This window comes from Taudactylus pleione, unplaced genomic scaffold (assembly GCF_031769625.1).
Source record: "Taudactylus pleione unplaced genomic scaffold, aTauple2 ptg000095l, whole genome shotgun sequence".
In the NCBI taxonomy this organism is placed as follows: domain Eukaryota; kingdom Metazoa; phylum Chordata; class Amphibia; order Anura; family Myobatrachidae; genus Taudactylus; species Taudactylus pleione.
Genome location: NW_028284497.1, coordinates 26,935,042 through 27,223,399, shown reverse-complemented (window position 1 = coordinate 27,223,399; position 288,358 = coordinate 26,935,042). Strand labels below are relative to the sequence as shown.

Below are 288,358 nucleotides of genomic sequence, written 5' to 3'. Positions count from 1 at the left end.
CCAGTGTCCCCTGTGGAATCAGAGAAAAGGATTTACCGGTAGGTACCAAAATCCCATTTTCTCTTTCATCCACTAGGGGACACTGGAGGTGCTTACGCTGGGGACGTCCCAAAGTTTTCCCCACGGGCGGGAGCGCTCTGCGGGACCTGCAGAACAAGACGGCCAAAACGGGATGCCGAAACCGCGAATGTATCAAATTTGTAAAACTTGACAAACGTGTGCACAGAAGACCAAGTGGCCGCACGGCACAATTGTGACGTGGAGGCTCCCCTACCAGCCGCCCAGGATGCACACACAGAACGTGTGGAATGAGCCGAAATGGACGAAGGAGGCCGGCGTTAGGCACCAACATAAGCCTGATGAATAGTAAGTCAGATCCAACATGCCAAAGTCTGCTTAGACACTGGCCAACCCCTCCGAACCACATCATAGAGGACAAAAAGTGACTCCGACTTACGGAGGGAACCAGTCCTGTCAACATAGATGCGGAGAGCTCTAACCACATCCAAGGTAGAAGAACCACCAGAATCCTCCACCAAAGAGGGTACCACAATAGGCTGATTAATATGAAAAGCCGACACTACCTTGGGAAGGAAGGCGGCTACCGTCTGGAGTTCCGCCCTATCAGCATGAAACACAAGGTAAGGTGGCTTATAGGACAGAGCACCCAATTCCGAAACTCTACAAGCCGAAGATAGAGCCAAGAGGAGGACCGTCTTCCAAGACAAGTACTTAATATCAACTTCTTCCAAAGGTTCAAACATGGGCGACTGAAGAAACAAAAGCACGAAGTTCAAGTCCCAGGGAGTGATCGGAGGTACAAAAGGAGGCTGCACCCGCAAGACCCCCTGAAGAAACGTCTGCACCTCAGGAATGAGGGCCAATTTCCGTTGAAAGAAAATGGAAAGGGCAGAAACCTGCACCTTTAAAGTTCCAAGACGAAGGCCAGAATCCAGACCCGTCTGAAGAAAAAGCAGAAACCGGGACAACCGAAAAGTCCTAGATGGAAGATCCCGACTGGAACACCACGAGATATAAGAACGCCAGATGCGGTGATAATGCGCAGCACAAATTGGTTTCCTGGCGCGTAGCATGATGGGAATGACAGAGTCTGGGATTCCTCTGTGTCTTAGGATATCGGTTTCAAGAGCCACCCCGTTAAACGCAGTTGTGCTAGGTTGGGGTGTACTAAAGGACCTTGCTGTAGCAGATGAATACCGCCGACGGGATTACTGACTGGCTCTCGGCCCACCTGAGAATCTGAGTTACTTCTCTCATGGCCATGTGACTCCGAGTCCCTCCTTGGCGGTTGATGTATGCGACGGCCGTCGCGTTGTCGGACTGAACTCTTACCGGACGAGTTCTTAGAAATTCTGTTGCTTCTATCAGAACATTGTAGATCGCTCTGAGTTCCAACACATTTCTGGGCCACTTTTGTTCTAGAGGGGACCATCGACCCTGAAAATGATAATCGAGGACAACAGCTCCCCATCCTCGAAGGCTGGCATCCGTTGTTACGATGATCCAGACCCACACTCCGAATCTCCAGCCATTGTTGGATTGTGTCCACCAGAGAAGGGCCACTCTGGTAGCTGGGCTCAGACGGATCTGTCGATGTAGGAGCAGATGAGACCCTGACCCCTGTGTTAGTAGGTCCAGCTGAAACACCCTGGAGTGGAACCACCCGAACTGTATTGCCTCGAAGGCCACTACCATCTTCCCCAGGAGACGCAGACAAAGAGGGAGGGACACCCTCTATGGTCTGAGGACCAGCTGGACTAACAAACGGATACCCCGGGCCTTGTCTACTGGAAGAAAGATCCTCTGTGATGCCGTATCTAAGATCATGCCCAGAAACAGGAGCTTCTGGGACAGATTGAGATTTGATTTCTTGAAGTTTATTATCCAACCGTGTTGGATTAGAGTCTGATATGTCAGTAAGGCATGACTTGTAAGAAGAGATACCGACTGCGCCTTGAAGAAAGATCCTCTGTGATGCCGTATCTAAGATCATGCCCAGAAACAGGAGCTTCTGGGACGGATTGAGATTTGATTTCTTGAAGTTTATTATCCAACCGTGTTGGATTAGAGTCTGATATGTCAGTAAGGCATGACTTGTAAGAAGAGATACCGACTGCGCCTTGAGTAACAGGTCGTCCAAATAAGGGATTATGTTCACTCCCGATGACCGAAGGAGAGCAATCATGACTGACATGAGTTTGGTGAAGATGCGGGGAGCCGAGGATAACCCGAACGGCAATGCCCGAAACTGATAATGATCCTTCAATATGGCGAAACGCAGAAAGGCTTGGTGTGGAGATAAGCATCCTTGATATCCATGGATAATAGGAACTCTCCTGGTTCCAAGCTCGCAATAATGGACTGCAGAGACTCCATTTTGAACAGATACATCTTCAGATACAGGTTCAATGACTTGAGGTTCAAGATGGGCCTAACCAATCCATCCGGTTTGGGTACTACAAACAGGTTTGAGTAAATCCCCATACCTCGATGTTCTGGAACCGGGACTAGCACAGATGATACTACTAGAGACTGGATAGCCTCCTGTAGAACCCTGGCCTTGTCTGCAGGTATTGGCAGACTTGTAGTGAAGAACCGAGGTGGAGGGGGGACCTCGAAGTCTATTCGGTACCCCAGGGAAATTCGTCTGCGGATCCACGGCTCTGGAGATGTCTGGTTCCAAACTTGTTGAAATCTTTGCAGGCGGCCTCCCACTGTAGGGACGGAAGACCGTCATGCCACCTGTTTCTCAGCTGGCTTAGGCTCCTGTCTACGTGCAACCGCGTGTGGGCAACCTCTACCTCTGCCGCCTCTTGCTTGGGAGGGAGCACCTCTGGCTCTACCACGAAAGGAATGTGGTGCACGAAAGGAATGAAAGGAAGGTCCAGTGTAAGATCTTCTGGGAGCCGGTGCAGTTGACGGGAGGAAGGAAGACCTACCCCCCGTGGCCTGGGATATCCATTTGTCTAATTCCAGGCCAAACAGCATGTCGCCATTGAATGGTAAACCCTCCACCGCATGCTTGGATTCTGCATCCGCATGCCAGGCGCGCAACCACAGGGCTCTGCAGCCCGAAATAGCAGAAGCAGATATGCGAGCACTAATCTGACTGATATCTTTTGACGCTTCTCCCAGGAAAACTGCAGACTCGCGGATGTGTTCTGCTAGTAAGCGTAACTCTGCTCTAGAAGTACCCGAGTCCAAACCTGTAATCAACTGGTCAGCCCAGCAAACCACCGCTTTGTTAACCCAAGCAGTAACAAGGGTGGGCCTAAGTTGAGCACCTGCTGCGTTATAAATAGATCTTAACGTTGTCTCCAATTTACGATCCGAAGGATCTTTTAGTACTGTAGCTCCCGGTACTGGAAGTGCTGTTTTTTTAGAAAGACGGGAGATGGACGCATCTACCGGAGGGGGTGTTTCCCACTTCTCCATCATGGATGATGGAAAAGGGTAGCTAGAAGGAAACCGGCACGGAATTTGGAACCGTTTATCCGGTTGTTTCCAGGCCACTGAGAAGTGTTGTTGAAGATGCAGTGAGAACGGAAAAAACGCGAACTCTTTGGTTGTTCATGAAATAATTCACACTCCTGGGATGCAGGAATAATATCCTCAGGTAAGTTAAGGATTTTTCTGACCACCAAAATGACCGGGAGAGGTGGACTCTAACTCTAGAGGGGTATCGTCCTGTAATGCTTCCTCCAATTCCCCTTCCTCAGTATCCTCCACAGCGAGGAATTCCTCATCAGACTCTTCTGACTGGAGGACAGTCGATAAAGGACGCTTTTGTGTCGGTCCTTGTAAGGAAGTGGAGGGTGCTGACACAACTGTACCCATAACCTGTACCAGGGTGTCGAGACTTGGTTAGCCCAGCAACCCAGGGAGGCTGAGACTTGCGTGCCTCAGCTAACTCAGACGTTAAATCCGTCATTATTCCTACCATGTCAGCGGCCCATGTAGGCGCAGGTGAGGCAATAATAGCCACAGGTGGATCAATTGCTATACAAGCTTCACATAACGGGGACCCAGCAGCATGCGGCTTGGATAGTTTGTTGTTACACCTAGAACAAACAAACATCTTTTGAGACGCTTTTGTTCTGTTTGACATGGATACACACAGTCACCACACACAGAGGGACAGAGTATATACAGACGTAAAGAAAAACAGAAGGCTGGTTTGGAACACAGAGGAGCACACCCCACAGATCAGATTCCCTGCACCCCCAGTGTATTATGCACAGCCTCTGCTTAACTTATAGTTGCTGTAGCCAGGAATGGGGAGCAAAAGAATCCAGCCTTCAGTTCTGCTGCACTCTTCCTGTATAAAGGAGAGATGCAGGCATTTAACAGTTAATAAACGGCAGCCACGCTGTTTTTTACAGCCGCTTGCCGCATATAGAGTGAGCCCGCGCTAATTAGGCCCCGCCCCCTTCTTCATGCCCTAAGGGCTCCATTATGGCTGCTATGTGCCCATCCCCCTCCCTCCGCGCTACCCGCGTGTATCAACGGGGAGAGGGAAGAAACAAGCAGCCGCGTGTAGCGCTATGTATTTCCTAACACAGCGCAGGGCAGCACTGACAGCGGGACCTTGTAGTGCTGTCTAACAGCATTATGCACACACTAACACAGCGCAGCATGCTGTGTCAGCGCTGAGCAGCGGGGGCAGGAGCCGCGGGATGCGCAGCCTTTTACTCACTGCGTGTCCCCGGAGGTCTCTCTCGGCAGGTCAGCAGTCTTCTCTTCTCTGTATGAAGACTTTGCTGTGGTGATAAGGAGCTGTCAGGAGCTCTTGTAATGAGCCCTGTGCACTCCTTCCTGGTGTTTGCTTAAACACCAGGGCGCCAGATACCCGGACCCCACCTTTTAGATAGGTGGCGAAAGGGTACCTATAGGAGTGTAAAAGATGCTTATAAATAAACAAAATAAATAAAACAAATGTATTTGCTGGAGCACAGCATAATGTGACCAGCTCCTAGAGGCACATTTTCTAAACTGAAGGCTGATGGGGCATAGAGGGGGAGGAGCTTCACACTTCTAAATTACTTAAAGTGCCGGCTCCAGTTATCCACGCCTCTATACCCAGCGTAAGCACCTCCAGTGTCCCCTAGTGGATGAAAGAGAAATAAAGATATTTGATAACTACGGTATTATACATGCTAAACAAGTCATGTTTGGAGTTGTACTGATGCGTATCCTTTTTACAGTATTCCGGTGTTATCGGTGGGGAGATCGCATCATGCATTCCTGAGTTATGGATCGCAGAGCCTACAAGCAACAAAATGTATATTTTAGAAACAACTGTTAGGATGCTGCAGGAGGCGTGAAGAGGAATACCCCCAGCTGTTAGAGGCAGGGAGAGTCTGTTTGAACCAGCCTGTTAAATGTGCTGTAACAGATGCTTCACCCCTGGGAACCAATGATATCAGCAACAGGCTTCCCTATTGTCCCAGGATATCCACCAACTTCTTATCCCCCACAATACCCTTACAGGACACTTAAGTAGAAACTGTACAGTAAAAGGAATAGGGATCCCACATCAGGGAAGACCTAGATATCTCCATAAGGGATATGTACAGAGGACAGCAAATGTCCAGCAGGCACCAGCTCCAATTGTAGCCGTAAATGCTTTATTGGAGAATGGTAGCCAACGCTAGGGGTCAGGTCATACCTGTAGTCTACAGGTGGTCAGGTTAATGGGAAGTACTAGGGAAGAACCAGTCATGATGGTTGATGTAGCTGGTACTGAATATCCTTTTCTTGTAGACACAGGGGCGACCAGGTCAGTGATAAAATCTCCCGTTAATTTACAGGTGACCAACGAGACAGTACCAATAATGGGTGTAACAGGTAAAGTGGAACATTATCCTTTAACAAAGTCTACAGAGGTTACTATTGGGCCGTTGCATACCAGGCATTCTTTTCTCCTGGCTGCTGCGGCTCCTACTAACCTACTAGGCAGAGACTTGTTATGTAAGATGGGATGTGTTATATATTGCACCCCTGATGGTGTATTTTTAGATATCCCAGAGAGAATGGTATACGAGGTGCGGGATATGTTAGACACTCCTCAAAGGATAATGTATCACTCTATAGTTTTAATGAAACTCCATCACAAGTAGCTGAAATGTTGTCCCTAATTCCAGATTCCCTTTGGACTAAAGATGGACAGGACACTGGATTAATGGCAAACGTAAACCCAGTAATGGTAAATTTAAAAAGCGGAAGGCAAGCTCCAAAAATTCCCCAGTACCCACTAAAGCAGGAGGTAGAACTAGGGGTTTTTCCAATAATTGAGCGATTATTGCAACAGGGAATTTTAGGCCCTCATTCAGACCCACTCGCAAGCGGGCGCACGTACGTTAGGCGTACGTACAAAAATATTTAAATTCAATGGCTCGCTCGTATTTTCGTTCGCATCTAAAATTCCTCCCTAAACTCTGACGACCCCTCCTCTAACTAACGAGCGTACGAAATAGCGAGCATACATCCCCGAAATGGCTTGAAAGGAACGCACACACAAGTATAAACAGGAAGTGGCCTTGTCAGATGTCGATTACCTGCTCCTTTATTCTGCCTACCTCCATCAATCGTATCATGCCAATCAATGTATCAATTAGCTTAATTGTTTGTTTTTTTCAACACAATGCAAGAAACTTTACTCTTGTCCGTGTTTGTGTTTACCCGCAGAATACGTACGGATGAAACATTCGCTTTTATTGTTCAAAAAACATGTGAACCACAATTAAACAATTGTACTATTGCTGTGGATCCCCGCATATTTCCCTGGGTTCATTTCTTTATTTAAATTTGCTTACGCATGTCACTGCATCAAGCCTATCATAACTCTCCAGAGATTTCTGGCCCTGTCGAACACATGACTCATACACTAACCAATAAAATTGCTCCTGTTAATTTCCAAAATACATTAGCCAATCAGAAAATTTTTACACACTTTATCAAAAATGATTTTTAAGAAAAACACCATTGCCATCATGAGAGCCTCCGCATTCACCAGGCGCGAGCTGCTGGTGCTTACGGAGGTCATGGATCGCCGGATCACCAGCCAACCTCAACCCATGACCAACCGGCAGAAGCGTTCCGCGTATGCGGAGGCACGGTCCCGCCTGCGATCCTTCGGCTCACGCCGCAACATCGGGCAGCTGGAGCGCAGGTGGTCCGACCTGCAACGGCGAACGCCCCGCTTGCTGGCATGCTTTCGCATGCAGATCCTGGAAAGTAAGTGTTATGTATTGTGGTTTTAATGTTTGTGTTTGTGGAGCAAACTGCGTGTGCATGTTTTCCTGTCTGTCCTATTTATTATTTGTACTCATATCTGCGTGTGCATGTTTTCCTGTCTGTCCTATTTATTATTTGTACTCATATCTGCGTGTGCATGTTTTCCTGTCTGTCCTATTTATTATTTGTACTCATATCTGCGTGTGCATGTTTTCCTGTCTGTCCTATTTATTATTTGTACTCATATCTGCGTGTGCATGTTTTCCCTCTATTTCTGTTTTTTTCATTCTCCTCCTATTTGGCTTATTTTTTGGGTTGTTTTTTTTTTTTAGTTTTGGTCCCCGGATTTGTCCATAAACTAACCGCAATTTCTTTGACATATTTTAGGGGGACAGCCAAGACTCCGCCGTCACCGTCCGTCCAGACGGCGTTCCCGGCCACTATCCCCAACCCCCAGCCAACACTCCACCCCAAATCTTTCCCCTATTCCCCACTCCTCCCCATCCTTCCCAGACCCTCTCCCGGAAATGTCGGGCCTCCTTCCCCTCCGTCCCACTTCCCCCTCTCCTCCACCCACCCCTCTTCCAATTACCCCCTCCCCGGAGTCCATCATAACTCCTCCCCATTCTTTGGGGAATGACGGATCCTCCGAGGAGGATCATGGAGGCATTTCCGGAGCTCCCGTTTTGGCTCCCGGTATGTTTTTATTTTTTATTTTTTTAAAGCACAAACTGTTTGTATGTAATCATGTGTCGTGCCTTTCTTCGTGTTTTTGTGGCTTGACTTTTGGTGATTTTGCAGTTTGCCTTTACCTCTTCCTGGTGATTTCAACATACACATATCACACCTGTGGGAATTTGTACATAGGCCTTGTATTTTTGGCAGCACCCCCTTTTTTTTTTATTTTTAGGTTTAGGAGTGATTTCGTTGTGTTTTTGTTTTTTTAATGTGGATTCCCTATTGTTGTATTAACCCACACACTTTTCTCACCCACAGAGGAACAGAGGCGTCGGCAAGAGGTGGCGGATTGTGTTGGCCAGATGCGCCAACATGTAATTGGCATTCTGGTGGCCCTCGACCGGCTGTCTGGCCTCCTTCGCCAGTAGTTTTTTTATTTTTGTTAACGTTTCAAAATAAATTTATTCTAACAAATATACGTTCTGGCTCATTTTTTAAATCCAAAACCAAGATAGTTTAGCATGACATAAGTAGACTGTTCCTGCAAGGATTTCCCTTTTTTAAAAGTTAGATTGTGTTTTGTCTTTGTATGTCAAACAGACACAAGAAACACATAACAGTAACAATGTCATTTCCGTTTTTGGGTGTAGTGTCAATTACATATTTCTACATTTTACAGGTTCCTAGTTGGTGCGCAAGCTGCTTAGGCCAATCTTACAAATCCCAAGGTTGGGCCAGGCTTCCTTTTGGTGTGGGTTGGGAAGCTGAAAACATATTTCAGTTTAGCTCAACTGGCGTCAGTACTGGATTACCCCTTAGTCAAATGTAACTTGTGTTAACCTGGTTACACTTGCTGTTAACGTCCCAAAAAAGGAAGACCATTTCACTCTCCAAACATTTATTCACAACATAACAGAGAAAACAAAGTGGTCACTCCCAAAAAAAGAACACAGTGATAAATTCAAATACAACACATACCAAGAAATAATTAAATAAAAACAAAAAATCAAGAACTGGTTGACGAAGGACCATGCCAACATGATTCCACAAACATGGCGTTGCAATATGGGTTCCAGAATATATGCCCAAAAGGACCAGATCCAGGTTTGGTAAGGGTAGCAGGAAGTAGTGAGCGTTGGAGTGCCAAAGATTATGTGAACAAACAGAAGATGGTGAGAAAAAAAACACAAAATTAGATGTTCGCAAACAAACACAAACACATTAGGTATAAACACTGTAGTTTTGTTACAACTTACCTAAAAAATCTGGCCACCACATCATCGCGTATGGCCCCCCCACATACTGACCTCCGACCAACCTCGGGGGGGCCATCCTCAGGTAAGGCATCCTCTGGCTGCATTGGGACACCACTCCTTATGGCAATGTTGTGAAATATCCCACACAGGACCACAATTTTAGACACCATATCCGGCACATACATGAGCTCGCCACCAGAGCGGTGGAGGCATCTGAATCTGCCTTTTAAAAGGCCGATACAGCGCTCCACCACTTGCCTGGTGGCTGTAAGTGCGGAATTATACGCACTTTGTGGCCCTGGTGTGGGAGCCAAATAAGGAGTGAGCAGCCAGGACATGCAAGGGTATCCACTGTCTCCTGTGAAAAAAAATAGACAACATCAGGAACACTGTGTATCAAGCTTAACATTGTTATGTACTAAAGGTCTCCACTTACCCAGAAGCCACGCATCACCAGCTTGTAGGTTGGTTAATTTCTGCCATATCCCTGATTGCCGGATGACGAAGGAGTCATGAGCACTTCCTGGTAATTTAGCATTCAGGGACAGGATCTGGAGGGAGGCATCACATACCACCATTACATTCAGGGAGTGATAGTGTTTCCTGTTTCTAAATATTGCCTCCAGCCATGCTGGAGGCTGAAGTGGTATGTGAGTACCATCCACAACCCCTATGATGTGTGGGAAGCCAGCTATTTGGTAAAAATTGGCCTTGGCCACACTAAGGGCACCCATATCCAAAGGCATTTTAATAAAATGATGGAGGTGCTTGAAAAGTGCCTCCATCACTGCCCTCAGGATCCGGGAAAAGGAGGATTGGGAGATGCCCGCCACTATTCCCACCGTTGTTTGAAATGATCCTGAGGCACAGAAATGTAACACCGCCATAAATTGCGTCAGTGGTGGTATTGCTGTTGGACTGTCAATTTGCCGCTCAAGATCACTTTCTATTAATGAGAGAGTGTCTATGATGATTTTGGGAGGTAGACGGTAGCGTCTTAAAACCTCATCATCGGGCATTCCAAAAAGGGTGACACGTGTTCGAAATATCTGGGGCCTTGCATGCCTACGATGCCTACGCCTGGGACGAGTTTGAGGTTGGTCGTCTTCCGGGAGCAGGGCCAGAACAATTCGCCCCAGATCTACCTGAAATTCAAAGTTTACAATGTAAGGCTTTTGAGCCACCCCAAAAGTAACATAAAACAACTTAGCTTTATGATACCATCCATAGCTGCTTACATGCCGGGGTATTGTCATGATACGTATAAACTGTAAAAAAGCCAAAAATGAGACATCAAAAATTTAGAGGGTGATTTTATGTTTGTCAAATTGGTGCAAGCCAACACATAAAATAGGCGAAACACACATTTGGCCATCGATGAAAACGACATTGCACACCGTACGTCAAATAGGGGTCAAATGGACCCCAAAAATGGAAAAGGGAAAAGCAAAACTGGTTTACATGATGACTAAGCCTCGAAAAATGCGTTAATTAGTTCGCAAATGCAAGTCACTACACCAACAGTCAAAAATGCGTTAATTAGTTCGCAAATGCAAGTCACTACACCAACAGTCAAAAATGCGTTAATTAGTTCGCAAATGCAAGAAAAATAATGGACTTACCAAAATCGAATATATAAGATTTCCAACAAAAAGGTCTTTGGGTCCGAAAGCCAAAACAAACTAAAATAGATGAAATTAGTGTAAAAAAAAATATATAAAACAAAAAACCAGAAGTAGACACCAATTGGCCACAAATTAGACTGCACAAAACTTACCAAATCAGGAAACGATGGCAAAAAATAAACCAAAAAAATGCGAACGGAAAACCAAAACAACTGTAGCAAAACAAAAAAAATACAAACACCGCCAAATCCTCCAACCGCAAACAACCAAATCCAACCAACTTAACCACCAACAATCCAACAACGCAACCTCGACTCCACACACACCAAGCCATAAATAGTGTTTATTTTCCCGCACAAATTAAGGATGAATCATAGGGACGCACAATCAATGATGCGGCCGCAAACTAAGGACGCATGTATAAATACGTCACAAAATCACATTTAATTTCTGGTTGATTTCATTCTGGAAGCAGAGACATGGCTTCAGACCAGGGAAACAATGGCCAAAAATCCGGCGGTAAGGCCTTCATGCATTTTGTCTCAATGATTCTTTTAAAACATAATATTGTGCAAGTTGTGAAGTGGCTAAATCTGCATATTTACCCAAATAGGTGAGGAGGATGACATGGAAGAGACTGCTGGCCCCAGTCAACCCGCCAAAGCTGCCAAAAAAAAAAGGCAGCCACATTTCACAAGCAAGGAGATGGAGGTTTTGATCCAGAAGTGCGTTGACATCCTGCCCCAGGCAGCCAGGAATATGAGCCAAAGCCAGAAGTGGAGAATGTGGGAGGAGGTCGCCGTTGCTGTCAATAGGGTGGGTGATTATGTCCGTCTAGCCCGGGATGTCAAACGGCGGTAAGTAAACACTTTCCCATCCTATAAACAAACCCCATTGTAAAAAAAGGATAATGGTTCCAATTTCATTCCACAGATGGGCAGACTTCAAATATCGTCTCAAGCAAAAACTTGCCGACAGGGCTAGGCATGCAAGGGGGACAGGTGGGGGTCCCACCCCTGTGTCATTGGAGTTGACAGACTTAGAAGAGCTGGCACAGGGGTGTGTGCAGGCTGTGGAGGTGTTTGGCGTGTCCAACATGGATACGGACATGCCAGACTTTGCGGCTCCTCATGTTGGCCAAGGTAAGTCTTGTGATGTCACCAACTATGAAATGCTATTGTGCCAATATGTAGATTCTAATGTGAGTCTTTTCGCATTTTTCCTAACAGAGACAGAGGCGGATGAGTCTGCTCCAGAGGGGAGCCTTGGCCGCAGAATTTCTGCTGGCTCTGCAGGGGAGGAACCAGTACATCCGGCTGAGGACCCTGCAGAAGCCAGTCCAGGGCGTGCCCCCTCGCAGGCAGTGGGCCTCCTCACAGAACTCAATTTTAAATCGGATTTCCATACGGAGATTCTGCAGAGGATGGACGCCAGTCTGATACGGGTGGCTGAGGCCCTGGAGCAAAATGCTGCGGCCAACGTGACCATTGCTCAGGCCCTGGCGGAAAATACCAGGGCCAACATCCGCATCGCCGATGCCCTGGAGCAGCTCGTTCGCCAGCACATGGTGGAGCCGACCTCCCTTCCTGCCGGAACATCCGGATCCTCCACCTCTGGCACAACATCAGCCAATCCTCCAAATGTGCCTAGCCCTGTGCCTAGTCCAGAGGCCACAACATCTGCCTCTGGACAGGCCAGCCCGATGGCATCCCGGACCCGGTCTGGCGCCCACCCTCACCCAGCCAAACGGGCGAGAAAACGGTGACAGCAATGGCAACTTTTCCCACACTCCTTCTGTGCTTGGCTCATATTCCTTTCTGGTCAAAACTTCCCTCTCCTTTCTTGTGAAATTTTTTTAAATTTGGTATTTAAGTTTATGTTACCAGTTATGGCTTTTTTTTTTTTTTTAACAAATATCTTTGCCACAAAAAAAAGGCAACAAAATATTAGGCCAATTTGTTTGTGTTTAAACAATAAATTTAAAACAAAAAACTGACATTGTATTGTGACATTATTGTACAAATGGGTTACATTTAATCCTGGCCCTAAAGGCAAAAACTGACCCTCTTAAAAAAAAAAAAAGGCCTCTTTAAGGAACGTTTAAAAAATCACATAGCGATGCAAATTCCACAGTAAACCAAAAAAAAGGGGAGCTAATTAAAACATGATGACATTATTGTTACAATAGGCCATAACCAACAAATTGTGGCCAAAATAAAACACCAAAAATGTACGCTAATTGATTGTGTAATCATGACATTAGCAGCTCTGATTTCCACCTGCGTACGCTTTTGTGCTATCCCAATAAACTGCTTTCCAAACACATACCAAGCCGGTTTTCAATCCAACACTAATTACTTTACTGACCAGCCGCGATTAATCGCAGCACCATCCTTGAGTCCAGGGACGGAGGAGAAGGCCATCGCCAATGTGGTCGAGTAATCCTGACCCTAAGCTGTGCGAGCATTTTGAAGGGAAAGCGGATGTTCCAGTGACGTATGAGACGGTCCGAACACATTTGACGTTCGCATCTGCTAATGTATGTACGCCCCAAAAACGCCTCGCCACGCCTGCGTTTTTTCATCTCCACCCCCGTCAACACCCAAAAACGCCCTGTTCTGTCAATCACATTTGACATGTCACTTCCTGTACGCTATTTTAGGAACGAGAGAAAAAAAACTCGCAATCTGCCTTACGCACATGCGCAGTGTAACACCGACGTATGCGCGGTTAGTCAACATCGGAACGCAACGAGCGTACTGTTGTTAACGTGCGGCTCTGAATGAGGGCCTTAGTTCGTACAGCTAGTGTAGCCAACAGTCCCATCTTTCCAGTGAAGAAGAGTGGTGGGAGGGGTTATAGGCTGGTACAAGACCTTAGAGGTGTTAATAAGGTAGTAGAGAGCCAATTCCCTGTAGTGCCGAATCCAGCTGTCATTTTGATGCAAATCCCACCAAATGCAACCCATTTCACTGTCATTGACCTCTGTTCAGCTTTCTTCTCTGTGCCTCTCCATCCTGACTGTCAGTATCTATTCGCATTTACATACAGAGGTTTACAATACACATGGACACGATTACCCCAAGGTTTCATAGACAGCTCCAGTATCTTCTCCCAGGCATTGCACGACTGTTTACAATCTTTTCAACCTGCCAATGGATCTGTTCTAATTCAATATGTGCACGATTTATTGCTATGCTCTGACTCATTTATGTCATGTTTGAATGATACTAAACTTTTGTTACTTCATCTCTCACAAACAGGACACAAGGTGGCTAAGGACAAACTACAGCCGTGCCAATCCAGAGTAAAATATTTGGGACACTGCCTAACCCAGGGGTTACGACACCTTACAACAGATAGAATCCAGGCCATACAAAACATGACACTGCCGCAGAATCAACAGCAAATTCGTACCTTCTTGGGAATGTGTGGATACTGTAGAATGTGGATACCAGGTTTTTCTATTTTGGCCTTACCTTTACAGGAATTAGTCTCTTCCTCAAAGCCCGATCATGTCATACACACAGAGGAATCAGAACAGGCTTTCCTCAATCTTAAGGATAGTCTGACAAGAGCTCCTGCATTGGGAATACCTGATTATGAAAAATCTTTTGATTTGTATTGTACGGAAGCCGATGGATGTGCTGCAGGTGTCCTTACACAAAAACATGGTGATGCCAGTAGGCCCGTAGCATACTGCAGTGCCCAATTGGACATGGTAGCAAGATCACTCCCCACCTGTTTGAGAAGTGTAGCAGCTACCGCTTTATTGATGAGTAAAAGTGAGGACGTAGTATTGGGCCATGATATGATTGTCTACACTCCCCATGCTGTATCTGCTCTGTTGAACTCAGCTCAAACCAGACACGTCTCTTCGGCTAGGTTCACCAAATGGGAACCAGCTCTAATCGCTCCTGCAAATATTACAGTTAAACGTTGCAGTACGCTGAATCCAGCAACATACCTACCATATGTACAACATGATGTACAAAGGGTGGAAGGAGAGGAGTTGCTGGTGGGAGGTGAGTTCGGCAGACATAATGATATGCTCGATTGTATGACATATCTGAATCAGACCTTTACTGCTAGACCTGACATACATGACACACCTTTAGAGAATGTGGATGTAACTTTTTATACGGATGGGAGTTGTCATAGATAAACAGACACAGGTGAATTATGTACAGGTTATGCTGTTGTAAATGACACAGACACCATAGAAGCTAAACCTCTCGGTCCTCCTCACTCAGCCCAGGTGGCAGAGTTAGTAGCACTGACTAGAGCATGTGAACTGGCAGCAGGCAAATCTGCTAACACTGACTCGAGGTACGCGTTCGGGGTGGTGCACGATTTTGGGGCTCTATGGCATCTGAGAAATTTTATGACAGCAGCAGGCACACGAGTTGCACATTCCCGACACATAAAACATCTTTTAGAAGCAATCCAACTACCCAAAGCAGTGGCAGTAATTAAATGCAAAGCCCACACATGTGAGGATGACCCGGTGTTACTGGGCAACAACAGAGCTGATGAAGCTGCAAAATGGGCAGCAGGGTTAAAAATGTTTCCTCCAACTGAAACAATTATGTCATTTCAAACTATTGATATGCTGAAATTAATTGAGATGCAAAATTTGTGTTCAATTCAGGAAAAATACATTTGGAAGTCCAAGGGGTGTGGGCAAGCCTGGCTGAGGCAGCACATGGTCTGACTCATCTGGGTAAACAGGGTATGTGCAAGTTGGTGAGGACATACTGGTGCGCACCAGGTTTTTCTTCACAAGCAGAGAAGATAGCAATGTCCTGTCTGACCTGTTTGAGAAAGAACATAGGGAAAGCGATCCCTACCGAACCATCCCACATTCCACCGACTGATGGACCTTTCCAGGTGATACAAATTGATTTCATCCAATTACCACCCTGCAGGAACCTTAAGTATGTATTAGTGTGCACAGACGTATTTTCTAACTGGGTTGAGGCTTACCCAGCGGCCACTAATACTGCTGCGTTTACTGCTAAGAAAATAGTTCAGGAATTTGTATGCAGGTACGCTATCCCTAAAATCATCGAGAGTGACACGGGAACCCATTTCACAGGTGATGTTTTTCAAAATATGTGTAAGCTGATGGGTATTAATAGCCGACTTCACACCCCCTACCGACCGCAAGCCAGTGCCAAGGTAGAGAGGATGAATGGGACTATTAAAAATAAGCTAAGTAAAATCATGGCAGAGACTGGACTAGGATGGCCAGAAGCTTTACCTTTGGTCCTACATAGCATAAGGACCACTCCTAGACCTCCTCTGAATCTGTCCCCATTTGAAATATTGTTCGGTAGACAACCTCATTTGATTATAAGTCCACAGGAAGATCTAAAGGGTAACAACGAGCTAACTGTGAAGTATCTTATATCAATGAGTAAGCAGTTAAAGCAACAGCAGCAGAAACTGAAATTGTTGTCTAATGATATGCCTGAAACGAACTGTCATGATGTTGAACCAGGAGAATATGTAATGATCAGAAATTTCTTGCGTTCAGGTTGTTTGACTGATCGGTGGGAAGGTCCGTACCAGGTGCTGCTGATGAGTACTACATCTTTGAAGGTGGCCGAGAGAGATACCTGGGTCCATTCCACTCACTGCAAAAAGGTCAATCAACCGGTGGAGAAACAAGTTGGAGACAAAGTTGATAGCGTGGATCTGTCGCTCGCGAGCTTGTTCCGGGAGGATTGAAAAGGTCGTAGTAAGATACCTGCACTAAGAGAAATTTGCAGGTCTTGTTGTGACAATGGACGGGCCTGCTGTGTTCATTTTCATATTCTCTTTTAGAGTGTTCACCATCCTGGTCAGTCCGGGGATATCCAGTGTCTGTGATGGGGGACCGATTGAGGAAACGGGAGCTGATGGCAGTGCTGATGGAGTGGAATCAGGAGGAGTGCAATGCCAATCAGGGGAGTGTCTTTCCAATCTTAGTACTGTTATAGTTAAAAGAGCTGTCATTCCGGATACTCGGGGAAGGTGTGGAGGGTTATCGTCTGAAGATTCCTGTATTTGTGAGCTTTGTGGGTCCCTAGTTGATGAGAACTGTATCCAATGGTGCCAAACTAAATATAATCCATACTGGGGTGGGTATCCTCTAGAGGATTATCATAGCATGGTAGGCAAAGTGTTAAATCAAACTGATTGCTGGGTGTGTTCACATGTGCCACAGGGACAGCATAACGTAGGGTTGGTGCCATTTCCGCTGAATATCACGGAAATTTTAGAATTACAAAAAGGGAAAACATTGGATGGAAAATTCCTCTCATCCAAACCACCTCATTTCAAACTCTATCAATTCCAAGTAGATAGATCACTTTTGTGTTTAAACATAACCAACCCCAATAAACCCGGGAGTTGGGAAGTGACGGGGAATAATCAGACGATGACCTTCTCACAAAGAGCTGATAATGAGTCCATAAACCATGATCTATTGCGCTCCATTAAGTCTGGTGGGAAACATTTTAGGTATCGGTATACATTGAGTTCCACCAAAGAAATTATCGGTAAGGTGCCAAATGGTTATTGTGCTAAAATAATACAGCCAGAAACTTGCATGTATCAGATGGAAGAACCAGAAATAGGATTGTTTGCAAGGGAAATGTGCTTAATGATAATGATGCATACCATTCCTTATGTTCTCCCTGATAATGTATATTTCATCTGTGGAAGAAAAGCGTATAAATGGCTCTCCCCGACTTCTGAAGGTTTGTGTTACCTGGGAAGAGTAGTCCCAGAAGTTATGACCCTCACACATGTTGAAATGCTGGGTATACATAAAAACACACCGTCACCATATCTTCACACACAATATGAACACAGAGGCAAAATAAATATGGTACCTGGTGATATACATAAAGCCACTCAGTTAATCAGTGAGACAACTGGCTTTCAAGTTCTGGTCGCATTGGACCCCACCAGGATCGCTCGGGGTACATTAAATTTTAGATATATCCAGGAACTTGCTAAATTAATAGATAATATCACCGAGATGTACGATGACACATTCAAGGTATACAGTGAGAGAATTGCAAGCGTACAAGAAAGAACTGGTGCAACACAGGCTAGTGTTGAATTATTTAACTGCTGTTACTGGAGGGTATTGCGTAACATTGGCCACCCAATTTGGAGTAAAATGTTGCACCTATGTCACCAATGATACCAGCGACCCTAAGGAGGTGATAGACTGGAAGATGGATGAAATTCTGCAGCTAAAGTGGGAATTTCACAAAAATCATAACGCTTCAGTGGCTGAAGTAGGGGAAAAGATAGAAGGATGGGTGTCATGGCTGAACCCAGTAAAATGGTTCTCAGGTCTAGGGGAATGGGTCCAGGAAGTGATCGCCAGCATAGGCAAATTCTTAATCCTTATACTGATTGTCATCATAATAATTGGCATATGCGTCCGGTGTGTTCCTATTGTGTTGAAGTGTGGAAAATGTAGAAACAGAGTGAAACGAAAGAATGAAACTATGATGGTGGTCAGCAATGACAATATGTATACTGAGGTAAATATAGAACTGCATTACAACCCTGAACTAGGAAATACAATCGTTTGATGTATTATATTTAGACATGCATAGAATGTATTATTGAAATGTTATTCATAGAACACCTCAGATGATGTAAAGTCTCAATTCCCTGTCAAGACTGCTATTATAAGACTGGTGCATTCCCACACCTTTCACATGATCTTCCAAGATCCGCGGTGTGCGTATAATAGTAGTTTTATGTCCCCACCTATAGACACATTATTGATGGATAAAGAACCACCTTGTGCCATCCCATAATAACACCAAATAATATGTAAATGTAAGCCTAAATTAATTTCTAATAGCAGAATGTTGTTTGCTATCAAAGGGTGGACTGTCGAAGCTGAATAATTGGTTAAGACAAGTTCAGTTTAAAATTTAATCGCAGCGACGCCATCTTGCATGCAACTAATATCTCTGATTTCTATGACCATATAGTTTTCATATATTGTTGCAGGTACTATTCAGTGTGCTGAGGAACAATAGGAGGTTAAACCCCCCTCCTTTTTCTACTTAGTATGACCCCTCCCTTTCATGCACCTGATTAGTGCTGCTAGATTGATTGAGCAGCTGCCATTTTTTGTTTGTTTGGTATGAGTGGCATGAAGGAACCAGCATTAGTAGGGCATGCTGGTTCTAGTAGTGCTAGTTGGAGTTCCCAGGGGTGACTCCCAGGTAAGCTGACTCTCAATGTGGATGCATTTATGTATGTGCCTTTATCAGGAGGCCTTACATTTGACAAAATTTATATGTGCCTTTATCCTGAGGCCTTATAATTGGTATATTTTACATTTGGGGTGAGCGTCCGGGCATAAGGCCCCCGGGGCTGGTCTGGCTGGGCCCCCTCATGGCATCACCACTTAATACACATAGTTGATTTTTACATCACATATTATGTTTGTATTTCTTTCATGTAATAATTCACATATATTTTAACCCCTTTTTCCAACACTCATTAATTAGTCTTAGACACCTATACTTTACACTGCACTGTCACTCTTTTTCCATTTTTTGTGTGATGCCCTGGGGGGGTCCTAGGCTGGATGTTTTTCGGGGTGCACTGCGCCCCGGATGTGAACCCCTTAGTGTTAGGGACTGCTAGTGACAGAGAAGCCGTGACGTGGCCTAGCAGCTTCCCATGTATTTGCAAATGCATGCAACTAATATCTCTGATTTCTATGACCATATAGTTTTCATATATTGTTGCAGGTACTATTCAGTGTGCTGAGGAACAATAGGGGGTTAAACCCCCCTCCTTTTTCTACTGTTATAAAAATGTTTTGATTAAAGTCAGCTCAGCATGTAGTGTGGGGTGCTGAGTTGACTGCTGTGAGGGGTGATTAGTGATGGGTGTTGGGTGTGGCTGTGATCTGTGCTGCTGCGTAGGGGTACTGTGCTGGGAGAGAGTAGAGGGGTTCTGTATGAGGGGTGCTGTGTGGGTGAGGGGTGATGAGTGTTGTTGGCTGTCTCTGTGATCTGTGCTACTGGGTGACGTGTGCTGTGCTGTGAGACAGGGAGAGGGGTGCTGGGTCAGAGGTGGAACTAGGGGCAGTGCAGCTGGTACATTACACCAACCTGGATCCACTAAACCTGGTGGTGGGATTATCTGCTAGGGGGCACCAACAAAAATCTTGCCTGGGCATCAAATTGCTTAGTGCAGGCCCTGTGTAAGAGGAGTGGAAAAGTATACACATTTATAATCAGAGAGAAGCAGAGGAATAAAGAGATTTTATATAACAGTAAAATTGTGTTAATAATAACTTAACCAGTATAGCGTCTTCGGCAGAGCAGACATACATAAACATACATGATTCTTACTGTAGTAACTGCAGAGATTACCAGGCAAAATTAGAGTATCATTTAAGCTGCATACACACACACAATGATTTTAGAACGATTATCGTTAACGATATCGTTTATCATTCAATCGTTGAAAAAATCGTTCACTTTCTAAGTTAAAACGATAAATAATTATCGTTCATGCGCGTTCATGTTTGTAGATTTGTAGTTCAGTCAGACTGACCAACTCAACAATTTTCATTAAGGGAATATGCAAAAATCTTTGTAGTTCAAAAAAATCGTTCATTACATATAGTAAATGAATGATTTTAGAAAACGATTTTCGTTCATTGCGTGTTTGCCCTACCCCCAATTGCGTATAATCTAGTAGGTGTCATATATACTCTATGAAGTATAAACTGTATCTGTTGAAATCGAGCAGATACTGTGGCATTGCACGGACTGGCCAAGGCCACACTCCATACCTCGTCAGAGAGTGCGCCAACATCATTTACCAGTTTTTGTCTGATATGCGCTAGGTCTCATACATGATGCCCATTCAATAATTTATTATATAGAATAGAAATCAGGCGGCAAGAACCCACAGACTTCATCATTGTTTTAAGCGGTGAGTCACGGAGAAGCAGAGGAGCCCCTCTGAATTGAGCATTAATGGCATGCCTGAGTTGAAGGAATCTGTATTCCCCAGGGACTTTAAACTCATCTTGCATTTGCTGAAAAGATTTCAAATATCCTTCTTGATATATTGCCCGATAGATGTCACTCCTCATTTCCCCCATACTTCCCCAGCTTGCAGCTCAGAGAGCTCAGTAAGTGCCCTTGTGTGAGCTAATGGGGTATCTGGATCTAATCCCTCCACCTTTAAAATCCGCGAGGCCAATCTCCAAATCATTACAGCTTGTTTAAAAAAGGCGAAATTTGACAATTATCAAGCTATTGCTAAGGAGTAGTTGGACTGGAGACAAACCTGTGCCATTCCCGGCCATAATATGGTTGAGCATTGAATCTGCCTGTAGTACTTGAAACCACTCCCATAAATGTGCTAATTGCGTGGCATAGTAGTATAATTTGAATGAGGGCAGTGCCAGACCACCTGAGTCTCTACATCTAGTCAGTGTGTCAGTTTTGATTCGACCTCTCCCATTAGACCAAATTAAAGAGGAAAGCAGGCCATCAATCTGTTTGAATATTCGCTGTGGAATATATATTGGGGAATGGTGTAAAACATACAGTAGTTTGGGTTGCACGACCATTATAACTATGTTTACCCGGCCAGTCATAGTAAGTAGTAATTTGCCCCAAACAGAGACTCGAGTTTTGATAAACTCCAGCTGAGGGTTGATATTAAGGGCCAGACACCGCGAGGGATCCTTTGCAATCCAGATCCCATGGTATTTAAAAGAATTTACCCAATATAGCGAGAAACGTATTAGTGGATCAGCTGGGCCAGGATCTACAAATGGACGCACATAGGATTTGTCCCAGTTTACACATAGACCGGAGTATCTACCGAATGTATCTATAGTACTCAAGACATGTGGGATGGAAACTGTATATTATGAAATAAACAATAAAATATCATCTGCGTATAGCACAATCTTATCTACTTTAGTTCCCACGGTAAGTCCTATTATATGAGGGCATGCTCTAATCTTGCACGCCAAGGGTTCAATGGCAAGGACGAACAAGATAGGAGACAGGGGACAGCCTTGTCTAGTAACTCGGAACAGTGGAACCCGGGAAGAGACAAATCCATTTACCGCAACTCTTGCCACTGGAGCAGAGTACAGTAATTTAATCCATTTTATATATCCCGGACCAATTCCAAATCCCTCCAGTGTCTCCCACAAGTATTCCCACTCCACTGAGTCAAATGCCTTAGCAGCGTCAAGAGACATTATGACGGATGTTGAGTCATCACCTTGGGGCACTTGCAAATGGGTAAACAGGCGTCTGAGACTAGTTGTAGTATAACTTTGTTAATTCTAGTAGCTAGAATTTTTGCTAATATCTTTATGTCAGTGGGTAATAATGATATGGGCCTGTACAAATCTGTACATGTGGCATCCTTACCAGGCTTGGGTAGAACAATTATAAGAGCTTCTGACATAGAGTCAGGGAGTTTGTTATATTCATATATTTGGTTAAAGAGTTTAAGCAAGCAAGGCAAATAAAAGGCTTTATGTTTCTTATACAACTCAAGAGGGATCCCATCCACCCCTGGAGCTTTGCCGGTGGGGAAGGAGTTAATGGCCAGCTCAATCTCCTCTTCGATTATGGGGAAGTCTAAAAGATCACGGTCTTCTGGACTAAGTCTTGGAAGAGATATATCTGCCAAGTAATTACGAATATCTTGTACCCCATCTTTCAATCGAGAACTATACAATTGACGGTAGTATTTTGCAAATTCTTTGGCAATATCCAGTACATTATTATATACCACTCCATCATGGTCAATAATTTGGGCTACATTTATAGATGATCTCTCACCTCTAGCTAAATTGGCCAAATATGATCCAGGTTTATCCCCTGAGGCATATTGGAGGTGAGAAGAAAATAGCAATTTAAAATTTGCCTTATCCTCCAAGCAGTTTGTCCATGCCTTCTGCACATCTACCCAATCCTGCCTGTTAGATTCAGAATTATCAGAAAGGTATGTCAGCTCCAGCGTTCTACACATTGTCTCCAGTTCAAGCTCCTGTTTTTTATAGAACGATTTAAGGCTGGCCACCCTCTGTATCAATGTACCCCTAAGGAATGGCTTAAAAGTATCCCACAAACCAGGTCGAAAAAACGGTTCACTATTTAAGTAAAAAAATTCTGACCATGCAGCTTCCAGTTCGAGACCAGCACCCATTCGTGTTAGCCAAAACGGATTTAGTTTCCAGAATGACTGTCCTCTATGGCCTTCTAAATCAATGATCAGTGAAATAGGGGAGTGATCAGAGATGCCCCTAGTTTGGTAGTGGATCCTCTGTATACGCGGCATAATGTTTGGTGTTACTAGGGCCAAGTCAATTCTAGAAAATGATCTATGAGTAGAAGAGAAGTATGAGTATTGCCTTTCATGTAGATGATTTAGTCTCCATGCATCTAGTAAGCCCATCTCACTTACCATGTTTGCAAACCCAGTCCCCTGGTCTCTATCAGCCTGGCTTGTGCCAACATGTCTGTCCAATGACAAATTCATTACGTTGTTAAAGTCACCGGCACAAACTATTGGCAATCCTGGGAACATTGGGCCTGATTCAGAGCCGGACGCCATTTGCGCTCGCTCGTTCTGAAAAAGGGGCTGGCTATTTAAATGAACCGTTCGCTCTTTGCGGTCTGTTCACGCCTCTATGTCTGAACGAGCGAACAAAACATGCGAACGTAATTTTGAAAAAAACGCCCCTGGCCGCTCGCATCATACGTCATGTCCGCTATTTATTAGATTAATCGAGTACATTGAAAGGCGTCTGAACTGCTCGCTATTCTTGTGGTTGGTTTTTCCTACCACAATCATGCGAGCAGTTCTGACTATAAAACAACCAAGTGACGTGGTCAATGACACTGCTTTGTTAATTATGCACACCCTTAAAACGCCCGTTTTGACCTTTAAGCACGCCTGCGTTCGGATCTCCACTCCCCGTTTTCAAGCACCTTCCCCTGTTACCACCCACCAACGGCTCATTCTGTCACTCAAAATAGCAGGCATTCTCTATTTAGCGAGCACATGATTTTCGGCTGCACTGACTGGTTCGCGCATGCGTATTAAAATCCGTACGCATGCGCAGTTGTGCGAACATTGGTAGGAACGAAAGAACGAGCGGCCGCTTACGAGAGGCTCTGAATCAGGCCCATAGCTATAAATTCAACCGCCTTTTTAAGAATTTCAGAAGCAATAATGACATAGAGTATATTCTGCATTTTAGAAAAATATATCTACCCCCCACATCGGTTTGTATCTGATCCAATACAAAGGGAATTGACTTACGTACTAATATCGAGACCCCCCCTAGACATTGAGAGATACGCCCAGCCCACCCAAGGTTTCTTTAATGACATTAGTCGTCCTCCAAGTGTGTCTCCATTAGGCAAATAACATCCGCTGCATATTGTTTCATTTGTCTAATGACCAGAGAGCGCTTAATTATGTCATTTAACCCTCTAACATTCCCATATAAAAAGTTAACATTTAGTAATGCCATCTCAAAATATTATAATATTTATATAAAGGAGAGACCAGTCGTCCAGCCCCCAAATAGTACAAACTTTGACAACTATAAAGGATACAGAAGCAAAGCAGCACAAAAAACTCCCAACAGTTTACACTCTTCAACCACCCCCCACCCTGTATACCAGCCTGAATTACGGAATACCTCATCCCTAAACTGAACAAAGAAAAAAGGAAACCCTCCCCCCCTCTTATTCCCTACATCTTATAATAATCAGCTAATCCTATATAATTATACCTCTACCCCACTACCTACACAGTGTAGCTAGGACAAAAAATATAATGGCCCTAAGGCATAACACAAATGAGGTCCCCCAGGTCTGTAAATGTGCACCCGGGACTTCAAATCTAATAAACTCTCCACTAGAAATTATTCTTTGAATTTGCATATTACGTGTTTTGGCAATACAAACAACATCTGTCACATTTCAAATATTCGTATACATATGGACTTTTGATAGTTGTAATGATTCAAAAAATCACACCAACAGAAAGGAGCTATGCAAGGTTCAGTATTGAGTTAACGGGAGTCTTGGCGGCCTGCGCCGGTCTAGCCACAGGGCTGCATCCCGTGGGGATGCAAAGAATTTTGTTTCTCCGTTGGCAACCACCCGTAATTTGGATGGATAAATCATGGCATAAGGTATGTTGAGATCTCTCAAGCGCCTTTTTATGGATGAGAACTGTGCCCTTTCTTTCTGACTCTCTATGGCAAAATCTGGAAACACAGAAATCTGAGACCCATTCCACTGCAGAGGACCATTCGTACGGGCCAAACGAAGGATAACATCTCGGTCTCTGTAGTGAAGGAGCTTTGCAATGAGTGTGCAAGGAGGCAAGCGCCTAAAGGGAATACGATGGGCTCTCTCCACTGAAAAGTATGATGAAAAAGAGTCTTTACCGAAAGTGTCAGTCAGCCATTTTTCAATAAATTGTTCTGGATTATTGGCCTCTTCCTTTTCTGGCAGTCCCACGAACCTCACATTATTTCTTCTCAGCCACCCCTCCATGTCTGATAGCTTTTTCTGGACCGCTAGCATCTGCGTATCCAGGGACCCAACTCTGACACCTAAAGGCGTTATTTGATCTTATAGGATAGACGTGTGGGTCTCGAGATCACCCACGCGTTCTCTGACACATTGCAAGTCATGATGTATCAACGATAGGTCCGATTGGACTTTACCAATTTTATCAGAGTCTAGTTTCACATGCTGTAACTGCATCTATGACCCTCTGCATTGCAATATCCGAGGGAGTATCTGAAGATGAGGCCGCAGATTCAGCGGGTGGAACAGGAGGGTATTCACACCCATGATCAGCAGCTTTAGATTGAGCGCCAGAGCCTCTAGCATATTGTACCAATTTTGCAGCCGCAGCTGGATGATGGTGTTTCACCATGTTTATATGCAGATAGTACAGTCCGCACAAATATACACTTATGCACAGCAAAGACACAGAATGTTTGAGGTGATCTATATAAAGCACATGTAGGTTTATTTGCAAGAAAAGATCACTTGCAGCAGCACTTGCTGTGTTGTATTAATATGATTAAGGCTTGATATCACACTTTGCAGGGCAGTATAAAATACCCAGGCTACAAAAGATGGTATCAGCAGGGCTCAGGGGAGATGAAAGCACAATATTGAGTGCCTCTGGATGATTCACCAGGCACCCTTATCACTGCAGAGCTCTTTAAGACAGGTCCTTCTATTGAGGGACTATTGGCGTCGACCTATTACGTGGCCGGGCTAGCAGCCCACACTATGGTGGTGCCTCTGCACCGCTTCTCAGCCTTTCTCCCAGCAAAGCCCTCGGGTGGTCTCACCTCATCAGTGCCCCCAGAAATATAGAGCGCAGTGCGGATGCGCTATGTCCTGTGGAGCCCGACGGAGGAGACGCCGCCGGTATGTCACGTGGCCGGCGTGTCACGCGGTCAGACCCGGCATCAGGCCCCAGCAAAAAAGGCTCCGGCAGCGCTTTCGACGCGGAGCAGCGGCTCAGCTGTCAGCCCGGATGATCACCAGACCCTCCACCGCCAGCCGGTTAGTGTTTGGGTCCCGGGGGGAAGCAGGATGGTTTGTCTGGATAAATGAGACCTGGAGAGCACTTCACCCTGCGTGCTACTCCATGCGCTCCTAGGCCACGTCCCCCAGATAGTCGGGTTTTTAAATAGCCGCGGCAGGCGTTTTTTTTCCCCAACTTTGAAGAAGTGATGCAGAAGAGCACTTAGCTTATTTTTTTCATCTTTAAAAAAGGTCCCATCAAATTTGGGGTACATGAAAATGGGTACTAGCATATTTTTAAGTCCCAAAACGCATTTTTTTTAATTTCTGCAAAAATGCATCTGCTACGGCTATTTGAAACCCCGACTTAAAACAAAAAAAACGAGTATACACGACCCACGCAACAGCTATCAGTCTGTGTGTTGCCACACATACTCACAGCTCACGAATGCCAGCTGATGGAACATACACGGAGCTGGCAGTCCCGAGAGCCAATCAGCGGCCGCGCTGACTGTAAAGTGGCCGCTGATTGGCTCTGGCTACTGACAGTTCCCACGTGGGCGAGTCACACCACGTGGGAACTGTCAGTAGCCGGAGCCAATCAGTGGCCACTCTACAGTCAGCGAGGCCGCTGATTGGCTCTCGGGACTGCCAGCTCCGTGTATGTTCCGTCAGCTGGCATTCGGGAGCTATGAGTATGTGTGGCCATATATTAAGGATATTCTACTGGACAAGGGGACAGATACATCTGGTATAGGTAAGTATGTGTGAATGGGTAGGGGTGTGTAATACAGTTATACTGTCACGATGTGTGTGTTTTGTCTTTTTTTAACTATTTATTTTACAGTGAAGTTACAGGTGCCTCATGTCTGCTGGCAATTGTTGTTCCACAAGTGCAAAATGGCAGGCATGCTGGCACTTGTAGTTCCACTGTAAAACACAATACTGTAGTTTTACATTATTTGACCCCCCCATTACCTCCATACCAACCAAGCCAGGGGTATGGGGAAGAGCCCCGGGCTTCAGCGTAAGCCTGTGGTGCTCGGGAGGGGGGGGGGCCTTCTTTGGGGGCTCCCCGACTCCCCCGAGATCACCGGCTTGCGCTGACCTATTTAGGGTGCTAATGCTTTGGACCTGGAGCCCCGGTGATTTGATCTCCGGGCTGTGGCATTACACCCCGGTCGGTTGGGTCTGGTGCTGGTCTTAAATATAGGGGGATCCCCACGCTTTTTTACCCCTATATTTAAAACCAGAACTGGTCCCTGCAGCCTTGGGTTGGTTTCTAAATTACGGTGGAACCCTACACTTTTTGTTCCCCATATTTTTAGAAACCACCACTGGCTGGCAAGCCTGGGGCTGGTTTGTCTTTTGGGGGGGACCTTATGTTTTTTTTTTGTTTTTTTTTACCCCGTTTTTTTACAGGTTAAACAAAACGGGAATTTTCGGGAAATATTCTAGGGACCCCCCTAAAGATGTGTAGACATAGGGGAGGACAAAGGGTGCCCCCATTTTTAACTCCTGAAGGAAGTCGGGTTTCTAATAGCGGCGGCAGGTGCCTAAATCCGGCTTTGAATAAGGTGATGCAGAAGAGCATTTAGAAGTTTTTTTAGGGCAAAACAACTATGCCCATCTAATTTGGGGTACTTGAAAATGGGGTTTAGCATATTTTAAAGTTGTTAAAGTGACATAAAAAAATAGTGAAAAACCCACCTGCCGCAAACACCTGCAATCAAAAAAACACTTGGGACATACTTGGGGACCCCCCCAGAGTCAAGTTCGCTATTTTTTAAGTTTGTACCTGAACTTTTTTCTTTTTCGCCCCCTTTTTCAAAGTCAATTTTTGGGGTGTCCTTAATTTTTTTTTTTTGGACACAGATTACCTTTGGGGGACTGTCTGAAGGCTGCATGGGGGTTCCCGAAACGTTGCACCCCAAAACCCCAATTCTGCACATTGATAGGTGATACTTTACCGCCTATTACATTGCATTGACTTTCCGCTTAGGCAGAAAGTCTTTCAAATTGAATACGGGGTAAAACTAAAACAGACGATAATGACGTCATTGGCAGTAAATTACCGTGAATCCAGACTTAACGCCTCAAATTGAATACGGCCCTAAATCACTAAGTTTGGGAAACTGATACAATAGTGATATACTGTAAGTGTTATGGAACTGCAGAAGGTTTTTTCGTGTTTAATCTTTGTAATTATTATTTATGTTAAGATTCAGACATTAAAGAGCTACTTAAAAATCCCTGATAGGCATCAGGTGGTTATTGTTGGAATGTGTAGGGTAGATTTTGGTACAAGCAAATGGGAATAGACGTGAACAACCAAGGTGTAAAGGCATCAAATGCCAGAAGCAGGAATGTGCTGAGCAATGGATGCCGACTAAATGGAATACCAGGAAAAATGGTCACCTGTGTCTAATGTGGCTTAATAATTACTATGATGGCTGTGCACCAAAATGGAACTGGAAATGTTCATGCAGGTTATGAAAATGTCAAAGTCAACAGTTCTCAGCGCCTGTCCTCAGCACTCCAGCTGAAATAAATCTCTAATCTCCTGCAGCAGGAAAAAAAAAGTAATTGCCCACCTCACATAAAAATATTAGAGAATAACACAAATCTGCGCTGGAGTATAGAAAACCATACAAATATTTATTACATAAGTAATACTTCAATCAATATAAAATAATACAAATAAAGAGATAAAAAGAATATTAAATAATAAAAGAACATGCGCATATGTCTAAAAAGCCAACTACTTAATAAACCCATGGTCATTGCAATCAGCAGATAAAAATTGTAGTAACGATGTAGCATTTAAGGTGCATACACACGTAACGATTTTGTAACCAACGATTTTCTGTCAGATTTTCCCTTGAAAAAGTGAACGAGTTTTTGAAGTGTAATGAACGATTTTTACAATGCTGAACGAAAAATGTTCCTTCCCTTAATGAAAATCGTTATGTTGGACAGTCTGAAATGGATGATGAACGATAACTACAAACTACAAATGGGAGTGCACTTGAACGATTATCGTTCATCGTTATAACTCAGAAACGGAACGATTTTTTGAACGATAACGATGTCGTTAACGACAAATCGTTCAAAAAAACGTTACGTGTGTATGCACCTTTACTTGTAATAACAGTGTCCACAACCAAGAGTTAATAAATTGCCACTTAATTTCAATTTATGCTTTTCCTGTTATAATATTGACCATTTGCAGTTATCCTCGTTGTATGCACCAATAGTTGTACTTGAAAGCATAAAATAGAACACAGTCAATTGCACTCTTGGTGCTAGATAGCGTGTGGCCCATACTTATAGCTGTAATATTATAATGTCTTTGGCTGGGTTAATAAAACTCAATTACCTCCACAGTGTGTGCTGTTATATTCCGTCCTAGACGTAGACTCTTGGAGTACCCAATGCTAAATCAGGGGTCTCTACCAGTATTGCTGTATCGTTATTCCCAGACCAGTTATCGGTGTCTGTATACACACTGGAACTAACACGTCTGTCTGTTTTCGCCCGCGGGCGTCTCCAGTTAATGGATTATTTACAGTGTCACTGCTGTCTCCATCTGGTCTGGAGTGTCTGGCTCTGCATACACACTGGGAGAATCATGTAGATACTTGTGGAGCAATATGAGAATGTACAAATATGTTAACTTGTGCACGCAACACAAGTATCTTAATGGTTAGTCAAAGATAGTGGTGGAGGTAGATGATGGATTAAAAGACTTCTTTAGAGTTGGTAGCATTATAGGATGCTGGATACTCAAAAAAAAACAAGAAATCAGTACATTTTTTGAAAATAAGGTTCATATGATTAAATCTAAAATACACAGATTTCAGCACAATGGAATGGTGGGTCTGAATCGGGCCCTGTGTACGTTTCTGGCTGTAATTACTGTCTAAAGTGTTAGTTAAAAATTAAATTACGTAGGGTTCCCCCCCTAAAAACATAACCAGCACCAGGCACCCGAGCCAGTCCTGGCTCTAAAAACATGGGGGACAAATTGTGTAGGGTACCCCCGTATTTTATGAAACAGCACTGGGCTCCCAGAGCCAATCCTGTTTTTAATAATAGGGGAAAAAAATGGCTGTGACCCACGTTCTGTTGACTGTCAGCCTTGTGGGTCACAGCCAATCAGTGGCTGGTCTCTGTCATTTGCAGTGGTAGAGATGTATGTGTTATCACAGGATGTAGTTATGAGACCGGCGGCCGCGATGCCACCGGTCTAAATCCTGATGGGTGAAAACCGACAAGAGACTTAAGATAGGCATTGAAATACCAAAGCATATCTTAATCCCGTCGCCGGAATCCAGAAGGACGTCAGCCCAAACGAGGTAAGTCTGAGGCACCCTTAGCTGTTAGCTGTGAGGGGGAGGGTTAAGTTTAGGTAGCATAGTGGGGTTAGAGTTAGGTTTTGGGGAGGGAGGTTAGGGTTAGGCACCCCTAGGGGGAAGGGTTAGGGTTAGGCACCAAAGGGGGGGTTTAGGGTTAGGCACTTTGGGGGGAGGGTTAGGTTTAGGCACGAACGGGGGAGACTTAGGTTTAGACACTAACTGGGAGAATTAGGGTTAGGGTGCTGGGTTGGGAGGCTTAGGCTACAAGAAGGGAGAGTTAGGGGGAGAAGGGGGAGGGCAAATATACTTAACCGACCCGTCGGGATGCCAATGTCGGTATTTTGACAGTAGGCATCCCGACTGCCGGCATTACATGCCGATTCCATTATCACATACATCTCTACAGTCTGATATGGAACGGGTACCTTTGTTTTGCAAAGACCTGTGGAGCCTACTGGGCAAAGAGACAGATGTGACGCCAGGAGGTAGGTGAGTATTGGATTTTTTTTTCACAGATAAACTGTGGAATTTCTATTGGAGAAGGGGACGGAATATCTGGCAGAAGGTTAGTATGTGTGAGTGTGTTAGGTATGTAATAAAAACATACTTTCTACGGTGTGTGTATCATGTCGTTATTTCACTATTTTTTTTTTCAGTGTAAGCCTGGGGTGCTCAGGAGGGGGGACCCTTATTTTGGGGTCCCCACCTACCCTGAGATCCCCAGCTTGGGCTGACTAGCTTGGGATGTTAATGCTTTGGCCGGTAAAAGGGTTCCCTGGCTCTGGCATTACACCCCAGCTAGGTTTAAGTCCGGGGCTGGTTTTAAAAATAGGGGGAACCCCACGCTATTTTTTCTCCTATTTTTAAAATCAGGACTGTCTCTGAGAGATGCTAATCAAGTTTCAACTCGGGCAATCTCGGAACAGACACGATTCTTAGCAAACTTACCTCTAAAGTGTCAAATAGTGCTGGTTATAGCACATATGGCACTTACCACATCTTCTTACAACTCCCCCACTGTTACTGACTATATTTAGCACTGGTGTGGGGTGGAAATTAGTATTGAGGACCACTGTAATGATATTATTACTTTGTGTTAGTTTTTTTAACTAAAGATAAAGTACATAAGAAAAGAATATGTCTTATACACTTTATCGCTATTTAAAATATCTATAATCATGTAATAATAACTTTACCATGGGCTGCAATACACCCTTCCACCCCACACCAGTGCTTAACACCCCTTTCACCCCACAGCTTAACAATCAAAAACATAATGATAAAAAAGGGGTAAAATAAATATTAAATTACATATATTACATTTTAATTAATAATAACGATTACACTACCACAAAACTTCAGACACTTTGTCGCAGACTGTCACTAACCTAAACAAAAGAGAGTCACACTGTGAGCGAGGTCCAGGAGGAGAAGAAAATATGAGAAGTGTAGAAGGGGGCGGGGCCGCACGGCTCTGACAATCAGTGACAGTCAGCAGCACAACATGGGGCTATGCTCTGCGGGCTGTTTAGAGAGGCAGCATGTGGTCTGACCAGCTGACTTGCTTTCGGACCATCCATCCGCTGCACCCCTGCATAAGCGCCACGGCACTCCTCGGACTATATAACAAATATGTAAATACATATTATTAAAGTCCAATGCTGGGTTTAATTTACTTTGAAGTTGCGTATATACATTTTTTTAAGAAGCACTTAAGAAAGAATTATCAAAAGATGTGTTTTAATTAGAGTTGTTCACAGACCCCTGTGTTTTGGCGGTTCAAACCCCGACAGCGACAGCCCGACAAGGATGAAAATCCTGATCGTCCTAAGTTAAGTATTCAATAACCTAATTCAACCCCCCTACCCCTCCCTTAGGGGTGCCTAACCCTAACCTCCCCCCCAAGTGCCTAACCCTAATCCCCCCTCTAAGTGCCTAAACCTAACCCACCCTTCCCCGCCACATAAACCTAACCTCCCCCCCGGGGGTGCCTAACCCTATCTTCCCCTAGCCTAAACCTATCCTCCCAGGGGGGTGCCTGAACCTAAGTCCCCCTTGGGAACCCTAACCCCCCCCCCCCCCATGGCTGTCCGCGCTAGGCTTATCTTCGATCGGTAAGCCGGGTGTCGGGCTCCCGGCGTATGGAAAATGACAGGCGTCGGGATCTCGACGCCTGTCATTTAACCCTTGCCGGGATAAGACAGTCAGCCCTCCATCGGCTTCCCGACTGCTTCCCATTTTTGTTTTGGTTCTAAATCATCTTCGTGTTTTGATTTTGGCAAAATCATCCTCAAGTGTTCAGTTTCACTTATGGATTTCTTTCAAAAAAATTATAAAAATAACTAAATCATATACCTTGGACCTGTTTTTGTTCCTATACTAATATTAACATCAATTACATCCATTTCCAGTAAATTTTGACCATCTCACAGCACCTGAAATCAGGAGGGAGGGACATAAATGCCATTAAAAATACGAAAGATCCAGTTTAGATTTCAGTTCCGAACCTGATGAGAAGACCCTAGACGGGACTCTGTTCTACTTTGAACCCCAAAGTGACACGAGCTGAGACTCGGTTCGACTTGGAACCCCACAGTTCGAGTGTGTTCAGTTTTCAGCAAAACCGAACCGCTCATCTCTAGTTTTAATATTGACAAGTTACATTCTTAATTAGCAAATATTACATTAAGCACAAACATTTCATAAGACAATTATTAAAATACAGATATAGAATAAGTAATCTATATGTGACTGAGATTTTCCCTATTATGTAGTGCTTTTAAAAAATTAGTAGGCATTCCCCACTATTGTTCTACTTTAGGCACTGCAGTGTTATGAATTAAAGAAAACCCATTACAGCTACATCACACTTAACATGATCTTCCATCAAAATACTTTAATTCATAAAACCTTTTTTTCTATTAGAAAAGAGATATACAGTAGATTTACAGTGTTTATAAACCATGCAATATTAGCAAATAATAAAAAATTATATTTCAATGTATATAAACATTATATATAAACCATATATAAATAATGTTATGTTATTGATCATTGACTTTTAACAAGGTTGAAGTAGGTTAGTAGGACCACAGCAAAGAAAGTACAGAGAAAACATTACTTGACCACAGTAGGAAACAGAACCAGTGTCCAGCAGGGCCTCCAGAAAGTTCACTAATAATAAACATTTAATCTGTTCTACTCTTTGCTGATGAAAGGTCAACCTGTCTGCCCTGTAAACTGCTGGGATATCTTCAGTCTTGACATTGATTTGCAAATATGTTTCACAGAAATCTTGTAATACTTATAAGTCATATAATACTGCTAATGCCTTTAATCTCTTCCCTACTGTGGATGCCACTAATCCATTTACCTTGTCACAGTTTAATATTTATAACAAAAAATATTTGACTCAAGCTAATAACAGCTTTAACATTGAGGTTTGTGTCTTATGACTCATCCATATGCAATATTTTTCTTTAGGAAAGATTTAAAGGAAAATTCCACTTTTTTTAAGACCTAAAGTTGCAAAATAGTCCAACAGTTGATAGTTTCAAAAATGTTTACATTGTAAAAGTCAGATTCCAATTAATTCATTAGTTATTTACATGTTTAATGTTGAATTTCTTACATTAATGTCATATTAACATCATATTCATAGATTATGTTTTATCATTACGAGTGTGAAGTTAAAGGTCCATCTTTATTATTAATATCATTATCATTTATTTATATGGCGCCACAAATGTTCCGCAGCGCCTTACAAAGTACATAAACAAGTTGTAGATAAGCGACTTACAGAACAATACAATACAGGACCAGGACATGGATAATATATATTGCTACATTAGCGACCATAACACCCAGATAAGCAACAGAGCAAAAGCAACCAAGTGTTAGGTGCCCTAGTGGTGAGTAAGAAGTAGATGAAACTAAAGTAGGGAGAAGCACAAGAGAGTAGAGGGCCCTGCTCGTAAGAGCTTACATTCTAAGGGATAAAAAGGTCTACACAGAAAATATGGCCCCGGTCTGGTATATAATTATTGGTTGATATACTCCAGCAATTATCCCTGGCTCTTTTCACTACCTATACATTTGAATAATTGCTTTTCTTTCATTAGATATAATTATTATTGTATCTCCCCAGCCGTCTGAACATGCCATTGGGAGGTGTATATATGTCACCCTGTTCATTCCCTCTCCAGGGTAATTCCAGCCATCTGATCAGAAGGTTCTAGATAATCAGTAACCTGTGGCCTTATCTGACTCGTGGCTTGCCCACACATATAACGCTCACCTCTTCTGGATTACGCCTGCCTGCAGATCATGTCACCAGAAAGCTAGGCTGATCAATACTTTTGTTATATAAACTCAGCCCGTTATTTATTTGCTAATTTGTTCATTAGTATTTATCCTCTGCCAACATATTCCACAGTAATTGACTATGTCATACACTAACGAAGATATTGCTTGTCCTTTTTCTCTCCTGCCCTTCCCTGTACAATGCCTCCCTTATCTCTGCCCCTGACTCTGTTGCTACGGCAATCACTACTCACCATCGCAAATCCACACCGCAACCCTGGCATTCCAAATGCACCAGCTACCTGCAAAAGTGTTCACGAATTGCCGAGCGAGAGTGGAGGAAATCACGTTCCAATGCAGACTTCCTCCATTTCAAATTTATGCTTTCATCCTACAGTGCTGCCCTGTCCCCCCAAATAATCATATTTCAAGAACTTCATCTCCTGAAACCCCCAGCGTCTCTTTGCCACTTTCAACTCCCTCCTCTGTCCTCCCCCTCCTCATTCTCTGCCCTTGACTTAACCACCTACTTTACATCTAAAATTTACTCCATACGCCAGGACATCATATCCCATCAGACCTTCAGCACCCCTCCCTACCCATCTTACCAACTCTGACATCCTTCTTCTCTGTATCTGGGAGGAAGTCATGGCCCTTATATGGTCCTCCCCCCCTTCCACCTCCCCCTTGACTCTATCCCTTCCCACCTCCTCCGCTACCTCTCTCCTTCTGCCTGTTCGCATCTTGCCCATATCCGCAATCTCTCCTCTCATCTGGCACTGTCCCTTCTACATTCAAACATGCCCTTGTCTCCCTCATTCTTAAAAAACCTAATCTTGCTGCTAACACACTTTCCAACTACCGATCCATCTCTCTCCTTCCTTTTGCTTCCAAACTCCTTGAGCGTATTGTTTGCAACCGCCTTACAGCCTTTATTTCTTCCCACTCCCTCCTTGACTCATTTCAATCTGGCTTCCGTTCTCTCCACTCCACTGAACCTGCCATCACAAAAGCCAGCAATTACCTCCTTGCTGCCAAATCCAAGGGCCACTACTTTCTGCACATTCGCCTTGACCTCTCTGCTGCTTTTGACACTGTAGACCACCCTCTCCTCCTGCAAATCATTCACACCCTTGGTCTACATGACACTGCCCTCTCCTGGCTGTCCTCCCACCTCTCTGACTGTTCCTCCTCTGTCTCCTCTCATGACTCCTCTGCCCCCCACGTTCACCAGTAGGTGTTCCCCAAAGTTCTGTTCTTGAACCTCTCCTATTCTCTCTATATACATCCTCTTTGGGTGAACTCATCAACTCTTTTGACCTCCAATATCATCTCTATGCTGATGATACTAAGATCTACCTTTCCTCTCCTGACCTCTCCCCCTCCCTCCTCACCCGTATCTCCAACTGTCTCACTGCTATCTCTTCCTGGATGTCCCAGCATTTTTTTTAAACTTAACATTTCTAAGACTAAACTGATTATCTTCTCACCCTCCTACATAACCTCACTTCCCACAATTTCATTATCAATTGATGGCACAACTATCTCCTCTAGCACCACCCTCTCCTTCAAACCACACATTCAGCACCTCTTGCAGTCCTGCCATTTCCATCTCAAAAACATTTCCAGAATCAGACCCTCTCACCCAGGATGCTACTAAAATCTTCATCCACTCACTGGTCATCTCCAGATTGGACTACTGTAATGTCCTCCTATATGGCTTTAAAAACTCCCACCTCTCTCCACTCCAATCTGTCCTCAATGCTGCTGTTTGGCTCATCTTCATATCCAAACATTCTACATCTGCATCCCCTCTCCTTTAAGCTCTACACTAGCTTCCCTTCCCCTTCAGAACCCAATTCAAGGTTCTTACACTCACTTACTTACAAAGCCCTCACCCAATCCTCTCTCATTTACATCTCTGACCTCATCTCCCTTCACTTCCCATCCACTTCGGTCAATAAATGCATGTCATCTCTCCTGCCAACTGATTACTTCCTCCCACTCCCATCTCCAAGATTTTGCCCGTGCTGCTCCCTACCTCTGTAACTTTCTCCATCTCCCTATCAGACTCTCCACCTCTCTACAAATCTTCAAATGGGATGTCCTTGTCCTGCATTGTATTGTACTGTAAGTAACTGGTTTCTTGTTCATTGATTAGTTTATGTACTTTGTAAGGTGCTGCAGAACACTTGTGGCGCCATATAAATAAAGGATAATAATAATTTGTTTATATACGCTCATTCGTCCCATTGTTGTACACTGTTCAGGTTATCACATTTTTATTATAAACGCATTCAGCCAATTGTTCTGCACCAATCAGGTTCTTGGCTCAAACAAACCTACACAGCCTATAAAGGGGTCTCTTTCCCTGATATAGGTGGGGAAAAGTGTTGTTTAAAAACTGGGTGGTGGGATGATAGGTGGATTGTGTTTGGGATTAAAGGAGATGCTGAGACAAATGGTTGCTACTTATGTCTAGGATTTATCAAGACTAAGAACATGGACCTTTTCCAGTAGACTTTGCATTGGGTTGCTGTCATGCTGTAAGGCTTCTGAAGTAAGCCAACCATAAGCTGTGAGGATCTGTGACCTGTTACCTGCCAGAGTGTAGCCATATAGAAAGGATGCCAAATCAAAGGGACTTTTGAGTAGGGGCATTTTGAGAGGAGGGGGCCCATGTGCAGCCTCCCTTTGGGCCCCCTCTTCTCTGAAGGTGGCTCAGCGGCACTGAGCGCAGTAGATTCTGGCTTCATGCCTACAGCATCTGCTGTCATACATGCCCAGATCATACCACTTGTAGGATTCTTTGTTGTCGCTTGAATGCAATATGGATGTACCTCTTCCCAGATGCGACGTCTTGCATATTTTCTCCCATCACTGCCTAATATTGATATCTTAGTTTCGCACTCCATATCACTTGTTTCCACTGACCTTCTTCCTCAAAACGACGATTCCGATTGGCTGGTAGTAGCTGTTACTACAATACACTTCTTGAATCTCATGCATCTGTGCTTCTTTGTCTGACTGAAAGTAGCCTAACGTCCCTTGTAATGCAAATATTTGACCTCAGTTTATTGTGTGGAATTCAGCACTAAATTTCCTTTCATTCGATATATAAATCATTGCACTGTGTGAAGTGAAACAGTTTTTATAAGCATTCAAAGTTGAAAAACATTCAAATTTCAAAATGTGTCTGCAATTTTGGCCACCAGTGTACACATACCATTCAAAAGAAGACAATCATGTGTCTTCTTTTGGATGAGATAGATATATATTTAATTGCTCTGAATGAGGGTGGGCGCTTATCTTTTCAAGTGCGGCCTCCTGGTCGCTAGCTAAGCTGTGGGTTACCACTCACAGCTTTAGCGACCGACCAGGTTGATGGTCGCGAAGGTCAAGACCATCGTGACCAATGGGGCTTGCGACGAGACCCTAAGGTTGGGTCTCGGCAACTGCAAGCCCCAGGGAGCTTCCTGCTCTGATCGAGCTTGAAGCTTCCCACTGACATCACTGCTGATGTCAGTGTGGCCGCCAACACAAAACGGCAGGCGTTCCTTAAGGAACGCCTCCATTTGTGAAACCACCCCCCCACCACGCCTACAAAACGGGTCGAGCTGTTGATCAACATCAACAGCCGCCCCTTTTGTAGTGAGCTCCGGAGCAAGAGAATTTCTCTCTCGCTACAGGGGTTGCGCACGCGCAGTGTGGCCGCTGCACGTGCGCAGGGCCTAAACATTGACCCGGTTGCGAACGCACAGCGCTTGTGACCGGGTCTGAATGAGGTCCATTGTCCCTGGGTGAACTTCAATATTGATCCTTAGTAGTCAGTATTCACTGATGAACTCCATTTTGAAGAACCAATAGTTTGTAAAATTCACTCTTTCCTTTTTCTGTTGGCAGTTTGTGGGAGACATATCCAACTTATTTTCCTCTGAAAAGAAGCCCCCTCACCAAACACACCCGAATGGATGCGATCAGTTCTTAACATTTTATAACATCCATTTTATGTATTTATTGAAAAGATATAAAGTTTTTCTTACATCATACATATAATAGAGCTTATGCAACATCGCTTTGGGATGGTTAAATTTCCAACTGCTACCACAGTCCAGATCTGGGTAGGCTCCTCTTTAATGGCAAATTAGTCTCTAATTTGAGACCATTACAGTACAACCCAACGTGTTTTGTCAATAAAGATGACTTATTCATGGGTATATTTATCCAGTATCTGCCTTTTAATGAATCTCCTGACTTTCTGGCTTTAATGATACTATAGATATAAATCTTAAGGCTCACACACTAGACGATAAATTGAACTATATGAATGATAACAATATCGTAGATAGCGTTCAATATCGTTCAACGTGTATGCAAGATATCGTTAACGATGCGCGCTCCCGCAAATCCTTAACAATGTCTTTCATCGCCTGAACTTGCAGACCAACCTGACGATATCGTCAGGTTGTGCATGTTCAGGGATGAGGGATGGTACCGTCACTGAATGATATCGTTACCGATATCGTTCAATGTGTATGTTCAATGTCGTTCCTGACATTGAGCCCGGCAGTTAAGGGAAAACACTTAACGATATAGCTCATGGAGCATATCATTATGTGTGCATGCGGCTTCTTCATAGTGGCTTAAGCTATGCCTCCTGATTCAGTTGTAAATAGATCATTAACAATAGGTATCACCTTGTAGGCTTTCAAGTATCAATCCTGTGGTATCTTAAGCTGTACCATCCAATTAATCTTTAGATGATATAGCAGGAAGCTCCCCACTGACATCACTGCTGATTTCAGTGCGGCCGCCCACAAAATGGCAGGCGCCTCAGTTTGTGAAACCACCTCCCCACCACGCCTACAAAACGGGTCTAGCTGTCGATCAACATCGACAGCCGCCCCTTTTGTAGTGAGCTCCGGGGCTTGTGCACGCGCAGTGCAGCCGCTGCGCGTGCGCAGGGCCTAAACATCGACCTGTTTGCGAGCGCTCAGCGCTTGCTACCAGGTCTGAATAAGGTCCTATGTGCTGTATTGTGCATGCTAATTGCTATTCTGAACTTTGGTTTTATTTCTGGATTTCTCTGTCTGCTGCCTGACTTGACCTTTGGCTTGCCTTACTGGAGTCTCCTTACCTGCTTCCTCCCCTGACCTTTCGGATTGCTCTGGTTTTTATTTTAACACCATATACCCAGATTTCAGTGTTTCTCTCTGCCAACAGTCTGTTTCAGTAACTCAATAGTCTCCATAATACTCTATGGGAACGGTGGCTTTCCATTGGTGAAGACATCTACGTGGTTGGCTCTATGGATTCATCTTGTGTTAATGTAGCGGTAGACATACCAGATACATATGTTATAATAAAGAGTTAATTTAGAACAGAAAATAAATAGTATTTCTTGCGTAATCTAGAAACTACCTTTGGGTGTGATTAATTAATAATATTAGTTATACATAGTTATTAAATGTTCTTTAGCATTTTTTGCCTTGCTTTTAGCCCATCACTATATACAGATCATATTACTGGACAAATACAGTGCATCCGGAAAGTATTCACAGCGCTTCACTTTTTCGACATTTTGTTATGTTACAGCCTTATTCCAAAAGGGAATAAATTCATTTTTGTCCTCAAAATTCTACACACAATACCCCATTATGACAATGTGTAAAAAGTTTTTTTTTAGATTATTGCAAATTTAATAAAAATAAATAAATAAGAAATCACATGTACATAAGTATTCACAGCCTTTGCCATGAAGCTCAAAATTGAGCTCAGGTGCATCCTGATTCCACTGATCATCCTTGACATGTTCCTACAGCTTAATTGGAGTCCACCGATGGTAAATTCAGTTGATTATACATGATTTTGAAAGGCATACACCTGTCTATATAAGGTCCCGCACTTGACAGTGCATGTCAGAGCACAAACCAAGCGTGAGGTCCAAGGAATTGTCTGTAGACCTCCGAGACAGGATTATCTCGAGGCACAAATCTGAGGAAGGGTACAGAAATATATCTGCTGCTTTGAAGGTCCCAATGAGCACAGTGGCCTCCATCATCTGCAAATGAAAGAAGTTCGGAACCACCAGGACTCTTCCTAGAGTTAGCCGGCCGTCTAAACTGGGGAGAAGGGCCCTAGTCAGGGTAGGTAACCAAGAACCCGATGGTCACTCTGTCAGAGCTACAGCCTTCCTCTGTGGAGAGAGGAGAACCTTCCAGAAGAACAACCATCTCTGCAGCAATCCACCAATCAGGCCTGTATGGTAGAGTGACCAGACGGAAGCCATACCTTAGTAAAAAAGCACATGGCAGCCCACCTGGAGTTTGCCAAAATGCACTTGAAGGACTCTCAGACCATGAGGAACAAAAATTCTCTGGTCTTATGAGACAAAGATTGAACTCTTTTGCATGAATGCCAGCCGTTATGTTTGGAGGAAACCAGGCACTGCTCATCACCAGGCCAATACCATCCCTACAGGGAAGCATGGTGGTGGCAGCATCGTGCTGTGGGGATGTTTTTCCGCGGCAGGAACTGGGAGACTAGTCAAGATAGAGAGAAAGATGAATGCAGCAAAGTACAGAGACATCCTGGATGAAAACCTGCTTCAGAGCACTCTTGACCTCAGACTGGTGCGTTCATCTTTCAGCAGGACAACGACACTAAGCATACAGCCAAGACATAAAAGGAGTGGCTTCAGGACAACTCTGTGAATGTCCTTAAGTGGCCCAGCCAGAGCCCAGACTTGAATCCGATTGAACATCTCTGGAGAGATCTGAAAATGGCTGTGCACCGACGCTTCCCATCCAGCCTGATGGAGCTTGAGAGGTGCTGCAAAGAGGAATGGACGAAACTGCCCAAAGATAGATGTGCCAAGCTTGTGTCATCATATTTAAAAAGACTTGAGGCTGTAATTGCTGCCAAAGGTGCATCAACAAAGTATTGCGTAAAGGTTGTGAATACTTAAGTACATGTGATTTCTTACTTTTTTTTTTTTTCAGAATTACAAGATAAGTGAATTTATTGAAACAAGCAGTTGTTGTTTTGTAAAAAAAATGGTTGATTAGAGAATGCTGTTTAATTGGAGGCCTTTAATTTTGTTCAATGCAGATAATAAAGCAAAAGCTTTGCCAAATGGGATGAGAAGAGTTAACTGACCAGGAAGCAGCCATGTCTAGTGAGTACCATGTAGGAGAATATTTTCGTTAATTTCTTCTGATTTTGTTATTAGATACGATCAAAGATTGTATGGGGTGGTAAAGATATATTTTTGTTAATTTTAGATTATGAAAAAGTGTTTTATATCATATCTCATGGCTTTTTGTTTAGAGTTCTACTCAAACCAAAATCGCAGGAAACTGGGGTTCCAAATTGAGTCAAATAATAAGAATGTATGATATGTATAGCAGAGTGTTGGTTTATGGGAAAATAAGTAAGAATTATCCACACAGCGTGTGGAGTACATCAGGGTTAATGTTTCACTGACAGCTTTTGTATTTGTGATAAAACCGTTGTTATGTATGGAAATTAGAGATAAAATGTTAACAATTATGTTGTTTCCAGATGGTGGTGCAGGATATATATCAAAGCACTATGGTATGTGGATGAATGTAGTACTGTGTGACAAAAGCGGAGATGCAATTTCAAATAAGATTACATTTATATGTAACAGAAGAAACACTAGACCTTTCCAACCTCAGACAAGAAATAATTGATGCTTACCATCATACCATATAACCTTGAACATCTTGAAGGTAAAGTGACAGCTTTTCCCTCAATTGAACATCCTCTGGGACCTGTGCACTGGCACCTGGAGAACTAGTGGCATGTTTTGCAGATGATTAGGCCAAATTATAATAACTGGTCCTAGACTAAGGGCGAAAACTTTTCTGGACGGAGACAGCACAAGGGACATCTCTTCTTTTAATATACCCCTGGTTGGATCCAGTGCAACTGCACATGTACCAATGGTGGCAGATGGTGAGGGATCTGGAGGATCCCTCTCTGAAAGAATTTGTGATAGAGTGGATGTAGAGTGCATGTCAGTCAACAGTGCTCACAGTACCCAACAGATAATTAACCTTTGATTTCAAATGTAAATACTTTTTTCTTTCCATGTTACTCTACTTACCTTAAGCTCTTTCCCACAGCACTGTACACTGTGGGTAGAGCAGTTCCCATATCCATTAAGCAATGCAGTCCTGACATAATGATGCTGTGGGTGTGATGCATAGGGAAGCCGGGGTCCTCTCTCTGGATACAATTTCGGAAAAGAGGTGGCAGTGTCGCCAGAGCTGTTAGGAACACACCCTCACAGAAGTCAGAGAAAATGGTTGGCCCCGCCCCCTAAGGTAACGGGCGGGTCCTTGAGGCATTGTGGCCAAACGAGTATATCCCTGGCTGTTTCCACTGGGTCAGTCCAACACTGATCTAGAGGCCCCATAATAAATCGCCGGCTTCTAACAGCACAGCATTCAGCCAGTTAAGTGACCTGGGTGCAGAGAAGGTGGGTCCAGGCCTCGTATGCTGTTGGGCTCCATAGCAATAGCACCCATGCGTTGACGAGATGACTCCCACTTCGGCCCCATGCTACAGGTGTTGCGGGCAAAATCCCTGTTAGCACGTCCCTTGAGCCACCCCTATTATGACTTGGTCAAAATTTCTACAAAAGCTTCTAAAGCAATAAGAATAACTTGTCTTTCAAATGTATCCAAAGATCAACTCAAGATACAAATAGACTCCTCACTTACCACACCCTGTACTATCAACCTGTCTAAAACTCACCCCCATACATCTATACATTGGGACATTCTTAGAGGGGACCCTATTTTAAAGAACATTTTACCGAAGATACCAACTTTTATTTATAGAAAAGCATCCAGTCTCAAGAACCATTTGGTGAGGAGCACTCTTGATGTCAAAGAAAGACAGAATGTTAGAAGCAAAGGTTTTCATAGGTGCGACATGTGCATGGCCTGTAAAACCATAAAAAGCACCACCAGCAAGATAACAGAGTTCCATGACAAGGGGAAAAAGTTCAGAATAAATCAATTCATCACCTGCCACACTATGAACGTTATTTATTTAATTGAATGTATGTGTGGTTTTAAATATATCGGACAGACCTCTAGAGCCCTTAAAGTAAGAATGAGTGAACACATTCGAAATATCACGAAGGGTACGGTGCCCCACTCCATTCCGGAACATTTTAAATCCAAACACCAATGTTCCACTAACGGGAAAAGAACTTCTTTGGAATAGAGAGTGTTAGAAGGAATTGGAGACAAAAAAATCTGGAATCATAATTAAGATGGATTTATAAATTGAAAACTCTTTTTCCCCTAGGTCTTAACACTGACTCTGAACTTAAATGGTTCCTTTGATTCATCCATCCCTGTTTGCATATCCCAGGGAGTTTCTTATCATTCTTCTATTAGTTTTTATCTCTTTTTTAATTTTTTTATTATTCACCTTTTTTATGCCATATCCCCGTTTTTAACATTCTAAAGGTCACTTGAGATTTTTATTATGTATTTTCGTATGTTTTATGATATAGAAGGTATTTATGTATTATATATATTTTGTATTTAATATGAACATTATGTCTTTTATGAGAACATATGGAAAGACATATTACCACTTTCATTTGGGAGATTAAGGAGATTCATTAAAACTGATTAAATCCCTACATCGCTCCCAGAGATGATACCACTTCCGGCATGTTTCCTGCGATTTTGGTTCAAGTATCGCAGAGCAGCCGGCACAATCCACCACGCAATGCACCCGGCCATTTAGGCACAACTTCTGGTGTCCTGGATGGCCGCAACATCACTTCCGGGCATGGATGCCTAGGATGTCAGCTGGGGAAGAGTTCAGAGGAGACCCGCGTGGCCAGTTAACTGGAATTTGAGGTTGCGGACATTTCTGGTTTCGGCACAATTCCCCCGGTCATTTTCATGTTTCCAGAATGGGGACACACGACTTTGAAGGACTAATACCCCGCATTACCAGAGTTCAAGTTCTTTGACTTCACCCACTTTAGGGGTTATCCATTGTGGACTGTTAGAAGTTATTTTTTAGCCTCTTTCTATTATAGATGCTCAACTTCCGGGGTCATACAGGAAGCACTCTAGACTTCCTCCATTTAAGGCCATTCATTCCACACACCAGCCATGACTTGACAAAGACCAGAAGGTCGAAACGCATTGCCGGCAGGTGTGTGGACTACTAAGGAGCCATCCAGGAATCGTGAAACCACTGGGACCCTCTGTGTTTAACCCCCTAGAATATCCGGAGTTCATGGGAACCGGTAACCTAGGGGTCCCATTGCCCACTATCTAGATACATTCCTGTTTCTTTAACTATAACCCTTATGTAAGGGTATTGGTATTTTGGTGTGCATAAGGAATTACCACACCCATGTTATTATATCACTCCTTTTGCCCATAATTTTATATACACCTGATATTATGCTCATATTACTGTATGTCCTTAACACTGTGTAATTAATAAATCCTATATTGTTCTTCACTATATACAAGGAATTCCTTCTCTTTGAATTTTTTTCCACTGCAAGGAGATTTTTGCCCCACATATACACTTTCTATTTATGAATTATATTTTGTTTTTTAGGTGAATAGGACCCAGAGTAAAATGCCAGCAGCTAGGATGTATAGCATCCAGAGTGTCCTAACTTTATATTATATACTTGATATATGGGAATATAGAAGTGATTGATATGTAACAGTTAATGCCCCATCTCACTAGTAATAAAATGAATATATTAAAATATTCAGGAAAGTATGGGTGAAAAGGCTTATTTAGATTTTGTAGTCTCTGATTTAACTAGATCAGATGTGGTTAATGCCCCAGAAAAGAACATTGATTATATATATATTGTGATATAGTTGGGGTAGGGGGTCCCTCTCCTGGGGTACATGGACACCTCCTTACACACAGCAGCCAGGAAACAGCACACCAGTTCAGCGTTTTCGTGCATCTGGTCGGAACCAGTTTTATTGTGCAATATAAACAACAAAATAAACAAAACATAAAAATAAATCCTAGCCCGTCTGGGCACTAACTAGACAGGTTATTCCCTCTCTACAAGTGGCAGGGCCTACTGCCTTACCACAAACACAGCACTTCCAAATAACAGTGTCTCTGAACAAACCTCATTGTCTGTTCTTCCCCAGGGTATGTGAGACACTGAACCAAAACCTAACACAGCTTATCTGAGCCATTTCCAGGTGCAACTACTATTCAGACTGCTCTCAGACTGAAAGGCCCAACACCTGGAATGGCCTGTGGATGGAGCCCACCCTTCTCTTCTCACATCCACACCCCTAGGACCCATTATCCGGCTTTTACCAAAAACTGACACTTCTGGTCTGTTTGGCATAACAGACTTTTTTAAACACATATGTTAGGAATCTGGGACACACATATATGCCATCCCAGACTTCTCCAGTGCTTCTACCACAATATATATATATATATATATATATATAAATCCAGTGCGATTGGCACTCCCTTCAATTCTATTAAGACCGTGGTGCCTGCCAGACCAATAAATACAAACATCCATCCACGTACAGCGGCTCTCGTCGGACACAGTTTTTTAATTCAGTAAAACAGACACTGCGTCTTCAACGTTTCGAGTTTATTCAACTCGTCATCAGGAATAAAGAAACAATATAGAGGCTTACCTTAAATAATCCCATTGCAGATACACGCTCGGATCTCCCTGGCTCCGTCAGCGGCACCAGCAGGACACGTGTCCCCGGCTCCGCCTCAGTTGCCCTGGAAACCCGATAGCATCCTGCACCAAGAAAGAATATCACATAAACACCAGTGCCCAGATACAAAAATACATTAGGAGTCTCAAACCAAATATACATATAAGTAGAAACATAAATGTACAAACAATAATCATCCAAATACACAATAAGTAGGACATATGCACTAAATAGTAATCAATGCGATAAATATCAAAAATATTTTTTAAATGTAGCAATAATCCATAAGATTAAGTATCAAATTTATCAAAATAGCACATAACCCTTATATACCTATCTGTAAGAAAATACTCAAGATACTAGCAAAAGACATTAAACTGTAAGTGATCATTAAGGCCTCTTGGTTTAACGGTGTCTAGATAAAATATCCATTTCGCTTCAGCCTGCAAAAGCTTTCTATGTCTATCTCCACCACGAGGACTCTCCGGTATATGGTCTATGATCATATGCTTAAAATTAGATAAATTATGTCTCTGCTCAACAAAGTGTCTTGCAATAGGTTGTTCAGAAGGTTTACCACCCAAAGCTGACCTAATTGTGGACCTATATAGTGCCATGCGCTCCCTAAAGGTGCGCATGGTCTTACCTATATAACATAGGCCGCATGGACATTTCACCATATACACAACATAACTACTCGTACAGGTTAAAGCAAACCTAATATCGTAGCATTTGCCAGTATGAGGGTGAAAAAAATGTTTACCAGTAGTCATGTGTCTGCATGTAGTACACCCAGTACATTTATAACATCCACCTGTTTTAATCTGGATAGGCATACTCATCTTCATCTGCTCAGTCACATCTGCTTTTACTAACCAGTCCCGTATGTTTCTTCCTCTTTTTAAACAGGACATCACTCTCATCTGTTTTAAATCACGAAGGTCCTTATCACTTTGTATAATTGGCCATCGAGCTTTAGTGGTACTTTCTACAACCGGATGAGATGTGTTAAATCCTCTCACCCAGTGTAGTCTGTCTTTGTTCTTATCCTTATTTGGTACTGTTTTTTTCAACAAAACTTCCCGTGGTAGATTTTTAACTTTTTCCACTGATTTCTGCAGAAGATCATCTGGGTACCCACGCTCTTTAAATTTATTCACCATGTTGTTCAATCCGCGCATAAGCTTTTCCTCTTCATTTGTAATCCTTTTAACTTGAAGTAGTTGTGAATACGGAAGACTCTTTTTGGCCGCCATCGGATGATGACTATTACACATAAGTAATTTATTATGGTCGGTTGGTTTTGTATATATCTCTGTAATTATTGTATTATTTTGTAGAGAGATGATGACATCAAGATATGCTATTTCTTCCAAGCTTAATTTGTAAGTGAATTTTATAGGGCACTTCATTTTGTTAATGTTTTCAATTAAGGACACAAACTCATCATAACTGCCCAGCCAAAATAAAATAATATCGTCAATAAATCTTGAATAGAACAGTATTTTCTCTCTCACTTCTCTATTAACGAACATTTCCTGTTCGACATGGTACATATAGGAGTTCGCATATGTCGGAGCTACATGCGAACCCATCGCACATCCTATTTGTTGTACGTAGTATTCACCATTGTAATAAAAGTAGTTTCTATGGAGAATATATTCCAATAATGATAGAAGAAAATTTAAATCTGGTCCCTTGTATAGTGGGTTGTTGTGTAGGAGTTCATGCATCGCCTGTACCCCACCACGGTGAGGGATGTTAGTATAGAGACTTGATATGTCTAATGTGCACATCCACGTATTTGCCGGAATAGTTCCTAATTCTTCCAATTTATTCAATAGTGATGTAGTATCTTTAAGATATGTTTCTTTAGCTTGTACACAAGGTTGAATATAAAAATCCAGATATTCTGAGATTACACTAGTCAATGACCTTTGGGCGGAAATAATCGGCCGTCCCGGAGGGTTCAATAAACTCTTATGTATTTTTGGCAAGCTATAAATTAGAGGCACTAACGGAAAATCAGTTTTCAAAAACATACTGGTTTCTGAATCTATAAGACCATCACAGACAGCTTTTTCCAGCAGTTGATCTAACTCCAGTTTATATTCAGTTGTGGGATTGGCCTTTAATTTAAGATAGACATCTGTATCCGACAATTGTCTGATCAATTCCTCGTGGTAGTGAAACACATCTTGTACAACAATCCCCCCGCCTTTATCAGCTGGGCGGTATACCACATCTTTATAGGCACTCAAATTTTTTAAGGCTTGATACTTAGTCTTATGGATTATTGCTACATTTAAAAAATATTTTTGATATTTATCTGATTGATTACTATTTAGTGCATATGTCCTACTTATTGTGTATTTGGATGATTATTGTTTGTACATTTATGTTTCTACTTATATATATATTTGGTTTGAGACTCCTAATGTATTTTTGTATCTGGGCACTGGTGTTTATGTGATATTCTTTGTTGGTGCAGGACGCTATCGGGTTTCCAGGGCAACTCAGGCGGAGCCAGGGACACATGTTTCCAGATGGCTTCCGGAAGTCCTGCTGGTGCCGCTGACGGAGCCAGGGAGATCTGAGCGTGTATCTGCAATGGAGGTATTTAAGGTAAGCCTCTATATTGTTTCTTTATTCCTGATGACGAGTTGAATAAACTTGAAACGTTGAAGACGCAGTCTCTGTTTTACTGAATTAAAAAACTGTGTCCGACGAGTGCCGCTGTACGTGGATATATATATATATATATATATATATATATATATAGCTCTTTAATTTTCTATTATGCTCAACTTCAACATCGAAATAAATGCCCTGAAACCTAACTTCCCTTATTGATACTATTTGTGGTGGTATGGGAACCTCTGACCTGGGACAGCAGCTCTGATAAGCACCTTGCCTGGTGAATCCAAAAAACTAAACCATTGCATCTATTGACAGTGGTGACATTTACAGTACTGAGTTCTGTTCTAACAGTGACCCTGTTTCAGATTTGGGAATAGAGTAATATAGAGAAAGTAGCTGTGTACCTGGACAAACCATTTAGCAATGTAAGGGGTGCAAATACATATATATTTTTTCATGTGGGGTAAATACTGGCTGCTTATGCATGTAACCCTCAAATGCTGCACAGCTTTATTTTTACACTTCAATTTATTTCAGTTTGGACACACCCCTTACAAATCTAATTCTCTCTACACAGTTTACATCTGTCCCACCTGCAGTGCAGCATGGTTTTACCAAGGTGCACAGTTACTTGCTCTTTCTTACTCTATTACCAACTCTGAATCAGGCCGAGTATTACTACACATGTGCCATACTTGCCTATCCTCCTGGAACAGCCGGGCAGCTCCCAAAAATTGGGTGACGCTCCGACCCACCCCAAAGAATGGGTAAGTCTCCTGGATCCGCCTGCCACGTGCCTGCACCTAGCCGGGGCCGCCCACTCCCCGTCGAATCCACTCACTTACCAAGGGCAAATGGGCGGTCCAGGGTTGGGGGCGATAACACAATCCTGCTGAATTGAGTCATCGTTGCCTGTAATCTCGGCACAGTATAGCAGGAGACAGTGTCATGATCACGTGATCGTGCCACTACCCACCTATGCCGCTGCCACATCCCCTGCTGTGCCGACCTAACTGCCCCTTCCTGGAGGGGACAGCCAGAAAGTCGGCAAGTATGGCATGTGCACTGTGAGAGACAGAGGGATTTAAATGGTTACCTTTTTGTACTCTGTTAGCTCTATAAAAATCAGCATGCTAACGTCATTGGTGTCAAGCTCCAAAAAACTGGAGCTCTTGCGTTATAGGCTCCATAAATAGCCATGTTTCTGCGTGATTAACAGGGAAGTCAAGTTTGAAAAATAGGCACCATTGGCCCTCATTCAGAGCCGTACGCTCTGAGCAGAGCGCACGCTCTGAATGAGGGCCGGGCTCCATTTTCATGGAGCGTCCTCCTGGACGCTCGTATAGCTGTGGGTCACCACCCACAGGCTATACGAGCGTGCATTGTGATGGCCGCGATGGTCGAGACCATCGCGACCATCGAATTTGCGAGCCGGAGCCTGCGGTTGAGGTTTTCAACCGCAAGCTCCAGAGTGATTTTGGCTCTATCAGAGCCAAAATCACTCCCACTGACATCACTAGTGATGTCAGTGGGCCGGCTTCTGACGGGAGGCGTTCCCGTGGGAACGCCCCCGTCAGGGAGGCACGCCCCCGGCACGCCCACCAAAGGGGGCGTGCTGTCAATCAACATTGACAGCACGCCCCCTTTGATCGGACACAACGAGCGAAGGACTTTCCTTCGCTCGTCGCGTCTGGCGCATGCGCACGACGGAGCTCCCTCCGTCGTGCGCATGCTCAGTCCATAACATCGACCCACTTGCGAGCGGACAGCCGCTCGCGAGTGGGTCTGAATCAGGCCCATTGTTTTGTATGACATGCAGAAATCATTTATAAAAGAATATTTGTATGTTAGCTTGGTTTCTGAAGTGAGGGTTGTCTAGTTTATCACAAGCTTCTCCATACAGCCTAAGCATAACTGCAGTTTTGTAATTCTTGTTTCATAATGCTTTTTTAAATTGAAATATATACAGAAATGTAGTTTTTGTAAAACTATAACAACAATGTGCAGTAAAATGAGTTATGCATGATATTAAGTCCTCTATGTGGTATCACCAAACCTCCAATCCCCATTGCAATTATTAAACTCTTGGGGATTATTTTGTTGCTAATGTTTAAGTTAGCTGTGTTGCCATTATAGAGGCTTTCTCCACCCAATCCCAAACACATCACATTGCTACACATTTTAAACTTGTATGTCATGTTTGGCCTTGAATTAATTAGTTTTGGCAACTGGATTTGGTGATTCATAAGAGAGTCCCTGCAGTCTCTTTAGTAGCAGATGTACCATTTCCTGTGCTAAAAGCTATTACAGCAACAATGGGACATTTTTTGTAGAATGCCTGGAATGTGCTACTTCTAAAGCAATTATTGTTCTATAAGAAAAGTAATTGAAGGGCCAAATGAAACACACATCTCAAAGGAAATAACCGTAATATACACAAGTTTCTATATGAGATGTCCTGGTGACATCAGCCCTGACCTCTGATATGCTTGAATTTAATTTAAAAAACAAACAAAACAAAAAAATCATTAAGAGGGTCACCATCCATACGTGATGTACCTAGGTAAAGCTTATACTACGTTTGTATAGGAACTGACAGATGCAATAAAATGTACATATATAAAAAGTTTACTTTTACATCAATATAGCATAGTATTTTAAGCTAGTAATACCAGCTACACGGTATTGTGTCCATCAATGTTTACAATTGTGCAGAAGACATTCAGCACCATTCCTAACAAAGCCAATTAAATGACGCCTGGTTGATGCTGATGTAGAACATGGTCTCATATGTTGCTAGAGAATATAATATAAAGGCTTACTTGGGTTTATGTCTGGTGACTGAGCATCATGACATATGGATATCTTTAGTGTCATGCTCATCAAACCACTGAACAATTGTGTGCTCTGTGAAAGGTTATGTTGTCATCATGGAAGACAATTCATTTTTACAATGACTCTAGGATTTGATAGTATTATTTAAGATTTGTGCATCGTGGAGCAGAGGTGCCAAGTCTAAAGCACTGGTAGAAAGCAGGTTTGGATTTTACTGCACCGGTTATGCAGGTCGGGGCTCCCTATTCCATTTCCTAGTGTCGTAGGCTGGTATACAAAATAAATAGTCAGCAGGCAGGGCCTTGTAATATGAAAGACACAGGTATTAAAATAAGAGTATTCAAAACACAAGCTAGGGTCAGATACAGGTGCTCACTAGTAAGGCACCAAGCAGTATGATACAGAGTAAAGCTGGCCACACACTAGACCAACTTTCATCCAACCATCCAACTAGTTGATTGGTTGGAATGAAAACCTGGTAATGTATGGGAGTAAATGATGATCAGCAATTTGCTCCTAAATGCCAGAAAACAGATGAAAATGGTCGTTCAGACAAGTTTGTTAAATGTTTGATCTAAACAATTTGTTCAAACAACAGTTATTGTCCATTTTCTGGCGTTTGGGAGCAAATTGCTGATTGTCATTTGCTTTCATACCTTACCAGATTTTCATTCCAACCAATCAACTAGTTGGCTGGTTGGATGTAAGTTGGCCTAGTGTGTGGCCAGCTTTAAAGTCTGATTCAGCAAGGAACGCAGTTGCTTATACGCACAAAGTCAAAATCATTTCAATCGCCTCTAAGTTTGCAACTTTAGAGACATAACTGGTTTGTAAGTGAGCATTCCTGCATAATCAAAGTTGAGTCAGGGCATATCACAACATCTACGGGCCATGCAGAGTTGGATGTAAGGTAAAATATGCCTGTTACCAGGGGAATATTTTGTACCTAGTATAGGGTAGATGCAAGTTCCCACTGATCATAACTAGTAGCAAACTAAATGTACATATAGGAAAATTCCAGAGCCAATAATTCCAGGAACTAACCTTTAAAATCTGGGACCGTCACTGGAAATTTGGGACAGTTGGTAACTATGCAACTACCAGTACTAGATTCCCTTTGTACCCTGTGGAGATCACTATCTAGTGCAGGTAAAGTATTAATAAAATATATACTCAGGGGTCAGTCCAATCAGCTGTGAGCTGGCTCGCAGCACGACAAAGTGGGGCATACTAAAATATGTGAGACCGAGTGAAATGGGGCTCAGCTAAGGTGCCGGTGCAATAGCAATTCGCCCTGCTGGCTCCTAATTGAATCCACGTCTTATTGTTCATCATTGCTCATTTTGAATTAAGAAGAATTTAAAAAAATAAAGCAATGTGTGGCTCTTTGGAGAATCAAACTGGTTTACTACAACTGTTATAAAGATAAACAGAACAGGCTCAACTACAACTTATTTTTGTTTTCTCAGTTTTCATCATGATTGCTGTGTTTTTGAGGATATTCAAGTGAACTGAAACTAGTATAGTACTGAGTTTAGTGAAAATATAAAAAAACAGAGAGTAAGGAACTGAAAAATCAGTTGACTAATTTTTTTGAATTACTGCTAGTAACAAAGAGGAAACAGAACCATATAATTGCATTTGTGATACAATGCTAACACGGCAAAAATTGTAATTTAACCTAAAACCTTCATTTTCAGACCAATGGTTACTTTCCAGCATATAGGTCATTTTTTGCAGCATATTCGAATATAAATTATTTTAAATGGTTATAACTTATATTATACACATACCCCCAACTTCACATTTTAAAGCACAGCAGAGGTCACTGGGGAGTTTAATATCCATATAAAGATAAATAGTCTGTGTGCATATACATATTGTGGAATCTGAATTAACTCAGACTGTCCCCATGTCCACTCCCCTCCCGCCTTCGGGAGTGTGCACAAGCATTCACGCTGCTTTTAAACTGTACTCTACCATGATATGTGCAGCAGAACGGGACACGTTTAATATGCCGGTGGATGGGATCCCAGGAGTCGATGTACCGACGCCGGAATCCCGACGCCCGGGATAATGCCGACGCTGCTATCCCGAAAACATCAGTATACTGATGTCGGCAACCTGACCCCCACCATACCAAAGGTAAGTATACGGGTAAGTATTACACTTAGCCCAGGGATGGGGGTCTTTAGGGTAGGCACCCCCCCGAGGATGGTTAGGTTGCGGGGAGGGGGGCTAGGCACCACCGGGGTGAGGTTAGGGTTAGGCACCCCCCCAGGGAGGGTTAGGTTTAGGACGCGGGAAGAGGGTTTAGGATTAAGCACCACAAGGGGAGGTTTGGGTTAGGTACCACCAAGGGAAGAATGAACAGAAAATAGACAAACCCAACCTCTGCGCACTCCAATAACTACCACACTGAGAATGAGAGTCTTCAATCCAAGAGGAAACAGTCCAGTAGCTTATTATTCACAGTGATCTTCTTTCGTTGGTACTTGTCAAAAAAAGAATAAAAACACAATGGTGTAGTACATCAAAACCAGTCTCTGATATCAACTCTTCACAATCTACTGCTTCACATAAAATCCAAATAGGTGTATAGAGTGTCCGTACCGTACTCACAATATAGTGTTACGGTTGCCTCATATAAAGGTATCTATAGTGGATAAACCGGATCACCAATGTATGTGATGTTATATGGTCAATCTTCACCATCATGCAGTGCCAAGAAAGATATAACATGAAAGGATGGGCGTACAACTCACACTGCAAAGTTGATATACATGTATGTAAAGGTTTTTTTTGATTCTGCTAGTCCTGTTCTTCAATTTAGGACCCAAATATCGCCTCCTCTCATGATGGGTAGTGAAACTGCAGTGGAAGTTACATTAGAGCTTCTACACTGCATGAACACGGCACGGTTACCATGTTACAGCCATGATAACCCCTAACATGGCCCCTTCCATCAGGTACAAACTGCTCTGCTCCTGGACTTCCCACCTAATTTATAAATGCAGCCACCTGTGTTGAACTAGTTAGTTGATGAGACAGGTGTTTCACCACAGGTGGCTGCAATCATAAATTAAGAGGGAAGTCCAGGAATGGAGCATTTTGTACCTAATGGAATGGGTCATGTTGAAGGGTCTGGATAACCACTGACTAGGGCAGCTGCTGTCCATGGTTTCAGTGTTAAAGATTGAAAAGAGATATTTTATACACGGCAAGATCACGCAAGGCACAAAACCGTTGTGTGTGAAAGGGACTGATCCACAGGAAAAAAAACTTTTTTTTTTTTTTTCTGCCTGGACATAAACCTTGTGTTTGACATGGACCTATCTCTCTTCACTTTATCTTTCTCCAAGCTTTGATACATCTCCCCCAAAGTCCAGTACATACCCAGCTCTTGCTGCAAAACAGTCTCTACACATTCCTTCTACCTCAAGCCATTCCCACAGAAGCACTAATGAAACTGTGCTGCTTAGCCTTCTTAATGTACAGTACAGCTCTGTCACCATTTAAAAAAAAAAAAAAAAACTCGGTAAGTTCTGTTATCAAACAATATTAATTTGTTAGTTTGCCCCTAACAATGCGTCTAGAAGCGTCCGCAGCGTTTATTGAGTTATTGTTGAATGTGCCGAGGCTGAAACCGAAAGTAAAATGTGTTTACTTGGCAGCTGCAGGCAGGATGGGATCATGGGAGGAGCAGCAGCAGCAGCAGCAGCAGCAGCAGTTGCAGGGGGAGCCCAGCTCATCATCAGCAGCAGGTAGATCAGGAAGCTCCGGGTTATTATTATTATGTGATATCATCATGCAGCAGGGGAGGGTGGGCAGCTCCTCTCTTATACAGACATGTCATGTAGCACACACCGGCAGACTATGGAACAATAAACACGTAAAACAGGCATTCCCTGGGCTGCACAGCCTAATGTAAACACTATGACATTGCCTCCTGTTACCTAGTTTGCTTCACAAGCAGTTTCTCATTTTATAAATCGTTTAATAAATACGATAAACTTTTATGTACTGCACATTATCAGTGCTGCAAATCAGATTTTCCAACTGCAATTCTCGAAAGTTAAGATAATGATCTGTTTTTAATCCATATCTTTTTGCTATGATCCAAACCTTAATAATGCCTTTAACTGTAACATTAGTGCTGGCTGTGTTTCAGATATCCACAATGTCAAATGATGTTTGAAACCTGAAAAAATGGATTTACAAGGCAAGTACAATAAAACCTGTCATGTTTAATACTTATGTTTATTAATATGTTATACTTAATTTGCAAAAACATACTCCTAATGGCCGTCATGAGGTGGCCAATGAATAGTATCTGCTTTGCCACCGCTGCAAACCGCTTTACCATTGGATCAGGGACATCGATGGTAGCCAACCATCAGTTTCAGATGGTCGTTCTTAATGCTGGGTACAAACTACGCAATGGGTATATTCAATTTGGAGCGAAATGTCAGAACGGCGATAATGTATCGCCGATGACGTCATTTTCGCCTATTTCAGTTATGCCCGTATTCAATTTCAAAGACTTTTCGCAGGTTTGAAAAGTCTTTGAAAAAAACGGGGATAACTTTTCACCACTGAAATAGGTGGTGAAAAAAGTGCAGAATTTGGGTTTGGGGGTGCAGGCTTAAAAAAAATAGCCTGCACCCCTGGGAATACACCCTAAAAATGAACTGTGTTAAAAAAAAGTTGAAATAGGGACACTGTAAAAAAATGAATTTAATTTTGGGGTTAAAAAAAAAAAAATGGGAAACACGTTTTTAAATAACGAAATTAATTCAGGGGGAGTTCCCAAGTATGCGGCAGGTGTTTAAAAGAATGCGGGTGGTAGCAGCAGGTGCATTTTTGCAGAATTTAAAAAAATAAGATTAGGGACTTAAAAATATGCTTACCCCCATTTCCATGTACCCCAAATTATTTCCCCCCCCCCAAAAAAAAAAAATCTAAGTTCTATTCTTCACCACTTCTTCATAGCCGCAAATAGGCACCTGCCGCGGCTAGTACAAACCTCGACTTCCTTCAGGCAAAAATGGGGGTACCCATTGTGATTCCCCATGTCTGGACATCTTTAGGGGGGTCCCAGGCACATTTCCCGAAAATTCATGTTTTTTTTTTCGCAGATCCAATTTTCCGGGTCCCGTTTTCGCTCCTTTTAAATTGAATACGGGGATAAGCGGGCACGCGCCCGATACTTTATCCCCACTTTAACCTCCGATGTGCTGGACTTTTTGCTCCCATATTGAATATGGCCCAATGTGTATACCTAGCGACCGCATGATACATTGCACCGTCTGTACACACTGCGCGATGCAGTGGACAACGGTGCGATGTGTAGTTCCATGCTGAGATGCGATGCACGACCCGTGAGTGTACACACAATATGATCCGCACAATATATCGTTCCAATCCACGTCAGAACGATATATTGTGCAAAGGATCGCTTAGTGTGTACCCAGCTTAACTTCTATAAAATCAGAAAGTTAACACTTCTAAAGTCAATCTGTAAGGTACATAGACTTTAAGGTGCATACACACGGTCAGATGAACGATTTGAACTACGAACGATTTTTGACTGCATTAAAATGAATGGAATCGTCCAAATCTGACTGCAAATACATCAGATGTCAGATATCATTATCTGACCATCGGGAACGCGCATCGTTCATCGTTCAGACATGTCAGATTTTCCTTCAGATATGAACGATTGAACGATTTTTAAAATCGTTATCGTTCAGATCTGATGAAAAATCTGACCGTGTGTATGCACCATTAGGTATTATTGAGTTAATTATGTACTGGAGTATATCACAGATTTTAGTGTGAAAGCAGCTTTATTTGGATTTAAGGAACATGGAGTGTGTTGTAGCCCTCTCACATAAGCCCTATAACTGCCAATGTGGTGTCATCACAGAGGAGTGTCTTGTGGGAGAGGGGACACATGAAGGAGAGGTGTCTGTAAAGGCTCTGAAGGGGAGGCTGAATAATTTGATATGGATCCTAGAGAGTATGGGAACCAGGGACAGAGGACCTTATTCAGAGTCGGTCGCAAGCGCCGATGCGTTCGTAACCGACTCGATGGTTTGGCCTGCGCACGTGCAGCGGCCGCACTGCGCGTGCGCAAGCCCCGGGGCGACAGAGAAACTCTGTCGCTCCAGGGCTCGCTACCAAAGGGGCGGCTGTCAATGTTAATCGACAGCTGCCCCCATTTGGTAGGCGGTCCGGGGGGGTGGTTTCCAAAACGGAGGCGTTCCTTTACGAACGCCTACCGTTTTGTGGGCGGCCGCACTGACATCATCAGCGATGTCAGTGGGGAGCTTCCTGCTCCATCAGAGCAGAAAGATCCCTGGGGCTTACGAGTGCCCAGACCCAACCTTAGGGTCTGGTCATAAGCCCCGATGGTCGCGATGGTGATCACCATCGCGACCATCAACCTGGTCGGTCGTTAAGCTGTGGATGGTAACCCACAGCTTAACGATTGACAAGGAGGTGACCGTTCAGGATGCAAGCGGCCGCCCTGATTCAGGGCGACCGCTTGCAACTAACGACCGCCTCTGAATGAGGTCCAGAGTGCTTTCCCTTTTTTCAACATAATTACTGACCTCATTTGAGAGAGAGGTGCTGTATTTTCACTGCATAAAACCTAACCTATGGCAGCCAGGGGAATCCAAGTAAAGCTAGGTAGCTGTATCTCATACACGGAGTGAGAAAATTAGGGTCTTCAATTGGGAAATTAAATCAGCCTTGGGATATATATTTAGATTGCACATGTTGTGACACTTGGAGCCCCCTTTTAAATATATATGAATGTTATTCAGGTTGATTAAACTTTTTTCCACTGTTTGACTTTGAAGCATTCTTGCTTATTCGCCAAAAATGTTCGGGAGACGCACAAATTTCAGGTAACCTTCCCGATCTGACATTTTACAAATGAGTCCTCATACATCTAGCCTCAAAATGCCACGCAGCTCGACTTGCCTGGTGTGAGTATGCCACCAGGTCCCTTGCTACACTGCTAGTGTCGCATATCAAATGAATCAGCACAGTCTACTGCTGCGTCCTAGTTGCATCGCATTTCGGCTTAGGACCAGATTTAATTAGAGACAAAAATCCGTGATCGGCGATGAGCGCAATGTTTTCGCCTCATTCGCCTGTTTTGAGGCAAAGTTTTTGCCTACTTACACAATGTGCACTCCTGCTTTTCACCCTATTCAATTGTAAAACAGGCAAAAACTCATGTGCGAATGCAGCGAAAGCCTAACTGACCCAGGGAATCAATATAGAAGTGTATTAATAGCCCTAATAAAAGTAATTAGGGATCTTATATTAAGTGAAAGGGCTGTTATATGCATATTTGCATAAGTGTGGAAAACTGATATTAAGCAATGTCTTTTGTGAAAAATAATTGCTGTAGTTAAATTGGGGGTATATGTAAATGGGTACTAGCGTATTTTTGTGTCTGTAAAGTGCAGTTTTAAATTTTTTTTAAAAATAAACCTGCTGCAATCCTAAAAACACCATCCATAGACCACCCCAAAATACCTATCCCAGTACTTTAGCCCCATTTTCAAACTATTTAAAAATTTTCGCCCCAAAAATTACTTTTTTTTTTTGCCTAATTAGTCATTAGGGGGGTGCCCAAAAGTTTCTAAACCAAGTCCCCACATTTTTACTCAAAAATATGGATTTTGCACATATTTTCTCCTGCCTTTGGGTGGCGAAACTTTTTTGCCTGTTTTTGCCTATGGAGTTTTCGCACATGCTAAAACGTCCTGGAATTGAATAGGGTGATACTTTGAAAAGTGGCAAAAACATCGCATCGGCGAATGTTTTTTGGCGATCGCGGTTGTTCACCTCTAATTGAGTACGGGCCTTAGATGCAATTTTGGGAGTGATAAAAGATGCAAACAAGACACCCGGGCGCTAGAAGAGTCTCATGGGACCTGGTGCGCAGACGGGGGCTTTTTAGCGCGACTGCAGCAAAGATGTGTATGGACATATCTGTAGTAGGCCATACTGCCGAATCCTGATAATACTAGATGCAGCTTTCCGCACCCAATCCCTGCTGATTACTCCTTACCACTTAGTTCCAAAAATTAGGCATGCATGGGTATACTGTAAGTCTAAAAACCACCAGCATTTAGTTAATAGCCTGAACACCGGTCAAAAAGTAAGTAACCAATCGTGTTACTCTGCCCAAAACTAAAAATGTACTTTGGGTGGAGTTGCCCTTTAAGTTTAAATCAGAGACGCAGATGGCAGATTCAGTTTAGACAGACAGTAAGTAATATATGGTCAGTAAAACGACTGCAGCATTTTGTTGTACCTGAAAATGGCACATGTTCACACAAGTAGGTATGAAAGTGTTTTGTGGTGAACTGCAGAACATCCTGTGGCAGAAGATGTTTATTTTACATCTATAGTTACATTTTTTTTAAATCATTTATGTGATTTATATCAGTACTCACATTTACATATTTTGTTTTCGTGTAATTTCAGGCTTATGGAACAGTAAAGATAAGTGCCTAGCCCCTTACTCTGAAAATGGTGAGCTTAAAGAAGCTGTTGTGAAATCCATTGACTATAAAGAGAAGGGTTTATCGTATGCGGTGGTTTTATTTTCTGATGCAACAGAAAAGAAGGTCTCACTCTCACAGCTTTGTAAAGCCTCGGACTACAGCAACTCGTGGAACACGTCAATGTTTGATGATGAAGATTTGGAGAAACCCAATTTCCCGGACAGGAGACCCGCAGCTCCTGGAGTTGATTTTCCATTATCAAACACTGGGGTTGTTATACCTTACACTATCAATAGGTATTTACGTGACTACCAAAGAGATGGTGTCCAGTTCTTGTATGAACATTATGCTCGATCAACAGGGTGTATCCTTGGTGATGACATGGGACTTGGGAAGACAATACAGGTATTTATTCACTTACTATTTATGTGCTTTGGGTAAAGCATGCATTCTGTTGCTTATTTTTTGTCTTACTATATCCTATTAATTTACTTCTTATAAAATAGGATTCAAATTATTCCAGCAATGCTGTGTCTGTTGTCTTTCTGTAACCCTAATGTATGATATGTTCAGGTGTTTATCATAGCACTGCATAAATCACAATTTAGCTCATTGTTTTAGTGACATGAGAGGTTAGTTCAGATTATTAAAGGATACTCTCTTTAGGGTAGACAACGTTTCAGGGAGGAGCAGTCCTTTAGGATCTGTTTAGAATTGGTTGCACACGCAAATTTGTAGCTGTGGCTCCTTCCCCTTCACTTATCTGGGGCAGGTGCGGCTGGAATATGGCTGACGTGTCTTTACTGTTAGTACTTGAATTGCTAAAAAATGGCAGTACACATTGGAAATAATGGACAGATTGTGCAGATAATAAGCACCTAAGGGACTTGGGGCCTGATTCAGAGTTGAACGCTCTGACTAGAGCGCTCGCTCTGAATCAGGGCCCTCCTACCTTTTTTTGGAGCGTCCTCACCACCCACAGCTATAGCGAGCGTCCATGATGATGGTCGCGATGGTCTTGACCATCGCGACCATCGGGCTTGCGACGGAGACCCTGCGGTAGGGTCTCGCTGCCGCAAGCCCTGGAGTGATTTTGGCTCTTATCAGAGCCAAAATCACTCCCACTGACATCACTAGTGATGTCAGTGGGGACGGCTTGAGACGGTAGGCAGGCACGCCCCCGGCACGCCCACCAAAGGGGGCGTGCTGTCAATCAACATCGACAGCACGCCCCCTTTGGTGCGAGACCCGGAGCGATGGAGAGCCCGTCGCTCGCCGGGTCTCGCGCATGCGCACGACGGAGCTCCCTCCGTCGTGCGCATGCGCAGTGGGGGAACATCGACCCGCTTGCGAGCGTACTGCCGCTCACGAGCGGGTCTGAATGACCCCCTTGGAGCATCTGAAATGCGGAACAAAGAAGACGCAAATATTTATTATTATTAACATAATATCCTTTTTTTTAAAAATTTAATCCCACTTTGTGTACTAGGGCTGTTACTGCCGTCAATTTCCGGCTCATAATGTAGTGATATTATAAAACCAAATTACATTGTTTGTAACATGTAACTGCTTGCTCTAGGTCATATCTTTTCTAGCTGCAGTACTGAACAAGAAGGGTACAAAAGAGGACATTGAAAATAATATGCCTGAGTTTTTACTTAGAGCAATGCAAAAAGAGCACTCTACATCATCTAGTAAAAAGGTATGGATATTAAGCCCCATTATTTTTGTATAGCTAACCAGTCTTTTCTGACATATTCTGTTATACCCCTTTTACACCAAAATCCAGGGTCTGACCCTGGAATTTGAACACTGGTCAATCCCGGGTCGAACTCTGCTTCAGACCCCGTTCACACTGCAATTCGACCCGGGTTAGACCCGGGTTATTCCCGGGTTTGCCCCGTTCACACTGAACCCGGGTAATCCCTGCTTTTCCCTATAGATGTCATTAAAAATTGACTTTTTTAAGGGCTGACAAAGATGAGGTCACAAAAGGCAACAAAAGAGAGGGGTGGGGACTGCTTACAGCATTGCTACAGGTTGCTGTTCTGGCTGTGGCAGGCTGTGTATTAGCCTGTGTTTGTGGCTGCTGGTCAGGCTGTGGTGCAGCCTGCAGTTCTGGCTGTGGCAGGCTGTGTGCCTGCCTGCTTTTGTGGCTGCTGTGGTGTAGAAGGATAGGCAGGCAAGCGATGGCTTCATGTGTGTCTCTCTCTGCAGGGCACTGACAAATTACATCACCTGCCTGTGCCCCAGAAGCTCCAATCAGCATCTTTCAGAGCTAGCCGGGTCAAATAAGCAGGGTAGCACCCGTTCACACTGCCTCATGACCCGGGAACAACCCGTGTTCAACCCTGCTCTCAACCCGAGTAAGATTCCCGGGAATTTTTTCTGGGAGCTGTTCACACAGAGCATCGACCCGGGTCGACCCGGCAATAACCCGGGTTATTCAGTTGGTGTAAAAGGGGTATTAAAGAAATATTGTTGCATGTTTCTATTTATTTTTGTTATCCTCAGGAATGTGTTAAAACATTAATATACAATTTTTTTTTATTAACAATATAATATTTCTGGAGTTTGTGTTTACATTTGAATCTTATGGCCTTGTGATGTTATTATGATTGCACTTGTTGCTGACAAAAGTAAATAGTAGAGGAAAGTAAAATCAGTATAACAACAGACAGTAAGTAATCATGGCAGTGATGCCTAAAGCTTCACATCGTGAAAGTAAACAATTTCACATCTTAAACAGGGATCATTGTATTGTGATGCCTGGCACATACATGGATATTGAAGAAAAACAAAGTGATCCTCTGTAAGATATTGGACACTTCCTCATAGCCAATAGATTAGAAGAGGAAGTTAGAAGTCAGTCCAGCTTGTTACTTTAAGTAGACATTCAGGGTCAGTGCCCAGGCAGAAACTGTTTGTGTTGTTTTCTGAGATTTGTCCCACCCTGTAGTTACAGAACAGACTAATGTAATGCTGCATCTTGCAGTAGGGTACCTAAGGTAACAATGTGAAGTAAGAACTCATCATTTATATCTGGCACTTACATCTCCATTCCAAATGAATCTGTTTTCATCTCGTCCCCAAATTTAGCAATAGAAAGATTTTGTTTCTTAATTAAAGTCTGTTCTGGATCTATTTTTATTTGTATAAATCTATCTGTGATCAGAGCACAGTTTATCTATTCACCATTCCAAATAGTTTTGTTATAAATATAAAGCCAGTCAGTCTCTTCTAAAGAATAGGACTGCATGCACTCTGCAAATTCTCTTCACCTACATTGCTGTGCACCCGGGACATGTTTGCAGACTTTGGGATATTATCCTTGGACTGTAGAAGGATGTCGCCTGCAGAGCAAGGTACAATGATCCTGGCAGGGACTTCTGTTGTACATATCTGGGCCATGCAGTGCTCAGCGGTGGGTAAACTATTTCAGCGAAACTCAGCTTCTGATTTCAGATTAGTTTCCTGGGATCTCAGGGTTTAATTTTGCAGACTACATATATCTGTGATGGACTATTTTATGTGTTTGAAAGAGATTAGGTCTCTGGCATTAGTACAGGGACTGACCCGGGAGATATGTCTCCATGACAGGGTACTCCATTGATATAAGGGAAGAAGACTGTATAAAACCTTGCGCTACCCTCCATAACCTTGTAGTGTAATAATCTCCACTTGCCCCTCTAACTAATTGATGTCAGCACATTGATTTACAGCTGTAAATTTCTTTGTTGTGCTGCCCATACACCACAAAGCAATGTGTCATTTTGAATTACACACAAATCATTTAGCATTTTTAAAATCAACTTTATTAGTAACCAGTAAACAGTCCTGGCATCTGCTGGGTCACCTCAGCCGCCCTATTTCCGCCCTGTACTGCCCCCTTCCATCCCTTTTCTATTTACCCGCTGTTCACAGTTCTCTTCTCTCCCGCCATCGCGGCTGTAGCATTCTCATGGGAGCGTGGGTGATGCGCAATGTACGTTATGTGTGACACGCACGCAAATGTGATGTCCTCATTTTTATCTGCCTCCAGTGGCTACAAAAATATTACCTTCTGTAAGTGTTTTTAAACCTGGGCTTGCCTTTGAGTTACTACTGGACAGAAAATAACCTAGATATATATTTAAAAGTTCAACAAAGATGGGAAGGAGGGATGGGTCACTTGGGGGAGTTTTACATATTTACAAATGTATTCATTGAATTTTCTAGTTGATGCTGATTACTCGCTTATCTTATTAGCATCAGCATCACAATACGTTCCAAGCATTTCTTATTGTGAGCATATGCTCACCTAGTATTTACAGTTGCATGTACTAGGTGTGGCTATTAAATAACAAGACCATACTGCATGAATTAAAAGGGAGTGGGGGAACATTGACCTTGGACTATCCCAAAACTGTTTTGCAAGTTTCACCCCTCTCGCACAGATAGTTTGCTGTCACACAGCATTTTATGAAGTTGTGTTTTTCCTGTGCGTCATAAAATTGCGTAGTTCAAAATGTGTTAACTTTAAATTTTCTGTTAAGTTGAACAAAACGCCCACTGAATCTTTCCGTATGCTAACCGATGCTTATAGGGCAGATTGAACGTCACGTGCACGTGTGTTTGAGTGGCACAAAATATTTAGTGATGGTCATGAGGATGTCAGAGATGAAGAACATCCCGGAAAGCCTATCATATCAAAAACAAATGAAAATGTTGAAAAAAATGTAGAAAAGTGTTCAAATTGACCGTCGACTTAGCATCTGAATGATAGCAGAAATGGAAAACAGCAACAAAGAAACTGTTAGGCAAGTTTTGCATCAAGATCTTAACATGACAAATGTTTGTGCTAAGATGGTTCCAAGGCTTCTCCCTGCCGAGCAGAAAGACAATCGAAAGCGAATTTGTAGAGACATTTTGGAATAAATTCAAGCGGATTCACATCTTTAGATAGTTATTACCTGTAATGAAACATGAATCTTCCAGTACTATCCTGAGACAAAACACCAATCCATGCACTGGAAAACATCATCATCACCAAGAATGAAGAAACACGTCAAGGCAAATCCAAATTCAAAGCCATGTTATTTGTTTTCTTTGATATCAAAGGTTTTATTTTTGAGACTGGGTACCAGGAGGCGCAACAGTGACTCAACATTACTACAAAAATGTTCCGGTAACTTTGCAGGAAAGAATCAGAAGAAAGAGACAAGAGTTGTGGAAAATGGTTTCATCCTACATCAGGACAACGCACCAGCCCACACACCTTTCTCTGTGAAGCCTTACTTGGCCATGAAACATTGCAGTGCTAGAACACCCTCCATACTTGCCAGGCACCATATGACTTCTTTCTTTTCTCTAAAGTCAAATCTGTATACAATATATACACTATATATACACACACACACACATACTAGCTGTTGCCTGGGTCTGTTTGTTGTGGTTTGCAGTTCATGGTGCACCACATCTCTCTTTTACATGATCATATTCTACCTGTAACCTCTACCACGCGCCCCAATACATAGATTTAAATAAATAGTGGAAAAAGTGCTACACCAATAATTCAGTCAAATATTCTATAAATGTCCATCCAATATTTAAATCTTCCAAAGATGGGTGACACTCCTCCAGATAGGAGTGGCTGCATGACTCTTCAAATATGACTGATATTCTAGCAGCCAAATAAGTGCTGTGAAAAAGGATAAGAGAACAATGATTTCTAGTGTAGTGTATTAAACATGTAGTGAAAAATGTAAAAAATTAAAGTGCTTCCGTACTAGACAAATTAATAAATTTCGCGTATCTGTGTATCTTTTCTTGTCATCCACCTCTTTTCAAAATATGTTAAGTTAACGCAAGTTTTTTTCGGTGAAAACTTTTGTAAAACCACTATTTTTAGGTAAAAATGTCAGAACTTGTGTAGAATCATTGAGACACCCACTTTGGTGACTAATTAGGCAAAAAATATTTTTTAATTAGCTTAATTTGGCCAATTTTTTTTGGTGAAATTAAAGTGCTGGAAAATTGGTATAAAGTAGTGTGGGCTGAATGGATGGGGCGGGTGTTTTATACATTGCAGGAGGCAGTGACAGGTGTATTTTAAAAAAAGTTTAAATTGACCTAAAAGGACACAAAAATATACTCACACCCATTTATGTACCCCTAATTTAACTACAACATTTATTTTGCCCCAAAAAAACATACTTTCTATCATATGAGCCCACAAATGCTGGGCAGCTTTATTTTGACACTGCAATTTATAGATTTCTGTATACATCCCTCCCAAATCTAAAGCTAGCTACACACTATACAATTATTGTCCCGATTTACCAATAAAAAGATTAAAACACATCCACAATACGTATTTCTTCCATTATCCAACCTGTCGGTCAAGACTGAAAATCTTGGCCTCACGATATCGTGCAGTGTGTGCCCATATTTCCTGATCACTTCATCATCGGCAGGTATTTCATTTATATTGTATAATGTGTAGCACAGATATGTGGACCGTGATTTTGACAAAAAATTGTCCCTATTATCAGTTTGAACAAAAAGTTACATAGTGTGTACCTAGCTTAAATCTGTCTGCACATTTTACATCTGCCCCACCTGCAGTGCAACATGGTGTTACCAAGATGCACAGTTACTGGCTCTTTCTTAAGCTGGCCACACATCTAAAGATTATCTGTCCAACCAGCCAACTAGTTGATTGGTTGGAATGAAAATCTGGTAAGGAATACAATCAGCAATTTGCTCCCAAACGCTGGAAAATGGACCAAAACTGTTGTTTGAACAAATAGTTTAGGTCAAACATTTAACAAACTTGTCTGAACGACCATTTTCATCTGTTTTCTGGCATTTAGGAGCAAATTGCTGATCATCAGTTACTCCCATACATTACCAGATTTTCATTCCAACCAATCAACAAATTGGCTGGTTGGATGTAAGTTGGTCTAGTGTGTGGCCAGCTTTACTGTATTCCCAAATCTGAATCAGGCCCTTTGGGCTGCTCAGCAATTTTAAACTTAAAGCTGGCCATATATTGCACCATGATGCAACAGAGCAGCCTACAGGGAATGAGCCCTCTTCCTGAGAGCTGGAGTGCCTCCATACACTACACTATGGGCCTGATTCAGAGGTGAATGCAGTGTCGGTTTGCACAGTTGAGCTTTTCAGTTATTTGCTACTGTGCATGCACTAAAGGTCCTGGTAACCCCAATAGCGCTTGTGTACCACCGATTGCATGCAGTGACCGCTGTTGCGTACGGAATCGCTCCCATTTGAGCTGGCGGCAGAAAGCCATGGGCGTTTCTGGGAGGGGGCCTGAAGTGAAGCAAAAAAAAAGCTGTCTCATGGGCCTGTCACGGGCAGTGAATGCGGTGTCAGTGAACGCAACTGTATTCTCAAATGCAGAACTGCACACACACAGAGGCCATGTATAGAGAAATTTCAGAAGGAGACGGTGCTTTGTAAGTGTGCAATGGTACACTGATGATGGAGTGTTTGAGTCGACAGGCGGATTTGCACTGTCTCCAGGCACTGGAAGTGGTCGTCTCAGGGCTTGCACTGTCCGATGCACATGAGTACACAAGGGCTTAAAATAGCATTTGCATATTACTGCTGCTGTGACATAAAAAAAATTAGCAACCACAAAGTCTTGGACGGTTTGCACAATTATTTTGTAGTGTATGTCCAGCTTTAGAGTCTTGATAACATGATAAACTACTGATATTGCATATTTTATAAACATTGATGGAGGAACTACATTCTAAACATTAATGTCACACTCTACACAAATTGTGTGACTTACTTTGCCATTTGCTGCAGGTCAGGATTTCTGCCTGACTTTGTTCGGGAACAATGCAGTGACATCACCATCATGCACCATGTCAGCTGATAGCATTCCTCCAGTGAGTGCTCCTGCCTCAGCTGACCTCAGCAGCCTATCAGGGACTTGCAGCAGAGTCATATCCCCTGTGAGAACTCCCACTGGTGCCTGAGCAAAGTGTTGCTTCCTAGAGTTCAGTTCTAACCTGTGGCTCCTTTGTGCAAAAAACCACCACTGCTATCAGGCTCATTTACCAGACTCCAGCGTTCCTGTGATATTCCGTTACCTGTTCCTGACCTTGGCTTCGTTTGTGATCCTGATTTCGCCTGACCCCTGGTACTGCATCTGATATCTGGCTTTGACTTCGGCTATTCCCTGTGACCTGTTTACGCCTGCTCCCTGGTACCGTCTAAGTCCGTTTGGTTCTGACCTGGCCTGTCGACTAAGCTATACGTCTTCTCCGCTTCATCCGGAGTTTACCAGCACCTGTATAAGGGAACCTATCCTGAGGGCCGCGACCTGTGTGTCGGACGCAGCCAAACCCATACCTTCTTGCGAGGGTCCCTGGTGAATACCGCCGGCACATTAGGCTCCGCGCCTCAGGCTTATGTCTAGCCAACTCCCTAATACGGGCCGCATCCATAACCATTCGGGAGTTGTGACAGATTGCTCAGGCCTAATAAATATGGACGCTGCTGGTCAGACTCAAGTGGCAGACCCCAGTCTGGGTCTTATGAATGTGGTGAAAAGATTTGAGATGACACAAGCAGGTATATTACAATATTTGGCTGAATGTTTTACCTTGGCTTCTCAGTCTCAGAGGATTTTTTCAAGACACAGTTAACACCTGCATACCTCCACTCACTGCTGAAGATTTTGCTGGTGACTTGCAACTACATAATTCAGTTAAAGGGACCACTTATCACAATTGTTCACAGACCTCCCAGTCATCAAGTAAATTGAATCCTGCACAACTTGGAATGTTTCAGCAAATGCTAGAGCAGCTGCAAAAGCTTTTAACCAACATTATGCTGATTCTACCATAATTAATTTCTTCTGATTCTGACAAAACCCCAACTCAGCATATTAAAGCCAAGGAGTTTGTTGATTTGGGAGCCTTCAAGACTGTGGCCTCCTCCTTTGTACAGAAAAGGGAGAAATATCAGAGTTTCCCTCGGCACAAGCTGTCAGAAGCTGAACGTCAGCGGCGCAAGGAATTTCAACTGTGTCTTTACTGTGGGGGTCCTGATCATTTTTTAAAAGACTGTTCTCTCTGTAAATCAAAGAAGGGTGACAAGTCTCAGTGTCACAGGGTTAATGCCAACGAACTATCTAGATGGTCACCTTCAGTTCTAGTTTCCACTACTCCAAATAGGAGTGCTGAGGAAGTTGCCCAAAAAGGAACTTCAGTTCAAGATTGGGGTCCTGTGACAAGAGCACCCAATTCCAGCTCTGGAAATCAAAAGTGTGTTAAAATCTCCCAGTCAGTGAGAAGTCTGTCCCTGCAGTCTCAGGAGGAGGAGTCCGATATTAAAACTCCAGCAGGAGTATCCGATGTTCAGACCTCAGCAAGGGTATCCAATGCTCCAGTCCAAGCAGAGATATTCGATGTTTCAGTGCCAGTGGGGGTATCCGATAATTCAATTCCAACAAGGGTATCCGATGCTCAGACTCCAGAAGGATTATTCGATGTTTAGACCCCAGCAGGGGGGTATCCAATGTTTCTCCTCCAACTAGGGTATCCGATGTTCCAGTACAAGCAGGGGTATCCAATAGTTCGGTTCCAGCAAGGGAATCCTTTGTTTCAGCCTCAAGAGATATATCCGATGTTTCACTCTCAAGAGATGTGTTCGACTGTTCAACCCCAGTAGGGGCAGCCGATGTTTCAACCTCAAAAGCAGTGATCGATTTGCCAGCCTCTTAGGGGTATCTGACTACCCAACCCCAGTGGGGACATCAGACTTTCCAGCCCCAGAGGGGGCATCCAATTATCTAGTCCCAGGGGGACATCTGACTTTGTAGCTCCAGAGGGGGCATCTGATTCTAAAGCCCTAGTAAGGGCATCTGACTTCGTAGCCCCAGAGAGGTTATCTGATTCTGTAGCCCTAGGAAGGGCATCTGACTTTGTAACCCCAGGAGGGTTGTCTGATTTTACAGCTCCAGGAAGGGCATGTGAGCATCCAGCTCCAGGAAAAATGTCTGAGTTGCCAACCCCAGAGAAGGTGCCTGAGTTGCCTGCCCCAGAGAAGGTGCCTGAGTTGCCAACCCCAGAGGAGGTGCCTGAGTTGCCAACCCCAGAGGAGGTGCCTGAGTTGCCAACCCCAGAGGAGGTGCCTGAGTTGCCAACCCCAGAGGAGGTGCCTGAGTTGCCAACCCCAGAGGAGGTGCCTGAGTTGCCAACCCCAGAGGAGGTGCCTGAGTTGCCAACCCCAGAGGAGGTGCCTGAGATGCCAGCCCCAGGAGGGGTGTCCAGTGCCTCAGTCCCAGGAGGGGTCTCCAGTGCCTCGGTCCCAGGAGAGGTCTCTAGTTCCTCAGCCCCAGGGGAGATTTCCAGTGCCAAGATCCCAGGAGGGATCACAGTGCCATGGATACAGATATGGATTCCTGTTTGCTACTTCCTGAGAACATCACCATGTGGACTTCTAGTACGGTCCAGACCCAGAAAGGGTCATCTAAACTTCCTGTTCCTTCCAGTTCCAGTGTGTCCGGTCTTAATCCGGTTTTGACCTGTACAGTTCCTGCCAGTTTAAGTGTCTCTAATCCCAATCTAGTTCTGTCTATTCAGCCAAGTGAGAGCCCTCCATCTCCTGGTTCCAAAAAGGGCTTAGAGTTCTCACAGATCAATTTAATTCCTGCTGCAGTGGGCCCTTCACCTGATTCTCTGCTAAGAAGTTCGGTGGATGATCGACCATCTGTTTATTTCGATGGAGAGTTAGATCAGTTTTACGCCTTGGCACGTCAATATCTTACTGATGTGGATTCCGGACTGTTGCCTTCACTTACTCCTGCCGATGTGGTCAAATATTTCCTTTTGGCCTTTAGGGGCAAAGCTTTGGACTGGGCTAATCCACTCATAGAGACCAAGGATCCCATTTTAGAAGATCTCTCAGCTTTCACTGAAGCGGTACTGCAAAGGTTTGCTCCAAAAGCATCGAGATCAGCACAAGGTCCACAGCCTGCGGTACTGCAAAAGTTTACTCCAAAAGCCTCAGATCAGCAAAAGGTCCACAACCTGCAGTATTGAGACTTGGGGTCACTTCCTTGGCCCCTCTCAATGAAGGCTCTCCTGGGTATTCTGGTCCTTTTGGATCCATCATCCACTTCTGGTGCTGTTTCCAAGGGAAAAAAAATTCTGACTCAAGACTTGGATTCTGATTATGATCCTGTAGCGGATGAAGCACCTTTCCCTCGAGGTTCTATGTTTAGAAAGGAGGTTTTCGTTGAACCAGAGATTTCCTCTCTCCCGGGTGGATCAAGACGTTCCTGAAAGGGCAAGAAAAATCGCCGGAAGCATTAGTCTCACCATGTTTTCTGCTTCGCCAATGAAGGGTTGTGTTGGTCTTCAGAGATCTATCCAAGTCTTTTTTTTTCAAGTCATAGGGGTGTCCGGAGGCCACCCTTTAGGAGGGGGGTAATGTCACACTCTGCACAAATTGTGTGACTTACCTTGCCATTTGCTGCAGGTCAGGATTTCTGCCTGACCTTGGCCCTCATTCAGAGCCGTACGCTCTGAGCAGAGCGCACGCTCTGAATGAGGGCCGGGCTCCATTTTCATGGAGCGTCCTCCTGGACGCTTGTATAGCTGTGGGTCACCACCCACAGGCTATACGAGCGTGCTTTTTGATGGCCGCGATGGTCGAGACCATCGCGACCATCGAAATTGCGAGCCGGAGCCTGCGGTTGAGGTTTTCAACCGCAAGCTCCGGAGTGATTTTGGCTCTATCAGAGCCAAAATCACTCCCACTGACATCACTAGTGATGTCAGTGGGCCGGCTTCTGACGGGAGGCGTTCCCGTGGGAACGCCCCCGTCAGGGAGGCACGCCCCTGGCACGCCCACCAAAGGGGGCGTGCTGTCAATCAACATTGACAGCACGCCCCCTTTGATCGGACACAACGAGCGAAGGACTTTCCTTCGCTCGTCGCGTCTGGCGCATGCGCACGACGGAGCTCCCTCCGTCGTGCGCATGCTCAGTGCATAACATCGACCCACTTGCGAGCGGACAGCCGCTCGCGAGTGGGTCTGAATCAGGGCCCTTGTTCGGAAACCATGCAGTGACATCACCATCATGCACCATGTCAGCTGATAGCATTCTTTCAGTGAGAGTGCTCCTGCCTCAGCTGACTTCACCGGCCTATCAGGGACTTGCAGCAGAGTCATATCCCCTGTGAGAACTCCCACTGGTGCCTGAGCAAATTGTTGCTTCCTAGAGTTCAGTTCTAACCTGTGGCTCCTTTGTGCAGAAAACCACCACTGCTATCAGGCTCATTTACCAGACTCCAGCATTCCTGTGATATTCCATTACCTGTTCCTGACCTTGGCTTCGTTTGTGACCCTGATTTTGCCTGACCCCTGGTACTGCATCTGATATCTGGTTTTGACTTCAGCTATTCCCTGTGACCTGTTTACGCCTGCTCCCTGGTACCGTCTAAGTCCGTTTGGTTCTTACCCTGCCTGTCGACTAAGCTATACGTCTTCTCCGCTTCATCCGGAGTTTACCAGCACCTGTATAAGGGAACCTATCCTGAGGACCGAGACCTGTGTGTCGGACGAAGCCAAGTCCATACCTTCTTGCGAGGGTCCCTGGTAAATACCGCCGGCACATTAGACTCCGCTCCTCAGGCTTAGGTCTAGCCAACTCCCTAATACGGGCCGCATCCATAACTATCCGGGAGTTGTGACAATTAATTCCTCCATTAAAAGTTATTTTAAGTCTAAGGGGGGGTGGGGTATTCATGAAAGCTTGGAGAGAGATAAAAGTGTGAGAGCTAAAGTACCAACCAATCAGCTGCTAACTGTCATTTTTCAAATCCAGTTTCTAAATTGACAGAAGCTGATTGGTTGGTACATACACCTGTATCCAATAATACCCCTTTCACATTGCAAACCCGGGTCGGACCCGGGTTGTGAACCCAGGTCAGGGCCTTTCACATCGCCATAATAACCCGGGTTATGCCCGGGTTATTGCAGATTTGGTGCCTTTTAACTCAACCCGGGTTGCCCATGTTAAAACAGTGTAATGTAATTTTTAAAGGATTTTATTGGCTCACAATTATGATGACGTTTTCAGTAAAGAAAAAGGAGGAGCTGGGGAATGCTCCCAGTGCAGCAATCATGGCCGACAGAGCACGTCACAGATGCAAAGGGCCTGATTCAGAGACGGACGCTCTGAACGAGCGCTCGCTCTGAATCAGGGCGTTGTTTTTTTTTTTGTTCGGCCTCCTGGCCACTCGCATAGCTGTGGGTGACTACCCACAGCTATTGCGAGCGGCCAGGTTGATGGTCACGATGGTCGTGACCATCGGGCTTGCGACGAGACCCTTGCGGTAGGGTCTCGTTGGCCGCAAGCCCCAGTGAGCTTCCGGCTCTAAATAGAGCCGGAAGCTCACCACTGACATCACTAGTGATGTCAGTGGGGCCACCCCCAACCGGCAGGCTTTCCTTCGAGAATGCCTCCGTTTGGCCAGCCACCCCTCCCTGCCCGCTTACCAAATGGGGCGAGCTGTCAATCACCATCGACAGCTCACCCCCTTTGGTGCGAGACTCGGAGCAATGTAGCGCCCATCGCTAGCCGGGTCTCGCGCATGCGCACGACGGAGCCGGCTCTGTCGTGTGCATGCCCAGTGGGCAAACATCAACCCGGTTGCGAGCGCTCGCGACCGGGTCTGAATCAGGCCCAAAGTGTGCAGTGCAGGACAGTAATGTAAATACAGAGACATGTGCTCTGTGTGCAGGCTGGTCAGCTGACTGGAAAAAGCCAATCAGCACTATATTTTCTCAGACCCGTGTCGAATATCCCGGGTCTGTACCATTTAAGAGCCAAATAACCCGGGTCCAACCCGTGTTTAACCCTTCTTTTAACCCGGGTTGAAATACCGGATCAGTCGACCCGGGTTATTCATTTTGGTGCATTTTTAAAATCATGTCGACCCGGGAATAACCCGAGTTATTTTGGCTATGTGAAAGGGGTATTAGCAGTGCTGCTAAAGAATCATCGTGGAGCTATTCAATTAGCCCCGAAGTGCTGCCTTATGCTGGCACTTATCGTGGATTTTTTTCGGGACCTGATGACATCAGGTCCTGAATATAATCCACAAATAGTGCCATTTTGTCACTGCTGAAATGGCGAAAAATACATAGGTCCGTGAGCTTATCATGGATCCTATGTGTTTTCATCTGAAATAATAGGATAAGGGGAAAAAACAACAGCAAAATCACGATCATGGCTAATTGAATACCCCCCTTTATTTCTCACACTTTTATCACGAAGCTTTCATGGATACCCATCTAAATCATTTAATTTAATGATTAAGATATGGCATCGTTTGATTTTTATCATTTATCATGATTTTCACAATTAATGATTATATTGCTTCTGTAGATGTATAAAACATTTTATCTTAAGATTTTTTATTCTCCATGCAGTATTTGCTTGACCTTAAGTGACCTGTGATGGTCTCTTTAGTGAATGAGATCTACCCCAGAGAGGGTTGTGTGCCAGTTTCAGTGGCCTGTTTCTTCTTGTCAGGCAGTGTTTCTCTATGTGCTTCCTCTGAAGCTTTGCCAATGTTTCTTTACAGTTCATCGCACATTGTGCCATTGTCCCAGCATTCTCTGTAGTTTACTTTGCCTACATAACTGTGATAGCATCTATCTCAGCAGCTGAGTATTCAGATGAACCTGGAAGAAATAATTACCCAGCATGTACCATGTTATTATTCACAAGCATCTGTACTTGGCAGAGAACTTGGGGACCCTTTTTAAAGTTTTAAGTCAGCTGGATATACAGTTTTTCATCTTCAGCCATGCTTGAGGTTTGCTTCCTGCTGATGCCAGGCTTATATGTGCCAGTACATCTAGAGAGGACAATAAGAAAAGTATTTCCTTGATTGTTTCCAGAATAATTTGATCACATCAGTCTTAATAAAGTCAAAATGCAGTTTTCTCTTCTCTAGGAAAATGCTGTTTGATTCCCCTCCATTTTACTGTCAAGCTAGTCCATAGTTTCAGCTTTTTCTTATTATATGTTGATGAATGAGGTGATTGAATGTTGACCATCTTTGTAATATCTGTAGAGAGAGAAGGTGAAATTAATCTAAAATATATAGTATATATATATATTTTGCAATTATAATAGTGCAGCTGGAGTTAAGGCCCCCATACCTCTATGACAGATTGGGGCAATTTCCCTTTCTGTCGACTGCTGGCTCAAGGGATCAAATAAATGGTCAGCAATTTTTAACATGCATTTTTCCCCCAATTCGCCAACGAAACGCCAATCATCGATGGTCGCCGGTCTGCGGATCTGATTGCGGATCATCAGATCGTAAGAACAGGGAATCACGGCACTAATGTATGGGCCCCTTTAAAGCCTAATTGCAATAGTATTTTGTCAGTGATATTTATACAGTGATTGCGGTGAGCCAAAATAAATGTGGGTCCCAGGGACCCCTCACTTTAAAAGTTGGGGTCCTACCTGACATTTTCTGGGTCCCATCTAACTCCCATGAAGCATGTAGCAGATGACATTGGCCCCGATAGGAAAAAACACACACATTGGCCCCAGTAGGAAAATAAACACCAAATTGGCCCCAGTAGAAAAAAAACAACACATTTGCCCCCACATGAAGAAAAACACACACATTGGCCCAGATAGGATAAAAAAAAACACCAACACATTGGCCCCAATAGGATGAAAAAAAATACAAACACATTGGCCCCTACAGGAAAAAATATAAACACATTGATTCAACTTCATTGAACTGCCGCCTGCCCTGCTGTGTCACTGCATCACTGTAGCGGGAGGCGGAATGCAGGTACGTGACGTCATGTCACCGCATCACCGTCTCTGGGTCATGCCAGGATCGGATTGCATCTGAATCACATGGAAAAGTCCAGCGCTGCCAGACTACAAAGGATGCAGCACTGTAGGTGCAGGCAGACTTACATCAGAATATGTGGGACCAGTATAGATTAAACAAGTAGGGCTCTCCAATCGGAGGCACACAGATAGGGGGAAGTGGGCAGATGCTCACAAAGGCTGGGTGGGCAGAGGCACATATGGGGAGGGTGGGCAGAGGCACATATGGAGAGGCTGGGCCAGAGGCCCACATGGGGGCTGGGCCAGAGGCCCACATGGGGGCTGGGCCAGAGGCCCACATGGGGGCTGGGGCACTGGACAGAGGCCCACATGGAGGCTGGGGCACTGGACAGAGGCCCACATGGGGGCTGGGGCACTGGACAGAGACCCACATGGGGGCTGGGGCACTGGGCAGAGGCACACATCGGGGCTGGGGTTGAGAGAGGTGTGTATGTGTGTGTGTATATATATATATATATATATATATATATATCAGGGCCGCAACTAGGGGGGGGCTAGAGGTGCACGTGCACCGGGTGCTGGAATGCAGGGGGTGAAAAAGGGATGACTCACGGTGGTTTGGGGGCTGGAGAGTCAGAAAACGGCCATCCAAAAATGGCCACCGCCAAGGAGGAGACAGATGCTAGAGGTCCATACTGGACCTCTAGTGTCTGTTAGGCCAGCGCAAGTGCCGGGGGAAGATGCTGAAAGCTGCATCTTCTCCCGTGAAACCCCCTGGCAACGCGCATAAAATCCCTGACAATGAGCAGGTAATTTTAAAGTAATTAGAAACCTTACTGTGGGGCAAATATGTAAGTGGCACTTTGGTAATAGGCATTACAGTGTGTGGCATAATGTGTAATGGGCATTATAGTGTGTGGAATAATGCAAGTCACTATACCAGGGACGTTTGACTAGTGCACTGCCTTATGGAGGAGCAAGGACAAAATCCAGGTATGGGAAGGGAGGGGGCGCAAAATTGCTACCTTGCACCGGGTGACAGATATCCTAGTTTCGGCCCTGTATATATATATATATATATATATATATATATATAAACACATACACAGTCAGGTGCATAAATATTGGGACATTGACAGAATGGCTTTGAAATGAAACAAACAAGATGTACTTTAACTGCACACTTTCAGATTTCATTTGAGGGTAATTACATCCAAATCAGGTGAACGGTGTAGGAATTACAACGGTTTCTATATGTGCCTCCCACTTTTTAAGGGGCCAAAAGTAATGGGACTATCAACTCAAAAGCTATTTCATGGACAGGTGTGGGCTATTCCCTCATTATTTCATTATCAATTAAGCAGGTAAAAGGTCTGGAGTTGATTCTAAGTGTGACATTTGCATTTGGAATTAGACTCTCAATATGAGATCCAAAGAGCTGTCACTACCAGCAAAGCAAGCCATCATTAGGCTGAAAAATCAAAACAAACCCATCAGAGAGATAGCAAAAACATTAGGTGTGGCCAAATCAACTGTTTGGAACATTCTTAAAAAGAAAGAACGCATCGGAGGGCTCAGCAACACCAAAAGACCCGGAAGACCACGGAAAACAACTGTGGTGGATGACAGAAGAATTATTTCCCTGGTGAAGAAAAACCCCTTCACAACAGTTGGCCAAATCAAGAACACTCTCCAGGAGGTAGGTGTATATGTGTCAAAGTCAACAATCAAGAGAAGACTTCACAAGAGTGAATATAGAGGGTTCACCACAAGATGTAAACCATTGGTGAGCCACAAAACAGGAAGACCAGATTAGAGTTTGCCAAACATCTAAAAAAGCCATTACAGTTCTGGAACAACATCCTGTGGACAGATGAGACAAAGATCAACTTGTACCAGAGTGATGGGAAGAGAATGGAGAAGGAAAGGAACTGCTCATGATCCAAAACATACCACCTCTTCAGTGAAGCATGGTGGTGGTAGTGTCATGGCGTGGGCATGTATGGCTGCCAATGGAACTGGTTCCCTTGTATTTATTGATGATGTGACTGCTGACAAAAGCAGCAGAATGAATTCTGAAGTGTTTCGGGCAATATTATATGCTCATATTCAGTCAAATGCTTCAGAACTCATTGGACGGCACTTCACAGTGCAGATGGACAATGACCCGAAGCATACTGCAAAAGCAACCAAAGAGTTTTTAAGGCTAAAAAGTGGAATGTTATGCAATGGCCAAGTCAATCCCCTGACCTGAATCCGATTGAGCATGCATTTCACTTGATGAAGACAAAACTGAAGGGAAAATACCCCAAGAACAAGCAGGAACTGAAGACATTTGCAGTAGAGGCCTGGCAAAGCATCACCAGGGATGAAACCCAGCGTCTGGTGATGTCTATGCGTTCCAGACTTCAGGCTGTAATTGCCTGCAAAGGATTTGCAACAAAGTATTAAAAAGTGAAAGTTAGATTTAGAATTGTTTTTGTATTTGTCCCATTACTTTTGGCCCCTTAAAAAGTGGGAGGCACATATAGAAACCGTTGTAATTCCTACACCGTTTACCTGATTGGGATGTAATTACCCTCAAATTAAATCTGAAAGTCTGCAGTGAAAGCACATCTTGTTTGTTTCATTTCAAAGCCATTGTGGTGGTGAATAGAGGCCAAAATATGAAAATTCTGTCAATGTCCCAATATTTATGCACCTGACTGTGTGTGTATATATATATATATATATATATATATATATATATACATATAAAGTATTGATAATATATACAGTTGTAGTGCCTGCGATAGTTTGCGTAATTCTATAGGTGCCTAATGTGACTGACAATCTATGTATATGTAGATCTAATGACACTAAGGGCCTGATTCAGACCAGCTCGCGAGCACTGAGCGCTCGCAAGTGGGTCGATGTTGGCCAAGTGCGCATGCGCACGAGGGAGTCGGCTTCGTCGTGCGGTTGCCCGAGACCCACATAGCGACGGGCAAGCCGTCGCTATGGGTCTCGCTACAAAGGGGGCGTGCTGTCGATGTTGAGTGACAGCACGCCCAATTTGGTGGGCGTGCCGGGGGCGTTGCTGCCCAGACGGAGGCATTCCCATGGGAACGCCTACCGTCTGGGGCCGGCCCCACTGACATCACAAATGATGTCAGTGGGAGTGCTTTTGGCTCTGATAGAGCCAAAAGCACTCCAGGGCTTGCGGCAGACGAGACCCTACCACAAGGGTCTCGTCACAAGCCCGATGGTCGCGATGGTCTTGACCATCGCGACCATCTTTTTGGCCGCTCGCTATAGCTGTGGGTGGTCACCCACAGCTATGCGAGCGGCCAGGAGGCCACTCTAAAAAAAGAGAGGGAGGGCGCTGATTCGGAGCGTGCGCTCTGAAAGAGCGTCTGGCTCTGAATCAGGCCCTAAGCACACAAGGATAATAGGTGGTTTTAATGGATCCGGTAAATACTACAACAAATCAATTGAGAAGTCACAGTGCTCTCTAATTTGAGGAGTAATGTACAATGTTAATCCTTGTGTTAAAGGATCTTTCAGGTACACAGTCTGAAAGAACCTTTCACACAAGGATTAACATCGACAGCAAGAAGAAGGGTAAGTGTTGGACCGGAGGGCACGGGACGCCGCCGCTCCAGAGCGCAACCCCCCAGGACATTGTTTCCATCTGCACTATATATTATTTAAATTTTTTCCTATATTTAGAGGACATTGGGCCTGATTCAGACCCACTCGCGAGCGGCTGTCCGCTCGCAAGTGGGTCGATGTTATGGACTGAGCATGCGCACGACGGAGGGAGCTCCTTCGTGCGCATGCGCCAGACGCGACGAGCGAAGGAAAGTCCTTCGCTCGTTGTGTCCGATCAAAGGGGGCGTGCTGTCAATGTTGATTGACAGCACGCCCCCTTTGGTGGGCGTGCCAGGGGCGTGCCTCCTGTCAAAAGCCGGCCCACTGACATCACTAGTGATGTCAGTGGGAGTGATTTTGGCTCTGATAGAGCCAAAATCACTCCAGAGCTTGCGGTTGAAAACCTCAACCGCAGGCTCCGGCTCGCAAATTCGATGGTCGCGATGGTCTCGACCATCGCGACCATCACAATGCACGCTCGTATAGCCTGTGGGTGGTGACCCACAGCTATACGAGCGTCCAGGAGGACGCTCCATGAAAATGGAGCCCGGCCCTCACTCAGAGCGTGCGCTCTGCTCAGAGCGTACGGCTCTGAATGAGGGCCATTGTTCACTATTTTATCCCCCCTGATTTTTTCGAAGTTCATTTGACCCTATGCTCCTATATACTACCCATTCCCTGTACCATATTCTGCGTACATTACTCCTCAAATTAGAGAGCACTGTGACTTCTCAATTGATTTGTTGTGGTATTTACCGGATTCATTAAAACCGCCTAACTATTATACTTATGTGCTTAGTATTATTATATCTACATACACATATTGATTGTCACATTAGGCACCTATAGAATTACGCAAACTAGCGCAGGCATATATATATACTGTATATATTATCACTGTCTGTAGGAGATCTGGGGTTATCTCCATAGTGCTGGAAGCTACCATTATCCTATACCAACCAACAAGCGCAGGTTTCACATCAACGTCAAATAAAAATGTGTTTGTGGCATCTCTCCATACTCCCCAGGGCCTGGCAGCAGTGACATCGGATTGGCTGCCTGTCATTACAGTGCACTGGCTGCGGGGAGCTTTCAGTCGGCTCTGCAGCACTTTGCACATCGGTGTGGTGAGCAGTCTCTGGACATTCCCTGCTCACCACACTGAGCTCCGCACGGCCGGCGCACTGTAGTGACAGGCAGCCAATCTGATGGTCTGCTAGGCTGCTTGTCACAGAAGTCACTCCATGCTGCCGGGCCAGAGTGTATGGACAGCTGCCCGGCAGCCGTCGGGCAACTCCCCCTCCCCAGGTGCAGACCCCCCAAACACACTTGGCCCCCCAAACACCTGGCTGCCCTGGGTGCATCTCCCGGCGGCCGCCGAAACGCAGCGCCCGCTATAGCACTTTTGTGCAGCCGCTCTGCATTAAGTCAGCCCGGAGCAACAGTCATCATTTAACCCCCACCTGCTACCCGCTTACACTTACCTGAGGATCTCTTCACTCCTGGTGTAGGGGGCTGTCGTAGTCATGCAAGGTCAGGAGCTGTTCCTGTAGTGCCGCCGGCGCAAAGCATGACAGTAAAGGCGCCAAAGCATTCCTTCTGCCTTTTATTGCCTACAGCCGGGGCAGGGTCAATCAATCATTCCATGAGGAGCCAGGAGTTGGCCGCAGCGGAACGCATTCCCGGAGACCCACCCATTCTGGAAAACTGAGTCCCCGGTCCCTAATACCGAGTAAAATTCGCGCCATAGCGTGTATTTGCGAACACTGTCTATACAAATGTTAAAAAAAAAAACAGCTAAAAAATTCTATCATTATTTTTTTCAATGTTATATCACTTTAAGCATTATTTATAGTATTGCATCCATATTCGTCTTCAGCAAAAATCCAGACTTTTGGTGATCCATTTTAAAATTTGTATTGTTCTACTTGCGACAACAGGTGACCAAAAAAATTTGTACTTAGTAGATATTATAAGATATTGAGAGCTAAATCTTAAATAGAATAGAATAGAAACAGATAATTCAAAATGCTGTTAAAGAAAACTTTGCAAACAAAAGTACAAATTAAACCATATTTGAACAGCACAGCACAGATAGGGGTTGGATGACTGCACTGGTGATCATACTATCCTTGGTTAGTGACTTCCAGCGCAGATGGGGGTTGGATGACTGCACTGGTGATCATACTATCCTTGGTTAGTGACTTCCAGCGCAGATGGGGGTTGGATGACTGCACTGGTGATCATACTATCCTTGGTTAGTGACTTCCAGCGCAGATGGGGGTTGGATGACTGCACTGGTGATCATACTATCCTTGGTTAGTGACTTCCAGCGCAGATGGGGGTTGGATGACTGCACTAGTGATCATGCTATCCTTGGTTAGTGACTTCCAGCGCAGATGGGGGTTGGATGACTGCACTGGTTACTATCCTTGGTTTGTGACTTCCAGCGTAGATGAGGGTTGGATGACTGCACTGGTTACTATCCTTGGTTTGTGACTTCCAGCGTAGATGAGGGTTGGATGACTGCACTGGTGATCATACTGTCCTTGGTTTGTGATTTCCAGTGTTACCGTGGTCACCATAACAGTGATGGGGCAAGTTATTCTTGCATGTCTACAAAGTTGACAATATATTTATGCCAGTATTTTCTTCTAGATTACCCCAGTACTTTACTTATATTTAAATGGTCACAGCCCTATACACCAATGCAGTGCCCACTAATGCAGAATTAAAGAATGTTTTCTAGAATCATTGTTATACTTTAAAGTAGGCACTGTGAGCCCCCCTCAGTGTCCTGTGCACACACACATAGTTACTTCAACGTTGACCAAAAATTGGGAACTCCCTTCTCCCTATATAAAAACAACTGACCATCCATTGCGGTCACTATGATGTAACTTGATAGCACATGTGACAGTTGTATGTAAGCTGTTTAAGTTACTGCAGCCGTTAAACACTGTGGTCTATATGGTCCTATTTGACTCTACAGTACTGTCCAATGAGATATCAGTGCTGTCATCACAAATATAAGGCTGGTTACACACTTAGCGACCCACCAATGCAACGCCCGATGGTGCCAATGAACTATATATCGGGTGATCGGTACACACTGCACGATCCAGTGAAAAACCTCCCGATATATATCATTTACCAGTACCATTTACTTTGCCGACATTGGCAACTGGGTCACTCCATCGGCCGTGCATGCTGGCCGATTCAACAGTCCCAATGAACGACCCACGGAAGCGCGCATAGTGCCCGATATAACGGCCCGATCCGCGGGATCAGACATATCGTCTGGTGTGTACCCAGCTTTCCAGTGCACTGCCACGTAGGTTAGGAAGCAGAAATAAAATTAAAGTTTAGGCCGGCGGGCTGATTGTTCAGCCACTGGCTTTTAATAGGCCCCTCCTTGTGGTAGGGTGTGTGGCAGCTGTACCTATGCCCTCCCTTGGTGCTGTCCCGCAGACAAATGCCAGTTTAGAAGATTTTCCGACTGTAACACTGTAAATTTAACTTGTATTTATTTGTTGTCTGTTGTAGTATCTCTTTAATTGGTAAGTTGTCTGTGTGACAGTCCGACTTAAAATGTACAATAATGTTTGCACTTGTACTGTATCAACTAATAGTAAAATGACATGTCTACACCCCGAGCTCATGAAATCACTGGTTTTGATGATGAAGTTTTTTTCGTCTCATTTTGGAAGACAGACACTTTGTTACTTTACAGGCATTCAAGCAAGTGTATTATTGTAATCCAAAAATGTCAACACATTTCATTTGTCTTTTAGCAACAGAACCAGTATTTTGATACTCTAGCAGAAGCTGAAAACGTATAAATGTTAAAGATATTTTAGTGAATGTTCGGTTTGTAGATTACACAGATTCCAGGCTTTGTCCTGTGTGATTTTCAGCCTACACAAAGTATACTTTTGAGATTACCGGCATTATTCAGTAATGGATTTAGGAGGTCAGGGACAGGATTGAATTTGTCTGGTAGAGCCTTACTTTGTTCAAGGAAATCTTAGTATAAAAACATAGTTATGTGCTGTCCCATCATTTTGTGCTAAAAGTTGTGGTAGCATATATGAGGTGCATGAAATGGAGATGAATGCCTCGCCACCCTTCCTTTCTAAAAGCATGGAGGCTTAAGGGAGTCGAGTACAAGCACTTTGCCCTTGTGAGGGGTTGGGGGGCCTCGTGTCTTTGTGCTTGCTTTGTGGCGTGTGAATGAAAGATTTGTAAAATGTCATGGTTTTCCATTCTGTTCCTTTCTGAATGAGAACTAGAACACGTACTGTCCTAACCCTTTAAGGTTTTAGTGAGCTATAAGGCTTTACGCTACTTAACGGGAGAAAACTATTTTTAAAAAAAATAATTGAATTTGTTGTTGGTTCACCTTGACAGTGTAATCCCTAAGTAAGGATTGTCAGTTTTATATGTGTCACCATTAAATTTGGTTAATGAGTATAAATTTGTGTGTAGATGAAAACAGCCAATTTTTGGATCTGGTATAGCTAGAAGTATTGTTAAGGATATTAGTACAAAGTAAATATGCATTGCATATGCTGCTTTGTTTAACTGTAGCTTTGCAAGATTATGCACAATGTTCTAACATGTACTAGTCATGAGTTACTGCTTTCCGCAACCTTGATAATGTAGCCCAACTAAGGCTGGGTACATATTAGACGATATATCATTTGATATATCTTTTTGACGCGGATAGGTACGATATATCAGGCACATCGTCTGCACATCAGATGTGATGACCCTACGGAATGCATTCTAAATGCATACGTGAACAATATATATCTCACTGTCGTTCAGTATTTTGCACGACCAGGGACGTGCAGTCAGGGGAGGCATAGCCTCTCCTGTCATACTCCTGAGATTTGATATAACATTTTTTGTATAATACAAATAAGATATTTATTACTTATAAACATCATCTTTGTTTATTGTAATAATTTTTATAGTTAACACTCACCAGCTTTGTGGAGCTCCCTGGTACTGCAGGAAGACGAGAGATGAGGCAGCAACAGCTCAGCTTCGCTTCTGCATTGTCAGGCACTGCTTGCAGAGCTGGGGACAGGGCCACATCATGTGCAGTAAGCTGCACAGAATGAGAGCTAATAGAGGCATGCCTCTGAGTATGGGGGCGTGCCTTGAGCACTGATGGACACCTTGGATGTTTCATGTGACTAGGAAGTGCACTGCAGTGTTTAGAAATCAGAACTCAGCAGCAAGAGAAGACAGTGATGTAGATAGAATAATCCATGGACACTGAAGTTTAGTAAGTGAGGGGAAAGTTACAGTGAGTAGGGGGTGAGACAGGCTCCCAGCACTCAGACCCATCTCCATGTGTGCATCCCCAGCCATTGATCTCACCGCAAGTCACTGCGACTGACGTATTGTTACATTTGTCGTCCCGTTGGCTGGGAACCACATAGTTTTGACGTGTACCCGACCTTAATTTCAGATAATTTATCTTCATCTGGGCAGATCCCAGTTATTTTATCTTGATTCACTGAAATATTAATTTACCTTCAACTAATAAAAAATAAATGTTCCTTCACTTTCCCATTTGCAAACTGAAATTATTTATTCCCACCCTTACTAAAATCACAATGCCAGCAATAACCTGGGTTATTTCACATCAACGTGCAGCAACATGGGTTACTGTGCAGAGTGAAAGGACCCATTTGAAATAACCCTGGTCGAGCGACTCGCCATTTCAACCCGGGTAGCAAGCAAGGTTGAACACTGGTTCAACCGGCTCACTTTGCAGTGTGTACGGTTAACCTGGATCGAAGCAACCCAGGACCCGTTCACAGCATAATCTCATTTCTAAGCACTGGCTCAGCACGTAATGGCGGCGACGTCATCTACCCGCCAATAAGCCAGGTCGTTGCGCCAATCTGAAATGGGTTGCACCAGGGATGGACCCGTGTACAAAATCCCCCAGTGCGACCCAGGTTTGCAGTGTGAAAGGGGTATTATTTATTACCTATCATAAGTATGTGAGTGTATTTTTCCATCATGATGCGACAGCAGAGTACCTGTCACACATAGAAAGCCTGGAGTCTGGGCTTTACAATATCATCTCCTCAATTTCCAGAACACTAATGCCTTTGGACATTCAGGGAAACTGTCATCAGCATATGCGACACTTTGCGTCCAACTCAGAATCAGGCCTAAAATGTGATTCAGAGCTTTGAGCCTTTGTCTTAAATATTTTTTTTAACTGAAGTGTATTTATTGAATTTTAACATGGAGAAAAGAAAGAAAAACACACCAATAGGCCAATTACAGATCAAACACAGGTCAGAAGTGAGTAATACCACGACAAAACGTAATAATACTAGCACAAGACTTTGATATAACTTTGGCAACCTGAGTATAATGCAGATTATGTGCAGAGCAGAATACCATGCTTATCAACAGAAACACGTGAAAATAGTGCGTGGGCAGTCCCTGGAGGTTATCACACATGACCAGACTCCCCATCTCCACGCTTGTGACCACACCGGGATAAGTACCACAGAGACCATAATTTATGGTATTTGTCTAGAGCAGAGGTTTTCAACCGCTATGCCGCAGCACAGTAGTGTGCCGCCGGCGGTTGTGAAGTGTGCCGCAGGTCACCTTAAAGAAGTGCGGACCAGGCAGCGCTGCTGCTGAGCTCCCCTGGGAGGCTCAGACACGCCCGGACTGTGACCTGCCTAAATGCGGCGGCATGACATCACAGGTCATGCACGCCGTGTTGCCTGGCCTGCTCGCCCACCCCAACAGAGACTCAACCAGCCCTTGCAGGCTCCCGCCCGCAGCGCCAGCCCTTCTCTCCCACTAGCTGGCGGCCAGCCAGTGCATCCCTCCTGCTGGCAGCCAGTCACCCAGCCAGCCCTTCTATCTCACCCGCCCGCAGCCAGCCACCCCTTCCCTCCCGTCTGTGGCCAGTCACCAAGCAAGCCCACGGCCAGTCAGCCACTGCGGACATCTCTGCACTGTGGGAACAGCCAATGACTGACAGGTAGGCAGTATGATTTGGGGGAAGCAATGTGGTTTATATTTTTTTTCTGTTGTCCAGCAATGTGTTGTTGTTTTTTTTTGTTTCTGTGGGGGCCAATGTTATTTTTTCACTATGGGGGCCAATGTTATTTTTTCACTATGGGGGCCAATGTTATTTTTTTTCACTATGGGGGCCAATGTTATTTTTTTTTCTATGGGGGCCAATGTTATTTTTTTTTCTATGGGGACCAATGGTATTTTTTTTTTTCTATGGGGGCCAATGTGGTGTGTTTTATTCCTGTGGAGGCCAATGAATGTGTTTTTTATGTGGGAGCTAATATGTATGTGTTTTTATAGGTCGCGCACGATGCATCGCCGGATAGTGTGCCTTGGCAATTTAAAAATTTTACGTAGTGTGCCTCGAGTTGAAAAAGGTTGAAAATCACTGGTCTAGAGCCTTCGTAGCAGTGTAAAGTTGTCTCTTATGATTCTTTGTGTCATTTATTAATGCAAACCATTTAAAAAGCAAGGGGGGTAGTGCCAAGTAAATTTCTAGCTACAATGACTAGCTACAACTAGCTACAATAAACTTAGCTAGTGTCAGCAGCTTGAAGACATATTTATGTCATAACATTATAGGATTCTGCCAATTTAATATCAAACAAACCCATGAGAGGGCCAAGTGGAGGTAGGGCATATGCAACCTTGGTCCAGAACTGTCCTACTTTCCCACGATAAATGCCAGTAAGCCGCGTCAGAGAACCCACATCTTTGACAACGAAGCTAAGAAGAGTGTAGTATAGTCTATTAAGAACAGAAAAATGTATTTGTTGGTATCTAATGCACGACGCAGCATTTCGAATATAACCAAGCATCTGTGACCACGGGGCCTGATTCAGAGCTGAATGCTCTGACCAGAGCGCTCGCTCTGAATCAGGGCCCTCCTACCTTTTTTTGGAGCATCCTCATGGACGCTCGCATAGCTGTGGATTACCACCCACAGCTATAGCGAGCGTCAATGATGATGGTCGTGATGGTCTTGACCATCGCGACCATCGGGCTTGCGACGGAGACCCTGCGGTAGGGTCTCGCTGCCGCAAGCCCTGGACTGATTTTGGCTCTATCAGTGCCAAAATCACTCCCACTGACATCACTAGTGATGTCAGTGGGGCAGGCTTGAGACGGTAGGCGTTCCCATGGAAATGCATCCGTCTGGCAGGCACGCCCACCAAAGGGGGCGTGCTGTCAATCAACATCGACAGCACACCCCCTTTGGTGCGAGACCCGGAGCGATGGTGAGCTCGTCGCTCGCCGGGTCTCGCGCATGCGCACGACGGAGCTTCCTCCGTCGTGCGCATGCGCAGTGGGGAACATCGACCCGCTTGCGAGCGTCCTGCTGCTCGCGAGCGGGTCTGAATGACACCCACTGTTCCTCTGTGGGGGCCCCAAACTTTTCCTCCCATTTAGGTTTCAGCCAGTGTGAGGAATATAGAGATATGGCACCTACAGATTAATTGATTTCTCTGGCGCCAAGTCAGAGGGCAAGTGGCCTGAGTTTCTTTGTTAGTTGAGGAACCAGTTTGCTCCCAGAAAGCCCCTCCATCCTACGGACAAACAATCCAAGCAATTAGATGGGATAGTTGTGCTGCCAGATAATACAAACATAAATTAAACAGGGCCAAGCCACATTCTCCCTTAGGATTACATATACAGTAATTGGAAGTTTAATCCTGACCTTCTTATCACCCCACACAAATGAGGTGACGAGGTTATTAATTTTTTTTAATTATTATTTATTAACAGTTGCTTATATAGCGCAGTATATTCCGTTGCGCTTTACAGTTGGAAACATTTATAGAACAAAACAGGGTAATAACAGACAGAAATAGATCAACTGAAACACTATTTGGGATATAAATGGGGGGTGGGGGGGAGATTGCTATAACACATATTGCATATTTATTTTTGGGATGCATGACCATTTTAAACAAATTTATCCTGCCAGTCAATGTAAGAGGTATTTTCTTCAAAAAGTGCCATTTCGATTAAAATCCTCAGTAACAAGGGTCAACATTAAACCGCACATAGGGCTTTATTCAGAGGCGGCCGTATGGTCTACGACCGCACGGCCGCCTCGATGTTTGTCTAGTGCGCATGCGCACGAGGGAGCCGACAGCGCCGGTCGTAGCGGGTCTCTTTCCAAAGGGGGCGAGCTGTCGATGTTGATTGACAGCTCGCCCCGTTTGGAAGGCGGGCCGGGGGGGGTGGCAGCCCAAACGGAGGCGTTCCCATGGGAACGCCTGCCGTTTGGGGGAGGCCCCACTGACATCACTAGTGATGTCAGTGGAGAGCTTCCGGCTCTGACAGAGCCAGGAGCTCTCCGGGGCTTACGACAAGTGAGACCCTACCCTAGAGTCTCGTCGTAAGCCCCGATGGTCGCGATGGTCAATGACCATCGCGACCATCACCCTAGCGGTCGTTAGAGCTGTGGGTGTTAACCCACAGCCTAACGACCGAAACAGAGGCGGCCGGTCAGGATGCAAGCGGCCGCCCAGTTTCTGAGCGACCGCTTGCATCCTCCGACCGCCTCTGAATGAGGGCCATAATCTTTAGGTATGTGAGAGACCCAAACACTCAAGTATTTAAAGCAATCCGGCCATTGCAGAGAGTGAGCCGGAGCAACCGCCACTGACGGAGCGATGAGATTTAATCCAATTGGAATAAATCTTTGATTGAGAGTCCATGCATGCAATCAAGGGGTTCTTTAGCAAGCACAAACACTGCAGGGGACAAGGGCAACCCTGAAACGTACCCCTACCCAGCGTACACAACTTTGACGTCAAGCCATTAAATGTAGAACAAGCTGCTGGGGAAGCATACAAAAGTTCAACTCAGCACTGTGTTGCATATCAAATTAATCAGCACAGTCTGCTGATGCGTCCTAGTCACATCGCATTGCGACTTAGATACATTTTCATAAAAAAAAGATGCCAGACGCTAGCAGAGTGAGCTGGTGGCTCACTCACGCCAGGTAAATTGCGCTGCGTAGCGTACTGGGGCTAGATGTATGAGGACACATCTGTAGTAAGCTAGATTTGTAATAAGATGAGAATTGATCTGGTTCCTAAGAACTGCACACCTAGATAAGGTGACACCTAGATAAACACCATGGGAAGGAGAGGTGTGAAATGGTAGGCCCAACCCACCCAACATTTTCTAAGGACCAGCACTTTATTCCCATAAAGATGAGTTTCCACGATTCAAACTATGGGCCCGATTCAGAGCCGCTCGCAAGCGGCCCGATGATTGGCCACTGTGCATGCGCCGTGTCCGGTGTGCGCGAGCCCTGGTGAGCGACTGAAGTTCAGTCGCTACGGGGCTCTCAACAAGACGGGGCGGCTGTTGATGTTGATTGACAGCTCGCCCCGTTTTGTGGTGGGTAGGGGGGTGGCCGGACAAATGCAGGCGTTCCCTTAGGAATGCCTGGCATTTGTAGGATGGCTGACTGACATCACTATTGATGTCAGTAGTGGACTTCCTGCTGTATTAGAGTAGGAAGTCTACTCGGCCTTGCGAAAGCCTAGACCCTACCGTTGGGTTCTGTCGCAAGGCCGATGGTCGCGATGGTCTCCAGCTCACTCGCACAAGCTGTGGGTGGTCACCCACAGATTTGCGAGCGGCCTGACACCAAACAAAAAACACGCCCAAAAGCCCTGCAAGCAGCCGCCAGCAGCGAGCGGCTCTGAATCAGGGCCTATATCTGAAGCATATTTGTGGACCTGTGACAAAACTAGGGCACATTTAACCTTATCACCCATGCCCCGGAAGTGAGCAAACAAAGTCCTCCCACCACCAAATTATTAATCGCCATAACGAAACAGGAAAGAAAGGGGCAGCAGAAGGTACAAAAGCATGATAAAACATAAGAGGCATATGCCCCCATAGGAACCCCGTGGAGCCTTCATTCGCACTACACAGTAAAAAATGGTGGTGGGGCAGTTATACAAGCATGACAAGAAAAAGCAACATAATGACTGGTGAACGAACATACTGGACTGCAACAAGAGGAGCTTACTGCGAAATTGCCTAACAGATATAAGACAAAAATAATATAGACAATTAATACAAAATAAAAATAAACCCCACTCACCCTGCAAATCTAACCCAACTTAGTATACCTAAACTAGTAACAATAGAAAAGATACACTAACTGCGAATCTAAAGCAGAACTTATCCTGCATGGAAGGAGGCTATATTGAAAAGGCCGTACACAGCAGAGTCTATCCTAAATAACGCTACCAACAGCCACATAGACCCAGTGGAGACAGATTAAGCACACAGTGAGCCTGATTCTGAGCCGGACGTTCTGAACGAATGCCCGCTCTGAATCAGGGCGTGTTTTTTTTTTTCCGTCCAGCCTTTTGGACGCTCGCATAGCTGTGGGTTACCACCCGCAGCTTATGTGAGCGTCCATGATGATGGTCGCGATGGTCAAGACCATCTCGTCCATCGGGCTTGCAACGAGACCCTGCGGTAGGGTCTCGGTGACCGCAAGCCCTGGAGTGATTTTGGCTCTATCAGAGCCAAAATCACTCCCACTGACATCACTAGTGATGTCAGTGGGGCCGGACCCAGACGGTAGGCATTCCCATGGGAACGCCTCCATCTGGCAGCCACGCCCCCGGCACGCCCACCAAAGGGGGCGTGCTGTCACTCACCATCGACAGCACGCCCCCTTTGGTGCAAGACCCATAACGACGGCTATCCCGTCATTATTCGGGTCTCGCACATGCGCACTAGGGCACCATCGACCCGCTTGCAAGCGCTCAGCGCTCGCTCGCGAGTCTCAATTAGGCCCAGTGTCCACACCATGAACTATATGTTTAATGAGTATAGACCATGGACTTATGGAGGGAGAAAACAAAGAATATAACAGGTAAAATAGCTAAAGATATCAAGTCCCCCGGGCATCTCTCCAACCATGCAGAAGCCTCCAATGGAGTGTTAAAGAAATGAGTTCTCCCATCTGCAACGACCTACAGCCGGGCTGGAAACAGCATAAAGTAAGATAATTGTAGATCTCTGAGCTGTCTTTTAACTTGCTGGCATTGAGCAAAACTCTTCTGGACATCCAAGCCAACTTCGGAAACACATGACACTACGTAATTCTCAAACTTTAAAGGGCCTTGGAGTCGGACTAGAAGGATAATAGTATCCCTCTATTAAATGTATTAGATATGAAGAAATTTGGCTATGAAAGTGCGGGCTGGGGTCCCTGGCGGAGTTGGTTGCATCAGTATGCAATGAGCATGCTCTGCCACAAAACTGAGAAGAGAAAACGCCCTTCCCAAAAGTATTCATCATCCATTCTTCAAGAAAAGTCTCAGGATGAGATCCCTCAGCATGCTCAGGAACACCCACAAAATGAAGATTATAGCATCTCTTTCAAGATCAGACCGTTTATAGGCATTGAGATCTTCCAAATCCGAGATTCTGTACTCTGCCTTCCCCACTCTCACATTATTTGCAGGTTGTGGCGAATTATCCATAGATCCACTTGAACCAAGCCAATTTTGACAGTTACATGCTTTTCAGATGCAGTGATCACCTGGAGAACCTGCTGCTGCAGTGTGAGAAGACCCCATTGCACATTTCTTAAAACTTACCTTGCAGTTCGTTTTATGAAGCTGTTTACTTCCGAAATGTGCTGAAACTGGGTAGAAGTTACTTGTTTATTTTAAAAATATATTCCAGGTCTAGATCCAAGCCTGTTCTTTGCATAGAAATGTCTAAGATGATAACAAAGACAGACATATCCGTTTGCAGATCTATTAAACTCATCACACTACAGAATTTGCACTTTCAAAGACCTTTTACCGCCCCAGCAGAAGGTGGAAAAACAAACAGATTCTACTCATGCACTGACCTGCAGTTTTGGACAAACGCATACATGGTACATTGGGCCTAATTCAGACCCACTCGTGAGTGCTCGCAAGTGGGTCGATGTTGGCCAAGTGCGTATGCGCACGACGGAGGCGGCTCCGTCGTGCGCATGCGCGAGACCCGAATAACGACGGCCAAGCCGTCGTTATGGGTCTCGCACCAAAGGGGGCGTGCTGTCGATGGTGCGTCTTGACCATCGCGACCATCATTTTGGCCGCTCGCTATAGCTGTGGGTGGTTACCCACAGCTATGCGAGCGGCCAGGAGGCCGTTCTTAAATTCAGAGGGATGGCCCTGATTCAGAGCGAGCGCTCTGTCAGAGCGTCCGGCTCTGAATCAGGGCCATTGTCTCTTCTTTTGAGCTTTGAATAAGTCTAAAGTATACACTCTGCAGGCTTTGTCATTTCTTGGCCACAGAAAGTATCCTGGAGGCTGAGCACTTACGAATTGTGGGCCTGATTCAGACCCGCTCGTGAGCACTGAGCGCTCGCAAGCGGGTCGATGTTGCCCAAGTGTGCTTCCGCGCGACAGAGGACTTACTTATTTTTTATTTATTTTATTTATTTATTTTTTATTTTAAACAGCCGCCATATTATTTATTAGTCCTTCCACACTCACCATGCAGGCTTGCAGTATCTGCAGGCTGTAGAATGGGCATGACTGAACCCCATGTCATAAGACTTCTCCCCTTGAGACCAAATACCGCAATTCGCTGTCAATGGGAAAGTGGCGGGGCCAACATCACATAATTTTGTCCCCGCCTCTTCCTGATAGACCTGTCAAAATCCTGCGTTTGCCCCTGCTTAATCTTTAGCTGATAATTTTAGTGAAACAAAGTCTGTAGATGAAGCAATTCCCCAGAACAGTACAAAGATATCAATTAATGCGTTTCGACTAGAGTCTGGCCCCGCAGCTCTCATGCTCTTCTTTTTTTTTGTATTAGTCTGCATGTGCCATCCCATTACAGATTTGAGGAGTTTGCTGTTTTTTTTTGTTTTGTTTTGTTTTAATTGTTTAAAAAATCAACTTTATTTTAAAACTGTCTTGAGTGAAAGGATAGCATATGGGGAATGGCTCATAATGTAACCTTGAAAGTTAATTTTTATGTGGTATTGTTTGTATTTTTACTACTGCACAAAATGTGGCCCCTGTTTACTTATTTATTGTGTGTGTGTAAACTTTAAACCATGTTATCATATTGTCCTCAATAGAACAACCACATGCAACACACAAGAAACCAATGCAGTACAAAGTAAAATATATATGTTTTAGTTGTATGAGTTCATGCTTTTAAAATGTATGCTGCTGCAAATAATTAAAAACCAGATGGGAGTAGCAGTATTTCCTACCTCCAATATGATATGTCTGGTCATGACTACCCAAATATATCCTTTTGCCATTTTTTTTTTTTTTTCAATAGACGGCTCCAAAAGCCATAGACCACCCTGCAATGTTATAAGCTGCCAGCTCACAAAGTTTACTTTATCACTGTGTATAGAATAATAAATATGATCTATAGCCTGGAGAGTCAATACAACGCCCTATATTTCTAATGTGTCCTCGTGTGGTTTAATCTTCACAATTCAATTCTGTAAAACTTTCTCTATTTACAGAGTATATACAGAGTACCTTGTGTGGTTTAGTCTGTTACATATCAGTGTTAATCCTTTTAAACACTAAAGTTATTTTGAATTAAATACATTAAACCACTTATGTTCTTTCCAACACTTCAAATGAATTAAACATACCTTTCCATCTTACATTAAAGAGATGTATCTGACAACACGTACTGTAATGGAGAGGGTACATTCCACATTGCTGTCATATGTTCCATGAAGGTCACAACTATTAAATATGCCATGTTTCCACCAAAATGTTTGTATACTAGAGTAATTATCGTAATTTATTCCAATGATATACTAATTGCAATTAACATGGATCTACAACCTCTTTATATAATATTATATTAAACAGACACCCAATAAAAACATATGACATGTATATCATTATCCCAAGTACATAATTTAAAATTAACTTCTATAATGCCAATGACCAACACTATTGAGCTCATTCAGACCTGCTCGCTAGATGCGTACGCTCGCACCCAGCGTATGCAAATCGGGCACACACCCAGCAAGGCAGACGATCGCATGGCAAGGCATAAGTTCGCCCCTATGTCTTGGCGTGCGATCACTTTGTGTATGTAGATGACCACCAGCCTGTGTTAAGACGCCCACTTGTGCACATCATCTCCAGGAAGTGTATGCAGCCATCGGTACATCGGTTACCATCGGAAGCGAACGCAGCGCTTGAGGTTGACTATACCTTGCCGCAAGCACTGCGATCACTTGAGTGTAAAAATCAGCCAGGTGACGTGTACAGTGACGCTTCCTCTTAATTGTGCACGCCTCTGAAACGGCGTTGAGGCGCTCAGGCACACCTGCGTTCGCATCTCCACTTCCCCATTATTAATGGCCAGACCCTGTCACCATCCACAAATGGCTTCTCCTGTCACTCACTCTGTTGGGCTGTCTATGTGCAATGAGCAAACGGTTCCTGATCTCTTGCACTGGTTCGCGCACTGCGATGCATGCGCAGAATGCGACAATCGGCCAGCTACGAACTAACGTATCCTAGCGAGTGGGTCTGAATCAGGTTCTATGTTCAGTAGCTTACATCTAAACCTCTCATTGGATCTATATAATACAAGTAAGGTGATTATCTTTCTAAAGCAAGCAGGGCACTTGTGTGTAATGTTTAGACATATGTCAGTGCAGTAGGAATGAAGGTGATGGACTCTTCAATATTTTTAGCCTTTTTACTTAGTTTAGTAGGTGTTATCCACAAAGATAAACCTGTATTATGTACATGTATGACATCATATGAAAGCTTCTCTGGGCACAGATCTGCATTCTGTAGTGTCATAAATCCACTGCACTTGCTCACTCCCATATATCTACCCATTTTAGGCATGTTTTCTAAATCTGTTACGAATACCTTTTAGATTAAGAATGCACAGAAGTAAAATTTTAGTTGTTTTTCCAATTTTTCAAAATATATGTACAATTGCAAATTATACAATTAAATATGCAATATAGGCAAGTGCTACCTTTTTAATGTAGAGGGAAATCACAGTTTAATCATAATTCAGTTTTCTGAATAATTAATTTGCAACATTTTGGGTCACCCACTAATTATAACATTTAATTAGCTGTCGGGATTAAGATAGGCATCAGTATTTCGATGCCTATCTTAAGTCCCTTGTCGGGCTCCCTCCTCGGGATTTAGACCAGCAACACCGCGGCCGCCTGTCTCATAACTACATCCCACTAAAACATATTGCTCATGATCAAATATAATAATGTATTAGTGCTAGTTTGCATGCTGAATAATGCATCAAATGTAATTGCAGGTTTTTCTAATTGTGTCACCTTTATCGGTGCTCTTTAACTGGAGAGATGAGCTGGAGACATGGGGACATTTCAAGGTAACAGTCATTCATGGAAGTAAAAAGGACTTTGAACTGGCACGATTGAAACAGGGGAAATATGAAATTGGTTTGACTACTTATGAGACTCTCCGCCTGTGTTTAGATGAGTTGAACAGGTAAGTGGATCACTGTAACGTACAGTAAGATCAAGATTGGGCTGGTTGAACATAAAGCTTATTTTTTTTACGATCGCTTTCACCAGGACTGTCTAGAACAGATAGTTAATTATTACCTTGTCAACGTAAACATTTCTAGCCTGTGTGATATCTAGAATAATTAGCTTTTTCCTTGTAGTGCATTACACACTTTTTTTAGTTTAGGACATAGCCAGGTACAACACTTTTTTATATATTTGCAATGCAAGTACCTTATCTTTACATCCATCCAAACCTTGATCTCTTCCTGCAGTTTGATGAGATAAGGTACCACAATTAAGACACTCTTGTTTGCATATTTTTTTTTAGCTGGGCCTGATTCAGCAAGGATCGCAACTGCTAATATGCGTATGCAGAGTGCGAACCGGCCACTGCAATCGGGACTGTGATCACAGTGACTACGCAGACCTATCGCAGAGTGGATGACAGGAAGTGCTGTTGTGGGTGGTGATTGGAGGGGGGGGTCGACAAAATGCATGCGTGCCATTGCGTTTGAACGTTGTTGCATGGCGTGCATAAGTTATCCACTGCAATGCCTTACGCAGCTTGAGTACTCATAGCAATTCCTGAGTAAGGTCAGAGCTTTTGTGCAAGTTAGCGCCAGACTGCATTGGTACTCGATGTTACCGATGGTTTCGCAGTCTTGCTAAGGATTATGGATGTGTGTAAGGTAAAGTGGGCGTCCTTATGTTGTGCTGCGAAGACATAGCAATTGCAATGGATTAGCATACTGTCACATTGCGTGTGTAATCGCTATTGCAATCGCAGTTGCGATGCGTAATGAATCAGACCCAGAGCTCATTGTTGGCTTCCTACTGGATGAATTACGTAGCCTTTCACTCCATTGCTTTAGACTATGGGGTCAATCCTATTAGGTGCGAATTGTGAGGTGTGAGTTGCTATTTTCACTTCGAATTTGCATATCCATTTAGCAACTCACATGAATCAGTCAGACTGAATTTGCAACTTTCCACTCGCACCTCCCTGAGGGTGAGAGATGGAAAGGAAAATCTTTATTTTAAGGTTAAGATGTCGGGATACTGTGCTGAACCCCTTGGACACTCCCTAATGACTAATTAGGCATTTGGAAGGTTCCAATTAGCTTAATTAGTCCAATATTTTTTTGGGGAAAAATGTCCTCCAAATTATCCCAAAATCAATTTTTTCGTTAGTTTAGGAACCCCAAATTGAATTACAATATATTTTTTTCAATTTTTCAAGGTTCCCTCAAAGTATGCCACAATCACCTTTTTTCCTACTTTTTTTTTTGCATTTTTCGTTTAATTCGTTTGAGATTAAATTAAAAAGTTTTTTTTTATTATCAACCCTCCCACAAATCATCCATTTGACACCATTTAAAATTCTTCAGCACGTTCCTAATGTCCACAAACAGCCTTCTATACGGTCCTGCTAACGAAATTATACATTTTGGGGGTGGGGTGTCCAGGATGGTCTCCCCACATTTTTATGCATTTCTCGCAAATCTCTTTTGGCAGTCAATTCGCACCCATCAGCTGCGAGTAGTGCGAATAGGCATTTTTAATTTAATTGGAGAATTCTCGGGAGAGCGCTTCGCTGCGAAGTGTGTGAGTTTCAAGAAACAAACTCGCTACTCGCAATTCGCATCTAATAGGATTGACCCCTATGTGATAATTCTACATTGCAGAGTGTCGTAATTGTGTTACGTTGCACACCTAGAAAAAAATTTGTATACATATTAACATTCATAACACATTTATTTCTCTTTCTGACATTATGTACTTAAATAATTTGGTTGCCTGCTTATTCTGTTTTCCCTAATACAGTGTTAATTTTTGTGTAATTAATGGAGAAGAATTCCTGCCAGATGCCAGAGAGCATGCAGGAAAAATTGCCGTATTTTAGTCCTGAATTGCTCTTCTTTCTGTGTTCAGTATACAGTGGTCAGCTGTCTTTGTAGATGAAGCACACAGAATAAAAAATCCAAAGGCAAGTGTGACCCAGGCGATGAAAGCTTTAAAATGTAAAATCCGTATTGGACTTACAGGAACTATACTGCAGAACAACATGGTGGAGCTATGGTGTGTTCTTGACTGGTAAGTGAAAAATGTTCTTGGCACACATGATTGCCCCCAAGCATCCATCTATCTATCTATCTATCTATCTATCTATCTATCTATCTATCTATCTATCTATCTATCTATCTATCTATCATCTTTTATTGGTGTATAATCACTTCTTTGATATTTTTTTACTTGTTATTATTTTGTTTTTTCTTCTACAGCTTTATTTTTTTTTACCTTGTTAGCACATATTTATTTTGGCACAACCCCAGAGTGGAGTAATATAAACTACTTTGCTCTTCTCCCTACAGCAAAGTTTTATCCAATAATTCTATCAGTTTCAAACACAAGTTAGTTGACATTAATTGAAATAGGCTAACCTCTCTTCATGTGTTGGCAAGAAAATGAGTTCTAGTATTCTCAAAGGAGAAATGTCTGAATAAAAGAAGATTGATTGACAAAGACTTGTTATGATACTTATAGCTATTCTATGCTGCTAAACTTAATTTTGTTACATGTATGCCACATTCATTTTAGAAGTAATTTTAAAACCAGGCTGTTAAGTACGTTTTGAAATGAGAATTGTTAAAAATGAGATGTAGTCAGCATCCCGGTGTGCAGGATGTTGGCGAACAAAATACCGGCACTGGAATCCCGGCTCCAGAATCCCGAAGGTAAGTATCGGGGGTTAGGGGGAGCGTTAGGGTTAGGGTTAGATACTAAGCTGGGATGGTTAGGGTTAGGCAACGGGGAGGGGGAAGTTAGGGTTAGGCACTAAGAGGGTAGTTTATGGTTAGGCACTGGGGAGGAGGGGTAGGGGTGAGGGTTAATGTTAGCTTATTTACCTAAGGGTGTTGGGATTCTGAATGTCGGGATGCCCTTGTCGAGCCAACCTGACAAATGTGGCCCCGTGACCCAACGGGAGAGTGCACACTTAACGATTTGTCTTTCCGATCTGTAGAAATGGGGCAGATCGTTTAAAAAAACATCTAGTGTGTACGCACATTTTGAGAGTGAAATAGGCTTGGCTTGGCCAAGTCACCCGGGACCTGCCATACAAAGAGGGACGACTAGTGCAACAGTGGATGAGGACACAACTGTAGGAGTGAAGCAAAAATAAGCAAGTAACTGTGCACTTGGATAAATCGTGCTGCAATGCAAGGGGGTGCAAATACAATTATTTTGCGTGCAGGGTAAATAGTGGCTGCTTCTGCATGTAGCTCACAAATGCTGGACAGATTTATTTTACGCTGCAATTTAGATTTGAGTTTGGACACGACCCTCTCAAATCTAAATCTGTCACATTTTACATTTGCCTACCTGCACAGGCGCAGACCCCTAAACACCGGAGACGTACATTCAGCGTCAGATGAACATACATCTCTGGCTCAGACCCTATGTCACGATATTTCTAAAAGAAAGTCAGACAATTACTTTTGTAACAGTAGCCATGTAATAAAGTATCGGGAGGCAGGTTAGTTAAATACTGATGCTCCAGGTTGCTTTTTTTCTACATGAAAATTTCTTCATCCCAACCACCCTACCAACCAAGGAGCCCCTCAGAACTTTAAAAGTGTCCCAAAGTGTGGAGAGCTCAGTTCAGTGATCATTTAAAGAGAATATCTTTTTGGGGCTCCAGCCCTGAGCTGGCACTCATTTAGGTGAGCCCAGAGGGTTGAACGTCCTAAATGTTTGTCCCCTAGTCGCAGTAACATTTAATGGCAGGAATAGGAGCATTATTCGACACACCTTGGGGGCCATAATCCACCTCCATGAGCGATGGTACCAACATCTTTGATATAAGAGCACAATCAATATTAGAAAAAGTTTGTGCCGGCCAAAAAACAGAAGTATCGAGCCAACTGGGGATGTTGCACCCCCAGTATTAACCAGGCCAGGCCTATCAGCCTATTTGCAAAGGATTGGGTGGACTGGAAAACCAGAGGGAGTTGTTCACTTCATCTATCAAGAGGTGGGGGCAGTACATCCAAACTTATATAATTATATAATGTTTGTTCCAAGTTGGCGCAAAAACTGATCCAATTTTCATTAAAACTGTATCATTTTGTAGTGAAACTCCTAGAAATAACCTGCACTTTGTTTCATCTCGATCTGTCAAGTTAAAGCTGAGCAATAACAAAAAATGTATTGACATCATCAATGCAAGAGATAGGTGTGGCCCCATGCTCGTGGCCGGTAAGGGGTGGGAGGAGAGGTGCTTTCGGACCGCTTTCAATTGAATAGGATAGGCTACAAAGCAATCTGTGCACAGAGCACACATTGACATTTGTGTGGGTGGTGGGCGCTGCTGCCACCAATCTGTATAGCGCTGCTCTGGGCCCCTTTGCAAAGCAATACAACCAGAACATCTCAAATAAAAGAAGTGTTGGCAGAAGCGATTTCATTGTGGGTGAAGCCTCGGACAACAACTAGTCGTCAGTATGTTTTACCCAGATAGCCAGTGTGTCAGGATAGAGAGCTTTACATTTTCCTCATTTTTTAAGGATTACTATTATATTAGAGGGTGGGGATGATATAAGCTGCCAGTATGCTGGCCAGGGAACAGTTAACGGAGGTCTTAAGAAACACAAAGCGGCCACTCAGGTCAGTTTAGACCTGTTCCATCACAAAACACAGTCTCTTGCGAATAAGGATCTACACACCCCTGAAATACGTGGAATGCATGGCATAATAGGACCATCCCGCCCAAGGTTTACTCAATGTCAAGATTTTACTGCTCGCCAAATGAGTCTCTGGGAATCAAATAATTGGGATTAGGGAATATTTAGCTCTTACATTCCAGGAGATTATCTGAATTGAAGACCCATCCCTCGACTGAGTAAAGTACAAAGACATCCTGGAGGAAGTGGAGGATCAAGAGGACTTGGATGAATTATCTTCCACTATGACAATGACAATAAGCATACAGCAAGAGCCATGAAGGGCTGAAAACTTGTACAATATTTTTTTTGTTCCTAATTCATTTTGACAAATGGTTGGATTACATTATTTTGCCACATTATCTAGTATTTTGTGTTGATTAGTGGGAATATATTTCAATTCATAATGGTTCCATGTGTCAACATGGGTCAATACAGTGTTAGCCACTGTACTTATAAAGTCTCAAATTTGTCTGGAGGATTAGCCCGACCCAGAACAATTTGCTCCAATTAGGATGTAGCTTCTCTGGATGAAGTGGGTCCTTCCCATCCACCACCACTATCAATCCAGTCGGGAACAATGTGGTGTAAGGGAGTCCAAGATCGTGGAAGAACATTTTGATCTAAAAACAAAATGAGATTTGGATTCCTGAACAGCTATTGATAAGCCCTGAAAGACGTTATCCCTGCATCCCATTGCATTCCGAAGTACCCGTCAGTCGCATCAGATGAAGGATGGCATCACAGTCCTAAAAGTGCAGGATCTGAGCAATGCATGTATGAGTAAGGGTACCAGGTGATTTATTTTGAGTGTGAATACAATGCACCCTTTCCAATGGGAAGTGCACTAATTTCTCCCAAATAGCTCCACAAGTCATTTTTCCAAGTAACTCCTCTGAGTCTTCAGCCTTCTTAGGGAATCAAATCCATAAAATATATTTTTTTTATTAGAAGTCGACCCTCAATATCATTAAGCTGCAATCTACGGGTCTCAATATCAGATTCCAGGTAGCTACAGTATTTGCCCTGTCATATCTGCTACCTAGTGGTGGTTTTCATTTACCGTCTGCAAATTGCTGACAAGAGGGAGCAGTTTGGAAGAGAGGCTGTGTCTGAGTGTATCAGACAACCAGTAAGAGCTATGAATGGAAGGGATGGGCCTCCATCCAGCTGTCACTGTGCCTGTGCATGACTGACTTTTAAGACTGACTGCTATATAATAGATAGGACCCTAGCTGTATGGAATTTTAAATTCTCTCCATTTTTACTTGTGTTTCCTCTTTCCATTACTCTATGGGAGGCAGCTGACAAAATAGATCCCAGTGTGTGTGTGTGTGTTGTAGAGAATGTAGATTCTAGGCTCCAATAGTGCGGATACTGATGTGGATGATTAAATATTCTCTGCACTATATAAAAAAATAAAATACATAAACCATAGACTTCTTGGTATCCCAGATTGTTTGCTGGAAGGTAACAGGCTCTCTGGTTCTTTGCATATTAGGTATAATTAGTGCTCCTAGGCAAACTAGGAATGTATTCAGGAAAGGTCAAAATGCATCTGCCAATGCATGATGCTGGTAAAGGTATACAACACTATTGATTTAATTAAAGGAGGGGACCAAGGAAGCTTACAGCCTGCTGACTCACTTTGGGTCGGGGTGAAATATTTTGCTTCAGAAACACTGTCCTCGGGCACTATGGAGTCTCTGGTTTCTGAATTTAGGCGCACTTCTCTTGCAAACCCCTTTTTGCTTTCTAATTACTTTGGTGAGTGCAGTGATTTGTTTTTTTTAAGTTTCGTTGACTTATACACAATTGGTTTGATCAAGGTTTAAAGCTGCATACACACACAACGATTTTGTTACCAACGATTTTATGAGCGATTTTATGAACGATTTTCTGTCAGATTATCTGTCAGATTTTTTAAAGTGTAATGAACGATAATTGTTCATCGTTATACCTCAGAAACTGAACGATTTTTTCAACGATTGAACGATAACGACGTAGTTCTAGTTCAGTCGTTAAAAAAATCGTTACGTGTGTATGCACCTTAAAACTTTTTTTTTAAACACTGCTACTTGATTATCACCATGAATTGAATATGTGTTTATAAATTTTCCTTGGATTTGATGCTGCCAGACTCTTAGCTTTTATGTTTTCCTTACCTCCATTTAGGGCAGTGCCTGGATGTTTAGGAAGCAAAAATCAATTCAAGGAAGAGTTTTCAAACCCAGTAGAACTAGGACAAAGGCACAATGCTACCAAGCGGGAGCTGGCGACCGGAAGAAAGGCCATGCAAAAACTGGCAATGAAAATGTCTTCATTGTTCCTCAGACGTACCAAGTCTCTTATAAGTGACCAGTTACCAAAAAAGGAAGATCGGGTGTGTATGACATTATTTTATGTTGTCTAAATTATTATAAGCACTTACGGTAGATTAGAAAAGCAGTACAAATGTAAAGAAGTGACAGGCGGTAAGAAACAGAAAATGCATGCTACGGCAAGAGGGCAATCATTCTGCACATATCTGTAACACATAAATATAATATTTGTTAAGACATGCATAATGCACCCAGAACATTAAAACCACCTGCCTAATATTGTGCCAAAACTGTTCTGATCCATTGGGGCATGGACTCCACAAGATCTCTAAAGGTGTCCTGTGGTATCTGGTACCAAGAAATGAGCAGAAGATCCTTTATGTCCTGTAAGTTACAAGGTGGGGACTCCATGGTTCTTACTTATATTTCAAGCACATCCCATAGATACTCGATTGCATTGAGATCTGAGGAATTTGGAGGCCAAGTCAACACCTTGAACTTTTTGTCATGTTCCTCAAACCATTCCTGAACAATTTTTGCAGTGTGGTGCCATATCTTCCCCAGGTAAAGGGCGCATGGTCCGTCCACATGATGGCCTTTGTCAAAGAATCTCAGGTCCTTGCCCATTTTTCCTGCTTCCAACACATCAACTTCAAGAACTGACATGGCAATGAAGTCCGCTCTTGACTACATCAAACTGGAGTTTTTATATTGATTGCTGGCACCATTTTGGCTAGGAATCAGTACTTATTAAAAAATTTAATCAAACTAGCAAGGTGTCTAAGTATTTGCACTATTAGGACAAAATTTACTAAGTGGCGGTTTCTATTCTGTTCTAAACCCCGGGGGTTTGGTGGCGGTTTTGAGGCGGTTTCTAAATGACAGCCCTGCTCTATTCTATTCTAAAATGTGTTTTGACTGCGGTTTGGCGGCGGTTTTGCCGTCTGCAGATTTACTAAGGCCAAAACTGCCCACAAAACACATTTTAGAATAGAATAGAACAGGGCTGTCATTTAGAAACTGCGGCAAAACCGCCACCAGAAACAGTCCTAAAACTGTAAATTTTGAATACAAACAATAACCATAATGTCTACTTTCGAAAATCACTTTCTTCAAAATAAATACTTAAATAGATTCAAACAAATACAGTCATATCCTTACAAAGCTCATGAACAGATTTTTGTACCATCCTATTGGTTAAATACTATATGAAAATACAATATCCATGGTTTGGATGATGGTATACTAATCCAAAAAATTGTATATTAAAATTAATATATGAAAATTATATTAAATTAATATATTATTATTATTAGAATGGAAATTCCACAATGTAATTTACTTCAGCACAGGTTAATGGTATCTCACATATACAGTATATCCGATAAGATTCTTTCCTGAAAAGTTTGAAATCGCTGTTGTTATTATTATTATCATTTATTTATTTGCCACAAGTGTTCCGCAGTGCCTTACAAAGTACATAAACAAATAGGTTGACTTACAGTGACTTACAGTACAATACAATACAGGACATAGATAATATACATTGCTGCATTCGCGACCATAACACCCAGATAAGCAACAGAGCCAAGCAACCATGTGTTAGGTGCCCTAGTGGGGAGTAAGAAGTAGATGAAAGTAGAGTAAGGAGAAGCACAAGAGGGTAGAGGGCCCTGCTCGTAAGAGCTTACATTCTAAAATAATGATATGATGGTATATGTTATAGTACAGCAAACTTAAACGTCTGAATTATGTGACTGAGTGAAATGTCAGGGTAGACTATGATTTGTGATCTTATTTATTATATTAAGCAACTGTTCCTTAATGCAGATTTTGCTAAATCTTTTAGTTTTACACCAATACAGTATAATGGTAACCACAACCACATGCAGCACAGTAAATTAAAGTTGTATTACAAGTTACCAAATATTTTTATTTATATTTTCTACCATTATCGAGTGTCATAGAGAAACTGTTTATACATTACTATTCAATTATTGCAAGGTACACATCTTAAATGCTAACCAATTATTTTCTTTCAATGAAGTGTGATTTTTCAAATTACTTGGGGCTAGTATTGTTTTAAGAGGTCTATCCTTTTAATCAACTATGGCCCATATTCAATTAGAGGTGAAAAGCCGCGGTTTTCACCTGTTTCCAAAATATCGCCCTATTCAATTCCAGGATGTTTTCGCCTGTCAAAAACTCCATAGGCAAAAGCAGGCAAAAAAGTTTTTACACCCAAAGGCAGGAGAAAAGAATTGCAAAATCCATATTTTGGGGTACAAATGTAGGGAACCCTTTGGACACCCCCCTATGACTAATTAGTAAAAAAAAACCATATATCTTATTTCACCCTAAAAAAGACGTCATTTTTGGGGCGAAAATGTAAAAAGTGTTGGAAATGGGTCTAAAGTACTGGGACAGGTATTTTGGGGTTCTGTAAGGATGGGACAGGTGTTTTTAGGATTGCAGGTGGCTGCAGCAGGTGTATTTTTAAAAAATTTTTAATCTGCATTTTATAGACACAATTTTAATGTACCCCCAATTTTACTACAGCAATTATTTTTCCCAAAAGAAATTGCTTTCCATAATTTTTCCACTCTTATGCAAATTCTGCATATAACAACCCTTTGACTCAATTTAAATACCCTAATTACTTTTATTAGGGTTATGAATACACTTCTTCATTGATTCCCCTTGACCGATGCTTTTTAAGGGGTACAGACTGATTTCTCCCAAAAAAACTGTAGTTTTCACTAGTTTAGCTATTCGCTGCATTCGCACATATGCATTTTTACCTGTTTTACAATTGAATAGGGCAAAAAGCGGGGACGCGTATTGTGAAAGAAGGGAAAACCTTGCTTCAAAACAGGCGAATGAGGTGAAAACATCACGCTTTTCGCCGATTTCGGTTTTTCGCGGCTAATTGAAGCCGGCCCTAAATTGGGATTCTTTGGTAAATATGGGCCCAAAATTGGGACCATCACGAGTATACCCCAGTGACGATTCAGTATGTTTTCTATCTTCCTATTTTCCACATTAAATTGTGATAAAAGGTCTCTTATTGTGGGCGATTCAAGCCGATTCAAGCTTTTTAAGCCGTGATAATGAATGAGCGCCCAGTGTTGCAATACAATTGTTCTTGGCGCTCATTAATTATTGCCCTCTATGCCCCGGGTTTAGCTGTGTAAAATGGCTAAACTCGTCTGAAGTTCTGGTTAGGGCGCGCTAACTGCAGTTAGCGCGCCCTAACCAGAACTTCAGACGAGTTTAGCCATTTTACACAGCTAAACCCGGGGCATAGAGGGCAATAATTAATGAGCGCCAAGAACAATTAACCAGGGGGTTTCTCACACATTTCTGCTTGCACCCTCATGAGGGTGCAATCAGAAATGCTATAGCTGGCGGCTATTTCGCCCTGACAGAGCAACAATTCAATTGCTCCGTCGGCATCCAAAACAAAAAAAAAAAAAGTCACCGGCAAAAAACATTTCAATCGCCCTCATTGAATTTAGTATTGTTTTTTGATGGTTTAAAAAACATTTTATTGCAATATATCTGATCTATTTTTATTAAATGCTTTGTTTTTTGCATTCACCAAATTGAAGTGTGTTTTAATGAATTGTGTTTTTTAATGAATTGAGGGCCTGAGTCGGCGGAGATGGACACAAAGGCGATTACGTATGCAATCGAGCGATTGTTTGCTGTAGCGCATGCGTATAAGCCGCACTGCACATTCACAGCGTTCGCGGACGCACAGAGGAATCCATTGCAGAGTGAGTGACAGGGTGTCAGCATTTGGGGGTGGTGATGGGGGGTGGTCTGAGAAACGCAAGTGTGTCTGTCCGTTTAAATGCCGTTACATGGGCGTGCATCAAGTAGCCACTGCGAGTGCATACACAGCTCTGCGTGTCTGAAGTGCTCCCAAGGCTGCGGCAGGGCTAAGATGGCCACCGATGTGCATCGTCGCCGCACGCAGATAAGAAGGCAGCAGTGGGCGTCCTTATGTAATCTTTGCAGATATTAGCATATTTTTGCAGCTGTGTTGCGTGCGAAATTGCTGCTGCGATCACTTACACGTCCATCTCTGAATCAGGCCCTGAGACTGTTCTTTAATGTTCACGTTCTCAGAACAATTATTTTCTTGCTCTGAGGAACTGTGAATGTGGTACATTTTCCTTCCAGGTATTTAAATGGCAACTGGTAGCTGGTATATAACTATTGGCATCCATTCTGTACTAAAAAATGTACTAGTGTTAATTTTATTAAGTGAATCAACTTCCCCAAAAATATCCAAATAAGCAATACTCTTATTGTTCTGTTTATAGGTGAACTTTAAGTTCACTCATTTTTTATTTAGCTAAGAAGTTAGAAATACATTGTATATACCCATGCCAGTTCAGGATCAAATTGTCTATATATCTTTTTTATAAAATTTTATATTTTGCATAATATCTTAATTTTTTACATATTCTATTCTGTTCCTATAAACCAATAAAAATGTTTGCATACACTGCATCATATCACGATGCCATTTAATTGTATAAAAAGATCCTCACCAAATTTGAAAAAGTTATGTTTTAATATAAAATTGATGCCCATCTATAATGAACTGTTTATCTTTTACCTCCAAATTCTCATCTTGAGCCAGTTTGCATTTAATTGCATAATATTCTTTTATCATGCAGAATTGAAGAATATAACGCCTGGGCATCAAACATAATCCAATGAAATCCCTCCTCCCATGTGATATTTTCTACAGTCCCAAGAATATCAGTGGAACATTTAAATACTAATACCTCTTACCTAGGAGAAAGGAGCAAAATCCATAAATGCCAGGCTAGTGTGCTATACCTGTTTATGGCACATATGTGTAATATACTGTATTAGACTTGCATAGGCTTTAAAAGATTCATCATAAAATTGTATATATTTTCCAAGGGTTGGGTACAGGATGCTGGCACTTGGGATCCCGGCGGTCAAAATCTCGACGCCGGCATACCGACAGGGTTAGGATACCAACAGCCTCTGCCTAACCCTAACCCTCCCACACCAGTGCCTAACCCTATCCTCCCTCCTAGTGTCTAAACCTAACCATCTCCCTGTAGTGCCTAATCCTAACCCTCCCTGTAGTGCCTAAGCCCAGTACTTACCGTCTGGATGCCAGCGATCAGGATTCTGACAGATGTCCGGTATTCTAAGCGCCAGTATCCCGCACGCAGGGATATTGACCGGATCCCATTTCACAAGCCTGTGTCAAACTTGCGCTTTCAGAGTATGTTGTGCTGTTTTTATAAATTTTCCTTCATTGTTTAATTTTTTGTTAATTTGCAGATTGTCTACTGTTCTTTATCAGAATTTCAGAAGACCGTTTACCAAACCGTGCTGGAAACCCAAGATGTCAAATTGGTTCTTCATGGAGGTGAACGGTGCAGTTGTAAAAGTGGCCGGAAAAGGAGAAATTGTTGCTACAGTGTAAGAATTCTATCTACTATTATTTTTGACAATGAAAATAAAATGCAAAAAGTGTATACAATAACTACTGGTGTTACATGTAAGTGTGTGTTTTAATATAACACTAACACCACACTCCTTGTCCCACTGTTATATCATATATTTTTTCACACTACTTGAAATAAAATACTATAATAATCCCTAATGACATTAAAAAATTCAAATAATTATGCTGTTTCTGCTCACAGTTGCAAAATATTAGGGAATATGCAGAAAATCATCGGACAGTTTGGGGAGATACTGTATATGCTTTGGCACATGTGTTCCCAAAAATTATAGAAACATTTGCATTACGGGCTAAAGTGAATGGATCTGTTACGTCTTAAAGATGCAGCGAGACCTTAAACCCAGCAATACGTATAGTCACATGAATGTGTCTGACTGATACAGTAAATTCACTTGTGTTCTTAGTAACGAGCAATGTTGTCATTTGTTTTTGGTCTTTGCTTCAGTGAATCTTAAAATAACATTATTTATGGTGTAAACGTAATTTTAAGGTACAGCCATGTAATTTGCCTATAGCTAATCATTCCAAATTGCCCCCAACCCACTGAGAACTATTTTGGAGTTTTTTGATAAGGCCCTCCCAACATTGCTTCTCCACTCTTACATAGAAACCAGATGCACTTCTCCATTATAGTACTAGTCATTGTGTTGTCACGGCCCCACTGGGATTTCCACATAGGTGTCGATACTACTAGAATGAGTGATGGTGCATACAAAGAGGAATTGCTGGTCTTGTAATGGAGAAGCACATAAAGTAACTGTGGGGTAGCATGCGGGATTGTAACATTACTAAAGTGCCAGGAAAGAATGTAGAAATTCCATTGCCATTTCTGAGGGGGGATCAATAGTATTAGCTACTGATCAACAAACGTATTAGACAAGCCTGCCCTTTCCCATTGTATTGAAGGTAAAATTCAAGAAAAGTAGAAAGTGTCGGAAAAGGCGCTACCAGGGGTCACTCCAGAGTGACTGTACCATTAAGAATTATTATATACATAGTCTATACACTGGATTTCACACTCTACAGCAGGATGTGAAATTAAAAAACGAAACATATGCTGCAGGTTACTCTACACTCGATCATGACTGCTACGATCCCTACAAATGGACTGAATGGTACCGATTCATGCATTTTGCTCTTACTTTATGTAAGTAATTATCCATCATTAAACTGCTATTTTTTGAGTATTCAAATGGTTCTTCTTATAGACCTCTTTTAAATTCCATATCTATATAGATTTTTATGCAGATCTACACTCTGCCATTCTTCTGTGGGGTTTTTTGTGCGAAATTCAAGAAAAAAAAGAAAAAAATATTCTAATTTAGAAAAAAAAATGTATGTATATTGGTGAGCAAGATAGGGTGAATAGATGCTACCTCTATTTCGGCATTCACCCCTCTTTCCTGGTGTCCGGTCCCCTGACACCCACCACAACTATATGGGGTATTACAGATGTTTTATATCCATTTTTGCATGACATTGAAAGCAAAAATCAAGGATGATTAAACATGTAATGCCCCCACCTAAAAAAATTTAAATAAACAATAAAACCTTGCAATCCACCCTATAATAATAGCTATAATACCGATCTATAATAATGCATTGTTCTCTGGCTAATTAAATATCATTTAATGCAAGGACTATGGCAACAATTTTGTCAAAATAATTTTACCACTTTTACCTGTATTCAATTTGAGGCGAAAAAGTCCAGATCCGCGATACTTTTTCGCCGATGACGTCATTTTCGCCTGTTTTGAGCTTCCTCCGTATTCAATTTGGAAGACTTTTCACCTAGGCGGAAAGTCAATGCAATGTAATAGGCAAAAAAGTTTAGCCTATGAATAGCAGGCGGAAAAAAGTGCAGAATTGCGGTTTTGGGGTACAACATTGCAGGAACCCTCGTGCAGCCTTAAGACAGTCCCCTAAAGGTAAACTGTTTCAAAAAAAAGTTTAAAAATATTCTGGACACCCCACAAAAATTGTTTAATTTTGGGGTTAAAAAAAAAATAGCGGAACAAAGTTCCAAACTATCTAAATTAATACAGTTCGGGTCCCCATGTATGCGGCAGGTGTTTTCTTCATTGCGGGTGCAATTTTGCAGATTTTTAAAAATAACTTCAAGGACTTAAAAAAAAATGCTTACCCCCATTTTCATGTACCCCAAATTTGATAGGAATTATTTCCCCCCCCCCCCCCCCAAAAAAATCTAAGTGCTATTCTTTACCACTACTTCATAGCCGCAAAATTGCACCTTGTGCGGCTATTACAAACCCCGACTTCCTTCAGCAGGCAAAAATGGGGGTACCCATAGTGATCCCCCATGTCTGGACATCTTTAGGGGGGTCCCAGGCATATTTCCCGAAAATTCCCGTTTTTTTTTTGTTCGTAAATGGGGCGAAGGGTCATTTTAATAATCAGGTGTAATTTTTCAATTACCTATAGCAGGTGAAAAAAAGTGCAGATTTGGGGTTTAGGGGTGCAGGCTTCAAAAAAAAATAGCCTGCACCCTTGGGAATGCCCCCTTAAAACGAAATGTGCAAAAAAAAATAAAAAATCGGGACACCCCAAAAAAAACATTTTTTTTTTCTAAAATAGACAAATTAAGGCCCTCATTCAGAGCCGTACGCTCTGAGCAGAGCGCACGCTCTGAATGAGGGCCGGCCTCCATTAAAATGGAGCGTCCTTCTGGACGCTCGTATAGCTGTGGGTCACCACCCACAGGCTATACGAGCGTGCATTTTGATGGCCGCGATGGTCGAGACCATCGCGACCATCAAAATTGCGAGCCGGAGCCTGCGGTTGAGGTTTTCAACCGCAAGCTCCGGAGTGATTTTGGCTCTATCAGAGCCAAAATCACTCCCACTGACATCACTAGTGTTGTCAGTGGGCCGGCTTTTGACGGGAGGCGTTCCCGTGGGAACGCCCCCGTCAGGGAGGCACGCCCCGACACGCCTACCAAAGGGGGCGTGCTGTCAATCAACATTGACAGCACGCCCCCTTTGATCGGACACATCGAGCGAAGGACTTTCCTTCGCTCGTCGCGTCTGGCGCATGCGCACGACGGAGCTCCCTCCGTCGTGCGCATGCTCAGTCCAGAACATCGACCCACTTGCGAGCGGACAGCCGCTCGCGAGTGGGTCTGAATCAGGCCCTAAATCCACAGGGGTTTCCTTTTATGCTGCAGGTGTTTTCTTCATTGCACAGAGTAGCGGCAGGTGCATTTTTGCAGAATTTAAAAAAAATTAGTTTAGGGACTTAAAAATATGCTAGTACTTATTTTGTGCAGATGTTTGGCAGTTGCAAATTCTCCAGATTTTTTTTTTCTATGGGGTTTTCTCCTAAATGCTACTTATCTACATTTCAAGTACCCCAAATTTGGTGGGACCACTTTTAAAAACGAAAAAAAAAAAGCTAAGTGCTCTTCTGCATCACTTCTTCAAAGTCGGGAAAAAAACACCTGCCGCAGCTATTTAAGAACTGACTTTCTTCTGCAGGCAAAAACGGGGGTACCCATAGTGATCCCCCAGGTCTGGACATCTTTAGGGGGGTCCTACAATAATTTCCCAAAAATTCCCGTATTTTTTTGCTGATGCAAGTTTCGCCTGTTCCCGTTTTCACCTACTTTGGAATTGAATACGGGGAATAGCGGGCACGCCTGAAAAACAGGTGAAGGAGGCAAAAAGTCCAGCTGGCGAAAAGTCTGGACTTTTCGCCTCAAATTGAATACGGGCCTCAGATGTTCATGTATTTCTCCTACAATACTGAGTTTGTGCCTATTTTGTGCAGATTTTTTGGCAGTTGCAAATTTTCCGGATTTTTTTTTTTCTATGGGGTTTTCTTCTAAATGCTACTTTTCAACATTTCAGCACCATAAGGCAATCACTTAAGTTATCACTTTTGTTTTTCCATCTTTGTAAATAAATGCCTATACTTGTGACATAGCTGTGACCTTACGCTTTATGTGTCTGATTTCTTAAGTAGGGAGACAAATAAAGCATACCCTCAAGTCTTCTGGAAACATTATAAAGTCATGTCTTGGGAATAACTGCTAAGCGTCTGTTCCTATGATTTGTCTATTGCAGTAATGACTTTGTGATATATGAGCCCTGTTGATTTTGGCAGGTTGGAATATTACACTTATTCAGCCTTAACTAAGGAAACATGCAATTATCTGATGTCATTATAACCATTTGAGTAACTTACAAGAAATGTTGGTTAAAACACTACAGCAGTGTGTGAAATTAAAGAGCTAACCATGTGCAACCAGACCTTAAGTAAAGTGAATGCATTATAATTTAGTACATTTAGAACATTTGGTACATTCTAATGCATATCCTGTGGTTTCATGCTTTAACAATTTTACAATAACATTATATTCATGTATTATGGAGATATGCTGCTTACTTCAAGCAATGATACATTGTTATTTCTTATTTTCCAGTATTATGAAAATTGACAACTAGTCTATTATAGAAATATACTTTTTTGGTTATTAATTGTTGTTCTATTTCAGTGGGGAATTGAAGTAGCATGGTAATGCTAACATTGTACTTGCACTATAAGATATTTCCTTTTTTGATTGCCACTGAATGATATATAGTTTATCTCAATACTATTTTTTGTGTGTGAGATGTACAGACAGGTTTCTGGCAGATGCAATTCCAGCTGCAGGTAAATTATTGAATTCACAAGATGAAACCATTCAGTGGCCAACAAATTAGACTTTTTTTCATCATGGGTTATATGTATTAAGTGGCTTTTAAAAGAGCAATAATATTAACTGCAAAACCAGGTTTGTTTTTGCAGTTGAAATTCCGTTTCCAGAACCAGCGGCTATGAAAAGATGCCTTTTAGTAAATATACCCCAGGACTTAATACTTTATTTTACTTTTTTGTGGTTAAAAACTAAAGATAAAGCTGGTTTCTAGTGTCTGATTTTTAAAACAGTTGTTTTTTTTGCAGGAATATATTGGCCTTTAATATATAATAGATATAATCACCACATTATTATTATGATTAAAATACACTGGTATAATGTAAAGAAAAAGCAGAATAGATGAACAGAATTACCCTGTCATTTTATTTTTTTCTGATAAAATGGGAAGTTTAGGAGAGCACTAGCACTAAGGACCTCATTCTGAGGCGGTCGCTCGGGAGCTATAGGTCGCACCAAAAGTGATCGAGAATATGCAAAACGAGCGCTCAGTCGCAACGCACATCATAAGCCCGGAAACACCCACAACAATGAAAGCACACCCTTATCTCTATGGCCTAATTCAGAGTCGGTCGCAGGCGGCAACCTACGTCAGCACGACTAACACCTGTTACATTGTTAATTGCCTACAAACATTGGTTGAGGCAGAAACCATCACCAGCACTCAAAATGCTTAAGGTAGACCCTGGGCTTCCCTTAGCTCTGCGAGCAGTAGCGTCGTTATTGCAACGAGATGACGTGTGTGATGACTCACTCAGTAATATATGCACGCCCTTAAAACGCCCTTTTTAAGGTCGCGCATGCCTGCGTGCGCACCACCACACCCCCGTTCACAAGCACCTTCCCCTGTAACCACCCACAAATGGCACAATATGTCAATCACAGCTACGACCTCGTAGTGACTAGCGAGCAAGATGATTGCGGTCGGGAAGACAGGCTTGCGCATGTGCACTGCCATGTACACGCATGCGCAGTTGAAAAAACATTGCTCGCTACGACAAATTGCTCCGTGCGACCGCCTCTGAATGAGGTCCTAAGCCTTTACATTGTTTCACTTGTTTGGGAGGATTTTCAACCAGAGCGATTTTCTTTTGATGGTTCCTTGGACGTCATCTTTCACATTGTATGCTGTTCATTAACAATGTCCAGCAGCTTGTGCAAGCCATTAGACTTAAGGCCGATCCGATAGATCCGTCTGGCACATCGTCAAAATCATCTAATGTGTACCCACTTTGTCGGCCGTTGAGCGCTCCCAGTTGGTCGTCAGCCGCATTGTCAGATCATCCCTACATGCAGCTCAATTTGACGATGCGACTGACATCCCCATGCAGTGGGATACGGCTGGGGATCATATATAGGGTGGTCGGGCACCAGGTCGTCTAATATGTACCGGCCGACCGATATGTCGGCAGCTGCATCCCTGGGTACACATCGTTTAATGTGTACCCAGCGTTATAGTCTTATGATATTGGACTACAAAGCTAAAAATATAAATTAAATATTCAAATTGCTCCTCCAACTTATATTTTTATGGCTACAGCAATGGTGCTGTACTTTATCTCATCTTTTCTCAATTTGATCAAAAGCCACATAGCTCAACAGCCATCTTTTATCTATAGCTCTCAGTCTACAACTATCTGCTTCCCATTGTCTGCTGAGATTGAGAGCTCCCACTGCACATTTACATGCTGATTACCTGCTCTGTGTGAATTATGATTTTAATAATGTTATTATAGAAAAACCAATATGGGGAAAGTGTGAAGACGCTTTATTTCAGTTTTCTGACTATTCTCCGTAAAGTAGCAAACCACGCAGCTCTGCTACAATCAGACACCAACACCAGCAAAAAACAGGTGGGTTTTAATTATTACAATTTCATCTTATTTTTTGAATGTGCAGTTACATTTCCTAAGCAGTTATAATGGTGTTTACTGTAAAATCTGTTATTTTGGTAATATATTTGTGTCAGTACGGATCAAAACTGCGGTTGCGATTACGCGTGCGGTCTCACTGGTAGGATATGCTAATCCACTGCGACCGGTATGTCGTCAACATAAGGACTCCCACCTTACCTTACACATCCGTAATACTTAGCAAGACTGCAAAACCATCGGTAACATCGAGTACCATCGAAGCCTCACACATTATTGCACAGGGTCAGACCTCACTAAGGAAGGACTAACCTCATCGCACGCAGTGAGTACACAAGCTGCGTATGGCATAATTTATGCACGCCCATGCAACGGCGTTGAAACTCACTGGCACACCTGCATTTCACAGATCCCCCCCATCCCCAAACAGTACTTCCTGTCAATCACTCTGCAATGGGTCTGCATAGTCACATTGCAGTCTTGATTGCAGTGGAGTGTTTGCACATGCGTACAGTGATGCATACAGAGAACGCAACAATCAGCCAATTGCATTCGTAATTACAGTTGCGATCCATGCTGAATCAGGCCCTTGACCAAGCACTCACTGCCTTATTATATTAATGGAAAAGGACACAAGATTTAGGATTTCAGTCTGTGAGCCTTGTGATAAATCAAGGATTTTTTTGGATAACATTTTAAATGTAAATATAATTTTCCTGGTAAGACATTTGAGAAATAAAATGTGTGAACCTCTCCTATTCTTATAGTGTAAAATTCTGTAAATAACACACACAATTAAAAAAAAAAATTCTCAAGATATTGTTTTTCACTCATTTTATAGTGTAGTTCATATATAAGATTACGTATGTATCACATGGGTTGGTCCTCTTATTCTTTAAATAAATAGTTAAAATGTATATCAATATTACATATCATACCAAAGAGCCTATTTAAGTCTTCAGCACAATCCAGACTGTCGTTCTTCCTGAGAAAACAATTCTAGTAGGTTTTATATTGCAATAATGCATTGCAATTTTATTCTATTCAAACTACAATAAAAAAAGGTTCCCTCTATGTGAAAATGTTAAGGCCAAACTACTTTAAAAGTTTAAGTAAGGGGATTATTTATATCAACATTTATAATTTTATACATGAGGTAGCCAACTTTAATTATAAAATATTAATTTTATCCATGCTTAATTTGTGATTGATTCTCGCAGGAAGGTCATATTCAAAGAATCTGCAGTGAAGTGTTTGCCAAGTTTCCAGAGTTTATCCAGCAAACTAAAGAGGCTGCATTTGAAACCATCTCTGACCCAAAATATAGCGGAAAAATGAAGGTACAGTATTATTTTGTACACTTACATGTTAATAGTATGAATAAGCTTTTGTGATGTTGCATATACTTTTGACAGTATTTTCTCTTGTGTGGATGATTCTTTATAATTGTTCAGCTACATCAGATAGAAGATATTTTGGTACCTATATGGGCTGTACTATGTGTATATTTTGGACGCATGATCTGGTTTATAGTACCACATACAATCCCTATACACGTCAGGTATTTCTCCACCCCTTCAAGACTGTAAACTGCTTGAGAGGACTGTGAGCAGTGCACTCACTGTGCAGCATAAAGCACCAGTCGCAGTTTGATTGTGAAATACAGACATAAAAAAATAATCCAATGGTACCTGGGTGTGGTGGGAGGATAGAGTTCCAGTACTCCCACTTTATGCACTAGTTATATGAATCTAGTGTCAGTTTGGCAAAGTCCATGTACTTTTTTGTACCTGAATAATTCTTAAGTACTGCCATTTCTTGTCATTCCTTGTTTTTGCTCTTTGTCTCATCACAATATTAATAAGTTGTTTTCTTCTTCAGGTTCCATAGGGATCCACAGGGATACCATGGGGATAATGTGGTTGGAGTGATCCAGGCACCAAACAGTTAAAGCTTTCAGCTCCCAGGATGCCTCTGGTCCTCCTCCACATATACCCCGCCCCTGGCCACAGGCATTTAGTTGTTCATTTGGTACGACAGGATTCAGACGCACTGTTGTAATAGGAGACTGCTCAGGCAGTCCTAAGCTTTTATTTTCTATGTTTTTGAGTTAGCAGTGCTGAGTATCTGAATTAAGGGGGTCATTCAGACCCGTTCGCGAGCAAAGGACGCTCGCAAACGGGTCGATGTTGCCCCACTGCGCATGCGCACGACGGAGGGAACTCCGTCGTGCACATGCGCGAGACCCGGACTGCGACAACCAAGCTGTCGCTCCGGGTCTCGCAACAAAGGGGGCATGCTGTCGATGTTGATTGACAGCACGCCCCCTTTGGTGGGTGTGCCGGGGGCGTGGCGGCCAGACGGAGGCGTTCCCATGGGAACGCCTACCGTCTGAAGCCGGCCCCACTGACATCACTAGTGATGTCAGTGGGAGTGATTTTGGCTCTGATAGAGCCAAAATCATCCAGGGCTTGCGGCAGCGAGACCCTACCGCAGGGTCTCCGTCACAAGCCCGATGGTCGCGATGGTCTTGACCATCGCGACCATCATCATGGACACTCGCATAAGCTGTGGGTGGTAACCCACAGCTATGCGAGCATCCATGAGGACGCTCCTAAAACAGGTAGGAGGGCCCTGATTCAGAGCGAGCGCTCTGGTCAGAGCGTTCAGCTCTGAATCAGGCCCTAAGTTCGCATGCACTGCGACTCCTTCTACCTCCACCGGGCCGCAACACCAGTAACCTCTCTGGTGATTTTGGCGGGTGATGGCAGAGCTTGCTAGTATCGATACTGGGGCTGGACTGCAACCGGAAGCACAAAGATGTCCGGGAAGGCGATTCCTCGCTTACGGGGAATTGCGTTCGGAGACGCATCGGAAGCCGCAGCAGTGAGGGCCCGGAGCGTCCTCACTAGACCACCGGGGCCTTATCGTCTGACGCCAGGATCGGCAGCAGACTCTTCTGCTGCCATGAGGCCAGCGTACCCTACTGGTTGATATAGCTTAGGGAAGGTAGACTCTCCCCCGACAGCTCCTCCCCCGACCCAGACGCAGTTCCTTCAAAGGTTTTTGCGCGTCTGGGTCTCTCCTCCTCCACACCTCGTGTATATGAGATGCTCACAGTCCACAATTGTTGCACTGCTGTAGCTGTTGGTCTCAGGAGGTTTTGGGTCAGTCTCCCTGTATACCTCTCCCATGGGTCAGGTATAAAGTGCTCTATATCCTACCAAGAATCATGTTTTGAGTAGTTGATCCAGAGCCCATTGCAACTAAATTGCATATACATTGTGACTGTTTGCTAGCTGCTGTGTTGATACTGCCTTTTATTTCCGACTGTCAGTTATAACTATCACTGTTGACCTCCTCATCCCTCTGTTGCAGGTGTATGGGTTTTTTTCTTTATTTTTCACATTTACTTGTTTTTTGTTAAGGCTGTCACATTACATCACTTTGCATTGTTACCTTTGTCATTGATATGTCAAAAGATAAAGGGAAACAGGAGGGGGGAGGCCTCTGTGCTGGTTTCATGTAAATCCTGTTTGACGGGCTTGTCCTCTCAGGACTTAATAAAGGATGGTTTGTGTGCTGTCTGTTATAAAGAACCACCTCACCAGTCCAGTATACCAGTCCCTGTACAAGAGCCATCTTGGGTGTCCTCCTTGTCTCAGGTAATGAAGCCGTTTGTGGATCGTATGGCTACTCCCATGCTGCCTCCTTGTATGGGGTACCAACAGCATGCTATGTTTGCGCCTCCTACACATCCCTCCTGGATGGATGCTTATGCCCACTGAAGTCAGTCAGCTGTTGCGAGCAGACCGGTAGTCAATAAGGCACCTAAACGGAAGTTATCTTTTTATCGGTCTGTTCAGCATATGGATTCAGACACATCATCAGAGGAATGAGATGATGCGCAGGATTCTTCTTTGGGGTCTAGCTCGGCAGAGGAGGACCATCCTTCTACAGTGGATGCTCCTTCTTTGGTGAGGGCAGTCAACTCAATCTTAAATATACAGGATGATGAACCAGCTCATAGTAAGAAGGCTCCACTGTTTAAACACCGAAAGGTGGCCAAAATGGAGTTTACTAAATCCGAGCAGCTCACTGAGCTTTATGGAAGAGGCATGGGGTAACCCGGATAAACGGGTTTATATGAATAAAAGATTAACATCGCTGTATCCTTTCCCAGCTTCTGAATGTACTAAGTGGGAAATCCCTCCTACTGTGGATGCTCATGTGACACACTTAGTCAGGAATGCTACGTTGCCTATTCCGTCAGCATCTTCTCTTAAGGATCCTACAGATAGGAAAATGTAAACATGTCTTAAGGCAATATTTTCATCATCTGGAGCTATGGCTGGGGCTTGGGTAGCCAAAGCTGGTGAAGAATGGATGGGGGCATTGGAGAATTCTCTACCAGATGCTACCAGAAAAAAGCTCACATATATCTCCCACATATGGGAAGCAGCCTCCTATTTGCGGTACTCTTCTAAAGCATCAGCAGCCTCAGTGGTGGCTCGTAGGGTCCTTTGGTTAAGGTCCTGGAAAGCTGATACAGGGTCAAAGAAAGCCCAGGAATCCTTACCTTTCTATGGAAATATACTTTTTAGGGCAGAGTTAGATAAGATAATAGCTACTCTGGCAGCCTCAAAATCTGCAGGTCTGCAATCTCCGGCTACATTAAAGTCTAGGCAGTTTTCTTTTCGGTCCTTTCGTCCCCAGGGACGAGCAAAGGAACAGTCTTCTTCCAGGCAGTCTAGTTTTCGCAGGACAAACAGGCGACAGACTAAGAGGTCTGGACCGGCCAGGAATAAAGATGAATACAAAGCAAAATAACATAGTATTTCTATTATGGCAACTCACGTATGATGTGTAGTACATGGATGTTATGTCGACATGTAGACATGCACAATCTCGACATGGACATAATGTTGACATTGTGTCGACATAATGTTTTTCGAGCATTAAAGCCCTAAACCTAACCCTAATGACAGCCGAACCCTAAAGCTAAACCTGTACTATCCTCATTGTAACTGTTGAAATTCACAATGTTGACATAATTAATCCATTCCTTTGTGCATGCCTCATGGCTCCACGTGTGCCCTTAGTGTTGGGCTGTGCTCTGTTCGTTCTTCTAATATAATGTATAAATATTTTGGTATGGTGACTCTGGCTAAAGTTGCCATTGCCAGGTCTTGGATGGCAAAGGAGGCGTCTGAGGTAAATAAGTGAAATATGTTTGCCAATACCACTATGCAATATGAGAGATTATTATCATTTATCTATATGGCGCCACAAATGTTCCGCAGCACCTTACAAAGTACATAAACAAGTTGTAGACAAGCGACTTACAGAACAATACAATACAGGACCAGGACATGGATAATATATATTGCTACATTAGCGACCATAACACCCAGATAAGCAACAGAGCATAAGCAACCAAGTGTTAGGTGCCCTAGTGGTGAGTAAGAAGTAGATGAAACTAAAGGAGGGAGAAGCACAAGAGGGTAGAGGGCCCTGCTCGTAAGAGCTTACATTCTAAAAGATCAAATGTACACTAGCCGCAACAGCCCACACAAGTACCATAAGATATGGGCGCCCTGGTTTCAGGTATGTTCTTCTATCTGCTGAAGAGGCCACTAAATGTGCAGAGAGGGGCCATGCGTTTGACCAGTCCTCCCTAATTTAATACCCATTTGCTCTTTTTTTATGCCTTTTATATTTATGCTATTTGTGAACCATGGCCCTCATTCAGAGCCGTACGCTCTGAGCAGAGCGCACGCTCTGAATGAGGGCCGGGCTCCATTTTCATGGAGCGTCCTCCTGGACGCTCGTATAGCTGTGGGTCACCACCCACAGGCTATACGAGCGTGCTTTGTGATGGCCGCGATGGTCGAGACCATCGCGACCATCGAAATTGCGAGCCGGAGCCTGCGGTTGAGGTTTTCAACCGCAAGCTCCGGAGTGATTTTGGCTCTATCAGAGCCAAAATCACTCCCACTGACACCACTAGTGATGTCAGTGGGCCGGCTTCTGACGGGAGGCGTTCCCGTGGGAACGCCCCCGTCAGGGAGGCACGCCCACCAAAGGGGGCGTGCTGTCAATCAACATTGACAGCACGCCCCCTTTGATCGGACACAACGAGCGAAGGACTTTCCTTCGCTCGTCGCGTCTGGCGCATGCGCACGACGGAGCTCCCTCCGTCGTGCGCATGCTCAGTGCATAACATCGACCCACTTGCGAGCGGACAGCCGCTCGCGAGTGGGTCTGAATCAGGCCCCATGTTTTTATTTATCTCTATTGTCTGTATATTTTTCAACTGGGCTTATGTGTATGACATTTGCACTCCATGTATGGATACAGGGCCTGTTTCAGAGCCGGACGCTATTTGCGGACGGTTCACGCCTCCATGTCTGAACGAGCGAACAAAACTTGCGGTCGTTTTTTGGATAACTACGCCCTCTGGCCGCTCGCATCCTACGTCATGTCCGCTATTTATTAGATTAATCGAGTACATCGACCAACATATGAACTGCTCGCTATTCTTGTGGTTGGTTTTTCCTACCACAATTTTGCGAGCAGTTCTGACTATAAAATAACCCAGTGACGTGGTCAATGACGCTGCTGTATTAATTATGCACACCATAAAACGCCCGTTTTGACCTTTAAGCACGCCTGCGTTCAGATCTCCACTCCCCGTTTTCAAGCACCTTCCCCTGTTACCACCCGCATACGCCTCCTCCTGTCACTCAAAATAGCAGGCATTCGCTATTTAGCGAACAAACGATTTTCGGCCGCACTGACTGGTTCGCGCATGCATATTACGATCCGTACGCATGCGCAGTTGGGCAAACATCGCTCGGAACGAACGAGCGGCCTCTTACGAGCGGCTCTGAATCAGGCCCACAGTACACATCTCTATATTTTGTTTTTGATGTTAGTATGTTTGTAGTATGTATTTTTTTTTGTCCTGTCCTTGTCTACTTAGTTTCACCAAAACTAATCTATGATGACAAGAAAATATTCTTGAGTTTAAAATAAAAATGTTGAAAAGCCAAGGTCCATCTATAGGTTTATTGCATTTTACAACACCAGAACAGACGCATCTTAGCCTGCAGTTTTCACACAGAAGGTGTTACTGCGTTTTCATTCTGCATAATTTTTTCTCTTTTTTTTAATTTTCTTTTTAAAACACAATTTTTAGTTCACATCCACTTTTCACAACTTTGGCATGTCCTCAGATGTCTGCACTGTCATACTTTTTCTTCCAGGAAAAAGGAGATTTTGCTAATCAAAACTAAAGGTTACAGTACCTCCTTTAGCGGTGATGTCTAGACCTAGGAGGAGTCCTAGTAACAGTATACTTTTGTTAATGGATCATCCCTTCTCCCAGTCAAGAAGTAATAGACACCCTATTCATCTGTGCTCACATTACATATCTCGAAGAAAAGGATTTCACGATAAGTGGAAACCTTGTTTAACCAAATAATAAACATATTTAGCATTGTTTATATTTGTGAAACTGCTATTCTGCTTATTGACAGCTAACTGAACACTGAACATAATACTAGCAGCTTCGCACAACCTCTGGGAGTTTCCTGATGGTACACAAGATACTGTGAAACTAGATTTAGGAGAATGAAGGACCCTAAGAGAACATAATGAGCAGGGTAGAACTAGAGTGCATGCAATTTACCTTTATTTGTATCTAAGTGGTAGCTGGGAATTGTTCTATTGTAGTTTGATTTCCATTCAGATAAATAATGTCTAGAAGAGTAAATGGAAGTTTTGGCATTAATTAGATTTTCAGATAATGTGCATTTGTTTAATTGAATAAATCTTATGGTTTAAATATCTCTTGGCCTCTGAGAATGGCCAGCATAGCTGACGCAGAAGAATCCTGTCTTTTCTCTCAGTGGTGCGTTGCATCAGCAAAGTCACATTGCCAGATGTGGACATGCTTTTCTTAAATATAACTGTATCCACATTTTGCACAAATCCCGCATTTATTGTATCCCCAACAGAAGAACATCTTTTTGAGTACTGGTAGTTGGAAACTCATACTATGTCAAGAATATGAGAAGTCAGCATCTACTATAAACACAAGAAAGGAGGGAGTGTGGCAAATACATCTTACAGATTATTTAAACAAGACTTACTCCGAGATGGTTTTACTTTAAAACCTTTGCAGTATTTAATGTCAGCAGCAAGTAGCAACCCTTCAAAATCTGTATTATTGTCATATACTGTGCAGACAGATTGCAAGATTACTGATATGTTTAGATGTGCAAATTCAAATGAGTTTAGATTCATTGTTTTAAAAACTTTTTATTAAGTACATATATGCAATAGTATGTATTAATACATGATGCATATAGTATAGAAATCAAATAAATGTAATCACAAAAATAGTTTTACAAGAGTCAGTGAGTCAGGACATTTAATTTTAGAAATATACTAGCTGATGTACCCAGTTTCACCCGGGTAGCCCTTAGATATGTTTTGTTTCCATTTCCATCTCACCACTCCAGTAACACATTAATGCTTCACCACTATAGTGATGCATCCTTTCCCTCATTGCTTTAGTAAGACATTACCCTCCCTCAACTGTGTACTAACACATTCCACTCCCTCTCCTCTGTAGTAATACATTTCCCACCCTTGTCCAGTGTTGTAACACATTCAACATTCCCCTCCCTCACGCCTGTAGTAACACATTACCCTCACTCACATCTGCAGTAACTTATTCCCCTCCCTCATCTCTGTAGTAACACATTACCCTCACTCACCTATGTTGTAACACATTCCCTTCCCTCACCCCGTAGTAAGCATTTGACATTCCCCTCCCTCTCATGTGTAGTAGCGCATTCCCCTCCCTCACCCCTATAGTAACACATTATCTTCCTTCACCTGTTATAACACATTCCCTTCACATATCTGTGTAGTAACACATTCCCTTCCTTCACTATTCAAATAGGGGAGCCACGCCAACTGCCAGTGATGTTTGGCAGCACTTGGGGTGACAGTGGGTGCTTGAATATTGAACTGTGCTACAAGCACGATGAGACAGTCAGTCAGGACATTGCACAGGGGGAGGAAACATTTTATCCCTTCTCACCCCCTTAGGAGTCGAATTTCAACAAAAATCCCTGCTTAGTGGGTAATTACGTCATGAAAGGGATATTCTCCCCAATTTTGATGTTTCTAGGACCAGGGGTCTGGACTGGATTTTGATGAGTCACTCATTGAGTCTGTGAGTTAGTCAGGACATTTGATTATATATATATATATATATATATATATATATATATATATACACACTAGCTGGAGTACCCGGCGTTGCCCGGGATTTTAAGAATGTTTTGTTTACATATCATCCTCCAACAAACCTCTCCTCAGGCAGGCCTCACGGAAAGTGTGACAAACTTCCCCATCAACAGTCCTAAGGTCTTCAAAGGAAGTAGGACCTGTAACGGTGTAAAGCAAACTTCGGAGATAGAAGCATTCAAAATTTGTTGGATGTACAGTGTAAACACGGCCAAGAGCTTCTGTTGCTCTCATACCAGGATGACCATGTACAGCGACTCCCTGTTTTCTGCGCATAAAAACTTTTAGAGAAGCATTCCATGTGTAATATTTTGGCAGCTCACAGTACAGCAGAGTCCTTGCAAAGTCATCAGTATGACACAGTTCGAAGAAAGAAGTCAATGGTGTTGCGTAATTTGGAATAGTCAGAGCTGAGAATGCTGGCAAAGCCTGCTAAAGCTTTCTCTTCGATAATAAACATTAAGATCATGACAACACAAAATGCTTGCTCCGAGGCCCTACCCATATGCCGTGAGGCCCCACAATGAGCGGACAGCAAAAATTGTGTTTTTTAATTAATTAAAAATTTACAGTAATTAATTTTGATTTGAAATTTTTTTACTTTCCCCTGCCGTGTTTTAATACGCTCGTATGTAAAATTTCACGATCTTCGCTTGTAAACTGTGTGTTTGTAAAGAGAGACAAATTTTCGCTTTTATATGGTAGAGAAGATAGAAAAGAAAAAATATTAGATAAGCTAAATCCTTTTGTAATTCCGGACCTGACCTGTAGAGGGCGAATGCTATGCAAAAAATATGTTTTTTAATTGATTAAAAATTAACAGTAATTAATTTTGATTTCAAATTTGTTTAGTTGCCTCCGCCGTGTTTTAATACGCTCGTATGTAAAATTTCACGATCTTGGCTTGTAAACTGTGGATTTGTATAGAAAGACAGAAGGACAAATTTTCACTTTTATATAGTAGAATATATATATATATATATATATATATGTAGTGGATGCGGACTGGCACTCCTGTGACATAAGCAACTGTGCCCTGGTGCCTCCTGAAGAAATGGTTTAGACGGAGTAGAAAAACAGCGGCACTCAAGGTCTTTTCAAAGAATCAATGAAGTGTATTGACAAAGGGGCTGCGGGCATCGAAACGTTGGAACCATGCTGTGATGTTTTATTTGAATTAGGGATGTGCAGGCTCGGATAGGTTCGAGTTTGCACGTGGAGTTCGGATTTTTCCCTCCAAAAAAACGGAACTCAGAACGAGGCAAAACGTCATCTTACATGGACGAACATCATCATTCCTGGTCTTTTGTCCAGGAATGATGATGTTCGTCCATGTAAGATGACGTTTTGCCTCGTTCTGAGTTCCGTTTTTTTGGAGGGAAAAATCCGAACTCCACGTGCAAACTCGAACCTATCCGAGCCTGCACATCCCTAATTTGAATACACTTCATTGATTCTTTGAAAAGACCTTGAGTGCCGCTGTTTTTCTGCTCCATCTATATATATATATATATATATATAGTAGATATATATAAAAGGGAGGGTAGTTCAGACATAAATGACCACCTGGTCTGGTCATCATTCAAACAGTGAGCTGTTTGGGGGTACAGGACATGTTTATAGCCCATGAAGACCATCACGGGTCCTTCTAACAGGTGCCTCCACTCCTGTAAAGCAGGTTTAATTGCTAACAATTCCTTGTCCCCCATAGCACAGTTCTTCTCGGAAACTTAAAGCTTGTGGGAGAAGAAACTTCTGGAGTATCACTTCCGCCTGTGTTTTTTGAAAGAGGATAGCCCTGCCTCCAACAGTAGAGGCATGCACCTCTAAGAAACAATGCTGATCAGAATTCTGCTGCCTTAGAATTGGTGCCGATGTAAAGAGTTGATTTAGTTGAGTAAACACGTCTTTAGCTTCAGGACCAACTTCCATTGAATAATTTCTGATGAACTGCTTGTAAGAATTGTAGAATCCCAAGAATTGCTAAGTCGCTTTTTGCTCCGTAGGATGTGGCCAATTGACGATGGCAAAAAGCTATTCAGTATCCATCCGAAGACTTGCACCAGAGATGATATATCTCAAAAATGCAATCTCCTCTTGCTCAAAGATGCATTTCTCCATTTTACAGTGTAGCTAGTTTGCACTAAGGCAGTGAGGCTGCAGACATCTCTCACCCAGGCTTGTTGAAAACCTTTTTAAAGGCATCCAGAAAGTTTGCACTATTGTGTACTAGAGGATTATTTTTTTCCCATAAGGGAGAGGGCCAAGCCAAGACCTGCCCCAACAACAGAGAGATGATACACGTGTCCACCTATATCTAGCCTCCTTGCGCATTAAACAGTCCTTCTAGTATTTTAAGGGAAAAAAGTTGCATGAAAAGTTGCTCGTCGCTACCGAGTCAGTCCACTGCATGGCTCCAGGATTGTTAGAGGTTATTTTGGTCCATTGTGGACTTCTTGTTTAACACCCAAATGAATTACCCAAACATTGTCTGACCGGACAATTGGTTCAGGCTTCCTTGAATTGTTGCCTTGAAGAAGAAACGGCAAAATATGTTTTATTCGCTATATCTAAATGGTGTAATCTATTTTTGTCCCTCTGTGAATCATCATGTCCATTTGTAGTCTCACACAGAAAACCACTTTTAAATATTAGTGCAGTTAGGTGGTTTTTTAAACTGCTGACCTGCTGTCCATGAACATAGGATTCTCTTAACCACCGTTTTAGATGACATACCTTTAGCTGCAAGCACAAAGGAAATCAACTCCTTTCTCTTTTCTTTCTTTTTTATTATCTCCAAATCATTTCTTACATTTGGTCTACTACTTTCTCTCTTGATTATCAGTATAAAGTTTGCATACTACAGCCATAGTCACATTAGATTTAATCGCTGTACCTTTAGAATCATGCAATCTTTTCAAATATTTTTCCATCTATTCATCCATAGGTAATGCAGCTTTCGCTGATAAACAGACTACTGCTGAATCCACTTTGGTTATAGAATCCAAGTTCCTGTGCTCAGTTTCTCTAAAATAAGGCTTCTGGGGAGAAGTTCTAGTTCCATAGTGCAGGTTGTGGGTAACAAGTGTCTAGCCTTTTTGTATGCTGACTCATCCTTATGACGTAAGCCTCAGAGGTCACGTTGTATGCCACAATGCCATTGCAGGAGCTTTTAAAATATTCAAAGATTCCTGCATGCTTTGTCTGCTACAAAACTGGTTGTTGAGACCAGTTCCTGGAAGCCAACTCTTTGTTCTGGTAGGCCATACAGCATTGGAATGACATTGGGACCATCTGGATTTTCTTTGTGGTAGACAAGTTTTCTCTTCATAACCGAACTGTCCGTGCTTTGTCTGTGCCTTGCTCAACTAAAGAGACAGGAAAATATAAGGAGGGAAAGGATTTAGTCACACTATAGACCTTCCGGTGGGTGTAAACTTTTTGGTGTCTCTGCACCAAGGTTTAACCCATGCCAGGGCTGCCATGGATACTGAACAAAATATTGTAAATGTAATGGAATGATTTGGAAACCTGTGCTTTTTGGGGTATAAGCTTGCTACTGAAAATTTTCTAATTGCACGTATAATTACGTGTCAATTTGTTAACACTATTTTTATTCAATAAGCATTGTGACTTTTTGTCATATTACATTCCATTTAATAACGTTTGGTCTTTGTGTTCTTAAAGAATTTGTGTGTCAAGCTGGTATTTATAATGCTAGATTAGACTTGCACAGTCAAGTCTTCCTGTATGTTATCCAATACATTTGGCCTTTCTCTGTAAAATATTCATGCATAAGTTTTGTATGGGACAAAACTAGAGCACCACATGTTTAACACTAAAGACATACTAATCACAATAATAAATATTTGTGCTGTAATATATTAAAGAAATATATTGGGCCTAATGCAAAGTTAAATGGAAATGTGGGTGTATGTTGCTCCCGAAATGCAGAGTTGTACACATCTTGTGGCGAGCTGACCCTATGTTTACACTTGGTTTGCTACTGGCACTTACCCAACAGTTATGTCCAAAGGGTACACCTGGAAACAGGCATTTTAAACTTATGTCCAGGTGTACCCTTTGGATTAGATTTAATCGCTGTACCTTTAGAATCATGCAATCTTTTCAAATAGTTTTCCATCTATTCATCCATAGGTAATGCAGCTTTCGCTGATAAACAGACTACTGCTGAATCCACTTTGGTTATAGAATCCAAGTTCCTGTGCTCAGTTTCTCTAAAATAAGGCTTCTGGGGAGAAGTTCTAGTTCCATAGTGCAGGTTGTGGGTAACAAGTGTCTAGCCTTTTTGTATGCTGACTCATCCTTATGATGTAAGCCTCAGAGGTCACGTTGTATGCCACAATGCCATTGCAGGAGCTTTTAAAATATTCAAAGATTCCTGCATGCTTTGTCTGCTACAAAACTGGTTGTTGAGACCAGTTCCTGGAAGCCAACTCTTTGTTCTGGTAGGCCATACAGCATGGGAATGACATTGGGACCATCTGGATTTTCTTTGTGGTAGACAAGTTTTCTCTTCATAACCGAACTGTCCGTGCTTTGTCTGTGCCTTGCTCAACTAAAGAGACAGGAAAATATAAGGAGGGAAAGGATTTAGTCACACTATAGACCTTCCGGTGGGTGTAAACTTTTTGGTGTCTCTGCACCAAGGTTTAACCCATGCCAGGGCTGCCATGGATACTGAACAAAATATTGTAAATGTAATGGAATGATTTGGAAACCTGTGCTTTTTGGGGTATAAGCTTGCTACTGAAAATTTTCTAATTGCACGTATAATTACGTGTCAATTTGTTAACACTATTTTTATTCAATAAGCATTGTGACTTTTTGTCATATTACATTCCATTTAATAACGTTTGGTCTTTGTGTTCTTAAAGAATTTGTGTGTCAAGCTGGTATTTATAATGCTAGATTAGACTTGCACAGTCAAGTCTTCCTGTATGTTATCCAATACATTTGGCCTTTCTCTGTAAAATATTCATGCATAAGTTTTGTATGGGACAAAACTAGAGCACCACATGTTTAACACTAAAGACATACTAATCACAATAATAAATATTTGTGCTGTAATATATTAAAGAAATATATTGGGCCTAATGCAAAGTTAAATGGAAATGTGGGTGTATGTTGCTCCCGAAATGCAGAGTTGTACACATCTTGTGGCGAGCTGACCCTATGTTTACACTTGGTTTGCTACTGGCACTTACCCAACAGTTATGTCCAAAGGGTACACCTGGAAACAGGCATTTTAAACTTACGTCCAGGTCTGCATAGTTCGCATTTTCGTCAACATGCCTTTACTGAACGTTGCCTACATGAGAATGTTCCATCATGGCCCAGTTACACCTCTTCAGTCATAAGTGTAGTTTTGATAGAAATGTGCACGACTCTGCTTAACCCGTTTTTGGGTACACACAGATTTGGCGCATATGCAGTGAGTAAAGCTACACTCCACCAACAGGTGTACATTTCTGTATCAGACCCAATGTTCTTATTGCACATTGTTGTCAAACTGTGAAAGCCCATCTACTGTGACAAGGTAACCTCATTCAGGCGGGTAACTTCACTAACAATTCATTTGTATAACAGGGATACCTATACCACATGGAAACAAATATGGAAACACCTCTTCTTAGTAGTGTGTTTGGTTGTTTCAGCCACACCAATTACATTTGCATAAAATTAAGAACGAGCCATGCAATCTCAATAGTCAATCATTAAGTGTAGAACTAAACAGCTCAGTAACTTTGATTGTGGCACTGCTACAGGATGCCACCTTTGCAGGAGGTCAGTGTGTCAATTGTCTGCTGTAGCTGCCCTGAGTAACTGTAAGTCCTGTTATTGTGGAGTAGAAAATTTAAGAGCAAAAACAGTCAGCCATAAAGCAGTGGGCAACACAAGCACACAGATTGGCATCACCGAGTGTTATAGAGTGTAACGCATAAATGTCATTTGTTTTCAGTTACATATCATTTATACCGGGTATGTCATTTGTTTTCAGTTACATATCATTTATACCGGGTACACACTAGATGATATGTTGTCCGATCGGGCCAGATTGGACGACATATCGGGCACATCGTCTAGTGTGTACCTTCAATGTCGATGCGCGCTCACGCACATTGTCAGCAACATCGTCCATCGTACCTGCATGCTGGTCCGACGGGCGACATCGTTAGTGATGGCCATGCTGCCGAATGCAGCATGATCCTCGCTGTTGAGCCATCGCTGCCAGCATTGACAAGTGTGTATGCATTTTCCAATGCGGCATCCCGCCTGGTGCCATGGCTTACGAGGTCGGTACACACTAGACATCGTCTTGTGTGTACCGGCCTTTACTACCAAGTTTAAAACTATCTCTGGAAGCATTAGTCCAAGAACATGCATGGGGTTTCCATGGCCGAGCAACCATGCAAAAGCCTCACATGCGCACAAGCCTGCAATGCTAAATATCAGTTGAAGTGGTGTAAAGTAGACCATCATATAACTATGGAGAAGTGGAAATGTATGAACAATACACCTCACCACCTGGTAGCCTGATAGATGGACCTGGAATTGGAATTGGCAGAAGAAAGGATGATACTACCTGCTGATTGAAAAATAATGGTCTTGGGCTGTTTTTATGGTTTGTACCCTGCCCCTTAGTTCCAGTGAAGGAAAATCGTAATGATAAAGCATACAATGACATTCTATAGAATTGTCTGCTTCCAACTTTATGGCAAGAGTTTGGTGAATCAAAAAAATGGTTTGCCTAGTTTGGTGCGGAATAACTTGATTTCACTGCACAGAGACCTGTCCTCAACCCCATCAAATACCTTTGGCATGCATTGGAATGCAGACTGCGAGCCAGGCCTATTTATCCAACATGGATGCCAGATCTCCCTAATGCCTTTATAATGTAACTAGATAGATGCACATCCCCGTCTGTCTCCCACTTCCCTGTAGATTGTAAGCTCCTACGAGCAGGACCCTCTTGTGCTTTTTCTTCTGTCTCTTATGCCATCATCTCCTCACTGCCAACAAGCAGCAATGTTTTTAAACCTTGTCCGTAAGTCACGTTTTACTTTTTGTGTGTTCATATTGTTCCTGTTTATGTACTTTGTAAGGCTCTGTGGACCCCTTGTGGCTCCATATTAATAAAGAATAATAATAATAATAACCATGTTCCAGAATCTAGTTTAAAATCTTCACAGAAGAGTGCAGGCTGTTATACAGGTTGAGTCTCCCATATCCAAAATGCTTGGGACCAGGGGTATTTTGGATAATGGATATTCTGTATTTTAGAATATTTGCATACCATCAGTGTTCTACCCAGAAATTTTTTCCAGCCGGGTGGCATCCAAAAGTAGCCGGGTTGGGGACTTCGCAATTATGCACGTGCCGGGAAAAGGGGTATCTCCCAGACCAATCCAGCCCGACATGTCTCAGGCTGCTCCCCCACTGGCTCTCAGTCAAAAGTGCCCATTATGCAGTGCCCCCTGTATTTGTGCCCTTTATACAGTGCCCCCTGTAGTTTTCCCCTTTATGCATTGCCCCCTGGCTGGCCCCTTTATGCAGTGCCCCAAGGCTGGCCCCTTTATGCAGTGCCCCCAGGCTGGCCCCTTTATACAGTGCCCCCAGGCTGGCCCCTTTATACAGTGCCCCCAGGCTGGTCCCTTTATGGAGTGCCCCCAGACTGGTCCTGGTCCCAGCACTTACCTTTATTTGCTGGCCGCTCTCCCGCTCGCCGTTGCTGCTGCCTCGCGCTGACTGGATCTAACTAGATCCAGCAGGCGCGCGGAGCAGGCAGGCTCCTCACGTCGCGGGTGACGTCATGACGTCACCCGCGCAGTGCATCACTCGGAACGCTGGCCTCTGAAGTGATCGGAGGCTTCTTTAGCCACTTCAGAGGCCAGCGTTCCACAGTGGGGGTGGGCGGGGAAAAGTGGAGGGCGGCAGGCTGTTTCTGCCGGGAGATGCGCCCACAGAAAACAGCCTGGGGAGAACACTGTACTATAATGAAATGTCTTGGGAATGGGACCCAAATCAAAGCACAGAATGCATATATGTTCTATATATACACCTTATACATACAGCCTGCAGGTCATTTTATACAATATATTTAATAATTTTGTGCATCAAAAAAAGTTTGTGTTCATACATGAAATTCATTTATGTGTCATATACACCTTATACACACAGTCTGAAGGTTATTTTATACTGTATTTTAATAATTTTGTGCTTTAAACAAAGTCTGTGTACATTGAACAGTCAGAAAGCAAAGGCTTCACTTTCTCAGTCATGCTAATAATATTCCGTATTCCGGAATATTTGGATATGGGAGACTCAACCTGTAGCATCAAAGAGGGACCAACTCCATATTAATGCCTATGGTTTTATAATGAGATGTTCACCAAACACAGATGGGTCTTATGGTTGTGTATCAACATACTTTATTAGGTTTATTAGAGTTACAAGAAATCGGTATTGGCCTAAACTCCATACTTTAGCATATCTGAACATAATTATTTTTCATTCATAGTTTGTGATTTCAAATATATGTTTTGTTTATATAGTAGAAAGGAATGAATGTTAATGAACAGACCTGTTATGTAACAGTGTTTCAGGCCTAACGTTTTATTTACTGTGTAATGCTTTTGTTTTTTCTGCGCCATTAATATTGCCCCCATTTCCATGTAGCATTTTCCAGTTTTCACAGTAACATTGGGATGCTGTGATTCATTGCTGTCTTGTGGTTCACTTCCAGGTCCTTCAGCAGCTCCTAAATCACTGCAGAAAAAACAAGGATAAGGTTCTTCTTTTCTCTTTCTCCACAAAGGTGAGCACCATATGATGCCTGCCATGCTTGGCTGAGCCATAACTCTTGCTTGATAAAGCAAAATATTCTTCTTGCAACAGCTGTCAGCCACATTTCCTTCCTCACGTGCGATATGTGAAGTGGCATTGAAGTGCATAATGAGCGGTGTTTAAAAATCCTTACTAATTCTTCAGACTATCTGAAAAAATAAATAATATTAATTGTATTTTATAGTTCATACTATTTTCACAGATGTGTCATTTAATTTAGTATACAAACCGTTTTTACCTCCCTTCTCCTTACGTGTGGGGCAGCAGTAAAACTTGATAGCCCCATTGAGGTGGACGGATTTCTCTGAGTTTCTCCATCACCAGTGGGAATGCAGTACCATTTTTCTTTTACTCTTTAATTGTTTTTTTTTATAGATTGTACCTGTGATCGTCATCATAAATATTTTTCAAACAATGATCAAAGTGTATTTCAAATAGAGTGAAAATATGCTTAAACTATAGTGATTACTAGGATGCTAGTAATGCAAACGTCGAGTGACTCAAGCAGAAAACAGTTGTTCTAATTGTGCACATGTATATATATGTATATAAAATAGTATACACACTAGTGTGGCAAGGGGACACACTATAAAATATTGCAATATAGCAACATTTCTTGACAGCTATATTCCTATAGACAATTAGCTATTTGTATATGTATAATCAGAAGTTTATTTATCCACCTCGATTATTACTGTAACAACTTCATATATTATTTACACCTCGCTATTGTGTTGCATAGTTTGACTGGATCTCCGCCACAATTGCCACCTGGCCCACATTATATAACCATGCTAATGAAGATGATACCTCTGTGACTGTTATTTTTAGATTGTATCCCCTTGCCGCATTAGTGTGTTTTCTATTTTATTTTTCTGAGGAGCATTGCTTACATGTTCCAATAATTGTTGGACAGCTGTCAGCAACATTTCTTGTCAGCTACGTATTCATTGATGACCTGGATTTTATATATGCACAATTAGGGGCTTATGGTACTGTGTTCTAAACAACTTCATATTTTTGACATCATTATTTTGTTGCTTAGTATTTGTGCTTCTGCTTCTAATAAACATCCACTTTTTTTTTACCATCCATTGGACCTAAGATATTGGTTTACTGGGCAGCGCCAACTGGTATGACATGATTTTGTTTTTTTACATTCAACTCACCAGGTTTCACTTGGGAAACCACTTGTCATATGGGCTTGCTACACCCAGAGAAGCGCCCTTACTTATCCCTAAACACCTCTTTTTTCATTCACGGTTGCTATAATTGGTATACTGTACATGTTCTTAACTCACTACTTGGACTTCAGGAGATTCAGATATTTGTTATATGGACTAATAATGGAAGAATTATTTCTTGGTTTGAAAATGATGTAGATAAAAATTCACAATTGTGTTTGATGCCTTTGGCGTGGGCGGCCGCAAAGGAGGCAGGGCCTCACTGGGAGGGGCATGGTCTGGCGGCACACCCCTGATTTCATCACTCTGGTGGCATGCCCAGTACTCATGGAGATGCTGCGCTGCCCCCACAGACTCCCCCTACACTGTTGGCTCCTCTGTGACTGGGAGCCGGGCGCTGCACTGTGATGTTAATGTGCAGCGTCTGGCTTCTGGTCACTGTAAAAAAAGCCAGCATTAGGGGGTGACAACCTCCGTACTGCTCTAGTGATGATCACTACATAAGGTAGAAGAATTGTAACATTTACAAACTTGGCTAGTTATGCAGAAGAGTTTTAATTTCAGTGTGCCCAGGGCTGTGTAACTAGGGGTGGGCAAACGGTGTCGCCACCCAAGGCCTAGGGTGTGGCACTGTTGCTGCCCCATGTTACCTTTATTTGGAATGCAGCGTGTCTGTAACAGCACCCTGTGGCCTAGAAAACTGCTGCCTAGAGTGTATTTAGAATGCTCCAGGTATTCAACTACTACTTGGTTCCAGTAGTCCAGTCATAGCGTCACATGTTTGGGGGGTGGGGCCAACACAGGGCGCATTTTCGAATGTGTCTGACACAAAAAGGATGACATTCCCACAAAGAGGTCTGGGAGCATTTTGATAAAATGTGAAAACAATCCTATACAAATGTTTATAGAAAATAACATTTCCTTCTTAAGCCACGATACCAAAAGAAATAATTATGGCAACATTACAGGCTCTAATCTGTATACAATGATTGTTTGCTATTAGTAATGTACAGCTGATTACTGAGCTTTGTGATTGCCTAATACAATTCTCAATGCCTTTTATATCAGCTGCTTGATGTTCTGGAGAGATACTGCATGGCATCAGGGCTGGAGTATCATAGACTTGATGGAAGCACAAAGCCAGAGGACAGAGTAAAAATAGTGAAGGAATTTAACAGTATGCAAGATGTAAACATTTGCTTAGTTTCCACAATGTAAGTAAAATTAATTCCAATAATCTATGACAACAGATGTTAGTTTGACCATGCACTGACATTTTCAGCTGTTCTTGATATTGTTTTTTTCCCTTTTACATTATTAAAGGGCTGGAGGATTAGGGCTTAATTTTGTTGGAGCAAATGTCGTGGTGGTGTTTGACCCAACTTGGAATCCAGCCAATGACCTTCAGGCAATTGACAGGTAATTTGTAGCAATTTTATTATTAATTCTGAATGCAGATTTGTGTACTACTGTATGTTAGTCTCTGGGAAACGCTAAATAAATAAAGTATAAATACTAGCGTTCTTTATATATAATGAACCTATGGTATAAATTACCAGCATACCATATGTCCTAGTAGATTATGGTTACCAGATAAACGATAAAAGTAGAAAACATTCCTCTGTGGTTTCTAATCTTTCATTTTAGTAAATCACTTCTATTTAATATTCATAATGTTGAAGTGATGGTTACAAAAATGTACAATTTATTTTAACAGTTTGAATAGTTATTTGTAGTTTGGTTTCTAGACATCTGCGTTTGGTGTGTGTGGTTGGGGTTGTGCTGCTACTTGGCGATGATTATGGTGTTCCCGTAACTTTATTGTACCATCCATTTATTGTACCTGTGGAGCAGGGAAAATGAGTTGGAAAATGAAGTTTAAGGTGTTCTTACTTGTTGGCTATCTGAAGGTGTAAGAGTAGGTGATGGTAGTTGGTGTTGAGAATGTGTTTGGTCATGTCTGCTATCCTTATAGGGAATTCCTTATTGCCTACAAGGATAACCGTTACAGCCATCATATTTCAAGAAGAAATTCTCAACACCAACTACCATCGCCTACTCTTATACTATCAGATAGAATAGGAATTCATTTTATCTAATGTGGGCAGATATCTTTCTAAATAGATGTAATATGCCCTCTTTGTTTTCAACATATATATTTTCTACTATAGACTGCTATTCATACAATGCAGTACTAAGAAAGTAGATAGCATTATTAAGCTATAATCATGACAGCATAGATCTAATAATAGAACTACAGTAACAGTTAAGTTTAGATTCATTATACTATAGGCTAAACTATAATGACACAACTATTAATTATAGTTACTAATGGCTCCCGTTTGCATTAGATCAATAAAAGTAGGGGAGATATGTATCTCTTGGTTTTCCCCAGCGATCACTGCTCACCTCGCAGACCCACACCTCAACCCTGGCATTCTAAATGCACCAGATAACTGCAAAAGTGTTCACGAACCTTCGAGCGACCGTGGAGAAGATCACGCTCTAAGGCAGATTTTCTGTTTCATATTCATGGTCTCATCCTACAGTGCTACCCTTTCCCTCTCTAAACAGTCATATTTCAAAAACCTCATCTCCTCCCAGTCCTCAAATCCCCAGCGTCTCTTCACCACCTTCAACTCCCTCCTCTGCACACCCCCTCCTCGCCTCCCCCCCTCGCTCTCTGCCTTTGACTTTGCTACCTACTTTACATTTAAAATTGATTCCATACGTCAGGACATCATATACCACCAGTCCCCCAGCTCTCCACCTTTCCTGGATCACCCCTCCCCATCCATTTTACCGACTCTGACATCCTTCTCCCCTGTATCTGGAGAGGAAGTCATGGCCCTCTTCTGGTCTCCCCCCCCCCCCTACCACCTCCCCTCTGTACCCTATCCCTTCACATCTTCTCTGTTACCTCTCATTGTGCCTGTTCCCCTCTTGCCCACCTTCTCAATCTCACCCTCTCTTCTGGCACTGACCCTTCTGCATTCTAGTATGCTCTTGTCTCCCTCATTCCTAAAAACCTACCCTTGATCCTAACACTCTCTCCAACTACCATCCCATCTCTCTCCTACCTTTTGCCTCCAAGCTCCTTGAGCGTGTTGTTTACAACTGCCTTATCACCTTTCTTTTCTCCCACTCCCTCCTTGACCCTTTTCAGTCTGGCTTCCGTTCTCTCCACTCCACTGAAACTGCCCTCACAAAAAGCAGCAATGACCTCCTTGCTGCCAAATCCAAGGGCCACTATTCTCTGCTCATTCTCTTCGACCTCTCTGCTGCTTTCGACACTGTGGACCACCCTCTCCTGCAGCAAATCTTTCACTCCCTTGGTCTATGTGACACTGCCCTCTCCTGGCTATCCTCCTACCTCTCTGACCGATCCTTCTATGTCTCCTCTTATGACTCCTCTCCCCCCCACCCCCCACAGCCTCTTACAGTAGGTGTTCCCCAAGGTTCTGTTCTTGAACCTCTCCTATTCTCCCTCTATATGTTCTAACTAGGTGAACTCATCAGCTCTTTTGACCTCTATTATCATCTCTATGCTGATGATTCTCAGATCTACCTTTCCCCCTCTCTCCTCACTCGTATCTCCAACTGTCTCTCTGCTATCTCTTCCTGGATGTCCCTGCGATTTCTTAAACTTAATATGTCTAAGACTGAGCTTATAATTTTCCCACCTTCCAACATAACCACACTTCCCACCATTTCTTCTTCAGGGTCCATAAGGATCCACATGGATACTATGGGGTAATGTGGTTGGAGAGATCCAGGAACCAAACAGTTAAAGCTTTCCGCTTCCAGGATACCCCAGGTTCTCCCCATATATACCCCCTCCTCCCAGCCACAGGCCTTCAGTTGTTTGTTTGGTGCGGCAGGATTCAGACGTACCTTTGTAACAGGACTGCTCAGGCAGTTCTAAGCTATATTACATATGCATTGTATGTGACTGTTTGCTAGCTGCTGTATTGATACTATCTTTTATTTTTGACTGTCAATTACAACTATCACTGTTTTTTCTCTCCATCCCTCTGGGGTGGGGGTGTTTTCTGGGTAGTTCATATTTACTAGTATTTGTGAAGGCTGTTACATAGTATTGCATTTGTTGCCTTTAATTTTGAATATGTCAAAAGGTAAAGGGAAGCAGGGGGTGGGGTCCCCTGTGCTGGTTTCATGTAAATCCTGTCTGGCCGGTTTGTCCCCTCAGGATATTATAAAGGATGATTTGTGTGTTGTCTGTTATAAAGAGCCACCTCATCAGTCCAGTTTACCTGCCTCTGAACAAGAGCCATCTTGGGTGTCCTCCTTGTCTCAGGTAATGAAGCAGTTTGTGGAACACATGGCTACTCCCATGCTGCCTCCTTGTATGGGGTGTCCACAGCATGCTATGTTTGCACCTCCTATACATCCTTCATGGAGGGATGTTTATTGCCATTCTAGTCAGAGTATGGCACAGTCGACTGTTGAAAGCAGTTACTAAGGCACCTAAAAGCAAGTTATCTTTTTATCAGTCTGCTCAGCATATGAATTCAGACGCATCATCAGAGGAATCAGATGATGCGCTGGGTTCTTCTCCAGGATCTAGATCACGAGAGGAGGACCAGCCGTCCACGGTGGATGTTCCTTCTTTAGTGAGGGTGGTTAAATCAATCCTAGATATTCAGGATGATGAACCAGCCCCCAGTAAGAAGGCCAAAACGGAGTTTCCTAAATCCGAGCAGCTCACTGAGCTTATGGAAGAGGCATGGGGTATCCCGGCTACAAAAACATGGGCAAATCAGGAAAGTCATCTGCCAATAAACATTCTGGAGCTGTGAGCAGTATACAAAGCACTTATCATGGCACAGGACCCGGGAGCCCAGTCCAGATGCAGTCCGACAATGCGACCACAGTGGCCTATCATAATCTTCAGGGAGGCACGCAAAGTCATGCAGCCATGAAAGAAGTGACAAAGGTTCTGATTTGGCAGAACGTCATCTTCCGGCCATCTCGGCATATACATACCGGGAGTCCTCAATTGGGAAGCGGACTTCCTAAGTCGTCAGGGCATACATGCCGGAGAGTGGTCTCTCTACCCGGGAGTGTTTCATCTGTTGGTGAACAAATGGGGTCTACTAGACATAGACCTCATGGCATCACGTCACGACCATAAGGTGATTCTATGATTCAAACGATGCTTAGGGCACGAAAGCCTGCATCTATTACAGGGTTTGGTATTCTTTTGGTCAATGGCGTTCCCACAGGAAGTATGATCCTAAGGTGTTTAGGGTTTTCCGGGTACTGGCTTTTCTCCAGGCTGGTTTAGACCTTGGTCTCCACCTGGCCACTTTGAGAGTGCAGGTTTCTGCATTGTCAGTCTGGTTCCAGAGAAAGATAGCTTCATTACCAGATGTTAGAATTTTTTTTCAGGGAGTTCTGTGAGTTCAGCCTCCCTTTGTCCCACTGGTAGCACCGTGGGATCTGTCTTTGGTTCTTAAGGGGCTGCAATCTCCCCCATTTGAACCTCTGAACTCTGTAGACTTGAAATGGTTGACAGCGAAGACACTTTTTCACCTCGCTATCTCTTCTGCACTCAGAGCCTCTGATTTGGCAGCGCTTTTTTTCTCGCTCCCTATTTTTGATTTTTCACCAGGATAGAGCTGTTCTTCATAGATTACCTTCCTAAGGTAGTATTCCGTTTTCATGTAAATTAAGAAATTTTAGTTCCAGCTTTCCAGGCGAAGAATCCCTGGATGTAGTTTGTGCTCTCCATATCTATGTGGAGCGTACAAACTGTTAGAAAATCAGATGCTCTTTTTGTATTATATGGTTTTTACAAACGAGGATGGCCAGCTAACAAGCAGATCCTGGCTCAATGGTTACGTATGACCAGTCTGTAGGGCCATCGTGGGCATTTAGCCGTGGTGCCTCTGCTGAACAATTGTGCAAGGCAGCCTTGTGGTCTTCTGTCCACACTTTTCTTACGTTCTACGCCTTTGATACTTTTTCCTCTCAGGATGCCTCCTTTGGGTGACGAGTTCTCTCTTCTGCTCAGGAGCGTCCCCCACCCTTACGGGAACTGCTTTAGGACATCCCCATGGTATCCCTGTGGATCAATATGGACCCTGAAGAAGAAAATAAGAGTTATGGTAGACTTACCATTGAAAACTCTTTTTCTTCGAGGTCCATAGGGTCCACAGGGCACCCACCCTGACACAACTGGCTGCATTGGGTATTTTTTCTTTCAGTCACGGATACCTTCATCTTGTGTGAGAGTGCTTCTGGTGTATGATTGTTCTTACTTCTCTTTCCTTCTCCTGCCTTGAGACTTGTTTACAAAACTGAAGGCCTGTGGTTGGGGGCGGGGTATATATATGGGGGAGGACCCGAGGCATCCTAGGAGCTGAAAGCTTTAACTGTTTGGTGCCTGGATCTCTCCAACCACATTACCCCAAGGTATCCCTGTGGACCCTATGGACCTCAAAGAAAAAGAGTTATCAATGGTAAGTCTACCATAACTCTTAGTTGTGCCATCAATTGATAAAGAAAATATCTCCTCTAGCCCCAAATTGTGCTGTCTTGGAGTTATCCTGGACTCCTCCCTCTCCTTCAAACCAAATATCCAGACCCTCTCGCAGTCCTGTTATTTCCATCTTAAAAATATTTCCAAGATTAGACCCTTTTTCACTGAGGATGCCACTAAAACCTTCATACATTCATTGCTCCAGATTGGACTACTATAACCTACTCTTATCTGGCCTACCTAACTCCCATCTTTCTCCTCTCCTGTCCTCAATGCTGCTGCTCGGCTCATCTTCCTCTCCAAACGCTCTGCATCTGTCTCCCCTCTCCTACAAGCCCTCCACTGGCTCCCCTTCCCTTTCAGAACCCAATTCAAGGTTCTCACACTCATTTACAAAGCCCTCACCCATTCCTCTCCAATTTACATCTCTGACCTCATCTCCCTTCACTCTCCTGTCCGCCCTCTTCGTTCAACAAATGCACGCCGCCTCTCATGCCAACTGATTACTTCCTCCCACTCCCGCCTTGAAGATTTTGCCCGCACTGCTCCCCACCTTTGGAACTCTCTCCCTCTCCCCATCAGACTCTCCACCTCTCTACAATCCTTCAAACAAGCTCTCAAGACCCACTACTTCATCAAAGCCTTCCAGCCCTCATCTTAACTTGCTGCTAGATGCTCCTTAATCCCTGTCTACCCCATCTGTGTCACACCTGTTTGTCTGCCCCTCCCCTTTAGAATGTAAGCTCTTACGAGCAGGACCCTCTACTCTCTTGTGCTTCTCCTTACTTTACATTCATCTACTTCTTACTCACCACTAGGTCACCTAACACTTGGTTGCTAATGTTCTGTTGCTTATCTGGGTGTTATGGTCGCTAATGTCACAATGTATTTTATCCTTGTGCTTGTCTTGTATTGTATTGTAAGTCACTGGTCAACCTATTAGTTTATGTACTTTGTAAAAGGCACTGCAGAACACTTGTGGCGCCATATAAATAAATGATAATAATAATAATTAATAACATACATCTCTGTGTTTGCCCCAGTAACTCCATAAGATCTTGCTTTTGTTCTTTTGTTTATATTTTGGTCTTTCTCTTGCTAAGGTACTTAAAATGGAAAGTATAGTATTTCATTGTTACCAAAAAAATATGTGCTGAAAAGAAAACAAGAACATTTGTTAGGGTAGATTAAGAAATGTATAGTTGTTATTCCTAGCAAAACCATGTAAATGGACCTGGTCCTAGAGGTGTAAACCATATCCAGTCTTAAATGGATTAATGTGTTAGTATATTCATGAAATTTGTCTGTATTATGAAAAATGGTTGTCAGTGCAGATTCTGCAAGTGGATAGTCGATATTGACTTGTTTTAGACATAGGGCCTGATTCAGCAAGGATCGCAGTTGCAAAGACGCACGCGATCGGTCGATTAATTCGTATTGTGCATGCATCGCAGTGCGCGTGCTCGAAAAAGCAATTGCAATGGAAACTGCGTCTGCAGAGAGTACGCAGACCCAGAGCACAGTGACTGACAGGAGGTGCCGTTTGTGGGTGGTGATGGGGGGGTGGTCGGGCGAACGCAGGCGTGCCAGTGCGTTGCAACACCGTTGCAGGGGTGTACATAAATGATCCACTGCAATACCATACGCAGCCTGAGGCATCATAGCGTGTGCTGAAGTTAGGAATTCCTGAGTGAGGTCTGACCAGCCTTAACTGAGCATATGGGTCCAATGTTACTCAATGTTATCGATTATTTTGCTATGTTGCCAAAGTATATGGATGTGTGTAAGGGGAAGTGGGCGCCCTTGTGTTAGGCTGTGATTGCAATGTGATTGCAAACATTTGCATTTCACCGCTGATATTAGCAACTGCGATGTGTGCGTATTAGCAGAATAGCGATCCTTGCTGAGTCAGACCCATAGGTTGGTGTGAGATAGTACAAAGTGACAGTATGATTTTGTCTCAATATTCAGTTACATGTTCTCTGGTATCTTGTTCACTACTCTTGCAATAATATCTCTAAGCCATTGTGTTTTTATCAACATATTATTTTATTGTCTTATAGGGCCTATCGAATTGGGCAGTGTAGAGATGTGAAAGTGTTAAGGCTGATATCATTGGGAACAGTGGAAGAAATGATATATTTAAGGCAGGTTTACAAACAGGTAAGGTGACATCTACTTCAACATATTTTTTTTATCATGTAGCTAAGGAAAATAAAAAGAGAGGAATTAAACTGGGAGAGGTAGTTCAGCTATTCCCAAGTAACGAGGTTAAGAGGGTGTTGTCTCTTGTGTGGACTCTACATTGTACTGTGAAACTCCCTGTTAGACCTGTGGAAGCTGGTCTATGCAGGATCTGAGAAGGAGGAAGACCTAGATTACACCAGCCAATGGGACAGGGAGCCAGGGCATGCTCACAGCTTATACCATGGGTCAGAACATGGGAAAATGGACTCATTATGAAGTTTATTGTTTGGAGATTTGAGTACAGGACTTTCTAAGGGGTCTATTCATCATCACTTAATTTATACAAAAGCAGGAGAAAATAACAATTTTCACCTACTTTTGTATAAATTATTTGTCAGACCATTTCATCATGCATGTAACGCAGGAGATATCACTGATCTCTCCTGGTTACAATTCTTCACCAATAATTTCCACACTCCCCATAGAATTATGCCATTCATCAAGCTCCGAAAAAGCATTTTTTCGTAACACCACCCTGAAATGACGTACATTCTCCCGAAAGCCTTCCACCATCTTCGGCGGCTGTCCCTACTGATCGCATATATGTACTAACATATGCGATCAGTACCGCAAAGAACAGCTCTTCCGATAAGAGCTGTCCTTTGCGACCCGCTGTGGACTTCCGGGTTTATGAACCAGGATTCCATCTGCGCATGCGCAGACTGACGCGGCGGCCGCGGGGCATGCTGGGAGGGATCCGATCGGATCCCTCATATCAGCGCGATGCGGTAGAAGCCTATAGGCTTCTATAGGGTAACGCTAGCAAAAGCTGGCGTTACCCTCTGCATCAGAGAGCAGGCGGCCAGGTGATGGTACATACGGAAAATGCGGTAAAACCCCAGTTTTTACAGCTTTTTTCCTTTAGTACATCCCGGTGTGGGAGAGGAGGTGCAGGCAGGGAGCGGAGACTTGTGGAGGAGGTGCAGGCAGGGAGTGGCGATATGGGCAGCTAAAGCTCCCTCCCTCCTCCCCTCGACAGCACCCACAGGATGTACCTACCTCTGGTGGCTGTTCCCTGTCTCTTTTGACAGCTCTCTTCAGAAGCTATGGGGCATTGGGGGGGGGGGGGGGCGCTGACACTAGCCAGCAGAGGAAACACAGAGGAGAGGGGATACATGAGCATGAGGAGCGGGCAGGGAGCGGAGACATGGGCAGAGCAGGTGCGAGCAGGGACATGGGCAGTGGAGGTGCGGACAGGGAGCGGAGACATGGGCAGAGCAGTTGCGCGCAGAGAACGGAGACATGAGGAGGAGGTGCGGGCAGTGAGTGGAGACATGAGGTGCAGGCAGGGAGAGGGGAGACACGGGTCTGGTGTGGACTGAGAGCGGAGACAGCTTAGATTAAAGGGAAAAGTATCACAATTCCGAAAAGCTGACTCCGCAGAAAGAGCATTTTTTCGAAACTGATACTTTAGTTAATGAATGCTTCTTTGAACTACAGCGAGTTCAAAACATAATTATCACCATTGATAATTATGTAATGATGAATAGACCCCTAAGAGTTAAGTCTGTAAGTGCAAAGTTAAAGAAAAAAAAATATAAACTCTAGCTATATAAAATATATGTTAGAATTGTAAGACTCTAAGCAATGACTTCATTTATATGAGGTCTTTATGGATTCTTACGAGAATCATTACCCTCCCTGAAGAACCATGGAGTCCAGATTAATTTCTTTATCCTGGCATTCCTGGGCAGTTTATTCTATGCATGCCATGTGCCATGTAAGATTTTTGAAAGCCAAAATTGAAGGGGTGTGCAGGTTATTTCCAGTGTCTTAACAATCAAATATTTAGCTGCAATTAAAATGTGGGCAGTTTGTTTTCTTGCACAAAATAGTTTGCCAACATTAATGTTGTCGACAGTGAAATATCAATGGGACAATGCTGACACGGTTCTAATATTATTTAAAGTATTTGAACTGTGTTGGCATTATAACTTTAAACGTTATGCTTTACGGTCATATTTAAAGTTATATTTCCAACATGGTTAAAATGCTGTAAATAACATTACAACTGTTAACATTTCCCCATCGACGTAATGCTGTGACAGTGGAAATTATTATCATCAAATGTTTGATCATTTGTATTATAAGCTGCAACTAGTGACATAATTGCAGTAAAATAGATGCATTTTACCTGGATTTTTCAAGTTTTACTAGTGATCTTAGCATAATACATTGAATTAAGTAAATTCAATGTACTAAACATGGAAGGAAGTAACCAGGATTTGCTGTAAAACACTAAATACTATACATGCCTTATTACAATGTTACGTTATGATAGATACATGTTTGAAAATGTAGTGTATCAGTTAGTCTTTGCAGTGATAAGTAACTGACAGATGCATGCCACTAAATTCTGTAGTAATAGGACCCCTGAACCACAAGTCATTTTATTCGTTTTTATCGCTTCCTGTTGTTTGCAGCTGTGTGCCTGCAACCACATATATATTTGTTTTATTTCAACCTGTGTGTATTATTTTGTGCCTTCCAGCAACTTCACTGTGTCGTAGTTGGGAGTGAGAATGCCAAACGCTATTTTAAAGCTGTACAAGGATCAAAGGAACATAAAGGCGAATTATTTGGCATCTATAACCTGTTCAAACTTAGAACTCAGGGGACCTGTTTGACCAGGGATATTTTAGAGGTAAGTCATTGTTTAAGCTTGTATTTTTATGGTCATTCATTCACTGTTGCTTACAGAGTGTTTTTTTAAAGAATTAGATATTTTATGCAAGGTCTAAGAATTGCATTGTAAAATAGGGGTGGGGAATTATTTCAGCTGGGGGGGACACTTAGCATTTTTTGTGAACTTTTGAGCGATGAACATAAAATATATTTTATTTACACCTATCATAAAAATACAGTAAGATAAAATTTTTTTTTAGTAAAGTCCAGAAACAGCACAAAATGTTATAGCCATGTCATTCAATTATATCATAATCACAACTTGGATATGATATTGCAACAAACATAAAGTAGTACCATATATTTCTAAGTACAAGATTACATTGTGACATATTGTGAAACAAATAAACAAAATCATAGTACAGTGTTGTCAATAGTCTTTGGTACCATCAGATGAACAGGCACATGATTCCATCTTGTGACATCAGAAGGGGGAGATAATATTTTTGATAGAAACCTTCTAGAACGACATATGCATAATTGGGGGGTCTTGTAAGAACACTCTGGTTTCATACCATAGTGTTGATTTAAAACAATGGTGTATTTGTCTCTTAAGATCAGCAGACAAATTGTCAATAAAGCTTTTCCAAATGGGAAAAAAAAAATCTGTTTTCTTTGTCTTATAAATAGTCATCCCAATCCATTTTAATTACATAAAATAGTTTCTCTTTAAACATAGCTAAAGAAGGAGGAGTAGGTTGAATCCACTGTTAGAAAATATTTTTTTTTGCTAAAGCCGAAAGAATCTATAATAATCTTTTGCAGCCTGCAGAAATTCTAGTAGTTACCAGGAGATATTCCAACACCGCCCATTTCTGCTATAATGGAAAATAATCAACTAAGTCAGCTACTGCAAATTGTTTGATAGCCACCCACAATTTCTTAGTGACACTACAGTCCCATAGGCATTGAAACAAGGATGCCCCCTGATGAGCACATTTCGGACATGCTGAAGATTTTCTATACCAATTAAGATGACGACTGGGGGAAAGACCTCTATAACACAAACAATCTATAGAACATTTCTCTATAACTAGTAGCAGGGATTGGTCGAGGAGAATATTGAATAGTGGGCAAGATATCAGCCTACGTTAGATCCGGAAAGTGTGTCTGCCACTTAGTAATGTCCGCGGTAAAAGTCAAGTAAGGATTTCACAATATGTGATAAAAAAAGGCTATCGCTGTACTTGAATATCTAGCAGACAGAAAGGCAGCATCTAATTGAGTATCCAAATCCATGGGAGATAGAAAAGACAGGGCCTTGCTAGTATAGTGTTGTGCCTGTAAGAAGGATAAATCACATGTTTGGAGAAAGTCATAACGGGTGTGTGTCTGCGGAAATGTGAGGAGACGTTTGAGCAAAGGGTCGACAAAGTGTCTAACTTTGCGGAGCCCTTGAAACTCCCACATTCGAAATGGATGTGCAGCCAATACATTTTGAAAATTATTATTAACCAGTAGAGGGAGATGTAAGGAAAAGGAAGTATGAATGTTACATTTGTTACGCATAGAGTGCCATATTGATCATGTTGACAATCAGGAGTAGGTTATCAAGCAAAGGGAGCGGGAAATTAAGTTAAATCCAAACCAGAGAGAAATTAATCTCTACACACAATCCAATCCTTAATGTATCTACAGATTTCGGCGTGGTTATATAGAAGAAAATTGGGGAAATTAATTCCCTGTCCTTCCCTATCTAGTACCCTGAAGAACTTTCAAAATTAGTTTTGTTTTTTTATTGTTCCAAATGACTTTTTGGAATGCAGCCGTTATCTTTTATTCATCTGTTAGATTGAGAAGAATTGGGAGGACTTGCAATGGGTACAATAATTTGGGAAAGATGATACTTTTTATTAGATTTTCCCTACCCAAATATGAGAGTTGAAAGTGTTGCCAACTCTCCATTTCCGCAAAGATTTTACTTATTATAGAGGTGATGTTCAAGGAGTATAAGTTGTGTATATTTTTGGGTACTGTAAGTATATGCACAAGTAAGGTATACTAGAAATAGACCACTGCAATCTACCCAGATCTCCTAAAGGGCCAATGCCATAGACTTAGTAAAACTAATTGTAAATCTAGAAATATGACCAAATTGTTTTACATTTTCAAAGAGAGGGACTAGGTTTGACCTCCAGGTTCTATATAAATAGCAGAAGGTCATTGCAAAGGCTAAAAGTTTTAATTCGTGGTTACTTATGACAGGTCCGCGTAACAATGACAAATTCTGCAGGGTTCGAATTAGCGGATCCAGCGCTAAATTAAATAATAAAGGTGAGAGCGGACACCCTTACCAAGTGCCTCGAAACATTTGTAGGGGATTACCGAGAAGGTCATTGACAATAAATTTTATACAAAGATTAATATAGAGGTATTTGATTAAATTAATGAAGGATGACCAAAATTCACTAGAATCCCAGTAAGATATTTCTACAAAATAATTGTAACTTAAAATTTTGTAAGGCGAACATAGCACTGAGGTCTTGAGTTCAATTAACAACTAGGGCCCCATTTGTGTAGAGTTTGGTACGTTCTCCCCATGTAAGTAGGTATATATGAGGCCAAGGGGAGATGCCGAGTTTACCACGGCAAAGATCTTTCCATGCATTAACATTGAAAATGCTTTTATGAACATTAAATAGATTTTATTTGTCAAAGAGAGAAGTGCCCAGGCTTTTTGTTTGATATTGTTTAGGAAATGCAGCTGTACATAGGTTGAATAAATTGTACATGAAACTAATCAGAAAACATTTCTTGCATCTGGTGATTCAGCGTGAAGGTCAAGTAGAAGCTGGAGTCAGAAGTGCCGCCATGCATATATGTCAGCAATCACTATCAAATGACACAGCCATGGTAAGCTTTCTATCTGCAATAAAATGTATCCTCAGTAAGAACAGTAGGACACTGCTTTCATCCAATAGGAAACAACAGAATAGTCTAGAGCAGTGGTTCCCAAACTGTGTGCCGTGGCACACTGGGTGCCCCAGGGCACTTGCAGGGGTGCTTCCGGTTGGTGGTCCTGTACCGAATAAAATAATTTTTAGTCAGTGTGATAGGCAAAATCAGTGCTCATGGCTGCCAATAAAACAATATGTGGACAAAAGAAAAGCAGCCCTGTCAATCACCACATAAGTGAACCTAAGGGTGGCATATACTGTAAGCACCATTTACGTCATTAAATTTTTGCTGAATTTCTCAATAAGAAGCTTTTGCCCCAGGGGTCACGTGGTGATACTCTAGGGTGCCGTGATTCGAAAAGTTTGGGAACCACTGGACTAGAGTATTGATCAGGTCCTGGTGTTCTGGCCAATTATGGCTTTTATAACACTTTTCCATTTTCTTTATTTATTTATTTATAGTCTGCACATACCATCATACTAAAATAATAATTTGTATCATTGATAAATAGATGTACAGATGTGTTTTCATACACCTAGCCTCAGTATGCCAAGTGGCGCGAGACGCCTGGCGTGAGTGAACCTCGCAGAGTGGTGTGTAGTAACTCTTTTATTAAACATGCATCTTATTCGCACCGCAGACGCGGCAAAACGTCACTCGGTATGTACCAGAGACGCCGGACTGCGACTTTAACTGCACAGAAATTAGTTTTAACCACTTAACTGGCTAATTTTTTTTCCAAAAACAGACTGAATTAGGTCAAGAACATTCTTTTAAGACGTTTTCAACACAATTTTCTTAAAAGAAAATGTTTTTTAAAACACTGTATACCATAAAAATTGCAATTTTGGCCGATGTGTTCAACTATCTATAGAAACCATTGATTGTTTGAGGCCACAGCCACCGATGTTTCCTTAACATCGGTTCCCAAACCATCGATGGTCCCACACCCTTGCTGGACCCATTCGCACCCGGCCACAGATGCCGCTTGACCCCCGCACCTTGCCATGGATGCCGCTGAACTCCCGCACCACAAGCCAGACCCCCACGTATTGTAAATACTGAAAGAAATCCCATATCGGAAATGCTCCTGGTCCAGAGCATTTCGGATATGCAAAACGTGTGTGTGTGTGTATATATATATATATATATATATATATATATATATAGAAAATGCAAGGAGCTGGTATAGAGCGCCTACTGTGCTTATATAACTTATTATAAAGTGCTAACAATATAAAGTGATATCGTGCAATAAAAGTGCTAATGCCAGGATAGTAGTATCAAATTATCATTATCCTCAAATATATATAAAGTATAACTTATAAAATAACAACGGTCTATATGACTAAAGTGCTATTGCAGAGATCCTTCAAGGATCATAAACTAAATTAACAATCATAACATTCCATAAACATGTGCAAAAAATGCATAAATAATTTAAAATGTGAATCAATAAAAGTGCAAAAATTCATTTAAAATAACATAAATTAGTTTTAATCAGACACAACAATAGATATCCTCCTACATGAAGGATAAATGACATAAAAACTCATAAAACCAGGGACAAAAATGTGTATATATAAAAAAGGACTATAGATTTATCTGAATAAATAGGAATAAAAATCGTAGCTTATCTGATAAAAATGGCAAGTTCATGAATGGAAAGATAATAGCAGCCTCCAACGCGTTTCGTCCGTATCCTGGACTTCTTCAAGGGAGGACGAAACGCACAGTAGGCGCTCTATACCAGCTCCTTGCATTTTCTATTTGTTTGTATATGTAATAGATCACCACTGTTACATTATTTTGCTGGTTGAGCTGACACTCACAAATTTTTGGGGGTGCATTATAATAGTGTCACATTATTACAAATTTTAGTGTGAGACAATAGACACACAACTGATAAAAATACCACATTGAGGGATTTGCACCCAACTGGCGCTGTGATCTTCTGCTGCACATATATATATATATATATATATATATATATATATATATGTCGAATAATGCGGCACCCAGAGGATTCAATATGCAAGATGGATTATACTCCTGTGGTCAATGTTTCAATTAATCAACATTTTCATCAGAAATGTTGATTCATTGGAACGTTGAACACGGGAGTAAAATCCGTCTTGCATACTGAATCCTCTGAGTGCCACATTATTCGACATTTATATTGCTGCGTGTCTGAACTGGACTCGTATGTGCTGGCAACGGTGGTGAAGCTACATCTATACTAGTGAGTGCCGGACTCTGTTGGAGTACCTATATTACATATATATATATATATATATATATATATATACATACACATATACAGTCAGGTGCATAAATATTGGGACATTGACAGAATTTTCATATTTTGGCCTCTATTCACCACCACAATGGCTTTGAAATGAAACAAACAAGAAGTGCTTTAACTGCAGACTTTCAGATTTAATTTGAGGGTAATTACATCCAAATCAAGTGAATGGTGTAGGAATTACAACGGTTTCTATATGTGCCTTCCACTTTTTAAGGGGCCAAAAGTAATGGGACAAACTAAACAATCCTAAATCTAACTTTCACTTTTTAATACTTTGTTGCAAATCCTTTGCAGGCAATTACAGATACAGACTCTGCCAGGCCTCTACTGCAAATGTCCTCAGTTCCTGCTTGTTCTTGGGGCATTTTCCCTTCAGTTTTGTCTTCATCAAGTGAAATGCATGCTCAATCGGATTCAGGTCAGGGGATTGACTTGGTCATTGCATAACATTCCACTTTTTAGCCTTAAAAAAACTTTTATGCACCTGACTGTGTGTGTGTGTGTGTGTGTGTGTGTGTGTGTGTGTATATATATATATATATATATATATATATATATACACACATTCCCTTCCCCAACCCCCCCACACTATTAAATATATATACAAACTTGTACTGGCCATACAATCCATTTTAATACACTATTTCTAACTTTAATCACATGGTTTTTTTTGTTCTTTTTAATATCTCACGGACTGTTAATGAAAATAATAAAATTTTTAAGGTAACAATAAAAGTTATATTTTACTAACTACTATGCATTGACCAAGACAACCCTTTTCTGTCCTCTTTCTGTATAATCCATGATGAGTTGATCCAAGCAGGTGTTAAATCTCAGCAACATGCGGAGAGAAAGGGTTTGACAATCTGAATAGTATGTATTCAAAAGATGGGAAAAGTGGGAGATATTTGAATCTGAAGCATTGGGAAAGGAGTCATCCAACCCCACTGCCTTTGCTTATAATACTGTGTCTGTAGTGTAGGCTACCGTATAAATGGACTCTATCTTTATTCACAGGAGGGTTTGCACGCATAGATATTTCCATGTGGTATCTTAACAAAACTAGCTGTTGGATTACATTGTTGCTATGTTTACTACAGTGAAGTGTGTGGTGGATTTCTGTTATCAGCCATATTCTTACCATAAGAAGCAGGCTTCAGTGTCCTTCAATATGGCTGTAGACAGGAAGTCTGCTTTATATAGAAACTTCCCCTTCACCTCCCCCGACTTTGACCACCACAAGTTCCTACTACCCCTTCAAGTTCCACATATGCAAATTTTAAAGTAGGTCTTTTAAATTGGAGGCCTTGTATTTTTGTTTAGGAAGTCATTTAATATGCCGTAACTATAGCAGCTCTGACCTGTTTTGCCACCCTTCAGTCATTACGATGTGTCTCTACAGCACACTAAATATACATTTTTATATGGCTCACTAAAAATGAAAACAGATGATAATATTGCCATTGCTGTCTACAAAACTTTCTGCCAGTTTTGCAGATGTGAGAATATTTGTCTAGCTTTGATATATGTACAACGTTTTATCACCTCACCCTAGTGAGTCACTTGCATAGGATAAATAGGTCACAAGCCATATTGGTCTAGGTGTACCATAGAGTAAATTACAGCCGGTAAAGTTTGTATAAACTGCAGTAACACCCTGGTGATACCTCTGTAATATTTATAGTGACAAAGTAAAACAGTATTGCGACCAAGTTATTACTAAGGAACAAGCTGTAATTAAACTGGGCATTTTTAGAAAATCAAACTCCCATTCACAGATCAAAAATCTAGTTATATTATTAACCTGGCATGTACTAGGTTTAGTTATTAGTCTGTTTGTAAAAAAGAAAAGAAGTCCTGAGAGCATTAGCTATTTGACTTGCGGTGACATAGTGAGATCCATAGAAGTTACCAACCAATAAAAGATATGTTGCCAACAATGCAGACACTATGAACAGTGGTAACTATCAGCAGCGGCTCCTAACCATATTGATTAGGGGGGCTGCCCGTGTCGCTGTCCAGATGGTCAGCAATGCTGCTTGTGTCGGAACTGATAGGCACTGGGACAGGCGTATGCGCTCAAGTACCATCTTCTAGGGACTGCATCAGCTGCAGCTCCTAGAAGCCGGGTACAGCAGACAGCAAGGCAAGGGAGACACTTCCCACTGGAAGCACTTTCTCTGCTAATCGCTACTGGAGCTGGCAGTCCCGGGGGAAGAAACACCTCTGATTAGTAAATATAGTGCCTCCTATGGGAAGCCACTCACTGCCAGTGCAGCACGGACTCCCTCTAATCTCCAACTTGGTAGCTCACTGAATTACTAAGATGTGCTCTGAGAGATCCTGTATGCAGCATGCTTACACTCTTGTTAACTCAGAAAACTATTACAATAGTATTTCTGCATAGTCTCAGGTCTCTTCTCTCCACAGTGATGAAGGAACAGCTGTATTCACCTGTCCAGTTTCTTCCCGGTTCACTTATCCTTCTCTATTTTCTACACCTACACACATCCCAGACCCCTTTCTTATCCTACTGTATTCTATTGCCCCATTCTGCACGTGATGTTTTAATTGGCAGACAATTGACCAATCAGCAGCAGAGCTAACTTCGCAACGCCGCTGCCATCACCAGAGAAGAGTGAGCACTCACTGGTAAGGTAGCTTGTGTCGCTGTCCCCTCTGCTGCAGATCACACAGAAGGTTTAGAAGGGAGTGCAGGGCGGTCTGATTGCTTGACTCTAAAAATGATTTTTTTTTTTCTATTCTCTTCAGATGTTTTGGGCCTATGCATAAAAAGTTGTATATGTACTTTCTTTCTTTAACATTGATTTTATCATTTTGATAGCTCACTGCCAGCTGATATTCCCACACTCAGTCATTTATGCTGGCATTGTAACTTTATATCATATTAACATATCTATTTGCAATGTGTGAGTTTTTCTTCATAACATTATCGCTTTCACAAGAATTTCTGACTTAAATACACAAAAGATCCCCTCCAAAAAAGGTAAAGGTGAGTAACAAAGGATCTCTGTAACATGCTGCTGTTCTTTGATTGTAAAGTATAGAATGGTTTTAAGTGATGTAATTCCTCACAGGAGATTACACGCTGGGCTAAACTCACATAAAGTTTACTCTGTTGATTTGGTTTGTACATTATTCTTGGGGGAATATATTTTGTTTATGTCTCTCATGCTTAAAAATAATGGTACATTGTCTAACTACTGAAGAGCTGAGTGACCTGCGGCCTACTGCTGCTTGTATGGTTTTAACCTTTGCTACAAGTACCTCAGTTTTATGCAGTCACCAAAGTCTTAACTGTTTAAAGCATTATAAAATGTGCCTGTTAATTACTTATCAGTATGATGTCTGCCTCTAGCTCACTGAAGCTTTGGCCCACCTCTGCTGTATGTTTTTCTAACAAATAACTTGATTATGTAGTGTTTTGGCCCAAAAAGTTGTTTAGTTTGAAAAGTCATATAACTTGAAAAGTTGGAAGGTGCATTCAAGATGAATTATTCCATGCTATAAATCACACTAGTACTTGCCAGGGAACATGATTGGATGAAAAGCACTGTATTCTCAGAAGTTAACATTTGCATGGCTGTTTGCATACATGACAGTTACTGGTAGTAGATGTGATTGCTACTAAAGATATTTTATTTAGTAATTGAAAAATGTAAATATTAAAGACTCACCTCACATATATAGCTTGATACATAGTCTACCATTTTCCAAAATATAAATGGGAAATTTTATTCAGGGGCTGGAAAATATTTTTCTACATTATTGTTATTTTGGTGTTGGCTAGTTGTCAGTGAATGTTGTTTTCTTGACTGCTAAATGATGTTTATTACTGTTAGACAATTAGAGTGTTCCTTTGTAATTTGCTTGTGAAAATATTTTATTCTTCATTTAGTCATCCACACAGCTGCGTATGGGGAACCGTGGCAGGGCTATTGTTGCTATTCCATCCATCCGTACAATTTATGGTCTGTGGTAATTAAAATGAAAAGAAGGAAGGAATTAAATGTAATATATCCTGCAAGGAGTTTTTATTTTTCCTCTCCAATATTAATTAGGAAAGACACTGCCTGTACAGCCGCTGTTTCCACCTCGACTTATGTATTGTAATCTATTTGCAGGATGCACTTATTGATAGTGAGAAGACTGTAAATGTAAAACCAAATGAAGAGTTCCAGAAGCAAGCTTTTGATTTTAGCAGCGATAGTGATGATGAAATAAATGGGGGTTCAAAAAGAAAAAGTAACAAACCCTCTGCAAGTGGTGACTGTGCTAAACAGCTTACATTACAACAGTGTGGATTTTCAAGATTGCTAGAGAGAGGAGCAAACGACCAGGGCAGCAACACTGACCATTCAGGGAGGTCCACTAGTGATTCCCCATTAAATACAAGCAAAACATTGGTCCTTCACAACTACAGACGGGGCCTTGAAATAAGTGAACAAGGCAGTGGAAGCAATAATTGCGCCTGGAACACTTCGTCTGACTCTGGTGAAGATACAACCTCGATGACAAGAATTAAAAGGCAGTTTACTAAAGAAGTCCCTGCTGTCCTGGAAACTGGTAGTAACTCGGATGAGGACATTATTTTGCCCACTCAAGCCCATGCAAGTAGAACCACAAAATTTGCGGTGGGGGCCAGAGTCATTGCAGAATCTGATGAATCAGATAGTGAGAAAGACTGTAGTAGTGACTGCATTAGTGAAGAGTCTGATGATATTACAATACCAAATAAATGTATGTCACATACAACTAGTTTCCCTAAGCTGAAAAGGGAGCATAAAAAGCACTCCTATCACGGCAAATGTGATACAGAGAAAAGTTCACAGACTATAGATGTATTCTCATCTTCTGATGATGACGATCTTCGGAACAAGAAAATGTGTATTGGTAATGAACAACAGACAGGCAAACCTACAAAGTATAGACAAAACATTTGTTCAAAAGTTCAAAATGCTGTGAAGAGGTGTAACCAAGTTGCTCAATGGAATTCTTCCAGAATGACTGAAGATGAGCAGGTCACTGATAAAATTGTCACTCAGACACAGAATGTGGCTTCTCTGGACAGAATTTTAGGTAATTACTTTATTCTCTTACTTGTAAGCTGCATATTATCTGAAAATAAATAAAATTCATGTATAACCTTTGAATTACTCAAATTTCCTACCATACATAGTCAGTTCCCCTATAGTTTCTCCTAATTTCACTTTCACAATTCTAATAAATTCCTATTTTTACCTTGATTTATGTTATTTCCACTTTCATATGGTGGAGGTTTATAACATTATAGACTACTACAAACACTATATGCCATCAGAGGTGTAATTGCATGACGCGTACCACTTTGTAGTTGCAGCATAGATATGTTTGGCTTACAGTCTACATGATGTGTTCTTTCATATGAATATCTCTAACACATGTTGACAATATGTTTAATACTTTATTCCATTTAGATCCCTTTAATTGCTTTACATTTTGCTTTCTGTGTTAAATGGTAATTAGAAACCCAAATTATATTGAAGATAAGTAAACATTGTTCAGTGTTAATCAGAAGTTCCATTGCAGATCTCTTAAAAAAAATTATTTAACAGGATTTAAGTTGCTGTGATGTCACTAAATTTGTAAAGTCACTAATTCTCTCAGTGCAGTTCTGTACAAGTCTGTCACTTAACTGTTTAGTTAGGGATGAAACACCCTGGTTTTCTGTTTTACATAGCAGAATATTTTTGGGTACCATATTTAGCATTGATAATACCATTTTAGCAGATTGATTACACTGATCAACATTGTTATTACCAATCATATTAGAGGGATTTTGGGTAACTTTGTGGTACTGATTCCAAACATGACATCGGTTTTGCTAGATTGGCTCAAAGTTTTTTAGATACATGGATCAGAAACAAGAAAAACGCCATGGACAACTGTCTGCTGACTGCTATTTGTGTGGTTGATCACTTATATATAGAGGGGGAATATTCTAGAATGATTGCGGAATAAACATCTAGAATATTTTCATCTCACCTTCTAGGATGTTGCGATAGATTCCCATATGCAGGCGTTATGGCTAAGTTCCTATTACTTGAGGGTATCCATTATCTCAGGAACTAGAGAAAAAACTACTTTTCACATCTGAATTCAGCAACCCCCAAATACTTAAATTCATTCAGATATCCTTAGCATCTAAACACATTTTTTGGTTTTTGTGTTGTGTCTTATAAGCATTACTGCATTAATAAGGTTAATGAGTAAAAATAACTACTGCTTATAAAAACCTGATGAAATAGAGAGCACTTAAAATAAATAATTACGTGCCCATACAGTATAGTTTGATGGTGAAAATGCAGAAATGAACATTAAAAATGCCCATTTTCTGCAGCTCTATACAAGTTTAACAATGATAGCATTAGCTTCAACATTAATGCATATATACTATATATATTTATATATTTAAGATTATCTTAACAAAGAAACCGTTGAGAGCAGTTGTCCTTGTTGCATAACTTTTTAAAACATGGCAAAGAACCCTCATTGCCACAATATATACAGTCAGCTCTTTAGATCTCATATTGAGAGTCGACAGCAACTGATTCCAAATGCAAATGTCACACCTAGAATCAACTCCAGACCTTTTACCTCCTTAATTTATAATGAAATAACGAGGGAATAGCCCATACCTGTCCATGAAATAGCTTTTGAGTTGATAGTCCCATTACTTTTGGCCCCTTAAAAAGTGGGAGGCACATATAGAAACCGTTGTAATTCCTACACCGTTCACCTGATTTGGATGTAATTACCCTCAAATTAAATCTGAAAGTCTGCAGGTAAAGCACATCTTGTTTGTTTCATTTTAAAGCCATTGTGGTGGTGAATAGAGGCCAAAATATGAAAATTCTGTCAATGTCCCAATATTTATGCACCTGACTGTATAATATATTGGACTGTCCTTTCAATTTTAGGTGGTGTTGCTGAAGTTGCTTATGTTCATTCAAATCAAAATGTAGTTGGATCAAGCAAAGCTGAGAATCATATGAGCCGATGGGCAGTACGAGATGTGTTTGAACTGAAGCAATTCTCCCAGCTTCCTGCCAATATGACCACCCACAAATTAGAGGTAAGGGGGAAAGAGCTTCAAAGGAAGTACTAGTATAAGATTTTTAGTATATTTGCTTTATTTTAATGCTGATATTAAGCTGAGCAACTTTTTTATTTATTTTGTAAAAATAAAAGTATATAAAGCTGGTGTGATCCATAGTGACAGCGTTAATAGTAATGAAAGTGTTTGATTATGTTCCCTCTAGTATCATTTTCAGGAGCCAATTCTATTAAAATCTTCTGCCCAAAATTGAAGGTTCTAAACATAGCTGTAACTGTTGTTTTGAGACAATCCTTGCCAGTAACTGACTTACAGTTAACAATTATAACTGTTACACCTGTTGTTGAAATCATGATTAGTAGTTGGGGGTTTAATATATATATATATATATATATATATATATATATATAAAGGTAACGTCTAAAAGCGTGTGTAAAGTTTCTGGCTGTATAGATTAGCTTACAGGTGCATTAAGTGAAACACAAAATACAACGACAGAAAAAAATATAACCAAGCAACCAGTGAACCGTACGTCAGAGGCTTTGGGCGGGCCACGTGGGGTGCACATGTGATCCACGTCAGCTGACCTTCCTTCCTACATGGCCATACTTTGGGGTTTATTTATCAAGCAGTGAAAAACTTAGTGAAGCGGAGCAGTGGAGAAGTTGCCCATGGCAACCAATCAGCTTTGAGGTAACATTTATTAAGTACAGCCTATAAAATAATAGGTTGGAGCTTATTGGTTGCCATGGGCAACTTCTCCACTGGTCTGCTTCACTAAGTTATTCACTGCTTGATAAATAAACCCCTTTGTTCGTGGAACATACATGGGAGACGCTGCGGTGTCTTGGCTGTAAAATGATCCGCAGGAATTAGCTGCTACTTCATCTGATACAGTGGTAACACTTTACCACTCTGTTATTTCCATTTCTCTACATGGTTAAATTGCCCCAGGGAGGCATGGCTCATCTTGCACTGCAATGCAATCAGCAACCGTGCTAACGGCCATGGACCCCTGTCGCTAGATACCTCTTTCCTTTCTTCCATTACTACAGGCACCCCTCTGACTCTCATTCCCCGCTCTATACATATGGCAAGATGGGGAAAAGCAGCGAAGGAGAGCCCCATGAGGTAGTAAACTCCTATATATCTTTGGTACTAATCCATTACACAAAATACAATATTAGGATCCTCTGGGAGTAAATATCTATATCTTTATCATTCGACTGCCTAAAAGTCAGGAGGAAAAGAAAAATATAATTAGAGTGCTATATGCAAATGCACTAATGATTATGCAGATATCAGATATAAGATATATATGATGTTGGAGATGTGAATACCAACTGGAGGCCACTTTTATAACATTTTGTGACCAGTTTACGCTGTGAACCTGCTTATTACATAATGTGGAGATGCAATATATGGGGAAATAAGATTCATGTTAAAACCCTCCCCAAGCATATAAGAACAACTGTTGGAAAGGAAGGGAATGGCTAGCTGAGATAAATTGCAACAGCTTAAGCTGCAGATTGTGTCACATGCATAGGTTTTTCATTAAACAGCGTAAGCTGCAGATTGTGTCACATGCATAGGTTTTCATTAAACAGAGTAAGCTGCAGATTGTGTCACATGCATAGGTTTTTCATTAAACAGCGTAAGCTGCAGATTGTGACACATGCATAGGTTTTTCATAAAACAGCGTAAGCTGCAGATTGTGTCACATGCATAGGTTTTTCATTAAACGGCGTAAGCTGCAGATTGTGTCACATGCATAAGTTTTTCATTAAACAGCGTAAGCTGCAGATTGTGTCACATGCATAGGTTTTTCATAAAACAGAGTAAGCTGCAGATTGTGTCACATGCATAGGTTTTTCATTAAACAGCGTAAGCTGCAGATTGTGTCACATGCATAGGTTTTTCATTAAACAGAGTAAGCTGCAGATTGTGTACATGCATAGGTTTTTCATTAAACAGCGTAAGCTGCAGATTGTGTCACATGCATAGGTTTTTCATTAAACAGCGTAAGCTGCAGATTGTGTCACATGCATAGGTTTTTCATTAAACAGCGTAAGCTGCAGATTGTGTCACATGTATAGCTTTTTCATAAAAGCGTAAGCTGCAGATTGTGTCACATGCATAGATTTTTCATTAAACAGCGTAAGCTGCAGATTGTGTCACATGCATAGGTTTTTCATTAAACAGCGTAAGCTGCAGATTGTGTCACATGCATAGGTTTTTCATAAAACAGAGTAAGCTGCAGATTGTGTCACATGCATAGGTTTTTCATTAAACAGCGTAAGCTGCAGATTGTGTCACATGCATAGGTTTTTCATTAAACAGAGTAAGCTGCAGATTGTGTACATGCATAGGTTTTTCATTAAACAGCGTAAGCTGCAGATTGTGTCACATGCATAGGTTTTTCATAAAAGCGTAAGCTGCAGATTGTGTCACATGCATAGGTTTTTCATTAAACAGCGTAAACTGCAGATTGTGTCACATGCATAGGTTTTTCATTAAACAGCGTAAGCTGCAGATTGTGTCACATGCATAGGTTTTTCATAAAACAGAGTAAGCTGCAGATTGTGTCACATGCATAGGTTTTTCATTAAACAGCGTAAGCTGCAGATTGTGTCACATGTATAGCTTTTTCATTAAAAGCGTAAGCTGCAGATTGTGTCACATGCATAGATTTTTCATTAAACAGCGTAAGCTGCAGATTGTGTCACATGCATAGGTTTTTCATAAAACAGCGTAAGCTGCAGATTGTGTCACATGCATAGGTTTTTCATAAAACAGAGTAAGCTGCAGATTGTGTCACTTGCATAGGTTTTTCATTAAACAGAGTAAGCTGCAGATTGTGTCACATGCATAGGTTTTTCATTAAACAGCGTAAGCTGCAGATTGTGACACATGCATAGGTTTTTCATAAAACAGCGTAAGCTGCAGATTGTGTCACATGCATAGGTTTTTCATTAAACAGCGTAAGCTGCAGATTGTGACACATGCATAGGTTTTTCATTAAACAGCGTAAGCTGCAGATTGTGTCACATGCATAGGTTTTTCATTAAACGGCGTAAGCTGCAGATTGTGTCACATGCATAGGTTTTTCATTAAACAGCGTAAGCTGCAGATTGTGTCACATGCATAGGTTTTTCATAAAACAGAGTAAGCTGCAGATTGTGTCACTTGCATAGGTTTTTCATAAAACAGAGTAAGCTGCAGATTGTGTCACATGCATAGGTTTTTCGTTAAACAGAGTAAGCTGCAGATTGTGTCACATGCATAGGTTTTTCATTAAACAGCGTAAGCTGCAGATTGTGTCACATGCATAGGTTTTTCATAAAACAGAGTAAGCTGCAGATTGTGTCACATGCATAGGATTTTCATTAAACAGAGTAAGCTGCAGATTGTGTCACATGCATAGGTTTTTCATTAAACAGCGTAAGCTGCAGATTGTGTCACATGCATAGGTTTTTCATAAAACAGAGTAAGCTGCAGATTGTGTCACATGCATAGGTTTTTCATTAAACAGAGTAAGCTGCAGATTGTGTCACATGCATAGGTTTTTCATTAAACAGCGTAAGCTGCAGATTGTGTCACATGCATAGGTTTTTCATTAAACAGCGTAAGCTGCAGATTGTGTCACATGCATAGCTTTTTCATAAAAGCGTAAGCTGCAGATTGTGTCACATGCATAGGTTTTTCATAAAACAGCGTAAGCTGCAGATTGTGTCACATGCATAGGTTTTTCATAAAACAGCGTAAGCTGCAGATTGTGTCACATGCATAGGTTTTTCATAAAACAGCGTAAGCTGCAGATTGTGTCACATGCATAGGTTTTTCATAAAACAGCGTAAGCTGCAGATTGTGTCACATGCATAGGTTTTTCATAAAACAGAGTAAGCTGCAGATTGTGTCACATGCATAGGTTTTTCATTAAACAGCGTAAGCTGCAGATTGTGTCACATGCATAGGTTTTTTATAAAACAGCATAAGCTGCAGATTGTGTCACATGCATAGCTTTTTCATAAAACAGCGTTAGTTGCAAATTGTTTATATTACTGTTCAAAATATTTTGCTTTGGTAATTAACTGTCTATATTCTAATTATTTGTTAATCTGATGGGATTCGGAATTTCCTGTTGACTCTTTGATGACCACTATTGATGTCGGTGGCTTTCTTTGAAATTTGGGTATTTTATTCATCAGAATTTGTAGTTTTGACACTAGTAAGAATCATTAACTTCATCTATGACCAATCTATTATGTTTATCACCATCAAGTACCTGATGCTTATAAGGTGAATGGACACATGTCGAATCCATTTTTTTGCCATCCGCAATGTCTATAATACTTATCGAATGCTCACAGGAGCATAGATGTATGCAATAAGTAGCTCATTTGTGACAAATGCGAAACATTGGTCTAAATCAGCGTTCTATTTATGTGTCTTTTATTGTTTGTGTGTCGTTAATTATGGTCAGTAACCATTTAGACAAATTTTATGAGTATCTTTATTAAAAGTTAAGTTTTATGTATCTATAACTGTGAGTACCTAGATACTAGGAGAATCCATATTGGGCCGCATATGTACAAACCATGTTTTCTTTTTCTTGTTTAAGTGAGCCCCCAAACAGAGGACCTGATTCAGACCCGCTCGTGAGCGCATAGTGCTCGCAAGTGGGTCGACGGCCGGGCAGTGCACACGCGCGGCGTGCGTGAGCCCCGGAGCGATTGAGAACTTCACTCACTTGGGGCTCGCAGCAAAACGGGGCGCCTGTCGATGTTGATCGACAGCTCGCCCCGTTTTGTAGGCGGGTCGGGGGGGAGTGGCTGGCCAAACCTTGACGTTCCCGAAGGAATCCCTGCCGTTTGGGGGCGGCCCTACTGACATCACACGTGATGTCAGTAGTGAACTTCCTGCTCTATAAGAGCAGGGAGTTCACTGGGGCTTGCGGTGGACGAGACCCTACCACTAGGATCTTGTCACAAACCCGATGGTCGCGACCATCGCCAGGCCACCCGCTAAAGCTGCGGGTGGTCACCCACAGCTTAGCGAGCAGCCTGGAGGCGGGGGGGGTTAAAAAAAAACGCCCTGATTGAGCGAGCGCTCACAAAGAGCGTCCGGCTCTGAATCAGGGCCAGAGTCCTTTGTTCCTCTTCTTCTTTTGGACATCTCTTTAGACGATTACGTTATGACCCTGGGGTGCACCACTAGTAGGCTAATATTTTCCCTAGTATTGATTACATTATGGATTTATCTAGTTGATCACCCTAAGTACAGACCATACAACCACTACTAGTCTTCTAGAAACAGCTCAATTCAATTCCATTTATTCATTTACTGTTTAACCAGGGACCCCCACAACAGTATCTAGAGTTCTAGACTCAAGGGTTCAATATGGTCTATCCTTCATACAAAACAAAAGAAGTGGGAAGTCGGCACCTTTATTTATGGTAAAGTACCATGGCATTTTTCTGAACTGTAAGATTGTGTCTGTTCTGTTTTTGGCTTTCAGAAATGACCAACAGTGGAGTCTGGTAGTCAGCAAGTGATTTTAAAGATGGAGAATAACTGAGTACTCATTTATGTTTATAGTAGCAAGCTGCAGATATGAGGGTGGGATTGCTCATATTAATTTTCTCTGTCCTTGGGGATGTGTAAATATGCTGTTTTATTGACACCACCAGAGACAACAAAATGTTGATTGTCCAAGTGGTACATTTTTATGAAGTGTAAGCTGATTGATACGGAGATGGAAATGAGATATACTGGGAACTATGTTTATTTGAACAAATTTTATAAGGGATAGGGAGATAAGTAAAACATGTAACTGTATTACTAATACAGTTGTGTTGCATAGATTGGATTAAAGTATTGATATTTATCATCAAGCAGAAAGTGGGACACCATTCAAATTTCAAGGCTTAAATTCCAGTTTTGTAACTGAGAAATGTCCTTTATTTTTTTTTCTTCTTTTGCTAACCTAAACATTGTTGTTTTTTTGTAACCTCTATCAGTTTACTGCTTACCTTTGTAACATTTCAGGGTTTTGCACTGGTCATGAATTGCTTATAAAATTTCAATGAAAACTTAAAAAATGGTGGTGTTCCATAGCTTTAAATTGGTAGTGTATTATATGTGTTGTCAAGCAACTCTTTCAGTTCATCTGTATGAACTTCTTTTTTTAAACTTAGTTCAGTACATTCATGTATGATCTTTGACTGGTTTTAGGAGCAACTTATTGCCTTGAAAGAGTGTTGGGGTAGGTTAATGTACATTTTAAACCGATAAGGTTCATATCTGTGCAGTAAGTAAGGGTGAGTGTGATCCACAGAAGCAGTAGCCAACAGTGATTGAAATCTGCGAATAATTGCTATTACACTAGTCACCATAAAATGGGCATAGTGTTCTATACAAGCCTTCAGAGAATGGGCTCTGTATTATAAAATACTGTAGATAGTGCGCTCCAGGCTACTCAGGTAAGTTTAATAGATTGAATCTGTATGATTGTTGTATGTAAATATAATGATATTGATACAGTCGTGTTTGTACAGCTCTAACTATATTGTACAGCTCTAAAAATATAAAAGAAAAACTTCTTGGTTTATACTCTTCTTTCCTAGTAGGCTTCTATGTTGGTCTTTTCTCCTCTGTACGTCAGCTGCGGCGTGAATGGGAGTAAGCGGTCAGTGAATATATTGCTAGGATAAAAGACTGATGGCGAATGCTTAGGGAAATTTATTCAAGTGTATATTCAAAATACTGTAGGCAGTAAACGCACTTTATAGACTAAAAAGTATAGGTCCAAAACGTGTTTCGTCCTGATAAGGCTGCTGCCGCTGCATCGTAACACTTTGCATTCAGATTAAGACGCAATTTCGAGCTAAAAAGGCGCTTGGCGGAAGCAGAGTCAGACAGGACCTGGCGCGCTGAGAAGGGCTGTTAGTGTACAAGGACACATCTGTAGTAGTAACAAAGTAAAAGCTATTGATGCATATTTTTTTTTTTTTTTTTTTTAATGCTCATGCTTACAGGACCTTAAACCATTAGAAACACACAGCAATTATACAAATAGAGTAGTTTTCCCTTTAAGTAAAAATACGATTAAACCAAAGTAAATACATTTTTTGTTTCTAATGTCCTTCATTGCATACTTTGATCATTAAGAGAATGCAGGATAACCTTATTGGGGCAGATAGGGCAATTTAATTTGAATTCTAACTTTGAGTTCATAGAGTAACATTTTAAAAAGTGAAACTTTCTTCATACACACTTAAAAGTATAATGTTACAGGAGCACTAGGCTCAGGCATGATGCTTATTGTTTTATTTTTTCTCTAATGCAGAAGAGATCACAATGTCTTATTGCAGGAACAAAGAAAATCGTTATGAGCCATTGTGCATGATATTGGGGGGAAGGGGGGTGTAAAGGTAGATTTATCCTGAGTTAGCATTACATTACTCTTTAAATATACAATGTCTGTTGGTCACAACCTCAGTACTGTACCTGCTAGTTAAATGCATGTTTTTTCAATCAACTGCATGGTTTTCGTTTAAGTTTACATAAAGTTTTTCTGAAAAGAAATGTACAAAGGCAGCCATTCAATTCAGGATTAATTACCAAGGCAACTGAAATGTGGTGACTGAGAGGGGGGAGGTTGCAGTGCTCTCCATTTCCTACCAGCTGTCATGTACGACCTCTGCGGCAAGAGCTAAAGCCAAAATATAGATGGATATCAGCACTAAGACACCATATCTATATGTTTCATAAATTGGTACAAGTATCACACTATAAAAGAAGAACTTAATCCCTCAGACTGGATGACATACACTTGGCACTCTTTGTGGTGTTTGACAGAGGCAAAACAGGATGCTTTGTAGTAAAACCTGGATTATTAGTAAACCCCTCTTTATGTTATTGCAGTGTGGTGTAAATTAAAGCTCTAAGCTCGTTGTCAGCATTATATATGGCGGGCAGCACTAAGTACTGCTAATACAGAAGGCATCATATTTGTCTATAAATAAAATTTTTACATTACTTAAGACTTAAATTACAATGTACATAAATGCAGTTTGTTTACAATATGATATGTTCACAAAATCCTTTTAATAATCTTCAAGATAAATATATGTGAATTTTATAATAAAGATTAGTAAACAAAAGTTACAATCTGATTCACCACCAACAACTCAACATTAAACCTAAATCATATAATATTTATGTCACAAAGTAACTTTCGCTTTAGAAACTCTCTCCTGTGGGGGGCAGGTTTGAGCGGTATAAAGATAGTGATCACTTGGAAGGACAGTTGCGCCAAACTTTCTTTCCGTGGAGTTTCACCAGCTACTATTAAAGCAATTCAATCAAAGGTTCCCCTCCTGCTCTCTCTAAGGTGCTTTCTCCACCTCGCTGAACTCTTTGGATCTTAAGTATGTAGTACTTACTAGTTAGCAAACTCTTCTTAGCTTGTGGTACACATCCTTAAGCTTGGCCAGTCCAGTCACACAGAAGCCCGTTGCGGCCTCCAAATTCATTTTGCGCCAAATACAGTCAGGTGCATAAATATTGGGACATTGACAGAATTTTCATATTTTGGCCTCTATTCACCACCACAATGGCTTTGAAATGAAACAAACAAGATGTGCTTTAACTGCAGACTTTCAGATTTAATTTGAGGGTAATTACATCCAAATCAGGTGAATGGTGTAGGAATTACAACGGTTTCTATATGTGCCTCTCACTTTTTAAGGGGCCAAAAGTAATGGGACTATCAACTCAAAAGCTATTTCATGGACAGGTGTGGGCTATTCCCATTGTTATTTCATTATCAATTAAGCAGGTAAAAGGTCTGGAGTTGATTCTAGGTGTGACATTTGCATTTGGAATCAGTTGCTGTCGACTCTCAATATGAGGTCCAAAGAACTGTCACTATCAGTGAAGCAAGCCATCATTAGGCTGAAAAATCAAAACAAACCCATCAGAGAGATAGCAAAAACATTAGGTGTGGCCAAATCAACTGTTTGGAACATTCTTAAAAAGAAAGAACGCATCGGAGAGCTCAGCAACACCAAAAGACCCGGAAGACCACGGAAAACAACTGTGGTGGATGACAGAAGAATTATTTCCCTGGTGAAGAAAAACCCGTTCACAACAGTTGGCCAAATCAAGAACACTCTCCAGGAGGTAGGTGTATATGTGTCAAAGTCAACAATCAAGAGAAGACTTCACAAGAGTGAATATAGAGGGTTCACCACAAGATGTAAACCATTGGTGAGCCTCAAAAACAAGAAGACCAGATTAGAGTTTGCCAAACAACATCTAAAAAAGCCATTACAGTTCTGGAACAACCTACTATGGACAGATGAGACAAAGATCAACTTGTACCAGAGTGATGGGAAGAGAAGAGTATGGAGAAGGAAAGGAACTGCTCATGATCCAAAACTTACCACCTCATCAGTGTAGCATGGTGGTGGTAGTGTCATGGCGTGGGCATGTATGGCTGCCAATGGAACTGGTTCCCTTGTATTTATTGATGATGTGACTGCTGACAAAAGCAGCAGAATGAATTCTGAAGTGTTTTGGGCAATATTATATGCTCATATTCAGTCAAATGCTTCAGAACTCATTGGACGGCACTACACAGTGCAGATGGACAATGACCCGAAGCATAGTGCAAAAGCAACCAAAGAGTTTTTTAAGGCTAAAAAGTGGAATGTTATGCAATGGCCAAGTCAATCCCCTGACCTGAATCCGATTGAGCATGCATTTCACTTGATGAAGACAAAACTGAAGGGAAAAGGCCGCAAGAACAAGCAGGAACTGAAGACATTTGCAGTAGAGGCCTGGCAGAGCATCACCAGGGATGAAACCCAGTGTCTGGTGATGTCTATGCATTCCAGACTTCAGGCTGTAATTGCCTGCAAAGGATTTGCAACAATGTATTAAAAAGTGAAAGTTAGATTTAGGAATGTTTAGTTTGTCCCATTACTTTTGGCCCCTTAAAAAGTGGGAGGCACATATAGAAACCGTTGTAATTCCTACACCGTTCACCTGATTTGGATGTAATTACCCTCAAATTAAATCTAAAAGTCTGCAGTTAAAGCACATCTTGTTTGTTTCATTTCAAAGCCATTGTAGTGGTGAATAGAGGCCAAAATATTAAAATTCTGTCAATGTCCCAATATTTATGCACCTGACTGCACTTTTTTAGCTCTGCTCATCCTTCATGTGCTGGAAACCAGATGACTTAAACGTTCTAGCATCAATCTCAAAAATGGCATTAAAATAAAGACAGTTGCAAAACTTACATGTCACCAGAACCACATAGATGCTTATCAAGGAAACTAACTTTAGATAATGCTTTATCTTCTAAGGAAGTTTTATAGGATCTACATCTTTTTCTTCCAAGGATTTGAAGAGCATATTCAGAATGATCTAAGCAATCCCCAACTGATTTATTTGGGATCTAGCAAGGGGAAACAACAGGTTAGTAACATTTAGATGGTGGTTAGTAGTTGTTAAAGAGAATGTTACATGTTCTTTATATCTGATTTAGCACTGAGGGTTTAATAGTGGAGTAAATATAATTAACATTTAATAATTTATTTATCTTAATATAGAAAATGTTCTGACTCACTGAATCATCAACGCCCAGCCCACACCCCTGAATCTAGAAACTTGAAATTCAGAGAGTATATTCTTTCCATGACCTAAGTACCCACCAAGCAGGGATTTTAAAAAAAAATTTTGACTCCTTAGGGGGTGAAAAGGGGTAAAATGTTTCCTCCCCCTGTGCAGTGTCCTGACTGACTGACTCATCAACGCCCAGCCCAAATCCCTGGATTTAGAATTATGAATTTTGGGGAGTATAATCTTTCCATGACCCAAGCACCAATTAAGCAGGGATTTTTCAAAATTTGACTCCTAAGGGGCTGAAAAGGGGTAAAATGTTTCTTCTTAACGGAGGTGATTCGGTGACAAAGCAACATGTCCCAAGTGCTGCGGGACTGTAAGGTCTTTGCTCATTGTCTGGGACGAGTGGCCGCTCCAGGGGTGGGGCTGCAGCACGGTCCAATATTGAAATAGAGGAGCCACACCAACTGCCAGTGATGTTTGGCAGCATTTGGGGTGGCAGTTGGTGTGGCTCCCCTATTTTAATATTGGACTGCACTGCAGCCACACCTCTGGAGCTGCCACTAGCTAGCTGCAGACTTCCGGCAGACTCTGCCAGTAGTACCGAGGGGAACTCGAGGTGATGAATTAAGGCAAGCGTGAAGTCGTCATATCTGTGGTCCCCCATCTGTAAACTCCGGAAGAAGATGAGGGGCCACTTGAGGGGTGATGTCTCTTATGGGAAATTCTCAGAACTCCTATTCAAAATAGAGAACAGAGAGTATCCAGAGTCTAAGGGATAGGTGACAATCCCTGCAGGTCTAGGCACAGTAGTAAAGACCCTAGCAAACTTCCCAGCCAGGGTGTACCCTGATATTGTAAATATCCAAAAATAGTCCATGGACTGGCTGTGTGAACGTGGCCCCCCAAGAACTACACGGCTAACGTCATTAATGACAATCTAGAATGACAGAAATTAAGTACAGGTCTGTGGACTCCATAGTGCAAATGGATGACGTGATCCACTACCCGGTGAAGTACCCTCAACCCTCCTGGCCTCCCAGCCCACAAGTTTCTCCTCACAGTGGGGGTTCAAGTGATGTTGCTGCGGAAACTCAACCTGTACAAACTCTGCCCAGGCTGCAAGTAAAGGCCCTCTACAGGAACGTCATTGTGGCCACAGTGTTCACCAGGTGTGGTCGGACTACGCACACCACTCATACCATCAGAGTACCCCTTCGAGTTTAAGAGGCCGCAGTTCCCCCTGTAGGTCTGCTTTACAATGACCATCAAAAAGTCCCAGAGGCAGTCACTGAAGGTGGCAGGGATTGATTTGAGGGAGGACTGCTTCTCATATGGGCAGTTCTGCGTAGCCTGCTCCAGAGTGAGATCACCCAGCAACCTGGTGATCTTAGCACCTGAGGAAAGAACCACCAACATGGTTTACAAATAAATCCTTAAGAAGTGAAAAAAGGTTTACATACGTGTTATAACCCACTTTTAATTCCTTCATATTAAAAAAATGTTTAAAAAACTCAATTTATTTAAATGGATACTACCACGCTCCTTTAGCCCAGAGGCATAGAATGAAGTAAACATATAAGTTAAGTCAAAATAAGATAATGGAAATAGTAAATTTCGAAGGTCTACCCGGTTGACACATCAGATAGTATTTTGTATAATTATTAAATTATTTACCCAAACTTTAATCAAGATATATACATTCCCTATCTGCATGCTGCTCTTGTTGATTGCTGCTGCTGTTCAAAACACTTCTAACTGGATTGGCTCTGTACATTGTAATTTTTGCCTTTATACTACAGAAAATCTTGTTTGTATTGCCTTTTTCCATTGCATCACATCTATCCACTTTAATCATTTTTTTAATAATTCCTTCACCCACTACTCACATACTTCTCTTTATATTTCACTTTTGGAGCTGCGCTCATACATTTGCAGCACTGTTCTTTTACCTGTATTTTTGAACATTTAACAACTTTTATCCACACTGTCCCTACATCACACAGAGTCCACTCCAGTTTTCATCTCGCTTATTACCTCGTCCACAGCATGAAAACGCTTTCTTCAAACAGCCCCCCTTATTCAGTGTCCACATATTCCTCTACTTTATCCATCCCTATCCTCTTCCTCTTGTCTCCTCCACTTATACCATAGTAACTTCAGTATACCATAGTAACATCTGTCAAAAAGGTCTAAAAACACTGAAGCAGCAAACTTTGTGAAAACCAACTTTTGCCCATGGCTGTGTGTGTGTGTATATATATATATATATATATATATATATTAAATTAGGGATGTGCAGGCTCGGATAGGTTCGAGTTTGCACACCGAGTTCGGATTTTTCCCTCGGAAAAATCCGAACTCGGCGTGCAAACTCAAACCTATCCGAGCCTGCACATTCCTAAAATAAATATATATCTATATATCTATATATTATATATATATACACACACACACACACACACCCACACAGCCATGGGACAAGTTGGTTTTCACAAAGTTTGCTGCTTCAGTGTTTTTAGACCTTTTTGACAGGTGTTACTATGGTATACTGAAGTAAAATTACAAGCATTTCGTAAGTGTCATAAGGCTTTTATTGAAAGTTACATTAAATTTATGCAGAGAGTCAATATTGCAGTGTTGACCTTTTTTTCAAGACCTCTGCAATTCACCCTGGCATGCTGTCAATCACCTTCTAGGCCACATACTGACTGATGGCCGCCCATTTTGATGTTTTGTTCCCCGAGGCACTTAGTTATCACTTTTGCCTTATGGCAAGGTGCTCCATCATGCTGGAAAAGGCATTGTTCATCACCAAACTGTGCTTGGATGGTTGGCAGAAGTTACTCTTGGAGGATGTTTTGGTACCATTCTTTTTTCATGGCTGTGTTCTTAGGCAAAATTGTGAGTGATCCCACTCCCTTGGCTGAGAAGCGACACCACACTTAAATGGTCTCAGGATGCTTTACTGTTGGCATGACACAGGACTGATGGTAGCGCTCACCTTTCCTTCTCCGGACAAGCGCTTTTCCAGATGCCCCAAACAATCTGAAAGGGGAATCATCAGAGAAAATAACTTGTACACTGTACCTTTTGCAGAATATCAGTCTGTCCCTGATGTTTTTCCTGGAGAGATGTGGATTCTTTGCTGCCCTTCTTGACACCAGGCCATCCCCCAAAAGTCTTTTATCCTGTGTCATGCCAATGTCCAGTATCTGCCAGTGTGTACCCAGCATAAAGGTCAATTTTGATCGATTTTAAAATCGGTACAAATTGATCAATATCAGTGTTGTGTTTCTGGGGCTAAATCACACATTTACTGATACTTAAAAAACCAAATAAAAAATTGTCCTATACAGACTCGCACACAGATATACAAGTGTTGCATATCAAATTATTCAGCACAATCTCCTGGTGTGTAGTTGCATCGCATTGCGACAAAGTCACAATTTCAGCAAAAAATGTTGGCCGACCCTAGCAGAGTTGCATGGGACCTGGCGTGCCAAGTCGGGGCTGTTTGGTGCAACTGCAGCATAGATGTGCGAGGACACATCTGTATAGTGGAGTATCTTTTAAAATAACTGCAATCTTTCATGTTGTCTTTGCTCTCTTTAGTTACTGTATATAATCTAAGACCTTTCTTTAAAAACCCAAATATGATGACAAATGTACTGTACAAATTCTCAATGTGGCCAGATGCATGATAGCCAACCACTGTAAATGTCAAGATGCCCATTCCCTACTATTAGTTTATAGTAAGATTTTGCTACAATTGAAAATACCACATTTTACTTAAGTAACTGATACCAGCAATTCACACAGATTTGGTGTTTATCAGACTGCCCCTTTACAAGCATTTTTAAACCTCCTTGTTTAGGATTCAGTTAATATTTCCTACCTTTATGCTCTAATAGAGATATATAATCACATAAGATCAGTGATGAGTATTACCATCTTACACCGCCAGAGATCTAAGCTTCATACCCCTCATTTCACACTGTCCTTTCCCTATAAACACTCCTTCCCATCTCCTACCCATTGCACAATCACGTGTCATATTTATGTGCCAGATACAAAATATGGGATTGGTATGAAATACCGGCGGTTCGAATCCCGACGCTGGAACACCGGCAGTGAAGATCCCGACAGGTAAGTATTTTTTATATTTACTAAACTAACTCCCCCCTAACCCTCCCTTAGGGGTGCCTAACCCTAACCTCCCCCCCAAGTGCCTAACTCTAACCCCCCCTGTAAGTTCCTAAACCTAACCCCCCCTTCCCCGCAGCCTAAACCTAAGTCTCCCAGGGGGTGCCTAACCCTAACATCCCCCCGGGGGTGCCTAACCCTCCCTTCCCCTAGCCTAATCACCCCAGGGGGGTGCCTAACCTAACTCTCCCCTCCTGTCCGCGCCCAGCTCACCTTCGATCGGTATGCTGGGCGTCGGGCTCCCGGCGTAGGTAAAATGACAGGCGGCAGGGTCTTGATGCCTGTCATTAGACCCCTGCCGGGATTAGACAGTCGGGAAGCCGGCAGTTGGCATTTAGACCGTCTGCTTCCTGACTGCATCCCCAATATATAGTTGGTAGTCAACATGGAATAGAAGGTTACCTGTATGTGGGTTTTCTCTGCTATTTCTCTATCCTGTCTAAAGGCTAGCTTTTGTTACTGTTCTGTATTCTGGCACTCGCTGTATACAAACAAAAATCAAGTGTTAAGATAATAATACGAATAATGATTATTATGATAAAGGATGCACCAGGCTTTCTAATTATGATGTACAACAATGTTCAATCAATTCAACTGCATTTTTCATTTGCTATGCCTCTGCAGTGCTTACTATATTTATGACTGCACAATGTTTTCTGTGGATTCTCTTCCATTACTCCAAGTTTGCCAATGGCATTGACATTTAGAATTGTTTTTGTTTTCTTGTATTTTAAGAAAAAGTTTTTATATTTTATCCATTTCCAAGCAAATATATAATCATACGAAATTACAGAGAAAAATGGGGAAGTAAATGTGGAATAAATCCAGTAAAGCTGGGTACAAGCACCATTCAATAAATACATAACATGTAAAGTAAAACACAATATAAAACAGATATTAGAAACATCTCTCTTCATAGGGAACACAGACCAGACAGTTAAATGAACTCCCTTTTCAGTGAGAGTTTGTGGTAGGTCTTGTAACTGATTGGCATGGATCCCAGAATGCTGATTTGGATAATTCATGGTTGCCTTAGGCTTACACCAGAATTAAACCTACAATATTGTGTTTACTGTAACATTTTGTACCTCCCAGGCAAAAATCCTTGACCAGTTAAATTGAAAAGGGCAAGTTTCTTAACATGTTTTCACAAATGCAATTAAACCTTTTTTTGTTCCTTTAAGTTGCAAATGCCATCTGTGTTGATTTATTTACAATACATGTTTTTACAGTAATTTCATGGGGTTTTTTTCTTGCAGAGACAAGTGAGTTAATGACTTTCTAAGTTTATAGGATTTGGATGTTCTCCAATAAATGTGTTTTCATCTTTTCTATTTAAACAGATGTGTAAACAAAAGCATTGTTACCTCACGTACAGTACTTTGGTGTCCCTTTTAAAAGTGAATGAACATAGGAACTATTAAAGATATAAAACAATTGACATGTCTTGACTGGTAGTCTTACAAGCTGCTATAACACATCATTCTTTGATTTAAAACAAAGTTATTTTTTTTCTTAAAAATATTCAGAGATTTGTGGTTTTATGTAACTGAATTTACGCTTTTTAAACATATCATGATCTCATCCCAGGGGCTAAGCTAGATGGGGGTTAGCAGGGCACATGCCCCAGGTCATAAAGTCATAGATGAACGGAAGGGTGATGAATCACCCTTCCACTGTGCTACTTGCTTAGCCCCTGAGCCTCTCACTATAATGTGCAGGCTAGTTATGGCCATCGATGGCTCAGCCATCAGTAGTCAATGGTTTTAAACCATCGGCAAAAAAACAGGGATGGTTGAGCCAACAATGGTTGAGTGTTACACATGGTGCAGCATCGGTGGCTTGCCATCTACTGTATGTAAAAAAAGAACACATGGTTGATGAACACCCCTAGTCTAGTGAAAGAGGGAAGCAGGCTCACTGTGGTCCTGATTCAAAGGTGCACACTAATTGCATGCAGTGTCAATATGCACGCAGTTGGCCAGTGTTGGAAGTACTGCGCTTGTGTCCAAGTCACACTACGCATGCGTCACGTTGGTTACCGCAAGGAGACACAGAATGAATTTTGATGCAAGAGCAGTGGATTTCAGTGGGCATTCCAGGGAGGTAACTGGAGAGTGGCTAGTAAGATGCAGGAATATCGCTGACAAGGACTGAGTCTATAGACGCAGTAGCGCTGACACAGGGCGCTTTGTTCAGATGGACTAATTGCACATGCCATAGGGCTGGTTACTAGAAGCAGCAGATATAGTATTTAGCACCTGTCACAACCCGTGCAGTTCCTCTTTTCTGTCTGGGGTGTCGCTCTCTGCTCTGGTGCTTCTAGCACACTCAGCTAATGCAACAAACTACTGAGATACAGATCAAAGTGTGCTAGAAGCACCAGAGCAGAGAGTGACACCCCAGGCAGGAAAGAGAAACTGCACAGGTTGTGAGAGGTGCAGGGTGCTAAAATGAATACTAGGTACTTAGGGAATGCCAAAATCTGGTGGCACATTGAGGTATATGTTATATTTTTCAGCACTCAAGTGATAAAAAAAAAAACAAAGTTTCTACTTATTATTGCATATTCAAAAGTGGTGTGCTTCCAACAACAGCACTTATATAAGCTTTAGACATTACCATTCCATCTGCAGTCCACTGATATATCAAAAAGTTCCTGCTACATTTGAAATTTTTATGGCAGTCACTGATACTCTCACTATTATATGGCAGATATGGCAGTTACTGCAGTACTCTCTATTATATGGCAATCACTATGATGCTCTCTATATCATATTGCCTTCACTGCACTTTTCTGTTTATTATATGGTGGTCATTGATGCTCTGTGGTGGGTGAGGTAGTATAGTACAGGCAGCAATACTTTACTCTGAGTCTGAAGACATTGGAGCTGTATTAGGGTGGAGGGGGTGTCAAGCTGAGTCTATGGGGGTCATTCAGACCCGGTCGTTAGCGCCGATGCGCTCGGACCGGGTCGATGGCCCCCCACAGAGCATGCGCACGACGGCGCCGTCGTGCGCATGCGTGAGACCCGCTACAACCGACAGCGCCGGTCGTAGCGGGTCTCGATCCAAAGGGGGCGATCTGTCGATGTTGATTGACAGCTCGTCCCGTTTGGAAGGCGGCCGGGGGGGTGGCAGCCCAAACGGGGGCGTTCCCATGGGAACGCCTACCGTTTGGGGGCGGCCCCACTGACATCACTAGTGATGTCAGTGGAGAGCTTCCGGCTCAGACAGAGCCGAAAGCTCTCCGGGGCTTACGACAAGGGAGACCCTACCCTAGGGTCTCGTCGTAAGCCCCGATGGTCTTGACCATCGCGACCATCACCTTAGGCGGTCGTAAGGCTGTGGATGTTAACCCACAGCCTTACCACCGCAAAGGAGGACGTCTTGAAAATTCAAGACGTCCTCCCCTCATTCAGACCGACCGCACGCTCTGTGCGACCGGCTCTGAATGAGGTCCTATGTCCCTGGTGACCAAAAACCTAGCTTTCACCCCTGCCTCATCTGTAACTCAGTTTAAGAATATATTTTGTGATATGTAATATGTGTATATATAACGCAGTTTAAGAATATATTTTGTGATATGCATCTATGCATACTATTCTCAGAGTAGTATATAGTTAAGCCCCATGGAATCTTCACCATTTCCACTATCCGCTCACATCATAGCGTTCATAGGGGCTAGCACAAGTAAATGCCAGTTCACAAAGGAACTTTGTTTGATGTGAGGGTACGCACATTTCTGGATTTTATGATACTGTAAGCATTGCTTATTATTAAATCAGTGATGTTTAGTACCATAATATCTTGCAGAGGACCTTATCTCATGCTTAGTTGAATCTGCCTGAAAGACATGAGTCCACAGGGTACCGTTGGGTAATAAAGTGCATATAAAAATATTCAAATGGTTTTATATTAATATTTAAAAGTCCACTTAACCCCAAAGTTGATTTCTTTAGGTTTGAACTAAAGAGTTAACATAAATTGTACAGTGATACTGTACCCTGAGGCAGGATGAAAAGCTTATTGTGCAGGCATTTCAGCTAGAGCACGGGTTTTCACCTCCAATCCTCAAATACTACCAACAGGTCATGTTTTGTGGATTTCTTTAATCATGAGTTAATATTAATAATTTTTCTGGGTTAGTAATTAATCCACCTGCTTCCACAGACAGAAGTCCTCAAAACATGACTTGTTGAGAAAACTTGAGAGTGAAGGTTAAGAACCACTGAGCTAGAATGATATCACTGGTTCTGCTCCTGTGTACGAATCAACTAATCCACACTTTGCCTTTTTATTTGAACTTTAGTTAACAAATGATCCACAGATACAATATATATTGTATATAGGAAAAGCCAAAAAATTAGAAACGGTACAGAAGTACAGTATTTGGACATAGTTCATTGGCAAACTGAGCCTGTAGAGCAGACAAATTAAGGGTCAACTTTCCCAAAGTGTGGAAATACTAGAGAACGTGGAGGTAATGTGTGTGGGGGTGGGGGAGAGGGGGATGTTATCCGGCAACTCTGTAGGGGAGGAGTGGAAAATAAATCACATACAATATAAAAATAACTATACAACCTCGAAGAGGATCTTGGTGACTTAGCACTAATCCTCTATTATAGATTTGTCTTCATACACTATTCCTGCTGTCGCGCCAAACTTTATTTGTGCACACTTCAGGCAAAGCATGGGGTTATGCTGCCTATCCTACTCTCCACTACCTGATTATTCCACTGGAAACTGGTTTTGTATTGTGTGTAATTTATATACACTGGGTAATGGGCTCTGTATATACTGGGGGGATCAAGCCGTGAGCTTTGTATTGTATGTTGAACCTACATGAAGTGGTTCCTGTTGTACATTGGCCATTTGAGAACGTCTAGGAAACAGGCTTTGTCATCTATACTTGATACAAGACATTGGGCCTGATTCAGAGCTAGACACAAAGGTGATTATGCACGCAGATCGAGCGATTGTCATCGCGCATGCATATAAGCCGCACTGTGTGCACTATTGACAGAGGAATCCATTGGAGAGTGAGTGACAGGTTGTCAGCGTTTGTGGGTAGTGACAGGGCGTGGACTGAAAAACGCAGGTGGTGACGAGGGTGGTCTGAAAAATGCAGGTCAGACCTGCCGCATAGGCTGCTAGATGTGCCTCAATGTTACTGATATTTAGCAGGTAAGTGGCGTTGTACGCAGATTAGATGGTAGCAGTGGGCGTCTTTATGCTCGGGTAAGCTTTTCAACCATTAACATATTTTTCACAGCGGCGATGCGTACAAAATCGCAGCTGAGATGGCATTAGCATCCGTCTCTGAATCAGGCCCATTGTTTTATGTATTGTAAAGTGAACAGAGACCTTGATCAGCAATAAAATGAGCACATTAAAAAGCTGCTGCTATAGAAGTACTGCTACCTCCTCAAAATACAACACATGGGAAAAGTTGTGAGCATTGCTATGAGTTATTTTTTGTTCCAAATACTCATATTAACATATAAATTATATATTCGTTAATATATCAAAATGTATATGTAGAGAGCGAAATTGAACTTTGAGCAATTCCCAGTCGCACGTAAAAGGTAACGCAGCAGCGAGTATTGTCGGTTGAACACCTGCGATGGCAACAGCACCTTTGTGCATACCCTCAGGGTAACTCATGGGCCATAGGAGATTGCGATTGCACGCGCAGTTACAAATACCCACTATGTGAACATCTGCATTGCGTGTGGCTCTGAATCAGACCTTGTAGTTACAGAATTAATGAAAGTATAGATTATCATAAAAGTTATGGACTTGCTAATATAAATACAAAAGCTGATTAATGGTGTCATAAAATTCACATAAACATATTGTTTTATACACAGCAATCAAAATAAAATCCCTCTACTAAAGAAATTCTACAGATATATTATAAAAAATGAAGAGAACAAAACTCAGCAGATAATAAAAAATAAGCTAATCTCCAGAGTAATGCGCGTGGCTTCTGGGCATAAGTGAATCTTACTCTATGGGCCTGACCTGAGAGGTGTACGCAAGTTGAACGCAATACTGTTTACATAGATGAGCAATTTGCAATTACGCATGCGCAAAAAGTACTGAAGATGATGCAAGCACTACACAGAGTGTCTGCACAAAGAAGCTGTTGTGATTGGGACGCACTGTATCAGAAATGGGTGGCAAAGTGATGGGCGTTGCTGGGTGGTGAGTGGGAGGAGGCCTGAAGTGACCGCAAATAAAGTCCGTCTCATGGGCGTGTTATGGGAGTGTTACAGGCATGTCAGTAACAGCGGCTGCATTCTGCTGCAGCTTATTGCACCAGGGGAAGCCGGATACTAGCATTTGCCTAATATCGCCGCTGCGACTCCTCAAATATATACACCAGCTGTTGCAACTGCTGCACCTCTGAATCAGGCCCATAGTGAGTATGAAAATATAGTGAGTGTCGACCTCCCGCAGCCTGGACTCCAGAACAGACACAAGAGCGGATGTAACAGTGTCCACCTCTGAATCAGGCCCTAAATATCAGCTTTCATTACATTGATATGTTTCATTACTCTCTATTCCTATAATAATCTTTACATTTTATTGTTTAACTTCCATTCTTTATTCAAAATTGATAGATACATATGGCCAAATGTAATATGGTAAGAGTTTAGAAAATGTATCTGAGAATATACAAACTCGAATGATATTCAGACTCCCGATTTAAACTCTCATTCAGATGTTTTCCCATTTTGAAGATAAAACTCGACCAATGTAATAGTGTTAAGCCGCGTATCCCCTAGCAGATATTAAGGAACAATTACATGATTACGACATCGTAATTGTGCAATCGCTCATTAATCGTGCACTATAATGTCGGAAACGACCAGCGATGTGTGCTCCTGCTGGCCATTTCCGACATCAGTCTTCGCCTGAACATGCCGGTCAACCTGTCGAAAACGACAGATTGGCCATGTTCTGGGATGATGGAGGGTGCCTACATTGAATGACTAATCATTCAGTGTAGGCATTGCAGGAGATGGAGAATGACGGTACGATTACAATATCGTAATCATACTGTTGTTACCTCATCGGCTAGTATATGTGCGCCTTTAGAGTTTGCTGCTAAACTCTCACCTTTTCTAAACTCTCGCCCTATTACATTTGGCCCATATTGTTGAGATATTATTCTTATGAATCCCCAAGTATTATTCTAGTTCTAGAACTCTTTCATCCATAATATTTTGACAGAAATGATTCCCATATGGGGAAAACAAAACCTTATTCTAATTGAATTACAAACGTAATTATTATTATTATTTTTTTTGTACATTGAATCAGTCATAAAGTACTGTAAGTATTGTAATTATAATAGTGATTTTTGCACTGTTACTTTTAGATCATCATTATGTACTAGATTGGATTATGATCATGTTCTTCTAAAACAGAGCTGTTTTATTTTCAATATACGTTATTGAATATATATATATATATATAAATGGCATAAAGCTTGGCACTCCTCCTCAGTCAGTGATTTTCGGGTGCCCTCCGCAAGTAACAAAAAACTATAATGTAGAAAGTGATAGCAGCGGCACTCCTTAGTAATAAATCAATAAACAGATGAAGTTCTAAACTTCTTTACTTCAACGTTTCAATCTTTTGGATTTTCGTCAGGAAGATAACAAACAAACATAAACAAACTTACCTAAATAACATACAGAGTCCACCCCGAGTGCGATCGTCTCCGTCCATCTGAGAGGGCGTCTGACGTCATCGCGCAGCACCACGCAGCCCACGTGACGTCCAGAGCTCCGCTCACTATGGCAACCCAGAGAAACAAAATTATTAAGTGAAGAACCTTCACCAAGTTATATACAAAAGGATCTATCAAAACAATATTTACGATGTGGGTGACATGTCCAGACAATGTAAAATTAATATAGATGTATATATCAAGCAGAATAAATATATATCTATAAAATCGCTATTACAATATAGTTGGGGTCTCTAAAACAAAGTGGAGAGACCTTAAAGATGAAGTAGCAATGCGCGATGACGTCAGACGCCCTCTCAGATGGACGGAGACGATCGCACTCGGGGTGGACTCTGTATGTTATTTAGGTAAGTTTGTTTATGTTTGTTTGTTATCTTCCTGACGAAAATCCAAAAGATTGAAACGTTGAAGTAAAGAAGTTTAGAACTTCATCTGTTTATTGATTTATTACTAAGGAGTGCCGCTGCTATCACTTTCTACATTATATATATATATATATATATATCACCAGCTTGTTATGCAGTACTATTATTATTATTAATTATTATTATAAATATATTTAATAATTCACATATTTATTCAACACACAATAGGGTCCATTTAATCGCAGTCAGTTAACCATAAGCGAATTTAAAGGAAACTGGAGTACCTGCAGAAAAATCCATGAAAAGTCAGGGAGCGCAAACAAACTCCACACTGATAGTGCCCTGCTCAGAATCTAACCCATGGACCCAGCACAGTAAGGCAGCAATGCTAACTACTGCGCCATGGCTCTGTCTTTATTTATGTATATACTCAGATGTCCCATTTTCACACCGATGATCCCGTGCGGCTTCCTCGGGCACAGCAGCGGATCAGGGAAGCCGGCAGAAGGCGTCTGTTTACTCAAGGCGCCTCCTGCGGCATTAGAATATTATCACACAGTTGCTGTGTACAAAGACACAGCAGCAGTGTGATCTCTAAATCAGGCCCGTGGTAATAATAACAGTAAACTGCTTACTTATACTTCCAACAATTGTATACCATACATAAATGTATCCACTCTTTCTTTGGTGCACATTCAGAATTCATTAGGCTTGGATGCTTAAGAACCAAAATTATGAAACCAATCTTGTGTTCGATTCATTATGTATATGCTCTAAACAATTATATACTTTAACTGAATGAAAACTTTTATCTTGATACCCAGGGGTATATTTACTAAAGTGAGAGTTTTTAGAAGTGGAGATGTTAATAAATATACCCCCTAACAGGTCTAAACTAACAGGTTATTTAATACTCCATATACACTTGTGAGCGTAGTTTTGAGAGCTGTACTACTTCCTTCGATGTATCTGGAATCAGCAGTAGCTTACCTTACAAGACAAAGCAAGCAGACAAACAGACAACCATGGTTGGAGAACAAATCAGACACAGACAACGATGTAGTTACACATCATAGCACTGCGTAGACCGTTCTGGGGAATGGTCCCTTGTGCGTCTTTATTTATAGGGGTCTGCAAAGGTTAGTCACCATTAGTCAGCTTTATGCATGTGCACAAACAACTTGTTTGTGCCCCCCAATACTGGCTGGACATATAGATAAGATAAACATAAGACATTATGACGCATTTTCTTGTTGTGTTCCTCGCCTGCCATCTTGGTCAACATCTTCTATCTTTTTATCTTCAGACTGTCCAAGGGTCTTCACCCTTGATAGTACTTTATCTTCTCTACTCCAGGCTGTCTGGTGAATAACATGTTTTTCTGAAACTTCAAACTTATGTAACTCTTAAAATCACTCTTAAAGCGACATACACATAGATAGAGCATTTAATAATCTAATTAAGCATTCCACGCTAACACACTTAACTACTACTGATAATGTCTCTGGTCTACAGTATAGCTCACCTCTGTACATAAGTAGTGGCTGCAATATCTCACTTTGCTTAATGTGTGTTTACCAGAATGTGTTTACTACTGATAAGGGGCCTGATTCAGACCCACTCGCGAGCGGCTGTCCGCTCGCAAGTGGGTCGATGTTATGGACTGAGCATGCGCACGACGGAGGGAGCTCCGTCGTGCGCATGCGCCAGACGCGACGATCGAAGGAAAGTCCTTCGCTCGTTGTGTCCGATCAAAGGGGGCGTGCTGTCAATGTTGATTGACAGCACGCCCCCTTTGGTGGGCGTGCCAGGGGCGTGCCTCCCTGACGGGGGCGTTCCCACGGGAACGCCTCCCGTCAGAAGCCGGCCCACTGACATCACTAGTGATGTCAGTGGGAGTGATTTTGGCTCTGATAGAGCCAAAATCACTCCGGAGCTTGCGGTTGAAAACCTCAACCGCAGGCTCCGGCTCGCAAATTCGATGGTCGCGATGGTCTTGACCATCGCGACCATCACAATGCACGCTCGTATAGCCTGTGGGTGGTGACCCACAGCTATACGAGCGTCCAGGAGGACGCTCCATGAAAATGGAGCCCGGCCCTCATTCAGAGCGTGCGCTCTGCTCAGAGCGTACGGCTCTGAATGAGGGCCAAAGTCTCTGAGATACCCCTGCTACAGTATTTGCCCTTTATTATGGGTGTGTTTTACACTGTATGGTAATGTCACTGCTGATAGTGTGTATGTATCATGCAACTACCTTGTTTCCAGATAGTAGGTGTCCAGGGTTTCAGACCTTTTAGCTCTTTGCTCCTCTGAAAGATACTGGTAGCTCTATTAGCTCCCTGTACTCAACTGTTTGGCCTGTTTCACTTCTGCGATGACTATGAACTTACAGTACTGTAATTCCCTTTTAGGCGGTAAGTATTTCTGGCACTGTCTTAGCTTTTTGCTCCACTACATAGACCCCCAGCAACTTCTCTATAGGACTGCCCCTGCACCGTTAAGGCGGTTTGGATCACTAACTGGATTGATCAACCAATGCAGCCACCTTCTCCACATCACTGGCTCCAACTGACAACAGTTCTGATAGTTTTTCCCTCTAAGGCAGTGGTTCTCAAACTCGCTCCTCAGGACCCCACACAGTTCATGTTTTCCAGGTCACCTAGCAGGTGAACATGTGTAGTTATTACTCACTGACACATTTTAAAGATCCACAGGTGGAGATAATTATTTCACTTGTGATTTTTTTGAGGAGACATGAAAAACATGCACTGTTTCAGGTCCTGAGGACCGAGTTTGAGAACCTGTGCTCTAAGGAAATCACCTCAACAAGGAAACACATCAGGGACTTCCGGTTTATTGTTTTGCAGTGATTCGTGAAATCCATATTGCCAAGTTATATTGTCATACTTCTCTCTGGAGCAACTCTCCAGGGTGGTTTCATTATTTACAATGACATATATATTCTTTGTTATTATTTGTTTCACATGATACTGCTACAGCTTTTCAGTTTATACATACTTGACATGATTTCCAATACTTATGAACCACACAGGTATTATTATTATTATATATGAATGTCTATAAATGTCTGGCCATTTTATATAATAAACGTCAGTGGTATTAATATAATAATAATTTTATTTATGTAGTGCTTTACAGAAATCACAACATAATATGGTCACGGTTCTTTGATTTTTTTATCTATCTGCAGATAATCATGTTATCATGTTAAAATCGCTCTAAATCAATCAACAGTGATGGGCTTTCTGGACACAAAATTCACATATTTATCATCTATACGGTTCTCAACTTCAATTGAGGTTGAAACCCAACTGATGATATGAGGATTTTAAGTTCACAAAGCCAATTGATGTTGATCGTTTTTTTAGACCGATTTTAAATCTATCTAAATCTCTCTTTAATAAATTTACCCCTAGCTATCTGTTATCTTATACATTAATGATAGCTATAGTCCGATTTATTGCAATGTGCAACATCTACGTTTGCCCTCTTTAGACGAATTGATAAATCTTCTCTATTGTTTGGGAACACTGTTCTGGTGAATTCTTGGGGATCACTTCTGGTGTAATGTACACAGTCTCTTGTGGGTCTAGTGGGTGGATGCGACAATTTTCTCAATCATTTTTGGTCCAAAGAAAACATAATCCTCCACTTGGACAAACCTGAACCAGAAGTCTATGGGATTTGTTGAATGAGGCCTCATGTTTTTGTGATAATTGTATGCGATATAAAATGGCATAGACAAACATCTTTACATTTCATATTTTTTCCTGTATTTTCCATTTCTATAAATTTTCAGTCTTTCTATAAAATGCTTTATATTTAGTGGGTTTCATTTACTTTCATCCCAAAATTAATTTCCTGTACTTGTCTACAGATCCAAGCTACATCATCAGTATCGGTTCATAGGAAAATAAAATGTCAGTGCTGGGTATTAGCACACAGTAAAGCTTAGCCTCCCTAGTACTTGAAGAGAAGGTGACATATATGATGTTGAAGTTGATGGATGTCATCCTCCTGCCATCTTTAACTCAAAATGTGAAATATAGTTGTGTAATGTGAAATCCAAAGATAATTTCAGGGAATGTTTTTTCCATTAGGACCTCCTCACTCAACCAAGCTGCCCATTGGCTTTTTGTGAGGTGACACTGACTTGCTTTTAACACGGTTTAAAGGAAAAGTGAAATATTTCTTGCAATGTTGCTGGAAGAATGTAGCTGAAAGGCATTTCTGCAGTGATGTCAAAGGAAGCTGGAAACCGTAATGACTTAATCACCCGTCAAGAAATGAGTAAAGCTGAATAAAATATTAGTGATATTTTATTCAATCCGAGGTAACTCCTCATAGATTTTCTTTCTATTCACTGGAAGGAAATTCTCATAATTTAAAATTGAATGCAGTGACTGGAAAAGTATTAGAGGCTTTATAAACACAATAAAAGTTGTTTACTTGACATATAAATATCTATTAATTAACACATACATTTAAAAAAAAAATATTCTGAATCACATTTGGGCAGTTATGTCCCAAGTTCTCTTGGTATGATATGTTATCTTGTTGAAATGAAAATGCAATTCTTTACTTATTCTATTGTTTTATTGTTTGCTTTATGTTTGACTGGTAATGTAATGTTTCAAGTATTCAAAGTAATTTGTTATATTTTCTTTTTATGCCAGTTTAATACTTTTTGAAGAACCAGATAAAATGGTTGTTAAAAAGTACTTGTTGATAATACAGAAGGGATGGGTTAACACATGAATACCTGAAAATAATAATTATGTTGGCAGCATTTCGTTATATGTTATCAGATATAATTATTCTATAATAATCACACGTCTTGATCAGGTATGCACCTATAATTATACAGCACGAGGCAGCTGTATTAGGCATTTAGCTTGTTTTCTGATCATGATGTTATGTTGGATATTCTTTGAAACTACAATTTTTGTACACACAACTTATAGAAATTGTTATGCTATCTTGTAAGACTCAGTCAACAGAATTGATTATTGGTTGTGCTATAGGGTTCTATAACTATTCTGCTTAAAATCTAGATATTTTCTGTTTATAGTGATGGAATTTAAATTGCAGTACAACTTTAACCATTTTATGGAGCCATATTGCAATTTGAAGTAGCTAGTAGACAAAATGTTACACCTTGAATATAGTTTGACGGGATGTAGTTAATTGTCTGTCACACGGGATTCCAGCAGACGAAATCCCGGCACTGGAATTCCGACGTCAGTACAGATGACGACGCCCAAAAGTTGGCACCCGGAATGTGAGTATAGCAGGCTGGGTTAGCTTTACGCCGCAAGGGGGTTAAGCTTAGCTACCAATTGGGGGCGGTTAGAGTTAGGCTGCGCGGGGGGGGGGGGGGGTTAGGTTTAGGCCTCCCATACCCAACCCAGTTTGACCAACTCAATTAGTTATACTCTAAGAACCTGAGGTTGACACAAGTAAGTTTGCTTAATCTAAAAAATATTTTTTACATGTAACATGTCACACCGAGCATATGTACAGTTTGCAACCCTATTTATTAGAACTTATCATGCACTTTGGTAGACAAATCTGGGGAGGTTCACATGCAAGTTCAGTACAGTAGTGATGCAAACATAAGCACTTTACTTTCAGATGCATTCTGTTTAGGTTTAGGACTTTAGGTATATTTTGGAATACTGCATATTATTTTTTAGATGTAATCTTTGCACTTAACTCATGGTTATTGTATGTTACAAGGCACAGCTATATGCTCTAAATAAGTTCTAATTTTCTTAAAATATGTGCAGTAATCGCGCTGTACCTGTGTCCTAGGTACAGTGCAGGGGGCAGGTAGCAGTTGGGGTAGAGGGGGTTAAGGGCAAACAGTAGTTTGGGTAGAGCTGGAGATAGAGGCAGGGAGCAGTGAGGGGTAAGAGCATGCATTGCTAGGGGCAGGGAGGGGGTAAGTGCAAACAGCAGTTGGGAAAGTGCTGGGGGGCAAGAATGGAGCTAGCGGCAGACAGTGCTCGGGGCAGGGGGGTATGGGTAGAAATAAGCTGGGGCAGCATTGGAGCAAGGAGGGGGTTGGGGGCAGGCAGTACTGGGGACAATGATGCGGTGGTAGGGAGAAGGTAGATCGCTGCTAGGACAATACTGGGGAGCAAGGATAGAGTTAGGGGCAGGCAGTACTGGGGGTAGCGAGGGGGCAAGGGTAGATAGCAGCTGAGGCAGGACTGGGGGGCAAGGATGGGGTTAGGGGTAGGGAAGGGGTAAGGGAAGATAGCAGCTGGGGCAGTACTGGGGGGAGGTGGTAAGGATAGATAGTAGCTGTGGCAAGCAGGTCCTTATGGACAGGCAGTACTGGCGGTAGGAAGGAGGTAAGTAAGAGTAGATAACAGCTGGGGCAAAAAGGGGGTTAAGCACAGACAGTACTATTGGTAGTGCTACATTAATAATAATAACTTCTCTAAGGCCTGCAGCGATGCACTGCAGGTACAGGGGACACACACACTACTGCTGGGGAGACACACTTCTACACATCCCTACCATACAGGATCACAGCCATAAGCCTAACCGTCTCTCTCGGGCACAGATGCCGGCCAGAGGAGTGTAGGCAGGCATGGGGTGTCACGGTGGTTCGCTGCCCATACACAGCACACATCATGAGGCAGTGACAGAGAGCAGCGCTTACCTTTGCGGACGATGAGGGTGGCTGCATTGCACTGGGTGAGTAGGGCCAGTCTCTGCAGCATAGGTACATGCTGCTGGTGGTGGCTACCGCGGTCAGTGTGCCCTGTAGATGATGCAGAGGCACTGTTGGAGACTGACCTGAGCTGGAGGCAAGAGCCCTCAGTGGATCGACGTGCTGTGCTGAGAGAGGGGGAGGAAGACACTGCAGGCTGTGATTGGCTGAAGAGACTAAGGCAGTGATTGGCTGGGGAAACAGCGAGCGATTGGCTGGGGTGCTGGAAGCTTTGCCTCGCTGCTGCTGCTCCCGGGGAGTGGGCGGAGCCTGGCGACCCCGTTGTCTGGCTGGTCGGAGCTGCCTGGAGATTGGGTGAGGAACGGACGCGCAGGGACCAGATGAGGAAACGCCGCCACCGGCTATTAGTTATGAAGATGCCGCCGGCAACGATTGGCTGCTGCGGCGCTGCACACAGCACGTCCTGCAGGACCCACTTAATTTTTAAAATTGGGACCCCAATAGCCTGTAGCGTGTAAAAACACGCTATAGCACGTATTTTGGGGTCCCTGATGTGCATGTTGTCTCTGTTCATTGAATTGTTTTTATTTGCATCAATAAGTTTAACTGCAGAAGTCAAGGTGGTCGAATGTTATAAAAATTTGGCATTCCGGCTAGTTAGTAGTTGGACCGCCAATGGGGAACTTTGCCTTATATCCAAAATAAGACACAGCCAATCAGGGCCTCCTAGCTTCTGAGTAGCTGTGTCTTATCGTGGACATATGTCAAAGCCATTGATTGGCTGTCTGGCTATTAATAAGACGTACTGCTACTGTAATTTTCCCTCATTGTTTTGACAGAACCTCACATTCAGGCAATGTGTTTTTTTATTTATTATTAAACCCATTGAACTATATCAGATAAAGCCAGGAATATTGGAACAGGAAAGCAGTAAATTAGTGAATTATATTTTTTTTACCCTACAAAATTAGGTGGTTTTAGTCCATTGGTTTTTTTTTATATAAAATTAGGGGATTACTTTTTCTTTATATTAAGAATATACTGGGCATATATTTGTTCAACACTGGACTAGTTGCTGAATTTCACCATTCTATTATACAAGAGGGGAATGTCTTCACACTTGTTTACTCAGCAAGACAGGCCGGGGGCACCTCTATTGTATGTCAACTTTTTTGCAGTGTGTTTTGAGGCGACTTGAAATCTATTACATTCTGGGTTTTCTATTCTCAACACTGAAATAATCAGCAGCAATGATACTGGGTTGCTGGCAATTTATTGCAGATTTGGCCTCTTTTACATATGGGAATTTGCAACTTGAGGGTGATATCATTGTTTTAAACAAAATCACATTCCATTGCTTTCCAGCCTAGATGTAGACATACTCAATGGGGTTGAATTAATTAAACACCACTCATTCCATAAGCAAATGCAGGGGGGGGGGGGTTCAGGTTGCCTGGAAACCCCCCTCCCTGGCCCACACGATGACCACAATAACAGTATATAATTACATTTTACTAGAGCTACATGTTTTAAAGATCCCTGTATCACAAATGAAATAATTACCAAAACCAGTCATGATTACACCTGTGCACCAGCTAGGCGATATGGAAAACATGCACTGTTAGGGGTGCACTACTATAGACCACCTAATACTGTATAACATACACTATCCAGTGCACAAGGAAACCAATGTGTACATATATGTCCAGGACAGTGCTAGGTTCTGCCACTCCGCCAAACTCATGGACTTACTCCAGTGCTCTGTAATGATGCCCACATTTGAAATAAAAACATTCAGCTCAGGCAAGGTGGCCCTACCACCACATCTAATGGGTTAACTTTGTTTGCTGGCCCTGTATATGTTGAAATTATGACATACACTACACTTTGTATGACGCATATTATAGCTGGTTAAGTGCTAATTATGCCCTCTTCATGGACTGGCCATACTTGCTCTAAAATCAGGCATTGGGAGACCCCCCTCTAGAAATCCTGCGTTTGCCCCTGCATTCACATTTGCGAGTAAGTGTGGCTATATCCCACATATGATACTGTCAGAATTGCACCCCTATAGTGCTGCATACATAAATCCACAAAACCGGGGTGAGATTAGGCCACGAGAGGGGCATGTTGTCTTGGCAGTTGGTGGCATTTCCACGCTGTTACAATGGAAACTCACCCTGCTCGCATCTAATTGACTTGACCCCCTCCAATGATTGGATTTTCTTTGGTGCTTTACTTTAGTAAAATACACCTTCCTGTAAGTTTAGATAGTAATTCCCTGGCTGATCACAGCTTTCCAAGCATATGTTGTACTGGAACACTGTATTGTTACAGATTTGAGCATGGCCCTGCAATAAGTCAAACTGAGGCGTCCACTTCAGTGAGTAATATTTGGTGGAGGAGGATTTTTTTTACAAAACAAGTCATATTCTGTCTTTTTTTAGAATACCGTATATACTCGGGTATAAGTCGACCCGAATATAAGCCGAAGTACCTACTTTTACCACAAAAAACTGGGAAAACTTATTGACTTGAGTATAAGCCTAGGGTGGGAAATGCAGCAGCAGGTAGTGCCCCCAGTAGTTATCCCCCCTTTCAGTGCCCCAGTAGTAATCCCCCCCCTGGTAGTGCCCCCAGTGGTAATCCCCCCTTTCAGTGCCCCCAGTAGTAATCCCCCCCCTGGTAGTGCCCCCAGTGGTAATCCCCCCCTGTAGTAATCGCCACCTGGTAGTGCCCCCTGTAGTAATCACCCCTTGGTAGTGACCCCTGTAGTAATCGCCCCCTGGTAGTGCCCTCTGTAGTAATCGCCCCCTGGTAGTGCCCCCAGTAGTCCCCTTCCCCAGTAGAGAGAGACGTAATAAGAATTAAAAAAAAATCACTTACCTGAAACCCCCGCTCCTGGTCCCGCCCCTAACAGCTCCTCCGGCCGCTTTGCATGGGAGAGACGTCATTACTCATGACGTCTCTCCCATTACCCACTGCGGGAGCCGGAAGATGGCTCCCGCAGTGGGAGCAGCAGCAGCCGATGAGAGTCTGACAGACTCTCAGCGGCTGCTGATTACAGCAAACACACAGCTGCCAGCTCCGGCGGCTGTGTGTTTGTGCTGTGTAGCGCTGACCGAACTCCGTCTGGTCAGCGCTACACACTTCACTCGAGTATAAGCCGAGGAGGTACTTTTTCAGCCAAAAAATGTGCTGAAAAACTCGGCTTATACTCGAGTATATACGGTAAGTGAGTTCTGTTTCGGTGATAAGGCAAATTGTAAACTAAGTGGCAATATGTATATCATATCTGATTCTCAGTAAAATTAGTTGGTTTAGGTAAGAAATGTAAAGAGAACAATTCTACTTGCAGCCTTAAGCAACAGAATGCTTTTTTTTTTATACTTGTTTAGTAAGATGTAACACAACAGGGGTGGATAATATTACAGCACAGCATTTCCAAGAGCATTTAGGGCAGTATTCAATTGTGTTAGCACACCCGATCTCCCATCTAAAGAGAGATCGTGGGGCGCTATTCAATTGATGCCGATTATCGTGCTGATCACGCCCATAGAGGTCAGGTCTAGCCGCGTAAAACAGCTACCCCTGACCAAAGTGCTGGGCACCCGGAGGGGGTGCGAGCTGAAATGGTGTGATGGCTTCTGATCACGCCTGACAGGAGCAACAATTGAATAGCTCCGTCGGGCGGAAGGAGGGTAGAAACAATTGAATACCGCCCTTGGAGTGCATCAAAATCTGCAAATAGTGACTAACTGGCAATTGTTTAGTTAGTAAACTATGCGATGACATATTATGAAACTGGTTCTATTCAGCACTGCATTGTTATGAGTTGTTGGCTAAGAAGTGGTTTACTCTTATAGCGTCACATATTCCTTTTTACATTCTTGTGGGTGTATTTGTAATGTACTGTATATAGTTAAAGCAGCTAATCGACTTCATCAATGTAATTATATGCCTGATTCGTATCATAGGAATGTGATCTAACCACAGAAGAAGGATTGTTGCAGGAAAACATGGAAGACGCAGCGCAAGACAGAAGCCAGTTACATTATCCTTTATTGCACAAACAGAAAAAAGTCCAACAGGTTGGCGAAACGATGTTTCTGGTTGGCGAAACACCCAAAGTAATTAGAAAGTAAGTGTGATTACAGTAACAAGGGCAAGTATAGTTTATACAGTATGTACTAATATCAGTAAATGAGTATAAAGTATACTATAACATACAGTGTGGTGAAGTCATTATAAATGAGTATAATTACACATAAGTTGGTTGTGTCAAAAGGTTGATGATAGTTAGCTCAGTTACAATACTGAACTGCCATTTAGAACACAATCCCTTTTTTACAGATCTACATTATACTGAACATCAATTTTCCACTTATTAACAACTCAATTCTGAACATATGAATTGAATTAAGTGGTTCTCTGTCTCAGTAAAACACTGTGCTACAGGTTCAGCACAACTTGAGTATGGTCACATATGTAACACAGAAGGATCCAGTTGCAATAACATTTTCAAATTTCTTCAAATACAAATAGTTCTTAACCTTAACCACAGAGCAATTGTGACAAAACTGGAAAGCCATGGTATGATCTATTACATCATTATACAGACACAGACCTTTTGTAACTGGTTATAACCTTCATTCTTTCAGACTCAAACTACAACACTAGCAAGGTATCGGCAGTGTATCACACTGAAGGTGTTTTCATTGCATTCAAAGGCCGCCAATATTTCACATTTAGTGCATCTGTGCTTTTGCCAAAGGATTTAATGAACCTTCATTTTCTTATTGTTCACAGCACTGGTGCCCCACTACTTGAGGCAATAAAATGGGTTTATGAAGCCAGTGTGCTAAGGCCATACCATAATATGAATCTTACTGTTCTTTTCATTTGCAGTTGTTCTGACATAGCCTGGTGGTATGTTTCGGACCATTATATTGCTGTGTGATGAAGCCTTTACCAACTAGGCTTAGACAAGAGGGTATTGCATGGGTCTGCAAAATGCTCTGGTACCCCTTTTAGTTCAGAATGCCAATTACTCTGTGCAAGTTGCCAACTCAGGATCCAGCAAAAGAGCCCTAGACCATCACGCTTCCTAGTCTGTGTTTGACAGTGGACAGGTGGTGCAGGGCTTATTTCTTCAGCAGCTTGTTTAAGTCCAACATCTAAAGATAGATAGATAGATAGATATATATATATATATATATATATATATATATATATAGCTCCTAAGATCTGTTCCGTCTCTGACATGCGCAGTAGGTGTCGGTACTTTCAGGTAATAATTTCACTGACACTGAGAGCCAACTGCCAGTAACCATAATGTAACCATTGCATGTTACCCGCCTTCCCCATTATCTTAACCATTGATTTGCACGCAATCCTCTATCTGGATACTTTTCCTCCGACCAGTGAAGCATGCACCTGCATATCCACGTGCAATTATATATATATATATATATATATATATATATATTTATATATACATACATACACATAGAGGAAGGGTAGGTATAAATCGAAAAGTATGTGTATGCTCCCTGCTGACAGCTCCCTCGAACTGCCCCCACTCTGCTAGCCATCCAAATATTGGAAAGGCAGCTCTCTGTAGGCGGAATCCCTAATATTTCCTGTAAGTCCTTCCCTTGCTCCATGCAGCCAGCCCCAATCTTTCATCTAAGGCATAGCAGGCTGGGCTAACCTACCAGGCTGACAAGCTACAGAGCAGAAGCCATCCTCCAGCTGCCATGTTTGCTCTGGGATCTGACACTGGATCCTGGAGCCCATGCGCAGTGATCTATCGGTTGGCACTGATCACGATGAAAGCTTTTGCTACAGATTTTTGGTGGCAATTAAGGGGGAGAGAGAAGGTGGGAGTGAGAGAATATGGAGAAAGGAAGGGAGAGAATAGGTGGTGGCACAAAAGAGAATAGGAGGAGACAGAAAGAGAAGACATATGTGGAGATGAGAGGGAAGGACGGGAACGTGGAGGAATAGAGAGGGCAAAAATCCTGCACCAGCAGCCACAGTAGCTATTGACCAGGCAAATGATGGATCAAATATGTTGATGTATGTATATATATAATATATATATATATATATATATATTCATTCAAAATAGGTGAAAAAGATACACAAAATAGGTGTCCAGCACATATCATTTGGTAGGGCAGATAAAATGAAATTGTATCCATATGTAGTAGCATACTTAACAGCAGACTTCAAGGTATCCAAAATGCCTTGTGTTTTAGTAACTCAAAGGCACTTTTCTTAAGGACAGTCATAAACAGATTACCAAACTCTTCAGTAACTATCAAGACAGGTGCCAAAATGTAATATACGTATTAAAATCACACCCCTTTAAGCCAAAATGTTCAAAGGTAATGTGTGCAGGGCAAGGAAACACACGTTGTGTGTATTATCACTGTGGTAATGGAGGGGAGATGGACTAAGCTTAGAAACAAACACATCATTGGTTGTAATCCGGTTTCCCAGGCAGCATCCAAAGCTGACATAGAAACACTCCGTTCTCTATTTTGTAAGTGGAGAGAGCACTTTTTTCCATGTTTTTAGATGGAATAATTGCTTACCACAGCTTCGTCCCATTCATGTAAAAGACTACTGTAGAGAAATCTAAGATTTCTCTTGCGGCCCTCTGAAATTTGTAATTACTGCATCCCCCATAGTCTTTGAAGGGGATGTCAGTGCAAGATCAACTCACGAATTTATTAACTTCTGTTATTGCAGATGGATTTCAATGATTTATGCCATCTCTAGTTGGCATGGTTTTTCAGAAAAAGCCAGTAGAGGAGAGATAAATGCTCTTTCGCCCAACATGAATATATGCATCTTTTTTATGCAACTGAAACTTACGTCAGAGCGTTATGCTGCCAGTGTGTGCTTTTGTGTTGGAGCCATGTTTTTGTTTTGCATTGCAAGAGGGCTTTGATTTCATGAATTGCAGCTGCAACTTGTATAGTACAACTGGGGTAAGTAGCAGTGACAGTTACCGCTGCATTAGTCCATGGTGATGGTGGTTTTGGGTGTCCAAGAGAGGTAGTCTCCCATTTGCCAGAAGGAGAGAGGGTAGTACATAAAGTGGACAGAGCTTTCTGTAGAATGGAAACAGCCAATGTTATTAGTAAAGACAGCTCTCCAATATCTACATGTTGTAGCATTACTAAAGTGTAGTAGTAAGAATTGCATACAGCTGCTAACATTGACTGTCCAGTGGTAAATTGATATATAACATGGGAGTGACATGGTAGGTCTGAATACATTTAGATGCTCTCCTCATGATAACTTAGCCTTAAGAAAATTATATTTAGGAAGCTGTGCAGACTGAACTGGGAAAAAAACGATTTGTTCTATATACAGTACATATATGTAAGCATCACTTGTTAATTAGACACATGTAAATCATATATTAAACCACTCTGCCAGTGGCCTCTGTTCCTAATATCATGAAAATATTCTAGTTACAGCATTGAATATATTATTGCATGTATTTTCTGGGATGAATCGGAATTCCTAAGATTATGTTTCTTGACTGATGTTATTAGTTTTCACAAAAGTAGTAGGTTGAACTTTGGATCAGGCCTATACTGTAATAGGCAACATACATTTTAAGGCTCTACAGAGAAAGAAAATAACAAAAATCACATGACAACTTTTTTTTTTATATATTTCTGGAGCATTCAACATGCCATGCTCATGATTATAAGGGAAAAGAGAATAGCCCAGTTTCTCAGCTCTGCAAAGGTCTCGCTGTCAGGTTATGGTTAAGGTTATTTCTTGGCAAAGGAAAGATAACGTTTCCTGGGTAGTTACAAACAAAATACCAATCTGGAGATTGGATAAACAAAACTGCAGTATCCCGCATTTGTAATCCCATAATCTCCAAGGGAAAAACACAAATATTTATTTGCTAATCCTGCAGAAAGGATTCTGGACATAATTAATAAACAGTAGAATATCTTCTAACTCTGTGTGAAAGCTGTGCATTGGGAATGGAGATGGGAAAACCTTTACATGTGCTTAGATAAGTCATGACACCAAATTGCTGGATGACTTCTCATTCTGCACAATTGCTACTAAATTAAAGGAGTATTGTACTAATAAACTGTTCACTTTCAAAATCCCATTTTTTTTCTTTCTGAGTAAAACAAAAATGACAAAATGCTCTATTTCAATGTTATTTCTTGGTAAACTATAGCACCCTATCTGTTCTGTGGCTATTTGTGGGTTATAAATAACTTAGGTCACTTTTACCTACCAAAGCAAGCCTTTTTATACTGTAGTTCTTTATCATTTTAGCAAATGCTGATAAGCGTGAGTTATTTTATTTAATGTTAGGAAATAATAAAATCCATTTAATTTCAAGGCTTTACATTTGCAAGTGTAGATATGACTGAAGCCAGATTATGTCCTTGTTCCACTTTTATCTTTCACCAGTCTCCTTGCCTAATATTCAGGGTGTAGGAAGAAAGACAATGGTTGCGATTCATTGCATAGGGATTTGCTGAGGTCATGGACCACAGAGTCTTTCACTTGTGTAACACGGTAACTGAATAATATCTTTCATGGCTATGAAAGGCTGGTAGTGGAGCTGACTCTAAGGTTTAAGGATGCTACTACAACTGTCAATATGCAAATATTTAGTTATATGTAAGATTAGAAAATTATTACAAATTGTTATAGCCATGGCCCAGTTCCTGCATAAGAGAACATTAATCCAAGTGCTCTTTGTGTCCTATCCTCTCTCCTATCCTGGCCACCTTCCTCCAGCCCACACAGACTTAAGAGTTGGGAGGTATAGGGGAAACTGGCTCAGGAGCAAGTTGTCTACACTCACAGACCAACTTACCTACCAAGTGGAACTGTAAGACCTGGTAGTGAGTCTGTCATACAGGCTCTCCTGCTCTTCCCTCTGGAAGAAGCAGAAACGAGTGAGAAGATAGCACTTAGAATGCTCACTATCAGCTGAACAAGGTTTTTTCATTGCTGGATACATAGTGACAGGTGCTCTGTAAGCTCTTAATGTGCCCTTCCACCTATTTCCTTTGACATTTGTAAAAGTATAGTAATAACAAATATGTCTGTACGTGGCAGTATAATGTGAACAATTTTTGTTAACTATGCAAGTTAGTTTGAAACAGTTTTATTATTTAAGCCCAGGTTTGTGATTTGTATCACCTACTTGACACCAGTGAAATGTTAATTTAGCATTTGCATGGACACATGCGTGTAATGTTGACATAGTTTTGGAATGGAGCCATGGACTTGGATTAATGTAGAAGGTGAAGAAGAAAACATGTGGATGCCCCTTTGTCAGCATTAGCTGTTCCTCAACTAAAATAATCAAACCCGCTGCACATATGTGTTTAGGAACCAGTTTGTATATCCAAAGAACAAAATATGGCCTTGATTAACATTGGGAAACATTAAGACCAGTAAAATAAGACATCTTGCAATAAAAGTCAGTAAGCATGTTATAGATTTGTTGCAATTAGCTCAATTCATAAAATATATTAGTTGATAATCATCTTGATAACAAAGTGTTTTCTCTTTGTTATTGATTTATAACAAATAAAATTTAGAAAAGTAAGTGTAACTTGCCAAGATGTTTGTTTAATGTTATCCGTCAGATGATCAAAGGTACATTTTTGACACAAATTGTTAACTGGAGGATTTGTATTCATTTCCCTAATGCAAAATGAAGGTTATTTAGGATCAAAGCATAACACAACTGCAAGATATGGCATACATTTATAAATTCACACCTCATATTTAAGTACATGATATGTATTATCATTCCAGTTTCTAGAATGCTGTCATCTGTGACCAGAAAGCAAATAAGTTTGAAGATGTGATAAATGAACAATATAACAAAAAAACACTGAAAATATAGGGAGCAACACCTCACAGCAGCTCTGGTTTAAATGACGAACACCACTTCACATAGATACATAACTACAAGAGAAAAAAACATAGAAGCGCTCAGAGGTAAATGTCCAAAAGGGGATAATAATCCCAAAGGTGCAGCTGTAATGTCTCAGCATAGCTGTCCTATTTTCTCATGACTCCAACATAGATTTTCAGAGTATGAGAAACAAAATAAAACAAAATACAATATGTTACACAACTATTTACTGTTATGATACACAAAATGACTGTAGGGATAGTCCACCAGATCCCAAGGATGTGCTCAGTAGTTGGTAATGTGTAATTAATATATACACCCTTGTGTAAGAGGCAAAGATGTATAAAGTGATGCTTACTAGAAGCTTACATCAACAAGGCATATTGCAGGCTCATAAAGGTTTCTTTTCTCCATAGATTTCCTTCAGCTTCCCATGGATCATATGTGTGAAATAAAAAATCACCTTTAATTATAATACATAGATTAAAAAATAGGGAATAATACATCCGTACCAGATGGTAACAAGCCTAGTCAGTACACTCTTCAGATGGTATAGAACCCGGGTGCTCTAATGAGGTGTAAAAGGCTGGCTTTACAGGCATGGAGTGTATTCCCACTGTCACTCACAACGCGTATCAACGCTCGCTGGCATCTTTATCAAGTTGAGTGACTATAAAAACAGGTAGCGTATAAATCTCCTACTGTAATCTTAATGAATAATCCACATCATGGAGCAGACTTACCCCTGTTACAGGATGAGACGGCACTGGCATCCACACCATATTGTCCGCTTTGCATAAAGTTTTATAGAGGTGACATCTTTACTAATGTGACCAAGTGCTCATATGCAATAAAGTATTTTGCAAAAATAATTTTTTTTAAACGTATCTTAGGAAGACTGTAGCTTCCCAATGATTGATTGTGAACCAGGTCAATAATTTAAAGTGACCTTAATAATAATTAATTTTGCCCGGGCACATGACCCTGTCATATTATGACCATGTAGCACGGAGCACCCGAATTCTATATCTAGACAGGTGCGAAGCATGTTAAACATATCACATGGATACAGAAATGTGAATAAAAATGTATAAACAAATATAAATAAATACTTTTAAACTTTATATTTCCGCATTACATGCCAGAAGCATTATAACCCATCATGGCAAATATTTAAAATGAAACAGATATGGAGACATGGAGAGTACATACAATCTCTACACAGAATACTACACACACAAAAATTATTAATGCAAAAATAACTATTCAATAAACCATTTGACCTCGAAATCAACATTGAGGCCTTTTCCGTTCGATGGTATTTAAATTATAAATATACCTCATTTCAGTTTGGGACAATCTTTTATCTCTATCATTGTTTCTCCAGTTTATCTTTACTAATTATATAGCTGCAAACCTCTTAAAACCTGTAATCGAACAATTGTGTTTATCTTTGAAATGCTGTGAAAAGGGATGCGTCTCCAATCCCCTCACAGCATTTCTTACATGTTCCGCCCATCTAATTTTAGCTGCTCTAGTGGTTTTACCAATATAAACAAGCGAACAACTACACTCAATTGCATAAATTATATATTTAGTGTGACAGGTGATAAAATCAAATTTTTATGGTCTGTCCATTGGTGTGGAATTCTGTGATTTTTTGTTTGCCTGGGCACGACTTACACATTTTACACTCTCCATACCTGTAAAACCCTTTATTTCTGGGTAATAATCTAGCCCCATCCATAGGAAGGGCACTTGCAACTAAGTTGTTTCTTAAATTAGCGGCCTTTCTGTAGATGAAATTTCGAGCTGGTGTTAAAACTTTTTTCAAACACTCGTCCCTCAAAAGTATCCCCCAGTTTTTCCTGATGTTATGTTCAATATGTCTATATCTTTTATTATACCTAGTACAGAAATTTAGATTGTAATGATCATTAACTGAATCAGGTTTTATCCTCTCTACCAGGAGTTGTTCACGTTCCATAGACTTGACTTCACCTAAAGTTTGGCAAAGGAGTTTGGGATCATAACCCTTCTGTTGAACCTATCTATTAAGTCACCTGCTTGTGACTCAAAAGTTTCATTATTAGAACACTTGCGTCGAAGACGCACCAATTGTCCTTTAGGAACATTATTGAGCCATTTTGGTAGGTGGTTACTGGTAATATATAATAAGTATTTGAATCCGTTGGTTTTATAAAATTACTCGTGGTAATATTCCCATCAACAATTTCAATTTTCAAGTCTAAAAAGTTTACTGTACTTTCACTAATAGAGAAAGTTAAATCTATATTAATTGAATTGGTGTTCAAATATAGACAAAACAAATTCAAAGTGTCTCATCCCCCTCGCCAAATAAACAGCACATCGTCTATATAATGCCACCAGGACACCAGGTTTGCACTCCAGTCATGCCCACTCCAGATGGAAGACTCCTCCCACCTGGACATGAATAAATTAGCATAACTTGGCGCAAACCTGGTGCCCATGGCTGTGCCAACTTCCTGTTTATAAAAAAAAACTATTGAAGTTAAATAATTATTACTCAAAATAAAGGAAATCCCATCTAATATAAAATTCTTAACATTTTCATAAAAATGTCTCTTCTCTAAAGTATTCTTAACCGCATTGATCCCATCCTGATGAGAGATAATAGTATAAAGAAATGAGACATCTGCAAGTTACAAAAATGAACATATTGTACTAAAATAACATTTTGTATTTTATTTTGTTTCTCATACTTTGAAAATCTACATTGGAGTCCTGAGAAAATAGGACAGCTACGCTGAAACATTACAGCTGCACCTTTGGGATTATTATCCCCTTTGGACATTTACCTCTGAGCGCTTATATGGTTTTTTCTGTTGTATTTAAGTTTGAAGATGTATTCACTATTAATATCTGTAACACACCTTGAGTCCTATTGGAGAAAAGCACTATATAAATGAAATTATTATTATTAATAATACACAAAAACTTAAAATGACCTCAGTTTAATTATTTAAAGAGTAGCAGACCGTGTTTATACATAACTGTGCCCTTACCCACTCAGAAGTCCTAACACAATTGACAGCGTAACAATTACTACTACTTAATGGCAGCTGTAACTCCAAGACTAAAGAGAGGCCATCTGACATAAAAGAAAAAAGTTCCTACTGATGATCAATAAGAGAAGTAACTAAGAGGAATAAAGACAGATTTGTGAACGTAGAAAGGGCATTTACTTGCTTTTAAGTTATATTACAATACACTTTTTTAATACTTATTATATATAACAATGGGTATCTATGCTGCTGTAAGTGTCATTTTTTATCACTTGTTTTTTTACCTTTTATTAGCTATGAATTATCATAGCTTAATGAATTTTTTGTTTTCTTGATTTTATAGGAGACATTTTGAGAAAATGGTGGCATATTTCAAAATGGCTTCTGCAGAACAGCTTGCTCATCATCTTGTCGATGTCAAATCTCATGTGCGGCAAATGATGCTTAGAGAGTTTTATACCAGTCAGCATTCTGGGGTGGAAGACCTGTACCAAGTGCAAGTTCCATTACCTGTAAGAGAGAAGAAAGAAAATGGGCCTAAAGCCAAGAACCACATAGACAAAATGAAGAAAAGGAGAAAAAAATGTGTAATGAATTATCCAAGTCACTTAGCTAAACAAGCTGCTTCTGTGGATTCATATGGTAATTCTAGTAGTAACTGTGCAAAAACTCTGGAATTTAATGTCATTGAAAATAATAGTATTACATACACAAGGAATAAGGAAAAGAACAGCCACAGAAATGAACAGGAATGCTTTCCAGACAGGGATTCCACAAAGCCAGAGCCACATACAAAAAGCAGTTATGTCACACAGGACCAGTTGCCTAAACAAGAAAATGTGGCCATGAAAAAGGAGACAAAATGTGTTACAGAATTGCTTGGTGATACATCTATACTTGATGATATTTTTTCTAATCGGACGACCCGTCTGTCTGCCACCCCGCCAGTGAATTCTCAATGTGAACTGACCGCAAACAAAACAAAATGCCGCCCTAAAGACTTCTGGGATATTCTCAGTGATCAAAATGATGAAAGTATCAATAGACTCACTGACTTGTCTGTGATTGAAAAAGTTTGCGAGACTTCCATTTTGCCTTCAGTAGCTAAGAAAGACAATTGGGATAATTCACTTTGGGTGGAGAATGAAAACTTCTTATGGCGGAAAAGTGACAATACAGAAAAGTGACACACCGTCTCATGTATGTCACATGTTCTTGTTTTGTTTTAGATGCAGATCTTTTTATTTTTCAGCTGACTTTCATACCAGGATAAAAAGATAATTCTAATGGAGTCAAATTAATGTTCATTTGTGGACTACATTTAGGGGCTTATGTATTAATAATCGCTGAACTCTCGCGATTATTAAGGTTTTATATCACAGTCATTCATTTAATTTTTTAATGAAAATATCCCCACCATGTACAAAGGGGAACTCGTAGGGACAGTGGTTCTGGTAACACATGCTCGCAGTCCACCCTTAGCCGCAGGATGATTGACATCGCGCTTGGGGGCGGAGCGAAGGACAGAACCGCTGTACAAGATATGGGAGGGGGATTGTAGTCGTGCCAAGCCCAGGGTCTGCGATGTCGGACACAGACTTCCTATACCTGACAGAGGGGTTAGGACGGCCAGGCTGAGTAGGCTTTAGCTTACTCAGCCTGGCTGAGGGTTGCGATGGTGATGCAAAGCAGCATCTATGGACGCTGCACTGGGATCGCAGATGGTAGCAGGGAATGTCTAATTCCTACAGACACCCCCTGCTGCATTTGCATTTAGTTGGACGGCATTATACTCCGCTTCCTTGTGGCTGTGCAATACCGTCCACATCTGAATCAGGCCCTATGTCTGTGCAGCACTCCAAAATGTAGTGTTCCATGTGTGGGATGCTGTAATTATCATGTGAGTGCTTTTGGTTGTCTGCAGATTTTTAGAAAACCTTCATCAATTCCATTTCTGTATTCCACTATTTACATGTTTTAGTATTTTTAAATATGTTTTTCTAATCCATTTATTGTTAGTATGTGTATTCATATAAGGCAATGAATAGCAGCTGCTACAAATACCGTACACCCACAACAGTCAGCGCTATGTTAGTCCTTTATACACCATGATGGATATATTCCGGGTGTCTGGGACCATCATATCAGAAATGCGTGTGTGTGTGTGTGTATATATATATATATATATATATATATATACTGTACCAGTCAAAAGTTTGGACACACCTTCTCATTCAATGGTTTTTGTTTATTTCAATTATTTTCAACATAGTAGATTAATAGTGAAGACATCAAAACTATGAAAGAACACATATGGAATTATGTTGTAAACAAAAAAGTGTTAAATCAGAATATGTTTTATATTTTAGATTCCTCAAAGTAGCCCCCTTTTGCTTGGATGACAGCTTTGCACGCTCTTGGCATTCTCGCAATCAGCTTCATGAGGTAGTCTCCTGGAATAGTTTTGCCAACAGTCTTGAAGGAGTTCCCAGAGGTGTTGTTGGCTGCCTTTCCTTCACTCTGTGGTCCAACTCATCCCAAACCAGCTCAATTGGGTTTAGGTCGGGTGATTGTGGAGGCCAGGTCTGTGGAATTTACTTGCCTTCTGAATGTGTTTGAGACCATCAGTTGTGTTGTGCAGAGGTAGGGTTCGTACACAGTGGACACCACTATTTGACTACTGTTGTAATCCATATTATGGCACCAACCACTCAACTCAGTAAAGAGAAACGACAGTCCATCATTACGTTAAGCCATGAAGGTCAGTCAATACATAAAATTTCAGGAACTTTGAATGTATCCTCAAGTGCAGTTGCAAAAACCATCAAACGCTATGATGAAACTGGCTCTCATGAGGACCGCCCCAGGAAAGGAAGACCAAGAGTTACCTCTGCTGCAGAGGATAAGTTCATTAGAGTTACCAGCCACAGAAACCGCTACTTAACAGCACCTCAGATTAGAGACCACCTAAAGTCTTCACGGAGCTCAAGTAGCAGACAAATCTCAACATCAACTGTTCAGCGGAGACTGCGTGAATCAGGCCTTTTTTGTCGTATTGCTGCGAAGAAGCCACTACTGAGGATGAACAACAAGAAGAAGAGAATTGTTTGGGCCAAGAAACACAAGGAATGGACATTAGACCAGTGGAAATCTACTTTGGTCTGATGAGTCCAAATTTTAGATTTTTGGTTCCAACTGCCGTGTCTTTGCGAGATGCAGAGAAGGAGAGCGTATGGTTTCTGCATGTGTGGTTCCCACTGTGAAGCATGGAGGAGGAGGTGTGATGGTGTGGGGGTGCTTTGCTGGTGACACTGTTGGTGATTTTTTAAAAATTCAAGGCACACTTAACCAGCATGGCTACCACAGCATTCTGCAGTGCCATGCCATCCCATCTGGTTTGCGCTTACTGGGACCATCATTTGTTTTTCAAAAAGACGATGACCCCAAACACACCTCCAGGCTATTTAAGGGCTACTTGACCAAGAAGGAAAGTGATGGAGTGCTGCATCAGATGACCTGGCCTCCACAATCACCCGACCTAAACCCAATTGAGCTGGTTTGGGATGAGTTGGACCGCAGAGTGAAGGAAAGGCAGCCAACAACACCTCTGGGAACTCCTTCAAGACTGTTGGAAAAACTATTCCAGGAGACTACCTCATGAAGCTGATTGCGAGAATGCCAAGAGTGTGCAAAGCTGTCATCCAAGCAAAAGGGGGCTACTTTGAGGAATCTAAAATATAAAACATATTTTGATTTGTGTAACACTTTTTTGTTTACAACATAATTCCATATGTGTTCTTTCATAGTTTTGATGTCTTCAGTATTAATCTATGTTGACAATAATTGAAATAAACAAAAACCATTGAATGAGAAGTTGTGTCCAAACTTTGGACTGGTACAGTGTATATATATATATATATATATATATAATTCTGGATAGCAAAGTCGTATGCCGAGGTGCCCTACCTAATTATTGAGCACCATGTAATGATCCTATAGAAAGGAAAAGTTGGCACTCCACACATTATTGTTATTATTATTCAGTTTATATAATATGTTATTAATTGAAATATCAAAGTAAATTGTTAGCATTTTCTTGTACCTGTTTTAGTGTGACATATATAAACAATTCTGCATCAGTAATATGTAATACTTATTTTAGGTTTTCCCATATTTGCTGTTTTTGTATGGTATATTTACAATGTAAATTATTTAATTTAATATGTAATACCTATTTATTTTGTTAGTTGGTTGGACACGTGGGGTTATCTTCATATGAGGAAACAGTTGTATAATTTGCTGATCAAAGTTCTCCATACTGTACATGCAGAGCAATCTCTCAGATACTCTGACATGTCTGATCCTTGGATAGAGACCTACAGCATTTGTCTATGCTAGAACTTGTGGTCTGGACTGAAGCCCAGAATACAATCATCTCCTATCTGCTACGTATATTTTATTTAAGGATATAAAATTTACTCTAACTTCACTTTGTCTGTCTGGGAAATGACAAATATCTTGCAATACAAGTCATCAACCTTTAAATGTTTCCATGAAAAATCATTTACCACTTTGTACCTGCTGGTATAAATACTTGTTCAGTAGAATAAACTGTGCCTCGTTTAAATTCAAGTATCAAGTATGCTGACTCACTGAAGTCTTTTATCAAGACAAATAGTTCAGCAACTTTTGAATATACAGACATATATACACCATAGTGATAATCAGTATGCAGTACAAATTAAATCTTTACTACTTTGAATAGATCTAACACCTATAAATGTCGGAACATCATCTATTTTGCTTTCCATTTTCAGTACATTTTAAGCAATATAAACAATATTACTAATGCCATCCTTTCATTTCCCACTTCCAGGCAGGTCAAATATTTCCTATGTAGCACAGTGATTTTCCACTCCTTTTTAAATAAATGATTTATCATCGAGTGATATTCTTGTTATCATCGAGTGATATTCTTGTTATCATCGAGTGATATTCTTGTTATCATGAGTGATATTCTTGTTATCATGAGTGATATTCTTGTTATCATATTCTTGTTATCATGAGTGATATTCTTGTTATCATATTCTGTTATCATGAGTGATACTCATTACGAAACTTAAATGGTATTCCAACCAATGAGCTCCTAAAGGTGAGTACACATTAGGCGACCCCCCCTCCCCCCCAATGCATTGCCCGATGATGCAGATGAACAACATATCGTCCGTACACCCTGAAAAAACAATTGCGCGGAAAGAAGGTCTCAACAGATGATGAAGTGAAAAATGTCACAGCTGCAACACTAAGGGGTCTATTTACTAAGCAGTGTTAGGAGACAGAGTGAAAAGTTATAAGAAAGTGATAAGGTGCCAGCCAATCAGCTCCCAACTGTCATCTCACAGGCTGTGTTTGAAAAATGACAGTTGGGAGCTGATTGGCTGGCACCTTATCACTTTTCACTCTGTCTCCTAACACTGCTTAGTAAATAGACCCCTAAAAGTGATGTCACAAAACAGTGTACTGCAAGTCTTTGAATCATTGTTGAAACAGTGCACAAAATGTATTGAATGTGAAGGGCGCCACTTTGAAAAATAAATTTGTTCATATCCTGTGGAGTCACCTGATTCTGAATAAAAAATGTAGTCTCATTACTTTTCAATCATTCCTCGTATTATTCTCAAAACAGTGATATGCAAAATGAAAGTAGCTCAATCAATGTATTGATTTACACAGTGAAGTTAGCTGGGGAGCAGAGATTGGGCTCCCCAGCTCACTTTAATGATGTCCCAGAAATGGACAGTTTGCTGAAATTAAGTAGATCTCCATTCAAAGTGGAAGTATTCCCCTCAGGTAGGAGCTAGTTGGTCCCCCACCCCTATTCTCTGTTTTTACACTCACTGTAAACTGCAATCTTCTCTTCAGGCCCTGCAGATGTGGGGCTTCTGTATAAGATTCAAAAGATATGGAGAACTTGAAGTGTCTCCATCAGAAATACAGTATGATGAGATAACAAGTCAATGGGATAAAATCTGTTACCAGATTTCTATGTAGGATAAGACTGCCTACATTCAGTTATCAGTGAGTGCTATGTGTAGCAAACATTAAAATGGTAAGGGGTGTGTGTGGTTAATTTTATAATTACTGGGGGCACTTTAATATAACATAATCTGAACTGGGGGGGGCTCTATAATGTGGCACAATATGAATTGAAAACCACTATAGTGTGGTACAAGGTGAACTGAGGGCACTAATGTGGCATAATCTGAACTGAGGGCACTGTGATCTGTCATAATATGTACTGTAGTGCAATATAATGTGGCACAATTTGAACTGGAGGCACTATAGTTGGCGTATATGACCTGGGGGCACTATAATGTGTGGCCTAATATGAACAGGGAACACTACAATGTGGCATAAAATGATTATAGGATGCTGCTAAGTGTAATTTATAGATATGATCACATTAACTGTTGTACTGCTTGCAATTGCAAGGCAGTACAGGGATTAAAAATAGCATCATAATGCCAAAGCTGGTGGCAAGGAGTCTTGGTACACTAATCTAAGGAAGGCTTAGACAAAAGTGTGAAAAGGAGCAGTTTACCTTCAGACATGATTGTATATTCTGCAAAGAATGTAGAAAAAAGTCAAGGCACCTGAGGGGCCCGGGTTGTGTACTGGATGACGGAGCTCAGTATCCCAGCGGTCAGAATCCTGACACCGGTGTCCCGACAGGTTTAGTATACCGACACCTGTCTGTAAGTGTCCTGAACCTGCCCCTAAACCTAACCCTCCCCACAGCCTAAACCTAATCCCCCCCCCCTCCCCTAGTGCCTAGCCCTAACAACACTACTTACCATTGGGATGCCAGTACCATCATTCTCAGCGCCAGCATTCTGACAGCGGTATATAAACTACATCCCCAGTGGCCAGACTACATGTATAGTAATGGCAACTAGGCCAGTAATTAGGCTAGGCTGCAAGGGTGTCCTTCTAGGCAAAACTCATTTATTGCATTTTTTTTGTTTTAAAGATGGACTAATTCCAGTTAAAATAGCATTTCCCCAGCTGGTAAGCCTGGAAATCTGTATTCCATCAATCTGTGTCACATTGTTGTCTGGAAAAGATCAAGGAGTTGATGCTGCACTGGATTGCTGGCCAGTAGGTGAGCGCCCTGTGAAGATTTGGTCGTCTGCCTACAACAGAGGTGTATTATTAATTGATATGCTGGATTGGCAGCTTGGATTGGTCTAATATTACTCATGGCTGGAGTAACTAGAATACACGCCAAGTGTGCCCTGTATAGTGCAGACGCATGATCCCCACCATTAGCTTTACAGATTTCCACATTTGCATAAGGTGGTAAATGAGGCTTTTGCCACATTAAGTGCTACTCAGAATCTGCCCCTTTGGGGCTTAAGCAAAGTTTCAGCATTGCGTTCATGGAAAAAACACATGAAAGTTTGCCAGTATGCAAAGGTGTATGCACTCCTGCGGCCAGACCGCACCTATCTGCGCACTTGGTATTATCATTTGTATGCACCTGCAAAGATCTGTGCAAAAGAAACCTTTGAAAACCAACTTTGTCAAAATCCCCGGCTGACTCTCAGATACAGCAATCTGGACCAGCTGATCATGACGCCAGCACACCTCAGTCACTTACCAAATACTCTATTTCACTGCCACTAGGAAAGAAATTTCCCGGAGACTTTTATGAATAATTCACCTTCAGTTACACACAGGTATGTAACATAGGCCTCACAGGTTCAATAAGAATCACAGAGAAATATGATAGATTAAATTTGTTTAATCCAAAATCTATTTCCAAGGCTTTAGTTACAAAAAATGAGCAATAACATTATCCTGGATAAAAGAAAATGACACAATTACAATTGGTAGTTTTAGTACTAAAACGGGGTGGGTACAATATCCTGATGGTGACCATACCGATGGTCACAATACCGGCAGAAGAATCCTAATGGTCAAGCATGTTGGTAAGTATTCTAACCCTTACCTTAACCCTAACCCACCCCCCCCCCGCAGCCTAACCCTATCCGTCCCATTTGGCAGCCTAGTGCCTAAACAATCCTAATACTCACTGTTGAGATTCCTTAGCGGGTATTGTGATGACCCATTGGGATTCTGGAGTCGGGATGCTGACTACATCCAACTAAAACATAAACCATTTCTATGTTTGGATATGTCCATGTCTTTTGGCCAGTCCAAATAGTGGTGCCTATGGGCCTGATTAAGTGCTATGTCGATGCCGCACGCTAGTGGCCAATGTTTTCAGTCTGCGCGCGTCCGAGTTGCACTGCGCCTGTATCCCAGTGGTTAACACTAGAGGCAATTTCTGTGTGCGTTTACTGGTGGTAATGGGGGTGGCTAGCTAGGTGCCAGACGTGGGCGTGTCACAGACAGCGACTGCTTCTTAAGACACAGTTGCACAGACCTTGGCAGCCACGTTCAGACAGAGAAATTTTACCTGCTACAATGGTGCAGCTGATGCGGCCAATGGTGCGCTTTAATATGCAAAGCGTTCGATTAGCGCCGCAAACCGTGGATATCTCTGTATGAATCCCATTGGCTGCGGCATTACCATGAAGATGCAGTTGTTCTGCGAAAAAGAGGCAGTCGCGGCTGCAATATTGTGCACTTCTGAGTCAGGCACTATGGGCCTGATTCAGACCCGGTCGCTAAGCTGCGCTCGCTCGCTGCAATAAGGGGCCGGGTATGCAAATCCTGCCATCGCACTGTCTGGCTTAAGGACGCCCTCTATGTCTTAGAGGGCGATGGCAGTGAGCGTACGCAGGAGTATAAAGCCGTCCACCTTTCTCTCTTAGCACACGTCATGTCCAGGACGTGTGTGATTAATCGGGAACATCGAGAGCCATCGGAGCTGCACGCAGCACTTGAGGTAGACCCTACCCCACCGCACTGCGATCAGTTCAGGCTAAAATACAACCAAGTGACGTGCTCCATGACGCTACTTTGCTAATTATGCACACCCATTAAACTCAGTTTTGACGCTCAGACATGCCTGCGTTCGCAGATCCACTCCCCCGTTCACAAGCACCTTCCCCTGTCACCACCCACAAACGGCGCTATCTGTTACTCAAAGTAGCATCCAGTCTGTGAACTACGAGCGCAGGATTCCCGGCCACAGTGACTGGTTCGCGCATGCGTAGATGTGCGATAATCACCCCTAGCGTGCGTTCGCAGCTTAGCGACCAGGTATGAATCAGGCCCTATGTATTTTGTGAAGGGTAGCTAATAAGATTATTTTTTATTGCCCCCATATTTTAACAAGGTCATTATAAACCTGTAAGCGACACTTTTCTTAAATGTAGAACATTATTTACTAGTAATGAAGCTAAGAAATTCCATGCCATCTACTAAGTAGCATCTTTCCTCAAGGTCCAATATTAATTTTTGTCAAAATTGGTAGAAACGAGGGTTATTGTTGACATTAATAATATAGGTCAGTTCAGCAATGGAATTCTTTGAATGTTAACAAAAGCTCTATTAAATCCCAGCATGGCAACAAGTATAAATCAGTTTGTTTCTGTCTTGAATATTCATTGACATGTGCTGTTTTATCAGCACGTCTTGGTTTAATGCAGAATAAATATATATTTTCCTTGGGTGACTGAAGAAATATAATTACTGTATTCATTCCCAGCCAGCAACCTTGGGAGTAAACCATACTTTAGACCGCCACAAACAGATCCAAACCACAGAGAGGCAGGAATGTTTGGGGCCTTAGTGGTGGATGGGAGAAAGGGTCACACTAATTGTGTCAGGAGTTATGGCGTGGTTACATTATGAGCAGGGCACACAAATCACATGTATATTATCATAACAAATTAAGCTTCAGATAGAAGTTCTAATCCATGTTCATTTATTATTGTGGGTTCAACTTTCTCTTTGTTTGACAGCTTTAATCGTACAGCAGGTAAATCATTACTCATTTCTCTGCCTTTTTTCCAGCCCTTTATATATCATCCGTATTGTATTTTTTGTTGAGCGTAAGTCATGAGCATCTGTCTTGTGGATAAGGTTAGGAAATGAGCAATTATAGCTGAGTGATGGAAACATAGGGGTTGTTTCCTACCACTAAAAACTCCTTATTTTATATGGTTAAGTGGGTTAGATTAGCTGTTGATTACCAGTTAGAATTTGTTTAGGTTCATAATTCAAAATAATGTATGTAATTCATGATTGTTAATACAGGAAAATATATTTGTATAAGAATAGTAAAGTGGAATGAAAACTATTCAATTAATTAGAGGATGTCGCTAGCTCTTAGGACATAAACGTCTAAACTATGTTTCTGCAAGAGAGCACCAAGGTCAGCCAGGTGTCATACAAGTGAGGTAGTATTCACCAGCACACATAATTAGATTTAATATACCGTAAGCTATACCATACAGTACAATGCATTAAATGTTAAGTTACTTAGAAGTTCTTTGTTCCGGAATTCCTACCTGGAGGAAAACATTATTTGTTATAGAAAAAGATTGCTTATTTCTCTCCTTCATGCTGAATAGATAGCCATAGTAGTACAAATTGTTCATTTTATTAAGCATACTTTACATAGTGTACAGCAAACTACGCAAATATAAAGTAATGCTGTTAAGATCTGTCTATGGAAAAATAGTGCATTAGACTAAAGTTTTTGTATAAAGTACCTAGCAGGCCTGTTTTGCTTTTTTTTAGCAATAATAAAGCCAGTGGCGTCACAAGGGAGATGCGGGGGGTGCGGGCCGCACCCGGGTGTCACCCGCCGAGGGGTGACACCAAGGTGCAGACCAGAGCCGGATTTAGACCTCATGGGGCCCTAGGCAAGATACAAGTTTTGGGGCCCCGCTCCCTCAAACAATCCATAGCACTATATTTTAATTTCTGATTCAAGCCCCCTTACAGCACCTGAAGAAAAGGTCCGCTGTGGCCTTGAAATGTTGGCTATGTATGTATGGGTTGGGTACAGGATGCCGGCGCTCAGAATCCTGACGCCAGCATCCCAACAAGGTTAGGTTACCGATACCTGCCGGTAAGTATACTAACCCTACCCCTCCCTCCCCACAGCCTAAACCTAACCTTAACCCCTCTCAGCACAGACCCTCCCCCCCTCATAGCTCAGGCCCTATCTTTCCTCACATCACTGACCCCTCTCCCCTCTCAGCACAGACCCCCTATTTCTGCACATCACTGAACCCTCTCAGCACAGAGAGACCCCCTATTTCCACACATCACAGACCCCCTATTTCCACACATCACTGACCCCTTTTCCCTCTCAGCACAGACCCCCTATTTCCGCACATCACTGACACCTCTCAGCACAGACCCCCTATTTCCTCACATCACTGACCCCTCTCCGCTCTCAGCACAGACCCCCTAATTCCCGCACATCACTGACCCCTCTCAGCACTGACCCCCTATTTCCGCACATCACTGACCCCTCTCCCCTCTCAGCACAGACCCCCTATTTCCGCACATCACTGACCCCTCTCAGCACAGACCCCCTATTTCCGCACATCACTGACCCCTCTCCCCTCTCAGCACAGACCCCCTATTTCCGCACATCACTGACCCCTCTCCCCTTTCAGCAGACCCATTTCCTCACATCACTGACCTCTCTCAGCACAGTACCCCCTCACAACACAGACCCCCTCTTTCCTCAAATTACTGACCCCTCCCCTCTCAGCACATACCCCTCCCCGGTTGTATCACTGGCGCTTTCCCCCCTCCCCTCTCACTTCACAGAACCCCCCCTACTCTCACATCACTGACCCCTCTCAGCACAGACCCCCTTTTACTTCACATAACTGACGTCTTTCTCTTCAGCAGACCACTCCCACCCCTCCCAGCACAGACCCCCTTTCCTCACATCACTGACCCCTGTCAGCACAGCTCCCTCACAGCTCAGACTGCTCTCCCCTCACCTCTCACAGCACATTTCTGTCCTCCCCGCTGCTCCAGCAAACTCACCTGCTGGCCGGGTCCAGGGACATTTGCACAGCGGGCCTGTCCCGCTCCTACGTGGATCCTCGTGCTCCGCCGCCTCCCAGTGAGTATAATTGCGATGTGACTAGTTGACGTCACATCGCACTGACGGAGCAGTGCTCCTCCTGTATAGAGCGTGTTGTCAGCCGGCATTCCTGTCCTGAACTCCGCCTCCTCCCCCCATCTGGTAGGGGCAGTGCTCTGGATGTGCTGCTGCTGTGTGTCCTCTCGCCGGCCGGTGCCAGCAGCAGCCGCTCCAAATACAGGTTCTCTCCAGGGTCGGATTCCGGGGGTCCCGGCTATGGGCCCCTTGGACCTGCCGGGCCCTAGGCGTCTGCCTAGGTTGCCTAAAGGTAAATCCGGCCCTGGTGCAGACTGACACTCTCCTACAGTGGCAGGAGCCAGGTGCTGCGCTGTAGTATTAAGTGCAGCACCCAGCTTCTGACACTGTGAGGGATATTAAAAATGGGTAATATTAAAAACGGGAGATCGGGATCGGGCCACGCCCCTTCCCACGAGGCCACTCCCCCTTTTTGGGGTGTGCGCGGCTCCCTGCACCGGGTGACACCGCGGGGAGGGATGCCACTGAATAAAGCATAATTGTTTTTTTAATGACATGCCTGACTAATTCTTGTGGCTGTAATATTGTTGCTTAGTTTCATACAGATCTATAAGAGAGGGATTATCATAGCCTTTGGGACTGGTTCTGAGTTGAAAGCAAAGCAAAAAGAAAAGTAAATAAGTAACTTTACCACGTGGCATAACCATGATGCACTGCAGGTGAGGCAGATTTATAATATGCAGACAAATTTAGACTTACAAATTACAACAGCAATGAAAGTCAGTAAATTGTATATTTCCCGATTTGCTACCAGAGGCTAGGCAGATGAAAGTCAAATATATGTAAAATAAAATACTAAGAATACATATTTTAATATAAGCGTAAGTATAGACTAGTATATATATATATATATATATATATATATAAGAGCACATTCTGAATAATAAGTATACTTCCACACATTCCAAGTTTTGGAATGGAGATGGGGACATAGCCACTTCACATTAGGTACATAGTCACACTTCCAGCCACTTTTCCTTCCCAAAAACACCCTTGCACCACTGCACTAAACCGGGTATAACTATTAACTTTTGTAGAAGTGTATAATAAAATGCTGGATGCACCATCAATTGAACATTGTGGGGAACTCAGCACTTCACGGTGTACTTAGTACACATTATACTCATATTCACCATATGCAACTGACTGTACCACTGATGACCTAATTGTACAGGCCCTGAGGCTGTTACAAAAATATCACATCGTAAATCAGTGATACAGCATGATGTGGTCCATCCAGAACCAAGCCATACACAGAGTGCATTGTCATGTCTTAGCAGCCCAGGTCAGCAGGGAACGTTTGCTTTAAACACACTTTATGAAATCATTCTTTGTGTAAGAGATGACTGCAGAAGAACAAAAAGGATTTTATGTAGTAGGACTAGTTGCATCCAAGCCTTAAGATATCACAAACTTATTAACTGCTGTGGCATTTTCAAACCCAATGCATGTTTGGCTAAGCACATAATAACTGATGAGAGCAATTTGTGGCATGTTAGCTGTTGATTCTGGGCTGAGTATCTTCTGACAAAACATCTGGAATATAATGTTTAATACCTTTTCTTTTGTTTATTGCAATACACCTTTAACAGGCTTCTAGAAAGCTGAAAGCTGCTATATTCCCTTTCAGGAGTTGCTAAAGACGGCTTAGCCTTTAACAATGTCTGTCATCGTGTACATTTTTGGGGAGGTGACTGTACTCTATAAGTGTGAGAAAACTGAAAGCTGCAATCTTAAAATTGCACTGTGTGTGGTCTGAGGTTACAGTCTAGAGAAGAGAAATGCGTATTCCTGGCAACAACATGACTTTTTCATGATTGAAAGAGCTTCTTATCCACTGTCTATGGCTCTGGAGTAAAAGATCCAGGTTTCTGTGGGTAGACTGCTAGTATCAGCAGAAAAAAAGCTTATTTAGCTAGGCAGTTTTAATAGTTAAACAAAATAATCTCAGGAAAATTTTAAACAGTTGTGGCTGGCAAGGATAGAGAAATATGGAACGTTAATAACCTGTTACTAACCTCTGAGGTTGTATTACAGGGTGCGCCTTCAAGTGTACACAAGGGTACTTTGTCAATAAGATATTTATTTGTGAATGGAAAATGGGATCACCTATACATGGATCAGTGAATTACTATGTATTAAAAAATGGTAACTGCAATCCTTGCGCGTTAGACAGCCATCTAGTTGTGCCATGCCGTGGTGCAACTCAGTAGCGCCGAGCATCTTTTCGTGCGATTTTCATCCTTAAAGTGCATCTTATTCACAAGTCGAATAGGACGCACAAGTAGCTTCTGCTGATTAAAATGATATGCTGCATGCCTATATTCTGTGTGCTACTGTGTACCTGTATGCGAAATCCTGCGTTACAGTGTCAGCGGCTGTGACACTGTAACGTAGCATTTCGCATGCAGGTACACAGTAGCACACAGAATATAGGCATGCCGCATATCATTTTAATCAGCAGAAGCTGCTTATACTTCCCATTGCTTTGTAAATAAGAAGCATTTTAAGGGAGAGTGTTGCATGGAGCGCACGTGTTATGTTTAACGTGATTTGTAGCGCACTGATGATAGATGTGGACATATCAGTATTTTTTAAGTGCCAGCATTCCGGATTAATCTGTCTTCTTCTAATATACAAGTGATTATGGAGATGGACAAGGTTATTAAATTGCAGGGGCATGAATGGCTCACCGATGAATGCAATCATAGGGGCCCATGAAAGGGGCATAGTTATTTGCCAAGGTGGGTGTGGCCATCCACCAGAGAAAAGTGTCCAGCCATTAGAGTGGGCGTGTTCAGCCAATGCAGGACATGATTAGTGCCATAGCATAATATTTACTTAGCAGCTCACATGATATACATATTCTTACTACTGAAATTTTGTGGAGTGCCATTAAGTAGCTCTATGTGGATATCAAGCTATTTATTCCAAATGTTCTTTGGAAAAAAAAAAAAGTCACTAATTTATACTATAATTAAAAACGCTTATCCCTTAATCTATTTATAACTAGGTCAAAAGGAAGAAACAATGTAATTTGTAGGTAAAAAAAAAATATTTACATAGTGCCTTTTTTTCTAAAATTAACCACCTGTTTTATATTTTTTTTTATATTTTTTAAATATTTTATTTAATCATTTTGTTTATTTTTATTTTCCTATATCAAAAGTGGAACTGGAAGACCAAGTCAGGAATCCAATCCACTGCATGTGTAAACTGGCAAATCCAAGTCACGCATGTGTAAGGCTTCCAAACTGACGTGCAAATTGGTGAGACTTGTACTGCAAGCAAGAAGAAGGCAGTGAGCAATAAAGAGAACTTCCCCTTTACTGTCCTCTGCACTTTCTAAATGAGCCTCCTGATGGAGGTAGCTGCTACCTGCTCTGTGTATATTCTGCTAGTCTATGCTTATAGGCGGTGGTAATTTTGTTGTAGTCTGGGAAATAATAGTACACTGTGGGCCTGATTCTGTGTCGCATGCAATCCACATGCAATGCCGATGTTCACGTAGTTGAGCATTTATTTGCAACTGCGTATGTGCAAACATTTCTGGAAAGCCCTATGACGCATGCATTACACAGATACACGGTGTGCACACACACATGTGCTGTTGCAATGGGGACAGACTGTATCAGAAAGGTGGTTGAAAAGTGATGGGCGTTCCTGGACAGTGACTGGGTGGTAGCTAGTAGTGCATGAAAAATGGTCCGCTCAGTGGGCATATGTGAGTGCACAGCCACAAGCGTAGGAGGCCATGGTCAGACAGGAAAACTTCCATAGAGCTGATGCAGTTTTCAATAGTGTGACCAAACTTGGGGTATAAGCACACACCAAATGGTATTACAGTGTGCATAGGGCGCTAAAGGAGGGCGTCTCAGTCCTTGCACATTCGGCCTCAGTTCCCTCCACAAGGGAAAGGGTTTGAATGCCATTTACATAAACTCGCAGATGGGCGACCGCCAATCAACGAATTTTCATGCGGCTCAGAACCAGGCCTTGTAAGTCTCCCAGACATTCTTGTCAACTAAAGCTAGAACCCCGCTGCTACCTGTGGATGGAGGCAACCGGGATGCCCTCTAGGGCTCAGTAATCCAGCCCTGAAGGCTACAGATGCGGATACTCTTCAAATGTTCCCACAAACCCGGAGCGACACCCACCCTCAGTAGTGGGAGGGGCTCTAAGGTAGAGGGGACAATCAGGGATTCACCCAGACCCCTGACAGACCAGTCCGGCCTTTTTTACTTAATTATATTTAAGTTTAATTCATAAAGCGCCATACAAGGGGATAAAACTGGCAACAGGATACACAAGTACAGATAGTGTATACATCCACATAGATACACAATTACAGTGAGCAGATAATAATTATGTAGAGAAGGTGAAAGGCGAGAGGGATGGAACAATTCCTGCACCAGGACAATATAGTTGTGCCATTTCAAAAGGAAGTCAGTATCAAAATTCAAAAGAATATATACTCGAATAATACAATGATATAGTGCTACATATATACTATTCACAAAAGAAAAAGGAATCAGCTATACATACGGTGCACTCTATATATGGTACATGCTGTTTAGCACAAGCACTTTAAAGAATTAACATCTACAATACTGTATATGCTAATAATGACAGCACACAGCAATTGATTTTATTTTCTTTATTCACATTCTTTGAATTTTTCATCACTGTACTATCCTTTTTAAACATGTAATTCTTTTTTTATATATTTCGCTTCATATATAGCCCACTATAGGGCTCATGTTTACCTGAGTGAAGGAGCAACATATGCCTGTGATCATTTCAGTTATTTTGGATACTTGACTCTAAGCTAATTAATAAAGTATAGAAATTGTAATTATTTCATTTTGTGGAAGGGAGTAGTGCAACCTATGTATAGCTGATTCCTTTTTCTTGTAAACAAAGGGGAGAGCGCCCTGCTCACATAAGCGTCAATGTATAGGGGATATGGGTGGACCTGATTCATTACCGATCACAACTGTGATTATGCACGCAATTGACCGACTGTTTCGTTCTGCGTAAGCATCGCAGTGCAATTGCGCAAACCGCCCACTGCGATCGGGACTGCAATTGCAGTGACTACACAGACCCATCACAGCGTGAATGACAGGAGGTGCTGTTTGTGGGAGGTGACGGGGGGGGGGGGGTCGGCGAAACGCAGGCGTGCCAGGGCGTTTGAACGCTGATGCAAGGGCATGTATAAATTATCCACTGCAATGCCCTACGCAGCTATGAGTACTCACTGCGTGCGATGAAGTAAGCAATTTCTGAGTAAGGTCAGAGCTTGTGCAAGTGTGCGTGAGGCTGCGATGGTACTCGATTGTACCGATGGTTTTGCAGTCTTGCTAAACATTACGGAATGTGTGTAAGGTAAAGTGGACGTCCTTATGTCATGCTGCGACGGCATATCAATTGCAATGGATTAGCATACTATCGCAGTGAGAATGCATGCGTAATCGCAGTTGCGATCGGTAGTGAATCAGGCTCTCTGACCCTATATTTATTATTTTCTCTTTGGTATCCAATGTAAATATTTTAGATGAATTTATTAATATTCATGTTATAGGCCTTTACCAATTTCATATGATGAAGCTCTCCATTAAGTACAGTTCCATTGTTTTGCTTTCTCTTACCCAGAATTAATTTCCAGTACCCTTATGGCAAGGACATGTGGTATAACTCTCTCACAATGCAAAATGTTAAGGGCATCGCCAATTGGGAAAGCAAATGAGTGATATAGTTGGATACAGGCTATGTCTGTGTGGTCTACCATGTCAGAGAGCAAATAGGTTCTGTAGTAGACACAACTCCCTGAGTTTGCTCCTAGCCTGCACAGATAGATGTCATAAACTGTGTCTAAGAGCTATTCCCTATCTAACTAAAAGTAAACAACATTTTGTATGTGAGTGTTCTTTGAGTGAACAAAAACCAGCAAAAAAGAAATAATAGCTCTGTATCATCCGTCATCCACAAAAGCATTGTGTCTCTCTTAGTAAACAGTTTAGCCCATACTTACCTTCTGTCCAGGAAACTCCCAAATGTTGTGGAGTCCCCACAGGCTCCCTGATGGGTCACCCTACCGAGATTAATCCGTGTATCATGTCATCATGGCCCTGATCCTCTGCGCCATGCCGCAACTTACGACCTTGCACAGCAATTGTTCCGGTCCCCAGCTTGTTCCCTGCCTCTGGCTTTTGATTTTAAAATTTGAGTCTGGTATAGTATAGACTAATAGCGCAAATAAAACGTACAATCTTTATAAATACATCAAAGCTCAAATACAAAGTAAAATATTTCCATCCAGCAATGAATGATCATGTAGATTAATATATAAGAAAAATATAAATGAAATCTGCTTTAGAAATCACCTCCATGTTGTTATGTTAAGTGCTGCAATTAGTTGACACAAGCCAAACTTTACATTTATAATGAAACCTTTGTGTGATTTGATGCTTAGCCCTTGGTCCTAGCAGGCTGTCAGATGCAATTTTCAAGTAACATTGTAACTAGCTTCCTTAAACAACTGCATTGATAAAGCAAATATTTGGCAATCGAGGGTAAAATGTTTATTCTTTTCAACAGATACTCTTAAGTGAAGGTAGTTCATATTAATCAAATATTTTCTTAGTCTGCCTTGGGAAAAAAGCAGGCGTGTACATGCTATGATACCCTATTCATCACTCAGTCATATTACATCACCTAAATAGGTTATTGCCTTTATTAGTCCTAGATGAAAATGCAACTTGTATTTAGGCATTTTACTACCTTGGTAATACATTTATTTTGTATTTCCCTAGCCCCTTCATCCAGTCCTGGCATTTGCAGGTCCAAATGTTTTCTTTTTTCTCATGTTGGACCCCTCTTCCTTCTCTAAGGGAACGAAACTTGCTGAGAAATATAGGGGTCTATTTACTAAGCTTTCTTAGGAGATAAAGTGAACGGTGAAAAGGTACCAGCCAATCAGCTCATAACTGCCATTTTTCAAACACAGCCTGTGAGATGACAGTTGGGAGCGGATTGGCTGGCACCTTATCACTTTTCACTCTGTCTCCTAACACTGCTTAGTAAATAGACCCCATAGTTTTAAGGAAAATAGCAAATTCAGTGTAAGGGGTAGACTTATTAAGATGTGTTTTTTCAAAGCCGGCAATGATCTGACAGCTTTGGCTGATGGATTTCAAAAAGCATTAGTAATTAATGCTAAATCAGGCTTGTTTAGCATTAATTACTATTGGCCTTTGAAAAAACGCATCTCTGTAAATCTACCCTTAATGTATATGAGGTTGGCACTTATTTTATGTACAGTGAGTATGTCGACCTCACAATGTTGGCGCCAGGATTCCGACATGGGTTTAATATTCCGTACAGCATTTTACCTGTGCGAGTTTTAGAACATTGAACATGCTGGTTTAAAATGATAACACCCACACAGGTCCTTGAAAAAAGTGGAAATGGGCGTCGGGACAGAGCCTAGAAGCTTAAACTGGCAATGTTGAATAAGTACCATGCCTGTGAATATTTTTGTGATGGGATTTTGCTGCTATATGTAAATATGGGATGTAGTTATTATACCGAAATGCGGCAACCTGCCTGATGAAATCCCGGCGCCTGAATGCCACTACCCGGCTAGAAGCCCGGTACCGGAATACCGGCAGTAGGTGACATACCGACGCCGGAATCCCGACAGCCAGGATGTCGAACATAAGTATAGCGGGGTTTGTTAGGACTTAGCCATGGGGGGCGGAGGGTTAGGTTTAGGCATCTGAGGGGATTAAGGTTAGGCTAGGGGGAGGGGGAGGTTAAGGTTAGGTACCCCCAAGGGGTGGGTTAGGTACCACTGGGGGAGTTAGGTTTAGGCAGTAAGGGGAGGGTTAGGTTTAGGTACCAAGGGGTGGGGGAGGGTTAGGTTTAGGTACCAAGGGGGGGAGGGGTTAGGTTTAGGCACTAACGGGAAGGGTTAGGATGGGTTGGGAGGAAGGTTAGTGTTAGGATGTAGAAACAGAGGGTTAGGGGAACAAGGGGGGAGGGTAAGTATACTTGCCTGACCCTTGTCTGGATCCTGAGCATATTGATAGCAGGAATCCCGACTATCAGGATTTCAGACCCATTCCGTAAATATAACTCTTTAGCACTTTATTATTGGTGTGCTGGTCTCTTTTTAAGTATTTGTGAGTAGATGTATGGATATATAGTAACTTTTAATATAGAACTTTCTTAAAGACCTCTTGAGTGCCGCTCGTGTGGCTCTATATCTTTGGATGCCATCCTGGTTTTACAGGATGGTAATTATGGAGGGCACCAACGCAATTTTGTAAATGGAGCAGAGGCATGCGGGTTCTAAAAAATAAATGTCTGTCCACACACAAAATTATTTATTTGGTGCTTATTAGTTGTCTTTAAAACATAAATTAGACCTATGGACAAAATGTGCTATACAGCAAATAGCAAAGGTGTGTGTGTGTGTTTTCCTTTAAAAAATTGAAAAGAGGATAGTGAATTCATATTATGAATTTAACCATTTAAAGAAAATCAATAGCGTGTGATACAAGGACTATTTTATATGCAATGACTAAAGTTGTCCTAGTTGATTTTTTTAGCCCTTTTACTGGGTCTGGTGGATAATATTGTGCCCATTAGTGTGGAAAGAAAACACCTTTGTTTTTTCTACCCTCAAACAGTGATAGTTCTAAGCTTTAACATTGACCATAAAATAAAAAATCTTATATACTGTAGATAGGTCATATAAAGTAATGCACTAACATATACATGGACGAAGGCTGTCAAAACATACAGCTGGCCCAGGTGATACTGATGAGGGCGTGGCCAAATCTGGTAGGCATAGCTAAACTTTGCTCCCTAACCTGAAGAGTTAAGTTAATCAACAGTGTTCCCTGCTAAATCTACATTAGGCACACAAATGTGTCTAGTGGAGAGAGCAGGAGCACAGAGTTTCCTGCAAAAGGATTTTATACAATCTCTTAGGCCCCATAGATCATACCTATACTTATATTGGAAAGCATTTTGCACCTTCTAATTTGCACTTGTGAAGGAAAGCATATTTCAAGCAATATAGTGCATTACTAATAAATTATATCATTATAAACTTTTAAAGGCATAATTAACACCTCTGATGCTGATGGTCTTTAATGCTATTTCTGCTACAATACTTTTCAAAGCAGTCATTAAAGGCACAATCTTACATAAAGATAAGAAGGATCTGACCAGGTGTCCCAGCTATTAGCCCATCTCCTTAATCAATGTGGAGCCATTTGCAAAATTAATATTGAGTCTTTTAGAACTCATTTTGCCCAAAGTAATACATTGCGACTGGGTGGGATTTTTCTCTGAAAAAGAGGCTCAGGATAAAACCACCAAGTTAAATCTGATGCATCAAATTTCACAATCCACCACCCCATCCACGCTCTTGTCAATGATGCAGAGAAAAAGACTTTGATAGAGTAGACTTGACTTCTATGGCACATATGCTGGGACACACGTGACTACTGTAGATCAGACGGGTCTTCACACATTACAAAAGTCCTACAGCAAATATTATATTAATGAAAACCTTGTGGTCTCTCTTGAATGGCAACAAACAAGGGTGCCTGCTCTTGGCATTGGTATGAATAGGAGTGTGGAACAAAGTACAAAATGAATAATGTTAGCAGATTACTTTTTGTGCCAAATTCCAGAAATTTATGAGCATTCAATTTAAAATCAATAGTTCAGTGGTATTTAAGCTGTCTACCCTCACTAGTACTGTCAAAGGTTTGAGGTTGGCATTTTCTTTCACATCATGTCCAATACACATCAAGTCGTTAAGAGTACTTATCACTAAGGACACCTCTCAGTACTAGCCTTCTACCCATTACTGATCAAATAACCATATAATTGAGAAAGTGATGCACTAATAAATCATTTCAATAAATATTTTGACACAAGTATTATTTCCTACGCAAACAAAAACATTTAGCAGGCGCTAATACACAAGTGATACAATTTGGCAAAATGTATATAGAAAGCTGCAAAACAAGTATTGAGCTTGTGTGAGCTCAAGATTGTGGCTAAAAAATGTGTTTTGTTCACCTGGAAATACAAAGGAAATATAGTTTTAGCTCTTTTTTGAGTCCGTTTGATTAGGGCACTTTAGGGTCATGTAAAGAAGGAAGTAGTAGTATTGACATAGATTAAGTAGATCAAATCTTTAAACTTACTGTACATTAGTCGAAGCCAATGAATATCCTGGCCTAAGACATATGTTTCAGGAGCATGATTATTGAGCTTTTATAAGTGATGATAGTAGTGTCCTGTATAGATGAGCTGGTTACTGTAGCAGTAGGGAAACTGCACATGATGGTCAAGTAACAGGGTTCAAATCCCGGCAGTGGACTTTTATTAGACTGATTTTTTTTTTACTCTCCTTTTTTTTACATATATATATATATATATATATATATATATATTTTTTTTTTTTTTTTTTTTTCATTTTATATTTATTATTATTTTGATGATTTATATTATTATTCTGTTGTTATTTGAGATTTATGTATCTATTTAGATTGTGTTTTTTTAATGTGAAAACTTATATTGATCATATTGATGTGTTACCCCTGTGGAAACAGGTGTCAATTAATAGTGTTGGCAGATATAAAAGTGGATACCTGTGCTCGGTAGGATATGCTCTTTGATAAAGCCTCCAACAGGGAATCGAAACGTGTCACAGAACAATTATTACCACTGGACGATTTATTTGAGGAGTGACCGCTAAGCTGCTGCTAATATTTCCCTCTGTGGAATTCATCTACGGACAAACCGGAGGTCTGCCGAGTAAGGGGACTACTCCCCTACACATCATCACGTTAGGCCGTCACAAGCTGACTTTACTTCTGCCCGTGGAGCCGCTCGTAATACCAAAAACACAGCTGTCATTCTACACACAGTGTCGCTGCAGCCCAGAGTGGTGCGCACTTCTGCAGGTTTGGAGACCTGTGAATGTAGGAGCGGACTCTGCCATTCATTTTGCTTGGATATGGTGAGATTCCTATTCGCACAGACTGTACACACATATACAGTCAGGTCCATAAATATTGGGACATTGACAGAATTTTCAAGTTTTGGCCTCTATTCACCACCACAATGGCTTTGAAATGAAACAAACAAGATGTGATTTAACTGCAGACTTTCAGATTTAATTTGAGGGTAATTGTATCCAAATCAGGTGAACGGTGTAGGAATTACAACGGTTTCTATATGTGCCTCCCACTTTTTAAGGGGCCAAAAGTAATGGGACAAACTAAACAATACTAAATCTAACTTTCACTTTTTAATACTTTGTTGCAAATCCTTTGCAGGCAATTACAGCCTGAAGTCTGGAACGCATAGACATCACCAGACGCTGGGTTTCATCCCTGGTGATGCTCTGCCAGGCCTCTACTGCAAATGTCTTCAGTTCCTGCTTGTTCTTGGGGCATTTTCCCTTCAGTTTTGTTTTCATCAAGTGAAATGCATGCTAAATCGGATTCAGGTCAGGGGATTGACTTGGCCATTGCATAACATTCCACTTTTTAGCCATAAAAAACTCTTTGGTTGCTTTTGCAGTATGCTTCGGGTCATTGTCCATCTGCACTGTGAAGCGCCGTCCAATGAGTTCTGAAGCATTTGACTGAATATGAGCATATAATATTGCCCGAAACACTTCAGAATTCATTCTGCTGCTTTTGTCAGCAGTCACATCATCAATAAATACAAGGGAACCAGTTCCATTGGCAGCCATACATGCCCACGCCATGACACTACCACCACCATGCTTCACTGATGAGGTGGTATGTTTTGGATCATGAGCAGTTCCTTTCCTTCTCTTCCCATCACTCTGGTTCAAGTTGATCTTTGTCTCATCTGTCCATAGGATGTTGTTCCAGAACTGTAATGGCTTTTTTAGATGTTGTTTGGCAAATTCTAATCTGGTCTTCCTGTTTTTGTGGCTCACCAATGGTTTGCATCTTGTGGTGAACCCTCTATATTCACTCTTGTGAAGTCTTCTCTTGATTGTTGACTTTGACACATATACATCTACCTCCTGGAGAGTGTTCTGTGTTCTTGATTTGGCCAACTGTTGTGAAGGGGTTTTTCTTCACCAGGGAAATAATTCTTTTGTCATCCACCACAGTTGTTTTCTGTGGTCTTTCGGGTCTGTTGGTGTTGCCGAGCTCTCTGGTGCGTTCTTTCTTTTTAAGAATGTTCCAAACAGTTGATTTGGCCACACCTAATGTTTTTGCTATCTCTCTGATGGGTTTGTTTCGATTTTTCAGCCTAATGATGGCTTGCTTCACTGATAGTGACGGCTCTTTGGATCTCATATTGAGAGTTGACAGCAACTGATTCCAAATGCAAATGTCACACCTAGAATCAACTCCAGACCTTTTACCTGCTTAATTGATAATGAAATAACGAGGGAATAGCCCACACCTGTCCATGAAATAGCTTTTGAGTTGATAGTCCCATTACTTCTGGCCCCTTAAAAAGTGGGAGGCACATATTGAAACTGTTTTAATTCCTACACCGTTCACCCGATTTGGATGTAATTACCCTCAAATTAAATCTGAAAGTCTACAATTAAAGCACATCTTGTTTGTTTCATTTCAAAACCATTGTGGTGGTGAATAGAGGCCAAAATCTGAAAATTCTGTCAATGTCCCAATATTTATGGACCTGACTGTATATATTTATTTACCAACCTTAACATTGATGGTTCAGGTGCGGACTTTCAGGTCACTCGTCACAGTTTACTAGAGTTTTATGCAAGTGGTTTTCTGCAGCTATTATTATGCTACTATTATTGTTTAATTGAGTTTTATGAAGTGCTGTTTTATTGGTACTGTGGTACTACTATTTTTATTCCATATACTGTATATATAAAAATAATATATGTTACTATAAATTGGTGTCTTGATCCTTGTTTTCTACCATATCCAATACACCTGTTTATTTTTATTTTCACTGATTAGCGCAATACTATTTTTCCACAAGTATTATTTCTCCTACAAAAACTTCCTTTACATTGTAAAGCGGTCTGTGTGCAAATCACCACAGGACTCTGGAGAGCTTTGTGACTTTACTCACTGCAGTCATGCTGAACACCGGGTACAGAAGCTCTTCCTGGATTCAATTTGAAGGTATGCGAAAACGGGACCCGGCGAAACTTAAACAAGCGGAGAGTCCTGTCAGACTTGGGGAAATCAGCCTGACACCCCCCAAAAGATGCTCTGACATGGGGGTTAGCTATGGTTACCCCCGATTTGACTTGCTGAAGGTATTTGGTGTTTTTAAACGGGCTCAATAGCTGCTAAATAGCATTTTTGTATAAGTGATGCAGAATAGTATTCAGGAGTTTATTTTGCAGAAAATAACTTATCCCAGCAAAAATGGGGGCCAGCATATTTTCAAGTTGCTAAAGTTAAGTTTAAAAAATCATGTAAAATCCACCTGCCGCAAGCCCCTGCAATGAAAAAAAACACAAGGGGCATACTTTGGGGCCCTCCCCCCCAGAGTCTAGTTCACTAGTTTTTAACTTTGTCCCCCAATTTTTTTTTTTCGCCCCCAAATTCAAAGTGATTTTTTGGGGTGCTCTTAAGTTTTTTTTTTTTATGCAGTTTACGTTTGGGGGACTGTCTGAAGGCTGCACGGGGGTTCCCGCAATGTTACACCCCAAACCCCCAATTCTGCACTATTTTCCGCCTGCTATTCATAGGCGAAACTTTTCCGCCTATTACATTGCATTGACTTTCCACCTAGGCGGAAAGTCTTTTAAATTGAATACGGCGATACTTTTCCGCCTGGCTAAATGATGTCATCGGCTAAACTTTTTCCGCGGATTCCGGCTTTTCGCCTCAAATTGAATACGGGCCTATGTCTCTGACAGAATACTTGTCTTGCCATAATGTGATAGGAGAGCCACTAACAGTGCTGGCAGTGATTATTTATCTTTTACACTGTTATTTAAAAAATAAGGTGAGTGTAATGTTTGTATTACTACCTCAGAGACTGAGGTAAAGTCACTGCCAAAAGTAACTCCTCTCCTCTATTCAAGAGGCAGAAATAAAGTGGCCTCTTCCTGCTTTATGAAGAAAAAATATATTTTTCTGTCAAGTGGAATAAATTAATTTTTTTTTCTACCTCAGAGTCTGAGGTACAAATCATTGCCAAAAGACAACTCTCTCTCCAGAGACTACTAAGTGATGCCTGTTCAGTCACAAATGTAGCAGCCCCTGAAACATGCTTATCGTCATTCTGGCTGCCCCTCCGGGAAGGAGCAGCCAGGTCGGCATAGGGGCGCGGCCAGACATATTAACCGTAATTTGTGGGCGGGGCCACACGGTTGCGTCATGTTGGCCCCACTACACAATGTCGAGATTACCGCCATTGTAAAGCAGGGGTTGGGGTCATGAAGAAGCAGTTCAGCGTGAATCGCGTCATCGGCCACCCCCGCTGGGGGGATTCTATTGTAACCGTGGGGGGGTCCAAGGGGTCAAGAGGCTTGCCTGCCTTTCCAGGGGGTCTAGAGTGGCACCCAATTTTTAATGTTTAAGGAGTTATACAGGGCTCCCAGATGCATCAGCACTATTTGCCCTCAAGGTGACTCCTCTTTGTGTTCTCATGGGATGATAGGTCTTAGAGCAGGGATGGGGAACCTCCTGCCCAGGGGCCTTATAAGGCTCTCGGAATCATTTGGTCTGGCCCTCTGAGCTGTTTTATGTTAGCCTCATCTGGCTAGCAGGGTGCTTAGAATGGCACAGTGCCACCTGGAGCGTCCTTAGAATGCTTCAGACGGTCACACCGCTGCCTTTACAGCTCCCCGGGGCATCCTCAGGATGCACCAGGCATTGCTGTAATCACCGGCGATTGTGGCCCCACACCCATGTGACATCACGTGGAGGGGGTATGGCCTGAACCAAGCCCACAAATAATGTTATATATGTCAAAATGGCCCTCGGCAGAAAAAAGGTTCCCCACCCCTGTTTTAGAGCAACCCAATGAACCAAATGTTAAGACAAATTGAGGGGTCTATTTACTAAGCAGTGTTAGGAGACAGAGTGAAAAGTGATAAGAAAGTGATAAGGTGCCAGCCAATCAGCTCCCAACTGTCATCTCACAGGCTGTGTTTGAAAAATGACAGTTGGGAGCTGATTGGCTGGCACCTTATCACTTTCTTATCACTTTTCACTCTGTCTCCTAACACTGCTTAGTAAATACACCCCTCAGTCTTAAAATAACTGGTGCTGCTGGTCCTTTACGTTCTGTTCAGAAAGATGAATTCTGCCATACCTGGGAAGCTAAGCAGTGTGAGCCCTGCAGTGCTGTGAATTGGAGACAGGAGCTGTAGGCTTTTTCTGCACAATAGAGTTTCTAGTAGCTTTTAAGTATAACCTACTCAAGGCAATTAGTAGAGCCACCCTCATTATTGGCGATGGGCTAGCAGGTTGATCAGAGCTAGACTAATGAGTTTAGCCCCGAGGCCACTTGATATGCCCATTCTGGTAAATGCAGACCCCTTTAGCCAGATTTCATAGGTGAGGTCAGGGGTCACATTCAAGGCCCAAAGGTCATGCTCAGACAGGTGGCTCCTAAAAATACTTTCAAGAAGTCAGAGTATCCTCATTTACTCTCTTCCTAAAATATGCTCAATGAGTTGCAACCCCTTGCTAGACAAAGTCTTGTCTATAGCTTAGCAGCAGGGGAAAATAGATTTGGCAGTCATGGCCTCAAAGTCTGCATGATTCATTTCACATAGAGGTCAAATGTGTCATTCAAACTATAGCTAAATGTGAAGGTACTGAATACATATATTAAAAAGAGATGGTTCTGCATAAAAGTGCTAACATATATCCCCTTTTTCTTTTGGCCACTAATTGGTTTTGCCTCAAATTATACCTACAGTATAGGAGGTTTTGCATTTGGTCTCAGTCTACCACAAGCATTGGAATATTTGCCATTTTCTAATAAAGAGACCACTTGCTTCAGTGGACTGTAATGGTGGTTGGACTCTCAACAACACCTTACATCTGCACACATTTAATGAAAGCAGAGGTTTCATACTATGTTATTGTCACCTTTATCAGAAAGGAGTCCACTGCATAATAGAATGGGTCATATTAATTAGTCACCAAGGTCTAACTCTACCCTGCCCTAGCCCAGATTATCTATAAATGAGCTAAAATCTGTTCTGACTCCATCCCATAGGAAACATCTCTGGTGTTTCTTCCAGAAAAGTGGTCAGAATTAAGTTTCAATGTTAGTTCAAAGTCAGAATATACATTTAAAGGATGTAGACAAACCTATTAGAAAAATGAGGGCCTTACACCTGGAGATTTTCCTTTTTCCCGTACACTAGAAACAATCACAAAGCCTATTGAGATTTTTCACTTAGAACCAGACAGTGATAGGCAGATGGTCCACAATGGAGCAGTAGGCTCATATCAATCTGCTCAAGTTAACTCCAGCCATGTTAGTCCTTAGAGCTTTAATTCCCAGCCACCTACATGAATTTACAGTTTAGATTTAGAAACAGACAATCTCAGGTGCACAACTCCAAATTATTGATAATATATAATGCAGTAAAATTTTGCAATCAATAGAGGTTTTTAGCGTAATCATGGTCAAGGTTATGGGCCTACCCACCATATGCAGGTAACCTCTTTTGGGTAGGTTCCTAACATACTAGGGTTCAAATCCAGAGTGCAGGACACCTCCAATTTGCGCTCTGGATTTGAACCCTAGTATGTTAGGGACCTACCCTAAAGAGGTTACCTGGATATGGTGGGTAGGCCCATAACCATGGCCATGATTATGCTAAAAACCTCTATTGATTGCAAAATTTTACTGCACTTATATATTATCAATAATTTGGAGTTGTGCATCTGAGATTTGTCTGTTTCTGTGCCTGCAATTAGTCTCATCAGGTAGCACCTCCCATTATATATATATATATATATATATATATATATATATATATATATATATTTAGGGTGTGCAGTCAAGGAATCTTTCCCATTTACAGTTTAGATTTGTCTGGATAACAGCTGTGGTATCTTACTTGTACAGGATGGCACGCTCTTGTTCTCTGTCACAAAAGCCCTAGGGATTAGGAAATTGGCCTTGGAGTTGATACAATCAAAGATTGCCAATTTTTCATTTTGTAACTCATAAATGAAACTTACTGCTCCACTAAAAGGTGAAGCTTTGAGGTTATTTATCGCTTGCTGTTAACCTCTCTAAGGGACACTCCATCTGGGATGCTGCCAACTCTAGTACAGTAGCAAAAGTTATGTTCCTACAGTCCATAATGCACCCACTCATTGGTCCTCTGAGCATATATTTGCCAAGTATTAATGGGGACCAACTTATCTTCCAAGCTACCACCAGGTATGTGGTAGTCTGCCCACCAGCTGTTGCTAGGTGGCAATCATCCTCCCGACAAACAAACAGTAGTTTGCTGGAATCTATGACCTGCAAACTTTCTTTGTTCTAGGGAATAGGATTGCCACCTAGCAACAACACCCACCCTATACCTTGCTAGGTCTGTTGGTTGCTCTGTCCAAAGTTATTCCAGGAGATTGATACCTTTATTCTTTTCTCCTGAGTGGACCAGAGGATCATGAGAAGCCACAGACATCAACTGCTAGAGATATCAAATAATTATCTTACCATTTGGTTGTCCAAATTATGATCAAGTTAGCATCTGTTCTTCATCTCCTTCATGCCATTTGGGCCTATAGTTGTGCCTAGCTTGTGGATGCCCTTTATGTTGCTATGTTTGTACTCTATATTTACTTTATTGCATTGATCAAAACTATGTTTGTGTTACCAGTTCAATAAACAATTTAGCTGGAATGATTCAGGTCAGTGTCTTCTTTCCTTGTGTTTGAACTGATAAACCGATTGTATATTTATTATAGATTTATTATTAATACAATTGTCAGGTCTTCTTTAGTTTTGTATAGCGATATGCTATTTTGTTTGCAAATTCTCTGGCTTGCCCGCTGGGACGGGCTGGGGAGATTTTTTTAGCTGTTTTCCCTCTGTAGGTTTTCCTGTTGAAGGTATTGGTTAATGGCAAGTTAACAGATACAAACAGCACTTTCGACAATAGTTAAAAAAGACCTCACACTACTTTCCTGGAATGTTGAGGGGTTAAACACTGATTAAACGCAAGAAAGTGTTGCGTCATCTCAAAAAATATTGACCCGATATAGTTTTTCTACAGGAAACGCATTGGCATTGTACTGATCCAAACAATTTAAAAGATACATGGCTGAAAGAATATAGAAGTGCGTCATACACAACTAAGACACGTGGGGTACTCATATTATTTAATAAATCCCTTAATTATAATATTATGGAGGAAAAGGTAGACCCAGATGGGAGATATTTATTATTGAAATTAAAAATTAATAATGAAACTTTCACCTTGGCCAACATCTATGCACCTACAGGTCCCAATGCAGAATTTTTCTCCAATTTGTACACTACTCTACTATCCTGGGTGGATGGTCCTTTGATTTTGGGAGGAGACCTCAATGTAGTGTTGGATCCCTATCTGGATGTCTCGGGTGGCCCCAGGCATGGGAGGGGGACCAGTCTACTCCGTCTACTGCTGCTTTGTTAATAGATTCTTTGAATTTGATTGATCCATGGAGACATCTTCACCCGGTTTCCAGGGAATATTCTTTCTTTTCGCATCCTCATAAATGTTTCTCTAGATTGGATTATTGGTTAACATCAAATATTTTGTTACACAGAGTAGTGGATGCAAATATTGAAGATATACTAATTTCTGATCACGCACCTGTTAAACTACGGTTACAATTAGATGTCCCAAAGCTTTCATCCTATAACTGGCGCTTTCCTGACTACTTGGCCTCCTCAGTAGATTTCCAAAATTATATACAGCAGACATTTCTCAATTATACCACTGATAACCAGGTACATATTGAAGATATAAATCTCTTTTGGCAGGCATCAAAACCGGTTCTAAGAGGTCATTTTATTTCATATGTCGCGTCCAAAAAGAAACAATTACTGCAAAGATTTTCCCAGGCTGCTACAGTAGTATCTGCTAAATACTCGGCCCTTTTGATAAACCCCTCGGAATCCAATAGATTATCCTACAAGGATGCCAAAGCTGTCTATGATACTCTGGGCTTCATTCAGAGGCGGCCGTACAGTCTACGACCGCACGGCCGCCTCAATGTTTGTCCAGTGCGCATGCGCACGAGGGAGCCGGCTCCTTCGTGCGCATGCGTGAGACCCGCTACGACCGACAGCGCCGGTCGTAGCGGGTCTCTTTCCAAAGGGGGCAAGCTGTCGATGTTGATTGACAGCTCGCCCCGTTTGGAAGGCGGGCCGGGGGGGTGGCGGCCCAAACTGAGGCGTTCCCATGGGAATGCCTACCGTTTGGGGGAGGCCCCACTGACATCACTAGTGATGTCAGTGAAGAGCTTCTGGCTCTGACAGAGCCAGAAGCTCTCTGGGGCTTACGACAAGTGAGACCCTACCCTAGGGTCTCGTCGTAAGCCCCGATGGTCGCGATGGTCTATGACCATCGCGACCATCACCCTAGCGGTCGTTAGAGCTGTGGGTGTAAACCCACAGCCTAACGACCGAAACAGAGGCGGCCGGTCAGGATGCAAGCAGCCGCCCAGTTTCTGAGCGACCGCTTGCATCCTCTGACCGCCTCTGAATGAGGGCCTCTATGTGAAGAACAGGCCCGACTAGATCTCGCCTACCGTAACAACAAATATTTTAGATGAGGCAACCACCCTGGTAGATTACTAGCAAATTTGGTGAAATCTACGTCCGCACCTAAACCTATTTCCTCCATTAGAACTGACCTGGGAAGTCTTCGCTCTAAACCAGAGCAGATTAGCTAGACTTTTTTAGAATATTTTGAGTCGTTTTATAGGGAGTCTGCGGATCACCCGTCTTTGGGTGATAATTTCCTACAAAAGGCTGGTTTGACAAAAATCATTGATGAAGATAGGGAAACCTTAACAGCTCAAGTCACAGATCAAGAAATTACACAGATTATAAAAACTCTCTCTACAGGAAAGATACCACGCCCAGACGGCTTATCTGCAGCCTATTATAAACTTCTTTCCCCACAAATTCTTCCTCATCTCTCCAATCTATTTAATGCTATTATTAAGGGTGGACCTGCCCCACAGGATTTCAATACCGCACTAATTATTTTGATTCCTAAACCAAATAAAGATCCCACACATATAGACCGATTTCTCTATTGAACCAAGATATACAAATATTTACTAAATTACTGGCCATGAACTGCTAAACCTTCCTTCATTATCCAAGTCTAATCTTGGGATTGCCATCAGTAGGCTTCCAAAATATCTACCATTAGGTCAGAGAGCAGATGCTCGGCCCTGCCCTCCTGTGTAGGGACAAGCTAAGTACAGTAAGTGAATTTTTTTCATTTGACCTTTTTCCAGCGGTGTTCAGGAGGCTTGCTCACCCACCCACCAGCTGTTGCTAGGTGGCAATCCTATTCCCTAGAACAAAGAAAGCTTGCATGTCATAGATTCCTGCAAACTACTGTTTTCAATTTAAAGAACAATACATTTGTGTGTGTGTGCATGACAGTGTGCAACAAAGAATAAACATAAATGAAAAAATGGGAGATTAAATAACATAGTCCTGGAATGTTGGTTTAGGCCTGAAAATTCTCCCAGATCTGGTTACAAAGAAAGGAACTAGTGGTGTGTCCTGTGTCTGGATAGGCTCACTATTGGGCAAGTGACTGTCCTGAACCCCAATAGGTGCTACTTCAGGGGACTCATTGTACTTGTTGATGGGTGTTCTTCTAACACCCTTAGTTGGTGTCAGGTGAGGTGTAGATGTGGCTAACCCCTCCCCCCACCCCTCTAGGAGGTGGTGCCTGTTGTGATACTCATACAAAGCACCATCAGATTGCACCACATACAGTACTGTGCAAAAGTTTTAGGCATGTGTAGAAAAAATGCTGCAAAGTAAGAATACTTTCAAAAATAGAACAGTTTTTTTTTTTTTTATCAATTAACAACATAATGCTAATGACTGCAAATATAATTGTTTGCACAACATAAACTTTTCTTTTGAACAATAATAGAAAACATTTAATTTTATTTAATAACTTATTTAATTACTACTATATCAGTTGCTATATCTATATCCTGCATTTTAAATGGTTTTTCCTGAAAGTTCATTATTTTTTTGTGACATGACTAAAACATAAGACATAGATAGTGATTTATGTGCTATGAATGATAAACAACATAGATCCACTTACTGTAAGTGTCACACATAAGGATCTGTGGATCTGTAGTGAAACATGTGCCTGCACTATTCGTTTTCTGGTCCTCTGCTGGCCTCTAGAGGGCTTTATGTAAAGTTGTCTTCTACCCTGAACACTTAAGATTCACACTGAAATGTAGAAGATCATAATTTTACAGAACTTGGGAAATACACATTGTATATAGCATAATAATTACAGACTAAGGACATGGTGAGCACTGTGTCTGTGGATGGAATTACTGGTAAGAATATGTTTCAAGAAGTTCATGTGTGTAGAACTGAAGTTTTTTGGTGTATTTCCATATACTTTTTGAATCTAAAGATATATTGTCTGTGTTTTCCTCTGGGGACCATTGGACCATTGGACATCCTTCCCCTGGATACCATTTAATAAACTTTTTCTTATACTTACTTTTCATATTTTTGCCATATTGAATGTGGAATTAGTTGTTCTTATTTCCCAATCGTATGCACTTTACCTATTTTTTGTTACTACCACTTGTTGTGGGTGAGAGGTGAAAACACTCAGCTGCTCCTTATTTCAGTGCACAGTGTATTTTTGCATTTGTATAGCTGGAAAGGAAATCTGCTGTGTGTAGGTAAACTCTCCCACAACTTTCTCTCATGCTGTATATTTACATTTTCAACTCTGGAAACTTTTGCACATATATTTGGCAATGTTATTAGTCACTCTTGTATTGTAAGGTCAATAGTCCTTCATGTCAAGGAGGGAATTACATGCTAACATCTTACAAAACAAATTCCACATACAGTAGGACATTCAGCTAACGAGTACAAGTTGTATTACTGGACACTTTCGGGCATTTTTATCAAGCCCAAAAATGCCGTTTTCGTTGGCATGCCATATTTTTGAGCATTGGGGCTATTTAACAAGGAGGTAAGCAATCATTTAACTTTTTAAACATCACAGGGATGGGTTCCTATTTTATAGCTTCAATTATTAAAGACAAACTGTGGCCCTGGGAAAAACATGTGATGTGGCCAAATTCTGGGAGGCATAGTCATGCTCCTTCAGCAAAAAGGCGATGAAATGCATTTCTCCTCCACAGGTTTCTGGGCCCTCATAAGGCCCCGCTGGGCCCCTCAGATAATGCTGGGCCCCTCAGACAATGCTGGGACTCTCAGACAATGCTGGGACTCTCAGACAATGCTGGGCCCCTCAGACAATGCTGGGCCCCTCAGACAATGCTGGGACTCTCAGACAATGCTGGGACTCTCAGACAATGCTGGGACATACTACCCTACTTCTGAAAAAGCAATTCAGGGAGATTGTGAAAGCAACTCCTATGAGCGCGGCGGTAAAGTGGACATATACTGTGCGGCCTGAGAGGTGTGTCATAAAATTGACTTAAAACCAAATGTAAACAAACTCTAAAGCAGCAATTGTTGGTCAGTAAGATCTACTTGTTGATGAAAACACACTTATACATCATTGTACCTTATGTAACCAATGCAGGAAAATGGCACTGATGATCCCATTTGAATGTATAGCTACCTTATTTCTTTCTTTTCAAGTATAGAAAAGCTACATAATGTGTGTAAGGTGCAATCAGGGAGATTGCTAGACTTCAAGGAGTCAGGGAGATTGCTAGACTCTTCAAGGAGTCAGGGAGATTGCTAGACTCTTCAAGGAGTCAGGGAGATTGGCAAATATGTGTTGGGCTCAGGTAAATAGCACCTGCTCGCCACCCCTTTAGATGACCCTGATAAAGTGGGTGCAGTTTTCAAATACATGCCTCAGTATTTATTATTCTGTGATTTGCGTAAAATCACAAGTGATGTGTGGGGAGTTAAAAGACAATAATTGCGGGAGGCTTGTGGCAAACCAGTGGTTTGCAAGGCGTACGTCATGTAAAAAACAAAAACTATTTGCTCATAATTTAGCCATTTGAAATACTGTACATCTAATTTTGACTGTCATGTATCTGTAAGGTATGCCTTCTAGGAGGTGTATGTCTGTGCATCCAATTGTCACGGTGTAAGTTTACTTTGTGATGATGATGACAGCTTCATCTGTTGTCAGCTTGGTGTCATAGCCCCTAGCATTACTGCTGCACAGCACTGAGATCATGACTTCAATTCCTTGTCATGATGTGTGGGGAGTTTGTATTTTCTCTCCATGTTTATGTTGGTTTCTTCCAGGTGCTTCACTCCAATAGCATACTGGTAAGTTGATAGTGATCTGGCAAAATTATCACTAGTGTGTATGTATGTGCGCTTAAATGTTAGGGAAGTTAGGGGTCTATGTACTAATAATCATGGCACTGCTCCTTGATAAATAATTAAATAAATATATATATATATATATATTATTTTTTTTTTCCCTCCAGAAAAGACTGCACTCTAGTCCATACAAAATGACATCAGGGGGTGCTCCTCTAAAGGCTCAAAGGCCCATTTGTATATTATATATGCTGTAGAATAAACAAAGGGAGCGCCTAATAGTGCATTGTCTCAAAAACCATTTATTGATATCCAGTACATAAACAAAAGTCTTGAATCACGTACCAGACAGAGCGGTCAGACCACAGCAACTGAAAACAGCTTGTACAAATAAAACGAGTCTCCGGGAGCCAGTGGATGATGTTCTCAGTAGTCTCATACCATGTAGACTGTAACGCTAGGCCACGACCCTACGCGTTTCGTCACTTGGACTTCGTCATAGGGCTGGCCTAGCGTGTCCAGAAATCCCCTTATAAGTGAAGTATAGCCAATTACTTCCTTAGATTGTTAATTGGCTGTGAACTTTAAAAAACTGCAGATATAGATATTCTGCTCAATTTTACCCTTGGTAAAGGATACTCACATCCTACTTCAATGGGAACATCCTGGGACATAATCAAAACATATCCCCTTCTACACGGATTCAATTGCATTTCCAACATGAATAACAATACATATAAAAATAAATATAAAAAATACATTTATCGATTGCAACATTACTATATAAAAAATCGATTAAAATACATTGAATATTTATGTGGCTAGTAATAATAATATATAAATAAAAACATGGGTAGAGAAGAGAACATTGCAGGAATTAATTTGTTTTTCAAAGAGAAACCAACAGAACTTGCAACATTTTAACCATTTACATGGTCTAAAAAAGAAAAGGTGTAATTTCAAAACCTTTATTCAAACCCACAGGGTGCAAAGTATTCAATGTAATAATCCAATATGTTTCACGTTTCGTTAATAGATTCAATCTGTCACCACCTCGTGAATTTAATTTCACATGTTCAATACCTAGAAATTTAAAATTATTAATATTACTCGCTTGCCATGTTTTAAAATGACGGGGAACACTATGATTAGCAACAGCATTTTTTATGTTTCTGGTATGTTCTAGGATTCTAATTTTGAGGGGGCGTTTAGTTTTTCCTATATATCGTTTTCCACACCCACACATTAGTTTTTGCCCTCCTAAACACCAATTCTGCTCTATCAGGAACATAAGCTGATAAAATCGGATCCATCTTAATGAGATGCCAGTGTCGATTCAAGATTTTTCTAATGTCCTCACTTTGGTTGGAAAATTGTGTAACAAAAGGACATTTAAACTTCATCATGAATCATTTCGTTCTACCTCTCCTTTTGACTTATACTGCAGCAATGTAGTTCTATCTAATTTTTTTGCCCTCTGTACTGCTGCATCTATTAGATCAAATATATATCAAAAGGTTCATGGAAAAAGGATATCCTTTTTCCATGAACCTTTTGATATATATTTTCATCTGATCCTCAAAAATCTCTATTGTTGAACAATTCCATCTAAGCCTTACTAATTGAGAGAATGGTAAGTTCCTCTTCCATCGATTAAAATGACAGCTATTAAAATCCAAATAATTGTTACTATCAACTTTTTTAAAATGCGTTGAGGTATTAATCATTTTACTGCTTCCTTCACAATCAGTTACACACAAGGCTAGATCTAGAAATTATATTTTTTCTGTTTGATATTCAGAAGTAAAACCCAAATTAAAATCATTCATGTTAAGAGAACATACAAAATCATTATACTCAATTTCTGAACCGCCCCAAATAATTATCACATCGTCTATGTAACGTTTATACAAAATTAATTTTTCCAAAAATCGATTGTTACTATAAATATATTGTTTCTCCCATTCACCGAGGAATAGGTTAGCGACACTTGGAGCACAAACAGTCCCCATGGCAACTCCACAGGTCTGTTTATAAAAATCTCCTAGAAACGTGAAATAATTATATTGAAGCACAAATCGGAGGGCCTTAATAATAATCTCTATTCTTAAAGGATTCCTATCCAAGTCACCCTCTAATACTGATCTAACACAATCCAATCCCTTTTCATGTGGGATTGAAGTGTATAGAGATTCAACATCGATTGTACCCCATTTATACTCTTCTTTCCATCTAACATCATTTAATAATTGCAATACATGTGTTGAATCTTTTACATAAGATTTTAACCGAGGGACATAATTTTTTATATACACATCAATGTACTCGGAAATTCTGGAAGTTAACGAATCAACTCCGGAGACTATAGGGCGACCTGGAGGAAATGTTTGATTTTTATGAATCTTTGGAAGATGATATATCATAGCAATTCTGGGAGTCTCGTTATAAAGATATTTATATTCATCATTCATTAAAACTTTATCAGATAATCCTTTATCTACTAATCTTTTTAAGTCTTGCAAATATTCTTTGGTTGGATCATGGGGTAACTTAATATAAGATTCTTTATCAGACAGTAATCTATTCATCTCCTTTAAATAGTTCTCTCTATCCATTATAACGATCCCACCCCCCTTATCTGCCTGTTTGATTACCACGTCTTTATTTTCCATAAGTGCTGTTAAAGATTCCATTTCTCCTTTAGTGAGATTATTTTCTCTCATCCTATAAGACTTATTATTTTTATCTAGGTCCTTTTTAACTAATTTGGAAAATAAATCAAGGCAGGAGCCCCACGATTTTACGGGGTAGAAAGTACTTTGTTTTTATAAACCGGAGTTCCCTACATGATTTGCATCCCAGTTTGTTAAGGGAGCTGAGGACTTATTTTCACTTTTTAAGAAATTCCTTTTTAATGTCATCTTACGTATAAAAAGATTCAGATCTATATAAGTCTGAAATTTATTCATTCCCGTGTCCGGAGCAAAAGTCAACCCTTTTTGTAATAAACTGTTCGTTGTTCCAGATAATGGAAGTTTGGATAGGTTAAAGATACCTAGTTTATTTGATTCCTCTGAGTTATAAAATTCAGTAATCTTCTTTTTTGAGGACTTTTTTCCCCCTCTTTTACCTCTTCGGGTCTGAACCGTTTTCTTGCAACTTCTCTGGTTTGATATTCCATTTTTCTGCGACCAGGAGGGGGTAATTTTGGACCTCTCCCTAAAAAATTACCTGATAAGGTATCACCTTGACATTCAGTTAACACTTGATATCTATTAGATTGCATAACAGGTGAACCATTCTCCTTTTTGCCATAATTTCTCCATGATTTGAATTTAGGGACCGTTTGCCACCTATATGGGGAATCGTCCAACGTTTTTGATTCCTTCCATTTATTAACGGGCCATACCCGATCTCTAGTAGGTTTCTGTTGATTTGCCTTAAAACAATTAATTTATTGTTTTTTTAAAAAATCAATCCTAGACTTATATTTGTGTTGCTTACGAACTATATGCCAATTACGTACCTGACCTTTAGCATAGTCCTCTTTATCCCTTTTAAATTTATTGCTTTTATTGTCTACAATCTCTTGCTCTATTTTACTAATTTTTTCTTCAATGTATTCAGAGAATTGTTTAAAAAATAGATTGTGCCCGAGTTTATTACCTGTAGTTGGTGAACCGTTACAAACAACATCGTTTTTAAGTAAAACAGAAGGATTTTATACCTGTAATTCCTGCAAAATGTGTCAGTATGGCTTGAAAGGTTGCAAGTCTTTTGTAGGGAATGAGAGTATGAAGGAATATAAAATAAAGGGCGTGATTAACTGTAACACCACATATGTCATATACATGTTAATGTGTGGGTGTGGAAAACGATATATAGGAAAAACTAAACGCCCCCTCAAAATTAGACTCCTAGAACATACCAGAAACATAAAAAATGCTGTTGCTAATCATAGTGTTCCCTGTCATTTTAAAACATGGCAAGCGAGTAATATTAATAATTTTAAATTTCTAGGTATTGAACATGTGAAATTAAATTCACGAGGTGGTGACAGATTGAATCTATTATCGAAACGTAAAACATATTGGATTATTACATTGAATACTTTGCACCCTGTGGGTTTGAATAAAGGTTTTGAAATTACACCTTTTCTTTTTTAGACCATGTAAATGGTTAAAATGTTGCAAGTTCTGTTGGTTTCTCTTTGAAAAACAAATTAATTCCTGCAATGTTCTCTTCTCTACCCATGTTTTTATTTATATATTATTATTACTAGCCACATAAATATTCGATGTATTTTAATCGATTTTTTATATAGTAATGTTGCAATCGATAAGTGTATTTTTTATATGTATTTTTATATGTATTGTTATTCATGTTGGAAATGCAATTGAATCCGTGTAGAAGGGAATATGTTTTGATTATGTCCCAGGATGCTCCCATTGAAGTAGGATGTGAGTATCCTTTACCAAGGGTAAAATTGAGCAGAATATCTATGTCTGCAGTTTTTTAAAGTTCACAGCCAATTAACAATCTAAGGAAGTAATTAGCTATACTTCACTTATAAGGGGATTTCTGGACACGCTAGGCCAGCCCTCTGACGAAGTCCTAGTGACGAAACGCGTAGGGGCGTGGCCTAGAGTTACAGTCTACATGGTATGAGACTACCGAGAACATCATCCACTGGCTCCCGGAGACTTGTTTTATTTGTACAAGCTGTTTTCACTTGCGGTGGTCTGACCGCTCTGTCCGGTATGTGATTCAAGATTTTTGTTTATGTACTGGATGTCAATAAATGGTTTTCGAGATAATGCACTATTAGGTGCTCCCTTTGTTTATTCTACAGCATCTATTACACCTGTACTTTGGATACGGGGAACTCTGAAAAAGGGAAGGACGATGGTCTAATAAGGCAGTGCATACAGATCCACAGAAATTTATATTGGGACTGTTTATGAGAGACAATTAAGACTTGCGCTTTGATTATTTTATATATATATATATATATATATATATATATGACAGATCAGTATTCCGAACCCGTCACTTGCCGGGTCACTGGCTATTGTAGCTGGAGTTACAGAAATTTTTTTTTCTCCATCTTCCCCCACCTTTTTATATTTCCTCCCATTTTTGCCCAGTCTCTCTCTCCCCCCCCTCTTGTCCCATCTCTCTCTCCTATTCCCATTTCTGTCTCAATGCCCCTTTCTGTTTCTCCCCCTAAACCTGTCTCTCTGCCCCACTATTATGAGACTAAAAGGGGCACAGATTATTGTTATTAGGCTAAAAGCATGCAGATTATATTTATTATACTTAAGCGGGCACAGATGACATTTATTTGACTAAATTGGGCACATTGCTGTGTCTGGGAATCTGGGACTGTATAATTTGCCTTGTCCTTTGTGGAATGGTCGTGCCCATATAGTTGATAACCACCACTAACTAATGACTGGTCACACCACTTCAGTGGGCCTCTGCCATTGCACTTCCCTGGTGGGCCCTTAATGTCCCAGTCTGACACTGCATGTGCAGGTCTGCGGGATATTATCCGCCCTGCCATATTCCCGGTGATTTCTTTATGCATCACCGGCCGCTGCAGGACTCCGAGGAGGTAAGTATAATTATATGGGTGCAGGGTGTGCGATGTGGGCTGCCCTGGGCCCAGGGGCCCATGTGCACCGCACACCCTGCACCCATTAAAGAATATGACAATGGTTTGAGGTAGTTAAATAAAAAATAAATAAATAAATAGTGCTTGGTGAAGTGAGATATTATTTGGCATGAGAACGCCATGGTAATTATATTGTACTTTTGGCAGTAGTAATGTTGGAAGGTATATCTGTCATCAAGTAGATTATAGGTTTGCATTTTAAAACATCTTTATTGTTCATGAGAAATAAATGTGACATTTAGCCGGATTAATGAATCAGTTTCTAAATCTTTTTTTACTCATAAATTAGAACTATACATATGATATTTTCTGGAGCTCATACAGACTGGTTGCTAACTTGCCATAGGGAATGATCAGTTGTGTGATGTGTTATGTAAGATAATATCAGCGTCTATGTGAGCTTCTACTGGACATCAAATTTAGGGCAATGTGGGAAATATTTCAGGCTTAAGATTGACCATAAACCAGACAGCAAGTTCTAGCTGTCAATAAGATATTGTTTTGCATAAATTGTAATTATTTGGAAAATATAAAGGCAAAGAAATCTGGAAATACTAATAACATGATGTTAGATTTAAGTAACTCTTTTCTCTAGGGATAATATTCTATTTCTTTATTATGTACATATTGCTATTGTTATTTTTATAGTACTACATTCATAATTTACAACCTTAAGTCAAAAACATAATTTAGGTTTGGGATCCAGTCTAAAGATCTACAGTAAAATGGTTGACAATGTCTTGATAGACACCAGATGTTAGACAGTCAATAGGTCGATAGTAACAAAAGGTCGACGTGTAAGAAGATCAACCGCCTAGTTTTCAGCAAGCTCCGCGTTTTCTTGTGGAAATCAACGTCATCTTCAGATGCCGTTGTTTCCCCGGTATCCTGCTCCATCCTATTAAAAGGAGGTCCATGGCTGTGTAGAGCTACCCGAGCGGATCCCTCTGCAGCCGTGCACATGTGTGACTTCAGGTCATGCAGGCTTAGTCAGCCATACAGGCACCGGTAAGTTTCATTTCAACTTCTGTTGCAGTGATACTGAATGCTGAATTGCTTAGGTAATTAATTATACATGAATTAGCCCCATAGTGTCTTGGTTTTTCCCATTTAAAATCTAAGAATGCATCTTTACCTAGAATTTACACATCATAATGAGTGATAATAGACATCTGTCTAATTGTTTTAATTTAAAGTACTAAAAAGATACTTGCACCCAGAACTAAACATTATTCCTTAGTGCCAGACCCTATAAATAACCTTTTCAGACACAGGTTTACTTCGGATAAATCACTTACAGTAAATCTGAGTTCTCAACTTTGGATGTAAATATTCTTTAAAATATAATAGGAAGTGTGTTTGTTGGGTCTTTTATTGGCTAATGTCATGTCAGAAGGGTGTTCTAGTTTTCTATATGATTGTATTCAGCAATGGGCAGTGGCAAAAGGCATACAGACCACCAGCAGTAATAGTTTTATGTATAGCAATATGTCCCTCAGTCACTATTATTGTGGATGTTCAGGAATTTGCCATTCTATGCTGTGCACAGTAACTCAGAAAACAGCTGCAACATGTTCTATATACTACATTTATTATTGTGGAGTTAATTATGCTGCTTGCATACATATGTCTCTTAATGTATATGCATAGTGTAAGCCATGGTTTGTATTGTACTTGGATACTGTATGATAAGTCTGGATCATGTGTTTCTACTGGAGGGAATATCATGTAACACAATGATCAGAGTGCAACACAACACTATGTACCAGATGTATTCTCCATTCTTCTCCTCCTGAGCCACATACTTTTGTTTATCTAGTGTTTGTTGAAAACTAACTTCAAAAGGTAATGCTAAGCTAGTAAGCATGAGAATGTATACAAACAGGAAACGAAAATGCTGCAGTATGTCTGTGCCGCCGAGAAAGTTCTGATTGTGGCATGCAAAGTAAGAGCGATATACAGGATATGTGTTCTATCAACATATTGCTATGGGGATTGACACAAACATGGTGGGGCTCATGAAAAGTGTGATCTACGCTTGTGTGCGTAACGTAAAAACGCTCTGCAATTGTCCAGGAAACAAGTTGAACGTATTTGGGCCCATGCAGATGTGCTTGAATCTGACACTTATACCTGAGGAGGCGGGAGGTAGAGAGAATGGCTGGATTAACATAGGTAGAGTTCAGTGAGGTTGTGTTCCCATATTTGTAAACTGATGCATACCAGGATCTGATCCAGATTACTTGCAGGTGCTTGAGTGTAGGTGCAAATACACAATGGTGGTCAGGGCCAGACTGGCCATCTGGCACTTCTGGTAAATGCCACAAGGGCCAATGGCCAGATGGGCCGGTCTGGACGTGTGCAGATATGTCCGGCAGCACTACCACTGCGCTATATTAGCATCAGCTAGTTTCATAGTAGTGAATATATCCCCTTCAGTATTTGTACCCTGATGTCATCAGTTACTGTCCAACGTCATTCCTTACTATCCACGTGGACATAGAGGGAGAGTATAAACCTGTGGCGAGTGAAGTGAATCTGCGAGGGGACAAATTTCTTCTTTTGGTGGGCTTTATGGGCATGGAACCGCACTTCTGCCATCAATCACATAACTTCCAGGTACAAATACTGAAGGGGATTTATACACAACCCTAGTTTCATGTGCAGACGGACGTGTCATTGACGTCATGACGCGGCCGCGTGGTGATGTAATTCCGCGGCAGCTGTGTATGAAAAGTGCGGCGGGGGGAATCATAGTGGACATCTGGACGACATCTTCAGGTTCCAGCACCGTCTGTGACCTGGCATGCAGGACTGCCCATCAGCCCCGCCTCCCGGGTGGCACTGTGTTTGGTGCGAGGAGCCGAGGTCTCGTCAGATCTTATATCTCTCCCAGCATGGGCGGCATCATGGCAGCATCATGGCCATGAGGAGAACAGTGTCAGCCATAGAAAGCAGGAAAGCCAATAGGACCAGGACTGGGGGGCAGTCTACCTGGGGGAGAGGTGAGTTGCTGGGAGGGGGGGGGAGAGCATAGTGTTCTAATGGTCATTACTGTGTGGTAATGTTCTGGGGGACATTACTGTGTGGCATAATGTCTTCTGGAGGCATTACTGTGTGGCATAATGTCTTCTGGAGGCATTACTGTGTGGCATGATGTCTTCTGGGGGCATTACTGTGTGGTAATGTTTGGGGGGCATTACTGTGTGGCATGATGTCTTCAGGAGGCATTACTGTGTGGCAATGTTTTGGGGGGCATTACTGTGTGGCATGATGTCTTCAGGAGGCATTACTGTGTGGCATGATGTCTTCTGGGGGCATTACTGTGTGAAATTATGTCTTCTGTGGGGGCATTACTGTGTGGCATGATGTCTTTTGGGGGGCATTACTATGTGGCATGATGTCTTCTGGGGGGCATTATGTTGTGACATGATGTCTTCTAGAGCATTACTGTGTTGTATAGCGTGAATGTCATGCCCCTTCCCATCGAGACCACTATTGTTTTTTTTTCGGTGCTCACCTTCGCTGCTCGCTCTCCCTGCTTCGGTTGTGAATGGGGGCACCAATGTCCTTAATGTACACAGGGCACCAAAATGTGTAGTAACGGCTGTGCACACATGTCGTACTCTGCGTTCAGCATTCCTGACCTAAAAAATTCCTGCAGTGAACACTATCTAATCCTTTAGAACTGCTAAGCTAGGGCTTGGTCAATTGGGAAAATGCCTTTCCTTTTTTTGTGTTTCACCTTGCCAAGGAAGTGCCAGCTTTACCTAACAGAACCTACCAAATGTCTGACTATAGCACATGTTTGAATCCCCTGCATAATGAGCTTTGTAGTGTGTGTATTTTAATACAGAGAATGATGTACACTTGTATGTTGTTCTAATTAGGGGTGTGCACCGGCCACTTTTCGTGTTTTGTGTTTTGGTTTTGGATCTGAATCTTTCTTCGTGTGTTGGATCTGGATTGGTTTTGCCAAAACCACCCTTCCGTGTTTTGGGTTCTGGGTTTTGTGTTTTGGATCTGTATTTTTTTTTTAAAAAGCATAAAAACAGCTAAAATCACAGAATTTGTTGGTTTCTCTGCTCCTATGCTATTATTAACCTCAATAACCTTAATTTCCACTCATTTCCAGTCTATTCTGAACACCTCACACCTCACAATAGTGTTTTCATGTCCAAAAGGTTGCACCGAGGTAGCTGGATGACTATGCTAAGCGACACGAGTGGGCGGCACAAACACGTGACCCATCTAGGAGTGACACTGCAGTGGCAGACAGGATGGCAGTTAGAAAAACTAGGCCCCAAACTGTACATAATGCAAAGAAAAAAAAGAAGTGCAAGATGGAATTGTCCTTGGGCCCTCCCACCCACCCTTATGTTGTATAAACAGGACATGCACACTTTAACAAATCAATCATTTCAGCGCCAGGGTCTGCCACACAACTGTGGCTGAAATGATTGGTTCGTTTGGGCCCCCACAAAACAAGCTGGCAATTAATGTGTCCCTGCACAAACTGGCTCTACGGAGGCAAGATGTCATCCTCATCCTCCTCATCCACCGATTCCTCACCCTCTTCAGTGTGTACATCCTCATCCTCACAAAGTATTAACTCGTCCCCACTTGAATCCACCACCACAGGTCCCTCTGTACCTTCTGGGGGCTGGTCTCCCTGGAAGAGCTGATAATTCATTTTGATGAACATCATCTTCTCCACATTCTGTGGAAGCAACCTCCTACGCCTTTCGCTGACAAGGTTCCCGGCTGCACTAAACACTCTTTCGGAGTACACACTGGAGGGGGGGCAACTCAGGTAAAATAGAGCCAGCTTGTACAGGGGCCTCCAAATTGCCTCTTTTTCCTGCCAGTACAGGTATGGACTGTCTGACATGCCTACTTGGATGCTGTCACCGATGTAATCCTCCACCATTCTGTCAATGGTGACAGTATCATATGCAGTGACAGTAGACATGTCAGAAATTGTTGCCAGGTCCTTCAGTCCGGACCAGATGTCCAAACTTGGTCCTGCCTGCCCTGCATCACCGCCAGCGGGTTGCTTAGGATACCTAAGTTTTTTCCTGGCAGCCCCAGTTGCGGGAGAAAATGAAGAAGGAGCCGTTGACGTGTCACGTTCCGCTTCAGCTGACAGTGTGTTCACCAGCAGGTCTTTGCACCTCTGCAGGCTTGTGTCGGCCGGAAAGAGAGACACCACATAGGCTTTAAACCTAGGATCAAGCATGGTGGCCAAAATGTAGTGGTCTGATTTCAACAGATTGACCACCCTGGAATCCTGGCAAAGCGAATGAAGGGATTCATCCACAAGTCCCACATGCCGAGCGGAATCGCTCCGTCTTAGCTCCTCCTTCACTTTCTCCAGCTGCTTCTGCAAAAGCCTGATGAGGGGAATGACCTTACTCAAGCTGGCTGTGTCTGAACTGACTTCACGTGTGGCAAGTTCGAAGGGCTGGAGAACCTTGCACAACACGGAAATCATTCTCCACTGCGCTTGAGTCAGGTGCATACCCCCTCCTTTGCCTATGTCATAGGTGGATGTATAGGCTTGTATGGCCTTTTGCTGCTCCTCCATCCTCTGAAGCATATAGAGGGTTGAGTTCCACCACGTCACAACCTCTTGCTTCAGGTGATGGCGGGGCAGGTTCAAGAGTGTTTGCTGGCGCTCCAGTCTTCGGCACGCAGTCGCTGAATGGCGAAAGTGGCCAGAAATTTTTCGGGCCACCCAAAGCGTCTCCTGCACGCCCCTGTCGCTTTTCAGAAAATTCTGCACCACCAAGTTTATTGTGTGAGCAAAACATGGGACGTGCTGGAATTTGCCCAGATGTAATGCCCGCACAATATTGGTGGCGTTGTCAGATATCACAAATCCCCAGGAGAGTCTAAGTGGGGTAAGCCACTGGGCGATGATTTCCCTCAGTTTCTCTAAGAGGTTGTCGGCGGTGTGCCTCTTACTGAAACCGGTGATACACAGCGTAGCCTGCCTTGTAACGAGCTGGCGTTTCTGAGATGCTGCTACTGGTGACGCTGCTGCTGTTGCTGCGTAAGGTGATACATCTACCCAGTGGGCTGTCACAGTCATATAGTCCTTAGTCTGCCCTGTTCCACTTGTCCACATGTCCGTGGTTAAGTGGACATTGTGTACAACGGCATTTTTCAGGACACTGAGGACACTTTTTCTGACGTTTCTGTACAGTCTCGGTATCGCCTGCCTAGTGAAGTGGAATCTAGACGGGATTTGGAACCGGGGACACACTACCTCCATCAATTGTCTAAATCCCACTGCACTAATGGCGGATACCGGACGCACGTCTAACACCAACATAGCAGTCAAGGCCTCAGTTATACGTTTTGCTTCAGGATGACTGCTGTCGTACTTCATCCTCCTCGCTAAGGACTGTTGGAGGGTCAATTGTTTAGTAAAAGTAGTGGTGTTCCTACTTCCTCTCTGGGATGATGAACGACTCCCAGCAGCAGCAACAGCAGCAGCGGCAGCAGTAGGCGTAGCAATGCAGGATCCTCCAGAGGAATCCCGGATAGGAGAGTCAGTCATGCCAGTGACATGGCCTGCAGGACTACTTCCGATCCTGACTAAGGAGGAAATTGACGAGGAGGGAGTTGACGGTGTGGTTTGCAGGCGCTTGGATACAACAGGACAACGGGATTTAGGTGTCCCTGGACTGCTTACGGTCTTAGCCAAAGTTTCTGAACTTGACAGTAACTTTTTATGAACGCGCTGCAGGTGCCGTATAAGGGAGGATGTTCCTAGGTGGTTGACGTCCCTACCCCTACTTATTTCACCTTTACATATGGTACATATGGCAAGACAGTTGTTGTCCGGATTTGGATAGAAATATTGCCAGACCAAAGAGGTGGAATGTTTGGTCTTCTGCCCAGGCATGACCGTGATGGGCTTTTTCATCCCACGGACAACAACTGTCTCCCCCGGAGCCTGATTTAAACAAACCACATCACCATCAGAATCCTCCTCGCCAACTTTCTCCTCAGCGCCAGCTACACCAGTATCCTCATCCTGTTGTACTTCAACAGTGACATCTTCAATTTGCATATCAGCAAGTGGACTGTGGGTGCTCCTTTCAGCACTTGCAGGGGGCGTGCAAATGGTGGAAAGAGCCACCTCTTCCCGTCCAGTGCTGGGAAGGTCAGGCATCGCAACCACCACCACACTTGGACTCTCCTTGGGGATTTGTGATATCTTCTTAGAAAGCACAGTTCTTCGCTGTGCTTTTGCCAGCTTAACTCTTTTGATTTTTTTTAGTGGGAGGAGGGCTTCCATCGTCATGTGAAGCTGAACCACTAGTCATGAACATACTAGGGATCGACCTTAGCCGTTCCTTGCCACTCCGTGTCGTAAATGGCATATTGGCAAGTTTACGTTTCTCTTCAGCTGATTTAAATGTCTTTTTCAAGGTCATTTTCCTGAACTTTGCCATTTGGGATTGTATGTGCCCTCTACTATGACATTGGGCATCGGCCTTGGCAGACGACGTTGATGGCATGTTATCGTCTATGTCATGACTAGTGGCAGCAGCTTCAGCACTAGGAGGAAGTGGTTCTTGATCTTTCTCTATTTTATTTTTATCGGAGAAAGTTTGGTCCTCCATTTATGTTATATCGATTTGATATATACGTGCGGCTAAACCCAGAAAATAATTTTTTTTTTGGTTTGGACTGGAGTGTACTTTGGGGGTTACAGCACCCTTTAACGGTCAAGCCAGCCGGCCCTTTACTTATGACACAGGCGCACTCTTGGCACTACTTTGTTGATGCACGTGCGGCTACTGCGCACACAATTCACAAACACAGAAAATAATTTTTTTTTTGGTTTGGACTGGAGTGTACTTTCGGGGGTTACAGCACCCTTAACGGTCAAGCCAGCCGGCCCTTTACTTATGACACAGGCGCACGCTTGGCACTACTTTGTTGATGCACGTGCGGCTACTGCGCACACAATTCACAAACACAGAAAATAATTTTTTTTTTGGTTTGGACTGGAGTGTACTTTCGGGGGTTACAGCACCCTTAACGGTCAAGCCAGCCGGCCCTTTACTTATGACACAGGCGCACGCTTGGCACTACTTTGTTGATGCACGTGCGGCTACTGCGCACACAATTCACAAACACAGAAAATAATTTTTTTTTTGGTTTGGACTGGAGTGTACTTTCGGGGGTTACAGCACCCTTAACGGTCAAGCCAGCCGGCCCTTTACTTATGACACAGGCGCACGCTTGGCACTACTTTGTTGATGCACGTGCGGCTACTGCGCACACAATTCACAAACACAGAAAATCATTTTTTTTTGGTTTGGACTGGAGTGTACTTTCGGGGGTTACAGCACCATTTAACGGTCAAGCCAGCCGGCCCTTTACTTATGACACAGGCGCACGCTTGGCACTACTTTGTTGATGCACGTGCGGCTACTGCGCACACAATTCACAAACACAGAAAATAATTTTTTTTTTGGTTTGGACTGGAGTGTACTTTGGGGGTTACAGCACCCTTTAACGGTCAAGCCAGCCGGCCCTTTACTTATGACACAGGCGCACGCTTGGCACTACTTTGTTGATGCACGTGCGGCTACTGCGCACACAATTCACAAACACAGAAAATAATTTTTTTTTGGTTTGGACTGGAGTGTACTTTCGGGGGTTACAGCACCCTTTAACGGTCAAGCCAGCCGGCCCTTTACTTATGACACAGGCGCACGCTTGGCACTACTTTGTTGATGCACGTGCGGCTACTGCGCACACAATTCACAAACACAGAAAATATTTTTTTTTTTGGTTTGGACTGGAGTGTACTTTGGGGGTTACAGCACCCTTTAACGGTCAAGCCAGCCGGCCCTTTACTTATGACACAGGCGCACGCTTGGCACTACTTTGTTGATGCACGTGCGGCTACTGCGCACACAATTCACAAACACAGAAAATAATTTTTTTTTTGGTTTGGACTGGAGTGTACTTTCGGGGGTTACAGCACCCTTAACGGTCAAGCCAGCTGGCCCTTTACTTATGACACAGGCGCACGCTTGGCACTACTTTGTTGATGCACGTGCGGCTACTGCGCACACAATTCACAAACACAGAAAATAATTTTTTTTTTGGTTTGGACTGGAGTGTACTTTCGGGGGTTACAGCACCCTTAACGGTCAAGCCAGCCGGCCCTTTACTTATGACACAGGCGCACGCTTGGCACTACTTTGTTGATGCACGTGCGGCTACTGCGCACACAATTCACAAACACAGAAAATTATTTTTTTTTTGGTTTGGACTGGAGTGTACTTTCGGGGGTTACAGCACCCTTAACGGTCAAGCCAGCCGGCCCTTTACTTATGACACAGGCGCACGCTTGGCACTACTTTGTTGATGCACGTGCGGCTACTGCGCACACAATTCACAAACACAGAAAATAATTTTTTTTTTGGTTTGGACTGGAGTGTACTTTCGGGGGTTACAGCACCCTTAACGGTCAAGCCAGCCGGCCCTTTACTTATGACACAGGCGCACGCTTGGCACTACTTTGTTGATGCACGTGCGGCTACTGCGCACACAATTCACAAACACAGAAAATAATTTTTTTTTTGGTTTGGACTGGAGTGTACTTTCGGGGGTTACAGCACCCTTAACGGTCAAGCCAGCCGGCCCTTTACTTATGACACAGGCGCACGCTTGGCACTACTTTGTTGATGCACGTGCGGCTACTGCGCACACAATTCACAAACACAGAAAATAATTTTTTTTTTGGTTTGGACTGGAGTGTACTTTCGGGGGTTACAGCACCCTTAACGGTCAAGCCAGCCGGCCCTTTACTTATGACACAGGCGCACGCTTGGCACTACTTTGTTGATGCACGTGCGGCTACTGCGCACACAATTCACAAACACAGAAAATATTTTTTTTTTTGGTTTGGACTTGAGTGTACTTTCGGGGGTTACAGCACCCTTAACGGTCAAGCCAGCCGGCCCTTTACTTATGACACAGGCGCACGCTTGGCACTACTTTGTTGATGCACGTGCGGCTACTGCGCACACAATTCACAAACACAGAAAATAATTTTTTTTTTGGTTTGGACTGGAGTGTACTTTCGGGGGTTACAGCACCCTTAACGGTCAAGCCAGCCGGCCCTTTACTTATGACACAGGCGCACGCTTGGCACTACTTTGTTGATGCACGTGCGGCTACTGCGCACACAATTCACAAACACAGAAAATAATTTTTTTTTTGGTTTGGACTGGAGTGTACTTTCGGGGGTTACAGCACCCTTAACGGTCAAGCCAGCCGGCCCTTTACTTATGACACAGGCGCACGCTTGGCACTACTTTGTTGATGCACGTGCGGCTACTGCGCACACAATTCACAAACACAGAAAATAATTTTTTTTTTGGTTTGGACTGGAGTGTACTTTCGGGGGTTACAGCACCCTTAACGGTCAAGCCAGCCGGCCCTTTACTTATGACACAGGCGCACGCTTGGCACTACTTTGTTGATGCACGTGCGGCTACTGCGCACACAATTCACAAACACAGAAAATTATTTTTTTTTTGGTTTGGACTGGAGTGTACTTTCGGGGGTTACAGCACCCTTAACGGTCAAGCCAGCCGGCCCTTTACTTATGACACAGGCGCACGCTTGGCACTACTTTGTTGATGCACGTGCGGCTACTGCGCACACAATTCACAAACACAGAAAATATATTATTTTTTTAGCACTTGGGGGGAGCACCCCTGATGGACAGAGCACCCCCTGGACAACACTGCAGCACTCCTTTAGGACTGGGACACTGCACAGGACTTTGGAGTGGACACAGCCCCTATGGAGAACTGACTGCACAACACAGTCCAGCCAGCCCCTATGGACTTTGAAGTAGTGGACACAGCCCCTATTAACAACAGCAGCACAGCACAACACAGCCAGCCCCTATGGACTTTGAAGTAGTGGACAACAGCAGCACTACACTACACTACACTACACAGCCCTAACTCCCACCCTCCCTCTTCACTGTCCACAGCCGAGTGAGAAAATGGCGCCGACGTGGGTACCTTATATAGGATCCAAAACCCGCGAGACTCGGAAGGCGGGATGATGACGTTTTGCCTCGATTTCAGATCCGAGTCAGGCGGGAAAAGTCGAGCCCGATTCGGATCGGACTCGGATCGGGGGGGCTCGGGGGGGTTCGGATTTCAGAAATCCGAACCCGCTCACCCCTAGTTCTAATATTATATTTGTGTAGACTAAGAAGTGGGTGGAGTCAGAAATAGTAAGGGGGAGTCTGTGCCAGGTGCTGACACGAGGTGGGCCTGTGTGCTGTAAATGCCAAGGCCTATTTTTAGTCCCAGTCTGGCCCTGATGGTGGTGATGACAGCCACCAGCAGGAGTTATCCATTTGGGGATTGCTGATAATGAATGTGTATTTTGAAAGCAAAATAAATATGTGGAGCAGAACTGTAACAAGGGGTGTGAGACTGGTGTCGCCATGCAGGACAAAGGCCGAAGGGGTGGCATGGTCCATACAATGTTGCCATCATTTTTCAGCTTGCGGGAATAGTGAATCTAGCTAACAGATTTTTACTTATTACCAGTTATTTATATATCGAACACATTTTGTGCTGCACTTTGAAGAGATTATTTAGTCATTCACATCCATCCCTGTCCCAGTGGAGCTTGCAATCTATGTTCTTTACCACATGTACACACACTCACATATAAACACTATGGTTAATTTTTTGGGAAAAAACAAAATAACCTACCAGTATGTGTTTGTATGGGAGGAAACCAGAATACTTTGAGGAAACCCATGTAAACATAGGGAGAACATACAAACTCCACATAGATAGGGCCTTGATGTGAATTGAACCGAGAACCTCACTGCTGTGAAGCAGCAAGCTAATCATTGTTCCACTGTGCTGCCCAATGTTGTTATTATTATTATTATTTAAAGAAGCTTTTATTTACATGTAGCCATATTTGATTATTTTCTACACTTTGTCCCGACATTGTAATGTGTGGGGCCTTAAGAATAATTGTACATGTTTTAGGGTCCACACTAATACAGACCATCCAATGACCATCCAATTATTCCATCTTCCTGCTTATGCAAACAAAATATCTGGTCCTGTCAGCGTCGGACCAGAACTAAAAATTCGCCCTGGCATTTAAAGCACACAGGTTCACCTGCATTGGGCTCCATGCACATCCAATATTGTTGCATGCTGATGGGATGTTGCTGGTGCAATGCAACATGAAGCATCAGCACAAACTTCCCCGGACCCTAATGAGACTGTAATTTTTTTTACTATAAAATACTATATTATAGAAAAACTGCTATATTACTATAATTAATATATATATTACTATAAACATATAATATGCTTTGTACTTGTCAATTGGGCACAGTGAAGAGAGACACTTTACTAGCAGCTAGTATCTTCACTCAGGCATTAGGCTTTTATGATGAGCCTTTCCCAGCTCCAGCCACCACTATCATTGCCCTCCTTTACCATCTCCAGTCCCCACTTGGGTCGGATTAAAGTTTGTGGGTGCCCAGGGCAACTAACTTGTGGGGGCCTCTACCAATAAAATTGTCAATATGATATGCTGGTGACACAAATGAGTCAAACACACTGTCGTGTCCCCAGTTCACATATGCTACAGTTTCCCCCATGCTGTTGACAGTGGTGGATCCATGGGGGGGGGAGCGATTGGAGCGATCGCCCCCCATAGCACAGTTTCTCCGACCGTTATCATCTCTCTCCTCTGCATCATTAAGTTCAGAGGAGAGAGATGATAATGGCTGGGCTGTGCTGTGATCGGAGCTCCCGGCGTCTCCCAGTTAGTGTCAGTGACAGGCTGTCACCTGACCCGGGAGCAGGGGAGGAAGCGTTCACAGCCGGCTCCTCACACCCTGTGATAAGCTGTGTGGTCTAAATAGACCACACGCTGATCACTGCTAAAAAAAACAAAAAAAAAACAACTTACCTTTGTCCAAGGAGCGAAGTTCGGGGCTCCGTTGATCTCCTCCCTCCAATCAGCTGGTCTCCCTGCTCCTGCACTGTGACCCTGGTCAGCCATGTCACAGTGCAGGATGGGAGAGCAGCTGACCGAAGCCCGGAGGGAGAACATCACCGGAGCAGCGGAGGTAAGTGAAAGTAAAGGAGGGGAGGGGGGGTTGCCGTGAGGGGGGGGGGAATTAATCATTAACTCGCCCCCCCTAATACAACAGTCTAGATCCGCCCCTGGCTGTTGATGAGGCTATGTGTGGGGGCTCCTGGACGACCACCCCGTCTGCTCTGTTGTTAATATGGCACCGGTCCCTACATTCATTGCCTGCCATTCCCCGCTCCAGCCATCACATTCACTACCTGCCTTTCTCAGATCAAGTCCCCATATTCACTGACTGCCATTCCCAGCTCCAGCTGGGAGATGGCACTGCTCAGCCAGGCCTCCAAAAGGCTCAGTCCCTGATCAGGCTGGACCATCAGGCCAGTGTTTCCCAACTCCAGTCCTCAGGAACCACTAAAGCTGGCCATGCACCAGACCAACTTTCCTCCAACCATCCAACTAGTTGGTTAGTTGGAATGAAAATCTGGTCATGTATGGGAGCAAATGACAAACAGCAATTTGGTCCCAAACATCAGAAAACACAAAAAAGGTTGTTCAGGCAAGTTGGTTAAATCTGGAGGCTTGGGTGGTGCAGATCTTAGCCTAATATGAGGCTGGGGGCCCTGGCAGTCCAGATGTCAAGACAGGTCATGGGTGGAATTTATTAAGCATTGCATCTGCGATGCGGTACATCCCACCTCTCTTTGGGTACATACCGTGATTGATTACCGCGGTATGTACCTAGAAATGCGATTTACATCGCAAAGGACAGCTCTCCTAATAGAGCTTTACGATACATTTAGGAGCTTTGACCCGGTGGATAACACCAGCTTTAGATGGCGTTACCCAATAGAAACCTATGTGCTTCTGTCCGCATTCCTAACTGAGAGGGATCCAATCGGATTCCTCCCAGCACCGCCTGGCAGCACGAGCATCATTCTGCATATGTGCAAATGGACACCAGAAGGACTTCTGGGTCATAAACCCAGAAGTCTCTCTATCGCAAAGGATAGCTCTTATTGGAAGAGCTGTCCTTTGCGATTAGAACCACAAATCTAGGTACATACCAGCGTAATTAATGCCGGTATGTAACTAATAAGTGGCAGAATGTACGAAATCGCAGATGCAATGCTTACTACATCCCGCCCTAAGATACTAGAGCAATTTAAACATGCTTGGGATAGGCATAAGAATGTTCTTACAAAGAACTAAGGATCAAACAGAGTTAAGGTTACTGAAAAGGTTAAAAAAGGGCAGACTAGATGGGCCAAGTGTTTCTTACCTGCCGTCAAATTCTATGTTTCTATGTAAAATCTGAATGTTAATGTCCTACTCTTTTTATATAGATGCTAAAATACAAAAAAAATTCTAGCAGTACGTATAAAAGAGGCCATCATGGCAGTAATGCAAAAAGATCATTCAAGCTTTATGCCAATCAATGTCTGATTGTTGTACACAAGTAAGTATGTAGAAATGGTAATGCAGGGATCATCTATAGGCTCTGCAAAAGCATTGGTCTCTGTTGAATATGAATTTTCATGGCTAGTCTTAAAGGGGCTTGGGGGGTCATTCAGACCTGCTCGCGAGTGCAGGACGCTCGCAAGCGGGTCGATGTTGCCCCACTGCGCATGTGCACGACGCAGGGAGCTCCGTCGTGCGCATGCGCGAGACCCGGATAGCGACGGGCTCTCCGTTGCTCCGGGTCTGGCACCAAAGGGGGCGTGCTGTCGATGTTGGTTGACAGCACGCCCCCTTTGGTGGGCGTGCCGAGGGCGTGGCTGCCAGACGGAGGCGTTCCCATGGGAACGCCTACCATCTGAAGCCAGCCCCACTGACATCACTAGTGATGTCAGTGGGAGTGATTTTGGCTCTGATAAGAGCCAAAATCACTCCAGGGCTTGCGGCAGCGAGACCCTACCGCAGGGTCTGAGTCGCAAGCCCGATGGTCGCGATGGTCTTGACCATCGCGACCATCATCATGGACGCTTGCATAAGCTGTGGGTGGTCACCCACAGCTATGCGAGGGTCCAGGAGGACGCTCCATTTTCATGGAGGAGGGCCCTGATTCAGAGCGAGCGCTCTGGTCAGAGCGTTCGGCTCTGAATCAGGCCCCTGGTCCCAAATTCCTGAAATGTACACAAATCCTATATAACATAAGGGGTGCTTTTATGAAGTGTTTCTTTTTGCCAAAAAACCCCACCACTTTCAAGTAATAACTGTTCTGTGAAAGCAGCTAAAGTCCGAACGACTGATGTTAGCCTGCCCATTTCAGTCTTTATTAGAACCCCAACTTTACTAATATAAAGACACAGTAGACTTACAGTAAATGGTGGGGAAAAGGGTCAGCTTTATTTTTGCAAATTCAAATAATGTATGGTGGCAAAGAAAGAATGGTGAAAGCATAGTGAGGCCATCTGCAAACAGGGTGAAGGGGCAGGTTTCCAAAGGAAAAAGAGGTAGAAACCTTATCAGAACAGATAGATAAATATAAATCCCACCCATAATTCCACCCCAACCAACACCCACTGAGAAATCTGCCCAGCAACATAGATATACCCTTTATCTGCTGGAATTGCATCCTGACCTATCCTTGGAGTTTAAACCACTCCAAGCGTATTAATGCTTAACATAATTCTTCTGGATCCTCTTAGTTCCTTCAATAAAACGTTATAACAATATGTATGCAGTCTAAGATTTACTAACTTGAGGGTTTTTAGAAGTGCAGTTGTTGCCCATAGCAACCAATAAGGTTCTATGTATCATTTATCTAGCACCTTCTAGAAGATAATAGCTAAAATGTGATTGGTTGCTATGGGGTACAAGTCCACTTCTAAAAACCTGCACTTTAGTAAATACCTGTATACCCCTAAGATCCATTTTGGGGCGGAACTACCTATGTTTAAATTAACTGTGGCTTCAACTCTACTGAGAGTGAAGCGAAGCACTAGGTGAGTAACGCTAATAGTTTTATTTTAATTATTATTTATTTTGAAGTGAGGCGATATTAATATTTATTATGTAGAGTTGTATTAATTTACAAGAAGTTGTATTAATCTGGTAACCTTGTCAAGATTGATTTATTTAAAAAGATTATTATTAAATATTAATGTGGGTATTTTAACATACAGCTTACGTCTTGACTCATTCTTAATTTTTTTTATCATTTAACATTTATATGCATCATACTTTTCTAATTGTATTATTAATGCAGCTAGTGTTTTTTTTTTTTTTGCTTCATTCCAAAATCAAATATTTGGAACCCCCCTCTTCAAAATCCTGTGTTTGTCCCTGAACCTAGTCAAAGAAGAGAGAGACAAAAATCAGAAACGTTCCGGGAGATGAGCATTTTCCGAGAGCAAGCGTTATGGCATGTTTTACTCACAACAGCCTTAGAACCCCTATCTAAGCTAATGCAAAGTACTAACAACATGGCTTTATATTGTCTTTTCGGGATAAAAGAAAAAATATCAATGTATGCAGTCTGCAGATGATGTGTTTATATAATATGCGGAAACCCATTATAAGTGATAACTTCAAAAATGAGATACTATATTATTTATAGGGATCTATAGATACATATAAAATACTTGTCTATTTTCTATGAATGACAGAGAGATCATGTCTACAATTTAAAATGCAGACAATAACTCCTCATTTTTGGCTTGGGAGAAACAGACAAAGCATAAAGCTTTCCTGGTCACAGTTCTAGTTTTTTTGAATTATGTTCATCTTTCCATGAATGTATATTTTAGCTGTTTCTGCTCATGATGTAGGCATATGTTCTAGAGGAAGTCAGTATGTAAACAAGGAAGGAGAGAAAATGACATATGCACCGAAAGTTGTATCAACTGAATCAAACTCTATTTATTGTTCTAACTTCAGACTTTAGGTCTTACGGAAAATGTAATCAATGATTCATTGATCTCTGGGCGTTTGTTAAACACTTTTAAATAAAAAAAAGATGTGAGTCCTGATTAAATTCCATAAGAATATGATTAAGAACACTGCTGGATCCTAAAACAAAAAGAAATAGAATTATTCCTTACTATGTAGCAAATGTAATTTCCATGTCATGTGTATTAAATACACAAGTACATATGACAGAGATTTCTAATTTAAATGTATGGCAAATCTTCCCCAGACCTATCTTTATTACCTGGATCACACAGTGTGAAGAAACGGAAAGACTGTCAGAATCTGGTACACTTGAATTTAATTGGACATAGCAGGAAGGCGTATCAATGTAATAGACTTCAATTAGCCCTTTCCGCTTAAAGGAAACACCGCACAGTAATACTTATCACATGTGATTAAGCATTGCTGCTTCAGATTTAGGTTTGGTTCAGTGATGACATCTCTGGGATAATTTCCACTCATCACAAAAGCACATCAATGCCATGCCTAACCAGTTACAGCTTTTAATTAGCTTGGTAGTCCACTGGATCCTGATTTACTATTATTTGTGAAAGACTGAAGCCATAAATGCAGTATATAGTCCTATATGAGTGTATACATTCATGATCTGTCAGCATATTGCTGCATACTGTACCTAGAGCTTATGGTTCCTAGTGAAACTTTGCTATGGATTCACAGAGAAGTGTGTCAGACATCACAGCTCAGTATAGCAGTTATGTAATGGTAATACTTATAAAACCAGATTACACATTTAACAAACGTAGACTATTCTCTGCCTATATGTGTAATTGGGACTTGCTGCAGTCCCACCTCCTACACTTTGTAGCCATGCGCTTGTATTACAAACCATAAAGCCTATGAATTTGTACATTACTATTGGGTGACATTGTGAACTCATGGAAAGGGTTGCTTTGCAGAGCAAACTTACTTCCATATGAATGTTGAGCACAATAGTAGACAATGTAAATATTGAACATGGGAAGCTTCCATCTGGCCATACAGTCAGGCCCATATTTGTAGTAACATAATGGCATAGGGCCTGATTCAGAGCAGCTCGTAAGCGGCCGCTCGTTCGCTCCGAGCGATGTTTGCCCAACTGCGCATGCGTACGGATCGTAATACGCATGCGCGAACCAGTCAGTGCGGCCGAAAATCATTTGCTCGCTAAATAGCGAACGCCTGCTATTTTGAGTGACAGAATGAGGCGTATGTGGGTGGTAACAGGGGAAGGTGCTTGAAAACGGGGAGTGGAGATCAGAACGCAGGCGTGCTTAAAGGTCAAAATGGGCGTTTTATGGGTGTGCATAATTAATACAGCAGCGTCATTGACCACGTCACTAGGTTATTTTATAGTCAGAACTGCTCACAAGATTGTGGTAGGAAAAACCAACCACAAGAATAGCGAGCAGTTCATACGCTGGTCGATGTACTCGATTAATCTAATAAATAGCGGACATGACGTAGGATGCAAGCGGCCAGGGGGCGTAGTTTCCCAAAAAACGACCGCAAGTTATGTTCGCTCGTTCAGACCTAGAGGCGTGAACAGACCGCAAAGAGCGAATGGTTCATTTGAATAGCCACCCCTATTTTCTGAATGAGCGAGTGCAAATAGCGTCCGGCTCTGAATCAGGCCCATAGTTTATAGTAGTACAGTACCACACAGGCCTGGGTCTCAGGTGGCAGGGGTGTTGTGGCAATACTCTCATACTTTCCAAACGTTCAGCTTATTATTATTATTTTGTTGAACCCAATTTGTACTTCAAAAATGATGTGTGTTCACAATGAGGCATCATGCTTAAGATATTTTATGCTGCCCACTATAGCAATATAGAAAATCAAAATGGAATAATTTCTAAAAGAATAAACACTTATACAATTTTATAGAGGATATTTTCAAAAGTGTGGTCCAGAGAAAGCAACATAAATAAAACTAGCAATGAACACTGTGAAAAAAAATGGCTTATTTTCAGTTTTGAGTATTTTACCAATTTTCTCTATATGTAATACATGGATTTGTTGAAATAATGAAAAAAAAAATGCAGGTGACCAAGGAGCTTCTATTGCAGATCAGATTTAATTTTGCGCAGGGCCGTAACTAGACGTGTGCGACCGGTGCCGTCACACAGAGCATAGGGCTCTATGGGTGGCATCATTGTTGCCCCATGGCTCTTGCTTCAGGCTAGTATTGTGCCTGGAATGGCACTGATCACTGCTGTGGTGCCTCAGCCGCTCCAGACAAACGCCGAGCAGTTTGTGCAGACGATCTGGGGCGTCCTCAGGATGCACCAAGACAGCGCTGCATTTACCGGTGCTGCAGGCCCCACCCCCTCTGCGCGACATAATAATGCCATGCACCTGACGACATGGCGCCAGACGCTAAGAGGGCAGGTATGCACCTGACGACATGGCGCCAGACGCTAAGTGGGCAGGTCGGCACAGGGCACATTTAAGCCCTGTTATGGTTCTTATTTTACTTAAGTATAATATAAAAAAACTAAAATAAAAATACATGATTAACACTGTTATCTATGAAAGAGTGTTGGTAATTGCATCATGGTGATAGTGAAGATTTGAGAGAATTTCCCTATGTATACAGTATACAACATAGTAGTGTTAGAGCTTGAAATATCGCTCTTTATATAGCAAGAGAAATTCTACATTTGTATAAAATTTATCTCGTGTAAAACGTACATACAAAGATTTGTCATTGAGACAAGTTTAGCCCAGTAAGGCAGGCTAAGAGTATTATGTCTAATATAATATCATGCTTTATGTCACTGTTATGTAGTACAGTATAGTCTTAAGTAAACTAAACTTTTGACTTCAATTGTGAAGTGAATCATTTGCCTTAAATGGCTTACATTTTCTATTTTAAAAGGGCAATTGGAAGGAATATTTCTGGCAAGTTAACAATAAATTCTATAATTAAATAAGTCCTGTCCTCCATCTGTATCATGGGTTGTTTTATAACATTGTAAAATATATGTTGCTAGCCTTCTATAGTAATGACACTTATGGCAATACTATACATTCTTTGTACTCTTCCATTTTGTGTCTCACTTCCAGGGCCGTAGCTAGAGTAGTGCGGCCGGTGCCATCGCACAGGGCACCACAGGTCAGGGGGCGCTGTTTGGGCCTGTCAAATTTCTGTTTATTATCATTCTTGCTTGTACAGTAGCTTCCTCTTATTTCATCCCCAGCATCTCCTGGCCTCTCCTGTCTCTTCCCTGGCCCTTCCCCATGAAGCCATGGCCCTTTTTTGGGTGCATTATGTCCCTTTGAAAAATGAGGGGGGCGCCAATGCTCTTTCTGGCACAGGGCACCAAAAAATCTAGTTATGGCTCTGCTCACTTCTTACATATAGCTGCCTTCACAAATGTTAATGGTGTTAACAGCAGAATGAGATATCTTTTTGAGTTGTCCATACCTAAAACTAATGAAGAGGAAGCCATTCTACACATTGTAAAAAGTATTTTGTTTTCAGCACAATTCAATTCATTTATGTCTAATACGGGGTTGTACTTCTCTTCCGTAAGTAAATAACTTATGGAGGTAGTATCCCTGTCCCATTTCTTCCTATTTTCTTTTGCTCAGTATGTTGAACATAAAATAACAAAAATACTTTCTGCTACAATAATATACTAACAAATACTATCCTAGATAGCCTCAAAATATATATAGCATTGTCAGTTTAAATTACAAAATAAAAAATATGTTTGATGTGAAATCAACACAAGCACTTGAACTTAGGTATGGTTATTTAGGATGGAAATTCTGATATAAACATTGGAAATGTGGCCGGGCAGACAGTATAACAAAACAATAGGTTTATTATCCTTCTGAGCTTCATGCATTTTATTTTGGTAAATAATTTGAGCCATCGGATCAAATGTTTTATTTTCATTAAAGCAATTGCCCAGTTTTTTGTGTGTTTAATTTGTAAAAGTTAGGCACAATTAGGAAATGTTTAGTTCCTTTACTTTTATCAGACAATACACATGAATTAGGGATCAACATCAAATCCAGCAATGCGATGGCAACTAGCCATCACATCGCAACTAATATATAGTATAACCATCTCAATGGTTATACTTGCTGCTAAAAATCTGACAGAGCATCTTTGAAAGTGTGCAGAGCCTCACGGCAACCCGATCTGTGTCACTGTGGGGGCCTGGCCAGCAGGCTCCCCCTACACTGAGAATAGATGCTGTATGCATGCGCACGGCATCTATTCTCCTGGTGCTCAGGAGTGCTTCCCCCCCACAGCCAGCAATCGGATGGGCATCGAAAAGTGGCATCTGATGGCTGGCAACCATCGAATTCCCTGTATTCCATGGAAAAAGTACTTCCACTGAATCGGGAACATCAATGGTTGCTAACCATCGGCTTCCGATGTCCATCCCTAACATGTAAGTGTACAAACAGTGGGACTGATTCAGACCCGCTCGCGAGCGCTGTGCGCTCGCAATCGGGTCGATGGTGGCCCAGTGCGCATGCGCACGACGGAGCTGGCTCCGTCGTGCGCATGCGCGAGACCTGGATAGCGATGGGCAAACCGTCGCTCCGGGTCTCGTACCAAAGGGGGCATGCTGTCACTGTTGAGTGACAGCAGGCCCCCTTTGGTGGGCGGGCCGGGGGCATGGCTGCCCAGACGGAGGTGTTCCCATGGGAACGCCTACCGTCTGGGGCCAGCCCCACTGACATCACAAGTGATGTCAGTGGGAGTGCTTTCGGCTCTGTTAGAGCCAAAAGCACTCTGGGGCTTGCGGCAACGGGACCATCGCGACCATCTTCCTGGCCGCTCGCTATAGCTGTGGGTGGTCACCCACAGCTATGCGAGCGGCCAGGAGGCCACTCTGAAAAACAAGAAGGATGGCCCTGATTCAGAGCGAGCGCTCTGTCAGAGTGTCCGGCTCTGAATCAGGGCCAGTGTACTGTAAGAGCTGTTGCAAATGTGCAATCCACTGAAAGTGATACGGTCAGTAAGATGTCATATGTTTATTGATAACAAATGCATTCAAAATTCCAGAATTGGATTGCCCATCTGCAGTAATCTGTAACTGTAGGGTAGCAGAGAAGAATAAAAATATACTCCCTAATAGATCACCATATCACATAGTGACTTTATACTGTGGGGAAGTAAAATAATAGGTCTTTTCTTGTGTTCCCTTTTTTTTGACAGTGGTGGCATCAGTTCTATTTCATAATATCAGACTGTATGCCATTTTAGCTGGGTCTAAGCACTTTGTTGTATTCAGATTTCATCTCCTGTTTGGCCTGGTGCATGCTGTATTGAAGTGGGTGGTTGTCATGATTCAATACCACTTTGAGTCCTTGGGGTCAAATTATTGATTTTATTGTCTGTCAATTTTCTATCAATAAGCTGTTTATACTCCTCGCTTTCTTGGCGAGTACATATATGAACCACCAGAACAAGCTGCCACCAGGTGGTAACTTAAGGGATCCGCCATACCCTGTATACATTTGCTTAAAATTCCTCATGATATATAACTCCGTTAAATATGGGCCTGATTCAGCTTTGGGAATAGAGTAAGATATAGCACGTAACTGATCATCTTGGTAAAACCATGCTGCACTGCAGCTGAGGCAGATTTAAAATGCAGAGAGATTTAGATTGGGTGCCGGACTGTAGATAGATAGTAATTAGTTAGGCAATGTCTAGATCGACACCAGATGTTAGACAGTCAATAGATCAACAGGTACAAAAGGTCGACAGGTACAAAAGGTCGACACACTAAAGGTCGACATGTAAGAAGGTCGACACACTAAAGGTCGACATGTAAGAAAGTCAACCGGTACAAATGGTCGAAAGGTCGACAAGAAAATGGTCGACACAAAAATGATTGACACATGATTTTTTTTTTGATTTTTTTTTTAAGGGTTAGGTTTAGGGTTAGGCACTTAAGATGAGCCAGTGTCCACGTCATTCCCTACTATCCAACGTCATTCCCTACCATCCAAGTGGGCATGGAGGGGGAATAAATCCATGTGGCGAGCGAAGCGAGCCACCGTGCCTGCAGCGTGGCGAGCTAAGCGAGCCCGCAAGGGGCAGAATGGTATTTCCACAAAAAAAGGTGTCGACCATTTTCGTGTCGACCTTTTGACCCTGTCGACCATTTGTACCCGTCGACCTTCTTCCATGTCGACCTTTAGTGTGTCGACCTTTTGTACCTGTTGATCTATTAACAGTCTAACATCTGGGATCGATCTAGACATTGTCTATCTAATTTCTGTCTATCTCTTATACCACACTCTTTAGATTTGGCAGGGGACTGTCCAAACTGACATCTAAATTGCATTTTAAAAATAAAGCTGTGCAGTGCTTGTGGGCTACATGCAAAATAAAATGTATGTATTTGCACCCCTTACATTGCAACATGGTCCTGGTTCACAGTTACTTGCTATATCTTACTCTATTCCCAAAGCTGACTCAGGCCCTATATTCACTGGGAATATAACAGAATAATGGGTTTTGTCTGAGATATTACACTGTTGCCTGTGACTGTCAGAAAGCGTGTGGAGAATTTTTTTGGCATCTTAAAGGATGAACACTGAATTTTGGGTTCCTTTTTAAGTAAACCTCTGTTTTTCCCCCTTCTCATTGGGTTAGGTACGGCATCCTTACAGAGAGAATGCCGGCAGCTGTATCCAGACAGTGAAAATGCTGTGCAAGTATTTACATGCTAACCCTTAACCTAATCCAGAGCCACCCCTCCTGTGGCCTAACCCTCCCCTCCCAACGGGCCTGCCGCGGTCCAGGACTCTGGTTTCTAGTCAGTGTAGTGCAAACCATATTACAGTAACAAACACATTGCCGCTGGCGCCGGGTAGTACATGAGCTCCACCTTCCGGCTCCTGCAGTGGGTGATGCTGTCTCTCTCATAGTGTTTTTTTATGTGTCTTTGTCCTATATATGTAAGGGGCACTGGCACTGCATAGTGGGGACTACTACTGTGGGCACTATTGGGGTCACTGCACAGGGGGGACTCCTACTGGGGGCACTGCATAGGGGGGACTACTACTGTGGGCACTATTGGGGTCACTGCACAGGGGGGACTCCTACTGGGGTCACTGCATAGGGGGCACTACTACTGTGGGCACTATTGGGGTCACTGCACAGGGGCGACTCCTACTGGGGGCACTATATAAGGGGCACTGCATAGGGGGGGACTACTACTGTGGGCACTGCATAGGAAGGACCACTACTGGGGGGCACTGCATAAAGGGGACTACTACTGGGGGCACTATATAAGGGGCACTATTGGGGGCACTGCATAGGGGGAACCACTACTGGGGGCACTGTATAAGGGGCACTGTCTAAGTGGCTACTACTGGGGGCACTGTAAAAGGGGCACTACTGAGGGCACTGCATAAGGGGCACTACTGGGGGCACTGTATAGGGGTGCATTACTGGAGGTACTGTATAAGGGTGAATTACTAGGGGCACTGTATAAGGGGCACTACTTCAGGGGGCACTGCTACTGGGGACATTGCATAAGGAGCACTACTACAGAGGGCATTGCAAGAGGGACACTACTACTGGGGGCATTAAGGTGCATATGGAATGGAAAGGAATGTTCCCAAAGTGATGAGAAATGGTGGTGTGTCATGTTGACACGCCCCCACTTTCCAGTGGCCACACCCATGGGGGCATGTGACCACGCCTACTTTTTCGATGCGTGCACATACTTTGGGGGGATAGTGGCTCCGTTTTTAACTTGCCCTGGGCTCCAAGTACCCCAGTTATGCCACTGACCACCTGTATTGTGATCATTGGGATTCTGACTGTCGGGATACCGATTACATCCCTTCTCATGGGTGGTTAGCAGCTGATTGGTCAGGTCATTCGATGACACATTATATGATTCTAATGGTGGGTACACACTACACGATATGCTCCCTGAGCGATATCGTGTAGTGTTGTCCCCGGCAGGCTGTGCTCAATGTCGTTCATGACATTGAGCACAGCCGCTGAACGATATCATTAACGATATCGTTCAGCGACGGGCTCTCTCCCCCATTCCCTGAAATGCAGCAACCTGACGAGATCGTCAGGTTGGCCTGCATGTCAGCCCGATGAACGATAATGACGAACGACCCGCGGGAATGTGCATCGTCGTTATCGTTCATCTTTTTGGGGTTAAAAATGGATGATAAAGTGGACGACTGAACGATAATGATATCGTTATCGTTCAGTCGTCCACTTTATCGCCCAGTGTGTACGCACCTTAAGTACTGCACCCACTGTATATACCATAAATCTTGGAAAGGAATATAAGTTTCCAGTTTGTGTGGTGCTCCCATAAATGCATGGTATATTTTCCCAGCATGATGTTGTTTTTAAGGGGGTCCCAAAAGCATTAGCAGGGCTGGCACTACCACTAGGCAGCTTCAGGCAGCTGCCTAGAGCGCCTGCCACCAGGGGGCGCCTCAGAGTCCCCTCAGCAACAAACAAAAAACAAGTTTATTTTAAGCTATTGACAGCAGCCACAAGTCTTCAGCCGCAGCCGCCACATGCCCTACCCAGGGGCGGACTGGGACAGCAGAAAAGTTCCCGCTAGGCCAGTCTCAGACATCCCCCTACCAAGCCAGCTAACAGCGGCTGCCAGCCCATGTCACTTTATTTGACCCGGCTGCCACACTTCCTGCTAGTAGGGCCAGATTAAGTAGGGCCAGATTAAGTGGGGCACTGGGGGCAAGTACCCCAGAGCCCCCCTCAGAGAAGGTCACCCGTCGCAGATCGGATCCGATCGATCCAGCCGTTGCGATCCGCAGCGCAGCTGCCAGCCCAGTACCAGCCATTCTCTTTAGAAAACATCCTGAGTTCCTAACAGCCCCCTCGCACAACAGAGCAGTGCTGGGTTGCCGGGCCGGTGGTGGACCAATGAGAAGCCCAGTTGCAGCCTGCGGCTCCCAATGATTGGGTGGCGCACAGGCTGCAGGGAAGAAGAGGGAAGGACTTGGAAGGGTGAATCAGCTGAATGTGGAGGCAGAGGGGTGCGGGTGGACCATGCCGGGTGCAACTGAGCTGAGGTCAACAGTCCGGCTGTCAGCATCATAAAAGAGAAAAAAAGTATGGAACAGGTTTTTTTGTTACCAAACAAAATGTAATTAAATAAAGGCACTAGGTCTATGAGCTCTGAATATATGTGTGTGTGTATATATAGTGATAGAAGCACTGGAGAAGTGTGGAATGGCTTCTATATTTGTCCCAGATTCCTGTCTTATGTCTTTTAAAACCCCAAGGAGAAGTCTGTTAGAAAAGTAGACTAATAATGTCGGCTTCTATGAAAAGCCAGAATGGGTCCTGGGGGTGTGGATGTAAGAGGGAGGGCTCCATCCACAGGCCACTCCAGGGCTTGGGTCTTTCAGCCTTGTAGCAGGCTCATCAGGGCTTGCACCTGGAAGTGGCTAATAAATGCTGGGTCTAGTTAGGGCTGAGTGTCTCATACCTGGGAGAGCAGGCCTGCAGGTTAGCTTGCTCTGAGACACTGCTGGCTACAAACCAGATGGTACTGTGGACGGAGATTTATTTAGTGTTCCGTTAGTAAGGGAACTTGATGTTAGTGCCCAGCCAGGCTACAGTTTATTTGTATTTTTGTTTCTGTGATTCTTGATATTGCACAGCTTGTATGAAAACCCAAGACTGGAGTGCTATTTCCTGGCTGCTTTGTGTATGGTGGTGTCCGTCTACCCCAGGAGAGGGACCCCCTACCCCGACCTTGTCACAATTGGTGGAGAATGCGGCCAAGCACACACTGAAGTTGCAGCAAGGAAAAATTTGTCCTTTAAAATTTAAAGGGACAGGCACAAATTGTGGAATCCATGAAGGCACCGTTAGCAGATGCTCCGAGAGAACAGGTTCTGCTTCCAGCCTACCCCTAAGGGCAACATGGAGGACGTTGTAAAGGCCTTGGTTCAGGCTACGACCGCTCAGCAAGAAGCTACCAGCGCTCTGCAGGAATCCACCCAGGTGCAGCTTTTAGCCTTGGAGGCAGCACAGAGGCAACAACAAATTACCATTGTGGAAACCCACCAGGCCTTAGCGGAGAACAGCCAGGCCATAAAAGAGGTGGTACAACATCTTGTAGCCCGGACTGGAGATGCTTCCACTGACCCTTCAACCCACGCTCGCTCCATACGCGCCAGTAATTTTTTGCAGAAGATGATCCTGAGTGATGACGTGGAGGCGTATCTTACGGCCTTTGAGAGAGCTGCAGAAAGGGAGATTTGGCCCAAGGAACAGTGGGCAAGTCTTGTGGCACCCTTCCTGTCTGGAGAACCGCAAAAGGCCTACTATGATCTGTGCCTGGCTGATGCAAAGGACTATGTAAAGTTGAAATGGGAGATCTTAACTCGCTTGGGAGTCACCTCATTTGTTCGGGCCCAACGAGTCCACCGCTGGGAGTACCAAATGGAAAAGCCTCCATGCTCACAGATGCATGACCTCATCCATCTATCCACAAAATGGCTACAGCTCGAGACGCTGACAGGACCACAGATCGTGGAAAGAGTCGTGATGGACCGGTATCTACCATCGCTTCCTGCATCTCTTCACAAGTGGGTGAGCCAGGCAGACTCTAAATCTGCAGACCAGTTAGTCGAACTGGTGGAGAGGTACGTGGCGGCTGAGAAGCTGTTGCGTCTGCCCCGATGATGCACCAGCGAACGCACATCGACACTGGTAAGACTGTTCCTGGGGAGAAGGGTGCTGGGAGTTGGAATGTACCTAAGACTGAGGGTGTGGAACCTGGAGACAGGCCAGCCAGGCCAGGAAGGTTCCTACCCCGTAAAAGACTAGAAAATAATATGATTCTGTGTTTCCAATGTGGTGGCTTTGGCCATATTGCCGCTAATTGTTCACTTACCTCTGAACCTATGCAATGTGATACTGCTCATGTCCACCGCATGGGGTCTTTCTTTGCACAGACAGCCTGTACTGCTGACCGGCAGGCTGAGACTGATAAGCACATGTGTGTACTCACTGTAGAGGGCAACAGAGTAGTGACCTGCATACATGGGGATACTCAGTATTATATTACTGCAGAAGTGAACATCGAGACACCATGTGGTTCCGCGATAGTCTCTGTGGGTTTGGTACATGGCTTAATGTATGATGCCATATTGGGGAGAGACTTTACTCACATCTGGAAGTTGTGGGAAAGCCTGTTTTGCATAGAGGTAAATCACCCTGACCCGTTTGAGAAGGTACTGGTATAGTAGCAGAGGAAGTTTCTTCAGAGTCAGAGATGTTCCCTTTTTCTAGTATGATTGGCGAACTAGAGAATGCGGAGCATGATGGTGGCTCGCCAAGTGATGTGCCTCCCCCTGAGGTGGGAAGTGTTGTTGAGCCAGTTGATCGTCTGCCTGATTTAGAGGTCAGAAGAGAAGTCTTTTCCATGGAGCAGTTAAATGACCCTACTCTGGTAAAAGCCAGGGAGAATGACAAGGAGATCCTGACTGACCAAGGTACCCCATTCATGTCAAAAATCATGAAAGATTTATGCCGCCTGTTTAAAATCGATCAGTTAAGATCCTCTGTGTACCATCCCCAAACCAATGGGTTAGTGGAGAGGTTTAATAAAACTTTAAAACACTTGCTAAGGAAAGTAGTGGACAAAGATGGTAGAGACTGGGATTACTTGTTACCTTATTTGCTGTTGGCCAATAGAGAGGTTCCCCAATCCTCCACAGGGTTTTCCCCTATTGATTTATTGTACAGAAGACATCCAAAGGGATTACTTGACATTGCCAAAGAGACATGGGAGGGGCAGTCCAGTCCGTGTAAAACAATTATTAAGCATGTTTCCCAAATGCAAGAAAGAATTGCTGCTGTCGTACCGATAGTAAGAGAGCACTCGGAACAGGCCCAACAGGCACAGCAGAGGGTATACAACCACAATGCTTGCTTACGCAACTTTGCTCCTGGGGACAAAGTGTTGGTGTTGGTTCCCACAGTAGAACGTAAACATTTGTCTAAATGGCAAGGACCCTTTGAAATCTTAGAAAAAGTGGGGCGGTCAACTATAAAGTTTACCAGCCGGGGAAAAGAAAGCCAGAACAGATATACCATGTAAATCTTATAAAACCCTGGAAGGATAGAGCAGCACGGTCTGCCGTCTGAGCCCCTCCAGTAAACCCTGGGCCCGTGGTACCTGAAGTGACAGTGGCAAAACCCCTGTCAGCCAGTCAACAGCAGGAAGTAAAGGAATTTCTGGTCAGAAATAGGGTGCTGTTCTCTGACATACCAGGGAAACCCACGGTCATTAAACATGACATAATCACTGACCCAGGGGTTAAGGTTAACCTGAAGCCCTATAGGTTACCAGAAGCCCAAAGAGATTCAGTGTTGAAGAAAATGTAAAAAATATTAGAGTTGGGTGTTATTAAAGAATCACATAGTGAGTGGTCAAGTCCCATTGTGCTCATTCCTAAGCCCAACGGGAGTGTGCGATTCTGCAATGACATCCGGAAATTGAACAGTGTGTCAAAATTCGATGCCTACCCTATGCTTAGGGTGGATGAACTAATTGAAAGACTGGGGACAGCCAGATATTTAACTACTCTTGACTTAACCACAGGGTATTGGCAAGTGCTGTTAACTGAGAATGCCAAAGAAAAGACAGGTTTTCTGCACCAGAGGGGTTGTTTCAATACAAGATGTTGCCCTTTGGGCTACATGGGGCACCTGCTACCTTTCAAAGAATGATGGATAGGATTCTAAGGCCCCATAGACAGTATGCTGCTGCTTATCTGGATGATGTGGTCATTCACAGTCCTGATTGGCAGTCTCAGTTGCTCAGAGTACAAGCAGTGTTGGACTCCATCTATAAGGCAGGTTTAACAGCCAACCCAAAAAAGTGTTGTCTAGGGATGTAAGAAGTAAAGTATCTTGGATACACCATTGGCAGAGGTTTGATAAAGCCAGAGCTCAATAAGATTGAGGCAATACAAAACTGGCCACGACTCCTGAATAAGAAGCAGGTGAGAGCCTTCTTAGGGATCACTGGGTAGTATAGGAGGTTTATACTCAATTTTGCCACCATTGCAGTCCCACTGACTGACCGTACCAAAGGCAAACAGAAAGTAATGGTGGAATGGAGTCTGGAAGCAGAGAAGGCTTTCCAGGAGTTAAAAATAGCGTTATGTACACAACCAGTTCTGATGACCCCTGATTTTGACTGAGAGTTTGTTGTACAAACTGATGCGTTAGATGTAGGCATAGGAGCGGTCCTGTCCCAAAGCAAAGAGGGTGAAGAACATCCGATTTTTTTTCTTAAGCCAGAAATTAAATGTACATGAGAGAAACTATGCTACAGTCGAGAAAGAAGCATTGGCCATAAAATGGGCATTAGAAACTCTCAGGTACTACTTGGTGGGAAGGAATTTCAGATTGATCACTGACCATGCCCCTCTGAAGTGGATGTCAGAAAACAAAGACAGCAATGCGAGAATAACAAGATGGTTCTTGGCGTTACAAACCTTTAAATTTACAGTAGAACACAGGACAGGAAGCCAGGTGGCCAATGCAGATGCTTTGTCACGTGTCCATTGTCTAGGGGGTGCAGTTGTTCCGCCCCACAGGCCAAAACAAAGGGGGGGATATGTCATAGAAGCACTGGAGAAGTGTGGAATGGCTTCTATATTTGTCCCAGATTCCTGTCTTATGTCTTTTAAGACCCCCAGGAGAAGTGTGTTAGAAAAGCAGACTAGTAATATCGGCTTCTGTGAAAAGCCAGAATGGGTCCTGGGGGTGTGGATGTGAGGAGAGGGAGGGCTCCATCCAGAGGCCACTCCAGATCTTGGGCCTTTCAGCCTTGTAGCAGACTCATCAGGGCTTGCACCTGGAAGTGGCTAATATACGCTGGGTCTAGTTAGGGCTGAGTGTCTCATACCTGGGAGTGCAGGCCTGCAGGTTAGCTTGCTCTGACACACTGCTGGCTACAAACCAGAAGGTACTGTGGACGGAGATTTATTTAGTGTTCCGTTAGTGAGGGAACTTGATGTCTAGTTAGTGCACAGCCGGGCTAGGGTTTATTTTGTGTTTTGTTTCTTTGATTCTTGATATTGCACAATAAAAACTGGCGCTGACCAGCTTGTATGAAAACCCACAACTGGAGTGCTATTTCCTGGCTGCTGTGTGTAAGGTGGTGTCCGTCTACCCCAGCAGAGGGACTCCCTACACCGACCTTGTCACACACATATATATATATATATATATATATATATCATGTGTGCATATATATATATATATATATATGTATATATGATTGTGTGTGTGTGTGTATATATATATATATATATATATATATAGATATATATATATATATACTTATAAGACGCCAACGCCACCAGAGGCGCTTGGTGGGAGTGGCAGTGTGATTAAGATTTGCCTAGGGTGCCGAGATTCCTTGCACCATTAGTTAATGACACTTCGAACTCCAGTTATGTGTGTACTTCCATATCTCGGCTGTTAGGTTGCTCCATTTGAAATACGCCGTGTCCCTAGCCCTGTTAACCAGTTCTATCACATTTGGGGTTCCCAGCTGTATTTCATACAAGATTTCGCTATTTAGTCCCTGTGTATGAATTTTCCTTATTATTCTGACAAGTGTTCCAGAAACAAATGGGGCCTCCTGCTGAAGTCTGCAAACATCCTGACAGAACTCAGGTGTGAGGAATCCTTTTAACCCTGGACATTTGCCAAGAAATCTCAGACCTAAGACAGGAAGTGTTCTATATGTAAAAATAACTTTCCTGTGCTCATATCCAGTTTCCGGACTTAAGTTGGTGTTAAACCTTTCAGAGCCCAGGAACTCACTCCCATGACTACTTGGTAATTATTGATTATTTGTACACGTGACCATTACGCCACAGCGGGGATAGAACAATCTATAGCTAATCATATGACCAGAATGGTAGCAGCACAAAGAGATAAGGGTACTGATCTCCTGTGAGGAAGTGACCTGTCCACTCATGTGATTATGTCATACTTGCTAACTTTTAAATGTTCCTCTCTGGGAGAACTGCAAGAGGAGAGATGCAGATGATCACTGTGAGTGCATATCATTAATCCTCACCGCTATATAATGCTGTGCATAGTACACGATTCTCTGACAATTTAGTCACAGTGCCCCCACCACCGTACCTACTTCACTAGAAAGTGTTCTGGGTTGACCTACACTTCCAGGAATCTGTGTGACTCCCCAAAAATGTGGGGGTTCCTGTAGAGATGACAAGTATGTTTTTTTTTTGTTAGGACAGGACAGTATGAGACTTGGCCAGAAAGCGTACTGAGCAGATAAATTAGCTTTCAATTAATAAATGCATGAGTGTGAGATGCAATATACTGTAAGTACTCTCATTGTTTAGAGTTAGGACCACTCTTAGCAGAAGAACCATAAAGTGGCGAGTATCTTATCATATGTTTACAATTGTTTGTAACCAACGCTGGCTATACACGTACAGATCTGACAGCCTGATATCTTGGCCATACACTGTGAGATAACCCCCTAATCAGGGCCATAACTAGGGTGGTGCGGGCGGTGCACCCGCACAGAGCGCACATGCTCTGTGGGCGGAACCGGCTGCCTACACCCGCACTCACTCTCACTACCTATCTTCTGGAGCCGGCTACAATGTACCATATAAGCTGTGTGCCTGGCTCTTTATCTGCCAGGCACACCGCTACTAATACAACATTACAGCGTGCAATCGTGGCCCGCCCTCTCCCCCCATCGGCGTCTTCTCTCCTGTAGTGTGTAGTATCTTCTGGGAGAGACGTCATTGACATCTCTCCCAATCCAGTCCCACAATGCCCTGCGCCACGTAGCCTTTCCTCCGGCGCAGGGCTGCAAGCCTGTTCTGCATCTTCAGCTTCCTCCCCCCCGGGTCCCAAAGTGACCTGCTGAGGAGCTCTATTATACAGGTAAGTGGTGTCTGTAATATCTCCCTGCTCAGGGCTCCGTGCAGGGCTGACAGTCTCCTCTTAGTCCAGGACTCTGGAAGCAGCAGCAACTTCATATAGCAGGCTGTAAACTCATTGGGTGACAGCTTTCACAGACACTATCGCAGTTAATCTGCGTGCGTACGCAATATTGCGATCCGTAGTGAATCAGGCCCACTGCCCGATGCAGCCGGCTTTCACTTAATATTGCATAGAACAGACATTCTGGATTATGTGATAATTTCAGATTGGTCGTCCACATACACAGACCAATTATCTGACCAATCCGCCAATATTGGGAGGATCGGCCAGATAATTGTATAGTGTATGCCCAGCATAAGACGTCTGCATATTACAAATAGCATGCTGGGTTTTGTTACTGGTTTACAGCAGTGTACTGGGGGAGTCCTTCTCATATCTATGTAACCCTTCCCTCCCTTACAAACACCTGCTTCAGTCTCTGAAGTGATTTGAGCAACTGCATTTTGTAAAACATGTTAGTTATTAATTTTATTGAAGGGGGTGACAGAAGCCCGACCACACACATGGTGTCTCATCACAGAGTTCTTTACACTAAGAATGACAAGGTCTATTTACACAGAACAAGTTTTATGCCGAAAGCAATATAAATAGCCCAATTAGCCCACACACATTGAAATGGCATACTGCAGTGGGTAATCATTTGGTATTATAAATGTGCTATAACTCTGCCCTTAAGCTGATAAAAAGAAAAATCCAAACTTCCTAAAAACAATAAGCTGTTTATATAAGCTGATATGAGTAGCACAAACTTGTCCCATCCGCCGTTGCTACTGGTTCTCACTGTGATTGATGAAGGCAGGGCAGACTTTCTATAAGTTTTATATACTGTAGATTGCTCTCATCATTTATTTCTAATTTCTTTGTCTATAGAGCAAATTCTGTTTGTAATAAACATATTATAGAGCATACGTTGTATATATTTTGTTTCAAATAGAGGCACATTTGAAACCACAGAGTTCCATTTCAATTTGACAGATACCACCCGATACTACTCTTCTCCTTCCATGAACACATTCTGTGGTTTCCCACTTGCCTACATTATTCCCAGCATCATGAGATTTCCGTTACTGCATGCAGTCCTGCCTTGGGCAGGACATGCTTTAAGAACAGCATATCAACTTCTATATACTCTGAAACAGGCTTATTTGACAAATTGGTCAATTTGGTGCAAATGATACAATAATTGCTCTTACACACACCGCATTCACATACACAATGAGTTGCTAATGCAGCACAACACAGAGCATTCCAGGTCAATATCATGAGCCATATCACACAAATAAATGTGCTGCACCTATAGGTTTTTACAGCCCCTAACATTTCAGATTGGGACACACAAGTGAGCAGGAGATGAAGAAACATAATTGTTTGTTTGTAGCACAATAGATGTAATAAGTTCTTTGAACTTAATCAAATGAACTTAAAGAATAGAAATAAACATTAAAAACTGTTTTTCTTAGAAGAATACAGAAAAATGTTTAAGCTGAGCAAAGATAGCCCAACAAGGGCATTATATAATAACCCCTCCCCAATCTACTCAAATTCCACCAATATTTGCAGTCCCGTTTACAGTATGACAAAACCACATCCATGCAAGGGGATCGGTATGAAATACCGCCGGACGGTTCAAATCCCAACCCCGGAAGACTGGCAGTGAAGATCCCGACAGGTAAGTATTTAAACTATTAATAACCTACCCCCCTATCCCTAACCCTCCCTTAGGGGTGCCTATCCCTAACCTTCCCCCCAAGTGCCTAACCCTAACCCCCTCTGTAAGTGCCTAAACCTAACCCCCCTTCCCCGCAGCCTAAACCTAAGTCTTCCGGGGGCTGCCTAACCCTAACCTCCCCCATGGCTGTCCGCGCCCGGCTTACCTTCAATCGGTATGCCGGGCGTCGGCATTTCAACCGTCGGCTTCCTGACTGCATCCCCATGCAAGTGGGGTAGGAACACGTACAAAACTCTCCCCAGCCAGTACAATGTCTGCCATTCAGAGAAGACCTTCTGATGAGCTGCATGCTCCTTGCTTTTCTGCTCAGCGAGGTCCAGCAGTGATTTACTCCTCTGCGGCATCCTCTTCTGTGTTGCTGGAAGCCTAACCCTGCCAGCGATGAATACTAAGAAATGCACAGGTGCAATGGCCATCTGCACATACGCATAGTGCTTCATCCTAGTGAGGGTTTAGCAAAGCCTGGAAGCCTTATTATTTCTGTATACACAGCAGTAAGTTAAGCTGTTTGCTAAATAGTGAATTGATGTCATAACCTGTTTTAGCATCCGAAATGAATTCTACAGATGTGTTCTCATACATCGTTGTTGCAGTCGCACCAAACTACCCCTCCAGTACGACTCTGCTTGCGCTTAGCGGCGTCTTTGCATCTTTCACCCTAAAATGCTTTTTTAGTCGCAATGCGATGTGACTAAGACGCACCAGGAGACTGCAGTTATCAATTTGAAATACAACACTTGTATATCTGTGTGCGACTGAGTCTGTATAAGAAATGCCATGATGCAGCAGCCGCAGGCTTATTAAACGCCAAATTGTGCTTCATTTACAGATTAAATCGCACACAGATATACAAGTGTCACATATCAAATGAATCAGTGCAGTCTCCTGGTGCATCTTATTCCCACTGCAACTACAATGCATTTTTGGGCGAAAAAAGACACTCGGTGCCACCTGGAGGCTCCCTCATGCCAGGCTTCTCGCACCGCATGGTGTATTGAGGCTAGGTGTATGAGGACACATCTGTAAGGTTGGTATGACTCATTCTGAAATGTACCCCATAGGCTGCCAGGAATATTGATATGCAACTGATCTGCAAGTTTTATGCCAAATTATCACATTAACCAAATAAACCAGATGTTTTAAGCACTTTTAACTCCAAATGTGTACACTTCAATTGTTTATTATTCTCTTCTTGGTAAATATGATAAATGATTGAGGGCCAGTGGAGTTGTATGAGTAAAATCAGTATAACATCCAAACATTAGAAGGAGCGCCTAATTGAAGAACAGCAGCTCTTCAATTAAGGTGTTCATTTAAGCTAACTGCTGATTGCAGTTGCATATAAGTATTTAAGTATCATGTTTATAGGTCATGTTTTTGTGATGGTCAGAGATGGACACTTTCCTTAACACACATCTTACTAATGTCATCATTCCATGATTGTCATAATGTTTTGTGATCAGTGGCGTAATTAAGAGGGGTCAAGCAGGGCTCATGCTCTGCGTGCCATCGGACCGGCTGCACAGGGGGCACCATCAGACCGGCAGCGCCATCGGACCAGCGGTGCAGGGGGCAGTGTAGTGCAGACCGCACTACAGAGTAACAAATGCCACCGCCGGCTAGTACACTCATATTACCCGGCAGCAGTGTTTGTTTTGCCAGTCAATGAGAGTCAGACAGACTCTCATTGACTGCTGCGCTGCGCCCACTGCTGGAGCTTACTCATGAGCTCCATCTTCCAGCTCCCCCACAGTGGGTGATGGGAGAAACGTCATGACGCCTCTCCCATAATGCAGAGCGGGCCGGCCCGGGAGGACGAAGGAGCAGACGGCGGTGGGCACAGGAGGGGGGATTCAGGTAAGTGTTTTTTTTGTTTTTTTTACGTATGTGTCTTTGGCACTGCTGGGGGGGGGACTATTGGGGGCATTAATGAAGGCACTGCAGCTGGGGGACCGCTACTGGGGGCACTTCATAGGGGGCACAGTATAAGGGTGCACTACTGCGGGAACTGTATAAATGGCACTACTACATGGGGCACTGCTACTGGGGACATTACATAAGGGACACTACTACAGTGGGCATTGCAAGAGGGGCACTACTACTTTGGGGCATTAAGGTGCATATGTAATGGAAAGGAATGTTCCCAGAGTGATGTGAAAGGGGTATGTCATGTTGACACGCCCCATTTTTCAGTTATCACGCCCCTTGTGGCATGTGACCACGCCGATTTTTTCAGTGCGCGCGCATGGGGGGGCTCCATTTTTAATTTTGCTCTACCCTAGTTATGCCACTGTTTGTGATGCAGATTATATCGTTCTGAACTTTTCGTCTAGCACTGCATGTTGAAAAGCATATTCATTCATATTCATATGCCAATACCGTATGCTGTTTTTCAGCATACGGTACTGGCATACTTCATATGATTGAAGGAAAGATGAATGGAAATAACACTCTCAGTTGGTTTCAGAGAAAGAAAATAAAACTGCTAGAATGGCCCAGCCAATCACCTGCCTTGAATCCAATTGAAAATCTATGGAAAGAACTAAAGATCAGAGATGATAGAAGAGGTCCACGGAACCTTCAAGATTTGAAGACTGCTTGTGTGGAAGAATGGGCCAAAATCACACCTGAGCAATGCATGCGATTAGTTTCTACATACAGGAGACGTCTTAAAGCTGTCATTACCAACAAACCAACAAAAGCGTGTTCAATACTTTTACCCTGTGTCATTTCACATTATTACACATAACTTAATTTAAGGCATCTATGGTTTGATTTCTTTGCATGTGTGGATTACATGGGTTGTTGCTGACATTTGGTGAAATTTTCATTACAATAGCCCCATTACAAATATATTTACTGAGAAAAATGTTGATGTGTTCAATACTTATTTTACCCGCTGTACATGTATCATGTCAATTTATAACAGTAGGGTATTATTTGACAATAGAGTAAATTATGACTTTTTTTTAAGTAAGCACAAAGCAGACATGCGACATTATTATTATTACCAGTTATTTATATAGCGCACACATATTCCGCAGTGCTTTACAGAGAATATTTGGCCATTCACATCTGTCCCTGCCCCAGTGGAGCTTACAGTCTATATTCCCTATCACATACACACATACACACTAGGGGTAATTTTGTTAGGAGCCAATTAACCTACCAGTATATTTTTGGAGTGTGGGAGGAAACCGGAGTACCCATGCATGCACAGGGAGAATATACAAACTCCACACAGTTAGGGAGATAGTGGGTATTGAACCAATTACCTCAGTTCCGTGAGGCAGTAATGCTAACCATTACACCATCTGTGCTGCCCAAAATTGAAACATTACCATGAGTCCTGTAACTGTAATACCCCTTTTACACCAGAGCTAAAACCCGGGTTTTTGAAGGGTTAACCCGGGCAGCTCCCTGGTATAAAAGGGCAGAGAGTTGGATCAACGAGTCGAGTGACCCGGCAATCCGATCCAGGTAACTAGCAGGGTTTAACACGGGCGTAGCCCGTGAAACCCTGCTGTGAAGGCAGCGCACTCTGGGTTACGATGACCTGGAGTGCGCTGCTAGCCAGCCGATTGGTCCGGCTTCAGTGGCGCTTGGAGATGACGTCATCTCCAAGCGACCACTTTCAGTCCGCGAAAGCCGGGTCTATGCAGACCCGACTGCGGTGTGAGCGGCGCTGACTCGGGAATATCCCGAGTCGACGCCGGCAAAATTCCGGGTCTGATCCGGAGAGGAACTTTGTTCCAACTCCGGGTCAGACCCGGAATTTAGGTGGAAAAGGGGTATTATTCACTGAACACACACATACATCTATACACAGACAAACACAACACACCTTACACTGGGCACAGTTATATCCTGTAGGTTCTCGCTCTCTCTCTCAAAACCCAATAAGAAACCAATCTGATTCCTACATACAATTCTCAGTCTGTAGCGTCTTCACCATTGATTGCCTCTTCAAAGGGTTTAGAACTCCTTCTGCCTCCACTTGAGTTGATGTTTCCCACCAATCCACTGTTCATCCTCTCATCTCAGGAGTGTCATTCAGACAGCTTTCTGTGCTCTGCACGCTGAATTGTGGGCCACCCATACAGCTCTTCAGCTCTTCTTTGTTAAGATACAACAAACAAAATACAGAAAAAATATATATATACCACCCGCTGTGAGTAGCACAAAAATATACTAGTTGTCACTTTTTATTTATTCTGTCCAAAAATTAGTAAAGGATCATAATTGCACTGTTATTTTATACTTATTGTCACTTTTGCATATAATAATGCAAATAGTTGCTTGATCTTTATATGTAACCTCTTCTAATGTGATGTGAGCATTGTTTAAACTAGTAATGTCACATCAATACTTGTCCAAAAAGCATTAAGGAATTAGGAACTATAGGGTAGATGTACTAAGCCTTGGATAGAGATAAAGTACCAACCAATCAGCTCTTAACTGTTGTTCAAACACAGCCTGTAATATGACAGAATTTGATTGGTTGGTACTTTATCTCTCTCCATATCTTAGTAAATCTGCCCCTAAGTTCTATTAAAAGATCAAATGGTCAAATAATTGGATTTATTATGTAGTATGTAAAAGAAATACCAAAATATTGGATCACCCCTAAGGTTCCGTTCTCGGCTTTGCAAATCATAGCATCTGTGTAAAATATAGAAGCATCTGCATACAAATGCGCAGCATCGGTTGCAGATCATTCTATTGTTGCAGTCCAGAGTAACTCTATGGTCCCACCGTGGGAACTGAGACGTCGGAGCCATATTTCCTGCTTTTGGGGTTGTAGACGCAGAATGTGACACACCTGTGTTGGCCACCACTCCCCGTTACCTACCCGAAATGTTGGCTGTCAGTCACACTGCGAGTAAATTATTACTGCGTGGGACTATGGTAATGTACCTTGTACAACTTAAACCAATGCACGGTTTACTGATAATAGCTTGACTGTATAAACATCAGCATAGCTTACTCTATGACACAGGCCCTTAATGTCTCAGTTACAGATGGATGTAAAAACACGTGTTTGCACACTGAATTGAATTGTACATATTTTATGCTCATAGTGGTCATAGAGAGGAGAGAGAATGTATCTGCACACTACAGTAACTAACGTATTTAATCACATAGGCCACATATAAATTCTACTCTATAGTACTTAGTTATGGGGGTGCAACCCTGATTCAACCAAGTTGAGCTACAATAAAAGGAAGAGAACTAGGGGTTGTATTTGATGGGCGCACAGATGAAAAAAATATTATAATAAAACTTGACTTTTATTCTTATAGGTCTAAACTTATCCCAATCTTAGGGAAAGGTACAGTGAAAAATAGGGGTTAAAACTTAAGACTGACTAGACATACCTGTACATAGAAAATATGTGTATAAAGGTAGAAATAGAGTGAAGAATAATATTGAAAAGCAGGATCCACTATTCAGGGGCCTATTCATCAACACTAAAATAAAGTTTTTAAGGACATTTTCCTTAAATAACGTTATTTTGGTATTCATGAACAGACTTAACACAGGAGATATCACAGATATCTCCTTGCTAAGTTCCCCCGCGTTAATTTCCACACTTCCCATACATTAGTATGGGGATGTGGAAATTATGGTATTCATCAAATTATCAATTTTCGGAATTTGATGCAGTTACTATTCACCACTGTGAGGTGGCGAATAGCAGAATCCACTAACCTGTATCAGCGTGTGCAGGTCCCCCGACGAGTCCCTCCGGCGCTCTGCTCCGTCCTCAGGCTCCAGAGGCTGGTCTGTCATGTGTGCTCCCCAACAGAGAACAAGAAAGTTTAGAAAAAGAAACAAAAAAAATGTTTTTCTTTCTAATCTGTCATGTGGTCTGCTGGGAAACCACATGACAGACCAGCAGGACGGAGCCGGAGGCTGCTGCGCGGACAGGTAAGTCGGGGGGGGGGGGAAGGTGAGCGAAGGGGGGAGGGGGGTGGGGGGTTTGGGGGGGATACGAAACTTAACGCATCTGTAGGCAGTGCTGCGCATGCGCTGGTTTTACAGATGTAACAGCGCATGCGCAGCACTGTTTCCAGATGCGATAAGGCAGTGTAGGCAGGGAAAAGTATCTATTTCCCGAAAAGCTGTCATTGCAAAAATGACAGCTTTTCGGAATAGATACTTATGGAGAGGTGGAATGATGAATTCCACCTATAATTAGCTAGAACTCCATGAGAGTTCTAAAGCTAATTATCTCCATTGAATTTTTACGTTTAATGAATAGGCCCCCCAGTCTCTTGTAAGTAATATAGAATGTTGCACTGTAACTAGATGGAATGGATATGTACTGTATGTTATAAATGGAGGTAGTATAATTATCAGTATACAAACAGAGACTACGATGGATAATTAATGATAGAAATCTTCAAAATAATTTGCCTGGTATTGGCATATAATTCCTGTCTATATCAGCAACAAGGTGTGTTACTCTCCTTGAAAATCTATTGTTTATTGAGGAATTAATATAACAATATTCCTCATACATACATGAACTTTAGAATGTCAGCTCTCACGAGCAGGGACCTCTTCCCTCATGTGCTTTTCTTTACAGTTTCTTCTATTCCTTACTCCCCATAAGGGCACCTAACACGTGACTGCCAACTCCCGGCTGCTTATTGTGAGTGCTTTAATCGCTATTGCAGCAATGTATATAAATCATGTCCTTGTCCTGCACTGTAATGTACTGTAAGTTACTTGTTTCTTGTTCACTTATTAGTTCTATGTACTATGTAAGGCGCTGCGGAACACTTGTGGCGCCATATAAATAAAGGATAATAATAATAACTTAATGCTTGCCCTGTCACACTTAATTCATGATATTAAGAGAATTAGAATGGTTACATTATTCACGCTGTACTATAATGTGTCATTATTGCTACTACACTATAATCACAGATATTCACAAGGTGTAGCAGTTTCACAGTGGTTATTGTAGGCAGTTGGTAACAATGTGGTCTTTATTATTGCTGCTGACAGTCTGTAATGTTTTCTGCCTGAGTGGATGCTAGGAACGGCTCACATCACCTTATTCAGTTACACCAATATGTTCACATAAGGTATGTTGGTTTAGGTGTGTATTACAACCATTCCTAAATATATTTGATAAAGCTGTTTATACAGTGAAATGCGCACGTTGGCGTTTCAGCGGGTCCACTATGTGTCCTCATAAATTATGTATATAGTTGCCTGTATTAGTTCAGTATTGAGACTCGGACATGGTATGAGGTGGCTTGAGCTGTGAGCAATATAGAAATTGTAATGACATTTATATCGAGCAGCATTCTCAAGCCAGCCATACACGGTGCGATTTAGAAACGTAATGATGTATTGTACGATTTCCCTTGAGATTCGTCCCTTGAAATTCTCAATACGATGTGGTCAAATGGTGTACGATTGTACATACGATCATACGATACGATGCATCACAAAACACAATAGATTGCAATCTTATGGTTTTTTTGTAAGATCTACAATCCAGCTATATGATCCAGCTATTCCGTAAGATCTACCATCCACCTATATGACGGCGGGGACGCGCATCAGCATCGTAAATGTACATAAACAACACACCATGTGCACGATTGATCATTACAATCGATCAAAATCGTCCACATCGTGAAAAATCGCACCGTGTATGGGCCGCATAATTTTTGGGCAACATCTTGTGAGGTGGTCTGAGGATGAGCTATATGAGATTTACCAAATAGAGAGATCTTGGCATGGAATGGAGAATCCATCCTGTGGCAGTACAGCATATGAACTTTAATATTTTACACTGAATACCAAACTAGGAATAATCCCTAAATGATCATCATCACCTTTAGGTGCAACAAGCACACTTGCACTGTGATAATATACAGTACATGTGGATATTTAAATCCTGATTAAATATTACAGTGTTATTAATAATAAATATATTTAGGGATGGTTGTAATACACACCTAAACCAACATACCTTATGTGAACATATTGGTGTAACTGAATAAGTTGATGTGAGCCGTTCCTAGCATCCACTCAGGCAGAAAACATTACAGACTGTCAGCAGCAATAATAAAGACCACATTGTTACCAATTGCCTACAATAACCACTGTGAAACTGCTACACCTTGTGAATATCTGTGATTATAGTGTAGTAGCAATAATGACACATTATAGTACAGCGTGAATAATGTAACCGTTCTAATTCTCTTAATATCATGAATTAAATGTGACAGGGCAAGCATTAAGTTCATGTATGCATGAGGAATATTGTTATATTAATTCCTCAATAAACAATAGATTTTCAAGGAGAGTAACACACCTTGTTGCTGATATAGGCAGGAACTATATGCCAATACCAGGCAAATTATTTTGAAGATTTCCATCATTAATTGTCCTGTCCACATCGTAGTGTCCGTTTTATATATTGATAATTACACTATCTCTACTTATAACATACAGTACATATCCATTCCATCTAGTTACATTGCAACTTTTTATATGACAAGAAACTGAATAGTGGATCCTGCTTTTCAATATTATTCTACACACTATTTCTACCTTTATACACATATTTTGTATGTTTGTCTAGTCAGTCTTAAGTTTTAACCTCTATATTTCACTGTACTTTTCTCTAAGATTGGGATAATTTTAGACTAATAAAAATAAAACTTATTATGATATTCTTACTTCTGTGAGCCCATCAAATACAACCCCTAGTTCTATCTCTTTTGTTGATGCCCATATTGGAACCTGAAGGTAAGATGCAGGAAAGGGCAGGGGTGCACAGTAGGCAGTACAGTCTGTGTAAATAAATGGCTGTACACTGCCTCTCTAACCTTACAGGCAGCACCTGACCTAGACTACAAGTTCCCAGTTTTCTGCACCTGTTCCCCTCTCTCTGCACAACTGCTGATGCCCCATGGACAACCTGTGTCCAGAACTGCTGATGCCCCATGGACAACCTGTGTCCAGAGGCAAATGCTTTCATTGTTCCCAGGAGTTACACCATTGCATCTGCCCAGTATTTATGTGGCCTAATTCAGAGAGGTACGTAAACTCAATGTCTACACCCATCTCCAATGTTTTTAGTTCTGCGCATGTACGGAAACCGCACTGCGTATGTACAGATCTGGGGCTACAATGTCAGGAAGCGTTACAGAAAATGGGAGAGTGTCAGCCATGTTTTCTGAACGTGCCAAACCTCAGAAAACGGGCACCCTCCCTTTTTTTCTTCATAATTAAATGTGCACTTCTTTCCTTAAATAAGATCTATTGGATCGCCTATTGGATACAATGAATTGCAGTTACAGAGTTGTCCATAACATCAGGACAAAGGGGCATTTTTCCACCTCACTTGTGTATGTACATAATTAACCATCATCATTAAAAATTGTAAGTGAGTTTCAAAGGCACATGCAATTTTAAATCTTGCATCAAGACCAAAGATCTGTCAGTCAAGCTTATACACTTAGAACCTGCTTATAGATAGGCAAAGATACATTTCCTTAAAGTTGTAGAAAAAAATATCTATAACCTAGATAGAGTGCATTTTTTAGGGGTGTGATTAATGTAAATCTGTACACTCCACTCTCTCTATTCTTTTACACTAATATCCCTGACCCACCTCTAAACGTGCAGATGCATTTATGTGAAACTTTAAATTTGTTTCATTGAAATATGTGATGTCTGAATGTGATGAACATATATGTCCATCACATTCAGATGTTCCTTTATAAATAGAAACATTATTTCCTGACCTCATATTAGCAATCTAATAAAATTCCAGTAAAAATTTACTTTATTGTGTTGCTAATCTCAGTAGATAATGTGCATATATTGTTTTGTTAGTTGCAGATTAGGGGTGGGATGTATACACTTATTGGGTATATACCGAATATAATATATATTATGTATGTATGTACCTAAAATTGCAGTAAAAATCACAAAGGACAGCTCTTATGAAAAGAGACTTCCAGATTTATGACCCGGGAGTCCTTCTGCGCATGAGTCGTATAACACGCACTGTGGCGCACACTGGACTGGAATCCGATTGGATACCTCTTAGTAAACATTGTGGTAAGAAACCAATAAGCTTCTATTGGGCAATGCTGGGTCCAAACTCTGGAAAAAATAATGCATTCTAGAGCTGGTACATATGAGAAATGTGGCCTAAACTCATGAGTTTTTGGATTTTTGCCCGCATTTTCCGTTTAGTACATCCCACTCATAATATTTTATACATTTATCCTATTTCTATTTTCTAATGAGAAAAGTTTATAAACTTTCTATCGGGTAAGAGTCATGATGTGTGCTTGGCATACCTTATACCATATAATGAATAATAACATAATAAATAAAGACGCAGAAATGTAAAT

The 288,358-nt window shown here is 42.2% G+C and overlaps 1 protein-coding gene across 1 annotated transcript; it reads left to right on the top strand.

Annotated features, from left to right (window-relative positions):
- The first annotated feature begins 55,865 nt into the window (after positions 1-55,865).
- Positions 55,866-204,023, top strand: ERCC6L2 (ERCC excision repair 6 like 2). Its single transcript, XM_088470187.1, has 19 exons — positions 55,866-56,043; positions 60,794-61,218; positions 62,393-62,515; positions 96,671-96,864; positions 98,817-98,978; positions 103,781-103,988; positions 109,264-109,404; positions 115,901-116,017; positions 117,256-117,375; positions 134,127-134,198; positions 136,480-136,625; positions 136,735-136,830; positions 143,980-144,079; positions 146,655-146,807; positions 149,621-149,701; positions 156,200-157,154; positions 159,035-159,189; positions 192,829-192,992; positions 202,176-204,023. The coding sequence occupies exons 1-19, from the start codon at positions 55,866-55,868 to the stop codon at positions 203,017-203,019; spliced, it is 4,434 nt and encodes a 1,477-aa protein (XP_088326313.1). The 3' UTR covers positions 203,020-204,023.
- Positions 204,024-288,358: the final 84,335 nt, after the last annotated feature.

Bases quoted from the DNA above. Each gene is read 5' to 3' on its own strand.
- ERCC6L2 (XM_088470187.1), top strand. From the start codon at position 55,866: ATGCGTCTAGAAGCGTCCGCAGCGTTTATTGAGTTATTGTTGAATGTG. The intron at 96,865-98,816 runs GTAAGTGGATCA...TTCTGTGTTCAG, and splicing joins TGTTTAGATGAGTTGAACAG to TATACAGTGGTCAGCTGTCT. The intron at 157,155-159,034 runs GTAATTACTTTA...TTTCAATTTTAG, and splicing joins TTCTCTGGACAGAATTTTAG to GTGGTGTTGCTGAAGTTGCT.